This window comes from Lagopus muta, chromosome 21 (assembly GCF_023343835.1).
Source record: "Lagopus muta isolate bLagMut1 chromosome 21, bLagMut1 primary, whole genome shotgun sequence".
Taxonomy (NCBI): domain Eukaryota; kingdom Metazoa; phylum Chordata; class Aves; order Galliformes; family Phasianidae; genus Lagopus; species Lagopus muta.
This window is the reverse complement of record NC_064453.1, coordinates 4,491,032-4,715,571: the sequence shown is the minus strand read 5'-3', so window position 1 is coordinate 4,715,571 and position 224,540 is coordinate 4,491,032. Positions and strand designations below refer to the sequence as shown.

General features: G+C 46.1%; 9 protein-coding genes across 17 annotated transcripts; 6 read left to right on the top strand and 3 right to left on the bottom strand.

Moving 5' to 3' along the window:
* Nucleotides 1–597: 597 nt before the first annotated feature.
* MICOS10 (mitochondrial contact site and cristae organizing system subunit 10) lies at nt 598–14,667 on the bottom strand. The gene is made up of 4 exons (XM_048967716.1): nt 14,542–14,667; nt 4,225–4,272; nt 3,780–3,889; nt 598–844 (listed from the first exon to the last, which is right to left on the bottom strand). Exons 1-4 carry the CDS (start codon nt 14,606–14,608, stop codon nt 836–838), a joined length of 234 nt encoding a protein of 77 aa, XP_048823673.1. The 5' UTR covers nt 14,609–14,667; the 3' UTR covers nt 598–835.
* An 8,239-nt stretch (nt 14,668–22,906) lies between these two features.
* Nucleotides 22,907–75,046, top strand: CAPZB (capping actin protein of muscle Z-line subunit beta). 3 transcript variants are annotated; one of them, XM_048967701.1, is made up of 10 exons: nt 22,907–23,033; nt 37,056–37,145; nt 46,933–47,054; nt 52,504–52,617; nt 63,037–63,178; nt 63,708–63,824; nt 70,662–70,727; nt 71,467–71,543; nt 72,769–72,881; nt 74,647–75,046. In XM_048967701.1, the coding sequence occupies exons 1-9, from the start codon at nt 23,031–23,033 to the stop codon at nt 72,869–72,871; spliced, it is 834 nt and encodes a 277-aa protein (XP_048823658.1). In that variant the 5' UTR covers nt 22,907–23,030; the 3' UTR covers nt 72,872–72,881; nt 74,647–75,046. The 3 variants fall into 3 exon arrangements, with proteins under 3 accessions (XP_048823658.1, XP_048823659.1, XP_048823660.1); XM_048967702.1 differs by lacking the exon at nt 72,769–72,881 and having other exon boundaries at nt 22,908–23,033; XM_048967703.1 differs by lacking the exons at nt 22,907–23,033; nt 37,056–37,145; nt 46,933–47,054; nt 52,504–52,617 and adding an exon at nt 55,233–55,429.
* Nucleotides 75,047–75,079: 33 nt separating this feature from the next.
* Nucleotides 75,080–80,597, bottom strand: SLC66A1 (solute carrier family 66 member 1). The gene is made up of 8 exons (XM_048967699.1): nt 80,286–80,597; nt 79,985–80,192; nt 79,429–79,558; nt 79,256–79,343; nt 78,624–78,778; nt 78,454–78,546; nt 77,938–78,123; nt 75,080–77,725 (listed from the first exon to the last, which is right to left on the bottom strand). Exons 2-8 carry the CDS (start codon nt 80,152–80,154, stop codon nt 77,636–77,638), a joined length of 912 nt encoding a protein of 303 aa, XP_048823656.1. The 5' UTR covers nt 80,155–80,192; nt 80,286–80,597; the 3' UTR covers nt 75,080–77,635.
* Nucleotides 80,598–80,687: 90 nt separating this feature from the next.
* On the top strand, nt 80,688–84,601 carry AKR7A2 (aldo-keto reductase family 7 member A2). Its single transcript, XM_048967698.1, has 7 exons — nt 80,688–80,913; nt 81,667–81,854; nt 82,344–82,448; nt 83,122–83,218; nt 83,396–83,495; nt 83,898–84,027; nt 84,114–84,601. The coding sequence occupies exons 1-7, from the start codon at nt 80,694–80,696 to the stop codon at nt 84,273–84,275; spliced, it is 1,002 nt and encodes a 333-aa protein (XP_048823655.1). The 5' UTR covers nt 80,688–80,693; the 3' UTR covers nt 84,276–84,601.
* Nucleotides 84,602–84,852: 251 nt separating this feature from the next.
* On the bottom strand, nt 84,853–86,765 carry MRTO4 (MRT4 homolog, ribosome maturation factor). The gene is made up of 8 exons (XM_048967705.1): nt 86,696–86,765; nt 86,560–86,618; nt 86,395–86,498; nt 86,229–86,310; nt 86,009–86,076; nt 85,622–85,773; nt 85,277–85,353; nt 84,853–85,136 (listed from the first exon to the last, which is right to left on the bottom strand). The coding sequence occupies exons 1-8, from the start codon at nt 86,721–86,723 to the stop codon at nt 84,972–84,974; spliced, it is 735 nt and encodes a 244-aa protein (XP_048823662.1). The 5' UTR covers nt 86,724–86,765; the 3' UTR covers nt 84,853–84,971.
* A 93-nt stretch (nt 86,766–86,858) lies between these two features.
* EMC1 (ER membrane protein complex subunit 1) lies at nt 86,859–96,892 on the top strand. 2 transcript variants are annotated; one of them, XM_048967688.1, is made up of 23 exons: nt 86,859–86,991; nt 87,063–87,187; nt 87,585–87,650; nt 87,766–87,859; nt 88,192–88,320; nt 88,467–88,593; nt 88,729–88,878; nt 89,233–89,400; nt 89,827–89,898; nt 90,295–90,351; nt 90,597–90,719; nt 90,943–91,039; nt 91,517–91,633; nt 92,562–92,761; nt 92,996–93,145; nt 93,336–93,497; nt 93,714–93,833; nt 94,078–94,215; nt 94,544–94,717; nt 94,872–95,082; nt 95,311–95,395; nt 95,843–95,972; nt 96,151–96,892. In XM_048967688.1, exons 1-23 carry the CDS (start codon nt 86,912–86,914, stop codon nt 96,328–96,330), a joined length of 2,955 nt encoding a protein of 984 aa, XP_048823645.1. In that variant the 5' UTR covers nt 86,859–86,911; the 3' UTR covers nt 96,331–96,892. The 2 variants fall into 2 exon arrangements, with proteins under 2 accessions (XP_048823645.1, XP_048823646.1); XM_048967689.1 differs by lacking the exon at nt 90,295–90,351.
* Nucleotides 96,893–97,287: 395 nt separating this feature from the next.
* UBR4 (ubiquitin protein ligase E3 component n-recognin 4) lies at nt 97,288–165,597 on the top strand. Of its 4 annotated transcripts, none has more exons than XM_048967685.1 (107): nt 97,288–97,482; nt 101,096–101,193; nt 101,747–101,850; nt 102,094–102,223; nt 102,329–102,468; nt 102,636–102,738; nt 102,874–103,015; nt 103,142–103,266; nt 103,613–103,737; nt 103,993–104,052; nt 104,163–104,353; nt 104,583–104,682; nt 104,764–104,901; nt 105,389–105,506; nt 105,926–106,113; nt 106,639–106,798; nt 106,931–107,016; nt 107,909–108,078; nt 108,264–108,546; nt 109,059–109,191; nt 109,374–109,453; nt 109,974–110,102; nt 110,555–110,737; nt 110,956–111,078; nt 111,168–111,397; nt 112,029–112,153; nt 112,733–112,830; nt 112,976–113,133; nt 113,738–113,947; nt 114,973–115,074; nt 115,602–115,702; nt 116,195–116,393; nt 116,626–116,814; nt 117,147–117,210; nt 117,407–117,598; nt 117,763–117,833; nt 117,957–118,104; nt 118,411–118,638; nt 118,860–119,030; nt 119,133–119,315; nt 119,498–119,656; nt 120,236–120,388; nt 120,673–120,900; nt 121,744–121,901; nt 123,131–123,302; nt 123,457–123,658; nt 123,942–124,105; nt 124,196–124,412; nt 124,737–124,953; nt 126,296–126,328; nt 127,414–127,477; nt 127,915–128,049; nt 128,704–128,878; nt 129,102–129,239; nt 129,679–129,800; nt 130,171–130,282; nt 130,467–130,597; nt 130,730–130,907; nt 131,100–131,204; nt 131,700–131,831; nt 132,535–132,703; nt 132,860–132,956; nt 133,381–133,488; nt 133,909–134,025; nt 135,182–135,391; nt 135,760–135,909; nt 136,574–136,801; nt 136,914–136,992; nt 137,443–137,685; nt 138,615–138,783; nt 139,360–139,504; nt 140,073–140,158; nt 140,515–140,602; nt 140,731–140,924; nt 141,783–142,022; nt 143,138–143,276; nt 143,868–143,993; nt 144,171–144,299; nt 144,664–145,007; nt 145,217–145,307; nt 145,688–145,772; nt 146,061–146,188; nt 146,412–146,541; nt 146,776–146,933; nt 147,234–147,343; nt 147,842–147,983; nt 148,774–148,855; nt 149,776–149,949; nt 150,130–150,251; nt 150,602–150,799; nt 150,905–150,985; nt 152,624–152,711; nt 153,046–153,173; nt 153,624–153,731; nt 153,882–154,001; nt 154,672–154,862; nt 155,198–155,371; nt 155,885–155,984; nt 156,319–156,537; nt 156,795–156,908; nt 157,185–157,327; nt 157,583–157,708; nt 158,222–158,416; nt 159,969–160,193; nt 163,731–163,821; nt 164,118–164,280; nt 165,165–165,597. In XM_048967685.1, exons 1-107 carry the CDS (start codon nt 97,358–97,360, stop codon nt 165,227–165,229), a joined length of 15,510 nt encoding a protein of 5,169 aa, XP_048823642.1. In that variant the 5' UTR covers nt 97,288–97,357; the 3' UTR covers nt 165,230–165,597. The 4 variants fall into 4 exon arrangements, with proteins under 4 accessions (XP_048823642.1, XP_048823641.1, XP_048823644.1 ...); XM_048967684.1 differs by having other exon boundaries at nt 131,694–131,831; XM_048967687.1 differs by lacking the exon at nt 126,296–126,328 and having other exon boundaries at nt 131,694–131,831.
* A 3,086-nt stretch (nt 165,598–168,683) lies between these two features.
* Nucleotides 168,684–197,450, top strand: IFFO2 (intermediate filament family orphan 2). 2 transcript variants are annotated; one of them, XM_048967663.1, is made up of 9 exons: nt 168,691–169,344; nt 186,078–186,138; nt 186,607–186,702; nt 188,306–188,446; nt 190,110–190,252; nt 192,231–192,351; nt 194,244–194,333; nt 194,945–195,075; nt 195,271–197,450. In XM_048967663.1, the coding sequence occupies exons 1-9, from the start codon at nt 168,758–168,760 to the stop codon at nt 195,374–195,376; spliced, it is 1,476 nt and encodes a 491-aa protein (XP_048823620.1). In that variant the 5' UTR covers nt 168,691–168,757; the 3' UTR covers nt 195,377–197,450. The 2 variants fall into 2 exon arrangements, with proteins under 2 accessions (XP_048823621.1, XP_048823620.1); XM_048967664.1 differs by lacking the exon at nt 188,306–188,446 and having other exon boundaries at nt 168,684–169,344.
* A 4,271-nt stretch (nt 197,451–201,721) lies between these two features.
* Nucleotides 201,722–210,517, top strand: ALDH4A1 (aldehyde dehydrogenase 4 family member A1). Of its 2 annotated transcripts, XM_048967747.1 has the most exons (16): nt 201,722–202,587; nt 202,742–202,804; nt 204,077–204,170; nt 204,259–204,351; nt 204,433–204,480; nt 204,631–204,786; nt 205,291–205,440; nt 205,538–205,612; nt 206,497–206,684; nt 206,958–207,031; nt 207,126–207,322; nt 208,079–208,126; nt 208,655–208,807; nt 208,975–209,096; nt 209,956–210,074; nt 210,284–210,517. In XM_048967747.1, the coding sequence occupies exons 1-16, from the start codon at nt 202,562–202,564 to the stop codon at nt 210,394–210,396; spliced, it is 1,719 nt and encodes a 572-aa protein (XP_048823704.1). In that variant the 5' UTR covers nt 201,722–202,561; the 3' UTR covers nt 210,397–210,517. The 2 variants fall into 2 exon arrangements, with proteins under 2 accessions (XP_048823704.1, XP_048823705.1); XM_048967748.1 differs by lacking the exon at nt 202,742–202,804 and having other exon boundaries at nt 201,723–202,587.
* The last annotated feature ends 14,023 nt before the right edge of the window (nt 210,518–224,540 follow it).

Below are 224,540 nucleotides of genomic sequence, written 5' to 3'. Positions count from 1 at the left end.
GAACAGAAGGGAGCATTTGGAGCAGTAACTTGCTAAGGCAATAAAGAGATTTAAATATTTGTGACCCACTCCCAGACACTGAAATGTTCTCCCACCAGAAGAGGGGTGAAAAAACAATCAACCCTGAAACGTAAGTGCTGAGCCAGGCAGCATGTGTGCCTGCTTCATCCAGTCCATGCCAAGGAAGCTCCAAGCTTGGCTCACCCCAACTCAACAGAGGGACAGTGGTGGCCAGCTGAGTCAGCCCCACAGCTGGGATTTGCTCTTTTCTATTCTGCCCCTTTGGAGAGGACAGAAATTCCCGTTCTGAAGGGCAACTGCGCAAACAGGACACAGGAGTATTTATACTCCTCTCCAAACACCAGCACGAGCAGCAGGGGTCTAGTGGATGATTTATGAGGTGGGAATGCTTCTTTGAACTGCACGTTAGATGGGGCTGCCTTTCAAGAGTGGAGAGCAACACACCACGGCTGTCTCTTCTGAAGAGCACTCAGAGAGGCTTTACCCAGGTGGTCACAGCTGCTGCTAGGTACTCAAAATGACATCCTCCCCTTCCATGCTCTCTCTCTCCTGCACTCACAAAGTCAACACACCACAGAAGGCCATTTTCGTTTTATTTATTTCCCAGAAGAGCTCTTCCTTGCACTTTCCAGACACAAGATACAAAACAAGAAACAGAACTTGGTTTCGTGTACAGAAACAGTTTGTTGGAGTATAAAGAGTTACTGGTGATCATTACTGAAGAATGTTGGCTTATTCCAGGCGCACTTCAGTATTCCTGAGGAATAATCATTGATTTCTCCTTCCTTCCCACTGGGATAGTCTTAGTCATTAGTCACTGTTCCTGTAAAGTAAGAAGGCTTATGTTATTAAAAAGCCATTTGGGTTCTTCGTGTGGAAGGTGCTGCACGATGTAAAACAAGCCTCTTAGCTTTGTAATGTTTCCAGAAGGTAGGTTAATGTTTTCATCTTTTGCTAGACTGAGAAGTGAACAGGGAGAGGTTACACAGCTATTTTCATAGCAGCAACGTGCCATGCTTTTGTGCAAACAAGCCTCTGTCCTGGTCAGCTGAGTAATTAAAAACAAAAAGTGCAACTTAACTACTTATGGACTGGATATCAGACAGAAATTAAAGCCACAAAGGCAGGAGAAGAGATTCCAATGGCTGAACTTCTTGTAGGACATCAATATAATCCACGTTGTTATCAAAGTACAGTAATGGAGTTGTTTCGTCTTTTTTTTAATGCATGCTAAATAATTTTTCAGGTATTTGATCTGCATGTGTTTTCATTTTGCAGTGACACCTAAGTCATTCTCAGCTATGCAGTTTTAAGCTTTGGAATAATTGCTAGATGTTGATTTTAAATCAGCTGAAGTAACAGTAAAATCCATTTCATCAAATGACTTAAAGCCCTCAGAATCTTATGATCACAGATTAGAATCTTTCTGCATTTTGTGTCTCTTGCTGTAGATGAGTGGCTCCTGAATTGGTGTTAGTGCTTCATGATCAGTTTACCAACTCAATGGGCAGAACGATGACCCAACTTAGGGTGGGTGCACTGTCACTTTGGAACCTCCTGATTATCTGCTATCACAAAGGTTCTCCATCCTCTCTCATTCTCACATAGGATTCAGAATTAAGAACTTGATCCTGAAGAATCAAGAATTCAGGCTGGATAAAGCCCCCAGCAACCTGCTCTGACCTCACAGCTGGCCCTGCTTGGAGGGCAGCCGAGGTGACCTCCTGGAGCCCTTTCAACTTCAGTTATCCCGCGACCTTACGAACGTGACAGGTCACAAAACCAGAAATCATTTCACTCAAGTTGATCCACGCTTACATTTTTCTCCCTTAATGAAGCTGATTTTTCTTGCAGAATCTTTTGAGAAGTTAGCATTTGGAAAAAGAAAAAAAAGCCTAAGTTTTGATCCTATAGACTTCAGTTACAACAGTATTTTCTAGGAAGAAAACAGATGAGTGATAATGCAAGAATATTTTCCATGCTCCTAACCAAGTGAAATGAAATAATTTTGTTGTAATAACCCTGGATCCATTATGCATGACACGACATTCTGGAGAGAATTAACGGCATTAACTGTTAGATGGCTTCATCTGCATCTTCCCTCTCAGCATGTTCAGCCTCTTTGTGCCAGACAGTCAGTGGAGACAGCGTGCTGGAAACTACTCGTCTAGTCTTGTGCCATGCAGGCAGCTGCGCTTCTTCTGTGAAGTGTCCTTTCAATTACCTCATGCTCCAAAGGACCACCCTTGCTCCAAAGCCCAGATTAGTCCTTAATCCAAACAAAATCCCTTACTAGGCTGACCTGAAAGTCAGCTTTCTGTTGCTCAACATCCTTAGTAACAAGCATCCCTGAATGAACAATGCTTTCTCAGAATGTGCATGCAGGGCATTCATCCTTCATGCAGCTATAGACAGTTTGTTCCAATTTCTTTTTAGGAATGTAAACTGGAGGAACACGCTCAGGATGGTGTACAAGGCTGATGCAATTCTGCATAAGCAACAAATGTGGCCAGAAGAGTTATGCACAGACTTGTGATGGCAGAGCAGCACTGGGCCATAGCTGGCAGTGCTGTATCAGCTGGATTTAAGTCACAGTTGCTCTGCTTCGTTACCCAAATTCTGTTTTTCTGAAGTAGCAGCTCAAGGAGCTGATTGTTTCCCTTTCTTAACAGGCAGCTGGAGATAACCAGAAATAGCTGTGCTTGGTAAGGTTGCAGAAGGCTGGCATAAGCTCACCTGCCAAGCAAACCTAAAGAGGATGGACTCAACTTTCACCTCTCACCTCCGGATGCATTAGATGCTTTCAGATAAAGCCTGACAATACCACCAAGTCTCCCTCATTAGAAGAAAAAAATGAATCCGTGTCAATTTCTGCACCCTGTTTACAGCCCACAAAACGCCCCTGGCTGAACATTTTACCTCAGTATTTCTGTGGTACTCAAATATCCACCAGCACCCAGTGGGTGGCTCCCCATGGGTATCTCTGCAGTGCTTCTCACACTGCTTTGCTCTGCAGATCCAAAATGCTGCTCCTTCCCCCATTTTTGTTTTAAGAGTCAACAAGTTACCAGAAAAACAGTCCCAACTTCTATACATGAAGAAGTAAAAAGAACATTAATGAGTTGGCCTTTGGGTTCAGGACACCAGGAGTGCAATGTAGGCAGCTTCTGAGTAAAGATAATTCCTACTAATTAATTTATTTTAAAATATTTTTATGGCAGTGTGGTCAGTGACAATCCTGAAGTCATTTAAACCATCCTCTTTACAAACATTCTACTGTACAATGTCTTGTTATTGTTACTACGTTTTTATCCAGCCAAACAAGTCATGAGAACTTAGAAATGATTCATGTTTTCCTGCTACAGAAAGATCACAGATCAGCTTCCACAGGCAGATCTACCTGACATGACTTTCACTTTCTTCCAGCGCTGCCTATTTCAAAGGCTCAAGACAGAATTAATTTGTTGGTTTGTTTGGGTTTTTTTTTTTAAGCTTTCCTATTATTTATTTTTATTATTTGGATTTTCTTAAGGTAGGAAAACCCACCTGCAGGAACTTCTACACTGATGTTATGTATTCAGTCTAAATGTTACTGCTTGGCAATACATTTATAAGGCTTTCTAACAAGCAAAGGAACCCAACCCCTACAGTACAACAGGTTTCTACTATCAAGTAAAACAAACATTGTCCAGATGCAGCACTGAATGCTAACTCACACAAAGCTACCAGCAGTTACTGATACTGGTGCTGATACTTACTTTGACAAATTTACCATGGAGAAGATATGGAGACTGGAAGTCATGTTGACAATTGGAATAAGCCATTCCTAACCCCATCCCCGACCCAAATGCAATAGGCCACGTCTTTCCTGTGGGAACAGAAGCAAGAAGGTAAAAACAACAAGAAAAGCCATTGATTTCATATGAGAATGATAGCCTTGTTACATAAACACTAAGATTGAGTTGACACAGCATTTCCTGCAATTGCAGGACGTGAGCTGAGCACAGCAGTTCAGAGATGCCAACGGCTCTGTGACCCGCCAGCTAAAAGCTCTGGTAACTTCATTTCAACCTGATAATGAACGAGTCGTTGACACCTTCACTAAGTTCTACTGCCTCAACAATTGCTCGGTTTTAAACTGCAGCTACGGTAGACAAAAGCTAGGGAAGCAAGCCATCAAGATTACTGCAGTGCAGTACTTACTTTTGAAGAAGATGACTGAGAAAACAATTCCTAACCCAAATCCAGCACCTGTAAGAAGAAATACAGTGAGTAAGGCCTCAGGTCACACAAAGAGATGGAAAACTGTTTAGTTCTTTGCAGTCATTCTTTGTTCTGACTCAGGAATAGCAGAGTGCAGTTGTTTCAGCACACCAAACAAAAGTGATCTTAATAGCAATTCTGAAACCAAGAATTCTTACTTTCTTCAGTAATTAGATGCAGTTCATTCCAATTAGAATCCTAACATCTGTAAGAACTTTACAATCAAAAGGAGTTGGGAAACAACTTCTCATCCCCGAGAAAATATTCTGAATTCGTGGCCCAATTCGCAATGTGGAATTATGATTTATTTGGCTCATTGTCAGTAAATGAGAACGGCTTAAACGCAAACTTATTGTGTCCTGGAGCTTCAGATGAATATCTTATTGTATTTCGTTTATCTCGCTACTTAACTGCTTCAACGTGTGGCCTGAGGGCAGCAGAACGTGGTGCTTTGTGTTACTCCATACCTTGCAAAAGCAAGCTCCGGGCCGCTCATCTTTCACATCCACAGCACTCACTCTGGAGCATATTTAAACACGTTTGAAGGGGTGAGTGGCTTTTCACATCCCTATCCTATATATAGAAATAACTGCAGCAGTTGAAAGCGTTCACCCGGCACCATTAGGGAACTCAGCTGGCGTATTTGAAAATCATTTTGCTTTCTTTGGAAGGCGCACGTGTGATTTTTTGTAAGAATTCAGGCAAGTCTGCAAAATTCCTCTCAAAACCCAATAAATATAACGGTGAAAAGTCTGAGTTCAGCAGCTAAATCCTACCCTTAATTATATCCACTCGAGACAAGAATTTCAGATAAGGTGCAGAAGGAAAAGAATGTTTTGAAGAAAAAATAAATCAGTCACGCATGCATGAGCTCACTAAAAAATACCCAGCAGCTTCAGGTTTGCAGCAAACACATCCTGCTAAGAGTCTGAATGCTTTCAGTACAAGAAGTCTATCTTAGGAATATACTTCTGTTTTCCCACTGAATAGTCCTAAAAGCACGTGGCCTTCATTTCAGCTCCTGCTGAATGCATTACTAAGCGGGCTGTGCCCAGCACAATGCCAAAGCATCCTATGGCCTCTTGGCATATAGCAGTAAAGGTCTTTTTTAAGTGGTTTTGTTTTGTTTTTAAAAATATATATTTTCCTTAACCTTCCTTTTCCTCTCGAAAGCTTTTTTCCTTGCAGAAAGTCCACTAATGGGGGCTCAGGCACAGATTACTGAAGCACATTCACTGCACTAACTAGTATGTTAACTAAGCACCCCATGCTTTTCACTGATGAACAAGCCTTAAGCACTAGAAGAGATGACCATAGAATAAAACTCCCACTAGCACTTCTGTCCATATTTACCAAAGGCTGGCAGTCAGAGCTGCTTTTGCAAACTCCTTTCGTTGTCCTACACGTTTTCACGAGCTCTGGTTGCACTACAGCTAACTGCTTCAGCAGCTCATCACAGCCCAGCCGGCTCACAAACTCGCCGTGGCAGACAAGCACTGTGCCCACCTGCCGAGCAGTGCTGACACAACGCCCCCAGCCGCTTTCCAGCACTTCACAGAAGGTCCAGCTTTCACTCTGATCACTTGCACAGCTAAAAGAAAAACGTCTCGGCTCCTCACAGGTCTGCAGTTCAGACAGCAGGAGATGCAGTACTCGGGGGAACGTCATACAAACAGCCAACTACTCATCCTGTCTCTGGATGTGACTGGCATTTCTGCTTGGACTGGAAGAGACATCAGGCATTAGGAAGAGCAGCAGTCCATCCCTGCTAAGCCCTCCGCTCCCCCTCCCCAGGCAGCGCCTTCCTCCTGCACCTTTGCTATAAAACAGCTGGTGCTGGCTCTAGCAGCATGTTTATGCCATTAGGGATAATTACTATCTTCAAGAATTCATCCAGCGGACAACTGCTGGCCCCCCGGCCTGCCTTCCTGGCTGCCTTTTCCTCCAACACACTGCCTTTTTGTTTGCAGCTATTGTGCTGCGGGTCACAGTCCCACTTTCTGAGGAAGTCGCATTCGGTTTGGAGGGCTGCCCGTTCAGGACTGATTGTGTGAACTGCCCGCTCAGAAGCCTGTCCTGCAGTGAGCAACACCAGTCCCACGCTTCCAGTCCAAGAGAAGATTCCCTCTGCCAATTCAAACAGTTTAGCTAATCAATGAGAAATGATTTAAAGGATGACAAACTCTGCATCATCTCAATGCACAGCCCAAGCAGTTCCTAACGTCACCACATTTTCCAGACACCGTTACCAGTCAAACCCACATTTCTTCCTACCAGTGTGGTGGTAAACCAGCTAGGCTCTTGTCTTAAAAAGGCTACAATACAGAAGCAGCTGTAGTTAATACATTTTCTTTCCAACCACATTCAGAAATGTTCATTATCTGGAGTTCTCTTCACCTCCCTCCTTCACAAGTGAGAATCACACCCCCAGTCGTGAGGGCTCTGCACAGACACCATCAGCACTGCTTCCTCCTGGCATTTTTCTTCGCAATTAAAACACAAAGTGTGAGTTTCAGATGCTCTCACTCCATCCTATTGGGCAGGAAGGCAAGTACAGAGGCTGACTGGTTAAGAAAAATGATGGTAAATTAGCCAGGGCCTCGCTTCAAGTAATGAAAACACTTCAGAGAAATACAGATCTGCCAGGTAACGTTTTGTGGGTTTTTTCTGTTTTCTGCACAAGAAGGAAACCTGAGAAACAAAGCCCAAGAAGTTGTTCATTACCATGGCCATTGCCAAAAGCAGCTAGGCTCATTTCATTTCTTGGTTAGGAAAAGCAACAAGCCGTACTGAAAGCTGTGGCTGACCCCAACACCCCTATCAATAAGAAGAGCTCAGATCTGCCTCTCATGTAGCCACTGCTTATATAACATTTGCTCTTTTCTTGGTTGGTTTAAACATTGGTTTTAACTTCAAACCAGAAGCTTGAGCTACATTTCACTTCTTAGCCCATCTGGTTAAGAATCTATTTCTGTGGACAGTTTGTCACTCATCTTCGTTCCACTAGAAAGTATTTGTGGTTATGTGGTCATTTCCTGCGTCTCCAAGACAAGGGGGGAGCTGAACCATCTTTTCTTGGAAGCCAAGCAATGCATTTTGCTTTAATTCTATATAAAGTTACACCAGAGATAAACAATGGCACAGCCCTTGATGAGTTTTACAGGTTGAAGTTCTCACATGCTCGATTTCCTTTTAAAGAGGCAACACGTCGCTTCAAAGAGCCTCCCACCTGACCAGGGGACACTGGGCCTGCAGCTGTTCCTGCTACAGAGCAGCACCTCTAGGCCAGGCTCGAGCTTCAGGACAATAAAACACAAAAGGTTTACCTTACAATAAAAACAAACGAACACAGAAAAGCCAAGGGCTTGAGCCACACTCGGGCGCATTTTGCCTCCCTCTCTTGCATGACAGGCTCTTTGGAGGAAAAGGCCACAGGAAAGGGTACAACACATTTTTCACCTCCTCTGACAGTTTAAAATGTTTAACTAGGAAAGCAGCCTCTTCCACCCTCCATCCATCATCTCAGCTTAAGCTCATTTACAGTCAGTGTCAGCAGAGGACAGGGTGGTTCTGCCGACACCGCGCTGCACTCCCCGGCTGCACGGATGGGAGCAGCCACACAGAACTGGTGTGAGGTGAAGCTGCTCTTGGAAACTCTTATTTCTGCTTTTTTGGCTCACACACCTTCCAAAGAAAACGTCACGGTATCTCAGATCAATGTAACACGCAGGACAGCACACGCTGCATACCCAACAGGACATCATACAAGCATCTCGTAGAGAAACGCAGATCTTCAGGAGAGGTTTCTGCCCCCAGAAGAACATCTGGGAAAAGCTTTTTCACAGAATCACAGAACTGTAGGGGTTGGAAGGGACCTCCAGAGCTCATCGAGTCCAACCCCCTGCCAAAGCAGGTTCCCTACAGCAGGTCGCACAGGTCGGCATCCAGGCAGGTCTTGAACATCTCCAGAGGAGACTAAGTTTAACCAGCAGTGCCTCCAGCAGTGACACCACACAGTTCCTTCTAGCAACCCAAGTAGCTGCAGGCTGAAGCAGCTCTGAAGGCTGCCACACCTAGGCAGCCTTTCCTCCAATGGCTCGAAGCTTTAAGATAGATGGATTAAAATGCTTGCTGACATCCGGCAATGTGTCGTCGTTACTATAGCAGCTGGAAGGTTTGCAATTACTTAATAGTTTGGGGTTGGTTTTTTTTGGTCATCAGATGATTTTCCTCTCCCAAGCACAAAGCTTCAGGCTTTTTTTACAATTCTGTTGTTTTACACTTAGTTCTTCTAAGTGACTGCAGTAAAACAAGGAAGCAACTGCTGGAATTTGGCTTCTTGTTGTAACAAAGCAGCACCTCCACGCAGACCAGACTCAACAGAAGCAGTGAAGGACTTTTCTACCAGAGATTTCTTCCCAACTAAAACTTTTCCATTTTGATCAAGAAAATCTATGGAGCTCAGTTGGTTTCTGTGACAGCAACAGCTTTGAGGCTTCGTGGCACATCTCATCCATGGGCCTGAGCATCAAGCAAGCAGCAGCTCAGCAGCAACAGAATTTGCTTCTGCTCGCCAAGTATCCTTCCTGTTGTAGGGTGTCCCATCCTAACCTCCCCCCTTCTCGCTCCTAAAAAAAGGTCTGGACAATGCACACAGGTAACTGTTGTGCAGAAGTGAGCCTTCTTTGCACACTGGAGCATTGCAGGGCAGGGCTGAGCACCAGCTGAAGGCTGAGAGCACACAGCCATCAAGAGAAAATTAATTCCAAGCAGACTCCTTGCTAGGTCTTTCATGGCAGGAGTCAGATTTTCTTCAAACACCAACCTTCAAGCTTTCATTCTCATCTCCCCTGTTGCGTGGGCTGTTTACACTGCAGACAGAAAAACGAGCAAGGACACTGGAAGAAAACACAGTGAAACCAGACCCCGAGCGCTCGAGGAAGAAGCCGGAAAAAGAGTGTTTTGTTTTCTTGTAGCATTTGACTGTAGTAACACAGAATACTTGGGAAGACAGAATAAAAATACCCAAACACCCATATAATAGGAAAATGCTGACATGCTTTCAGGGGCCGCTTTCACCCTTAAGCACTCCTGCAGTTTAACTGCTGCCCAGATGCAAACCTTAGATAGACATCAGCACTTCTGCACACAGACTGAGTGCAGCAGGGAGTATCAAGTTTAGTCTGTGATCCCCTACACGGTCACAGCTGCTCAATCTCACAGCCTAAGAAGAAACTCTTCATCCCCACACTGGCAAATGAGACAACGAGCATATACTACGTTTCCTCCTTCCCTCTTACAGAGGACAAAGAGAGAAGAGAAAAGCAGCTCTGTGAAGAAAGGATCTTCTTAATACTGCATGCAGCCTTTAGACACAGATCAGGGTTGCACTCTCTGACAGCCATACTCCTCCACATCCACCATTACTGATGTCTAAGGGACCGTGGCAATGTAGCAAGAAGCAGAGACGGCAACATGTACTAGAAACGCTCCAAAAAGCAGCCTGAATTCTTCTCAAATCTCTTGCTAACAGTTTATTCTTATCAAGTGTGTACAAGCAGCCCTGATTTAGACAGAATTAAATATGAGTCTCAAAGAGCTCAAAGGAGCTGTTCCCACAAAATGCTGTCACATCCCACGGACCTAACAAGTGATTTAGGACACTGCTTGGCAGGAAGCCCCTTCTGCTGGGCAGCGTCCCCATGTGCCAACTCCCAAAAAGGCACAGCTGGCACCTGAACAATGCACTAACGCAGAGGATGAGGAAGTCGGTGTGCTTTGAATTCACTTCCAGCAGAGGAGATCTTATGAAGTCAGGGGGTTTCAAATGGCTGCAGTATCACATGGGCATCGCAGCTCTTCCTGAGGGCTTCCTGGCACACCAGAAGCATGGCCAGGAGCTGCTGGAGGAAGGCACCAGCAGGGCTCCCCATAGCACAGCTTGCAGCTCCCTGCCACGGTGGCACGAGCCAAACAGCACCAGCTGCCACCGTACAGACAAAGGAAAAGCAGCTGGGGTTACAAACAAATCACAGTGCACATCGTAATGCAGTGCACACATTGTGTCCTCCAGCATTAAAACCAAATTCCCAGTTGAAAAACAAGTCTTCTGTCCTGGTAGCTAAGACTAAATGGCACGTTACAATGGCCAAGCAAAAAAAAAAAACCTGACAAAAACTTCAAAATAGGAATTTCAGGATTCCTGTATATTTAGACAAAGTTTAATCCAGTTTTCAGAAAGTGTAATCAAGTTTTATCATTATATAGACTGACTCTGTCCGGTTCATAACCATGTGAAGGATTATTTAAAAATACTGACACCACAATCCACACAATGACTCTCTCTGACAAATTCAATCTGGGGAATGACACAAACAATACCATTTTACCCTTGCCATTAACAGAGACAGCTATTCAAGCAGGCAAGATGATGCAAGCCAGAAGAAATCATGTAACAGTTGCAGGACAATTGAAAGCGCCTTCTTCCCTTAAAAAATTCCCATTAAATGGGAATTAGAAGCATTTTATTTTCAGATGTCAAAACAGAGGATTAGAGGAAAATGGACATTATGATGCTGAGTTCTTCACAAGCTTCCAGGCTGAATCTTGGTCAAGCACATACAGACTTCAAAACATTCATCTTCTGCAAAAAATAAACTGATGTCAGCAGCAACTTAACACACAAGCCAAAAAGTAAATAGGTTTCCTAGATTACCTTTTGGTTACAGGTAAATTACAGCACCGAATCCTGTAAAACTACAACAGTTCCAAAACAAAACAACACACATGCATACAAACTCCACCTCCACTTACATACACACTCTTTGCTCTGAAAGCAGCACATTCTATCCACTGCCCAAAATTACAGCCTAACAGAGAAAAACAACTCTGCCAGTCTTTTACAGATAGTGGCCTTTCTAAATAAAGAGGCAAAACCTATCAGTTAAAAAAAACAAAGCAAAGAGAAAGTAAAACCACCACCAAAACCATTTAAACAGCAGGGTTGGAAGCAATTCAGCTGAGGTCTCTGCAAAACCCAAGTGGTGTGATCTGCATCGCTCACCAGAGAAAGCCCTTGGTTAGCCAAGGACACGCAAACCAGCCCGCTGTGCACAGAACACTGTGCTTGCAGCCAGATTTACACTCATCCTCATCATTAGCAAAATAAACATCAGTCTCCTTAAAAAGGAGGACAGCACACAAGGCCCATTTAACCACGCTTGGACATTTTACACAGTGGTTTAAAGCAGCCAGCTCTTTGAAATGAAATACTGTCTTCACTAGACCTGACAACAGGTCTGTTTCATACAGGAAAAAAAGAAAGATTTTTAATACTGAATTACAAGATGTATGCAAGTAGTGAGCAGGAGGTCAAAAATATAATATTGGAGCTCAAAAAAAGATACAACTTAAGATAAATATGTATTTTGGACGTTTTAGCAGCAGGACATCTCCAACTAAAACAGCACAGCATAACTACGAACAGCACAGCCAAACACAAACAGCTTTAAGAAACTAGTGGGAAGTCTAACAGACTAATAATACAGGACAGGCTGCACATGGCCCACAGCTATCATTTAACAAAATACTTGTGCTCATAAAGGTACTCTCCTCCGCTACCTGTGTACCTTCACCTCTCACGTTAAAACAGAGTGCAATTGGTCGCTACAGTTCTCACAGATGCTGGAAAAGATGCTGTCAGGCTTGCAAAGCTTCAGAAACTGAATGTCCATCTTTAGTTACAGTACCTAAAAGGGGAAAATGGAGAGCTAACCATAAGGTTCACTTTCTTCCCAGCCACTGGCTCAGAGGTACTTCCTGCTCTAGTGCTTGGGATGTGATGGAACACAGACAGAAGCCAGCACCCAACAAAGAAGTGAGGATTTGATCCATTCCTACATCTCACATAACTGACAAAATTCTCAAGTGAAAAAGCTCATCTATTTTCTTTGCATTATAACAACCACCCTTGAGAGTTTATTGGAGAGTTCAACCCAAAAGTAACGCTACAAAAGGTCCTCTCAACCATGCAAGTTTTGAACTCCTGCAGAGAAAGTAATCACTTCCACTGAGATAGGCTGGGTTGGTGCAGCCAGTACTCACGTAACAGTCTGCCCAAGCCACGTCCATTTCCAAGGCAGCATCATCTTCTGTCACTAACAACTGCAATAGGAAGCACTTTCTGGGGTGTTACAGTTTTCAAAGCTCACAGTGAATCAGTCTGCTGTTACTGCCATAGAAGAGGTTGCTATTCTTTTAATCCAGTATCTACAACAACAAAATCTATTGCACACGAGGAGAAGGAGAGCCAAGGACAAAATCAAAGAGCGCAGCTCATCTACCATCCCAAGGCAACGCGTTGACAAACCCCATTGACAAACCTGAATTTTACTTAAACCTCTCCTCAACGCCACTGTGAAGATAACAAGCAGGAACTCTTGAGCTCTAATGCAGAAATTCTACATACATCTTATTTCCCCCAACACCACTTTTGGATAGAAGAAAACACCAACTGAAAACAAAAGGCCTGATAAAGAGGCATGCTGCATCATAACCAAAGCTGAATCTGCTTCTTTCAGCCTCCCAAGGAGGCTTTGCACATAAAGGACCCCTGCATGTACAGCTGCAGCATGGAACAAGCTCTTGTTTATAATTTGGCATACTTAATATTTTATGATAAAGCAACCAATGGTATGGAAACATAAACATATCTGGATATGTTTGTCAGGCAAACCTGAATAGAATTTCAGAAGACAAAACATTGCTCCACAGTACTTGACACTTTTCAAAGGCCTGTTATAAACAATGGAAGTTTCAGTTTACTCAAAATTATTAAACATCTTTTCTAATGGAAAAGTATTAGGTAACTAAAGCCCCGAGTTCCTCATCAGCTTTCAAGCTTAAGGCTGCTAGAGCAACAAGAGATAAACACTCACATTTCTCAGATATTATTTATGTCCCTAAAAAAAGACTTTTGCACCAACAGGGCACCCACACCTCCCATATCAGACACAAGTCACTCTGTACAGAGCATTTAAAGACTTGCTTTGATGCACTCTTTCTGCAGAATCATTCAGGTTGGAAAAGACCTCCACGATCACCCAGTCCAACTCTCTGCCTACCATCAATACTGCCCACTAAACCCCGTCCTTAAGTGCTACATCACCATGTTTCTTCTCCACAAAGCCACAACCACTCTCTCATTCAGACAGTGATGTGGACATCACCAAACCACACAAATGAGCTCTGCTCACTCACAGAATTCCCAGGTAAATGTGAAAACTTATCAGTGGTTTGCTGCACGTGTATCACTTCAGACACACATACAGTCATAGAAGCACAGAACGGGCTGGCTTGCAAAGGAGCACAATGCTCATCCAGTTCCAACCCCCTACTGTGTGCAGGTCGCCAACCAGCAGCCCAGGCTGCCCAGAGCCACATCCAGCCTGGTGTTGAATGCCTGCAGGGATAGGGCATCCACAGCCTCCTTGGGCAACCTGTTCAGTGCCTCAACACCCTCTGGGTGAAAAATTTCCTCCTATCTCTATCCTAAACCTCCCCCATCTCAGTTTAAAACCATTCCCCCTAGCAGAGAAGAAAACAAGGAGAGACATTCTAATGCTTTAAGAAGAGACACAGCTGTGTGCAGAGCTGGAACGCCAGATGCAAAGCTCAATGTCAAAGCATGCACACTGCACTACGGAACACACCCAAAGCTATCGGCGTGCCATGCTGCTTACTGCTTTTAATAAACACAGCCCACCTCGCACACAAATAATTCTAAGCCCAAATTTCCATCACGGCAAAACCGAGGTGGTGGCAGGGACGGATGCAGCAACGCAGCCCATCTGGGCTCAGTACTGACGGCACTTCTCACAGACACCGCTCACCTTTAACACAAGCAGCGTCAAAGCAGAGGTCAAACCCGACCCTCCGCCATCAGCCGGGCCGGATCACAGCAGCGGGGGTCCGAGCCCGCCGCCAAGGTCACCTTGCGGGGTTCTCTCCAGCCGCTCCGCTCCTCAGCCCTCCCGGTGGGGGCGGAGCTCCGGAACCCCTCGCCGTTCCGCCCGCCGCTCGGCGGCCCGGCCCGGCCCGGGCCCTCAGGTGGCACAAGGCCACACGGGGCCCTTCCCGCCGGGCATGGCCGCAGCGCAAAGCCTGCCGAGCGGCGGCACGCACAGCCCCAGATACACACCGAGCCACCGCCGCTCCTCCCCAGGCCCTCCTCCTGCGCCAGGCCCTCCCCGCCCTTACCCAGCTTGACGGCGGAGTCCGCCAGACAACGATCCCACTTCCTGCCCAGCTCGCCCTCCGACGCCATCTTGACAGACCCCTCCCACCTCAGGCCGCGCCTCTACCGCCTCCTCCTCCTCCTCACAGCAATTCTCGCGAGACTCTCCGCCGCGGGTTGGAGGCGGCAAGGGATATCTCGCGAGACTTCACTCGACCCGTTGTCAAGGTTACCGGCGGGAAGGCGCGATGGCGGCTCCTTGCCTCGAGGCCGTTCCTCCCCACAGTCTCCAGCCTCAAAAGGGCTGTTCTTCCCCGCAGTGCCCGCCTCCGAAGCTCCGGCCCCTCCTGGGCCCTGTCTCTTCATCCAGGGCTCTTGCTGTGCCCTTGCAAGGACACAGATCCTTCAGGCAGCATCTTCATCCCCCCACAGGCAGGGCGCACCACACAGAGCTGCTCCCCTCAGGGCTCCCACCTCTAGTTCGGTAAGAGCCCTTTTTGCTGTAGGGCCTTGTCAGAGTTCGTTTCATCCCATAGACAGCCATTTCCACAGCAGAAAGGTCACAGAGGACCTTCATCTTGCACAGCTCTTGTCTTCATCTCCTCAGGGCCTGAAATGAGGCACAGGTGTGAACAGACAGCAGTTACCAGCCCAGTGTTACCCTAGGCATTGCTCCCTTTACTTAAGGCCAGCCTCAGCCCTACTGCCTGCTTCCTTATGTAGGAAGAATGTCAGAGTATTATCAGAAAGAAAAGAGTGCTCTTCAGGATGTGATTACAGCAGCATTAGGGTGAGGATTTGTGGGAGCGTTGTTAAGTGAATTATGAGCTTAAGTGAATCACCAGGGTATAGCCTGAAGTGGGCTGCAGTGCTGTGGAACTGGGGATGTGTGTGTAAATAGTTTCAAGCTTACTGTAATGTGTGCTGTGTAGCACTTTTTTTTTTTCTATAAGTCTTAATCTAGAAGCCTCGTTTAAAAAAAAATAATTAAAAAAAGGGTGTTTATCATAAGTTAGTATGAATTTTTAACAGTGTTTACTTGTTTTGATGAAGTTCAACTCAGGGAGGAGAAGGCTTTGTTTTAGAAAACTGGATGCCCTTTAAAAAGAGAAAGACCAAGCTGATAAATAAATATCAGAACTTTCCAAAGTGGGTGAATATTTTCTGAAGTTATTTATTGTTATTGTTTGTGCACTTTGGTTTATCTTCAAGGTGTAGCTGTTCTTGATCTAAAGCAATGGTGGGAGGCATTGATTTCACTCCTTCACTAAAGCATGGAATGTTCATAACTGGCTCTTACAAACAGAAGTTATACTTAGTTAACAATCTAATTTATTTATTTAGAAAGCACACGGTTAAACCAAACCTTTGCAGCTTTAAAAGCTTTCACTGGAGAAGGCAAATCTTGTTTCCCTGTAAAGGGAGCCTCATTTTCTCCTCTTTCCCATCCACTGTACTCGCATCACTTCACATTGGGGTCAGTATCAAAAATAGAGCCATGCATCAAATTGCTTATAAAAATACCAGCAGCATCAAGCAATTTTTTCCCTGAGCGGATGAAGGAGTGTTTTTTGAAACTGCTGATCCTGTGGTACATCCCAGTGTGCCAGCTCCACCCTTCTATTTCCAGGCACACTCAGCTCTGAAAAATATTAGGAGAGAAAAGATATTTGAAGCATCCAGATAATTCTTTTCTTTTTTTCCCCCCCAGTTTAAATTCTAGCAATCAATATTTTTAAAAACAACCCAGAAATACCGTCTTCTCTTTGGCCTGTGCTGGTATTTGTTATTGCCAATGTGTAGTTTCACTTCACACTTACTCGTTTTCAGGCTTTTCGAGTTGCTGGAATGCGCTGTTTCTTCACGGATGAAGGAAGTGGTGGTGAGCTGTTGGGCTGTAAGACGATTTATAAAGGGTCATGTTGCTCTGTAATGGGTCTTGAAGTATTTTGACAGCCTGGTGTCAGGAACCTGATGCTTTAAATCCCTTCTAAGGAGATGGAATAGTTCAGTGTAATTGTTTTGGATGTCCAGATTTCTTCTGAGAAATGTCTGCTTCTTTTAAATCCTGGAGTCACTGACTGATGAGAGGGGTCTCTGGAAAATGTTATCCATTAACAATCTAGAACACATTCTCTGCACCCTTTCTCCTCTGCTTACCCAAGGGAAAACTAAGGCAGGAGAGAATGTGTGCAAAGACAGCCTTTTCTCCCCATTGCTATAGTAACTTGGCAATTAGACCCTCTCAGTTTAATACGCAGTATTTATTATTGTGTGACTCCAAGGTGATGTTCAGAACACGTAGTTTTGAAAAACCTGTTTCACATTTCACAGTCTGGCGTGAGCTACCTTCCCTCCCTTCTTCCCTTGCACTCTCTTCTCCTTCCTTTCCAGTCTTTTTGTCAGCATAGAAAATAAAAATGCAAAAATAGAGGAGGATGAGCACTGAAAGAAGCTTCAAAAATGCCTACCGTTCTCTGATGGAAATCAAACTGTAATGGGTTCAGATCTTCTATCACCAATTGACTTAATTGTATATCTCACTTAAAGTATTAAAATAATAGGATTGTCCACAGTTAAACATTAGGGATTGACATAAATACACTGTGGGTTGTTGTTCAACAGATGGCCATCAAACAATCAGGAGACAGAGCTGGGAAGCTGGCAGAGCTGGTGTTTCCCTAGGGAAGAAGCTGCACAGAAGCCTGCAGAAGGCACCGTCCCTGCTTGTACCCAGAGGTGGAGAGCTTCCCTGCTGCTACACCAACCACAGCTCAAGCCCTTGAGGCTGTTACTTGTCTTTTCACCCTTTGCCCTGGCTTGTGCATAATGCAACATGGGACAAATTCACGTTCCCCTCAATAATTTTTGTTACAAAGCTACAACTGACTTTCTTTTAAATCCTGACTTTTGCCTGGGCTGAGTATATCGCCTCTTCTGGTGCAAGGCGTGTTTTCAAACAATCCTATAGCATCTCTCTTGTCAGTTGGGCATAAATGTGTTCCCAAACTCCTCTTTTCCAAGGAATACACATGTAAGTTCTCACATATTTATTAAATAACATGGATCCCCTCCCACACACTTTTTTTCTTGCCAAGAGCAGCAGTAATCTGCATGGGAACACAGCAGCGTAGGAGTTATCTGCTTGAATTGGTTGACACAGCCATAGTGGGTCCCCACTTGCTCTCAGACTGCTTCTTTCATGTTACAGAGAGAATGAAACCCAGGCTGGACGCTTCTCTTGGTTACCACTTTGGTTATTTTTTCTTCACACTTAGTGAGGAACACACATCAGTGTTTGCCAGCAGATACTGATGCTTATTTTCCTCTTGGAAAGCCTCCTTGCTGCTCGAGCCACAACAAAAGGAAGACTAAATCCAAATTCCAAGGAAAAAGAAACCCCTCTTCAGCAGGACGTTGCCTTCAAGTGGGAAAAGTGCCAGAGGCTCCATTAAGTCTACTTTGTATTCTTATTGATTTTATGTGGAAGGCACTCAGATCTGTGGGGGTGAACAACAGGCTAAGGGCTGAGGTACTGCATTAGGAAACACAGCTTGTGATGCAGAGTGATCATTCAGCCCTTTACACTGATCACATTCACAAGTCCATCCTGTGTCTGTGCTAATGTATTTTCATGCCAGTTTTGCAGAGCTGACGTAATGTTACATTCAGTTCCATCCAGCAGTGCTGGTTACAGTTGTCAGCCACAGCTGATTGAAGTGGAACCTTAAAAAACGGAACAAGACGTGTCCCAGCTCGTTGTGCTAATTCTGCTTTAAGCTGCTTTTGCCATGAATACGAAGTTTGGTTCAGGAACCTGAAGGAAAGCACTTTGCATGGAAACATTGATCTGAGCTTTTGCTAACTCCTGTGTTGTGGCTTTTTCCCTTGCAGGAATCAGCACCACTACAGCACGCCTTCATTGGATGCCTGCTACTTTGTGATCCCTTTTTTAGTTTGATTGTTGAAAAAGTGCTACTGCTCTGTGCTGGTAGACTGCCTAATGAATAACCCTGCAGAGAGCACTCCTCCTCAGCTCTTCAAGCACTTTTTTTCCATGCAGATTCTAACTAGTGAACCATGACTATTGTATTAAGAAGGAATCCAAGCCCTTACAACTCTTTTGGCTGGTATGTTAGCACGCTTCCAGTGAAGTGCAACGTGTCAAGGAAGAAGGAAAGGAATGGAAAGTTTTGTTTCTTTCTGGCGCATTTAATCAGCTTCTCCTTGTTTCTCTTTTAATGACAGGCTGGAGGCATTATTAGTGCAGTTAATGACCAAGCTTGACAAGAATGTTTTCTATATCCTTTGCTCAGGCTAAAGACAGTTCTGAGAGGTCTTTCCTATTGCACTTTCTATGCTTAAAATATAAAGGTAAAATTGCAATCACAAGCACAGAAGTAAACAGCATCCCTGAATACACAATGAAGAGGCATGTGCTGAAAAACAATCTCAGTAATTCTGCAGGCTGCTTTTTGGGATTGATATTCAAAGAAAGCCTTGTGATCCTTTTGTGAGCAGGCTCTGCTGGGTTTTGTGTGGTGAGGTTTCAGATGTATCACTGACATTTGCCCATTGGCATCACGCATTCTGTGAAACACAACTGGGTGGAAATCTGTGGGACACAGAAAGAGTGTGGCTGCAAACAACTGCAAGGTGTTTGTGAAGGCACTCATGAGGGTGGGCAGGTACTCCTGGACTGAAATAAGCAATTACATGGACCTTTCAGGCCACTAAATTTATTGCCTTTTATGTTATCCAAACGAACCTCTTAAGGCAGGCAGTCTATCTGCCTGGATGCTGATGAAGAGTCTCGTTTTGGAGCCTTGTTTTAGTGCTCTTGGCATGGGAGGAGGAGTGCCTCAAACCTCTCCAGATGGACAGCATGTTGCTTTTTACCAAACACCCTATTTTGATTTTCTCATCAGCTCTTGTACTGTATTGCAAGAGTACCCTCAGCAAAGCTGCCTTGGAATTGGACTGGGAAGGAGGTGGTTTTTATTGTTTGTGCAGCTATTTTGACAATGTGTACAAAGATCTCCATAGTGAGAACTATCTATGGCTTGAATACGAAATCCCAAACCATTGGGTAGCACTGCAGGTACCTTTTTTCTATATTGGTTTCCAAGAAATGCTCAGTTTTCAGTCTCAAATCAAGTGAAGCTGCTGGTTTACAGACTGACTAATACAAACCAGCAAGCTAAACTTTACCACTGCTGGAAGTGGAGACTCTTGCAGCAGTAAACTCAATTTATGAGAACCCCTAATAAAAATTTACATATCTTTCAAGTGCCTCAAGCTGGACATGAAAGAAAATGGGCAATCTGACTGAAAAAAGAAAGAAAGAAAGAAAGAAAAGAAAAAGAAGCCTAAGATGTCTTTTTCTTTAGTGGAAAAATGAGTGTTTGGTGAAGCATTAAAGCTTTCTTTAGGACCTGCTTCTAAGCATGTTCTCAGTTACATTTTGGTCCTGGCTAAATGCTGGAATAAACAAAATAAACAGGGTTTCACCATGCATGCAACACATGCAAGGAGGATAAAATAAAAAGCATATCGTGTTTGAAGGAGCTCTGGCTAAACGTGACAATGCTAAAAAAGAAGTATTTATCCTTTTGCTTCCTTGAATATAATCAAAAGTACAGGGAGAGCATATGTATTTTATAGTTGCTGATTAAAAGATGAAAAGCCTTCTTATTAGTTGCACATGAATCCGATGTTGTAGGGCTGGTAAGCCACCAACTAACATAATTGTTTGCTTCCTTTGTTTATAGGCCCTCGTTCTAAGATGCATAATGCCTGCTGCTGAGCCTTTTGAGCACACTCCTGGCTGTAGGTGGATGACTCCATGCTGGGAGGTGTGGGACGTGCCTGGAGTGCAGCTAACGCCGCCTCACAGCACTCAGACCTACTGAATGTCCCCCAGTCACAGACTGAATGAGCTTTGTTTTGTGTCAGCCTCCTTGAGAACTGCAACAGAAGGTAGGATGGCCACAACTGTAGTTGCATACACTGAGTTTTCTGCCAGCTGAGATCTCCACACTGCAGATTGCAAGGAAGAGCTTGCTCCTACATCTTAATAAACAAACAAAAACATTCCCTTAAGCATGTCCTGCTATAAACAAGCAAAGCAAGCAGCTGGTCCTCATTTGAAAAGATGTTACATCAGTTTCAAAAGGAATCTGCAGATCTTCTTAATGCAAATATTTTTGGGAAAACAAAAAGCAGCTGCTTATGCTGCTTTATACCTATTAGCAGGAAAACAAACTCCAGGATGCTTGTATTTCTTCATGTAAGAAAAACATCCTCTTGGCATCGACGTTCATTCAGATCTCAAATTGTTTAAAATATGGCAGGCTACATAAATCTGCATTTGCTCTGTCTTCAGCAAGCAGCTAGAAACCTTTTCTGTTCATTAACTGTAAGACCTAAAAGCAAAACAGTCATTGAGCAGTTTGCATGAGTTTTGTGACAAAAGCTGTGAAGCTTAGAGCATGTGTTTGTCCTCCCAGACCCTGCTGCAAGGAAAACGTGCACATTAGATGTGTGGAACCCTGTAAAAGGAAGGAATAATCTACTGAGTAATGAAGGCGGCCTTTTCTTAATTAGTGCTGGTAGGAACCTCTGAAGGAATGTAAGGACTGAAGGATGTGGGGACTGGGAAATAGAAGGAGCTTGGATTGCTGCAAGTTACAAACTGGCTTCAGGGAGGTTAGGCTGAATAGTACTGGCAAAGAATTGAATTTGGAGACTCTAAAGCAGGAAATGCCTTTTGAGGTCATGTGGCCTTTCTACTAGGCATTATTTCCCATCCTAGGGTTTGTTTGGTAGTGTTTTTTCATGTGCTTTTGTTTGTTAAGCAGCATAGCTCCTTTTTTTTCCTGAGGTTATCATTCTTCTGCTTTCCACTCTTTGCCTCCCACAATCATTTTATTTCTTCACCAAAAAGAACAAAAAAACCCAAACAAATCAACCAAATATAGGCCAAGGTTAACTTGGAGAAATGGGTAACAGTAACAGTCATCAGCAGATAGGACAGTTTGGGTTTTATAATTCATGACCTCCAGCAGTTCCACCTCGTCCTAACATGTACCATCCCTGGAAATCAGCTTCTTGCCTTGAAGCTGAAAGTTGCAGCTGTTCTGCCCTGTGTTGTTAAGTGCAGTGAGCACAGCCCGAGCTGCCATCTCTTGGAAGGTTCTGCTTGGTATCTGAGAGCTACTAAAACTGACAGCCAAACCAAAAACATCTGTGATAATGTTTTAGTGGAAAGTCAGAGCTTGGCCTTGGCTATCTCCTGGCGGGTGGATGTACCACAAAATGTCACCTCCCAGGAAAAAATGAAGCAGTTCACTTAAGAATACATAAGTCCTATTACAATTGCACACAGGCTGTGGTTTCACATCATTGCATCAGAGCAGGAAGCAATGCATGACTCCCCTTGACAGCATTTCCAGTTTCTACAGCAAAGAAGGAAAGCAAACAGAACAAGAGCTGGGCTTTTGGCTCACCAAGGCCAAGCCTGCAATGCAGGAGCCAAGGAGCACCAGCAGAGGGTTCTCGGGATCCTGGCACAAAGCTCTCATGAAGCACAGCCCAAAAGATTGCTCCCAAAAAGCTGCAGCGGAGAGCTGTGCCACTACTGACTCTGACTTGCTCTGCACAGGAAGGACAGTCAGAAACGGGGATTGGTTTTACCTGAGATCACTGAAAGGCAATTTAGTATTTTAGGAAGAGATTTCTTCCAAGGACAGTCAGAGGAAAGCAGGAATGTTTTATTTACCCGTACACCCGGACACACTGATTTTATTTCACAGATGTGTATCAGCTTCTTGAGCTCTAAAGTCACCAAAACGTGCGAGCACCTGCTCACCTTCCAGCAGGCACACGCACGCTTTACAGAATCAAAGCTACGCTCCCAGGCAAGCTGGACACTTGCTGTTCAAATTACCCTTATCTTTAATTAGCCAGAAGCCGACTATTCCTCATCACCTGTCCGTTGGGACTGAAGGAATAGAGGAATAACCGCAGCACGCCTAGCCCTGCAAGCAGCACTCTGCAGCACTAAGCGCTGCTCTCCCGCCCACCTTAGGGCGGCTTCAGGCGTTCGGGCAGAACCGCGAGACCGGCGCGCGGGAGCGCTCCCGCGGGCCCCGCCCCCTGCACCTGATTGGCCGCGCTTCTTCCGGTCTCAGTTTTCCCCACCCCCGCGCTGACGTTGGTAGCGCCTGGCGCTGCTCCCCCCGCCCTGCGGCGCGGAATGGTTCCTCCCGCCCTTCTCTCCCGCCCCGTACGCGCGCAGCGCTCCATACTTGGCGATGGCCGGCGAGCCGCGCTCTGATTGGTTGGACTGCGGCGGGAGGGCGGGGCGGCGCGGCGCTGACCCGGATGTTCACTCCTAGGCAACGGCGGAAGTGGAAGGGCCGCGGCCTGCCTCGGAAGGAGGGAGAGCGGAGCGGAGCGGACCGGGAGGCGCCGCCGTTGCCACCGCCCAGCGCAGCCCCGCCGAGCCGCCATGGTGAGCGCCGCGCGGGCAGCGCCGGGATCCGCCGCTTCCAGCCCCGCGGCCGCGCCCCGCCGCTTTCTTTTCCCTCCCCTGGGGCGGCGGTGAGGGAGGCCCCGGCTGCGGCCTGCACCGGGGGGAGGCGGTAGGGGCAGGGCCCACGGGGGGCGGTGGGGTAGGGCCAGGGGTTCCGCAGGATCTGGCGCCTCGCGGTGCCGCCGTCTAACGGAGCCGGAACGGGCGGGCAGAGCGCCGCCTCGAGCTCCGCGTCCCTCCGCAGCTGTGCGGAACCGGGAACCGACTGCGTGCGGGGCGGCCGAGCCCGGCCGGAGCGACACCGCTGCCCTGTGCGGTGTTCCCAGGGTTCGGGTTGGAGTCTTTGCCTTCTGCAGCCGCGCAGTCCGGCTGTGCCGTGTTGGCGGGATGAGCTCGCCCAAGGGACAAAGCCTTCGTTTTCCCTTTGGTGCTGTGCGTGGAGGGGATGCAGCCCTGGAGGTCTCATCTCCTCTGGGCGCACCCAGCAGTAAGGGCGGAGCCGTCCTGCTGTGCCCGGCCCACCTGGCGAGGTGCCTGCCGAACCCCTGTAACACGGCGTGCCTCTAGGGCTGTAATTGCTCCGGTGTTGGTACTGCTCAGGAATTTGTGGTTTGACGTTTTTTAAGACCGTTCAAATATAGTTAGGTTAAGAATGTGTCTGGCTGTACGTGAAGACTGGTTGAGTAATCAATCCTTTGCTTCAACTGTAAGAATTTCAGAGGCAGTATCTTATCCTTTCCTCTGGAGGCTGAAGGTCCTGGTGATCCCACCACTTATATGGCACAGGATGAAGATCTTTGGTTTCTAGTGGAAAGTGAAGAATGCCTATGATCAAGATTCTGTGCCTGTTGGAGCAAAGCTGTGCTTGGCACCTGTGCGTGGGATTGGTATGATGGAGCATCTAACTTCACCTGTGAATGTTAGACCAGGAGGCCTGGCTGAAGTCTTTGTGCACGAGACCTGCTGCAGGATTTATTAGTCAGGAGTTCAACCAACTGTCCTGACTTCTGCATTAGCAGAAATCCTCACACAGAAAGAACTGAAGGAAAACAAGCAGGCTTCATGTAAAACAACAGTGGTGATACTTGCTGCTTTTAAGGGAATGCAAAAATATACTGTAAGAATAATTCAGTTGAGGTGTGTGACTTTATCGCTCTTCAGGGGAGATAAAGCACAAGCTCTTTAGAAGTCCTGTGAGTGCTATAAGCTTTTGCTGTCTTCTGATTTCTCATGTTTAGTCACGGAGAGCAGTGGGCACGGGAGAAACCTGACCAGGATCTCCAGTACTGTGCTAGACTCAGCAGTTGGGTGGACTTCAGGTAGGAACCTGTGGCAGCTGCCCCGTTATTTGTGTGTTGTGGTGGCTGTGTATACACCTGAAGGCTTGCTCACTGAGTGGGGCAACTGGAGTGTGGTTTATCCAGGCCTACTGCAAGAAAGGTCACTGGGCTTGGTTACAAGAGGTAAATGAGCTGTGGTGATGTGTTAATAAAACCTTGCTCTTATAATCAGCATTATGCAGACAGTGCAATTTCCAGTTTCAGCTTTAGTTCTCTTCTAGAGCACCCCCAGGATCTTTAATAGACAATACTCAGATGGAGCATGAAGGAGCTAAAATGGCACTGGCACAGCTGCTGTTTTATACAGGTGCTACAAAATAATGTAAAATTTGTGAAACCAATCAACTGAGGAGGACACTTTTTTATCTTCTTGAACTCTTGAGTCTGTTTCTGATTGCGATTGTGTCACTCTTGAAACCCATGGCATCAGCTCAGGGAAGGTTATCAGTGCTCACAGCATGTCCTTTGCACCTTGTGCCTCCTGAGAAATCCTGGTTTGAGTTATTTTGTAGAGTCTGTGTTTTGTAAGCCAAGTATATGAGCTAAGATAAATGCTGTCTTAAAAAGCAAATTCTCAAAGTAAATCAAGTTGGCGGGTGTCATTGGGACAGGGAATGCTGTGATTGCAGTGATGTTGAATCTTTGGCTTGAGAATATTTGAACCACGAGATCTTCAGATGGGATTTCCTCATATGGTAAATATACATGCTGATATCTTATTAATTGAAATCTGGGAATGAACCAGAATGAAAGCAGAGTTTAGCTCTTTTGAATTACTATTTTTAGTGCTTATTGCATTAGTAGTTAAATTATTCTCTGTGGCAAAGACACGTTCTACAGTTGTCTGCTGGGCTCCTTCTCAGTTGAGTTTCCCATGCAAAGGATGGCTGATGAGCTCCAAACTGTGCATGGAGAATTCTCCTGCCTGCCCTTTGGAGCTATGTTTGGTCACATCCAAAGGGTTCCTTACTCTAATTCAACTTGTAGAGCTGATTTCTTTTTCCTCCCCTTGAACTGGTGCACATCATCGCTGTGCTGCCTCGAGTTTTGTTTCAACATGAAGCTGTTTCAGTGCCTTCTGAAGAGCTGCAATTTTACTGCCTGAGTGTGAAGTTCTGAAAGGTGCAGGCAGCTGGGGCTGGAGTTCAGGTCTGTGCTGAGCCTGGTTTTCTGTCCCACTTCTATTCGGTGCAGTGATTGTGTTTTTTCCAGGCAAAGGATGAAATTCCAAAAGTTAAAGGTGCTCAAAATGAAACTGGTCTCCTGTTTTCATCTGTATCCTCAGTCAGTCACTGTGTGTTAAAATTTCACTCCTTTCTGTTGATTTATGTAAGGAGTTCTGAAGAGTTTGAAATGCCCAACCAAACCTTTGTCTCTCTTCCCCTAATGCACAAGATCCAAAGCATTGTTTTGCCTCCAGCTTGCCCACTTTTCCTAATTCCTTGCCATTTCCAGCAAGGAAGAGGGTAAACTGCACTTAAAACGGTGAGATTTCAAATCTGAATTTCCCCTGTGGGTGGCAACCATGCGGTGTGAAGGAGCAATGAATATCTGAGCATTATAAACCTTTTCCCACCTTCCTGGTCCCCCCAGCTGTGCTGTAGTGCAGGGTTTGTTTGCTGGTAGGTTACGTTTGTTTGTTTATTTATTACAAAGCTTTTCTGACTTGAACAGGAATTCAAGGGTGAATGCTGGTCAAGCAAGTTTTAAATATGTCTCCCTGCTGGTTGAGCTGAGAGGTTTTATTACGAGGAGAAAATGGAGAATGCTTGTGGAAGCTGCTCTGCTTGTTTCCTAATTATAAAGTTGTAATTTTCCATGCCAAATGGAGTGGCAACCCAATCCTTCTGGCTTTTTAGCTGCAACAAATCTCCGAGTTCAGGAATCAGAAACGGGATCTGCTTCCTATCTGCGGTTGTCTAAAATAGGCTTTTATTTAGAATTACTTTAATTGTGTTAGGTAATACCTGGTGCTCGGTTTCCTAGAATGGTGGCTTGAGCCCTTGGCATCAAAGAATCAGACTTCCTTGTATTATTTGGTTCTCTTTTTGGCCCTGCTGTTCTCCTTTAGGATTTAGTGGAAGTGCAGCTTGCTGGAAGCCTGTGCTCTGTGAGCTTGTGCTGCCTCGTCCGAGCTGGGCTGAGGAGTTGCAGAATGCATCTGTAGGCCCTTGACTTATCCAGCTGCCCTTCCCATAAATTACCTGCTTTATTCCTGCTGAATGCAAATTCAGCCTTGCTGCTTTATATTCCACCGGTGTAACTTGTGTTATTTATCAGCACGGGGTTGATTTGGGAGCCCTGCCTCTTGGTTTAAACCCGTAAGAAATTGCTTTCAGTGTTCATAGCTGGGCTGCAGAGCAAGTCATTGCTGGTGCTGTTCTGGAGGATGTCCTCCGGGTCTTTCAGTTACAGTGAGCAGAGCAGAGTTCTTGCTTGGTGCAGTGCCTTGGGATTTCCATCACATCCTTGTTGTGGAGCGGGAGGGCGAGCAGTGAAGGCAGAACCTGGGATCTGAGAATTCTAGCACCATCAGCTAGACAAGAACAAAAAGAGCACTTAAGAGGATTTTGTGCAGAAGGAAAAGGGGTTGAGATGGCTCTAAAGACATGAGCGTAATGCTTGCCTTAAGCCATCAATCCACCCACCATAAATGAAATATTTCTTATTTCCTCCGGGAATTTTGTGTTCTTTCAGGTGATACTTTCTATCTTCGTGTTTGTTAAAGTGCTGAGCTTGCAAGTGATGTCCTGTAACCTGGCTTCCCCTCTTTGCTTTGGGAAATAGCTGGATTTAAAAAAAGCTTGCTGCTTGCTGAGGCGGCTGTGTGATGGCTGTGCTGGCAACTTGAGACGGGCTCAAGAAACAAGAGATGGTTTTGTTGGTTTTTTTTCTTTTGGTAAGACAATTCAAAGGATGAGAAAACTGTGAAATGGTGGAATGAGGTAAGATATCAGCTGCATCATGCTGACTGCAGCAGGTGAAAACTGCATTTATCCAGCAGTTCCTATCGCTGTGCAAATCCAAGGGTCGTCTTGGGTGCAGTGCGGAGAGCGGTGTGATCTTGTCTCCATGCTGACTGCTGTGCTGGATGGCCAAGTACAGCTTTCATGTGGCTGTTGGTACAGGTGGAGGTGCTGCAGAGTGGGGTTGGGTGAAAACTGGTCAAATGGAGTAACTTAACTTTGTGTGAAATTGAAGGGGAAGTCTGACATGGATTGGGATTGGCAAATAAGTGCCTCAGTATAACCTGTCTGTTACTGAAACGTGTTAAAACCTTGGAAAACAAAGGCACACTGGATGGCAGCTGTCTGGATTGCACACTGACTGCGGCTCTGTTTTGGGGGGAGGTCAGGCATGTACATGAACAGCAAGAAAAGCATGAAAAAACATGGAAACGTTGAGTGAGCCTTGGAGTTATGATAAGGGGAGGAATCCCAGGGTGCTTGAGTATCTTATTGGATGGAGATGGGAATTTCACGGCCTTAGTACAGGTGAAACCACTAGCTTCCTAGCTTAAAACTTTTCTTTGGATCCTTTGGATGAAGCTGAACTGTTTGCGAGCTTTGAGGTAGAATCAGCAAGGTGCGTTTCACTGGGCACAGTTGAAAGGCATATTAACCTACTTTTGTGACCTTTTAGGCAATAGGAGAATGCTGGGGGGATGAGAGCTAATTAGATAACCTCTCCCTGTCTCCTCGCTGCCCTGCCAAGCATCCGATTACTTGCCAGAGTTATCCCATGAATTTACAACCCCAGCTACGAGACTCTGGGGTACTGGAAAGTGCTGAGCTCATCCCAAAGCAGCGGGCAGGAGCTGCACTAACAGCCCAGCATGGAGCTGTGTTGATTAGGTTCTCAGTAAGCATGTCTGTTTGTAGTCATTCGGTGATAGGGTATGTGCCTCCCTGCTGCTATAATAATGTGTGCTTTCTCTGCTGTTTTTGATGTAACTTGTATGGAAAAAAAATCTAGGTTGCTGTTGGCTGGAAGGAGAATGCAGATCTGCCAGGCCAGGAGCAGCTCACTTTGTGCAAGGGGAAAAAATCTCCATCTGATTTGGGCAGCTCCTTTTCTGATGCTTTCGTGACCAAGTTGATTGGGATGTGAAACAAGCAGCACGTAGGATAAAACAGTGCTTGGAAGAGATCATCCGGGATTAAAAGAAAGCATCGCAAGCAGTGCCTTTGCAGATGGTCAGGGTGGCAAATGGCAGTGCTGAATCTCGGGAGCTGCTGGGTTTGTTGTGATTAGTTTTTGTATTTAAAAATAAAATGGAAGGATTTCCTGTCTAATCACACCCATCTGAAGGTGCTAAATGTGCATTCAGCTGTATCCACTGGTAGACAAGTAGCTTCTTTGAGAGGTACCAAAGTCTGATACCTCAGTGCTCAGGGACTGTGGCACACAATGGAACCTCCTATTTTGCAATGTCCTGTTAGCAGCATGTGCTGTAACACAGATCCTTGAATGACATGTGCTGGGATCATGTGTTTTCCTACAGATCTTTTTTCTTAATTTCTTCTGCTACTTTACTTTCTAGAAACAGCAAACAGAACCTGGCTGGCCTGCTGAAGCTGAGCTCAGTGCTGCCATTGCCAGCAGAATCAGCAAAAAGCATTCTATCTCTAAAGACTGATTTGAGCACTTCTTCTGCAGTATTTGGATGGAAGGCAAGAAGATGATCCACAAGAAATAGATCATCAGGCTGGGGAACCACCACAGACCTGTTCCATTGCCTTATTTCAATGGCTGTGCTAACCAGGTAGTCAGAAACAGCAAGCCTGTGAAGAAAGAATGAAGTGGAAGGATGGGGACAACAGACTCAGTGATTTGGGGTGCATCTGCAGGGCAGAAGCAAAGAGGTAACAGGAGTTTCAGCCAAAGGGCTGAGAGGATCAGGAAGATCCTTTGAACAATTTCCTGTTACAGGTTGTGTGGAAACTTGTAGCTACTCAGCAGTAATCCTGCATTGGATGAGTCAGGGTGAATCTGCACGTGGGGGCAGGGGAGCAGAGCCTTCAGTCTTTAGAAAGCAAGAGATGCTTACCTGCACAGTGCCTTGTACATGCCATGGTGTTTGTGGAGCTACAGAAAGGGATTGAAGCACAGTGCTGCCTTGAGTCGCAAGGAAATATCTGGAGGCATCTTAAGTTACTGGGTGCATTAAGTGACACTGAATGGTTACAGTGTCAGAAAGCAGCCTGCGCCGGGATGTCTGCAGTGGGGGTGTGTGAGCTTGTGCTGCAGCCAGCATCTATTCCAATAGCAAAGCTGCTAGGCAGATCCATAAACATCTTTACAAAGCGGATGCAGGACATGGATACGTTTTATATCTCCTATCTGTAGAAATACCTGATGAAGAAAATGCTATTTTGTTCTTTATCCACGCTTTAACCAAGCAAAAAGATACAACCATTGTGAGGTAACATCAGCCTAATTAAACTTATTAACATTGCTTAGACTAAGGTGGTCAGCTCTGCAGTCAACTCCAGTGACTTTAATCCCATTTATTAAAAGTTAGCAATGTGGCTTTGCAGTCTGCAGGTTTTCCATGCTGTCTCCTCTTTGCTCTTTCATGTGGGGCTAATAGATTGCATATTCACTTGATGCCATGATTTATTGGGAAATGACTTTTTGCAAACTTGATGCTTCACAGGAAATCTTGGCAGAAGATGAAAGCCAGTAAATTACATTGTCATGTTCAATGACAAGTTTAATAAATAAAACATTGTTTCTGTTACCCAGAAGACAAACACTGTGCAGAAATCATTAGTGATGGTGGAAAAAGGTCAAGATGAATAGCCTGTTCCCACAAAGCCTTGGTGCTGGTCCACCCTGCTTGTCTGTTTGTTGGACAGATGAGAGACTTGCACTGGGCTTTACATCACACCTGTGGATGTGCTAGCAGGAATGCCTCTAGCTGAGACACAGCCCCAGGGAGCGTAAATTGGCTGCAGGAGCTGCTGAATTCCTGCTGCTACAGCAAAGAGAGTTACAGTCCAGTGGCCTGCCCCAAACTGCCAGGGTTGTTAGGTTTTCCTCGGTCTGGTGTAAAGTAGTTTGACAGATAGTTGTTCCATGAGACTGAGCTTCTTAGTAAGGTAGTGCAATGAGCTGTGGTTTGTTTTGAAACTGCTGGATGGAAATGCCTTCAGTGTGCTGTAATCCATTTGGTAATTGTGTCTGAGGTTGGGCAAGGATGTTGGGTAGTGCCCTGCCAGCACTGGGCAGGGCTCACCTGATCTGGAGGTAAGAGTGATGAAGTCCAAACACAGAGGTTGAGTCAAAGGACACTTGAAAGCATCTGCTGAAAGGTAAAGCTGCAAGGGTTTGGGAAGAGGCTTCCTGCGAGCTTTGAGGAGATCACTGAGTGCAACTGCAGGAGGAGACTCTCAGGTAGTGCTGCTCTTTCCCTCCAGAACTTGCCTTAGTTGTGCTGTCAGCCTGAAATAGTGTTAAGTATCCAATGTCGCTAGTGTGCTGGTGGCAATGAAACTTAAGCTGCCTCATTTTGCTCTCCTTCCCATGGATTATTTTAGTTCCTATGCAAGCCTTTGGAGCAGATGTAAGTTACTGTCTCCCTGCAGGAGGTCTGTAAAGAAGAGGTGCCTTGTGAGTGCTCTAGGTCTGTGCATTCAGTTCGTGGGCCAACACAACAAAAGCTGGTCAGGGTTATCCTCTCACTTCTTGCCAAACTTGCAGGTGACTTTGTCAGTGCATACAGCACCCAAACCTGAGTTCGGAGAAGAAGCTTGAAGGAGTTTTCATTCATTAACTAGCTCTAGTGCTGTGTTTTCATGGCTTGCTCAGCTGTTTTAAAGGGGAGAGCAGAGGAGAATGAAGTATGATCTGCAGGAGAACATCTCTGAGCAGGATTCACTGGTGTGATGTGTAGAGTTGCTCTGTAAGTTCGGGTTACACAGTAACTCAAGTACAGCACTTTCAGCTCAAATCTTCCAATCCGTCACTTCTTGCTTTTGTTTTAATCTTCAATCCCCATTTCACATCTGTGGAATGAGCATTCTCAGCAGCTGGTCTGTCTTGTTTGATCTTGACCACAGCACTAATGTAACAACAAATTGAGCTACATGTTACTAAAGATATGTGATGGCCATAATGGTCTGGGAAGATAAAAACCTCTGGATCCCATCCTAACCTGAGAGTAGTCCAGGAGAAGGAGTCTGTCTGCATCAGCATCATGATCAAAGATTATTAAAAGAACTCTTCTTTATTACTATCCATGTTGCAATGGATCTTCAGCTTTTACTACATGTGATTGTTTTCTCAATGTGCAGTCAGACCTTCTCCCACTGGTGCTGCCAGGAAGCCGTGATTTATAGCAGTATTACAAGTGGCTTTAGATAGGATCTGCCAGAAGAGGATTAATAGTTAAGGGAAAAGTTACGAGGGAAAACAGATTGCAAAGGGTGCGTAGAGCTGATGGAAGTGTCCTGAATGCAGGGATTCATAGATTGGATGGAGTTATTCCCCTTCCCATCTAATATCCTAAAAAGTGAATGCTGACAGCCTGTTGTGCCGGGAGCCGGCGGGGAATCCTGTGCTTAACATACGGCTGTGCTTCTCATTGCTCAGGGTTACAATAATTGAACCCTTTGCTAAAGCTTCTAGCAGTAATACTATCCTATTGTGTAATTTGAAAGAGGAGGCTTCTGCCTTTTGAGCTCGGGAAGTTGGCAAGGAGGAAAATGACGAGGAGGATGGGAAGCCACGTATCTGTTTCAATTAAAGAAATTTAGTGTTTAGTGCCACAAAGCTGAAACATTAGTCAGACATTCCTGTTGGGAGAACTGGCAGGAAATAATATGATTTACAATCTGGGGTATGTCTGCAACATAAAAGGAAGAGAAAAAGTCATTTGCTGGTTGCGTACTTCTGGTCCTGGATTAATTTACGGAGGTATTTTGCTTGTAAGCCGACCAGCGATCAAAGCACTCTGATGTGTGATTGCTTCAAATTGCCTAAGTGAAGCAAATATTCTATTTTCGGTGTCCCTTTGGGTTTTCATCTTTTATTTCAGTTCTCTGGAAATTGAGATGCCAGCTTGTGCTTGAAGTTTGGTAACTTTTCACATTCCAGGCTGGAACAAATCTGAGTACGAGCAGCTTGCAGACCCCAGGTCATCACCAGGGGCCTGGCAGCCATGCCATTTCAGAGCCAAGCCAGAGTGTTCAACTGGTAAACATGGGCAGCACTGCACAAATAATGGGTGTTTTCACATGTGGTGTGTTTTTTTTTATGCCTTAATCATAACTTGTGAAGTCGTTTTTAGGTCATCTAGTTCTTCTCAACTTGCATCAGAGACTGGAGACGGCGTGGGTCAGAGCGGCGCAGCCAGACCTGGTGTGGATGGACGTTATGCTGGGTTCTGGTTGGAAAGATTTGCTGCCCCAAGTGGCTTATTTCCCAGAACAGGCTGAAATAGGGAGAAGTGCCCAGTGCAGCAGCACTTGGCTGCCCCAGCCAGTCTCTCTTGGTTCAGGAGCAAGCTCAAGGCAGTGCTCAGATAGAAACGCGACGCAGAACTGAAACCAGTCTGGTTTTTCTTTTTGAAGAAAACGCTGAATTCTGTTTGTGCTCAGCAGCAGCGCAGGCAAATGAGCAGGAGCCGTCCAAACACAGCTGTGGGGGCCAAAGAATTCAGTCTGCAGTGTTGTGATTTGTGGTGGTCAGCCTTTGAAATGAGCCTTGTAGAGCTTGGAGTGTGGGTAGCTGGCAATGGAGAGATGGGAAAACCTGGGAAAGCAGCCTGTGAATTTCTGTAAATGTTGGTAGTGACTTCCTTACTCTGTGCAGCTTACATGCACTTTCATGCTGGCTGCCTACATGTGTAAGGTCAGAGGAGTCCCTTGCTCTTAAATAACAGTGACCTTAATATGCCCTCTTTCAGGCACTGGAACATGGAAGCATAATAGTTTACCACACGGTCAACAAACCCTCCTCAAAACAATCAAACACACTGCAGTAGCTTCCTGTCTTCCTTCTTTGTGGCTTCTGCATTGAAGGACATCTGTCCATCCTCAGCCTTCTAACACAGCTGCTTACTCCTGTATGAACAGAATAAATAAACACGTACACAGCCGTACCTCTGTGCAACTATGCTCTTAGATAACTTGGTTTTCTCCAGATTCAGTGCTGTGCTGAGATGATTTGTGGCTGTTTTGAGAGTGTTTCTGTCTTTGCTGTGCTTGGCTTATTTGCTAGAGACTAAAGAGAAGAGCAGAATGCAGGCAGAGGAAGCTAAACAACCATTCCTGTAGACATATTCATAGCATTTTGCCCTGCGGTAGATGGGAGCAGCATAGCAGAGTGGAGATAGCCAGATATCTTAGAGGAAACTTATTAAGAAGAGCTTTCATCTTGACTAATATTTTCAGTCTTTGAGATTCCTGTGATCTTTGAAATCCTTCAGTGACTTGAGCTGTAATAAAACTTCATTTAGAATTTCTGTCTGAGCTCCCTACTCCTCCACAGGAGTTCTGTGCTGGATATAACAGTGGGATGGGGGAAAGCAGGCTGGTATCAAGTAAACACTAAGCTCATTAAGTCCTGCAGCCTCAAAGCGCTTGGCTTCGAGTCCAGACTGAGAGAGGGCTGTCTGATCACCTCACCAAGCAGGGGGATAAGCCTCTCCATGGCTAAAGGCAGGAATTCTGCAGTGTTTTGTCTAGAGGTCTGTGAAGAAATTGTCTTCAGTATGCAATTTAATGACAGCCTTAAGCAAGTGGAGATCTAGAAGAAGTGAAGGTAGAGTGGAGAGATGGATGGGCTCAGTTGTTGTAATGAGGTGAGGTGTATTCTGAGTTCCCAAAGAGCACCTTTCTCCTGCACAGTTTGTGTAAGAGTTTTGTGGGATTTCCTATTAAAATGCCACTGTCAGAATCACAGAAAAACATGTTTTCTGTAACATCAGGTAATGTGTGCTGCTGGGTTTAGCACCTTAGATGTGATGCCTCTTAAATATCTACAGTTATTCCATACATACCCAGCTGGGGCAGAGATTGGAAGCAAAGGATGTGTGTGACCACAGGCCTGGTTCCTAGAAACCTTGCTTCCCCAGCACAGAAAGAGCCAGGAGTGTTTGCTCCTGGTAGAATTCCTCATTCTCTTCTGAAAAAGGGCATAATAAGTGCATCCAGCACCCAGACATATGGCTGTGCTGCTGTGTGTGCTTTGTATTGCCTTCTTGTTTGGGCCAGCATGGATTTGTGCTGGGTTAAAGTCACCATATAGCCACAGACTTAGGCGTAGAGATGCATCAGAACCTGCCTTTATTTCAGTGCTTTAAGGGATGTGCAGGCAAGCCATTTAAATATTATTTAAATACTCTGCAGGAAGGCTGGAATCCTGCTGTTCAGCCTCGCTTCTCCTTCAGGGAAAGAGATGCTTCTCAGTGTATGCCTGGATGTTTCTGAGCTTTTCTTGGTTGCATGCAGCCACTTGTGCCAGCTGTGGCTGAATGCCTTTAAGAATCTCTGCCTTAAGCAGTCTTGCTCGTGTATTTTCACAGCTGTTAATGAATATACTGTTATAAAAATGTCAGTACAAGTTCTTCTGGTTATCCATAAAAGGATTCTGCAACTGCAGAAGATAATCCTTCACTCAGTGCAGTTTATTTTGAAACTGCCATACTATAAAACACCTTCTCTGAGGTTGCACTTTAATAGTGGGTTTTTAACATTATTATTTCCTTAGTTTTTTGTCTGTCAAACAATTCCAGCTGGCAGAGCAGGAGAGAGCACTTCCGTGAGCGTTCCCACGATCCCCAAGCACGGAGCATGACCTTGCAATCACATACCAGCTCTCCTGTGACGTAAGGGATAGCAGGAGGTAAAGATAATACTTGATGTGATGGATCCCCTGCCTGGGCTTGGCTGTTGCAGAGGGGCGCTTGTAGCCCACCTCAGTAATGCCTGAGGGGTGGTTGCAAGAAGTTTTCCTTTCCCTCTATTTGGAGAAGGACACGAGATGTTGCTGTCAGTGGGGAGCTGGGATTTTTGTCCCTTAGTTTCTCGTGATGCCCATGGGTTATTCCCCAGCTCATGCCTGGACTGGTGTTTCATCTTCAGCTGATGTGAAACATCCTCCTGGGAGGAGGACTGTTCTCGGTGTGGAAATAAGAGGAAAGGAGCGACTGTGCTCATAAGCAGTGTTTGGAGGAGCTTCTATTCTTGAGCTTGTGACCTGCAATGGACAGCTAATGGAGAACAGCAGCACCAGGGCTGTGGGTTTCTCTGCCTGTTGGTTCTTCTCTCCAGGCTCATTTCTTCTGAGGATTTGCTTGTCACATTACCCAAGCGCTTAAAGAGTGTGGGGATTGAATGCACCCCTGATTAGGGAATGCATTCTCCTTTGATCACAGCAGCTGACTGCTGTAAGTTGTGTTCTCCGTGCAGAGAGGTGAGTTGATGCCTACCTGCCTGTAGAGCTGGGGTGTTTTTCCAAAGGTGATGCCCAGTAACCTAAGAAATAACTACACAATCTCCCCAAACTGGTCTGTCTGACTTGCTGTCCATGCAATATTTACCTTTTGATAATGAATGGGCAATGCCTTTTTAGATCTGTTTTCATAAAGCTTGATTTCCTACTACTTCTCCTTGGCACGGGGGCTGCTACTTGAATCTCGTGGCAATGCAGCTGCTTCAGTTTTGAAGCCTTTAAGTACATCTTAGAGCTTGGTTGAAGGTAGGAGGAGAAAATTAAAGTTAAGCTTGTTGTGTATGGGTGTCTAGAAGTAGAGAAACAAAAAGGGAGGGGAAGAAGCAGTGAAAATAAGCTTGCTGTGCTTCAGGATGGCGATGTGCTGATGAAAGGAATGTGCTGCTGGGTTTGCAGGGAAGTGACACTCGCCCTTGGTGAGAAGAAGAGCAGAAGGTTGTGCTGGGAGCTTGGTTCCGCTCACTGAGTGCCTGTGATGATGTCTGTTGCAGATTTTCCAACTCTGAAATGATTCTTAAGCCTTTATCTTTTTCCGTGTGGAATTGATTGAGAGGCCAACTGTAATAAACCCCACTGGAGCGTATTGCTGTGGTCTCTCAGGAGAATTAAAGCTGTTGATTCCTTAGATACAGGCAGCTTTTGGTTTGTCTTTTGGAATAAGAAGGAAATAATGGATCATACTTTGTGCATGTTTCACTTTGTTTTTTGGTAAAGCTGAAGGAGGGGGGGTGAGATCTGTCGGAACAGAATTTGCCTTGGGTACTGATTGTCTTGAGCTGAATGACACAACACGAATGAGGAAGTGCTCGGATTGTTTCAGGAGAAGGAACTTTCAGTTCCCTAACCCAGATTAATGTTGAGATAGCATGGAAAAACATTGCACTGAGTGTTTCCTGAAGTGTAGGAGACAGTTTTTGGCGAGGACTGGACTGCTTGGTGTTAAATTGCTGGCGTGGCACCAGCTTGAACTGGGCCCATTGAACTGGGCTCTAGAACCCTTCTTGCAATACCATGTGAATAATCAGTGATCAAATGGTTCCAAACAGTGTTTTATCAAAATGTTTTGATGTAAAACATTCTGCAGATTAGAATTGCTCTCTCTCTCCCCGTTAGGAGGGTTGACAAGCACCACAGTTCCAGTTCACCTGACCTCGTGCTTATCTGTGCATACTGTGACAGAGGGATGTTTTTGTTTCTGCAGAGTGACCAGCAGCTGGATTGTGCCTTGGATTTGATGAGGCGTCTGCCTCCACAGCAGATAGAGAAGAATCTCAGTGACCTCATTGACTTGGTGAGTACTGCATGCTCCAAACAAATCATGACTGAGTCCTGGGTGTGACGGATCTGGTATGTAAGAACATTTCCTGAGGCATCTCCCAGGTATGGTGATCTGCAGTTCTCTCCTCCTGTTTCGAAATGGTTGAGGAACTGCCCACAGAACGCCAGGAATCCTGGTGTTTGTTGTGGGCAGACCAGCAGGTACTGCTGTGAGTGCATGGAGATGCTTTTGGGTAAAGGATCATCAGCACCTTTCTCGATGGAGTTGTCATCAACAGCTTGAAGGCTGCTTTTTATTCCAGATAACTGGAGAGTTCATGCAAGTCGGGTGCATGCCCTCACACTGAGTATTCTCTCCAGATTAGCTACTTTCCAGTCTGCAGTTTCACACAGGACTTTTACCATAGATGCAGCAGTGACACGTGCTTTGGAGGCCTTACTGCAACAAAATATTGCAGGGTTAGAGCACTGCAGTTCTGGAGAATGCCCAGATCTATTTATACATTATGACATACCAGGTATTCTGCAGTCCAGTGAGTATCCAAGAAAGAATCCTTGCCAACTACCTTGTGCTGATACCTGTTTTCTGCTTGCCCATGCAACATTCATTATCCTTCCGTAAATTGGTAGCAAAGTAACTGAAGTCTTACATGGATTCCCATTCTCAGTTGCATAAGGTTGAGTTGTGCATTCTGTGAAGTGATACGCTATGCATTTGGTTTTATAGTGGGCTTGTTAGTGTCAACTGTCCCTGAAAACTGTGTGCCACAGTTGCCTCTAGAGCAGGTTAAAGTATTACTAAATGCAAATGTAATCTGTATAGAACCAACTGTAGAGGAAGCTGGGAAAATGTTTTTCCACTGTCCACACTGAATGTGATTTATGCTTAACAGTTTTCTGACCTCAGCTTCCAGACTTTTGTAGACAGGGATATTGAATTTGGAACGGAGCTGTAAGACCTTTGAATTAGGACTTTTCTCCTATCTTCCTGTGGGAATTGCAGCCCTTTCCTTTGGTGGAGCTGAATCTTACGCATGACTCTCAGACAAGATTTGTCAGCCACTTTAAAAACCTGGTGGTTCTGCATATAGCATCCACTTGAACTGATACCTCTTAATTAAACTGCTTCCGTTGCATCCAAGCTGTTTGCCATCTTTGTGTGCAGAAGAGTGGCTGCTTAACAGGGAAAAACGTAGCTGAGAAGTCTGTTCCTAAGTGGTGTTGCAGCTGGTGTTGGTGAATTTGGGAGGAGTCCTATGGTGAAAGAGCTCTGGCTGACTGGAGTTGATCAAACTCTATTTAAATATTGCATTTGGTTCCATAAGCCAAGGTGTAGGTAAGAAAGCTCTGTGGGTCAGGGAAATAAATCATTCCCTCCAGGAAGGGATTATTTCTCTTTCTTGAAACCATTTAGTAATTGTCTACATCTGTGCCACCAAAACTCTTGGCAGCTTAAGGCATCATTCTTGTGGCTGTTGCTGGAGGTGGGACACAATAACTAAATCCTGGTTTGATCTGGAATGATACAGTAGGTTTTCTGATGAAATGTTGGAGGAATGAGTGGATATCAAGGTTTGAGCAACTCCAAGGTCCATCCAGAACGATGAGTTGTTTGGAGAGCCTATGGTAAGCCTGGCTGTGTAATTGGTATGAGGTTTTTCTAATGACTCAGAAAATTGCTAGTTACCTCTCAATGTTGGAATTACTTTTGGATGGTGCTCGTTAGTGTTCTACATGCTTTCCATCAGCAGCACGCTCTGGGGGCTTCTTTTCATATTGAAAGTGTAACATGAAACAGACCAGTTTGAAACATGCTTATGAGGAGGGGTTGTATGATTCCCTCACTGGTTCCTGCAGTCCCTTCTGTGGGGTGGAGATGACATAACGTATTAAAACCAGTGTGATTTATTTATAATCTGTATGTATAATCTGTAAACCTCTTCTGCAGCCCACTCTGAGCCTGACCTCCACAAGACAGAAGCCTGCAATATTTAGATAAGAGCAGTATATGCACTGCCACCTTGTAGGAGTTCCAAAAACATCATGAGCCAGCCTGTAGCAAATAGTTTTTTGACCTTTCTTGGCAGGTTTCATCCCAACCTTTACAGCTGATGATTTTTATTCTGTTTGCTTTACCGTTACCAGACAATAACCTCCTTGATGTAAAAGGTCAGGCATGAGCAGCTTCATTAAATTTGTGATAGAATTATAAAAGATGGCACCTTGACTTCTGCTTCCTTTCTATTTGGTTTCCTTGCTTCATTGCACTTCCATGCTGGAGTAGACTTGGAACAGAGACCTGAGTCTTGGTTTGTTTTTTTTGACTCTCCTGTGGGAAGCATGGGTTATTCCTTGGTCTGTTTGCAGTTCAGCTTTCCATCTTTTGATAGGAGTTGATCTGCAGAATGATGCATAGCTACTGTTTTGATGCTTATTTAAACCTGTTGAAAGACATGGATGGTGACTTAAACGTGTCTGTATGCAAAGTGTTTTCAAAACAAATCCAGGAAGAAAGTAACATGTATTTCCTAGGCTTGTCATGCTGCTGGGAAATCTAGCTGTGCTAAATTTCTTCCCTCAGGTCCCTATTATTCGATACCCGAAGCTCTGCTTTGTAATAAAAAGAGCATTTTGGTGCCAGAAAGTGTATGGAATATGTTCAAGGCTGTCCATTACTGCCCCCAAGCGTCAGGCTGGCTAGGCAAGGGGTCCAAACTTGAACATGAAGTAAAAGGTTGGGGGAAAGAATAGGATTTTTGGGTCACTGGCCCTCATCAGACCAGACACTTTTCATTCATTAGCAAAACAATCGGTGGTTTGCCCTTTTACCACATCTGTTGTTGCTTTTTCAGACTGCAGAGTCCTCAATTAGAGTTCATTAGAGACCTTGTCAATCACAGGACTCAGGAGCCCTGCCTGAAAGAAGCTGTGCAGGGTGCTGGTGATGTGCCTTGGCATGGAATGCACTGCTTGGAGTTCAATTAGTTGTTATTTGTAAAATAGACTACTTGGAGGCTGTCAGAATGTGCAAGAGGACTTCTAAATCACTAGCAAATGTGTTTAGTGCAGGTATGTGCCTTTTTAAGGGCAACTTGTTTAAATTAAAGTGTTTTTTTTCTGTGTAATGTCTCTGGAAAATTGTATGAGGGAAGCCTTGGAGCCTGTACCTGTGAGCCAAGTGTGGGGTGTAAAGCAGGATGCATGAAAAGGGCATGAAGGGATTGCACTGCTCATGCAAATCACACTTTCTGGCACTAGAAAGAAGGCTGGTAGTGCTGTTAAATGGCTTATACTGACAGATCAGAACCCATTTGTGGGAGTTGCCCTCCTGCTTCCTTACTCTGAAGGTGACAGCTGTGCAGTAAGCCAGTCCTCACATACCTTCAGCTGTTCTCTTTCCAAAAGAAACAGCACAGAAGACATCAGCTTTCAGGTGGAGCTGTTGTGGAGGACCTGTGCTGAGGAGGTGGGTGAGCAGTGGCTGAATCCCACCTTCCTGACACCCTTCCCATCACAGTGTGGAGGAGGGGTTGGCTGTGCTCATGGGCCACGTGCACAAGTAAGGAGTCTGCAGCTGGGATGTCTTGGTGACTTTGGCTTCAAGTATGGAAGTTGATGTGCCCTCTGTGTTGGTAAAAGTTAAACAGGTTCCTCTGCAAGTGAGAATTTCCTGCAGTGTTTAATTTGGATGCTTGCCTGTGGGTGCATGTATAAGTTAAATGAAAGAAATCCAGCTGACTCAGAAGAATCAGATGGCTGGCATGAAGGTGAGAATTGTCCTTGCAAAACTTGACTGTAGAGTGGACAGGCAGACTTGCCATGTACAGGGCTTGCTCACAGCCGTGCCTTTCTTTGTCTCTCTCCCCAGTAAAGCTGGTATTCAGCTTATCCCATTTTTATCCAGTGTTAAACGTGAAGGCCTTCTTCTCGTAAAGCCTCAAGTTCTTGTTGCCATGGAAGAAACAAAGCTCAAGTTCTTCTATCTATAAATCCATTGCTAACTTTGTTAGGTGTTGTCTGGTTTCTCCCAAGGGTCATTTGCAGTTAAAGTTGTGAGGATGACCTCCTATGATGAGAAACATCAAGCAAAGATGAATGCTTAATTATTTTAGTAGCATGTGTTGCTAAGAAGTCCCACAGTGATGAACTTATGCTTGTATAAACCTCAGATGTTGAAATATTTGAACAATATTCATGAGCTTGCTTCACATAGCTAGTGTGCTTCCAGACAAGCCTCAGATCTGCTTGTATGCCTTCAGTAACAGAAAATACATTAAGCTGGAGAATTTATCCTCTGGAAAACTGCACAGACCATAAAGAACATGAGAATGTGACTGGAGCTTTATGTATTTGGAATCCAAAAGCCTGAGCAATCTGCAGTACTGAGAAGAAAGATAAAATAATTGAGTACAGATGGCTAGCTGAACAACTAGTGATGGTGGAAGATTTTTCTTTTAATGAAAATCAAAATAAAATTGAGACTTAAGGAGTGGAGACAGAAGGGCACTGACCAACCAGAGCTGGGTTTTGCCCTGCTGCTGGTCCTCAGCTTGCTGAGCTCCAGGCTGGTAGCAGCCAGTTGGCTAAAGAAAGAGGCTCTGGCTCTGGGTGAATTGATGGTGGGTGAGAGCCAGTTTTCCATTTGGTGAGTAGCTGTAAGCAGGAGCTTTTCCAGCTAGAAAAGATTCCCTATGGTTCCTTGATGGCAGCTGGACATTGCAGTACATCTAAGTTGTCAACAGAGCACTTGGCATAGAGCTTGCGACCTCCCCATGCATGAGACCACGCATTGTTTCACTTCTGGCTTCAATTTCACCTAAGTCTTTTTCTTTTTAAGCCTAAACTGTACCTTTTTTTCTTCCAGGATCTTGCCATTGCATTGCTGCTGTTATAACAAGCCCTTGAATTGCCTATTTAAATCTCTTCCTAAAGGAATGTAGGGAGGGGAATTGCTTGATGAGCTTGAATCCTAATTAGAAAACTATCTAAGTTCTTTTAAAGGTCGTGGGGGAAGTTAGACTATAGAAACATCAAGAGGAAGGACTGGAGAGAGTATGTATGCCTCTGCCTTTCCCATGGCTGTCACTGGGTATCTCCACCACCAGCTGGATGCACAGCCAGGACTTCCCAAGATACTGATACACTGTGACGGCTCATGGGACTCAGGGCTGGTAATGGGATACAGAAGCCTTCACCTGCAGGTCACTAGTCAGAGTGTGGGGCATCTCCTTGTGCCTGCCAGATGGCTAGCTTTTGTTTCTCACTAAGCTGCATAATGCTGAATCCAGCCCTGGTTGTCACCTTTCAGACAGTTTAGCTGCACTTCCTCCAGCTAAGCTGAAAATGCCTGTAATTAATTTCTGCCATGACATCGTTAACTAGACGAACCTAGCTTTACAACCTAATTAGCATTTGCCTTTTGCCAGAAAAGCAAATTGATTTTTATTTCACTTTTGCAAATTCTTACAGCACTGGGCTGCAGTGCAAATACTCGAGTCAAGCTGAGCTGTTTCCAATATCAGTTATATCTGGCCTTGAACAGAAGTCCATTTAAGTGTCATTTAATAAACAAAGCTTAAAGAATGTGTGGCCCTTGGACATCTGATGGATCAAATTAAGGTTTAGCAATGTGTGGATTTGTGGGAGTGACTTTACTGGTGGTTTTAAGCCCAAGATGAGTGGAGCCAGGCTTCCTTCTAGAGTTTCCACAACATCCGTTATGCCGTGTCTGTGTTCTGCAGGAACAGGAAAATCTGAGGCTGTGGAATGACTCAAATTATAATAATATTTTATTAGATGCTAGCCCGGAGGGGAGGAACCCAGGTTGCAGGGGGGTCTTGTGCCAAAGCAATTCTTCTGCAGGAGTGCTGGTGACTTGCATGGGCTCTGCGTTGCTGTGGAGTGTTGCTCTGCCCAAGTGACACGGGCAGTGTTTATTGTGTGAGCTGTCTTAAAGAAGACAAAGCAAATTAAAACCGTGGGTTCACACACATCTAAAATATGCATTTTCCTGTTTGCATGCAGGTTTTAATTAAAAACAACTTGTCATGTGTGCTTTCAGATAGCTGTGTGTTACAGACCCTGAATCAAACGGCAAATGGATCTGAGTGCCTGCATTGCTTATCTTCTGGAGCTCACTCCATCTTCCTTCTGATTCCTTGAGGAAAAATGTTTCATCTTTTAATTTTACTGCTTCTAACTTAGTTTTCCAGCAACGCGAGGTTCCTGTGGAGGTCAGAACGTACTGACCTCTGCATAAACATGGAAAAAAAGAAGTATTTTTAAGCCCAGAACCTCACACTAACAATATTACTGCTTCAGTTGCAAACATGATTCATTTCAGTCAAGGCTGCTGGAAAAAAACAATAATGGTAGTGTGCTCGGGTTGCAGGGCTAGCAAGCCAACCCATTAGCTGTTCTGAATATGTAAGGTGAAGAATTTGATGCAATCCAATGAGCATGATCAAAGCCAAGGTGGAGAATGCATAGCCATGAAAAGCTGATTTACTTCTTTAACCTTTGCTGCTCGTTTGCTTCAGTCTTTTCAAGAGGCTAATTTAAATGTAAGAACCAACAAAACAGCAGCAATTGTTTTGGTGATACGTTATTTTACCAAAAAGTGAGATGAGAAGGAATGATTCTTAGGTGAGCTGCTGTGAGAAGAGCATGGTTTTGACTTTGGCACGAGTGATTATTTGTCGTGATAGCGGTCGACTTCATTAAAACACTGTCCACATACCTGGCTTGCTCTGATGGGGAATATTGTTACACAGGACAACAGAAACCTTGTTCAACATGCAGGAGAGTATGCTTAACTCACTTTCATTCTGTTTCTTTTTCCTCTTTACTGCGCATTCATTATGTATCTCCTTGGGAAAAAAAGCAATCCATCCCCCAAGCAGTGCCCTGTTGCATGGAATGTGCTGCTGAATGATGCTGCTATTCAGTTCCAGGCTGAGTTGAGGTCTCCCAGGAGCCCTCTTTTTTCTTTATTGATTTACATTGAGGGTGGTCTCGCTCCATGGCTGTGCATACGAGCTCCAGAATAGGTCATTGAGCTCTTACTTGTGGAAACATGGGTGTGCCATGGACTGAATAGAATTAATGATGGCTTTTAGCTCAAGATACAAGGCTAAGATTATATTCAGCACGTGACCTGCTTAAAATGGGATAAGTGGGTGTCAGGATAAAGATGGGAGCACGCTCTTTGCTTATGAATCAATCCCATCCCTGTACAGCCAGTATTTTCATTGCAGGAACACTTACAGTGGGGTGGTGAATCAAATCAACTCTTTGAAAGGGTAGATAACAGCAGGACAAGGGAAAATGGCTTAAAGTTGAAGGAGGGAAGATTGAGGTTGGATGACAGTGGGAAGTTCTTTGCTATGAGAGTGGTGAGGTGCTGAACAGCTGCCCAGAGAGGCTGTGGATGCCCCGTCCATCCCTGGAGGTGTTCAAGGCCCGGTTGGATGGGGGCCTGGGGAAGCTGGTCTGGTATGAAATGTGGAGCTTGGTGGCCCTGCATGTGGCAGGGGGTTGGAGATTCGTGATCCTTGAGGTCCATGAGAACCCTGGCCATTCTGTGAAATCACTGCTTTACATTTCAGGATTTGGCCTGAGAAGTGGGTTTATTTGTGCTGTTTTGAATGCAAGCCTGAGTTCCCTTTCTGATGACTGTTGGAGACAGATGCACTTACTCAGGCACCCAATGTCTTTTGGCTTTCCCATTAACACAGTAAAAGCTAATGAGAGAAGTTCACAGTGCTAATGTACTTGCCTGGAACCTTTGAATGACAGCAGGTCAGCTGGGCTTTCAGGCAGAACTGCCTTCAGTTCAGATTTGGAAGCTTTCTCACTAAATATAAACTGAATTCCATCAGGGTTTAAGTGCACACAAAGTAACTGAATGGCTTCAGGAAGAAAGTTTGGTGCTTGGCTTGGGGAAGGCTTAAGGAGAGGTGGGTATGTAATGTAAAAGAGCTGCTCAGTGCCTGTGTAGCAGTGCTTGCTCAGCCCCAAATATTTTATCACTGCCTGTTTTAAAAAGGAAATTCAGAAGGAATCCACAAATTTTGTGTTGCTGGGGTCTTTAAAGCTGCAGATTACTGTGTTGACTTCCTGCTTTTGCTTTTTAAGTGGCTTCGTAACACAGAAGAGGAAGACCAGTGTGCATAAATCTGGTGAATCTCTTGTAAAGGAAGTGCAGCAGCTGTTGGAAGTTGATGCAAGAAGTGATACAGAAATTCTCTGAGGGTAGCTATGCCAACCTTGGATGTTTTTTTCCAAAACTTAAATTGCATAAGCAGCTCCATCAGTTGAAACAGCTCAATTCTTCTATGAATGAAGGAAATTCTCATATTCTTCCAAAGTGGATTGGGGTTTTCTTCCCCATTTCATTCTGAAACAAACTGAAGGAGGAAAGAATATATTGCCTGAAATCCTGGAGCAAAGAGAGAGTGAGTGGTTAGAAATCTGACTGCAAAATGGTACTGAATTATAGCACAATACCTTAGTTTAGTAAGTAGATGCTGCAAGGCATTCTCTGCTATTCCTCTAAGACCAGCTACAGCTCATACAGACTAAAAACGTGTCTGTGCTTATGCACAATTCTGTTACTGAATCATCCAGGGAGGAGTTTAGTTCATCATTACTACATGGAAATGCAATTCATTGTTTTTAAGATGTAATTAATGTGCCAAGGGTTCCTTCTGGTCACCGAGAGCTTGTGCTGTCCCAGTAAGCAGCGCAGCAACGCCCTCAGCACGGCTGGGATCTGCAGGAGTGGCACTTGTTGGTGTTCTGCATGGAATTTTTGGAATTTTAATAATAAATCCTTAACATTACTTTATGAAAACAGGGGCTTCAGGGGGTAAACGTGGCAAAAAGCCTGCAGCTGTAACAGCACAGGCAGAATCATCCCAGCGACCTCTGAGCACCGCTCAATAACAACCTGGCTTTATTTGGCTGTGTGATTTATTTAATTTAATTTTTTTTTTTGGTCTTGGGCATGAGAATTTGTCGAGTTCTGTAAGGATTGAATAGAACTTTAGATGGGAATTTGCAGGTTTTTTTCTTTTTTTCCTGAGGGGTCTTTAGCTGGTGAACTTGGATCTCAGATTTGTCTTTTGCAGATGGGGACGGTGCAGTCATCCCTGCCTGTTTGGGGTCAGTGGGTTTGGAACAACAAGGCTTAGTGCTCCACATCCCTCTGTGGCATCTGAGTGTTTTGCAGTGCTGCTTTAACCAAAGTCCTCCCTCTGCTGTGTTCCTCATTCTTTTCTACCCAAGGGATCCTCTCTTGAAAAAGAGGGCACCCTGAGGAGGGGGGTGAGGGGCTTTGCTGCGATCCTTGGTGCAGGAATACTGATGCCTGTGTTAGGAGATGGATTGGTTTTACACAAGTGTGTGTGCATACATGCACATATTTTATTAACCAGCATGGTAATGGTTGGCCAGCTGCCTGGAAACTGTTCTAAACTGTACCCAGAGAGGGAGTTTGTGAAAAATACATTAGTGCATACGGATGGCGTGTTCTTTTAGCAGCTCTCTGCTTTCCACTCCATTATAAATATTTACCTTGATTCATCAGTCCTCCACAATTGCTTTACTGGCCGTCCTTGGCAAGTAGCTAACATTCAGACTGCGCATATTTAAGCACACTGGACCACACCAGTGGTTAGGTAATTAAATCTGAAATTATTGGAGGTGGGCTGTTAATAGCAAAAGCTGTTCTTAAGAATACCATGCTCTTCTAATTTTAATCTCATTACCTTCTCTCTGTATTTTTTCTCCACAATCAGGTCCCAAGCCTCTGTGAAGATCTCCTCTCTTCTGTTGATCAGCCATTGAAGATTGCACGAGATAAGGTGGTAGGAAAAGACTATCTATTGTGTGACTACAACAGAGATGGAGACTCGTATAGGTGAGTTCCTATCCCAAGAAATGAGCTAACTGGTTTACTGTCTGCATCGGAGTATTGAAGTCCCTTCTCCCTCTTATCCTGATCCAAAAAAGGGAAATTTAAATGATATTAAACTGTATTAAACTCATCTTGGTGATAAGCCTGGTACTGTTTCAAATCCTGACAACTGTAGAATGCTTTGCTTTCAGACAATGTGGTTGTATAGCCTCTAATCTGATGACCTTAGCAGCTCAGGTCCCTGTCTGTCCATCTCAGAAACAAGATATGTTTTATCCTAGAAACCCCAGGACTTTGTGTGTTTTCTGTACCAAGATCTGTAGGCATTCACTCAAGCCTAAAATCTGATGTTGTTATCCTGTTAAAGGGCTGACACTAACGGGTTCCTCTTAGGCTTCCTGTAGCACAGCTCTATCTTTGAGGATTAGAACCAATTGGATCTCCAGAACTGTGGTGTGAAATTAAATCATCACTTGTTGCAAGGTTGTAAGATGTTTGGAATGGCTGACAACAGAGAAAAATGATGATTCAGGCAGCAAGTTTAAATAAAAGAATTATTGGTTTGTACAAAGCAGCGTGGACTTGCCAGCTGGGAAAGCTGCTTTCAGTTGTGTTTTCAAGGGGTTGTTCTCATTTTGGATGTGCAATGTCATTAGTTCTCAATGACAATCTTGGCCCCAGCTTTCAGTGAAGGAAAAGAATCCCTTTCTACCAAAATAGCTAACTTATTTTGAGAACTGCAGGCGAAGACAATGAAAATATTTGAACAATATGAGCTTTAGATAATTATAATAAATTTCAAAGTGGAAAGAGCTGTAATAATACGATGAGTATTCAGGATATTGGCAGCCACTTGGAACGCAGTCTCTCCTTTTATGCTTTTCTTCCATACCTTGCCATTAGGATGATTATATTTCAGCAACCAATGCTTAAAGCTATTTGTTTTCCTTCCTCCATTGCCTGCCTTTTGTTAATGTCCATAGCATCGGTGCCATAGTTCCAAATATTTTGATAAAGAATTACAGAGCTCATCCAGAAGCCTTTTGAGTATTGCATCACCTGGCTTCTGCTCTTTTCTCCTAATGAAGGCTGCTACACCAGGAAGTAATGAACACCATCCATCTTCTGTCCTGAGTTAGCAGCTCAGCTGTTCCACCTCCTCTTCTGGTTCCGATTAGAGGCTTAGATTCTGTGCTCCCTTTCTGGTTTGGTGTAATAGCTTATGTTTGCAGTGCTAACAATTGGAACTGCTTTGCAGTAAGAGTTTAGCTTTCCTTTGCTTCGCGGTGGTGATTTATGTTCATTTGGCCAGAAAGTTTCAAGAATTCTGTTCCAAGTTGGAATTCCACAAAATATTTTGATTTTTTCCTTTGGCTCAGACCTTCACTGCAGACACAGGTAAGTTTATGAAGGATTATAACTTAGTTGGTTTCGGTCACAGGAAAGGTACTTAACTAAACTGAAAGCACATCTGTCTGTAGATGATTGATACAGGGAACACACTGAGATTCATCTTGCCCTGTTAGTGTGAGGAGCAGACTGCTAATGGATGTGGAGTTTGACAGTGCATCTGAGTTGTGGCCAACTGTAAATGACAGAGAGCTTTTTTTAAGTATATCCTCTATTGCAGTGGGCCCAGAGGTAAGCAAGTCTCTAAGGTGAAGTTTCTGCTCATGTTCTGAAAGGTACGATCCTAACATTGAGATCTTCTCCAGGCCACCACAAGGTGTGTGTGCACAGCTCATCCTTTATGGCACGTGCAGGAGGACGGAGCATACCACAGATAATGTATTTCTTGTGGGTCCTTCATGAGATGGTTTCTCCCTGAGGCTGTGATGTGTTTCTAACAGTCTCTTGGGATCTTTGTTAGACTGTTGACATGAGTATCTATCACCAGATGCTCAGAAAAATGGAAAAGGCACTTGTTAAACTATATATATAATAATAATAATAATATATTATATATAATATAATATAATATATATAATTATATTATATATAATATATATAATATATATATAATATATATTATATTATATATAATATATATAATATATTATATATAATATAATATATTATTATATATAATAATAATAATATATAAACTATATATATATATAATAATAATAATAACAATAACTAATAACAGTTGCCCCTCCCCATTGCCTAGCACTCCATGTTTGATTACTACATTTGGAAGCCCTTTCTTTAAGGTTAGTTTCATGCTTGCCTCTGAAATTTACTCAGTCTCTTCCCTACTATATCCCTACTCAGATACTTAAAGACTAACAGGGAAGCAGGAGGACTTATTACATCATGAGGTTTCAGAAAAGGTATTTTATTTCTTTGCAGTGAGTAGCCACAATGTATAAATTGTTGGCATTAGAGAATGCTGTTCTTTCTCTGAGGCTTTTGGTTCAAGTGTTCTGGATCAAAGCGATTCTCCCTTCTGGAACTGATTGGCCTCAGCTCTGTTTCACAAAGTAAATTCCTTCCTTCAACAGAAAGCAAAAGCCTTTGAAAACCAGGCAATGTGAACATGTGCATGTGTTGATCCAGTCGGTGCCTGTGTTCAGATAATGCTATTCATACCTCATAAATTCTGAAGTTGTTACTGGGAAGTGGCCCTTGCACTAATGTAATCAATTAGACCCGAATCGAGGAGGAGTGTTTTATACTTTCAAAAGCTTTTGATATTTCCACACAGGTTTTCAGAACCCCACTCACTGGGTGAGAAGTCACAAGAAGTGCTGCAGTCACCTGCAGAATGCTGTGTCCCCAGTTACTGCATGCTGACTGCAGAATGCTACGTTACTGCATGCTTTGAACTAAACTTCAGTTTTCTTCTCTTGGAGACTTTACCAATTGCATTTCTTTTAATACAAATCCAAAGATTTGAAGGTGTTCTGTGGACAGCTGAGCCTTGTGTGAATTCTGCAGGAAGCCTGGAGCTTCCTCACTGGGAATCGAGCTTTGTAGGCCTTTTTTGAGCAGCTTTACAGTTGGACTGGGTGGCAGCTTTGAGAAAAAACAGGGATGTTTGTCCATTCTGATGACTGATAACCTGACGTTTCATGGGGGCATCCTTCAAGGAAATTAATATCCTAATTGCTGAGCCACTCGCAGTTGACTCCTTCCTTGTTTTAAGGAATGTGATTTTCTTTGTGTTGGCGTGGATCAGACCACAAAGTACATCCTGGAGTCTTTCTTGGATCTTCATATGTCAGTACTTTCACATTTCATCATATTATCACACTGCTGCTTATGTGATCAGCCTCTTCTGTGTGTATGCTTGCAGGCAGTTCTATGAGTGCTCCTGTAATAAGAGGAAGGTTTGGGAGCATATCAAAAGGCAGTGGAATCCACATTGTGAAAGCAGACCCTTTTTTTCTTTTTTTTCCTTCAATATATAGGACTTCAAGGTCTCTGACTTTGTCCATACATTCCCATTCAAAGTATGTTTGATCACTCCATTAAATGGAATCCTTATGGGGAATTTGGTGCCAACAACACTGAAGCCTGTTAACTGAAACAAAAAACATTCTCTTTTAGGGAAATTAGAGGTCTGACTTTAGAAATTTAAGTGCCCTTGTCCATCTGTCTTTCTTCAAATAGCCTCCATTAAAGCTTTTAAATGCATTGTGAATACTCTTCCACAAAGAAAAAAAAATTATGGGGTTGTGTTATGAATTTTTTTAGGTGAAGCTGCTTCTGGCTCCAACTATAATGGGTTGAAAATGCTGCGGTCCGCTTGCTAGAAAGACTCAGTTGCTGGCCTTCCCTTCAACACCATTCCAGCAGTCTGCAAAAGAGATCTGAGCAAGGAATCAGGGAATGGCTTGGGTTGGAAGGGATATTTGGTATCATCTAGTTCCATCTCACCTGCTGTGGATGGGGTTGCCACCGACTAGATCGTGCCACTGGCTTGTTTCTCTCCATTTTGGATGCAGAAGCTTCCACCTAGTACACCTCCCAGCTTGTCTTGACATTTGCAGTCAACTTAGATAACTTAGTTATCTTTGGGCTGTAAATGCAGTTCTGAGTCTAGCAGTACCTGCACTACAGACTCAGTAGCTCTTTGTCTTATATATTTGGAAATAAGCATCTGTCTGACTTGAGGAAACAAAGCAAGAAGGGGCTGCTGATCTGATCACAAACCAATCAGTGTCAGAAGTGGGAAACTGAAGCTTTTTACAAGCATCTGGTATGACAAGTCTCATTTATCTCAGTCTTGCATCACTTTCTCTAAGAATCTCCTTTAAATATTTGCAGTTCCATTTTCTTCAAGTTCTTCTACTTCACGCAGAGAAATCTCATTTTCAGGTGCCATTTGCAATTTGCACTTCATGTATTTCCACTGTGCCTTTACCATTGGTTCTTTGCTCATCCACCTGGGTCTCTTTGGTGCAGGCTGGCTCTTAGCATGCTGCCCAATGGGTGCAGGTGTCCCATTTGGGAACCTTTGGGGGGATTTTTTTTTTTGCAGATCTCTTCTGGATTTCAGTGGGCTGTTAGGTAAATAAATGTTAGCTGTCTTCAGAGCAAGTGAGTTTTAAGCAACTATTTTAAAATGAGAACCACCAGCTGAAAAACATTGCCCTGGTGGATGTGACGTGGTGATTTAGCTTTTCCTGATCTCTCACCTATTTGTTCAGATGTGGTCGGGAGGAGAGGGGTGAAGTGCTGTGAAAGCACGAGGGCAGCATGAAGCAGAGCCTGTTCTTTGTGCTTTGCATTAAACACGTCCAAACGAGTTACTTGTCTGAGAAATGAGTAACAAATGGGTACTGAGGAAAAAGCCCTTACGTATGGACTGCATTAAGACCTAGCGTTAGTCCACTGGAGTATTCTGAAAACTGAGTAGGCAAAAGGTGGAGGTACCTTTTCTTAAACTAGCAGTGATACATGTAGGTTGGTTATCCCCAGGGGAAATGAAGAGGAGAATGCAACTTTGCAGAAAGGGAGTTATAAAAGTCTCAAGCATTAATCTTTTAATACCAAATCTTTCATTAGGAGCACAAAATCTCTTCCACACCTGCAGAAATAGTACAATAAAAACTGCAGCTTTACAGACCCTGTTAAACCCTGTGCATTGTTCAAACATTTTCCTACCATTGTGCTAAAAGACAAGTTTATTGAAAGCAAAATAGTGGAGGAGAATTTGGACCTTAATTGTAGATGGCAAAGTTTAGCTCGAATATTGTCAGATGCCAAACAAGCTGCGTAATGTATTTGTATTTGCATGGAAATAATTTTAAATACCTGATGTGTAACAGCTGAGGTTGAACCTTTGAATACTTGAGAAGGAGCAGATGCAAACCCAGGTGTAGTTTTATACATTTATAGCATAAACTCAAAGGATACTCGCCATTGTTGGACAGGTCAGGCCCACCACTCTGACCTCTCTGAGTTTCCCTGTTGTCTAACTCTGCTTTCCTTGTATCCTTGGCAGATCACCGTGGAGTAACAAGTATGATCCTCCCCTGGAAGACGGTGCCATGCCATCTGCTCGCCTGCGCAAGCTGGAGGTGGAAGCCAACAATGCCTTTGACCAGTATAGAGACTTGTATGTCAGTTCTACCATACACAGCCCTCTACTTCCTTTGTTTCCTTCAGGAGGCATGCAGTACATATATTGGCCTGAAATGCAGTGCCACTGAGGGTGGCATACGTGTGTATACTGGAGGTGGAAGGGTAGGCAGCAGCTGATCTGCTGGGAACACATCACCTGTGATTTCGTGTTGGGAAAGCACGATCCAATTTGCCAGCTGATGCTAACGGCAGAAGCTGAAGTGCTTTCTTGGCTCTCTCATCTCTTGAATAGATTAATGGCATCTTTGTCCTGAAATGACTTTGTTCTCTTTGATCTCAACTAAGTTCAGTCCTAAAGCATCTGCTTTTTCTGTTCCCTCAAGACTCTCTCCAAATATCTACCTCTGCAGCAGAAGCTTGCACATCTTGTCAGATTGCAGGCGTTGATTGTGAAATGTGGCAGTGGTGTGGGGAGTCGTGTACTTCTGCAAAGATGACTGTGTTTCAGGCCTTGTCTTGTGAAAGAGATGTGAAGGGAAGGAACTAGTGGAAATGTGTGAGAACAGTGTAATTAGGCTGTATCCTTTCAAAGCTGCAGTTGCAGTTTTTCCAGGTGACTTGTCAGTTAAACAGTCTTGCTAAAAGGAGGGAATGCACTTGTCTTGCATTGCATCCACAACTATCTTCTGTACAGCCTGTGGTCTCCTAAGCAGCAATAGGATGGAAACAGTCATGTTAAATCTGGAAAGCAAAAGAAACTTACTCCTTTACCAAAGTTGGGATGCTCTCACATTGGAGATCCCTAGTGACCATGGAATAGGTGAACAGCATTCGTTGCTTCATGTTGCATCCAGGTGGAGATAACTTAGATGTAGTTAATCACGTGTCACTTGAAATTTACACTATTTTAGTGCTAACAAAGGCAGCTTAAAAAAAATATTCTTGCTGATTTTCTACTCATTTGTAGATGTGATTGATGTAAGTGTTGCCTGTCCAGACATAGAGTCTTCTCTTAAAGATACCAAATTCTACTTTTCTTGCAATATGTGAAGGTATCCGATCTCTAGTAACAGTTGTTATAGGTGTCTGAATCCACTGGAAGATTGCATTTCTGCATATGCAGCAAAGGGAGGTTTGCAGTTTCCCTTCAGGCGCAGAACGGACCCAGACGAGTAGAGGTTTTTGTTCAGTAAGGTGAAAATGAGTAGCTTTCTGGAGCAGAGATTGAGCACAGAATCCCTCTGTGATCACTGACCATGAAGTCACAGCTGGATACAATAACTCCTCTAAAGAAGTTTGCAGAAAGGAAAGCTCAGTACAGCCTGCCCTTGGACTCAGTGAATCTGCTGATCCTCTCGGCATGGGGTACAATAGTAGCATTAATATATTGTATGGAAGTAAAAAGAAAGATTTTATCAAATTTCATCTTTCAGTTAGCCAGTCCAAGTTTGGCAGGCAATACATTGTGAGAGGGATGCAGGAGGGATTGCTCACAAAGACTTCATTCTTGTGGCATCAGCCAGAAATGACTGAGGCATTATGGCTTGCAGTACAGACTAGATAAGAGCATCAGTCAGCAGAACACACTTTGATGCACGTTAGGATCTCAAAAATGTGTCAGAAAAAGAGGAAAAGGGTGGCTTATGTTTTGCTGAGTGGTGTAAAAACTGTAGTATTTTTGGAAAGAATTTGCAAAGTTAGGGAAACTTAACCCAACCGCTTGAAGGGTTCCTCATACTTGAAATTGGAAGTGATTTGTGCTTTACCTACAACAGAGGTCTGGATAGAAACGTGCTTTTGTTCTTGTAGCTGGACTCTGCAGTTTCCTTAACAATTGGATTTGGTATTTTGACAGCAAAAGCTTAATTTTTACTTGGAGATTGGAGGGGAAAAAATGAGGTGGTGGTAACAAGTGCCAGCTTTTCACACTTCTGCTGCCAGCAGGTCAGATTGGGAATGGCTGTAACAATTACTGGCATAACAGCTGCTGAAATCGTGTGGGAGCCCAAAGCATAGGGAAGCTTGTAGTGGGAAGAAGATAGCAATTGCAGTGATGTCATTTCCATGGTCTGCTGGAGCTGGAGACTAATGGTATATCTCCACTGCAAAGGTCTGAGTGCTGTCGATTCAGGATGTCACTGGCCTTCTGGTTTGGTTCTAGGCATTCATTCACAGGGAACACCAGGCTCCAGTGTGCTTGAGCTTCCTATAATGAATGTTTCTGCTAGGAGGTGTTTCAAAGCACTTTGAGGCTTTGTTTCTTAGCCCTGCTGGGCTGACCCACTGTCTCTTGTGCTTGCACTTCTCCAGGCACTCGCGGAAAGACAGTGCATTGTATGGGCTTGTCGTTGATTGTAGGGCTGAAAAAGGAAGATTGTGTGCAGAGGTGAGTTCAGGCTGCCAAAGCAGTTTGTGTTAATTGCACCAGAAGAGCCTTTGCACAAGGAAGCAAAGTTTAAAAACAACAACAAAAGCAAACCCAGCCAACAATCTGCAGCATGCATGGTTGTCTGGCATCAGATGTTAGCCTGCAGGTGGGTGTGAGCAGGTCAGGATGAATGACCTTCACCTGAGACAAAATACTGACCGTAACAAAGGGATAAAGCATTTCCTACCCTGGCCTAAATTAGTACATTGGAAGCACTTGTTTCTGAGATGTTGCTCTGCATGGTGCTCAGCTTTCAAATGCATCTTAGAGAAGCCATTCCAGTGGGGGAGCGGAAGAGGAGGATGTTTACTTACCAAAGGAAAATAAGTACTTTAGAGAATATGTGCTTTTCCCACTCAGCTCTCAGCACGCAGTCCAAGCTTCCTCTGGATTATCTCCCTTTTTACCTTCATGCACAGTAAGTGATAATATCTCACAGAGTTCATGTTGAGCCTCTTCCAAAACCTCAGCTCGTTTCAGCTTTTCCTCGTGCCGCTTGCATTTGGCCCACATACCATTCCTTTCTAGATTTCTGTTGTAATCAGGTGTGGTTAAGTATCCACCTACATCTCATGAGTCATCAGCATGGATCTGCCATTTCCCAAGGCTTGACACCTGCTGGTGTGGGTGGTTTGAGGAGAGCAGCCTGTGGTGCATTTGTTAACGATCGGTGTGAAATAATCCGTTCGTGTTTGTTTGCTGGTGACATACATTTGAGTTTTGCCCCTAAAAGCTTATTGAGCAGCACACTGGGTGACTGCAGTGTGAAAACAACTTTGGAGGAGTCTTGTAGAGTCCCACAAAGTAATTTCAAATCATGAAAGCTCGAGAAAAGCTTTCCTGGTGTGTGGAAGGTTCAGTGCTTCCTAACCAGTGCTACGTTATTTCCTCTAAACATCATTTGGCTGCTCACCTTTTATTTCTGGAAATCTCCTTGGGTTGAAGAGGAATCATACTCATTTTTTGCTCTCACAGCAAGTGTATTTCTCAGTTATCAGTTTGACCAAAATGTATGTCAGTTTCCCTCCCCAAAACCCCACCAACTTTAATTTTGATCTCCTGCTGCCAGGTTTAACTCAGACACTGCCTGAAGCTAATGCCCCGGTATGTTTTTGTTCAGCAGGTTATTATTCCCAGATGGAAGCCTAATATCTCATACCATTCAGTGAGGGCTTTGGCTTTCCACTTCCAATATTGTGAAGATAATTTCTTCAAACACATGGTTGTAATTTATTGCCCTTTGCTTGACGTGTGTGTGCGCAATTGATTGAAATCAAAGCATAATGAGGACCAGGGTGGCTGGGTAAATCTATTTTAGATCCTGCATTCTGTTGTTTTGGGTTGGAGATAATCAGTGCTTTAATTAAGTAATCTAATCGCTCTTTGTTGTCTGGAAGAAATCGTTTCTGAAGTGATTAAATAGACCTCCCTGGGGAAGGATGCTGCTGCTCTGGGTGTTTCTACAAACAGGATGATTTTTGGCAACTCCAGACTAGTCTAGTAAGTGTACATACATCTAGAGAGCTGTTCTTACCTCTTCATTTCTTGGGCTCAGTTGAATTTCTTGGTGGTTTTGATTTTTAACAGCTGTGTCAAAAGAAAAGAAAAAAATCCATCCTCGTGTTGATCATTCAGCTTCTGTAAATATTGTTATTGATTAAGACTTGGAGTTCCTTCAGCAGGGTAAGCCATGAAGCCTTGAACTTCCGCTTCTGTCTTTGAATAGATGTTGATCCATTTTCAATTTGTTATGTTAGGGCTCTGGATGAGGAATTTAATGGGAGTGGAAGGAGGTCTGGGAGAGGATTGACCTCTAAAATATGTCTTTATTGTGCGTAATCCTCTTGTTATTGAATGTTGGATTGGAATTGTGTCTGAAGTGGAGTTAAAAACAAGCTGGCACCTCACCTTTTAACTTTCAGAGTACTCCATTTACTCTTCTTGGTGTTTTATGTCACTGAACAGCCTGGGTTCTCTCCTCTTTGGGGATCACAGAAGTGGAGTCATAGGGAGAATAGAGATGTCTCATTTTGGGGCTCTGCACCATCATCTCTACCACCAAGCGCCTTTAAGCCCTGGAGCTCTGGGTAGCTTTCCCCTTTTTAGCTGTTCTCATGGTTTTTTGCATCCTGTTACATGATCTGACTCTGAGATCCTCCAAGTGGATTTCTTTCATCCGAGTTTGAAAATATTTTGTGCTGCTGGCAAGGTTGGTAGCAATTCCTTTATTTACCAAGCTGCTGTGTGTTGACTCCTTTTGCGTATGGAGCGGTGCTGATTCCACCACACTGATGGAAGCAGAGCAGCAGATGGAGGAGGTGCAGCTCACCACTGGGTTCAGCACAGCCCTGCTTTCAGCTCACCAAGGGACCAGGCAGCTGCACGCTCTCTCTGTAAGCATTCTGTCTGTGTTTAGATGTAAACCTACTTTGCCTAAACTGAAAACCCATGGAAAGCTTTGAAGTGACTTTATTGCCATTAGCTCACTGTTCCTCATTAATGGTTACTAGCCCTTTGTGCTGGCTTTCTCTTGGGCTCCAGAGTCGCTGTGGTTTGCACAGCGAGAGCCATACAGATTGAATCCAGATGCATTTGTTATGCATCCTAGCACTAAGGAAACCTGACTTTCCATCTCACTGCTGGCTGGGCTTTTGCACAATAGGGTGTGACATCAGGATTATGTCATCTGTGAGATTCTTGCCTCCGGGTTAGGCTGATAAGTACAAGATGGAGGCTCGTAAGACAAACCTAAACTGCCAAGATGCTCACTGCTTTAACATTTGTGTGCTTTTAAAAGCCGTGTTGTTTTCCCAAGGAAATTGTGTTTAGATGTAAGAGTAAACAGAGCAGTGTTGGGATCCGTTCCTTAGCCTGCCCATAGCCAGCACAAAACTCAAAGCAGCACCAACCCTGAAGTTGTTGTACGTTACAAAGGTTAAGGTGAACTTAGAGGAGGAAAGCATTAAGCACACTGTCATGCTGTGCAAACTAAATTAGTTGCTTTTCATCCAATTTCTTTTTTCTTTGGGTGCCCCGTTTTGGATTATATCTGCACAGGCTGCATTCTTATCTTCTGAATCTGAGATTTTCAGAACAGGAGGAGTTTTTCCCTTGGGTTCCCATGGTTCCCTATGATTACATAAAGCCTCAGCACCAGAGGGACAGCTTGTGTTAGGAAGCCAGCACTGTCACAAATGAACGGGTGGAAAATAAAGGGTGGAAAATGGAAGACAAATTTAAGAGCAAGCACTAGCCATCTTGCAGCGTATGTGATGGATGCATATTGGAAGGAAGAAGCTGCATGAAATCTCTAGCCTGCTCAGGCTTTGGCACACTTAGTACATGACACACAAGACTTGTGCTGCTGTCTTCTCCCCTCCTACCCATCCAGGAATTGTAGCTGGCAGTGTCTGAAATGTGTCAGACTGGTGGCTGATGAAGCAGTGGGCTGTACAGAACAGGCTGCTCCAAGGATGGGCACGGGTGAGAGATTTGTGAGCATTTGGTGCTTCCTGGCTGGTAATGAGCCACTTCCCCCTTTGGACGCGGTACAAAATGACCCATTGTCTTGATTATTAGGTGGCTAATGGAGCTGTTTCCAGGTGACTCCTCAAAAGGGATTTGGTCTGTAGTTTCCATCTTCTAAGAGCAGTTGGATGGTAAGGAAGGTGTGAGCAATGCAGGGTTTTGTTTTTTAAATAATGAAAGGTACTAAAAAGCAGAAAATCCAAGGCCCTGGGGGTATTTAGCCTTCAGGATCCCATTGGATCCCATTGTTTGGGTACTGTTTTCGCTCCATGCAGAGTTCTTGCACTTCACAACTCTGCTTCACAGTTTGAGTCATCCCACCACGGTCCAGATGTGTGCTTTTAAGTACAACTGGCATTGAAGTTACACATACCTAACGAGATTGGTATGTTTGCTCCAGGGACTGTTGCACCTGTGTATGCTGGAAAGAATGTCAGTAAAATACCTGTGCAGAGTCCACGGGCATAGTTTGGGCTGCGTTCATAAACTGCAGTGAAAAAAACAGCTGCTCTGAATACACAAACATTTTACCTTCCTCTCTGCAAGTATTTAGGTAACATTCTTTATGTGTTACATGGTTGCACCCCTGGGATTGAGAAGGCAGAGGCGAATTCTCTATCATTTATGTGCAGGCCAGCAGGAGAGGTGTTACTTCTGGTAGCAGGCTGGCCTTTTTTAGAGAGTTAGCTTTTGAGCATCATTACTACAAAGCTGGACACAGGCAGCGAAATTATTTGGTGTCAGCTGCTGTCCTAAAGACTTTTTCCCCCCTGACTTGAGCTACCAGGCTGCAGGTGATTGGAACAGCCACCTCAACAATGTTTTGGGTTTGGTAGGGAGTGAACTGCTGGAATTGCCCACTTCCTTCATGTTTCTGTTGCTGTTTGTGTTTGAAACAACAGGGTGCAGGCACAGAGGAAGGACTGGGGGGAAGCTGTACCAAGTCACATGGCACCAATGTCATCTGTTTTAATAGGAGGTGAGGTGTCTCCTTCCTCACCTCATCATGTTTTTGGGTTGCTCTGGTTGTGACCCAGCCATTGTCACTGCAGCACAAACATCTGTAGGTGAACCCTCAGTATTTCCCCTTGGGGTAGTTTTTTTTAAGATGGGTTTCTTGGAAGTCTGAATAGAGACATTTCCCTTTCCATGCTGAACTTCTGCAGTTGGAAGAAGTATCCATACAGCCTTGAGAAAACAAAATATTTTACTTCTTTGCAAGAGCCAGCTTGAAGCACTGCGCCTCTTTGGAAGGTTTGCATGGCCCATCTGAGATCCCAGTAATGGTACTTTGGCATCAGGGTTTTGTTGCTGCAAGAGTCCTAAGCCAGCTACAAAAACCCACCCACAGCCTTTGGCATTCAGTTCCCTACTGGAAAACTCACAAGAGTTTTTATGGATGAATGATTTGGTTCTAGAGTGTAACTGAGAGTCATGGCTTCTTTTTATTGCCGTGTGGTGGAAACTCATTTTCTCAGCATACAGTCCAGTATTCATTTTCAAGGCTTCTGGGATGCAGAATGCTATCAGGAAGGTTATGGTGTCTTTTCTGATGTGTTCCTTAGTGGTAACGTTAAGAACCTGTCCTGTACTGAGGAATCTGTCAGGTCCCTCTTGAAGTCACAGCTTTGTTCTGGCCACAGCCTCTGTCTGATGGATGCAGCTCAGGTTCCTTAAATTTCCATCCTGCATCTCCACCCGCTGGAACTTCAAACACTTCATAAAGCTTTGGATCACCCTCAGCTTAAATACTTCCCTTTATTCCTGCGTTCGTAAAGTAGGTCAGTCCTAAGTGTGACTTTTTTTGTATAAAACAGCTTTTTTCCAGGAGCTTTGTGGTTGATGAGTAGCGGGTATGAAACTGAAGTGTTTGATCGTGGCTTTAGAGCTAGAATTGATTTTGAGTGAAATGCTACACTGGATTTCACAGAGAAAATAATAGGAGCGGTTATGTTGGGTTTATGGCTCTCAGTCACCTTCTTGGGCAGCCACATAAAAGCTGATTCTACTGGAGATGGAGGAGCACTGGCTGTCCTCAGAGCAGGTGGTGGCATTGGCATGGTGCTTGGCAATGGAGGGATAGCTAGAAAACAATGTGTTTTGTTGTTCCCTTCATCTTGCTGTAGGTAAAGGAGGATCTGTCCCAGAGAGATGTAGGATTTTAGTAAATAATAATTAGTTTCAATCACCATTAAAGGGGGTTCTTGGAGAGAATCCAACCTTCACGCAGCAAATCCAAGTTTATGAATGTAGGTTTAAATTCCTACCAACCTGTCTGTCATCCCATTTTCTATTATGCAGCAGCCAATTAAGCTGTATTACTTAATTTTTCTTGAAGAAAACAGCTTTCAAGGAATGTTCCCCCCCCAAACATGACTTCAAATAGTCTTCAGAAGCCTCCCTTCAGTACATTTACAGCATGAGGAAATGTAGGCTCTACAATGGTCATTTTCTGTAGATTTTCTCCCCACGAAGGAGGAATGAGTGGAATGGTTCAGGATTGATGAGACACAGAGAAAGCCTTGGGTCGTTTCCATCGCAGCGTGCCTCGGATTCATGGTGGTTCAATCACTGCCATTATTGCTGGAGCATCCATATACGATGTCAGAGCAACTTCATTGAAGTAGCACATTAGCATTTAAAGCAATATTAATGCTATATTTGATTCATTAAATATACACAGGCAAGTTAAAGCATTTCCATGTGTGTGCTGTTAGTTCTGGCGGGGGGTTCTTCAGATGGTTTTATGTGGTTTCAGACAACATTTTAGCACATTCTTAAAATACCCACAAAAGCCTTTATGCAGAATCTCATAAAGGTGAACCACATAAAATTATTCTTTTTTTCCTGTTTCATGTCATTAGGATCAAAGTACAGTAGGTAAGGATGAATTTCCAAAAGCTTTGTTTTGGTCTCTCTCTTAATTAACGTTTCATGCTTGTAGCAAGCTCATAAAGTGGGTAATAGGGAAACTCTCTGTGTACATGGTAATATTCCCAGAGACTTCCAGTTTATTTTGACTGAATTCACTTATTCTTTATATGAATATTTTAAGCAAACTTGCTGTGGAAGTGGGCAGTGCCTTGGGTTCTGTGGCCTTTGGTTCAAGCCCTTCAGTCAAAGGAAGCATCAGAACTCAACATCAGAATCAGAACTTAGCTTGCTGAAGTCCTGAAACTCCTGTTAACTGCATTAACCAAAATCCATTTGTGAATTCCCCAGGGGACATAAAAAGGGTGTTTGTTGGTTTGTTAGGTTCAAATTGCCTGCTGGAAGCCTGGCTTCAGCACACCTGCAGAGCACAGGGCTTTCCTTTAAAGGCAGCGCCTTAACCAGTGTCATAGGATGGTGCTGTGTGTGTTTCTTCAGTTACACAGTTATGCATGCACACAGTTGTAAAGAATCAGGGCTGTTTTGGTGACTCGGCCTTACAACAGCATGCTAGACTGGCCTGTAAATGCAGATCAAATGTGCAGAGCAGCACAGGTTATTTGCAATGCATTCCTGATGTTTTTTCTCCCAGCTTGTGGAAGGTGGGTTGGTGTCCCTGAATCCACAGCGCTTCAAGCTGATATGCCAAGTCCAGAATGCACAGTAAATCACATCTAAAGTGCCATTGACAACTGCCAGGCTGGTGTTTAGAAAGGAGGGGAGCACGAAGGTGGGAGGCTCCAACACGTTTTTCATGTTGGCGATGAGCGATGTTTCCATTTCTTGCTGGAGAGGAGAAACATGCAGCCACTTGCAGATCCTTGTGATCGTCTTGCTTGTGTAGCAAGAAGCAGGAATACAGAGCACCAGTGCTAGAAAGCAGCTGAGTTCTGCAGGTGTCACTGTTTTGTTAGTTCTCTTAGTACATACCTTGTGCTACCTGAAACGTGAGGTTGAGGTGGTTTAGCTTGTTCTCTGCTGTATCTGAAGCTGGAGTATGATGTGAACCTAAACAACACCCCTTTGTTCCTCAGGACTTTGGTTTTGGTTCAGCTCTGTTTGCAGTAAGTCAGCCTCACACAGAGTCTTGAGATCCAGCATGAGGCTGCTTACTTGCTCCCTTTTGTCTTAATTAGCAGGCTGCGTTGTAAAGAACTTCCAGACTTGCTCGATAGAGAAAGAAAAGGAGAAAAAAAAATCAAAAACTGTAAAATAGAGCCTTACTCTCAGCCTGCTTTGTAGCTTGTGCTTTCACCAGCTGTTACAGTTAATTGGAATCAGAGGGATTGTTTTCTCGAGTACTGTAGAAATGTGCAACTTGCTCTGTTTCTCACCAGGCTTTTATTCTCCTTTAGAGAAATACACAGTCTTGTTGCAGTTAAAATCTGTGTATTATAAAATCATGTCAACTGCTGTGTTTCTAGGTATCTAACCATTGAGACTGGGCCGTCTTACAATCAAAAAGTCTTTGTTAAGATGTAGAGGTTCTGCTTATTTAAGATGATTATCTGACTCCAGCTTGGATCCTGCTTGCTGTTAACATGCCTATTGGATTGCATCCTGCAGGTATTTCGAAGGTGGAGTCTCCTCTGTCTACCTCTGGGATCTGGATCATGGTTTTGCCGGTGTGATCCTCATTAAGAAAGCTGGAGATGGATCAAAGAAGATTAAGGGATGCTGGGATTCCATCCACGTGGTGGAGGTTCAGGTACAGCCTCTGGGGCAGCTGATATTCCTAAGTGAAAACAAAACCCAGTTAATTCCAGACAATTAACGAGCACAGGTGTTCCACAGAACAATGCAATATTGTGTTCGGGGCTGTAAACTTCTTTCCCCTGTTAATTTTGAAAATTCCCTGAAGCAATTTGGATAGAGATAAGTCAGGGCTGTAATCAAAAGGAATCCCAGAAGAATTGAAGGTATGTTGCTTTCTATACTCATGATCCTGAGATTATTTTTTTTTTCTTAAAAAACATAAAGGTTTACAGATAAATATCACTAATTAGGTAATAAAAACGAGGTGACGGGAGGTTAAATTGCTTTAGCAAGATTTGCTTTTGGAGAACTGGGAAAATAGGCACACTTGTGCTTGCTTTTAAGAAACAGGCTGCGCTCTGTAATTGCAGTTACATGCATCTGCCCTTTTCCTCATGGAGCTCTATGGCCAGCCACTTCTCAGTTTCTGGAGGGTTTGTCACCTTCTGTGTTTTTCCTTTTTCTTGTCCTCCCTCTTCCAGGAGAAATCCAGCGGTCGTACTGCTCATTACAAGCTGACCTCCACAGTGATGCTGTGGCTGCAGACTAATAAAACTGGTTCTGGTACCATGAACCTTGGCGGGAGCCTTACCAGACAGGTACGTCTGCATACTGCACCAGTGCACACTGCAGACCTGCACGCCTCTCCTGATTTATTTACCCAGTAGCCCCAGTCAGGAGCAAAAAGTTCATTTTGTGAGGTGTCGGATCAGTGCTGTTCTCATGCTGCATGTGCACTCCAGTGAAGAAGTTAAGGCACAAGTGTGTGGTTACCAGGAAGCCCCTTGAATTTGGGTTGATGGCAGTATGGCTTTCAATTAGAAATACAAAACGTTCAGCAGGAGCTTAGATGTTCATTTAAGTCTTAATTTTGTGTTCAGTATTCCTGAACTCTTATACTTCTGCATGCATTGCATGGACAGATGTTTTTAAGTTTGCCCACACTGTTACCAGAAGATTGCAGTAGGATTATAAAAAAATAAGATGACCTTTTTTGTTCCATCTCTTTTTTTAAAAACCAGCTAGGCCACTGTGGCCAGCCCTGTATTTTGCTTGGACCATACAGTTCTTCTGCTCTTAAAGGCTTTAAGTGTTTTTTAGTATCCTTCAGTGTTTCACTCCTGCAGTACCAGGACAATGATAAAGAATTACATGTCTTCTAAGCATTTGTTTCTTATTCCAGTGCAAATTGCTTTGGCTTCCTGTTGAGAAAGCTGTTTCTCAGACAGAAGGTGCCAGAATGCTGACTGTTATGCAGCACTGCTGTCAAAGGCTCTGGCACAGCTGAAGGTGCCTCTGCCCCAGCCACCTGCCAGAGGTTGCTGTCTGTGTACTGCATGAATTGGGGTTGTGGAAGTCAGTGACTCGCAAAGAGTAATAAACTCAGAGGGACAGGAGGCATATTGTGTGGTCATGAGTGACTGGAGAGATTGGCAGTTGCTAAAACTCCTTTATGAGACTTCCCAGAGCAGCCTGTTGCTTTCGATACAAAGGACAATGCAGACTCTGTTAAGCAGCCCGTGGTTTTGTACAGGTTCGAGGCAGGCAAAGGAACAAAGGATCTACGATCACGGAGAGGAACTGAATTGTGTTAGTCTTGCAGACGTGGAAGCTTGCCCTAGATTTTTCTTTCCACCTTGTTGATTTACAGAAGAAGCTGATAGAAAAACAGGAGGGGAAAAAGAAGCATCTGGAGCTGGTTTTTGAGCATTGCATACTCTTTTAAAGTGTTTGCAGTAATTACACTCGAGTTATGGTGACCCAGACAAATATTTAATCACAGGCCTTCCTAATACGTTAAATCACAGCTGTGAAGTGGATGCCAAGGGCTTGACTCTGGCCATGGCCTTATGGTGTGTGAGAGCTATGCCAAGGGAAACAAGGGTCTGTTGAGAATGGGTGTCCTCAGTACACCTTGGCCTGAACTGCTTGGCCTTGTTTAGTTTGACTTTCACTCTCTCAGCTTCAGTGAGGAGATTCATGCTTCTGTCATCATTTTAACAGCAGATCATTTAATTCATATGCGATGCATTAAAGCAGGGGCCTGCTTCCAATGTAAGTAACCATAAAGGAGCCACTGGGGTAATGATGCACTGCTTCTGCACAAACAATGGAAACTTGCGTTGTAGAATTCAGCTCTGGGCTGCAGAGCTCTGCTTTGCAGATGCCACGACGTGCTTCATGGGACAGCAGTTCCAGTTTTGCTTTTTGGTGGGCTTTTTATACAGTCTGCAGTGAACTCAGGCACCAACAGTAGGCTGTAGTTATCTTGTTATTGACTGTCACAGTTTGACAGTATCAGTGAGCTGCTGTTCTAACCATCATGACAAAACACCTTTCTCTATAGTAGATTGTTCATGCTTTTGGTCAACATTTAAGCTACTTGACCACCTTTGATCCTAAAATGCAAATAGCAGATGTCCTTGTGTTTCAGTGGAAGCTTTTGAAGTGTTCACAAGTTTTGTAATATCCTGGCTTATTTGCTGATGGCAGGGAGAACCTTTCAGTGCTTGGAAAAGGAAGTCTGTTGAGAGCCATTACTTTGAAACCAGTTTCACCTCCTAGCTGCAAATCGGGTATTTGTCGAGTGATGACTGGAACGATTCCCTTGGTGGCCAGGAGCAGGCTCATGTAATGCCTCCTAATTCACCACCTCTGGCAGCTTCGAAGAGCTGGGCACAGCTCGCATTGAAATGCTATGGGGAGCATTTGCAGCTTCATATGGAAACCTTTGCTCAGTAATTCCCCTTGCTGGTGTGTGCAGATGGCACTGGGTGCAAGCATTCAGGCAGTCCTGTTTGTTCTGTGAGTGGACAGCACGGTACTGTGGTAGGACTGGATCTGGAAGTAAGAGCCTAAAATATTTTCTGCTCTCGTTTCCTATTGGTGAAGCATTGTTGCAATGCATCAGACACCAGCGTACTGCTTTTTGGTTTTTCTCTTTGTTGATTTTATTGAGACTGTTTGGAAAAATGTGTCTGTGTGTTTCTAGAATATCCTCAGAGTTGTTCCTGGAATCCTCCTGCTTAGGCTCTTCCTAAGTGTTGCAGAGAATTTTTAAGAGTAAAACCTTTTTTTGCCTCTCTTTCCCAGTTGCTGTGGATCTCAGTATTTTTACAGCTGACTTTGGGCCGTTGAAGTTCTGCTCTGGCTAGCCAGAAGTCATTTCCCTGCCCTGTGTCTCCTTTAGTGTTGTCTCTTTGTTTAGAATGGGAAATTGACTCTACAGCATTTTACATTTGTAAGTAGGCAGAATAAGGAAGGAGAGATGTGAGACACTGAGGAGCTGTCCTGTTTTAGGAGGTCGAACGTCTTTATGTAGCTTCACTTAGCCTGATGGTTTTCTAAATGAGAACTTCAGGCTTTTGCTTTATCCATTCATTATCCATTGCTACTGTCTTGCCCCAAAAGGCAAGAAGAGTCAGATGGAGACCTGCTCCTGCAGTGCTCCCTATGCAGCTTGTGTTCTGGGATGAGCCTGGATGCTGTTCAAGGGAGCTTGGAGCTGCTGCACCACAGCCAGGACGGAGGAAGCAGCTCCCAGCTCACATCTGACACTGGCAGGCTTCAGTAAATACAGGGAGCGAGGCTGGAATTTAGATAGGGAAGGAGAACTTGGTGTGTTCTGTGCTGTCTGCGTCAGTGAGGGGCTGCAGATCGGAGTGCTGTCGGAGAGGAGAGGACAGGACACGCTGCTTTCAGTTTGCAGCAAGGAGTGGTGCTTACAGGGAAATGAAAAATGCCAGCAGCTTTTCAATTGCCTTGCACGCACTCCAATGGCAGCAGGTAGCTCTCACCCCATCCTGATTGGAGCCAGATGCCTGGCAGATGATTCTCTGTCTGACAGACGTTAGGGTCCCATCCTCTGTGTGTGCTGCAATTACTTGTGCTGTTCACCACAGTGCTGCTTCAACCAAGCTTTGTGCTTGCATCAGGCTGCACTTTTATTTCAGTCAGAGCAATCGTGTGGTCCTGTTTCATTTTATGCAGAGTAGATGGAGCCTTCCAGTGTCTGGCAAACAGTCAGATGTGCACTTTGTTGGACAGCTTTCTGCAGCCCCCTCCTTAAAAGCAAGGCTAACAGGTGCCTTGCTGAGCTCCTGCTGTGCACAAAGAACCCATCTGTGTTTCCTAAGCCAGGGTGAGCATCGTGAGGAAGTGCCAGTTCACTGAGGAAGATGTTGGCTCCAAACCTGGAGTTTATTTACATCTGGAGGTATGGGAAGAGGAGGTTATAAAGTTGTAGAGGAAGTGAAGCCTGGGATTTCAGATTAAAGCAGCGCAGATGTATGTTGATTTTCGTGCTTGAAATACTCTGTAGCAAAGGTGGAACGTTTTGCAGGGCTGGATGAAGGCTGGTCTGCTGCAATATGAGCTTTTCCTGCGCACAGGAAGATGTGCTCTGTGATATATTACTGCTCAATAAAGCACCAGCAGAGACATTCTGCCATTTATCATAATAGGTAAATCCTCTGAGGCTAGTGCTCTGCAATTAGGCAAGTCATATATTTTCATCAAGCTGAGCTTTCATGTAAAGGCCTATCCCACTGACTTCCAGATGTTGAGGCAGAACGGGGTGTTCAGGAGTGTATTTCCAATGGAAGAATCTGTGAGTTGTAGCTGTCAGACTCCTTATGCCGTTTTCCCAACTCCTGGAGGCATTTTGGGGTGCAGAGAATAGCAGAGATATACTGAGCAGTAAGTGTACAGGAAAAGGAAGCTTTCTGCTTCACCTGGCACACTGATTTTACTGATTCATAGAATGCCCAGGGTTGGAAGGGACCTCAAGGATCATGAATCTCCAACCCACTGCCACAGGCAGGGCCACCAACCTCCCCATTTAATACCAGCCCAGGGTTTAGGATGAGAGAGAGAATGAGAAGAGATGAGCAAGTACAGACTGGCATGGAGAGCTGGTGTGATATCACTGGATTTGCTCATGGTTTAGAAGGTGCAGTTTGGGAAGGGGTAGGGGATGTAGTTTGGTTACACTGATGGGAATAAATGTGCTTGAAGGCCATGAAAAGATGAGGTTAGCTCTTGGCTGATTTCTGCAGCACCGTAAGCTGTGTGGAGCTCACAGCCTTCATTTATCTGCTTAGAGTTTGAAATAAGCGTTGGAGAAAAAGGCCAATTTCTGTTTCATTGATATCCAAATAATTCCACATAATTTCCACCTGGAGACTTCACTCTGCCCACTGCCTGTGGTTTGGGAGCCTTTGGCTCACATTGGTCTGTGTTTCATTAAGAGGATTTTCACGTCGCTCTGTGGCCAGAGCAGCTGTGGCTGTTTGTCGTCAGTTCTTCTGTGGATGAGTTTCTCTCTTATCTTTCTAGTATTCTTAGATGCTTTCATGATGAACCAGTGTTTATCCAACTTACGTTTCTCATTCAGTCTTAACTCTTCCTCCAAATAACATTAACAGAAAGCCCAAACAGCTGCTGTGTTCCATGCAGGAAACAACCCAAGTGACCAGCCAGCCATCGAGAGCTTAATATGCCCAGAAGAGTGAGTTTCCTTCTGAGTCAGACCTGCAGCAGATGGCTGGGGAAACGAGGCAAGGAAACGAGGCAGCATCTCCCTCGAATGGGAGAGGAGAGACTGGGCCATGGGGATGGGACTTGGCTCCTTCTGGAGCGTTAGGGTTTTTGGCTGAGCTCAGTGGCAGATGGGCAGGGACAGTGGGAAGATGAGCTGCTTGTTAACATCAACATGGAGAATGGAATTTCCCCTCTGTGCAAATTAACCCCTTTATTTAAGTGGCTGTAGGCTTTCTGCCTAGGTCCATGCAGTGACAACCAACGGAAGGAACCTTTAAAAGTCCCAACAACTCTGCTGTTTGTATAACAGGCTGCTTACTGACTCTGAACTCCATTAAAACAGCCTCCCATAACATCTGGGCTTCTATAGCACATAAAAAATGTTTTCCTTCTGGCAGCAGATTTTATGGAGATGTAATAATACAAGTTTTGAAAAGAAAAAAGAATCTATTTTCAGTTGCTGTTTCTTACCCATGAAGTTGCTGTGGCCACGAGTGGAGGAGACACGGTGGAGAGCTTGTCAAAGTCAGTGACCCACTGCCAGCTGCCCCGCAGCCCCAGATCTGATCCATTTGCTGCTGGTTCCCAAACTCACCATAACTTGCATGTGTGTGTGTTTGCATAGTTTGGATTTATTTTCTCCTTCTCCCACAACTGGATCCATTCTTCAGGCAACGTGTCTCCATTACATGTAAACAATCTGACTGTAATCTAAAGGAAGAATTTAAACGTTCTTACTCTTTTTCTCCCCCCCCCCCAGGTTATCTTTTTGCCTTCAGGGTTCCAACTAAATTACATGCTTCCCTAAGCCTGTTAGAGACTTGGCTTATTAGAAGAAACCTGTAGCTGGCCCAGATATTTAAACTCTACCCTGAGGGAGGGATATGAACAGATGGATAAGAGAATTCAGTGGGATTAGTAAAACCCTTTGAAGACTGTTCTTCCCACTACATTTTTCTCCCAGTTGTGTGTTTTTTTTTCTTCCATGCCATCTCAGCACATCTTGTGTCATCTGAGGTTCCTGGGTCTGATTGCTCAACAGCTTGTCTGCTCTTAGCCAGAATTTTCATCTTGGGAATTGGGAAGATTGTCTTTTCCCCTGGCAGCTGAAGCTTACAGATCTTGGACAGCCATCCACAGCCCCTGGGTGAACATTGTATTGGGTAAAGGCAGCTGGAACATAGAAAACAAGGCATTCTGCAGTGCCAGCTTCTAGTTTTCAGTCTTTGTAATGGAAAATCTCACCTGAATGCTCAAATTTCTCTTTCCATGTAATTGCAGTTTATGCAGTTATCAGTAGTCTCGCAGATAGCTGTGATTTTTACATTTCTCTTTTCCTTCCCTCTCTACTAGAAGGTAAGTAATACCCAAGGCTTCTTTTGCCAGGAAATCCTGAAAATGGAGAATGTGCCCCATGTGTGGTTGGAAAAAGCATTTGAGATGAAGATGAAAAGAAACAGCTGTTTTTGCAGGGATAGTTCACAGCAGTTAAACTGACAGCACCATCCTTGGGTGCATCTCATCAACAGCCTTGTTTTCACATCCACATGTTGTGCTCCTGTGCTGCTTGCCCTGCTACACGTGCACCTCCTGCAGCCCCTTGGTAGGTAGGGAATGGCAATTTCATAGTGCCTGTCTACACCAGGAGTCTACTGCAGGGTTTTGCTTTGATTCATGGCTTTCATTACACCACATTGCTGTTATCAACATGTGAGCCTTTGTCTAGTTCAGGGCATTTCTCAGTGTGTTACTTGTCTGTTTGCACACTGAAAGAATAGAGATAGTCCAGGATTTTGAGACCTCCTTCTTTTATCCCTTCTCTTGAGGAGTGAAGCTGTAGTGCACGTGTCATCAGACTTCCACAGTGCTGATGGATCTGTGTCTTTTCTTAACAGATGGAGAAAGATGAGACTGTGAGCGACTCTTCTCCACACATAGCCAATATTGGACGCTTGGTAGAGGTAAGGCTGTGAAGCCATTGTAGCTTCAGCTTGCTGCAGGTTCCCACCCATATTGAAGAACTCTGTGTTCTGCTTGCCTTTGGCTTCACAAGCAAGTTAATGGTTTGTACTGTATTGCACCCAGTGGTGGGAATGGTGCTCCAGCAGTCTGTAGATGCAGAAGGGCCATCTGCACCTGGTCTCCTGCTCAGCAGAGCAGCAATCTTCCTGTGAAATAAGCTGAGAACTAGCAAACAACAGCCTGCCCCCTTCATCGTTTCTGCAGTCGTTTTTAAGGCAGAGTTATTTAAAGTCAGGATATGTTATTCAGAACTCAAAAATTCAGTGTTGAAGTCACTGGAATTGTTGCTACTTTTCATGGTTTTGTGGCACCTGTTGGTCCCATGTGCTCAGCACAACGAGACTGAAGGCCTGAGGCTGGGTGCCAGGAAATTGCCATGTAAAATTGAGGTGAAATGCACTTTTTTTGCTGATATATGCAGGAAAAAAAAAAAGAAAAAAGATAGGTGGACAGAAAGTGCCCTCTTGTGGCCGAGAACAGCCATCTATCTCCTGGAGTAACATTCAGGAGTGGGCAGGGACAGAGCTGAATCTTTTAAGCTTAGGTAAGACCAGAGGGATGGGGCCACGCTGTTGAATATTGAGGTGAATGTTGTAAGTTGCACAAAGGAGTGTGATTGCCACTGTCCTGGAAGCAGCTGAACAGCCTAAAGACTGGTTTCATACTTTTCTTTTCCAGGACATGGAAAACAAAATCAGAAGTACACTGAATGAGATTTATTTTGGAAAAACAAAGGACATCGTGAATGGGCTGAGGTAAGGAGCCCTCCAGCTGACCATCTGCTTCCTTGCCATTCCCCATCGTGCCTGGGGCTCTGTTTCCCCAGCAGTCACCTGCTTTCTTTTGCTGGCACTGCCCTTTCCTACACAAAGCCTTTCCACGTTTAATTACTCACCTCACTGTGCTTTGGAACAATTATTATGTGTGGAGTTTGGGGAACGTTTCTGTTTTGTAACTGCAGCGATGTGAAGCAAGGTTTAAATCCTTTATTCCCTCACCAGGAAGAAAATAGCTCAATTAGCAGTGCTTGTACTTCAGGATGATTGTTAATTGGGAGCCTTATTCTGCATGGTTCTGAAAATAGTACTTAAATTCTGACTTCTCCTTTCAGCTTTCTTAAAAACAGTCGGTCCCAAGATTAAGTAATGGCTTGTGATATTTAGGCTTTGTTTTAAATTCTGTCTTTCTCTCAACACCTCTGGTCAAAATATAACATACTAGAACAGATGAAGTGAATGAACCCTCTGTGCCTTTCTGCAGGGGAAGCTACTCTGCTTTTCAGCCCCTTCTCCTGTCTGGTGAGGCGTTCTGTATAGAAATCCCAAGCTGGTGGTTCTCATGCTTGTAGAGACAAGTGTAGAAATGTGATGCCAAATCATTTTTACTTTAAACTGCACGTAGAGCTCTGCTGCACGGTGGGTAATGCAGAAGATCCAAGTGGTGCACAGATGTCTGCTGCTCTTCTCTCCTGTGCTGAAATAAGGAAACAAATCAGTAACCTCTTCTTCAGATGATAGAATAACAGAGCTAGCTGAATATTTGGGCTGCCTTCTTCACAGCATGGCCAGAGGGAGTCGACAGCATCATGACCAAGCAGCTTTTCTGTTTCTATTTCCATTTGCAGCGTGCAGGGCTTTAGCCAGGAAGCATGTCTGAGCATTAAAAGGAAACATAGCCTTTTTTTCCTCATGAACATGGCCTTCACATTTTGTAACTGAACCTTTCCTGTGTCTCCCCATTGCTCAGTTTGTGTCACGTTCCTTTGTGCAGCAGTGAGATGACCTGCTCACAGCTGGTACCACGCAGAGCATCCGGCTGTGCCTTTTCCTCTTGCCTTTTTCCTGTTTCTTCCAACTTGTGATTTTACATTTTTTCTCCCTACGTTTCCAGTGGGTTCCAGAATACCAGCTGTGTTACCTGATTTCTTCTGACTGTTCTTTTCCCTGTTTACTTCCCTCGTTTCTAAACTGCTCTCTGTAGATCTATTGATGCAATCCCCGACAACCAAAAGTATAAGCAGTTGCAGAGAGAACTTTCTCAAGTGTTGACCCAGCGCCAGATCTACATCCAGCCTGATAACTAAACCAATCCAGGTACCCTGCCAGGTGTGACAACCAGCACTAAACCAGGACTCACCCAGCCGAGACCTCTGCATGATAACTGAGGGCAGAACTAACCCCTAACTGCTGCAGACTGACCAACGACATCCGACCCATCCTTCACCCAAGGGTTACTCTTAACACAGCCGACTAAACGGTGTGGTTTTACTCGAGGTGTTTCTGCTCCATTTGAAATGTCACGCTCTGAAATGGGGCAGGCCTTGCCACTTTGCACTGTAGCTTGGGAGCAAGAAAGGAGCACATGGTCATTTACCCAGAGCGCTGTTAGCTTGGGCTCACTGCCTCCACAAGCCCTGGGACTCTGTCCCTTGAGCACCATTCGTTTGTACAGCTGTGGCACACCGCTCCAGTGAAGAGATTCCTTGTAATCTTCAAGTCCTCCTTGCAGAAAGGAATAACATTTTGAAAGTCTGGGCAAGAAAACACCTCTGCCTGTGGTGCTTCTGAGTCAGTTTCCCCTCCATGCACATCCCGTAGTGCTTGGTGTATCTTCAATTGGAGCTTGAAAATCCAGTCCTGCTCAAGCTCTGCTGAGTGCTGCGCAGCCTCCAATGGGATTTGTTCATATGCTCTCATTTGCTCTGGAGCTCTGAATGTCCAGGACACACGGCAGTGACTAACCCTGAGCCAGTTTAACCTTCCACTGCAACTGGTAATGAATTACAGATGTTGTCTTAAACACGTTCAGCTGACGAAGGGGAAAATGCACTGTTTGTTGATAATGGCTGAGAACCACTTCTTTAGCCTGGGACAAATGCAAATATAAAATGTATATATTTTTATGAAGGCAGTGGAAGTCTCCAGAGACAAGAGAATGGAAATAACTGCAAGAAAAATGTTAGGAAAATAACTGAGGCACAGAGCAGCCTTGTTTACAGGAGGTGGCATCCAGGCAAAATGAGGTAGCTTGGAGCACGGAGGAGGGTGTGAAATATGGCTGATGTGGGTATAAATCCTCCCAAACTGCATCCTCACTGCTTCTGTGCTAGCAGAAAGGCCTGGTAGTGTCATTCTGTGGATGATCATGTTGAAAAGTTTGTTCTCTTGAAATTGGAAGTTGTAGCATCAGAAAGCGAGGTTCCTCTGCAGTTCTCTTGCAGAGCAGTGAGCCCAGATGGCTGGAAGGTGCAGCTCTTTGTAACCAAACCGGTAGCAAAAAGGAGCCCCTGCAGTAATCTTGACAACTTGATTCACAGATTACTGTAGGCAAGGTATAAGCTGGAAAAGCAAATTCAAGAACAAACCCTGAGTGCTTTTCCCATTGGTGAATTTGCTGGAAGAGGTTTTGACGTGGCTGCTGTATCCTGGGTGAACAGTGTGCAGAAAGGAGCTCCCAGAGCTGGGATTTCACTTCTGTTGGCAGAGGCTGGACTTCTCCACTTTCCTGTTGTGGTCCTTTTGAGAGTGAGAGCACTAACACCTTCTGCTGGTGGTGTCCTGGGGTTTTCCAACCTGTAACATCCAACGGTGGGACTCTCCCTCCAGCAGCTGGAGGTGGGGTGCAACTGCTGGAAGCATCTCTTGGTGCTTAACTTCTTACAGGCTTAACTTCTCTCTGACATGAGCATTGAAGTGTTCACTTTGCCTTCTGTTTTCTGTATTAAAACAGGCGAGCTGAGTTTTGTTTTCTCTAAGCCTGGGTTGAGGTGCTTCTGCTATTGCTCCCATGCCAGAAGAGCTGGTGGAAACCCTCGTTCAAGAGCATCGCCTCTGACTTGTGTCTCCTTCTTCCCCGCAGGTCTGTGCAGACTTTTGCAGACAAATCAAAACAAGAAGCTCTTAAAAATGACCTGGTGGAGGCTTTGAAGAGAAAGCAGCAAAGTTAAAGTACTCTCTGTGCTAACAAGACATGCCATGCACTCGTTAGATTCCTTTCTTAGAAAACTCATCCCCCTGACCTTTTCTGTTACGTCACGTCACGATTTGCATTCAATACTATTCATGCAACGCCATCTTCTCCCCATGAATAAAGCTGTACAAACTTTTTCAGTCTCTGAGGCCTACTTTGCACCACATTTTGCTATTGAGACCTTAGGCTATGTTTCTGTAGAAGCCCATGTATTTTTTTTCCTCTTCCACCCTCCCCCATTGATACGCATACACACGGATCATTGTTTGTCTTTTCCTCCCCATCCCCCTCCTGCCTTTTGTTACATTGGTGTAAAAAATGTAAAACAAACAAAAAAAAATTTATTAAATACTGTGGTGTGTGAAAGAGGAAGAACTGGAAACAAGAAGAAAAAACAAATCTATTCCACGTGTGTTTGGTGGGGGTTGGGCACAGGGGATGGCTGCTGGGAGGGAGGGAAGAGAGGTTGTTCCTTGGTGTTGTACTATACTGACTAAACCAGATTTGCAAGGAGACATTGATTAGGAGACCTGCTGAACGTTCTGCTCTTCTACAGCCTGGTTCCAAGGCGCTTTTCTGTCAATTTGTATGGAATGCAAAAGGGTTGTTTGGTTTTGTTTTGATTTTTCTTTTTTTTTTTTTTTTTTTTTTTGTAAAGCTTAAATTGAATCTACATCTGATACTTGAGCCTCCATACTAAAAAAAAAAAGAAAAAAAAAGACTAAAAAAATGGAAATAAAAACAAATCCCAGGAAGCAGTGTGTGCAGTCGGTGTCGTCCTTCCTTCCTTCCTTCCTGCTGCGGTGCTCGGGGTTGGTTCTGTGAATGCTTCTGGATGGTAGATGTGTGCTTGGGAGCACCAAACCCAGCTGTAACGCAAACAGCTGCTGTGTTACGTGGCTTTAAGAGGTTAAAAAGCTGAAATGCATTTGTTCTGAGCAGGATTGCTGTAGGCTGGGTCGCCCTGCTGCGTTAGCATCCAGCTGATGCACTGAGAGCAGGGTGAGGGCGCTTTGCTGGGGGGACTGGTTTGTTGCAGGCGGAGGAGGAAGGGGTGTTTGGGGCCATGGCTGCTCGGTGGGTTCAGGTGAGGTGCTTCTGATGGTGATGCTCTTTAAGAGCTGCTCCTCTGCTTTGTGTGTGGTTTGTGAGCTTTGTTCCCTGTTGTGTGAAGTTGGAGATAAGCTCATGGGAACTCCTGAAGCTTAACGGCAGTGTGTGAGCCGGGTGGGGGAGAGGCAGCGTTCTGCTCCTGAGACCCAACTGCAGCTCACATCTGTGTGTGCTTGTTTTTGGGACTTCTTCACCTCCTCCAAAGCCACCTGCCTGCACTCGAGCCACAAGTGAAACGGAGCCCCTGTGGGCTTAATGTACTTGTGGCATCCAGGCTCCCTGTGGCCCTTGTGCAGAGATGTGTCCCCTTCACTGAGCTGTTTGAGAGGGCTGAGCTGCAGCCATTCATTCCTTTCTAGGCTCACAGCAGATCACCTACCAGCGTGGTTATCTGCAGCTTCTGCTGGCCTAAGCCTGCTGCTGAGTTTTGTTTGGATTTTGGGACAAGTTGGTTTATAGCTGTGCCTTTGCCATTTCAACGTGACACCCAAACTCTTCCCAGAATGGGAAACAGCACATTCGTTTGGGAACAGGGCTGCATCACAGCCTCAGAGGGACCAGAACCTCAGCAGGACCCTCATTGTGCTGCTCTGCACTCTGTGCTTCCACCCGCTGCCAGATGCAGAGAGCTGGGTGCCCCACGACTTGTGCTTTGGTTACACTGGGTGAATGACTTTTGTTTTTATATCTCCTTAGGTCGAGGTTCTTCCAGCCTTAAGAAAACCTTTGCTAACCCGTGCTTGGCCAGGAGAGCAGCTGGAGGGAGGCAAGAGGAAAGCGAGCCCTGCTGGGGAAACTGCCATGGAACAGAGGAGAAAAACTCACCACTCTGTTTCAGGAAGGTCGAGGAGTCTGGAAACAAAGGGGTGAGCTCCAACCACGGGCTGCTGTGGTTTTAATTAACTGCTGTTGCAGTGGTGTCAAGCAGTCCCACGTAGCATCCAGGCTCTGTGCCTTCCTTGGGAGGGCAGGGAAAGGCGAGCGGCATGGTGGTAGGAAAGCTGGAGAGTGAAAAAAGGGGAAGAAAAAGACGAGCGAATGGAAAGCGTAGGAAAGTTCCCATGTGTGGGACAAGCTGTGCTGGTTTCCTTTCAGCCCTGCTGTAAGAGGGCTGTGTTGGCAATGCCAAGAGGGCTGCATTCAGTGCTGGTTGCTTCCCAGCACTTGACCTCCTTGCTCCTGGAGTCTGAGAGTGCTGAACCTCCTCCCTGCACACTCCTGTCTCACACCAGGACAACAGACTCAAATCCCATATGAACAAAACAGGGGTGAGACAAGATGAAGAGTCCAAGCGTTTCATGGAAATGGGGACTAATGAGAACAATTAAGAGGCAAGGAACTGACACATGAACCAACAGAACACAAAGGCACGTGGGGCAATGTTTTATGGAAGCCTGAGCCATACCAATAACGTGAAACGCTTTGGCTGCCCTGCACTTTCCTTTCCTTGTTCCAAGGGGTTCCAGTCGCTGCCCCGTCTTCCAAAAGTCCAAAGGCAGCAACACAAGAACCACACAGTGATGGTCGGCCACCCCATGCCCTCTGCAGGGCTCAGCACAGGGAAAGGCGACCTCCTGAGGTATCTGATTGCTTTCTCGTTGATCCACCGCTGGTATCAGAGGGGCTCGAGGTCTCACAGCAGCAGTGCGTGCCACCAGGCCAGGCAGAACGTCTCAGCAGCACCAATCCATCTCTGCCCTGCATCCCCCTCTCCCCAGCACCACGCAGAGAAGAGGACAGGACCAGGAGCGCTGCGGTCACCCTGTCAGCTGTCACCGTGCTCAGCAAGCAGTGCTTCTCGCTCCTCACCAGCGCTGGGCCGTCCTGTGCGATAGGCGAGGAACTGGAACGAGATCTGAGGAGGCCTTAAGGATCTTTGCAAGGTGAGGATCGGCACAACAAGCCTGCAGAGGCCGTTTGCACTGTGAGAACAATGAGCTGAATGCAGCTATAAGCAAAGCATTCAGCTCTTGCAACACTGCATTAGTTACAAGCGTGGGATGCAGGAAGTCACAGCCCCAAAAACCATCCCCACCCTGAAGGAAAACATGGAGGAGGAAAGGATACGATGACATCCAGGGAGAGGACACCCAGGCTGCCGATGAGCCAGGGCAGGTGATGCAGGATGTAGTCACCTTCGCTCTGCCCTGGCTCCGGGTTCTTCAGCAGCACACTGGTGCCGTACAGCAAGTTCCCCAGCATCACCAGGGCAAAGAGCAGGAAGGAGACACCGGCCGTGGATTTCCTCCGGTACTGGAAGGAGAGGCTGTGTTACATGGAAATAAGCTCTGAAATCTACTTATCCATTTGGTGTTAATCATCCCACCACGGGAAAAGAGAAAATGGGAACTGACACAGTGCTGAGTGCCTTTTGGTTCCCTTTTTGCTGGCAGATGTGGAAAAAAACAAAAGCTCCATGCTGACAATATTGTTAAGTTGGAGGGGAAGGAAAATGAATCGGGCTTCAGAGCATGCTGTGACACAGTGAGAAATAAGGGAGCTGCAGCCAGCAAGCAAAGAGGAAGGAAGAAACTCACTTCCCTGTTCAGACCAAGACTTTGTGTGCCTCCTGCCCTCACTTACGTTGGTGTAGATCTGGGGGAGCCGGGAGCAGAGGTACAGCACAGAGGAGATGGAGCCGATGGTGAAGCCGATGATCTCAGTCTTGCTGATGGGCTGTGGACAAGGTCAGCCCTGAGCAAGGCCTCACAGCCACCCACACTGGGACTCCCCCAGCCACCCCCATGTCCCACCTCAGGGCCAGGTCCCTCCGGGCCCAAGGAGAGCAGAGATCTCCCTCTGAAGGCCGCAGGATTGAGGGCTGGGCCTGCGTCGCGGCTCAGCACCGTGAGGGTCGTGGCTGTTCCCAGCAGGGAGAAGAGGCAGGCGGCGTTGATGGAAGCTGTGGCTGTGGGGAGACAAGTGGGGGATGCTTGAGGTGGGCTGTTCCTTCTGCAGGGCTGGGCCTGGTGCTGGGAGCGAGTCTGAGCCCTCTTATCTCCATCTGCGGCGTTGGGATCCAGCAGTGGGGCATGTGGGTTTTTATCTCAGTGATAAGAGCCATTTGTAACTTAGCGGGGAGGAAACCACTCCTATCTCAGCAGTTTCTGTGGTTTAGGGTTAAAATCACTCGAAGCTTTTTGCTAACTATTCTGCCACGCTGCCCCAACACTGCAGCCCACCCAGCTGAGGGACAGGGGTAAGAGGGGCTCTGTTTTTGTCACAGAATGGCTTAGGTTGGAGGGGATCACAAATATCACCCAGTTCCAACCCCCAACCTGGCCTTGAACACCACAAGGGATGGGGCACCCCACACCTTGGGGGCGTTCCCAAGGTCCCCTTGCCCCACTTATGTCCCCACAGATGGGCATTAGCCACAGCTCACCTCCTGCACCCCAGTTCTTGGCTTTATAATAACCGTACAGGGAAAGCATCACCAGGTCTGCCAGCACGTAGTACACAGCAGTGTACACCTGCAGAACAAGGATGGGAGCTCTGAGCACACCCAGACCCCAGCCTTGGGGACAGGGGAGCGATGCAGGGCAGAGCTGAGGGTACCTGCAGGGGCAGCTGGTTTGCCAGGAAGGAGCCGATGAGGTTCAGGAGGTCTCCACCGAGCCAGCCCAGCAGGAAGTAGATGGAGAGCGCCCGGTCCATGATGCCTGTCTTGCAGGCTTGGTAGAATTGCCTGCAGGAAGGACACAAAGCATCAGCTCCAACCTGTTCCATACCCCCTGAGGACCTCGTGGGGTTTTTCTCTTGCTCCCAGCATTCAAACGTGAGGCCTGACTGAGAGTGGGGGCAAAAAGCTGGAGCACAGATTGTAACGAGAGCTCTAGAACGGCTTGGGTTGGAAGGGTTAGGTTAGAAGGGACCTTAGGGACCATAGAACCACAGGATGGTTTGGTTGGGAGGGTCCTTAAAGATAATGTAGAACCATGGGATGGTTGGGTTGGGAGGGTCCTTCAAGATCACACACCCACAGGTTGGCTTTGGCTGGAAGCTGCCTCCATTTCCTCCACACTCAGCACACCCAGCCCACCAGAACTATCTCCCACGACCCCTTCCTCGTCCCCCACGTCCCTCCAACCCAACCCCAAAGCTGGGCACTCACGGCAGCGCGGCAGCAGCGAAGCAGCCGATGGAGATCAGCCCCAGCAGCGCGCTGCCCACATCGCGCCCGTCCCGTGCGCACTCGCCCAGCAGCCGCAGCACCCAGCGGGCGCCGTCGGGGCAGTCGGAGCCATTGCCGGGTGGAGGCGATGCCCAGAGCCCCTCCGCCATGGGGAAACGGAAAATACGGGCAGAAAAGGAGGTAACGCCTGGAAGAACATTTATGCGTGACGGTCACGGAGCGACCCGACCGAGCTGAGGTTGGTTGTAACGAAGCCCGAACCGCACCATCACCCCCTTACCTCGCTCGCCGCTTTTGGTTTGTTTTTGTTTGTTTGTTTGTTTTTAAGGGGAAAAAGTTACTTTTTGAGAAATCTGCTGCTTTCCAGAAGTTGGGATGTTGTTGTTTTTTTGTTGTTGTTTTTTGTTGTTGTCTTTCTTTTTCTTTCTGGAAGTTCCGCTCTCCCCAGAAGCGCGCTGATTCCTTACAAACTGCCGGCTTTCGGGGCCAAACAGCGGCGTTCCGCCAAACTTCGGCTGTTTTTCCCAAATCCACCCGTTTTCGCAATGAGATCCTAAGACCCGGCGGGGCCGCACTGCGCATGCGCGCTCTCACACAGCCCCTCCCACCCGCGAAGAGGGCGGGGCCTGACCCTCCCCGCGCGCATGTGCAGTATGGGCACGGCGAGCTCCTCCCTCCCTCCCCGCGCATGCGCAGTGGAGGCGGCAAGATGGCGGCGGGCGGAGCGCGGCCGGGGATCGTGCTGGGCGCGATGGAGATGGGGCGGCGCGCGGGCCCTGAGGCGAGCTCCGCCATGTTGCGCGCCTTCCTGCGGCGCGGACACCGCCTGCTCGACACCGCCTATATGTACGCGGGCGGGGAGTCCGAGCGCATCCTCGGCACGCTGCTGGCCGGCGGGGAGCAGTCCGGTACGGGGCGGGTTGTGAGGAGAAAAGCGCGGTCTGTGGTGTTATGTGGGGGGAGGTGTCTCCCCCCGGCCCCGAGGAGAAGGGAGTCCCTGATTGCTGAGGTAAAAGGGACTGGTTTTGAACGGTTGGTCCCTGATTCCAGAGGAGAAGGGCTTTCTTTGCTGGACTGAGGTGTTTCTGAGGTAAAGAGGCCGTGGTTTGTATGGTAGAGCCCTGATTCTTGAGGAGAAAGGCCTGTCCCGTGAGGCTAGCATCTTCCTGAGGAGAAGGGCTCCGTTTCCATGGTGGTCCCCATTTCCAGGGCAGTCTTCCTGAGGAATAGGGCCTCTGCTCAGCATTTCTGAGAAAAACAGACCTTGGTTTGCATTGCAGAGCTCCTGGTCTGTGAGGAGAAGGGTCCTCCCACTGTGCTGGTGTATTTCTGAGGAAAAGGGGCTTTGAATTTTAGGGCAAATCCCAGGGCCTCAAGGAGAAGGGTCTCCTCTGTTATCCTGAGGTATTTCTAAGGAAAAGAGAGCCTGGTTTGTATGCAGACCCCCAATCCGTGAGGAGAAGGACCTCCCTCTGCAGGCTGACGTATTTCTGAGGAAAAGGGCCTTTGATTTTGGGGGCAGACCCTCACCCCAAGGAAGAGGGTCCCACTGACATTGTGTTTCCAGGAAGAACATGCTTTGAAAGCACCCTGAGCGCACTGTACCCCATTCCCATCCGGGTTTGGGAACATCACTGCTCATTCCTCCTTTCCCTTTGCAGTGGAAGTGGCCACCAAGGCCAACCCCTGGGAAGGGAAGACACTGAAGCCAGAGAGTGTGCGGTCACAGCTGAACACATCCCTGGAGAGGCTGCAGAGGACGAGCGTTGAACTCTTCTACCTCCATGCCCCCGACCACGGGACCCCAGTGGAGGAAACGCTGCGTGCCTGCAATGAGCTGCACAAGGAGGTAAAGCAGAGCTGGGGCTGCTGCTTGTTTCCTTCCTGACACTTTTTCAGTGCTTGCTGTGCTCCTGTGCAGTGCAGGGTGTGCGTGGTGCTCAGGGGAAGGAGGCCAGGTGACCAGGGGAGTGCCAGGAGCTGCAGCACTGCTGTATGTTCACGTGGTGCCCTTTGCCTTCAGGAGCATTGGAAAATGTTGGAACTGATGAACTTTGCTTTCTGCTGTGTTAACTGAGCCAGTTAATGTTATTCTCATAATGGGCAGGGAAGAACTCATCAACTCCATTAGTCTGAGAATTGAAACTGGAAGGTGTGAATTCAAAACATGAAATGAGGGTTATGTTTTTGTCAGGTGTTACATTGCAGTGGGACCAACAGAGAGCTGACTTTCAGTGGTGTCCCCTTCACCATACACATTTTGCATTTCATAGGTTTTCATTTCATAGGTAAACTGTTTTTAAAAGCTGGATCTGAATGCTTTTTTGTTCCTCTGCAGGGAAAGTTTAAAGAACTTGGCCTGTCGAACTACGCAGCGTGGGAGGTGGCAGAAATCTGCACCATCTGCAAGTGCAACAACTGGCTGATGCCAACTGTGTACCAGGTGAGGTCTGTGGGAACCCTGTGCTCTGTGTTACAAGCACAGGGGAGCTGCTGCAGTTAGCCCAGGGAGTCCTTTTGGGACATGGATTTAGAGAGCTGGGTGAGATCACTTCCCAGAAAGAGCTGAGTGTGTGCTTCGTGCTTGAGTCAGTGACTCTCGTGATGGGGAACTGAAGTCATTGTTGCATTGTTTGCAGTCCTTTAGAAAGTCTGTTCCTAGGGAATTAATCATGTTGTCTGACCTGAATCCACCCTTCTGGGTAAGAGAACTCAGAGAAGGGTGGGGAAGAAGCTGTCCTGGCTTCTTTAAAGCATCATTGATCAAACACCCCTCCACTGTTAAAGGGAATCACATTTCTGAGGAGGAATTTTGCTGCTGCAGTTGTTTGTCTTGGTGAAACGCTGAATTATTTTGCCAGGGTGAGCATCTGCTGCAAGGGCAGATCCCAGGATGTTGGGTTTTGTTTGTGAGCAGCCATTAAAATGAGAGGAAAAGCAGGATGAAGTATAGAAATGCATAACTCTACCTGTAAACTGCACTGCTGGCAGGCAGGCTTGGGGTCACTGCTAGATGACACCCTGGTACCACCTGATAAGCAGATCCAGGTCGTGGTTTAGCAGCCAGGATTTGTGCTGGGAGGTCTGAGGCCACCCCGTGCTCTGTCTTTGTGCAGGGCATGTACAACGCAACCACCCGGCAGGTGGAGCTGGAGCTGTTCCCTTGTCTGAGACACTACGGGCTGCGGTTCTACGCCTACAATCCGTTGGCTGGTAGGGGGAGCTGTGACGGGAGGGATGTGGCTGTGGGTAACCGAAAGTGGCCACGGGGTTTGTTAAGGTGTCACCTGGATTGGAGATGCCTGGCTGGGTGCAGAGGCTTGGAGACGAGGCGGTGCCTTGGAGGGCAGCGTAAGAGCTGGTGCTAAACATGCTGCTGGCACTTTGCAGGAGGGCTGCTGACTGGGAAGTACAAGTATGAGGACAAAGACACACGTCAGCCCACTGGAAGATTTTTTGGGAATGACTGGGCTCAAGTCTACAGGGACAGGTGTGTCCTGAGCTGATGAACAGGGAGCTGGGGCTGCATTTAAACAAAACCACCCAAATCCTAACAATCAGCTGGGAGGGAGCAGAACAGACTCAAGCTCACCCTGTGATTCTGCAGGCTCATGTCCTTTCTCAGTGGCTGCAGGGCAGCCTTTGTGCTGCTGCCACCCAGGGTTGGGGACACAGAGCACCTCGCTTCCTCCTTTCAGAGGCAGTTGGGCTGTGCCTCGTGACTGAGCTTTGCAGAGCAGTTTTTAGGGTCAGCTTCCCCCTGCCTGGATTGCAGAAGCCTGGGGGCTACAAACAGCTGTACAAAGCTTTTTCAGAGGCCTTTCACGCTTGCTTGGAATTTATGATTCTCGAGGGCAGTGATGTTGATTTATTTATTTTTTCCTTCTTGCAGGTACTGGAAGAAGCACAACTTTGAAGGAATTGAACTAGTAGAAAAAGCTCTGAAAGATGCTTATGGTTCCAATGCACCAAGCCTGACCTCGGCCGCACTGCGTTGGTTGTACCACCACTCCAAGCTGCAGGTCAGAGTTGAACAGCATTCAGAATTTGGCTGGGGAGGCAAGCTGGGCTTATTTTGGGATGAACGATTCCCCTTCTGGCTTCACAGGGCGCTCTTGGAGACGCGGTGATCATTGGGATGTCCAACATGGAGCAGCTGGAGCAGAATCTGAACTGCAGTGAGGAGGGCCCACTGCTTCCAGCTGTAGTGGAGGCGTTTGACAAAGCCTGGAAGCTGACTGCACACGACTGCCCCAACTACTTCCGCTAGACTGGGGAGGGAAGAGCAGGCAGCTGAGCAGTAGGGAGCATAAATGTGAGGCTCTCACCCACACTGCCCTCGGGGTGGCAGGCTGTGATTTGTCCCTTTAATGGAGCTTTGTAGGACTGGCTGTTCTGTGCCCACGCTGCCCCTGCCAGCACTGCAGGCGTGGGGCCTTGTGCTTTCTCCCCTCGGGGACCTTTCCCCAGCACATGCTGTGATTAAAAATGCACTTAATCAAGGGAAGTGGAGCACATAACTGAAGGGTCTAGTTCTGCTTTCGGTTAATAATGAATCTTGAGCGTGGATGAGAATAAATCATTTTTTCTAATGCAGTCATTGTCTCTTAATAGCAGAGCTTTAATCTGCTTTCCAGCTCAGAAATAAACCTGAGCCAAAATGCCTGCAGAGCTAAAACTGACCCTAGTGAAGCAGAACTGTGGCGCAGGGCAGAGCTGGCTCCCCATGAGCTGTGGAGGCCAACTTGGGCCTGAAACGTATCTCCCATTCCTCAGATCCCACTGTACTCAATAACAGGCAGCACTGGCAATTTCTGAGAGTTTTATATATGTTTTATATAAAAGGTAGTTAGATCATCTTTAAGAATGTCGAGTTAATCGCGTGTCTTGCTGCAGACAGGGAAGGAAAACATCCTCATCTTTCAGCTCTAAAATAGAGCTGTCTAGTGTCCGAGCACAAGGACTGCTACGAGTCCTCACTGATGTCAACGTCCTCCTCTTCTTCCTCTTCTTCCTCCTCTTCCTCTTCTTCCTCCTCATCTCCTGCGAGTTTCTGGAAGTCTCCGGTCTCAGAATTCCACAGGAATTTGATGGTCACTTTGAACTCTGCCATCTCGTAGCCGAAGAGTTTCTAGGAAAGGACACAGACTTGTCATCCCTGCAGCCAGGCCAATGGTACAGATATTAGGTAAGCTGATAGTGAGAACCACACAGAACAGTGCATTTCCCTGGGGCAGTGACTGTGCCTGCAGGGCTGTGTTGCATTCTCACCAGGACCCGTGCTTGCTCGGGGGTCAGAATGTCCCCTTCTTTGCAGACTTCATAATCTGAAAGCAGCGTCACCACTCCTGCAAGAACAAAAGCTCTTGAAACAGCCTAAGAAAACCCACATCTGGCTTCTCAGTGGAACAGTGCGTCGCTGTTTGCACTGCAGAAGCAGAGCACGAGGCTTCCCTCCTTCCTGTGACAGCAGTCAGGGAAGGCTGACGCAACAGGAAGAAAACAAGGCTTTGAGCGCCAGCTTTTCTCCAAAACTCAGTCCCAATATATAATGTTCTCCTTAAAAGACTTTGCCCAGACTCAGTGCAACAGAAGGGAAGCAGCTCCCTCACGTACCTTTCTTTAAAGCTGTTGGCAATCCTAGCTGTCGCAGCTGAGGCTCCATGGAATGGGGGAACTGCTCCAAGGGCCCCGTGTCCAGGCTGACGGTGTACGTCGCCTTGTTTCCTGCCCTCGCAAAGTCCACCTCCTTGAAGCTGGAGAACCACCTGAGGCAGATTGGCAGACAGAGCTGCAGAAATGGCGGCCCAGGGACATTTTTTGACAGAGCAGAACAAGACGGCGCTGAGCTGTGGGCTTTGTGCTGCGTTCTGCTGATGGAAACACCCAGAGGACCTGGGTGCAGCTCACGGCGGTGTCGATCAGAGCAGCAGTGAGGGAAGGAGCTGCCTGCATGCATTGCAGGCTCAGCTGCACAGGGGCTTCACACACACACATACTTACTCATCCACCTCCTCCTTGGTGCGATTGGTGAAGAGGAGACCAACCTCCCCCCTCAGGTGCTTGCTGACCTGTGAGACAGGAGCACAGAGGTGCCGAGGCAGCATTGAGACTCAGAGTTTAGGCTGGAAAAGACCTTCACGACCACTGCAACCCACCACATCCTGCAGTGCCACACCTACAGCTGTGCCTGTTCTGTTTCCAACTGAGACCCCCCCCCCACCTTATGCAGGTTCTCCCGATACTCGCTGCTCGGCTCCCGGCCCAGCGCCACCATCATCACTTTGTTCTTCCCGAAGAAGATCCTACAACGCAATGGAGAAGATGATGAAGACCAGAAGGCTGCGAGGCCCGTAGTGTCTCAACCCCCACCCCAGCCCTGCGCTCACCGGCTGTGCTTCCAGGCGTTCCGCACGTCCTTCAGCTTGTTGTTCCTCATGTTGGCCACGGAGAAGATGAAGATGTGTTTGTAGGTGTCCACGCATCGCCGCAGCTGCACGACAGCGGTTAGCGGGGCCGGAGGAATTGGGGGAGAGCGGGGCAGCACGACTCACCTCAGCGATCAGGGCCTGCTTGGCTTCCAAACCCTTCCTGGGCGTCCGCGTCAGGGACACTGCGGGGAGCGGAGCGGGAGGATGCGGTTAAAGGGGAAGGGGAAGGGCGGCACCGCGGTCCGGGCCGCGCACTCACCCTTGCGGTCCCGCTTGGACTTCGGCATGGCACCGCCGTGCTTCGAGGCCCCCCGGGCGCCGCGGGGGCTGCCGGGATGTTGCGGGCTGCCCCGCGCGATGCCTGAGCGCAGCCGCACGCCGCTCTCCGTCGAATTCCGCTCAGGCGGCACGCGGGACAGCCCCGTGAGGCGCGAGGCCCCCAGAGCTCACCGCGGGGCACGACGGGAGCGCTGCCATGGCGGCGGGGCTGTGGGCGCTGCTGCTGCTGCCGCTGGCGGCCGCCGTGTACGAGGACCAAGTGGGGAAGTTCGACTGGTGAGTGCCGAGCCGACACCGCGGGCTTCTCCCTGCGGCTCGCGCCCGTCTCACGCTGCCCGTCCCCGCAGGAGGCAGCAGTATGTGGGGAAGCTGAAGTTCGCCTCTCTGGAGGCCGCGCAAGGCTCCAAGAAGCTGCTTGTGGGCACCGAGAAGAACGTGGTGGCAGCGCTCAACTCCCGCAGCGGCGAAATCCGTGAGTGTGGCGGGGGGGGCCGGGCACGGGGTGCTCGGGGTGGGCCTGCAGTGCTGCTGAGGGCGGCTGCTCCTGCAGCTGCATTCTGCCGTTGAGTTGTTTGGGGTGGAAAAGAGCTCCAGGAGCCCCCGACCCAGCCGACCGTCCCGCTGCCCGTGTCCCTCAGTGCCACATCTCCACACTGAACTGCAGGGATGGTGACCCCACGCCACCCCGTGCAGCTGTGCCAGCAATCACCGCTATTTCAAAGCAGAGATTGTCCCTGAAACCCAACCTGCACCTCCCACAACGGGCAGTGAGGACACGGCTGTTTGGGAAGTCCTGAGGCTGTGGGTTTGAGAGCAGTAGCCAACAGCTTCGTTGTGCCCACCTCCTTCTCCCTTTCTGTGTCTCTCAGTGTGGCGCCATGCAGATAAAGCCACCCCTGAAGGAGCGATCGACGCCATGCTGATCCACGGGCAGGGTGAGGAAATCACAGAGGCAGCACACAGGAGCCGTCCTGCTGCCAGAGCTCTCGGCTCTGCTGCCCCATGCCAGGCACAGCTTCTGGGTTCACCTCGCCTTTGCTCTCTGTGCAGATGCCATCACTGTATCCAGTGCTGGGCGCATCCTGCGTTCCTGGGAGACCAACATTGGAGGGCTGAACTGGGAGACATCGCTGGACACGGGCAGGTAGTGTTGGTCGGGGCTCTCTCCTACCTTTGTCCCAGGGATAAGTTAGCATTAAGTTAGCAAGCTTAACATACCTGGACTGCAGGACAACAGCTGGGAGATTAGACTCTGAAAATCTGGATGTTGTGAGAGCAGCTGGTTGGAGGTTGCATCCAGGGCTCTGTTAACTCCCAGTGATGAAAACGTGGCCTTTGGGCATCTTGCACGCACAGATGATAAAGTGGCTCAGAAGTTGTAGGTAGTATGGCTATTAAATGTCCAGAAAAAGGAAAAATTCACCCTGTTTGATAACCTGCAGACTCTCTAATTTATCATGCCTGACTTATGCTTAGTTTCCAGGCCGCGAGTCTGGTGGGGCTGCAGGATGCAGTGAAGTACGTGGCAGTGCTGAAGAAGGCAGCCATCTCCCTGCACTACCTGTCCAATGGGCACCAGAAGTGGGTAGAACACCTGCCAGAAAGGTGAGAATGTATTTGAAGCAGAAATTTCAGATTTAGAGCCTGACATCTTGGGAGGAAAAGATGCTGCGGTTCCCTCATGTTCTTGAAAACCTTTGGAAGCGACAACATGAGAAAACGACGCTTTGTGACCTTTGTTTCTCTCACAGTGAGAATACTCAGTACCAGATGTTATATTCCCGTGGGACTGGAGTGATCCACGTGCTTGGAGTTGTCCCCCAGAGCCATTTGAAGGTTTTAACACTCAGAGTGGAGGATGGAGAAGTCATAGAACAGGTAGTGCTCGATTATGGATCCCAAACAGCAAATTTGATACGAACAAACACAGTGCGTGGAGTTGTGTCAGTGAGTTCATTCTTTAAAGACAGTTTTGCTGTTGACATCTTCGTCTCTTGATGTCTCTCCTGGCAGACCAATGTAGCAGCACCGTGGCTGACAAGCTTAAATGGAGCCTGCGGTGTGGTGGGGGAGGCAGTGCTGGTGTGTGCAGACACAGCCACTCATTCGCTCTATGTTTGCTCCTTGGAGACTGAGCAGGAGATGAAGCAGATCCCGCTGCAGGTAAGCAGTGCTGAGGGTCTTCATATGCACTTATCCAGCTGATTTGGTGCCTGCCTGCACCTTGGAGCACAGCAGTTCTCCTACAGGTAACCTGTACAGTGACTGAGGATGTGTGTGATCCATAAGTAAGAGGGAGAAAACTGTACGTTGTGTCTGTCTTAAATCAGTTTGTCTGGATTGGTGTTGCCAGAGCCATGCTTCAACAGCAGTCCAGGTCTTATTGCTTTTGCCCTTTGTTTCTCATGGTGGACACAACTTCCTCACAAAGCATCTGTTGCTGCTGATGAAAGGAAGCGATTCGTTTGATGGGGGAAGAAGTTTTTATGAATGCACATGCTTGTCTTCCTTCCACAGTCACTTGACCTGGAGTTTGCTGATGGCTTCCAGCCCAGGATCTTGGCTACTCAGCCCAGTGTGATCAACGCTTCGAGGACTCAGTTCTTCCTGCAGCTGTCTCCGGGCCACTTCTCTCTGCTGCAGTGCAAACAGGGGCTGCTCAGCCACCTGCGAGACTTCCAGCAGGTAACCAGGAAAAAGGCATTGCACTGAGAGGCCAACAGAGCTTACCATTCCTTACAACAACCAAACACCCCTCTGCGTTCCGACCAAGCTGCTGAATTTCTCTTTTCACTTGTGCTCTCTGCTGCAGCATTTGGAAAGCATTTGGTTTTATTTATATCACCTGCTGACACATTTCCAAGCATTTGTTTAGTTGTGCTTTGTTGCTGACAGCTATCCTGGGTTTGGGGTGAATGGTTGCTGTGTTTATATTTGAGGAATGTTTTCAGCTTCAGAGAGGTTTTCTTGTCACGCAACACAAAACTTGGCCATGAAATCTCATCTCCTGTTAGCTGCAGTCTGGATTAATTTGCTACACAGGTAGTTTTTGTCAAGTTTTTGTTTTTTCATGGTGTTGAATGACTTATTGCTGCTCTTCTTCTTTTTCAGGCAGCTCTGGTGAGCTTTGCAACAACTGGGGAGAAGACTGTTGCTGCTGTGCTGACCTGTAGGAACGAACTGGTGGGTACAGCTGGTCAGAACTGTGTGTTGAGCACAGCTCTGTGATCTGAACGTGCCTTGGGAGTGGGTTCCACACCTGTATTGCTTTTCAGGCCTGGATGATGAGTAACTTTGGAAAGAATGAGATTTAATGCAGTGGTAATGCATGCAGATGTTGGTTACACCCAGATAAGGCTCTCCTTGTCTGAATGTTGGTGTGCAATGTAGAAGCCCACCTTACCGATCTGCAGCGGATTTCAGTTCTTATGGGCACTGAGCTGAGCACAGCCTCGTTTTTAGCAGCACTGTCTGCTGTTTGCAGAGCCAACCTGAGACTTGTCAAGCACACAAAGCACTTTATTTATCGTTCTCTCATGGTGTGTGGAGCCATGTTACCTCCTGTCTTCCTTGTTTCAGAAACCTGGAAGTTCTGATGGCCTTCATGGAAGTGCTCTGGAGGATTCCCAGAAACAAGTATGAGGGGGGTCGTTCCCATATGCAGTAGAAGTTCTTGACAGTCCCTTTCCTTCCTTTGCTTGTGGGAACATAGAGCATAGAAGATGTTAAACCTGGGTTTTGGAGGCTGATGTTTCACGCCAGCTCCAGATAAATAATCTAAAAGCATTTTGAAGCCATAGTTCTTGCTCACGTGAGATTCTGCTGCAGAATTTGGTGTGACAGGTGAGTTTATCTCAGTATTTTTCTGCACAATGTTACAGGAATCCTTAACCTGTTCCAATCAAACCTACAACATCAATCTTTACCTGGTTGAAACTGGACAAAGGTTGCTGGATACCACGATTACCTTTAACCTGGAGCAGAACGGTGCCAAGCCAGAGCAGGTGAGTGGGAAAAGATTGCTTCAATGCTGTGATCTGTGGGGCCTGCAATGCCCTTCATACCCTGACTTGGCATTATTGGTAGGGCTGTTGAGATCAGGTGAAAAGATCACTGCATGCAGCTGTGCTGTTTGCTCTTCTTTCACCTGAGAGTTCGCTTTTATCCAGGCAGATGATGTGATCACAGACCTGGCTGCTTGGTTTACTCTTTTTCTTTTTCCCTCAGCTCTATATCCAGGTTTTCCTGAAGAAGGATGACTCAGTGGGCTACCGAGCCTTGGTGCAAACAGAAGACCACATGCTGCTGTTCCTCCAGCAGCCAGGTGATTGGCACAAACAGCAAACCTGGCCTGGGTTTTACCAGCAACCTTCTTGTTCTGGATGAGAAGAAAACTTCAGTGCTGTAGAACCCAGGCCCCATGTTTTAGGATTGCTTTCTTTGGAAACTGATGTGCTGTGGAAGATACTGCAGTCTTGCATCATCTTTCACCCTCAAAAGATGTCTCAGCTAGGACAGCTGTTCTGCTGTGCTCTTTGTACAGGGAGAGCCTGTCAATTTTATGGTGTTTTATTGTTAGTTTAGGGTGTTGGGTTTTTTTTGGGAGGGTGAGGGCACAGATTTCAAACATGTTACCATAGGGTGAGTCTGAGCCACGTTGTAGATCTTGGTGCTTCTGCAGATAACACATATTTGCAGGAAGGGCTGGAGGTCCATCTCAGGGATGGGAATGTCCCAGGGCTTATGTCCTTACGCTTCATTTTGATTTTTCCAATATCCTGTACTTGGTTTTTTTAACCAGGAAAGGTTGTATGGAGCAGAGAGGAGTCGCTGGCAGAAGTGGTGAGCTTGGAGATGGTGGATCTGCCTCTGACGGGTGCACAGGCTGAGTTGGAGGGAGAATTTGGGAAGAAAGCAGGTGAGCCATAGACTAATGGAATCACCCTTCAGCGTATGAGCCTGTTTGTTTTTCTCCCTGAAGAAATATATCATTTCCTGTCTCCTCTGAACTCAGATTAAGATTCAAATTTCCCCTCCTGGCAATTAAAGCGAGCAGAAATAAACCCATTTCTGCCTTGACTTTTAAGTCTGATGCCAAAGGCAGAGGACACAAACGTATTGCAGTCAGAACCGATCACCATCTGTGGGTGATCTCCACCACTCCCCCTAAACATTTCCCTTTGATCCCCTTAGAGAGCCCTTTCTGGAAGACCCATTTGCAATAGCTTTTGTTTTTGCTTTGTTTTGTTCTTCTCGCTGTCCTGGATGCAGCTATTCAAGGTAACCTCAGACTGCATGCAGTGTTTTCTAATTGCTTCTAACTAACATTTCTCAGTGGAACTTGATTTTCTTTCTGTTTGCATTCCTAATAGTGAAATACGCTTCATGCCTGGTGTTTCGCTTCTTTCAAGTAGCTGAATATCAACTCTTACTGGACAGAATGGTGGTTTTTGATGTGTTTGGTTTTTTTTATCTTAACAATCATTTCTATTGATCTGAGTGATGGATGTAGAGGGAGATGCAGACCTCTCAGGTTGGTTAGCTTCAGGAGGGCACGAGCAAGAAGGGATATTAAAGGAGAGGTTATGTTCTCTAGATGAGGGTTTGCTTTCAGTTGGTAAGAGCATATCTGGGGCTGAGAGGTAAGGGGGAAAAGGTTGGTAAAAGCCAGAGGGTCTGTGACAGAAATGGGTATAAATCTGCTGCTCTGGAGGGAAAGGCAGAGGAAAGCAGGTGGCGTAAATTCATGCATGGCAGCGTTTCTTCTCCTGGCTGAGGCTGTAATCTCAGATATGGAGGGGGATGTGGGTGATTTCCCTTTGTTACCACCACTGGTCTGTTTGCAGATGGATTGCTGGGGATGTTTCTGAAGCGGCTGTCCTCCCAGCTCATCCTGCTGCAAGCCTGGACTGCTCACCTTTGGAAGATGTTCTACGATGCCAGGAAACCCCGGAGCCAGATTAAAAATGAGATTAACATTGACAATCTAGCCAGGGATGAGTTCAACCTCCAGAAAATGATGGTGATGGTCACTGCTTCAGGAAAGGTGAGGAAGCCAGAGCAGTACTTTGTTTCTAGACTGTAGTGAAGAGCCTCAGTGCTGAATTTCCCCCCTTTTTTTTACCTGGGTTTTGAGAATAATGTCTCGAAGATGTGCAGAGTACTTTGTGGTAGCTTTGAGGAGGAACTGAAACTCTTATTTCGTACCCCAAAAGAAGGTGCAGTGCTTGAATGTGAGAGAAGTGTTCTTAACTTTTGGTTTTGCTCTATCTCTGCTCAGCTTTTTGGCATTGAAAGCAGTTCTGGCACCATCCTATGGAAGCAGTACCTCAGGAACGTGAGACCGGGTGCCTCCCTCAAGCTGATGGTCCAAAGAACAACAGCCCACTTCCCCCACCCTCCACAGTGCACCTTGCTTGTTAAGGATAAGGTGGGTCCCTCTCCTCTGCCCCTCAAAGCATGGTGTCTCATTAGAGAAATGACTTCAGTGCTAAACAGAATGCTCTGATGGAGCAGCTGAATTCTATTCTTTTGAATAATGAACAGTGGCAGATAACTGGGAGAAAACCAGCTCTTTTGTCTGTCTTAGATAAAGTTCTGCATCTTGTTTTGGTTCTTAGGAAACCAAAATGAGCTTTCTGTACGTCTTTAACCCCATCTTTGGGAAGAGGAGCCAAGTAGCACCCCCTGTTTTGAAGCGTCCAGTTCTTCAGACTTTGCTTCTGCCTATTATGGATCAAGACTACGCCAAAGTACTGCTTCTGATCGATGATGAGTACAAGGTAAATTGCTTTGCCTGGAGACAGTTTTCAGTGATTCCATTTCCTTTGGGAGCAGAACAACAAAAAAAATTGCCATGAAGTCCCATTTTACACAAAACTAGGGGGTTATTCTGGTAAGGCAGGCCTCATCCTGCTTAACTGATTCAAAGTAATCTGCTGTGTTTTCTGTTTGCCTGTTCATTTTTCACCTCTTCCCATTGTTCTTTGCTTTCCCAGGTTACAGCTTTCCCAGCAACTAAGAATGTTCTTCGCCAGTTGGAAGAAATGGCCCATTCCATCTTCTTTTATCTAGTGGATGCCGAGCAGGGAAAGCTCTCTGGGTTCAGGCTGAAAAAGGTATGGAAGGAATATAACAATCTAAACAATGTCACCTTCTTACATGCTGTTTGGGTAACAGTAGATCACTTGGTTTATTGTTTTTTGCTTGGAATAAAAGCAATTCAGCTGACTTGAGAATCCCTTCAAGCTTTAAAACGTGTCTCAGAAGCATTAAAAAGGAAGCTCCTCACGTCTTACTGGTTGAGGTGGTGTCTGGTGAGGACAGATAAGCTTTACCACGTGGTGCTTTTTTTTCTTGCAGGACTTGACAACAGAGGAGAGCTGGCAGGTGGCCATACCCACCGAAGTACAGAGGATAGTGACAGTGAAAGGGAAGAGATCCAGTGAGCACGTGCACTCCCAGGGCCGTGTGATGGGAGACCGCAGTGTTCTCTACAAGGTGCCGTGGGAGCTTTCTGCTGATGCAAGATTTCAGCATTTGTGGACGCTGCTTTGAGCCTTTGCCACTTTGTTATTTCTTTCTATTTATATGCATCAGTATCTCCCATCTTACCAAACAATGCTAATTGTGTTGCAGGTTTCTTCTGCAGTATTTTTTTTCTTGCTGCAGTTAGCTCAGGCATCAAATGATGGGGAAACTGCTTGATTTCTCCCTCTTTGCTCTAATAGAACAATTGGTGATATGCCTAGTTCAAGGTGAAAGGCAGATAAATGCAGTGCCTGGCAGGTGAGGATCTTACCTGATTCTTCTTTTCTTGCTGCTACAGTCCTTGAATCCAAACCTGCTCGCAGTGGTGACAGAGAGCACCGACACGCACCACGAGCGCACTTTTGTCGGGATATTTCTGATTGATGGAGTCACAGGCAGGATCATCCACTCATCAGTACAGAAGAAAGCCAAGGGACCTGTCCACATCGTCCACTCAGAGAACTGGGTGGTGGTAAGGAGCGTTATTCTGTTCTTACTCTTGATTTTTAGGAGGTAGGGGGCAATTGCCAAACTTAACTGGAGAAGACTTTTGATCATCATCAGTGATTTCCTGCTACATCTCTGCTGTTGTGCCCTGCGTTCCTAAAATCCTACTCTCATTTCAGTACCAGTACTGGAACACAAAGGCACGTCGGAATGAGTTCACTGTGCTGGAACTGTATGAGGGCACAGAGCAATACAACGCCACAGCCTTCAGCTCCCTGGACCGCCCCCTCTTACCTCAGGTCCTCCAGCAGTCGTACATCTTCCCCTCTGCCATCAGTGCTATGGAGGCCACCATCACCGAGCGAGGCATCACCAGCCGTCATTTGCTGAGTAAGTGCTTGCTGCTCTGGTCTGAACATGGCGGTTATTCTTGCATCAGTCAGGCACTGTGCTCAAAACCAGGCCAGTGTGCTTCTCTGGCCAAGATCTTGCTTGCCTGTGGGCTGCCCTGGATTCCTGGCAAGTGCTAGAATGTGCACTAGGAGAGTGTTTGTATTACCTATTAGAAAATGCTGTCAGAACAGACAGTTTTTAAGATTCATTTCTTCTAACATGCAGTCGGACTTCCCTCCGGTGCCATCCTCTCCCTTCCCAAGGCTCTGCTGGATCCTCGCCGACCAGAAATCCCCACAGAGCAGAGCAGGTAAGGAAGGCACAGCAGCTGTTATTCCTGTTTGAAGATGAATAGATTTTGTGTATAATAAGAGAACGTGATGTAGTGTTCAGATGTGGGGCAATTCTTGCAGGAATTTAAGTGAAGCTGCTTTGTTCCCTGTATGTGACAATGGAATATATGTCATACAGCAGGTCTTATCATCAGCAAAAACCCTAAGAGACAAAAGTTTGAGTAACTGGCTGTTAGAGCGACACATAAAACATTAGAACCCTAAAAGGAGGCTGCTGCAGTGCAGTCTGACCCATCTGGCATATTTGATTGCTTTCTTGCAGCAAAAATAAATCTGCACTAGAGCAGAGCTGTTCATTTTGCTGTTTTAGGGCAGTAGGCTGTGCTGATCAGATGAGGAACTGCAGATGATGTCCTTTGCATGCTGTTTGAATGGGTTATGATATCTCTTTAAATGCCTTTCAGAGAAGAGAACCTGATTCCCTATTCCCCAGATGTGCAGATCCACGCTGAGAGGTTTATCAACTACAATCAGACCGTATCCCAAATAAGAGGGATTTACACAGCCCCCTCTGGTCTGGAGTCTACTTGTTTGGTGAGCACAAGGCAGCAGCTTCTGTGTGGAATTGTGCAGTTTGTGGAGAGAGCAGCAGGCAGTCTGTAACTTCTGATCACGTGGCTGCTCAGCACTCCATAATTCCTTCTTTCAATCACAACTGCAGATATAGGATGATTATTTTATGAAATAGCAGCTCATGATGATGTCTCTTTAGGTTGTGGCTTACGGCCTGGACATCTACCAGACCCGTGTGTACCCCTCAAAGCAGTTTGATGTCTTGAAAGATGACTATGACTACGTGCTGATCAGCAGCGTCCTCTTCGGGCTGGTGTTTGCCACAATGATCACAAAGAGACTGGCCCAAGTGAAACTGCTGAACCGTGCCTGGCGGTAGGGCTGCAGTCACAGAACAGTGGGGCTGGGAATGGCACCTGAGGACTGTTCTGGCTGAGGATCTGCGACCCAGCAGGGCTGTGGGGTTGTTAGAAATTCCAGCTGGAGTGACTGCAATAGCTGCAAAACATCTTGCATTTTTACTGGAAGATACTTGAGAAGAGCTCGTGCTGCCTGTAAAGAAATGGAAGAGAAACGGTGGAGAGACACCGTAATGTAATGACTTTAAAATCTCCCACACCACCCAGCAATCTCAGTTAAAGCCCTAAAATCTGCAACCTTCTTCTTTTCCTGATTTTAATGAAGGTAATACCGAGAATGTGTCTTTGAGGGCCCACTGTGCCCGGACCTTGGGTGTGTGTGAGACGTGAGGATAAGATGAGATGAAATGAAATGAAATGAGCACACAGCTCATTTCATTCACAAGGCTAAAAGTTTCCCACGTGCCCATGGGAAACTGCCTCTTAATTAAATTGTTGGGGTGTGGGAGCACTTGGAATGTAAAATCTCACCACGTTCTTTATTTATTACGATTAAAACATTACTTTCTTCCGGTTTTTAAATGTTTCTGCATTGCAACTGTAACACAGTGTACAACTGTGGGCCTGTTAAACACGAAAAGCACCACTGGGACGTGGTTTCTGGCAGTACAGATCCACTTCTCAGCAGGGTTCGGACCCGCAGCCTCTGCGGGGCTTCTCATCTCCGTGAGATTTCAAACCCCCCTCAGCGCCCCCTGGGGCTATGATTGGCGCCGCCTCCTTCCCGCCTTCAGTTGTGCGCATGCGCCGCTAACCGCGCGCAGTACCGCGCATGCGCCACCCCTAATCCTGCTGACTCACGTACTGCACAGGCGCATAGGCTCGCCGTTCCTCCTCCAATCAGGGTGCTGGACGCGCGCATGCGCTTTTCCTCACTTCCTGTCTCGCTGCTCGCAGTGGGGGGGGGGCGCTTCCGGCCCGTTCCCTCCCCCCTAACCCCCCCTCCCCTCGGCCGCCGCCGCCCCCCCGGCGCAGCACAGCGGCAAGATGGCGGCGGGCGGCGGCGCGGCGGAGCCGGGCTGGGAGGTGGCGGTGCGGCCGCTGCTCTCTGCCTCCTACTCGGCCTTCGAGATGAAAGAGCTCCCTCAGCTTCTCGCCTCCGTTATCGAGAGGTGAGGACGGCAGCCGCGGGGTGGGCACCGGGCCTTGCTTCCCTTCAGGCTGTGTGCGGCCCTGAGGTGTTTTGGCTCGGCTGCGTGGGGCCGCGCCTCGGTGCTGTATGCGGGGTTGGGTCCCTCGGTGTAAGAAAGGCGTTGGGGCTCCAAAGAGTGGAGCTGAGAGGCGTGTGTGCTACGGGGAGCTGAGGGAAGGGGGTGGGTCGGGCTGGGGAAGGGGAGGCTCTGAGAACTCATCGCTTTACGGCTCCTGGAAGGAGGCTGTGCCGAGGTGGGATCGGCCTCTGCGCTTCTCCGGTGATAGGATGGGAGGGAACGGCCTCGGGTTGCTGCACCAGAAGAGCAGTGATGTGCTGGCACGGGGGTCACCGGCCATGGAGGTGTTCGGTATGGAGATGTGGCGCTCAGGGATGTTGCCAGTGGTTACACGGGGTGGGTTGGGGTCGGACGTGGTGACCTTGGAGGACTTTTTCCAACCTGAGCGATTCCTTGAAACGCTGCTGGGAGAGGTGTGCTTCCTCCCCTGGCGTTGAGGAAACCCTGTAGAACTGTGGAGTCCTGCAGGGCGGAAGATTTTGTCACGCCTAGTGCAGAGGAAAAAATAGCTCATTACTGTGCAGAACCGTGCCCTGCTGTTCTAGGAAACAGCCTGTCTATAGATTTTTCATTGAAAGATGCACTCTTTGTCACTTTTTTTTAGAAGATCAGTAGTGAGGGGGTTGGCATCCCAGGCATCCATACAAACTGGAAGGAGCGGTCCTTGAGAGCAGCCCTGTGGAGAAGGACCTGGGGGTCTTGATAGATGGAACACTTAACAAGAGCCAGCAAATGGGATCCTGGGCTCCATCAGCAGAGGGGTGGCCAGCAGGGACAGGGAGGTGATTCTCCCCCTCTTCTCTGCTCGTGTGAGGCCCCATCTGGAATACTGCATCTGAGTGTGGAGCCCCCAGTACGAATAAGACAGGGAGCGGTTGGAGAGGGTCCAGAGAAGGGCCATGAAGGTGATCAGGGGACTGGGGAACCTCCCCTATGAAGACAGGCTGAGGGAGCTGAGCTTGTTCAGCCTGAAGAAAAGAAGGCTGCGGGGTGACCTCATTGCAGCCTTCAGTACCTGAAGGGAGCCTACAAACAGGAGGGCAATCAACTCTTTGAAAGGGTTGATAACAGCAGGACAAGGGGAAATGGTTTGAAGTTGGGGGAGGGGAGATTTAGGTTGGATGTCAGGGAGAAGTTCTTTGCTATGAGAGTGGTGACGTGCTGGAACAGCTGCCCAGAGAGGCTGTGGATGCCCCGTCCATCCCTGGAGGTGTTCAAGGCCAGGATGGGGCCCTGGGCAGCCTGGACTGCTATGAAATGTGGAGCTTGGTGGCCCTGCATGTGGCAGGGGTTTGGAGACTCATGAGCCTTCCAACCCTGGCCATTCTGTAGTGCTGGTTGGTCCACAGTGTGGTTGGGTGGTTGTGCTACAACAGTGAAATCACCAACGTTGTTCGCTTCAAAATGAATTAAGATGCTCCTTTTCTTGATAGCTCTTCTATTCCCAAGTTTAAGAATTATCAACTCCCTAACGTCCTCTTATTAGAAGATATACTCAGGAATGAATAGATGTTGGTCTCATTTCTTGACAAAGGTCATAGGAGTACTAACATAGAAAGACCCAGCTGCAGAGGAACACAGTTTACAGAGTCTGTGACAGTCAGATGATGCTGATTTTTCAGGAAAGGTTTTCAATAGAGAGAGAACTGCACCTGCTGTTGTACCTTTCCATGGTGGAGGGTGTTTTGTGCTGCTGCCTTACATAAAGGGTCTATTTCTGGCTGGCTGAGATTTGGAAGCAGAAGTGAGAACGAGGTGGTATTCGTTGCTGAAGTGTTATATTGATGGCTGGCTTCTTAGTTAGCATGAGTAATGATTTTCCCTGGTAAGCAGTGTTATTTAAGCAATAAATCACAGCACAGTAGCCTGAAGTTATCAAGTGTCACTGTACACATGTATGTATATACATATACAGTATAACACTTGAAGACGTGACAGGTTAAGCTGTTACCTTTTTTCTTGTTATTTGCAAGGACTTGATAATGATTAGCAGACAGGTGCCTTCCACTTTGCACTGCCCTAACTAACAAGACCACAACTCGTTTAAATAAATCTCAAACCTCTTGTTGTCCAATTGGGATGAAAATGCCTGTCTGGTTCAAGTATCTGCACTTTTCTGTTCTTATCCCTGCAGGTATTGTGTGTTGCTCAGCTTGACAGTGAGCTCATTTGGAGCTGCCAATTTCTTCTGTGCTCCGTTACTCCCAAACTGTTCTAATTTGTTCTCTTAAAATACATTGTGTGCACCTACAGCCCCTTATTTAGAGCTGGCTGTAAAGCAGAAGGTGAGCAAAATGAGCGTCTGACAGCAGCACAAATGCGTTGGCGCATCCAATGTCTGCTAGTGCTGGTTGTTGCCAAGCCTGAGGAATCGTCCCTTTGGTTGGGAGTGGAGCCTCTGCCTCCCAGCAGCTCCCCTGAAATGAGGTCTTTTTCCCAGAGGTGGAGGAGCTGCTGTTTTCAGAAGCAGAGCGAAGCTGTGTGCCATCTTTTCATCCAACTAGCTCATTGCCTGAGCATTTCTGCCATCTGCAAATGGGAAGGCAATTAATTTAAGTATTTAATGAGCGGACTTCCACACCACTTTGTTGTGTTGGAGGACTCGTGGGCTGGCCTAGCCCTGCAGGCAGAGCTCTGCTTCTCGCTGTGGCCGCCTTCAGGTTGGTGCAGATGGGACGTGGGGCGAAGCCTTCCCACAGCTGCCTTCAGTGTGTCATCTGTGCAAAGCATGGACGCTCTCTGTGGCCAGCAGGCCTCACAGGGAAACCTCAGAGATTTGACTGTACTGACACATCTTTTGCTTTACAGTTTTTACTTTAGCTTTGAGTTGACACTGAATTTTCACTTGGTGTTGATTTGTGTGCAGGGAAAGAACGGCAAACGGCTGTAAAGCTCTGAAATCACCACCCTCTGCCCACGAGGCTGATGACAGCAGATGCATTCTTCTGGACTCTGTGCTACCTGCCAAAACTCTTTGCTCCTCTGCTTGTGCACATGCCGCATTGAGTATTTGTTGTTGTTATGCAATGGGCTGTTTTGATCCTTCTGTTTTGCAGAATTGCATAAACTGCTGTTGGCTCTGCCTTGTCAAAACGGGAATGCCTGTGCTGCAGCCCTGGCATCAGCAGAACAAACAGCCCCAACTTTACGGGCAGCTGACTTTAGAGGAACTTAAAGATTAATGAAAGCTGACAGGAGGGTGATTGTTGGAGAGGCTGACTTCTGGTGATGTAAAGGAAAAGTACTGGCCATACTGGGGGCTGGTTTCTTAAACTTCCAGTGCAGGCAGTAATTCTGATGCCCTGATCTGTCTTCTGCTGCAGGACTCAAGCCTGAGGATACACAAATGGGACGCAGGACAAGATCCTGTCCTCAACACTTTGATTTGGAAAGAGCGTGTGATCTTAATGATCTTGTCTTACACATGTTAATGGATATATCTTGTTCTGAGTGTTGTGTGGCAGCCACTGTTGTGCCGTATCAAATTGACGTATGCCTTCTTCTCCTATTGCAGTGAATCAGAAATCTTGCACCACGACAAACAATACGAGCCTTTTTACTCCTCCTTTGTTGCACTTTCAACACATTACATCACTACTGTGTGTGGTCTCAGTAAGTGTTCTCCATCCTCCAATTTTACCCTTGTACAGCGACTGAAGGATAGTGAAAGTAGGCCCAAGCTGTTCCTTTGGGATTTGTCTCAGGCCCCATTTGTGAATCAGATATTAATGTAGAGCACAGAGTGGTTCATTCCTGCTGGCAGATGGAAAGGGAAGCTTGACTCGTTTTGGCATTTGGGCACCTACTGGGGGGTGGTGGCAGCTTTTTGGTTGCATATTTCTTTTCTCAGCAGAAAGGTAGTTTGGGTGAACTTGTTTTGTATCCATCAGTTCCTTTTCTCTGAGCTCGGACAGTATTAACTCATAAATGTTGCAAGGAAAGCCATCCTATATGCCTGTGTTAGAAGGTTTTATCCTTGCTTTCCTGACATTCCTTAGGTTACATTTTAATGAGACCAAATTGACACTGTGTCTCTCTGTTAGACATACAGTGCGTGCATGCATGCATTCTGCCTAGCATTCTGCTTTGTTGAAAGCATTAAGAACATGCTATACCAATTTACTTAAAGACTTGCCCTAATTGGTGCAACCATCTGCTTTCTCAGTACCCAGAAACCAACTGCAGTCGGTGGCAGCAGCATGTAAAGTCCTGATTGAGTTCTCCCTTCTGCGTCTAGAGAACCCAGACGAAGCGTGCGCTGTTTCACAGGTAAGCACAGATTTTGACCACGTGGCCCTGAGAGCAAAAATGGACTCTGGCCTCTAATTCTATAAATATTTGCTCTGATGTTGTGCAGAGCAAGAATGCCATCACGATCTTTGCTATGAGATCCGATTGGATCTGAGATGCTGTGGTTACATTACTCATAATGCAGCAGCTGAGGGTAAACAGTGCCACAAAATAATTGGAATCAAGATGTTTATGATGTATTTGATACCTTTTCCTTTGTAGAAACACCTCATTCTGCTGATAAAGGGGCTGTGCACAGGCTGCAGCCGCCTGGATCGAACGGAAATCATCACTTTCACAGCAATGATGAAATCAGCCAAGCTGCCTCAGACCATCAAAACCCTCTCTGATGGTAGGTGGTTCAGTCTGTGATTATATTGCTGTGGCAGTGGAGCGAGCTATAGCAAATGTGAAGTGCTTTGATGTATGAAATGATGTTTTGCTGTTCGCCCCGCAGTAGAGGACCAGAAGGAGTTGGCCTCCCCAGTGAGCCCAGAGCTAAGGCAGAAAGAAGTACAGATGAACTTCCTGAATCAGCTGACATCAGTCTTTAACCCCAGAGTCTCAGCATCACCATCTATCATGCCAGAGACGCAGGTAAACAGCCCCAGAATAAAAGCAGCCTGATTTCTAACCTGAATATCAGTGCACTCAAGGACTTCTCTGAGTTCTGTTGCTGGTTCACCTTGCTGCTTTGTAGAGTCGTTGCAGTGCCCTATATTTTTTGTGCTTCTGTGATATATTTAGTATGTGCTTGATTTTAGGTGGAAGGAGAAAACGAAGATCAAGCTTCCGCAGATCAAACCTCTGCAGCAAAAACAAAAAGCATATTCATTGCTCAGAACGTAGCCAGCTTGCAAGAACTGGGTGAGGATCAGCTTTGTAGCACTGCGGGGATAAGGAGTGCAAGAGCAAGCATTTCTTTTGATGGCTGTTAGATCTGTTCTGCTTAGAAGCTCTCCTGTGGCACAGTAACAGTAAAACACTGTTTTTGTTTGGTAGGTGGCTCTGAAAAATTGCTGCGAGTGTGCCTGAACCTCCCATATTTCTTGAGATACATCAATCGGTTTCAGGATGCTGTGTCAGCCAACTCATTTTTTATTATGCCAGCCACGGTGGCAGATGCCACTGCTGTACGTAACGGGTAAGACTGTGCCATCACTCTTCTTTGGTGTATGCTGGATACACTGTATGAGGAAAAACATTGTGCTGCTCCCATGAGCACTGCATAGATTGCATTGCTGATCCTTAACCTGTGTTGTTACTGTAGGTTTCACTCGCTGGTGATAGATGTGACCATGGCACTGGATACTCTGTCTCTGCCTGTGTTGGAGCCCCTGACACCCACACGGCTCCAAGATGTGACTGTTCTTGCTCTCAGCTGTCTCTATGCAGGTGACTGATTTCCTCTATTTTTAGGTCTCTAAGTCATTCTTGCTTCTTCTCTCTGTTACCCACACGTTCATGGCTCACCCCACAAGTAATCTTCGTTATGGATGCACCAGTTTGCCCCATACTGCTAATGCAGGGGCAATGTGAGCTTTGTTCTGGTGGTACTGAGGTTCTGATATGTTCTGCAATTGCAACTTGGTGACTCAGGACCTTTTTAATAACCTGTAATTTCTTCCCTCTCCTAATGTTCAAAGCATAACGTGTGCATGTCTGATACTGCTTGTTTCTATGTGCTAAATGGGAAGATTGGCTTATAAGAAGACTGTTCCCTTTGCTTATTTTCATCCAGGTGTGAGTGTGGCAACTTGTATGGCCATCCTACACGTGGGTACCACACAGCAGGTACGGACTGGATCTACGAGTTCCAAAGAAGAGGATTATGAAAATGATGCTGCTACTATTGTACAGAAATGTGTAAGTAGATGGGAAGGAGTGCATTTGTTTTGTTTTTTTTTTTCCATTCTTGGCAAGTGGAATGTATAGAATTCGTATTTGTTTGGATGCAGCAGATGTATATTATTTCTAGGTATTAGTCTGGCCGATAAAGTAACTGGGTTGGCTAATTGTGGATAGGAAACAGCAATCATATCAGGAGTTTTAAAAGTGTGTGGGCTGGTTTAGTTATTGCCCAGTGCTTAAACATTATTGTGGTTTTGTATCTATTTGCAGCTTGAAATCTATGAAATGATTGGACAAGCCATCAGCAATTCACGCCGAGCAGGGGGTGAGGTAAGATCTGTGCCCTTCAGGAAGCTCTTATAATGCTGTTGTGTTCTGGCATTTGGATTCACACTATTTCGTCTTTTTTTTTTTCCCCCCCTCAACCTTTTGGATGATAGCATTATCAGAACTTCCAGCTGCTTGGGGCCTGGTGTTTGCTAAACAGTCTCTTCCTCATCTTGAACCTCAGCCCCACAGCATTGGCTGATAAGGGGAAAGAGAAAGATCCATTGGCTGCTCTTCGTGTCAGAGACATTATTGCTCGGACGAAGGAGGGCGTTGGGTCTCCCAAACTGGGACCTGGAAAAGGGTATGTAAAGACCCCCTTGGAGTAGTCATTGTCCATGTAACTGTGCAGAGCAGAATTACTATGGAGTCTTGTTGGTCTCGCCATATGAAATTCAAGTCTTGATTCTTGAAAAGAAAACGAGTCACCTTTTCTTTCTTAATTTAGCAAAGCAGTTCCTCAGTCACCTCACTCAATCTGCTTTTTTTTTTCCCCTCCCTGCAATTACATTTTATCTTTTATTTTTCTGTAGGCATCAAGGGTTTGGTGTTCTGTCAGTGGTGCTTGCAAATCATGCCATCAAATTGCTGTCATCCCTCTTTCAAGATCTGCAAGTGGAGGCATTGCACAAGGTGTGTAGGTAGTTCTTGTGAAACATTTGCCCTTCTCCACTGAAACACATTTTAAATTCTCTCTTCAATGCTGTCCTCCAGGGCTGGGAGAGTGACGGCCCACCAGCAGTGCTGGATATCATGGCTCAAAGCACATCGATCCAGAGAATCCAGCGGCTGATAGATTCTGTGCCACTCACTAATTTGCTGCTGACTTTGCTGTCTACATCATACAGAAAGGTAGGAACTGACGTGCAGCTAGGGAGGTATCTGAGCAACTCCTACTGAGTGTCATCTGCATGGAAAATTCTCTCTTTACAATCTGTGAATATGCAAAGAAGAATTCTGTCAGTGTCAACCAAAGGCACTCTCCCTCCTCGTTTGGAGACGGTAAATTTGACAAACTTGTTCTAACAAAATAGCTCTGTAAGCACAGTGGCATTTGTGAATTTAACGACAAGATGAAAAGGCTGTGTTCAGAACAGATGCTTTCATGTTAAAGCTGTTACTTGAAGTGTTGCTTAAATTCTTGGCATGCATAATTTATTTTCAGCCATCCTGCATAAATTCTGATACAACTTTAAGGGAGAATCTTGAGAAAACTGTTAATAAGTCGCTTGACTAGAATTGACTGGAAGCAAATTAAAATGCTTTAGGAAGATAATTTGTTTTCAAATTCTTGTCTTTCATAATCCTAAAATTGAATTTGTTCTGCTGTTCTTGTAAGGCGTGTGTCTTGCAGCGTCAGAGAAAGGGCTCCATGAGCAGTGATGCAAGTGCCTCCACTGATTCAAATACTTACTATGAGGATGACTTTAGCAGCACTGAGGAGGACAGCAGCCAAGGTAATAGAGTTTTCAACAAAGAAATGAAGTCAGGATTTTATGCTGTTTTTCAGACTTTGTGGAAACCTGGCTACTGGGATTTTGCCTTCTTGGGCTAAAATAACATGTAATGCTGAAAATATGAAGCAGTTTGTGAGATCTGTTTGGCAGAAGCAGTGCTGACTGTACTCTTTTATGTAAACTGAAGCCAGAGAGGCTGGTATGTGGCAGTATTTGCTTGAGAGGAGAGTGGAAATAATTTCTTCTTGTAAATTCCTGCTGTAAAACTGCTGAGCGTTGTGACTGGAAGGGAGAAATGAAGATTGCAGATGCCTTAAGTCTGCTCACTGAAGTTCTTCAGGCCTTTACTGTACCAAGTCCCTTGCATGAGGTGGTTCTTCACAATCCTGTGCTTTTGGTTTGTTTGCCTCCTGTGTCAGATGATGACAGTGAACCAATCCTTGGGCAGTGGTTTGAAGAGACGATATCTCCAAGCAAAGAGAAAGTGGCCCCACCACCACCCCCTCCACCACCACCTTTGGAGAGCTCTCCTAGAGTCAAAAGCCCAAACAAACAGACTGCTGGAGAGAATGGGAACATCCTGGCCAGCCGCAAAGATCCAGAATTGGTATGGAAAGGTCTCCAGGGTTGATGAAATGATGTGTGCTGTAGCTAGCTGTGTTGCCAGGTGACATGATAAATGTCAGGTATTAAGTATACTGCTGATGGAGGATTGGCTTTGAAGAAATGTATTTGGTTTACTCTTCCGTCAAGTGGAATATTGCTGCTGTATTGGTTATTGCTAGGGAATCAGACTGAAAGTATCAGTTTGGGTTACAAAGGAAGAGGGAAAATGAGGGCAGAGCTATAAGTAAGTTAAGTTGCTGATAGAACGCTGATAGCGTTGGGGAAAGACAAAAATAAATTCTGCTGCCAAGAGCTTTGGAGACTTGAAACTTTTTTTGGAGAATTGCTAAAATTATACAGAGTGCAGTGAGCTGCATTGCAGTGAGTAAAGTAAATCTGCTCTCTGCTGCCAGGGATATTAGGGAACTTGATCTGTTTTGCTGACAGTTCTGGCTTTTTTAATGTTTTCTTATACTCCCTCGGGTTTTGTTGCTTCTACAGCATGTTTCTCTTTTTTCCTTTTCAGTTTTTGAGTCTGGCTTCAAACATTTTGAACTTTATCACTTCTTCTATGCTGAACTCCAGGAATAACTTCATTCGCAACTACCTGAGCGTCTCTCTTTCGGAGCAGCACATGGCAACACTTGCTAGCATCATCAAAGAAGTGGATAAGGATGGGCTTAAGGGTGAGTGAGCAGTACTTCTCCTTTAGAAAGCACAGACAGTAGAATTTGCAGGTGTCTCTTTTCATAGTTCCATACAGAAATCATAAATATGGGACAGCAGCAGTAGTGAATGTCTCAATCTCTGTATGACAGGCACTTCAGATGAGGAGTTTGCTGCTGCACTGTACCACTTCAACCACTCCTTAGTGACCTCAGATCTTCAGTCCCCTGCCTTGCAGGTAAAGCCGTGATGAATATATAAATGAAATGAACAAATGTTGGTGTCTGTCAATGCCTCTGTGTGGAGTCTGCAGCTGAAGTAGCATGTTGTGATTCCACTTGGCCCTAGAGAATGGTATTTTTCAAACAGAGCTTGGGATATTTTGGATCCAAGTTGAATGACACTTTGCAGTGCATAAGCTTAACATCCAGAGTTCAGGTTAATCTGCTGAATTTCGGAGGTGATGAAGGCTGAAGGAGAAGTGAGTTTGTGTGTTGTGTTTTGGAGACTTGCCTCTGTCCGTGTGTTAGCAAGAGGCATTCCTGCAGATTTACTTTGCTGTCAGGATTGATGCCAAAAGGCCTTGGAATTCTCTCAGGAGAATCAAGTTAATCCCTTTGCTTTCATGTGCTAACCCTGTAGCCTCTAGGTTTCTTTGCTGGGTCATGGGCTGACCTGACCTAACACTCTAAGTAGGGCTCGCTTACCAGTCAGTGTATTCAGAGCCTACACTTTTTGTTGTCTGTGTTTAAAAAACCTTTTTTTACACTTTTGTTTTCCCCCAAAAGCAGCTAAACAACCTTTTTGCTGAAGCACAAACTGCAGGCTGATCTGTATGATTCTGCCAAAGCCTAATCTGTCCTGCTGTGATTTTGTGGCGAATGAGTAGAGATCATTAATGCCATTCTGTCCTGCATTGGTGCTGAAGTTCAAAATTTGTGGTGTTTTAGATGGCAAAATGACAACGTAAACATCCTCAGTAGCTATGTGATACATTTAAGATTAGAAAAATATTGCTGTATTAGCTCTTTTCAACCTCTGGGAGCAATATTCTTTATTCAAATCATGCTTTTAATTAATGAAAGCAGGCAGGGCTTCCTTCTTTTCACCAAGTTTCTGCTTTATTCCAGAACACACTTCTTCAGCAGCTGGGGGTTGCCCCTTTCTCAGAAGGTCCATGGCCTCTCTACATCCATCCCCAAAGTTTGTCGGTGCTCTCAAGACTTCTCCTCATTTGGCAGCATAAAGCCACTGCCCAGGGAGACCCTGATGTCCCAGAATGCCTTAAAGTTTGGGAAAGGTGAGATAATTTTATTTTAACTTGAAAGTCAGTCACCATCTTTGTGAAATCGCCAGTATTGATTAGAAGAACAAGCAGAAAAATGAAACAATAAAAATATTTCTGTAAGCTCTGGTTAAAGAGATCTTCAAGACGTATCTAAGCGAGAAGAAAAGGAGTGCATGAACTTTCTGTCCTGTTGTCAGGTTTGTGGGCACGCTGAAGCAGAATGCCTTGCAGGGCACCCTTCCCAGCGACGCAGAAGATCTGAACGTTGAACATCTCCAACTCCTGCTGCTTATTTTTCACAACTTTTCTGAGAGGGGCCGCAGGTCGATCATGATGCTCTGTATCCAGACAATCGTGGAGCTGACAGTGAACATGGACACCCAGCAAAGTTCTGTACCGCTTATTGTGGCACGCCTGCTCTTGGTGTTTGACTATCTGCTCCATCAGTATTCCAAGGCCCCCGTGTACTTATTTGAACAGGTAAAACTTTGTGATGCTGAAATGTAGTTCATTGCTCAGCAGAGATCTGTGGCAGACAATCGTTTGGTGTGTTCTGATCTCTTTGGTTTTGTTACCAATCTTTCAGGTTATAATAAGAGATCAACTCCAGTTGTTGATTCCTAATGGCAGGTTCAGTTAGAGCATACATTTGTGATGTCACTGCTGTCCTAATAAATCCCACTGAGGTCAGGGTGAAAGCCCTGCCTTCATCTTTCATGGCTATTTTGGGTATTCACACACCATTTCAAATGCCTTGTATGCACTGTTCTTGCTTTAGCTTGTCCCTGTTGAGTTATGGCACTGTTCTGATTAATGAGATGCTAATATTTTGTGGGTGGCTTTTTCAGTAGTTGGAAGCTTGTTAGGTAGGATCCAGGGCTTCCCTCAGAAGCTGAGAAAACTGTTGTAGGAATGGGATTGTTTGTATCTTATGGCTCTTTGTTTTGTTACTGTGGTTCCCCTGCTTAATGACTTCATGCTTTTCTGCTTAGGTGCAATATAATTTGCTGACTCCACCCATTGGCTGGGTGAGTGGATCCCAGGACAGTAGCAGGCGAACTTCTGTTCCACTCTATCATGGTTTTAAGGAGGTGGAAGAAAACTGGACCAAACACTGCTCATCAGGTAACAAAGAACACGTGAGCAGTTTTTTCTTCCAAGATTTGCTTTTGCAAATAAGTGTGAGCCATTCCTATGGCCTGGGTACATTTTCCTGCCTTTGACAGGCATACTTAAAACAGACGAAAATGCATGTAGTTATGCTTGAACGATTTTAAACAAAATTATTGCTGTTTATCACTTTCCAGATGCAGTTCCACAGCCCAGGTTCTACTGCATCCTATCTCCAGAAGCTTCTGAAGATGACCTGAACCGTCTGGATAGCACGGTACTGGGATTTATATGTAGAGACCTTTCTGTAAGCCTTCAAAGGGCAGCGTTGGCTTGAGAAGTGCCAGGGCAAACTGATGAGAAGGAAGGGCCTGATGCAGTGGCTAGAGCAGGAATTTTATCCAAATGGAGTGAAGAGTAGTGACTGAGTAAGATAATGTGGGATTCTTTGCACTGAGTTGTGTGTCAGGGAAGTCCATTTGCAAATTCAGATGTGCTACTATGAAGCTATGTTGGACAGCTTGTAATGCATACGATTCAGTTATTTATGCTGCAAAGCAGAGTCCTACCATATCCCCAGTTATTTCTCAGTGCTGCTGAAACATCTGAGGCAAAGATATGATAAGTAGGGTTACTTCCCCATCAGTTTGATCAAATTCTCTCAGAACACCTGACAGAATTAACTTCCTGAAGTCACGTTTTGCATAGTTTTGGTATGTGGGTGTTTTGAATACTTAACAGAAAGTATAAATAAGTGCAGATGCAAAACAGTGATCATGGCTTGTAACCTCTTGCAGGTTTGTGAGGTCCTTTTCTCTAGGACTATGAAGTATGATGAGCTTTACACAGCACTGACTTCACTACTTGCAGCAGGGTCACAGTTTGACACACTCAGGAGGAAAGAGAACAAAAATGTCACTGCACTGGTAAGACTGTATGTGTTGCTGGAGTGTTGTCTGTGCTGAGGAGTAACAGATTTTCAGTCTTATTGTTTTCAACGAAGTATTAAAAGTATTCTGGACAGTGGTTGGAGTAATGGAGAACTTAAAAAGGAGGATTTTTAATCCATAGCATGTTTTAGTCTTACTGTTCCTCCCTGGTAATGCCAGTAGGTCTGCCTGGAATATGATGAGACAGAAAAATCTTGTGTAATCCTTCTTTTTTTCTCTTTTTTCTTTCTTGCTCCTCTTCCTTCTATGCCTCATTGCATAATATGACAGAAATTCAGTTCACCATGTGTTCGCCCAGTTTAGCACATCTGCATGAGTCTATGACTCTAGTCTATGAGTCTAGAGCCCTGATGAGATAATTTGAGCAGCTATAATGCTCGAAACTATGATCTTCCTTTACTAATTTATCCAACCATGCTTTTGTTTAGGAAGCCTGTGCACTTCAGTACTACTTCTTGATACTGTGGCGGATACTGGGGATATTGCCTCCATCCAAAAACTACATGAATCAGTTGGCTACAAACACACCAGAGATGAGTGAATGTGATATTTTACACACGTTGCGCTGGTCTTCTCGCCTGCGAATCCCATCTTACGTCACATGGATCAAGGTTACAGTCTCATCTTCGTTGGGCTGTTTTGTAATGTTGTTTATTAGTAAGAATGTCAGTTTCTTGTTCTTCTGTGCTTAGTGCATGTGGGATTTGTTGTGTGGGCATGGTGAGAAGTGGGAACTTGTCTGCGTTTTTGAAGTGTTCTAGCCTGGTAGTTGGCAGAATGCTTAATTATAGAGCTCTTCTAAAGTGTGGTCTTCTTCTGGCATCTGTAGGATCACCTTACCAAGCAGGGGATGAAAGCTGAACATGCTGCTTCTCTCATTGAATTGGCCTCCAACAAGTGCAGCTCAGTAAAATACGATGTGGAAATAGCAGAAGAATACTTTGCTCGACAGGTGAACTGATGCAAATGTAAATGTGCACATGGAACATCTGTTCTTGTGGAGTGATTTACACTTACAGTTCCATTCCTTTGTATTTTAAGATATCTTCATTTTGTGGCATCGATTGCACAACTATTCTCCAGCTGCACGAAGTTCCCAGCTTGCAGTCCATTTACACCCTTGATGCTGCAATTTCCAAGATCCAGGTCTCTCTAGATGAGCACTTTACCAAGCTAGCTGCAGAAACTGATCCACACAAGTCTTCAGAGATGACCAAGAACCTCCTACCTGCTACACTGCAGCTTATTGACACTTATGCTACATTTACCAGGTAAATCCATGGCATCTCTGATAGAAATGATGTTTCCTTCTGTACGTGAGGGTTTTTATTTTATTTGTTGTTTTGGCAGAGAGAGGTTGGTCTGTTAATAGTCCAGTCCAGTTACTCTAACTTAGATGCTTCAGACTGACCGTTGTTTTTTAAAAGAAGACAAAGCTATTCAAGCTGTAATGTGGTCATTATTTCTAAGTAGCTAAGTAATCTTTCAAGATTTTCCTGCAAGTTTGTAAAATCAGCTTTTCCTCCAAAGATGAAACCTCTTATTACCACTCTGTAGAACAGTGCTGCTCAAGGTTATTTCACTCATTATTGAGACTGTCAGAGACCATCAGAGAGAGGAGGGGGGTGTTAATTCTTAGATTAAGAGTCTGAAGTCTTCTAAACTCTCATTAGCCCCTATGTAGAAGAAAGCAAAAGTAAATCAGCTTTTTCTTTTGAGCAGATGCTTTTGCTGGTAAGAAGCTTAGAGGAGATAAAAGCCTCGAACTCTCTTAGTGGTATCACATGAAGTGTGGGGCAGAACTTCACAAGTTTGCTTTCTTATCTGTCACCATATTGACACATTTAGTTATGAAAGGCAGAACTGCTTCCTTGAAGTGAATCCTTTCCCTCATGAATGCAGATCTTACTTGCTACGTAGCCTCTCTGAGGAGGGCTCCAGTGAGAACAGACCTTCTGAAGAGAAGCTACGAGGTTATGCTGCTGTCCTGGCCATTGGATCCAGCCGTTGCAAGTCCAATACTCTAGGTAAGCATCCTGCAGAGTTCAGATTTCCTTTTGTGCACAGGTGAAGCTTTCTGCAATGTTTCCAACGTTCAGCTTCAAAGCTGTGTGCTGGCTAATGTGTTCTTTTTCCTCTACCACTGTGTTCAGATCACTGTATTATCCAGCAGCAGACGGGGAAGTCTGTTCTTTTTAGTATTGTAGCAGGTGAAAAAGAGGGGCAAGCCTTGAAAAAGTAACTAACTTGTGAGCTTATCTGGCTTACTGAAATGCTTTTATAACCGTGCTGGTGCTCCACAGAATGGCATGGAAGTGTATGGCAAGATGTGAAATAGTAATGTGTTGAAGGCAGCTGTGAATTTGTATATTTGCCATGTCTCTTGTTGCACTAATGAAGTGAAAGAAGCTGCTGCAAACTTCAGGAGTATTTTTGACTGGTAGAAAAGCGTGAGAGTGGCCTTCAGCAGGATAATAGGTCGAACTTAGCTGCAATTGTGTCCTGGTTAACTCATGATCTAGTTTTAAACAGTTTTTAGAAGCATTCTTGTTTTCAACAGGACCCATGGTATTACACAGTGACTTACAATTCTGGATTGATTGCAGGTCCAATGCTTGTTCAGAACTTACCATCAGCTGTGCAGACTTTATGTGACTCATGGAACAACATTCATACCAATGAATTTCCAAACATTGGCTCGTGGGTGAGTCCAGCCTCGTGGGTTGAGCCCAATAATATAAATTGGATAAAATAATCTTAACTCTGTAAATTAGTGGGAATGGCAAGTAGTCTGTCTTTCTGCTAAACACAGGTTGTTTTGATTGTCATGTGTGTGTCTCAACCCTTAGCGCAACGCCTTTGCGAATGACACAATCCCTGCAGAAAGCTACATCAGTGCAGTTCAGGCTGCCCACCTTGGTACTCTCTGCAGCCAAAGTCTACCTCTTGCAGCTTCCCTAAAGCACACCCTTCTCTCCTTGGTCAGACTTACTGGGGATCTCATTGTGTAAGTGATGTTTTTTATATTGGATTCTTGCTTCTGATCTTCTGAATGTCTGTCTTGATCAGACTGTTCTGTTGGGACACTTACTGAACTGGCTCTGTACTTTGAACTGAGCCTTAAGCTATGCTATGTTCATTGTGCAGTTCTGAATGAACAGCTTTTTAGTCTTGGTGTGGTAGGTAGAGTCCTTGATAGGAACACTTAGTGCTTCTCAAGAGGCACAAGACAGGGAAGTTTTTCACACAGAGGGTGGTGATGCCCTGCCCAAGGAAGTTGTGGATGCCCCATCCCTGGAGGCATTCAAGGCTAGGCTGGATGTGGCTCTGGGCAGCCTGGTTGATGACCCTGTACATAGCAGGGGCTTGAAACTAGAAGAACATTATGATCCTTTTCAACCCAGGCCATTCTATGATTCTATGATTAGCTCAGGCCATATTGATCAAATCTGATTGTGTTTTATTTTCATGCATTTGCGTGATCTTTTCAAAGCATGAGAAAGAAGTGACATGAAAGAATTGTTCTTTGCAGGCATTTAACACTAAGATAATTTCAAACAAAATAATTGTCTACACTGCATGTAATTACCTACTTTTCTTTTCTTTTCAAGCTGGTCAGATGATTTGAACCCACCACAGGTGATTCATTCCCTGTTGCCCCTCCTGTTGGAGACCAGCACGGAGAGCGTGGCAGAGATAAGCAGCAACTCCCTAGAAAGGATCTTGGGTCCTGCAGAATCAGATGAATTCCTGGCACGTGTTTATGAGAAGTTGATCACAGGGTGCTATAACATACTGGCCCATCACTCTGATCCAAACAGGTAATGGACTGTGTGGCTTCTAGTTCTCTTCCAATTAAGCTGTGTACAAAGAATTACTACAGTATATTTAAAAATCAATGTAGTTTCTTGAGCAGCAAGACAGAGAGGCGAAAAATCAGCTTATTTTTATCTGGTGAAGACTATTATACTTGTTGACTGAAAATGTAAGATACTTTATTCAGCTCACCAGAATTTTCAGCATTGCCGTTTAGGCAGCGTGGATTTGAATCATCTCTTCTAACTCTGGATGGATCATGTACGTATCTGGATAGTTTTTTATTTAATCAAATAGAAAATTATGTAAATACAAGCACCAAATCAAAGCTGGAGATGCCGACCTAACTTGCTTTATATTCCTTTGTCTCTATTCTTGCTGTTTATAAGGATGGCTAATCCCTTCTTTATCATGGCCAACTAGCCAGATTTATCCTTCCCACCCCTTACTTGCTATGTATATAGAGAGAATAAGCTTGGTGCACAGATGTTGATTCTGCCCATCTGAAACATAAAACCATTAGGCGTGATGATATTGCATCTTTTTAACACTGATCCTCTCTGGATGGAGGATATTCAGAAGGAGATCTATTGAGCCTCCTGTTAGGGAATGTAAAAATAATTGGATTTTGCTTGCAGTATGTGTTGTGGAGTGAGGGTGAGCACAGTAGAGAATGGTGGAGTAACTCTGAAAGAGATTTAAAGTGTAAAAGAACAGCAAGTTAGAGGAATTTGTAACATGAGGAGCTGGAAAGATGTGGATTATTCTAGATTTCTAAGCTACTGTGTAGCCTGCCTACAGTGTGTGCTACTCTTTTTTTCCTGATCATTTGTGGATATGTTGGTGTCTTTGTGATGTTTGTTGATGAGTTGCTTTTCTCTTATGTCTTGGAAGGAGAATCTCTTATAGCTAGTGGAAGGTTTGTTAGAATTGTGTTAGCAATGTTGGTTCTTATTTTTCTATTGGCTCTCAGAATTATTGAAATTATTCTTATATATATTCTTACTAATATGTACTTCTTGATCTTCAGTGGCCTGGATGAGTCCATCTTGGAGGAATGCTTACAGCACTTGGAGAAACAACTGGAGAGCAGCCAAGCTCGAAAAGCCATGGAGGAATTCTTTTCAGAAAGGTAAAATCTGTGTGAAAGTTGTAAGCCAAACACTTCGCTTCTTTCAGTTTGTCAGCTCTTCAGGAATGTTAATGCCTTTGTGCAGAGCAGTGCAGACCTGTGTAAGGACAGGACAGCCTTCAAGCAGTGCAGGAGAGTGAAACGACTTAGGATTTTGTCATTCCAAGTAAAACATGAGCAAATCCTTGTAGTGACCGTAGTGGAGGTCTGGTGAAATAAAAAGCATCAGGAGTTTTATGAGAGATGCTCTGTATTGTAAGACAGTGCAGTTTAAGTTATGAAATCTCAGTTTCTCTCAGTCCCTCGCAAAGCAAGAGATGGCTAATTGCAGGGATGAAGGTGGGGTATTGGCATAATTTAGAGTTATGAAGACTAATTGTGTTGGAAATTGCTAACACCACAGTGGTCCTGTGACAAGATATAGAGTGTTAAGTGGAGGAAAGTTTTTCCCCTATTGGAAAGCTGACTGTTTTCTGGTTTGGGGCTATTTTGTAAAGCTGGCTTTAATTCTCACTCCTTTCATACAGTGGAGAATTGGTCCAGATCATGATGGCAACAGCCAATGAAAACCTCTCAGCAAAGTTCTGCAACAGAGTGCTGAAATTCTTCACCAAACTCTTCCAGTTAAGTAAGTGGTTGTGTTGAATATCCCTGTCATCTCCTTGTCTACCTACTGCTGTTGTTGGATTGGAGAGACTGCAATAGGAAGGTGCTTAAAAGAAAAACTCCAAAAGGAATTGGAGTGACTTCTTAACTTTTAATGGTTTTGTGTCACCTCTGTGTGTTGCTCATTCCTTTCTCACTTCCTCTTTTAAGCTTTCCAAGTTTATTTGGCTCTTTTTCCTTTTGGTACTGGATAACAGTTGATTTTAGTGTTAGAGAAAGATGAAGATGATTTATGTCTGAGCTCATGTCAGGGAATAAGTGAAGCATCCTGAAAAAAATTGCATTTACTTCTTATAGCTGATTGGTTTTCCTAAGTAGGAGAGGATGCAGGTGCTTTGACCAGTTCCCCATTCCAAGTAAAGTTTTTATCTCAGTGGGACCATTGACAGAGGGAGAGCCACCTTCAAACACATTCACAGTAGCATCTGTCACTCACTGTGGTTTTCTCCATCAGCTGAGAAGAGTCCCAACCCCAGCCTGCTGCGACTTTGTGGCTCCTTGGCTCAGCTGGCTTGTGTGGAGCCCGTACGCCTCCAGGCCTGGTTAACCAGGATGACCATGTCTCCACCCAAAGATTCAGACCAACTGGATGTTGTCCAAGAGAACAGGCAGCTGCTACAACTCTTGACAACTTACATTGTTCGGGAAAACAGGTGAAGTACAGCTTTTGTCATTATTTTGTGCACTGTTGATTTGTTGCAATCTCTAGCTATGTAAATTAATTGAGTTACCGATTGCTTCCTTTTGTCAGATTTCAAATAAGATGATTGGGGCACAGCTGTTGCCTATGAGGGCATTGCTGGGTCCGTGTTCTTGCAATGTGGGCCTTAGCTGCCCTTCCTGTAAGTGATGTGCAGCATCTGAGATCTTCACTTTTTTCATTAGCCAAGTTGGAGAAGGCGTGTGCACTGTTCTGCTGAGTACTCTGATACCAATGGCAACAGAAATGCTGGCCAACGGTGATGGCACAGGCTTTCCTGAACTGATGGTTGTGATGGCGACTTTGGCTAGTGCAGGACAAGGTGCAGGACACCTCCAGCTTCATGGTGCTGCTGTTGATTGGCTAGGCAAATGGTAAGAGCAAACTGTACACTGCTATTTGTTCATTTGCTTCAACTAAATGTCTTTTTTTCTGATCATACAGGAACAGAAGTGCATATTTACTGATGCACACTCATTTTGTTGTTTGGGATATAAGGTGTGTGAGGCAGGCTAGGCTGTGTTCCCCCACAACAAACAAGCATGGTTTTGTCATCTTTTCTACTCTTGAAGGTTTAAGTAATCACTGCACTGGTACATTTCCTGTTGCTGAGCTAGAGCGAATTCAGTGCTTGAAGTTAAGGTGGAAACTGATTTTATACCTCCCAAAGACCACTAGTTGTAATGATCTTCTCTATGTGTTACAGCAAGAAATACCTGTCTCAAAAGAACGTTGTAGAAAAAATGAATGCTAACGTCATGCAGGGGAAGGTAAGGCACGTGGCTGTTGTTTTATTGGCAGAAACAAATCTCAGGCCAGAGACGCATCAGCTCTCTTGTTCTTGTTGCATAGTGACAATTGGAAAACAATTTGACTGGGGGTGTGTGTGTTGTATTTTCCTGCTTCATAGTAACTGCTGTGGGATTTAAATGTTGCCTCTCGTTTTTATTCACCTCAATTTCATAGCATGTTACTATCCTGGAGTGTACGTGCCATATCGTCTCTTACCTGGCTGATGTCACTAATGCACTGAGCCAGAGCAGTGGCCAAGGACCAAGTCATCTTTCTGTTGATGGCGAGGAACGGGCAATTGAGGTGGATTCAGATTGGGTGGAAGAGCTGGCAGTGGAAGAGGAGGACTCTCAAGCTGAAGATTCGGTAGGCAGCAGGCACAGTTAATGCTGCAAGTGAGCTAGGTGGTGCTAAAACTCACTGCTGGTAAAATATTCATGTAAATGTATGAGAAACACATTCTGTACCATCTACCTTTGCTGTAGAAGTGCAGTTATAATACCTTACTGGAATGCATTTCTTCTTAATAGGATGAAGATTCTCTTTGTAATAAACTCTGTACCTTCACCATTACACAGAAGGAATTCATGAATCAACATTGGTAAGAATCTCTTGGTCATAATTTCAGCCTGCTAGTTCTGGCCATTAAGAAAAAAACAAACGTGGTCTGTGGAGCCTTCTGGAAATCCAGTGCTTCATAACTCAACTGACTTATTTTGTGCAGGTATCACTGTCACACTTGCAAGATGGTTGATGGGGTTGGTGTTTGCACCGTCTGTGCTAAAGTTTGTCACAAGGATCATGAGATTTCTTATGCCAAATACGGATCGTTCTTCTGTGACTGTGGAGCCAAGGAAGATGGCAGTTGCCTGGTAAAGTGTCTTGATTCCATCTGCCATTGCAGTGTGTACAAGTTAGCCTAAGCTGCACAGCTGATACAATCTTTTCTCATGTTTTCCACCAGCAGCAGAGTAACTTGATATCAAAAAGGAATGTTTTGCTGGTATTTGGATGCGGAGTGGCTTGCAGGACACTGTTTTTTGAAAATTGCTGCTTTTTAAGAGCTTTGCATTCAATTTCTTTGGAATTGCATTAGTCTTGTTGCTGTTGCAATCTGTATTCAATTTGTCAGTGATGAAAGCTGTCTTGGGCTTTTAACATTCCTATGTCCTCCCCAGGCTTTGGTGAAGAGAACTCCTAGCAGTGGTATGAGCTCTACCATGAAGGAATCAGCCTTCCAGAGTGAGCCCAGGGTGCCCGAGAGTGTCATTCGACATGCGAGCACCTCTCCTGCAGAGAAGGCCAAGGTTACCATCAGTGAGGGGAAGGGCCCTGATGAAGAGAAACCCAAGAAGAGCAGCCTGTGTAGAAATGTTGAGGGCTGTCGAGAGGAATTACAGTCCCAGGTATAGTTATCAGCTGGCTGTTGGAAGGAAAGTGGTTAGTGTAGAGGATCTTAAGCGAGCAGTGTTGGTTATCAGCCAAGCTGCTTGATTTTTGTGGTCCTCTTTTTGATAGCAGAGATCACAGAAGCAACTTCAGGTTTTAGAAACTAGTTGAGATGCGAATCTTATGAATACCCAGCAGGAACATCTTGATCCTCACTTGCCATATCTCTTTCTTGTAGGCCAACTTCTCCTTTGCTCCTTTGGTGCTGGAGATGCTGAATTTCTTAATGGATGCAATTCAGATAAACTTCCAGCAAGCCTCAGCCATGGGGAGCAGCAGTCGTGCACAGCAGGCACTCAATGAGCTGCATACATTGGACAAGTCAGTAGAAATGACAGATCAGTTGATGGTAAGATACTGAAGTGGTTATTCTGGGTAATTAAATTATGGGTCGCTTTTTGACCTTCAGTGATGCACTTTCTTCATGCTTTCTTCATTGCTAATGGCTCAGGTCCCAACTCTTGGCTCCCAAGAGGGTGCTTTTGAGAACGTCCGCATGAACTACAGCGGTGATCAGGGCCAGACAATCCGGCAGCTGATCAGTGCACATGTGCTGAGACGTGTGGCAATGTGTGTGCTGTCATCCCCACATGGACGTCGGCAGCACCTGGCTGTGAGTCATGAAAAGGGCAAGGTGAGTGAATAATGTCTTCTGTCAAGTGTGGCGTGGCTTAGAACAACCACTTGCTCTTCAAGAAAAGAATTCTTAGAGCAGAAATGGTAAAAAGTGCAGGGATGGCATCATAGAGCTAGAATGGAGATGACTTTCTCTCCGAAATTCTTAATCTGGGTAAGGAAGTTCATTTCTTTTTGCAGATTACAGTCCTTCAGCTCTCGGCGTTGCTGAAACAAGCAGACTCTAGCAAAAGAAAACTGACCCTCACACGCCTTGCATCTGCACCTGTCCCCTTTACTGTACTGAGCCTAACTGGGAATCCCTGCAAGGAGGATTACTTAGCTGTGTGTGGACTGAAAGTAAGTGCCTGGCTGACTCTTTCCTAGGCAGCTGGAAACCTCATCTCAAAACCATCTGTAGTTTTCTTTTGAGGAACTGTATCAGAGCCAGCTCCAAAGGTCTGTCATTAATGAATCACTTTCTTACTAGATATATGAAGTAAAAGAGGCAGTTCCTATATAAGTAATGTAATAAATGAGGCAATGCCTCAAAATAATAGTTCTTACTGTATTTAGGCCAGATTTACTTGAAGACTGAAGTCAAGGTTTATCCATGTGGAACTTAAAGTGTGTTGGAACTAGTCTGTAACAGCTGGTGTGTTGTAATAAGGACTCACTTTTTGGTATTCTCCCAAGTTCAGATTCAGCTTTCACAGTGCAGAAGCCACAAATCTGTTATTTAGCTAAGAAACATCTGGAACAGAACGTGTATTTTTTTAAACTTACTTTCATGTCACTTATGTTAAGTGCAGGAATTTTAGATTCTTAGTGCGTGAGTCGTTACTGAAGTTGAAATGAAAGCCAGCTTTTAATTGTTCTTGGCTTGAAATATACAGGTATTCTGTTCTGATATTTGACCAATTATTTTCATTACTCCAGGACTGCCACGTGTTAACATTCAGCAGCTCTGGATCAGTCTCTGACCATTTGGTACTTCATCCCCAACTGGCCACTGGAAATTTCATCATTAAAGCTGTGTGGCTGCCAGGATCCCAAACAGAGCTTGCTATTGTGACTGCAGACTTTGTGAAGGTATGTTTGCTCATAAGCTACTGATGATTTGTGATTTCAGACTTAAAGTCTGGATCTCTGCAGACCTGCATGCAGAGGAGTTATATTCGTAGTTAGAAATATATTGGAAATGTATGTTTGTGCTTCTGCAAGAAAAGGCAAAACCAAGTAACTCAAAGAGCAGAAAAATGAGCTATAACATGTACCAGGCATTCCCTGCTCTTGACTTTTGTCTATTTGTGCTGTGAAAAGAAAAGGCTGTTTAGTTTCACAGTGGTTGATTCTTTTCTTAACTCTCCCCACAGATTTACGATCTCTCTGTGGATGCCTTGAGCCCAACATTCTATTTCCTTCTACCAAGTTCCAAAATCAGGGATGTCACTTTCCTCTTCAACGAGGAGGGAAAGAACATAATAGTGATCATGTCTTCTGCTGGGTACATCTATACACAGCTCATGGAGGAGGCAAGCAGTGCCCAGCATGGTCCATTCTATGTCACCAATGTGCTTGAAGTCAATCACGAGGACCTGAAGGTACTGATGACTTCTCTTTCTTGGAGTATAGGCACAGTAACTTCTCGTGTTTTTAGTCTTGCACTCAAAGGCAGAAGTTTCCCTTCCTTTTATTCCCTTTTTTAAAGCTCACTTATCTACATCAATGAGCTTGCCATTCTTCTGAGGAGAGAAATATCCTTGCAGCGAAAGGGAGTGGGGGTAAAAATTAAACCCCCTGATCCTTTCATCTAGAAAATGTAGCATGTTTTTCCATGGCTCCCTCTGAAGTTATGCCCAGCAGGATTTCTCAGCAGGGAGATGTCTTGAGAGCAGTGCTGATCACAGAGAGGCATGGCAGAAAATGAAGTTATTGACCATTGCTGGAGCTGCATATGTGGAGTGAGCCTTTGTTTCTGGTCCATAGCAGCTCTGTATTCTTGGATTGTGCTATGCATGCAGGTGACTTTAAAATCCATCCACGTTTTGCTCAGTGCTTTTCCTCCAGCCTGCATTTCTGAATCGGGGAAATAGATGAGAAGAAGGCCTGCAGAACAGCTCTGTTATGAGCTGGGAACGTGGGGAGTGCTCCATGTGAGACTGTCATACAACATTCAAGCACGCAGTAGCTGAGGGCACTACCTACAGTATGCAATCTCAGTATCCCGTTTGGAAGTCTTTGAAGTATCTGGTGGATGACTTCATCAGGGAATTTAGCTTAGAAAATGTCATTTTGGACTTACTTTCCCTCACGGGTGGAAAGGGAGTGGTGGAAAGGCTTGTGGAATAATTTGATCAGTTGAGAAACTTAAAAGCCTGACTGCTTGAGAGTGTTTCGGCGGATGCACATTTATCTTGGATGTCCTTATTTCTCTCATCCTGCAGGACAGCAATGGCCAGGTAGCAGGAGGGGGTGTGTCAGTGTATTACTCCCATGTCCTACAGATGTTGTTCTTCAGTTACTGTCAAGGCAAATCCTTTGCAGCCACCATCAGCCGGGCCAGTCTGGAAGTGCAGCGGCTATTCCCAATTAACGTAAAGAGGTGAGACTCAGGTGTAAAGCTCCCTTGAAGTTTTTCTGTCTATTTATTGGAAATAAATGTTACTGATTAACAACCCAGTCCCAAATAGCCAAAGCCTGTAGTGAAGTTCCTCTTTTTGACTGATGCTTTTTCGTTACTTTTAATGGCCTAATATCGGGATGAATTGAAACCGGAGCTGACTGTTTCAGCGGTGGGATGCATATGCATCTCTTCCCACTAGGATTTCACAGCAGAAAGGTGGTTTCAGAGCAACCTTACTGCACTGTGTGGAGCTGCTTCTGGTGCAGCAGCTGGAACTGATGGGATTACCCACCCTCACGGAGGCTGCAGAGCAGGAAGCCTTTGTTTCCTTTCGGCACCAGGACTGCAGTGGACCTTGTGCATAGTGCATATTAAGGCTTATTTTCAGGCTCCCTCGAGGGAAACCAATCTCTTATGCTATGAATGTGGCAAGAAAAAAGCTGTTCTGTCATCTGCTCTGACAATTGGAGCTGGGCAGTTCAGCCACAGGCTCATTGCTGGCTTGACACAAAGCCACTATCTTGAGTAGGCCCTGTGGAAGGGTCAGCTTCCAAGAGCTCTCTGTCTTCAGTTAAGTTTAACTTAGTGGGGGTTTTTTGCCTTTTCTTTTTTCATTATTTTCAACCTGTGGGCAGAGTCACACAGATTCTCCTTGCTTAGTGCCACTGAGTGTGCTGAAACATGGTACTGTGTAGCCATGTGAATTTTAACCTGCGTGCCAGCTTCCTGTGCTCAGACATAGCACTGTGTTGCTATCCCTAATGGTAGCCTGATGACAGGAGCTCGTACTTGAAAGAGAAAGCTGAAAACCATTTTAAAATTACTGTCTAGGCTTTGGTCATACAATTTTACTAGTAAGTGTGTTTCCTTGAGTTCTCGTAGTACAGATCAGGGCTGTGTGTTGGGATGCTCGTGTCTTCTGCTTGCATTAGTTGCAGTATCACAGGATTGCAGGGATTAGAAGGGATCTCAAAATATCATCGAGTCCAACCCCCCTGCTAAAGCAGGTACCCTACAGTAGGTTGCACGGGTAGATGTCCAGAACCTTAATCTCAGGTCTCTCATCTATGAACCAGGCACGTAGTGTTCCTGGCTGTTCAGTGATATGAATTCCTGCAGTGGAGGAAGCTTTAACTGGTCCAATGCTCATGAATTGTTGTGTGTTTCCACTTGTTGCTTGATATCATTCTGTCGTTCATCTCTTACAGTTCAAATGGTGGGAGTAAGACTTCGCCAGCGCTGTGCCAGTGGTCTGAAGTCATGAACCACCCTGGCTTGGTGTGCTGTGTTCAGCAAACCACAGGTGTTCCACTGGTGGTGATGGTGAAGCCAGATACCTTTCTTATCCAGGAGATTAAAACCTTGCCAGCCAAAGCAAAGGTCTGTGGAAATTCTCTGTATTTTGGCCCTTGAGATGTAGTCTCTTTTTCCAATAACAAGATCTCTAGTTTTGGCACCCTTTTAATCCAAAGTGTTTGTTCCAAAGCAGCAGTTACCAGGTCATTTCCTTGACTTCCATTGTCTGCATTCACAGATTCAGGACATGGTGGCCATCCGCCACACAGCCTGCAATGAGCAGCAGAGAACTACTATGATCCTCCTGTGCGAAGATGGGAGCCTAAGGATCTACATGGCCAATGTGGAGAACACCTCCTACTGGCTCCAGCCCTCCCTGCAGCCTAGCAGTGTCATCAGCATCATGAAGCCTGTCCGCAAGCGCAAGGCAGCTGCTATCAGTAAGGGACTTCTCCAGTATCTCATGCAAGCTAGCAGTGGCAAATACAAACATGAAGATTGATCAACATCATGTAGATACTTAAGGCATTCACTTCTGACAGTTGCAGTTTACCTCAGACCTAAGTACTGGTCTGGGTGAAGTCTTTCTATAGATCTGTGTAACAGTAGCTATCTGGCTAGCATGGGTGTTTCCAAAGGAGCAGAGCTCTTGCAAGTTGTTTTACCATCGATTTGCCTCTTGACAGTATTTCATGTCAAAAATACCAATCTTCTCTCTTTTAGCAACTCGCACATCCAGCCAAGTGAACTTTCCTATTGACTTCTTTGAACACAACCAGCAACTCACAGATGTGGAGTTTGGAGGCAATGATCTGCTGCAAGTCTACAATGCTCAGCAGATAAAGCACCGGCTCAATTCCACTGGCATGTATGTGGCCAACACAAAGGTAAATGGGGCACTTTGGGCATTCCGTTGGGCTTCTAGGTGATGCTCTTGTCCTGAGTGATGGTACTCCTTTGTGATTTGTCTTCTGCAGCCTGGAGGTTTCACCATTGAAGTTACAAACAATAACAGCACGATGGTGATGACAGGCATGAGGATCCAGATAGGCACACAAGCAATAGAGAGAGCACCCTCATACCTGGAGATATTTGGTCGCACTATGCAGCTGAATCTGACCAGAGCTCGTTGGTTTGACTTCCCTTTCACTCGTGAGGAAGCCTTGCAAGCAGACAAAAAGCTAACCTTCTTCAGTAAGACTCTGTTAATTGTTTGCTTTGCCTGCCTGTTGGTTTTGTTTGACTATGTTGAAGTTACTTCAGCTCACAGTAAGGAGAGCTTCCACAAGTTGTTCATTTGACCTGACCACAGAAACAGTTTGAGGGGCAGATCATGCACACAGTAGCTGTTTCTTTACAGCCTGGTAGGTGAATGTGCAGTAGCCCAGCTGAAGAATTTTGGGTGGAGATAATATGGAAGGGAAGTAACCTCGACAAGGAGATGAAACTGTTAGTGTGGGCATACATTCATGCAGCTTGTTTTGTTAGTCATTAAACAAATTTCTCTCCTCACCACAGTTGGGGCTTCTGTGGATCCTGCTGGAGTCACGATGTTGGATTCCATAAAGATTTATGGCAAAACCAAAGAGCAGTTTGGATGGCCTGATGAGCCCCCTGAGGATTTCCCATCTGCTTCTGTGAGCAATGCTTGTCCCCCAAACCTGAATCAAGGGAACGGTACTGGAGACACAGAGTCAGCTACCCCTGCTGCTGCCAGTGGGACTGTCCTGGAGAGGTATCTCTGCAGTCTTACTTGTATTGCTCTTTGTAAATGAATAGTAGCTCTAGAAGGCTCCTAGGCACGTTTGCGTGCCTTTCAAAACTTGGAGAACTTAGGGAATTAGTGCAGTGTTCTCACTGCCATACAAAATAACAACTGAAAAGTTGATGATTCTAAGGAAAGTGTTGTGCTCTCTTGATTTATCTGGTGAGTTAAAGGGAGAGTTCTGTGTGCGTGCTTCATGTTGCTAAATTAGTTTGCTGTAGGAGTCTTGAAGGTCTGAAGTAGATTTCTGCTTTCTTTGGTGCATTTTCTCAAGTTAGTCCTCTTCTATTTTCTGGAGCTAACCAAGTTTAGGCCTCTATGAAGTTGAATTTGAAGGTGTGTTTTTTGTGTGACCTTGCTTAGAGCGCTTCCCAGCAGCTTATCTTAAGAGCCTGTGTACTGCAGGCCTAACTACTTCAGGGGAGAAAGTGTTGATTCCCCCTCCAGTACCCCTACTGAGACTCATAGGAGTGATCTGGGGATATATTGGGCAGAAGAAATAGAACTTTTTTGATGTCCATTCCAATTTCTTTGAGCTTATACAGTCTGTGCTGTATAGTCTGGCAAGTTAGCAAGGACAAGAGGGTAACAGGTCAGAGGAGAATTATTACTGCTGAAAATTTGGTATTCTAAGGTGTATGCTGCTTGACTTTGAGCAAGTCACAGCTAATTGTCCTACTGACATTCTCACATAGGAGTTCAGGACTTGAAGTACCAGTAGCATCCAACTGAATGACCTGTTTGGACACTGATTGCTGTCCTTTAATATTTTATCTTGGGATTTTTTTTTCCTGCATGTGATTTCTCTTTTCTTCCCCCTTCTGCTGTGACATCTCCACCAGATGTCTCTCTCTGCACAGACATGCCTTCTGATTTCCCAAAGCAGGGGGATTAGATCCTAAATATTTTTAACCAAAAGGAATGATTCCTTTTATTTTTACATAGGAGTTACAGAACGCAGCACGATTACCTCACAAAGGGCCTCTTGGGCAGGAACAGCTGAGACAGCTTTTCCATCAGAACTTCAGTGCCTGTACTTCAGATTTAACCTCCAGTTGTGCTTTAAGCAGTGTGCTTGGCTTCTCTGTGCTAGGTGGCCTGGGTCTCCTTTATCTGTTGTGCTGTTAGGCAAGTGTCTGCTGCCCAAACTGAAAGAGTCATGCTTAGATTGACTGTATATATCGCTCTCCCAGCTTCCTGATTTCCCCATTTAATTTGCCTTTTGCTTAGAATGTGTTGTAGGGAGTTTTTCTGTGAGCTTTACACATTATTATTATTATTTTTTTTTTCCTTTTTCTTTGCTCCCCCCAAGTTCTGAAACTGAGTCCCTAACCACCCTGGACCGGTTAGTATGCCATCCTTTTCTCTGCACGAATGAGTGTGTGTCAGAGACAGAACACATGGTGTGGCTTTTGTTGACTGTTGATTTTCTGTTTTCCAAGTGACATTCGCTTCTTTACATTCTGGTCATTGCATGGCAGATGATTTAGCAAAATGTAAAGATGAGGCAGTCTGCGGATTTTTGCTGCATACAGCTTGACTGTTGCTTGTTGGACAGATTCCTTTCTGCTGCGTCCCTCCTTATGCTTTTTTCTCCCACTTCTCTTCCCCTGTTGGCTTTATGGCTGCGGGTGCGGGAAATCAATGTTACTTATCACCTCCAGACCTCAGAATTGTTGTTCCTCCTACCTCGTATCCAATCCAATGCTGTCTCATCCCTCCCTTCTCCTATACTCTTGCACTGCTCCTGGTGTGCCAGGTGGCACTTGAGCTAGTTCTACTTCAAGGCATGAAAGAGTGCTGCAGGGGAGGGTCAGCACTTTGCTGCAAAGGTGTAAATAAGGTTTTCCTTGGGGCGAGTATTTTACCAGCCTGCCTTATTGCTGTCAAAACTTCAGCAGCTCTCAGGCGGGTCGTACCCAGTTAATTTTCCTCCGGAGTGTTTTGTGCTGAAACTCCAAATTGGAAAGAGCAACCTGTGTGAAAATAGCAAGCAAATAGAATCTTGCTCCCTTAGAAAAGTCGGTTACGCTTTTTCCCATGTGTCATACCAACCCTTGATCTGCAGTCATATGTACGTCTGTGGGCCATGGTGAATTGGTACTGTCAAGACAATCCAAGTTATCCCTGCTGCAGGCTGCGTAAGGAAATGTTTTATCCTCTTTGGTAGAGAAAAGCCCCTGTCTTTCAGCTGTGGATTATTAAAGCAGTCCTAAGTTTGTCTGTGAGCGTGAGCCAGGTTTAACTCTGGTCTGTAACACAATGAAATGATATGCATGGTGCCTGTGGCAGGTTTTATCATGCTTTGATTTTGTACTTGGCATTCGTTAGCTGTCTCTGAGCTACTCATGACTGTAGCCCGCATAAAGCAAAGTGCTAAGGAGAGAGAAGGGTTGCTGTACTCAAGCCTGCTTTCCTTTCTCCCTCCAGGCTAGTAGTGAGTTCTTTAGAAGCACTGGAAAGCTGCTTTGCTGTAGGACCAGTCAACGAGAAGGCAAGTAACTTTCTGAATACATTCTTCTGAAACGGGGGAGGAGGGGTGAGATCAGCAGCACCTCCTGCAGCCCCCGGGGGCCTGATAGGAGAGAGCCACATCCGTTTTGCTCACAGCACTGATCTGAAAGTTGACTTAGCAAACAGCATTTGAAACTAGTTTAGAATGACAATTGGCATTTGCATTTATTGCTGGTGGGATTTGTGTGTTGTAGGGTGACCTCGTTTACAAAAACAGCGGGGTAGAAGCCCATAAATCTGAAAAGGACTTTTCTTGTTTAGGCATGTGAAATGTTCTTTAAATGTCAAATAAGACATTGAGGGAATATCAAAACTGTGTTGCAGGGAGGTAGGGATGCAGAGAAATTGGAATCGTGCATCACCTTAATGGTTAGTGAACTGAAGAATGGTTTTTTTTTTGTCTGTTCTTGAAAACAGGAGAAAAATAAGGCGGCTGCTCAGGAACTGGCTACCATGCTCCTGTCCATGCCTGCTCCTTCCAGTGTCCAGCAGCAAACCAAGAGCCTCTTGGCCAGCTTGCACACCAGTCGCTCAGCATACCATAACCATAAGGTAACACAGTTTGAAGATTTCAGCATCTTCTGTCTACTTGCTAGCTTATGGTAAAGGTGCAGCTGGCCCTAGAAGCACCTTTTCCTTGCAGTGTAGTTCTGTGGACTAGTTTTCCTTCAGATCCTGCTGTCTGCCATGCTGATACTGTGTTTCCTCAGAGCTTCACTAGCTAAAACGCTCTTTGAAGATTTTGTTGTGGAATAATATCTGCTAATCAAGAGAAATCAGGATCTTGAAACGCTGGTTTGTTTGTAAACTGTGTAGCTCAAGATTTCCATTTCCCTATGCATCTGGCTCAGGGTGATAGGAAAATACTAGGGTAAGTAGTGGTTAGGATACATGCTAATGTAGTTGCAGTAAATGCAGAGAAGCCTGCAGATAGCCTTTGCTAACCACTTCAGTGGTTATGGTTTTACAATGGTCTTCCTGTCGGTATTTAAGCACGAGGGAAAGAAAAAATGGATTCTCCAACCAGATATTTTTTTTCTTGCTGTTGCTGGGTGACTTTATAATACTAGTTGTCATTTCTAGATGACACTGGCCAAGAAAGTTAAAGCAGATTTCCCTGTGAGCTATCCTACAGTTGTGTTTCAGCTGTTCTGCTCTTCTGCTGTGCACTGATTCTCTTTGCCAATGTTATTGTTCTCTTTCCAGGATCAAGCATTGCTAAGTAAAGCCATTCAGTATTTGAGTTCCTCAACCAAAGAAGGAAAAGACCTTGATCCTGAAGTGTTTCAGAGGTTGGTCATCACTGCTCGATCCATTGCTATTATGAGACCCAACAATCTGGTCCATTATACGGAGTCGAAGCTGTCACAGTTGGAAACAGGTAGAGAAGTCTGGATTTTCTCTGTCTTTTAGGCTAACTCAAAATGTTTTGTGGTATGTGGGTCAGTGTGGGCTGTGCTTGAACTATGATAGGCCTGAGATGGTCTTTGAAATGAGGACGTCAGGCCCTCTAGCAAAGGCCTTTTTCAAATAAACTTAATGTTTCCCTGCTTGTTAATACTTTTCCCTGCACAAGTCTGACAGCTGTTCTTCCAACTGCACAGAGAGTGAAGAAGGGCAGGAGGCTCAGAAACACGCCGAAGGGGAGGGCTGCACCTTTATTACCCAGCTGGTAAACCACTTCTGGAAGCTCCATGCATCGAAGCCCAAAAACGCCTTCCTTGCTCCTGCCTGCTTGCCAGGTGTGCTAACTCTTCATTTGCTATAGACAAGCTTGTATATTTTGGTCTATTTTAAGCTTGTAAACGGAGAAAATGATTTATTCCAAACTAGTTTTAAGCTGCTAATGAAGCCACACGTTTTCTGAGGTATGTCTGTAAATTCTACACTAACACTTCTGTTAAAAATACATGTATACTCTAGTAAAAAGGAACTGATGATGGGTTTGTGCATAGTTGGTTATGCTGCTATTAGGATATTCAGTGGTGTATGGCATGTTCAATGCTCCATATGCCCTACAGGGCTGGTGTGTAAGCTCATTTTGGATTGAAGCTTCAGGATTTTTGTTGACACAATCATTGTGCCTTAAAGTCTGCAAGTAAGAGATGCATCCTGCAGTGTTGTGTTCTGTGCTGAAATGGAAAGGGAGTTGATTCCAGGCCTGCTTTTGTTCCTCCTTAGGTCTGACTCACGTTGAGGCCACAGTCAATGCTTTGGTGGATATTATCCATGGATACTGCACGTGTGAACTGGATTGTATCCATACAGCATCCAAGATCTACATGCAGATGTTACTTTGCCCAGTATGTAGTCTGCTCTGCTCTCTTTCAGTCTATAATGCAAGTAACACAAAGAGAGTTAAGTACAGGTGCAATGGTAAGATGAGGCTGTACAAAACAGAGACGTGCAGCCAAAAACATGGAGCCAGAAGTGAATGAAGGAGAAATGTCTCTCACTGTGTTTTAATAATGTTTGTCACATACTGCTTGTGTAATGATAAGTATTGCTTTATGGCTGCTGAGGAAGACAGGGGGTTTAGAAGTTAGGCAGCGATGTAAGCCTTATGTGAATCATGACCAGCAGAGAGTCATAAGCATATTTCCCATCTTTGCACATAATGTGAGTAAGCATGTGAAGCTTAAGAAGTTTAATGGTTAACTGTTAACCCTCTAGGATCCTGCAGTGAGCTTTTCTTGCAAACAAGCTTTGATCAGGGTGCTGAGACCAAGGAACAAGAGGAGACATGTGACCTTGCCATCCTCCCCTCGCAGCAATACTCCTATGGGTATGCAAATCTGTTCCTCTTTAAATGACCATGACCTACTTTATTTGTCAGAAAAGATGCACACACACACAAAAGTCTTTTTAAACAGGACCAAACTAGTTTTTCTTATTTCCTTTCTTCCTTCTCTCTTTCCCCACTAAAAACCTTTGGGAATTAATTTGTGAATTAATCCTTTGTAATGCAGGAGATAAAGATGATGACGACGACGACGATGCAGAAGACAAGCTGCAGAGCTCTGGGATAGCAAATGGTGAGCATATCCGCCAGGAAAGCCAGGAGCAAAGTGAAGTTGATCATGGTGACTTTGAGATGGTGGTAAGTCCAGAGTGCTTCTCTTTGGAATCTGTGAAGTGCTTGGGTTCAGTTTAGTGCATGATGAATTACTTACTGTTCCCTTAGCTGATGGTGGTTTGACAAAGGCTCTCTTGCTGTGTTCCTTTTCCACAGTCTGAATCAATGGTTCTGGAGACTGCTGAAAATGTGAACAATGGGAACCCTTCTCCCCTGGAGGCTCTTCTGGCTGGAGCAGAGGGATTCCCTCCAATGCTGGATATCCCTCCAGATGCAGATGATGAAACCATGGTGGAATTGGCTATTGCCCTGAGCCTGCAACAGGATCAGCAAGGTAAGATGTCAACATTGCTGTTACTCAAAAAGGGAAACAGAATATGAGGAAACTGAGAAAGAAGCAGAGCAGAAGCTATTGATGTGACCACCATCAAAGCAAAGGTAGTGGAGCAAGGAAATGCACACAGAAGGCCAGAGGTAATGTAGTTTGTATGTAGAAAGGTATTCATCATTTGTTTTCTTCTTGCAGGTAGCAGCAGCAGTGCACTTGGACTGCAGAGCTTAGGACTGTCTGGCCAAGCACCCAGCTCTTCTTCTCTTGATGCTGGAACGCTCTCGGATACGACAGCATCAGGTAACTGTTCACTGCAAGGAATCAAGTTGTTTTTTTTTAATTTCAGGCTAAATAATGATTTTTAGATTGTTAGCAAATGATGTTTTGAAGAACCAATCCTTATTTATTGGCTTCGTGTATCCTTAATAGTTTATTTTCTTGCTTTGGAGGACCTTTCTTATATACTTCTGAGGAAGTGTTTTCCTCTTCTTAAAATAAAGCAAACTAAACTAAATATAGTATTTTCTTTGCATGTAAAGCAGGCAGACATTGCCCTTCAAGTTGCTAATGTGGTGGACCATTTCATAATGTGGTTTCACTCTCAGGGTATCTCCCCTGCACTGCTTTTAACAGACTTAAATGCACTGATGGACAGTGCAAATTCCTTTTGGGTTTGTAGTTGAAAATTGAAATAGAAATCTTTGTGGCTTTTCTTTTATACTATGTACTTCTTTTGCAGTTATATTAAGACAGTGTTTTTACTTGTAACAGCTCTCTTTATTCTTTTAGCTCCAGCATCTGATGATGAAGGCAGCACAGCTGCAACAGATGGCTCAACTCTTCGGACGTCGCCTGCTGACCATGGTGGAAGTGTGGGCTCTGAGAGTGGTGGCAGTGCTGTGGACTCAGTGGCTGGTGAGCACAGTGGTGAGTATGTTGCTGGAGCAGTGTTTGTGTATGTGATTTCTGCACTAAGAAGAATTACCAGGAGTGTGTGGGATGAGAAATCCCTGAAAGAGAAGAAATCTGTTCTAGATTGATGATGCCATGCACCATTTTGTGATTACTATCAAAGTGCCCTACAGACTGTGAATATTTCCTCACTCTTGCAGTTCTCTAGAAATGTGGAATAGTAGTTTTTGCTGATCTGTAATAAATTACACAGTGATGTAGCCTAGAGTGAGAATAAAAGAATGCCTTAAAATACAGGGTAAGTTTAGATGGGATTAAGGTAATTTCCTCCCCTTTGTTTGAGATTGATATCCTGGTAAAACTAATTGGAATAATAAATTAATGATTTATTTGAAGGCAGCAAACAGACTTCTGTGAACAATTGCATTCATGCTGCCCGTACACCCTTCTTCTAACCCACCTTAAACTTACTGCTGTGGAACCAATTCAGTTTGTGCCACCAAAGTGAGACTGGTGAACAAAGCACTGCTGAGGGTGTTGTGTTGCATCTGTGGAAGTGCTGCTTTTAACCTTCTGAAAGTAATCACAGACACTGTTTGCTTAGAATCATAATTCCATAGGGTAGTGCTATGGTTGCTGTGAAGAGGGCAAGATGCATATTCAGTTCTGTTTGTGTGTTTTTCCCTTTTTTTTTTTTCCCCCCCTCATTGTTTTTCAGTGTCTGGCCGTAGCAGTGCCTATGGGGACACGACAGCTGAGGGCCATCCTGCTGGACCAGGCAGTGTCAGCTCCAGCACAGGTGCAATCAGCACTACCACAGGCCAGCAAGAGGGAGATGGCTCAGAAGGAGAGGGGGAAGCAGAGGGAGATGTCCACACCAGCAACAGGCAAGGGGCTCTGTTTTCCTTGTCAAAAGTCATTCTTCTGCTCTGCAGTGTGATTGTTTGTAGAGGAGTTACGTGTTGGTAATCTTGTTGGTCTAGTATTCCTTTCAGCGTGTCTGAAAATGCTTCACCTTTGCTTGCTGCTTTCTGACTTGTCAGGCTGCACATGGTCCGACTGATGTTGCTGGAGAGGCTGCTGCAGAACTTACCTCAGCTGAGGAACGTTGGGGGAGTGCGGGCCATCCCTTACATGCAGGTAACTGAGGAGGGCTCAGGTTTTAAGCCTTAGTCAAAAAGTTAATCACTGCCCCTAGTGCCAGGCTTTTGTTTGCACATGCTTTTAACCTTTTCTCTTTCTTGCCCAGTCACAGTGTGTGAGTCCCTCTCTGAAGCATTCAATCTGTTGCACTATATTCCTTACCCAAAGAGTTAGACACGTGCTCTTTCTCAGTGTTGTGTGACTGTTGAATGATGACCCTAAGGGCTGAAGTCCTTCAACTCTTATATATCTGGGAGGGTCTTTCACATTTATACTGGATATTCCTATGGAGGTGTCATGATGCAGGGAGAATTTGGGAAAAAGCATAAATTAATTAAGATATGAATTACAGAAGTTTTGTAAAAGATTGTATCTATTTTGAAAACAGATCTTCTGTTCATTCTATGACTTCTACTTCCAGGTTATTCTGATGCTCACAACAGACCTGGATGGAGATGATGAGAAGGACAAGGGAGCTTTAGATAATCTCCTGTCCCAGCTGATTGCAGAACTGTGCATGGAGAAAAAGGCAAGCTGTAATACAGGCACAGTCTTGATTTGCTCCTTCTAGACAGGTTTTCTTGTCATGGAGGAGTTGGGTGCATGGGAATCAGAGCAATAGACTGCTGTATGGGTATGTTCAGACAGTTAATCTCACAGAATATATGAAATAACTCACTGTTACCTAATTCCAGCATCGTCAAGTGAGCATGAAAACTTGCATGACTTGAATTCAACAATTAAAACAGGGATGATTGATCAATGATGTAGAATTGACATATGGACACCCAGGCCACTGTCTGCTCTTATACTGAGGAATTCAGACTGCTCTTTTTGTTGTTATTGCTTGAGCTTAGATAAGAAACACTTTGTGAGGGTCAGAGCTCTGACACATTGGTGTAAGGACATTATGCTCAGCTCTGTAAGCAAGCCAGCTCTCTCTTTGCAGGATGTGTCTAAGAAAAATGAACGCTCTCCTGTGAATGAAGTACATCTGGTGGTAATGAGGCTGCTTAGTGTGTTCATGTCCAGAACAAAGTCAGGATCAAAGTCTTCCATTTGTGAGGTATGTTCTTCAGGGTGCTTTTCAGGGATGGGATGTGGTTGGGAAGCTTTTCTTCATCAGAGATGGTATAAAAGGTGCACGTAGATGGTGCAAAACTGAAAAACAGTTTAAAATACTTTGCAAAAACAGTGTTACTTGACTGTTACCAAAAAGGATCTTTGCTGAAACTCAGAACACAGGAAACCAACATAGGATGATGACTGGAATAATTTGTTTTGTGAGCAGTTTCTAGCTGAAGCTGAGGCTGGAAGATTATTAAGGTTATTTAAAATGCTCTAGCAGATTTGTCATTGCTTCTTACTGGCACTGAAGGGGTTAAAAAGGATCTGTAATGTGATTATTGGAAAGCAATATGCTGCTGTGTCAACATAAAAGTCGCTAAGAGGATTCCTTAGATATTTGTTGCTAAAAGGTACAGTAATAAGGCATAAAAAGCAGTATGTGTGGTGGGAAGGAGATTAATAAAAAAGCATAGAGGTTAAAAAATTTAGTCTGAACTGCATCAAATTTTAATGAGCTTATGAGCTGTGGGGTTTGTTTGGATTTACAGGGCTGCTTTAATAGTTTTATTTACAGTAGCTTTTTCTCCAGCCTTTGTTATTCACTTGAGCTTCCCACAAAAATCAAAGCTCATCGTCTTGCAGAATGCAGGTGGAGCAATACCTGGGTGGAGCAGAGCCTCTGAGCAGCATCTGCAACAGGGACTCTTTCTCTACCAGAATTCACCCCCAGCTGGCCAAATCCCAGATAAACAAATAGAAATCCCAACTTAAAGGAGGAAAAAAATGAAAAATGAAGAAAAGAGAGGAGGAAAAAAAAAAAAAAAAGCCCTAGTCGTCTAATCCATAGCACAGTGGCCTCTGGCACATGTGTCGAGGGGAGATTAGACTTAAGAAGAGATTTTATTTGTTTTCCTTTACTAAGCGCTTGTTCAAAAGAGTCTCTAAATATTTGAGTTGCTTTTCATAAACAAAATAACAACAACAACAAAAAAGAACCCAAACCCAACCTCAAAGAAACCCCAAACTTAAAAGCTGCCTGTAAAGTTTCGGAAGAAACGACAACACAACCCTCCTCTCTTACCCATAGTGTCAGCATGTGCTGGATGATTGTCACTGCTCAGGTGCTCTGGTAATTCTCCTCCTCTTCCTTTCAGTCTTCTTCCCTCATCTCCAGTGCCACTGCAGCTGCACTGTTGAGCTCTGGTGCTGTTGACTACTGTCTGCACGTGCTGAAGTCTTTGCTGGAGTACTGGAAAAGCCAGCAGAACGATGAGGAGCCTGTTGCCACCAGCCAGCTCCTGAAACCTCACACTACTTCTTCTCCACCTGACATGAGCCCTTTCTTCCTCCGCCAGTATGTGAAGGTGAGTCCTGCCCTGTACCTAGCAGTTGCTGGGGATTTCCACATTAAATCCCAGACTTGTTCAGCCACCTTTATTCCAGTAGAGACCTTTGATATGTGTACAGGTGCAGGGGAAAAAGGCTAGACGCATATAGAAGCATGTGTCCTGAGTTGAAAGCTTGTATATTAAAATGCCTTAGGGCTACAGAGCAGCTTACTGCATCTTCCTTGTTGCCTATTAGGTCAGCTCCTCGTGCAGGTTTGTCAGCTTGTGTTTGTTTATCAGTTTGAAGTGTTTCTAAAGTGCAGAAGAGCTCTGTTTTTAAACAAATGCATTGGGTAGCATGTCAGAACACCACACTGGTCCTGACTGATGTCTCTCACTCCCAGGGTCACGCTGCAGATGTGTTTGAGGCCTACACTCAGCTTCTGACAGAGATGGTGCTGCGGCTGCCCTACCAGATCAAGAAGATTGCAGACACAAACTCCCGCATCCCACCTCCTGTCTTTGATCACTCCTGGTTCTACTTTCTGTCTGAGGTGAGAATGTAATACACCTACAGGTTTCAACCAGAAAATCCCACTGATGTTACCTTACTTGGGAGAGATGAGGACTTCTGTAGGGCCAATCTGATCCACGTCTGATTTTTCTTTTCCCTCTTGAATGAAGATTAATTCCTGGCTTTGTGTTATTCCTGTTGAAGAAAGGATGTGTGAAAAATCAGGTGTCTTTTGGTCTCTGTAACTCAATATTTACCTCCAGAAAACTCTAATATGAAACCTCACTGATGGTAAAATGTAACATCGTGCTTTGCTGTTGGTGCTTCACTTAGTCCTTAAAATAGTAAGATTTTTGGAGTATGTCTTTTCAGTTCCTTCATCTGGTTGAATAGCTCCCTACATAACAGCAAGTTATCTTGCATTTGCACAAGTTTGTGGAAGGGATTTCTTAATGAAGCTTGGCTAGCTTTTTATCTGAGGTTACACAATGGTTTTCAGAAGCAGTCTCCAGTCATCTAGCTCAGGATTCTGCAGTATTGCTGTGCAGTATCTTCTGCCTCTTACTTGCTTTTATGGGTGACTTTCTGATAATGCATCTCCAGTATCTTGTCTTTTTTGTAAGAAAGCAAGCCATGTTTCTGTTGGCACAGGTTGCCTACTGGTGATTCCACAGTGCTGATGCTGTGGTCTTTTCTTTGTTTAGTACCTGATGATCCAGCAGACTCCATTCGTGCGCCGCCAAGTCCGCAAGCTTTTGCTCTTTATCTGTGGATCCAAGGATAAATATCGTCAGCTCCGAGACCTCCACACTTTAGACTCCCATGTTCGTGGAATCAAAAAGCTCCTGGAAGAGCAAGGCATTTTCCTTCGTGCCAGTGTGGTCACAGCAAGTTCAGGCTCTGCTCTGCAGTATGATACATTGATCAGCTTGGTAAGGAAAAGCTTGCACCTGAACTTGGAGAAAGTCTGTGGTGCACTTCTGTAAGAAGTCAGTCATAGAAATACTGACATGGTGTTCAATCCTGTCCCATTGTGCCTTTCAGATGGAACATTTAAAGGCTTGTGCAGAGATTGCAACGCAGCGGACAGTGAACTGGCAGAAATTCTGCATTAAAGATGACTGTGAGTTCTTTCTCTGAGAGTGTGCAGGAGAGCAGAGGGTTTGCATTGCATGCCTTGATTTGAATGAAGACTTCTCAGATGGGGAAGCTCAGCAGACAGAAAAGGGGGAGCAGAGCTGAGAGTTTGACTAGGACTGAACTGTTTCCAATACTAATTATCACAGTGCTCTAATTGCAACTGTTCCCTAGCTGAGGAACACAGTATGCTGTAATGGAGAACTTAGTAGAACATGAATTAGGAGATCTGCATTGTTTGCACTGCTTTGTGTAAATTAGGATGTGACACTTGACCTTGGTGTACCCAAGTGTTTTACTTCCATAATGTAGGGTTCTGCCAGCTTGTGGGATGCTCCTTGTCATGTTGGAAGGTATTTTTGTTGGGGTTGGTAGTTCAGTGTAGGTGCATCTAGTTTTAATTTAGGCATTAATATTTTTCTTCCTTTCTCCACAGCGGTTCTCTATTTCCTCCTTCAAGTCAGCTTCTTGGTAGATGAAGGAGTGTCTCCAGTTCTCCTGCAGCTGCTGTCTTGTGCTCTGTGTGGCAGCAAAGTGCTGTCTGTGGCTTCATCCTCTGGATCATCAAGCACTTCTTCCACCTCTGCTCCTGCAGCATCAGGCTCTGGGCAGCCAGCCACACAGAGCAAATCCTCCACGAAAAAGAGCAAGAAGGAAGAAAAGGAAAAGGAGCGAGAGGGTGAGCTGCAGCTGTGCCCAATTCTGTAGTTCTTTTAGGGATGAAGTCTGCTGCTCTCAGCTTTATGTACCTCTATTGAGAGAGCACTGCTTGCTTCTAGTTGTGATAAATACCACTGCTGTGAAGGGGGCACGAATCTTGGCGTGGGTGCTTGAAACCTTTAGCAACATCTAGGAGAGAAGAGCAGTTTCACTGTATATAATAATAGGTTCAGAGATGGAGTACTATGCTGTAAGAGTTGGGGCTGAAATTGGGTACTGGACATATCCCAAACCCACTGTGAGTATTTATTAATTTGAGTGGGCTTTGAATTGTCTAGAAGAAGTTGCTTATACCAGTGACTGAATAGCTTCTACCTAAGTTGCTTGTCTTGGGATGTAGGAGGCTGAAATCCTGATGGGAATTAAAACAAATTCTGTTGATGCACACCCAGTTAGCTCTGCTCCTCAATGGTTATGTTCAGACTTGTTTCCTCTGTCTGACTTGTAAGCTATGTTGGAGCCAGGGCTGCTTCTTAATGGATGTCCGCAGTCTTGGGAAAGTAATTAAGCTTCCCTATAAAAGTCATGGGCATAAATTCTCTCTTGGCTTTTCTTCAGGGAACTGTTTTGGCTTTCTCTGACAGACGGTTCTTTGTGACTCTGTTCACTGCCCTGTTATTGTTCCTTTTCTTTTTATCAGGACGTGTAGCACATTTCTCATGTCCTCACTGGCAAGTATTGCAGGAGTTTTCTTCTCTAATAGTCAGGAGTGTTAAATTATAATTTTTGAAACAGAGAAGGATATTATACGTGTTGCCTTAACCACTGACATTTATCCCCATGTCCTTTCTCTGTGGCCTATAAAATAGGAAACTGGACTGCCTGTGAAGTACTCAAATCATCTGCTTTATTAACTCTTTCTCTCTTGTGCTACCCGGTGTCCCCTAGGTGAGAGCTCAGGCAGTCAGGAAGACCAGCTGTGTACAGCTCTGGTGAACCAGCTGAACAAGTTTGCTGATAAGGAAACCCTCATTCAGTTCCTGCGTTGCTTCTTGCTGGAATCCAACTCGTCCTCTGTCAGATGGCAGGCACACTGCCTTGCACTCCACATCTACAGGTGAGCTGGGAGGGAGCCTCTCTGAGCCAGCTCTTGTGAATCAGTCCCAGCTCAGTTCTGGAAAGATGAAATAGCTCTTTCTCTGCCCTAAAAGTTGCTGAGGCTTGCAATGATGGTATCACCTTGTGTTGCTCGTGTTATTCTGCAGTTGTTGGGGCCAGAGGTGTAAGTTGTGACTTACACATTAGTGATCAACTTGATCTGCAAGTAAAATGCCTTTAGAATCTGGCTCCTGACATCCACAGAGGCAGGTGTTTGTGGGAGAGTGAATTCCCAAGCTGGACAGAATCTGGTGCAGATAAAAAGATGGCAGTTGTGTGTGTAAAGGCAGACTTCAGGGTGCTGAGCTCCCTCAGCAGTCTGTTGTTACTATAGAGCTCTTCCATTTCGAAGAGTGCTGGAACACTGCTGGTGATGGGAAGAGTTGACATTTGACTCTGTGAACTCTCATGTATGGCAAGATAAGAAATAGTTACCTTTTTTGAACTGTAAATATATTTTCCTTCTTCTGTGTATAGCTGTCTTGTCAGTGTAGCTATCTTGACAAGCCTACTTGATCTGTAATCTGTCCAACAGGAACTCTAACAAGTCTCAGCAAGAATTACTGTTGGATCTCATGTGGTCAATCTGGCCAGAACTTCCAGCCTATGGGAGAAAGGCTGCCCAGTTTGTAGATCTCCTGGGATACTTCTCTCTGAAAACACAGCAGACTGAGAAGAAGGTACAGTGTCATTCAGAAGAGGCTGAACAGCATCTGAGGTCCAGCTGTTAAGAGTTTTCTAAGTGTTCATTTATGGTACAGCTGGATTCCTTGAAATGGAGAGTGGGGATTTTTCTTTTGTTGTGTTGTGGGTTGAAAACTGTTCCTTGGGAATGCTGTGGGGAAAGTACTGCTAGCTCTAATGCTAGCTCCGATTTACAGATTTGGTATTTCATCTCTTAACTGTGACTTCTGAACAAAGGCAGTGGTGGAATTTCATAAGGGGCCACAAACAGAGAACAGATAGTTTAGATGCACTGGTAATTGCGTGTGTGTTTGTAAAGAGCTGGAAATGTTCTGTGAATCCTGGCAAACATTTCCAGTCATTGGCTGTGACAAACAGCACTGTTGTTGTGGTAAAGGTCTAATTTTAGGATCTGTTACATTCTTGGGTAATGACTTAACCACACAAATACCTGTGGGTACAGTGCACACATCGTCTGGGGGACAGAGCATGGCACGTGATGAGAAATCTTTTCATTAAAAAGAAAAAACGCTGAGCAGAGAATATTTCCTAATTGTATTTCAGTTGAAGGAATACTCCCAGAAGGCTGTGGAGATCCTCCGGACTCAAAACCACATTCTTACCAACCACCCTAACTCCAACATTTACAAGTGAGTTACTTCTGCCTTTGATCCATTTCTCTGAAGGAGCTTTTTAGCAGATGAGCTGCAATCCACAGAGCAATACCCAATTCTTCTAATGAAATTGTGGTGGAGGAAGGACCCCTACTGAGATTACATGCTTGCTGCAGCTGGCCTTGAGAGAATAGCAAAAAAGAGAGAATCTGCCACTTGAGAAGAAATAAATATATGCCTTATTGGCAGTAGTTTTAGCTTTTTTGCTTTCCTTTTTGGTACATTGGAAAATAGTAGGAACAATTGGAGAGTATAGATTTGCCAAGTTGTTAATTGTGTTCTCAGTCATACCTTGGTGGTTAATTGTTTTATTTTCTCCCCCTTTGTTCCAGCACACTGTCTGGGCTGGTGGAATTTGATGGCTATTACCTAGAGAGTGATCCTTGCCTCGTCTGCAACAATCCAGAGGTGCCCTTCTGTGTAAGTACTGCTGTTCTTAAGCCCTTTCCAATTAGTCACAGGGATCCCAACATTTACAGCAGCTGTGTTTCTGTATTTTTGGGAGATGTGATCGCATTGACAGTGTGTCCTTATTTTTGTCTTCTTAGTACATTAAGCTTTCCTCCATTAAAGTGGATACACGTTATACGACCACCCAGCAAGTGGTGAAGCTGATTGGCAGCCACACCATCAGCAAAGTGACAGTGAAGATAGGAGACCTGAAACGCACCAAAATGGTCCGAACCATCAACCTCTATTACAACAACAGGACAGTGCAAGCCATAGTGGAGCTGAAAAACAAGTATGTTCATCCATGTGTGTCACTGAGTTTGACATTAGGATTTCTGGTGAGGTGGAATGGGTTGAATGTGTTACATTTGGAAACCAGTGTTAGTATCAAGAGCATCTCGTGGGGATTTTGAATCAGGAAGGAATTTGGACTTTGCAATGCACCCAGGAATGTTGAAAGTGTTAACTCTACTTGTTTGAAGCTGTATAGTAGGACTAAAATCAGAAGATGGATGGCCTTGCTCTCAAGTGCTGATGTACTCAGGAAAAACCACTCTCTTTCAGTGCATTGCTCAGTCCGGAGCCAGTTCTGCTTATATGCTTTCCCTTCTCACTTCTTGAGATCTTCTCACCACAATCAGATCTCTTTGGCTTAGGGATTAATCTGTGCCTGCTGCTTATTGCTTATTTGAAGTCTTAATCTTCTGTGACATCACAAGTGGCTGCTGTGGAGAGGATTATGATGTCACAAAGAGAGGATTCTGACTTCAGGTTGAGAATAAGCAGTGGGAGTAGATGAGATCTTTAGAAATAAATATCCTGTTTTCATGCAAATGTCTTTACTAATAAAAAAAAACGGAGGTGAAAATCCCTAGAAAATGTCTGTAGAATTAAAGTTCTTCCATGAGGCATCAACAGCTCTCTAATCCTAAACAGTCTCTCTCTATGAAGAGGATAAAGGCTTAAAATGTATTTCTGGCTACATATCATGTCAATACAGAAGCTAAGGAAGCGAATCCTAGAACAGCTCTCCATTCATCCCATATAAAGTAGATTTGGAGCCGAGGTGGTTGTGCTTGGCTCCTCTTTGTGCGTGGGCAGGAGGGTTCTTCCCCATTGGAAAGCCGTGCGCTTCTCTTTTCTTTCCCAGGCCAGCTCGATGGCACAAAGCCAAAAAGGTCCAGCTGACCCCAGGCCAGACAGAGGTAAAGATCGACCTTCCTCTGCCCATCGTGGCTTCCAACCTGATGATTGAATTCGCAGATTTCTATGAGAACTACCAGGCTTCCACGGAGACCCTGCAGTGCCCTCGATGCAGTGCGTCCGTCCCTGCCAACCCGGGGGTGTGTGGGAACTGTGGTGAGAACGTGTATCAGTGCCACAAGTGCAGGTAGGTCATCCCAGTTCCTCCCCACGGAGCCCCTCGTGCTGCTGCTCACGTTGGATGTTCAGCAGAATAGCCTGCTATTGAAATGCACCATTCTGGTTAATAGGAGCACGCAATCAAATTAGTCGAGAAGTATAAAACAGGCTTACAGAGGGATTTAGCGTTAATGCAGGCAAACAAAGGAAACCTGATGCGACAGTGCTGAAAGAATGCTGAAGTTTTGAAGCAAGCCCTCAGAAGTTTAAAGCAGCAAATTCCCAGGAGGAGGTTATTTTTGGCCTCCTTGGTTAAAGCAGGACCTGGAGTTCAGTTGTGGGGGGGGTTCCCCCCAGGATCCCCGACATGGCGTGCAGGATGAACTGTGCTGGTTTGTCTTTTCATAGCTTTTGTTGTGCTCTCCTCATTCAGAGCAGGGCTCAGGGTGTAATTTACTGTGTGCTATTCAGGCTTTTACTACGGTATCACAAATCCTCCTCTTTTGTGAGTTTAGTTGCCTCATTTGGAGTCTCTTCTCCCATCGTGTTGTCCCACATTCCTCTCAAATCTGCAGGGGTTCCAAGTTGTTCAGCAGATTCTTTGCACAGATCAGTTGATTATTGTTCTGCTGAAAGGTTTCCGTATCCTATATTGAAATATGGGAGCTATAAACCAGTTCATGTCATGCTGCTCTAGTCTGCAGCAGAGGATATTAAGTATGCTGCAGCTAGTCCCACTGCAACTGTGTAGAGAGTGAAAGCTATTCAGGGCCCAGGCCTTACAAAACTGTTTCTTTTAATCTGTGTCCTCATAAAGGGCACAGTGTCCTCATCTGACATTCTGCTGGGAGTTACTGTTGTTGAAGCAGGATTGTTAGGCACAAACTCAAGCCTGTTTCTGCTTACTGCTCAGAATCCACTACTTCTACGTGGATTTTTTGGTGCCTAGGTTTTGATTCTCACATACCACGTGTGCTTTGCTCATAGCAGCTTCCTTAAGGTAGGTTAGATGTTTTGGGGGCCATCCTTCTCCTTTACCTAATTAATGAGTGCATTCAGTGCTTACTTGCTTTATTCCCCTTTATTATTAGTTATCTCGATAAGCTCAGCTGCGTTCTCTGACCTTCCTGGCTTGCCTTCCAGGTCCATTAATTACGACGAGAAGGATCCCTTCCTTTGCAATGCCTGTGGGTTCTGTAAATACGCACGCTTTGACTTCATGTTGTATGCCAAGCCTTGCTGTGCAGTGGATCCCATAGAGAATGAGGAGGATCGAAAGAAGGTTGGACCAACAGCAGATTCATTAACGAAATGCTGCATCTCTTGGCCAAGTCAACAATGTAGAGACATCAGAGGCCCATCTGTCTTGGGAGTAACACGAAAAGCAGTGCTCCTTCAATGCTTTTTACTGACTAATGCATTTTCTTTAATTCTGGTGATCTCTCAAAATCCTTATTCTTGTCTCTGGCATTTTGAGAAGTATGGAATGCAATCCCTTATTTACTCTCTTCATCCACTAAGTAGATCATTCTGCAAAGACATTATTCAGTGCTCTGCATACAAACCATCTAGTACTGCATCTCTTTGGGTTAATTTGGGTTGTGCTCTGTACATTAGCATCCCATCTGAGGAGCCCTGCTAATGAAAGAGGAGCCCATTGCAGTACATGCGGCGTCAGTGTGGCCTGTCACAAAGTCTGAGTGTGCAGATTACGGTGTTGCACACTGGATACTTGTGGAAGAAGCAGAGCTCACACTTTCCAGTAACACAGAGAAGTTCAAAAGACGTGGGAAAACTTGGAGGGGTAGCTCAGTAGAATTAAAAATCTTTTCTGAACATAAACCAAGAGTTTCCTTTCTTCTTTTATTCTTAGGCAGTAACAAACATCAACACCCTCTTGGACAAAGCTGACAGAGTGTATCACCAGCTAATGGGACACCGACCACAGCTGGAAAACCTTCTGTGCAAAGTGAATGAGGCAGCTCCTGAAAAGCCCCAGGTATCAAAGGACAAATGGATTTTGCACAGAAAAAACCCTTGTAGAAGGCAGGCAGGATGCTGGCTTTTATATTGCCAAGGACAGCTGAAGGCCCTTGCCTCAGATGCTCTTTTGCAGTGGTTATGTTTTGTGTGTAACTTCCACATGTGATGCATTTCATTTTCCCCTCTGTTCCAGGATGAATCTGGTAGTAGTGGAGGGATCAGTTCTACCTCAGCTAGTGTGAACAGATACATACTGCAGTTAGCCCAGGAGTACTGTGGTGACTGCAAGAACTCGTTTGATGAACTTTCCAAAATCATCCAGGTATGATATGCTTTGATTGGTATTTGGGTCATGGGTTTTCTTCCACTTCTAATGTGGACAACAAGCCTTAAAGCAGAGCAGATAACGGAGTTAGGCTGATTTTCCCCCCCCCCCCGGGTAGCAGCAGGGGGTGACATGAGTGGGTGACATCAATGGCACCGGGGCACCCATGGGTGGCATCAGTGGGGGACATCAATGGAGGACCCAATTCCTTTCTAATGAATTTCCCAGGTTTGCCACTGACATGAAGGATTTTGAGTTTTGTGAAACATAATGTATCTCCATAAAGTGTACAGTGGAAGTAACCTGTAAATAAGTTTAGTGACTGTGCAGTGCTTCACAATTTTCAATTCTATGTTTCCAGAAAGTATTTGCCTCTCGGAAGGAGCTCCTGGAGTATGACCTGCAACAGAGGGAGGCAGCAACCAAATCCTCACGGACCACCGTCCAACCCACCTTCACTGCCAGCCAGTACCGTGCCTTGTCTGTTCTAGGCTGTGGCCACACATCATCAACAAAGTGTTACGGCTGTGCCTCAGCTGTCACTGAACACTGCATAACATTGCTCCGGGCTTTGGCAACCAACTCTGCCATCAGGCATATCCTCGTGTCCCAAGGCCTTATCCGAGAGCTGTTTGACTACAACTTGCGGCGGGGCGCAGCCACCATGAGGGAGGAGGTCCGTCAGCTCATGTGCCTTCTGACCAGGTATGGGTGGCTTCAGTGCTCATAGCCCTCTTCTGGTAAAAGCAGAATTGGGAAGGTGTAGCTGTGCAGGGGAGAGATCTTACATGGGCAAACTGTGGACCGTGACTGCTTGCTGTGTATTTGTCATCAGCTAAACTGAAATCCCAGGAGCTTTTGGTATTTAGTAGGAGCACAGTGTAACAGTGTTCTCTTTTTCCTTCTGGTATTAGGGACAATCCAGAAGCCACGCAACAGATGAATGATTTAATCATCGGGAAGGTTTCTGCAGCCCTGAAGGGACACTGGGCAAATCCAGACTTGGTGAGAGACTCCAGTGCTTTCTTTTTTATTATTATTATTTTTTCCTGACCCTCTACAACTGCTGGTGTATTCCAGTCATTGCATTTTCTCTGTTATCATAATCTGTCTGTAATACATAAGGTGTCTTGATAGGAATGAAGGTAAAGTACAACATTACATTACAGTAACGTGCCTGAGCTTCCTCAGGCTGCTCCACATGCCTTAGCTGTTGTTTGCAGCTCACCTTGCAGCTCTCTCAGGCCGACTGCCTGTCATCTCAGCTGGGGATGGGACTAGATGTACTCAGATCAATGTGTTTCAAAGCTGTATTTTTAAATACCAGAAGGCAAAAGAGTCTGCTGTATCACCTTCTTAAGCTTTTACTCTTGTCTGTCTTACAGGCTAGCAGTCTCCAGTATGAGATGTTGCTGCTCACAGACTCCATCTCAAAGGAAGACAGCTGCTGGGAGCTCCGACTACGCTGTGGTGAGTTGAAACAGCTGGAAGTAAAAGCTTTATTTTAAATGCTATACCCAGGTCCATGCGCTTTGTCTCCAGGATCTTGAAATAGGAGTGCTAAGAAATAGAAATATGGAAGTGCTTAAAAAAACTGAATGTTTTCCATTCTTGGCTCCATGAGAACATGATAGCTTTGCTTAAGGAGAGGAGGTCTTACTTTGTTCCAAGCACTTTTGAGGTGCTGTACAGAGCTGTGGAGGGGACCCATGTGCAGATCTTGCAGATCTTGGTGGCAAGAGCATGTCTCTCTTTCAGCTCTCAGCCTCTTTCTGATGGCAGTGAACATTAAGACTCCAGTGGTTGTTGAAAACATCACACTCATGTGCCTGCGCATTCTTCAAAAGCTGATCAAACCACCTGCTCCAACCAGCAAGAAAAACAAGGTATTGCCCCAGAATTTGAGCAAAGTATCTGAAAATGAGCTCATTAGAGTCTGCAAGCACTTGGTGCTCCCACCAGTTTTGTGAAATCAAGTACATCTGACTCAGATTTTTGAATACAGCTATAATTCTGATAAAGGCAATATTTGTTGGCTGCTCCTTGACTGTAATTTAGCTGCAGTTTGTGGCTTTGTCAAGAATCACACGAGCTTTTTTTGTCTGCTAGGATGTGCCTGCAGATGCTCTCACCACTGTGAAGCCTTACAGCAATGAAATCCATGCACAAGCTCAACTGTGGCTTAAGAGGGACCCCAAAGCATCGTATGAAGCTTGGAAAAAGTGCCTCCCTGCCAGAGGTAGTTCTGTGTTTTTAAGTCTGTTCTGTGCAATATTGTGAAAGAACATGCATGTACTCCTGTCGAGTTGTGTTGGCTTCTGTCCCTGCCATCTGATACCATCTTCACACTTAACCATGCAGTCTGTGGAGATGGCAGCACTGACCTTTCTAAGCTGCGTTGCTCAGCCTCTGAGCAGAAAATGCACTGTGCCTGAAGATAAACATTTCTCTTGAGCTGTGATCAATATTGCAGGTGTAGATGCCAATGGGAAATCTCCTAGCAAAGCAGAGCTTCACCAGCTCTATTTGTCAGAAAAATATGTTTGGAAGTGGAAACAGTTCATGAGTCGCCGTGGGAAGAGAACTTGTCCTCTGGATCTCAAGCTGGGACACAACAATTGGTTGCGACAGGTAAACATGGGTGAAAGCTCCAGTGTGATGCACTGGCCTGTCAGCACCACGGGGCACAGTTAACCACCAGGGAATGTTGGTAGTTTGCCATATTTTGCTGTATGGATGAGTGCGTGGTAGAAATGTTTTGATGTAGAACATCATGTAGGCATTCTCTTAGAATGAAGTCTTCAGAAGAACAAGTGAACACTGCCATCAAGTCACCAAACTGTCCCAGTGTGTGCTGTCTCTTTCTGGTGAGGTATCTCTGGTTTATCTCTGTGCATCAGATGATACCTTCTTTTAATGCTTGTGCTTTAGGTACTGTTTACTCCAGCCACTCAAGCTGCAAGGCAGGCTGCATGTACCATTGTGGAAGCTCTGGCTACCATCCCCAGCCGCAAACAACAGGTCCTTGATCTCCTTACGAGGTATTTCCATGATGCCACACTTGGCAGCTCCAGGATTATTTTTCTCTTAATTCCCGTGAGAATCACTCCCTTCTTCTTTTATCACCTCTTGTCTATAGTATGCTTTTGATTGGCATGTTGTTTTGTGCTGGGTTCTTAAACTTAATTAGCTTGGTGGATATTTTTTTAGGAAGACTTTTTTTTGTGGCTTGGCATTGTGTGTTTTCCAAAGGTAAGCAGATGGTATTCAGCTGCGTGGAGATAATTTTCCTGGTCTTTTAGACAGCAAGATAACAGGAGAACTCTCTTCTAACTAACATGACATAACTCAGCACAAGTGACACTGTTAGCACAGTTGGTCACCATCTTTTTGGGACAAAGTCTCACTTTAGCAGTAAGTAATGAATACTGGTAATGCTGTTAGGGAGGAAGGATAGAGTGTGAGGGGGACACATCACACAAGTGTGAGGGGGACTTGTTGCTGAGGGTTGCTTGTCAGCATGTGCTTCTCTTTACCAGCTACCTGGATGAGCTGAGCATTGCTGGTGAATGTGCTGCTGAGTACCTGGCACTGTACCAGAAACTCATCAAACCTGCCCACTGGAAAGTCTATCTGGCAGCCAGAGGTGTTCTGCCTTATATTGGCAGCCTCATCACCAAGGTATGGACATGTTTGGAGGAACTAAAGAGTAGCAGAAAGCTTGTCCCAGGCCCATCAGTCTATCTGGCTTTTGTGTTTTCGTATCTTCATCTCTTTGTTCAGTTGCTGATCACTGCCAGGTTTATGAATTTCACGCTGTTGCCCTGTCATCTCTGAACAGAAACAGCTGCAGTGGTTTTAGCCCCAGCAGTAGAAGGCCTCTGTGTAAACTACCCAGTACATAATTAACTGCTAGGTGAACGGCTATGCTAAGGGGTATAAATATTGCTCCCCTGACTTGGCATCAGGTCCAAGCTGAAAGCTGTCTTAGCTGCCAGGCTGGACTCTGAAAGCTCTTCATGGCAAGGGAAAATTAGGTTCCTTGAAAATGAATTTACAGACTGCTGGAGAGGAAACACATTGAAATTGCATTTGTCAGAGGGGTAGGTCTCAGCACTTAGATGTTGTGTCCTGCTCCCAGCTGCACTCCAAAGGAAGTGACAAATTCAGTGGGAGTGGAGGCCATGAGTCCATCATGGAGGGCCCCTAGAGCAAAGCAGTGCCCATAGCCATGAGGTGGGTCCAGGAAGAAGATAAAGGAGAATATTTGGATCAGTTTTTCTCTCTCCTCTTCCTTCTCACTGCTGCACTGCAGTTGTAGTTTGTCTGTGGTTGACTCTGTTCTTTTGCTGTGTTCCTCTGCACCCCACAAGTCAGGTGTGTGTTAGGTTTCAGTCTGTGAGACGCTCACCAGCTCATCAATATTGACATTGCAGTTTGTTGTCCTAATGGACTTGTTAATTATTTTCAGGAAATAGCTCGCTTACTTGCCTTGGAGGAAGCAACGCTCAGCACTGATTTGCAGCAAGGATATGCCTTGAAGAGTCTCACAGGTATCAATGCAATTCATGCAGTAGGATTAGTGGCAGGATGATCGTTCTTCTGTCGCAGCATATAATGAAACTTCTGAGAAGTGATTCAGTGTTTTGTAATTGTCAGCACTGGATTTTTGCCATCAGTTCAGCATTCAGTCCCAAAGTAGACTTTTCTATATCTTCTGTGGTCAGTTTCAGTATGCAGTTACCTGAGCTGTGGTAATGTATCATGAGTAAACTTTGTCATATCACTTTTCTCCTCCATTTCTTGATTGTATTTATTGACTGTGATTCCTGGGGCCACTACTGTTTGTTTCTCACTTAATGTATCATAGCTTTTCATTTTTTAATCTTCTGATGTATGCTTTTTTCCACTCCCATTTTCTTGGAAATGGGAGTGTTTTATACTAACTACTTGTAAAAGAGGTTGCTCTTTTTTCTGTCATCCTGCACATTCTTCAGAAATGAATGGACTAACCCATAAGGCGTGGCTTCTAGCCAGAAAAGACATGTTGATAAATGTAATGGGAAAGAATCCAAATGTCCACTGATTCTTTTCTTTGCTGTAGGAACAAGGAGTGTGGTGATGTAACTGATGACTCGCATCATCAGAGGCAGCTTAAACATTGGAAGGGGAGCAGTCATTTGCTTTTAAAGTATCTCACAAGAAAAAAACTCCCTGTACCTTTTCCTCATTTCCCTCATCATGTTCCCATATGGTATAATTTATAGACAGCTTTTGCAGGCCAGGATTTTTGCTTCCAACCACTCAGTTCATAGGCTTTGAGTTTTAAACCACAAACTGACAAGAGGAGTTGGAACAAGCCAGTTCATCGTGCTGTTTTATATTATTTTGCCCAGTTTGCTGGCCATGTGAAATTCAGAGCCAGCAAACCAAATTCTCTTTCCCTCTTCCTGAATATGTCACTGCTTTGTAGGCCTTCTCTCTTCCTTTGTGGAGGTGGAGTCCATCAAACGACACTTCAAAAGCCGCCTGGTGGGTACTGTCCTGAATGGGTACCTGTGTTTGAGGAAGTTAGTAGTGCAGAGAACAAAGCTGATTGATGAAACCCAGGACATGCTGCTGGAGATGCTGGAAGATATGACAACAGGTAAAGCCACCTTGGTTCCACAGGCTGTGGGTCAAGCAAGATGAAAAGCAGATAGAGCCATGTGAAGAACTTCTCCCTAGGAGAACTTTTAAAGCAAGTTGATTTGGGGTTTTTTTGTGGCTTGGACCCCAGTTTTATACTGATTCTTGTGCCTTTTGTAATACTTGTGTTTCTTGGCAGGCACAGAATCTGAAACCAAAGCATTTATGGCAGTTTGTATAGAGACTGCAAAACGTTACAGCCTGGATGACTACAGGACTCCAGTTTTCATCTTTGAGAGATTATGCAGTATTATCTATCCTGTGAGTATACAGATGGCTGCAGCATGGTGTATGAAATCAGAAGTGCTAGCATATTGTCAGAAAGCAATTGTCCATGGTAATGATTTACTGTGAGCCAATGTAAAAGTGCCCTATTTGGGGAATTTAGTATTGAGGTTTCCTGCTTTGGCATGCAACAAAAAGCAGTATTTCTTCTTCAGGAATTTGTTAACTAAGTGATGTATGTGTGACAGTGTAAAGCAGGATACACCAGTGATGGAAGCACTTTATGTTTAAGGGACATCCTGCTAATTGCTGCCATAAGAATGCAGGAATAGGAATGTGGCTAGGAGGAAACTCCTTTACTCTGCCTCTGCCCTGTTGTTCTTTAGGAAGAGAATGAAGTAACTGAGTTCTTTGTAACGCTGGAGAAAGATCCTCAGCAGGAAGACTTCTTGCAGGGCAGAATGCCAGGAAATCCCTATAGCAGTAATGAGCCTGGCATTGGGCCACTCATGAGGGACATCAAGAACAAAATCTGTCAGGACTGTGACCTGGTAGCTCTGCTGGAGGATGACAGCGGAATGGAGGTGAGAATGCACGAGTGTGGATTTCTTGCACAAATGTGTGGGGATATTTCTAGGCAGCTGATGCGCTGTGGGCTTGTTCTAGATCTCTTATTTTTCCTCATTCAGCTTTTGGTGAACAATAAGATCATCAGTTTGGATCTACCTGTGGCTGAGGTCTACAAGAAGGTGTGGTGTCCTACTAACGAGGTATGTGTTATCTTTATATATGTGTACATTAAGAGCACAAAGCACTTATCCTTGATATCAAGAACAGATAAATCACAAGTCGGTATTTATTTCCTACAAGGAATTTCTTCATACAATTGCTCACACCTGTTTTGCTCTATTTGGATAGATTGTTAGTCAATTCTGCAATGTAAGTGATTTAAAGGCACATAATGCTGACCCAGGTGAGTCTGCTGGACTTACCTGTGTAGTATATCAGATGCCTGATCTGCCTTCTTGAGTGACTAACTTTCTGAGCTTCCAACAGGGAAGAGACCGAGCTTTGTGTCCCTTCCTTTCAAAGCACATTTCACCCTCCATGTGCACATGGCAGCTTACTGCGTGCTTGCAGTCTGAGGCACCTGTCTGCCCCATCAGTCTGCACTTCAGAGAGGAGCCCAAATTATTTATACAGAGAGAGCATCCAACGTTGCTCCATATTGCTTTGCATTTCTGTTCAGCTTGAACACGGGAATGAAATGTCAGTCTCAACCACTGAGGACCTGCTTGAACTTGAGTGCAGTCCCAAAGGGAAATGAGAACCCCCATGGCACACACTGCCCCAGCCCATTTGCCCTTTCTGAGCAGCACCCAAAGCTCTGCTCTTCTGAGATGCAGTGTGGCAGGGAGAGGCAGAGTGTGCTCAGCATTACTGTCACCAAGCAGCTTTCATCTGTCTTCCTTTGTGAGCACCTCTGCAAAGCACTTCTGGAGTGGCAGCTCCTGTTCCCTAGGAAGTAGACAGGCTCACAAGAAAGCAACCTCAGGCCCCTTTTTGTTTCTCTTGTCTCTCACTGGCTCTTTTTTGTTCATCTGCCATTTTACCAGGGCCCCTGTGGTGTTAATTGCTGGTCTCTTGCGTGGCCTTTGAGCAGATCTTCCCCCCGGGGCTTTCCCTGTGCTTATGTATTTGCTGTGACATTAAGCACTGCTTATTCCACATTAGGCTTAGCGCTCTCTGACAGGTTTTCTCTAACAAGGTCTCCTGCTCCCAAATCTGGGATTTTTCTTTTCTGCTTTTTATTCAGACTTATGGATTAAAATGGAAAGTTTAGCGATATACAGTCGATATTTCCAGCTGGAAAGCTCACCTTTTCCCAGGGCAGAAGCACAGCCCTTTGGTGGGTTTGGTTGTACTGCTGCAGTAACATCCCACCTTACTAAAAGCACATTAAATTGGCTTCTACTGCTCCTCTTCCATTTTCCATCACTGCGGATTTTATCTGCTTGAAAGCATTCATCCAATCTGCTTTTCTTGCTTCATTCCCTGGTCCCTGTATTTCCCAGGTATGCTGTGGATACCCTCAGAAGTTGCTGTGAAAAACAGATGTTTTTCTAGAGGTGAACACATTTTCCTTGCCTGCATCTGTCACTGGTGCTCAAGGAAACCATTGGAGGAAACATAAAAAGGAGGCTGTTTATTACAGGCTATCCATCTGACTTGACAGACAGACAGATGATTGAGGTTTTTGCAGGCTTTACTGTTTTCCTAATTCATCTCAGTAAGGGGAGAATGAGGGAGTGAAAGATTTCTCCATGTTACCATCAGCTGTCAAGTCAAGGATGTGTGTATGTGTTTCCCCAGGAGCACAGTTGCTATAATGCTCTCCTTCCTTGCAGGGGGAGCCAATGAGGATCATCTACCGCATGCGAGGGTTACTAGGAGATGCAACTGAGGAATTCATCGAGTCTCTCGACTCCACCACTGGTAATGCACTTGTCTCCTGAAAGCTGGGATTAGATTTGAAATCTGAAGTTCGCTGCAGAGCAGTGACACTATTATCCCCACAGCTTACAGTTGATTGACGTTCCTTGTGCTGCATTTACCTGCTTCACCTAGCGTGGAGGAGGATTTGAGCAGCACTTCAAGTCTGTGCTTTAAACACAAACACTGGCACGGCACGTGGCTGCTCTGCCTGGCCCTTCATCTTCCTGCTCCTAAGCCCTTTCAGATTTGACACAGTCAGTGTGACTTGAACTGTTGATAAATGTGCACTACTGTGCTCTGGTTTTGCCTTCATGATCCGCCTCTGGTCCTGTAGATGAAGAGGAGGATGAGGAAGAAGTCTACAAGATGGCAGGTGTCATGGCACAGTGTGGAGGCTTGGAGTGCATGCTCAACAGGCTGACTGGAATTAAGGACTTCAAGCAAGGCCGGCACCTCCTCACCGTGAGTCTCAATTTCTGTTCTTTGGAGTCAGAAGATAACGAGTATCAGTGGAGTTTCCACTTCTGGCTGGCTGCCCTGTGTTGCATATTAAGTGTTGGAACACAAGTTACAATTTATGAATTTACAAAAAAAACCCACAAAGTAATTCCTTCTTTTCCTCTTTCATTCCCCTTTGGTAACAATTCTTTACACGGGCTTTGAGGTAAGGCCTTGGCACTACTGCCCAGAGAAGTGTGGGTGCCCAAGGTCATGGATGGGGGCCTGGACAGCCTGAGCTGGTGTGGGACAACCAGCCACAGCAGGGCTTGGACCTGGCTGGGCTTTAAGGCCCCTTCCAACCCAGTCATTCTGTTTCAATAATCATTCTCTACTGTCCAGTGTTCTTAGCTTCAGCAAAATCCCAGTGCTCACTTTGAAGGTACCCTAGGGAACACATTCTGTGTTTTGTAGGTGCTGCTAAAACTGTTCAGCTACTGCGTGAAGGTGAAAATAAATCGTCAGCAGTTGGTCAAGCCAGAGATGAACACTTTGAATGTCATGCTGGGAACTCTCAACTTGGTAAGGACATCCTGGACTTCCATGAGATGCTTTCAATGGACTCCAGTGAATTTACACTGCCTCTTGACTGTCATGCTTATTTTTGACAACTGCAAGAGATCTTAAGTGCTGCTGGGCTGCTGTTTCAATCACTGCTGCTGTCTTCCCCAGGCTTTGGTGGCTGAGCAAGAAAGTAAGGACAGCGGAGGTGCAGCTGTGGCAGAGCAAGTGCTCAGTATAATGGAGATAATACTGGATGAATCCAATGCAGAACCTCTAAGTGAGGACAAGGTGAGTACCTGGGGCTTACTGCACAGATGGAAATGTTGACTGGGATTCAAGGATCTTATTACAGGGATGCTGAGCTTCAGGAGCTGTAGAGGTGTGCTAAACAGGAGCCTAACCCTTGTTATGCTTGCTGGCATGTCTTAGCAGGCCTCAAAGGTAGGGCAGGAGGAACCAAAAGCACTGCAGAGTTATTTGGGATGATTCTTACACAGTCCAGGTGCAGGTTAGTAAGCACTGCTTGGATCCCTTCCCTGGTGCTTTGGGCCACAGAGCAATGAGAGGCAAGAAAAGACGCGACTCTGCCTTGTTTTGTCAAGTGTTTTTGTACCTACTGAAAACATGCTTGGTTTTACAGCTAATTGAGGATAAGAGCTGTATCTCAAGTACACTGAGAGTGAGAAGAGTTTCTTGCTCATCGTTTGAAGCTATTGTTTTATAGGAATCTGCCTTCCTTTGGGCTGGGATTATTAGACTAGAAAATAGTGATAGGTAGAAAAAGTTAGGTGTCAGCTAGGAGAGTTTTGCAACCATTCCATAAACTGTTCAGAAACTGGGATGGAATTTTTCCTTCATCAGGGTCTAGAAGTCTAATCCTTCAAGAATGGGTTTCCTTGAAGGCTGTGGATTTATTCCTGAATGTAAATCATGCTTTTTTTTTTTTTTTCATTTGCAGGGTAACCTCCTCCTAACTGGTGACAAAGATCAGCTGGTGATGTTGCTCGACCAGATTAACAGCACCTTTGTCCGTTCCAACCTCAGTGTCCTGCAGGGCCTGTTACGTATCATCCCTTACCTGTCCTTTGGGGAAATGGAGAAAATGCAGATCCTGGTGGATCGATTTAATCCCTACTGTAACTTTGATAAGTATGTTGTCATATTTCAACTAAAAACATGTGAAATCAGAAGTACTGATAGATCTATACCTTACTGATGCTTACTTCGGTGTAATACAAAGCCTCAGAGATTCCTGGTACATAGGCTTGATTTCCTATTTCATTTCTTAGCCATTTCAACAACTATGTGAGCATGTAGCTTGGATAACGGTGCTTTAAAGTATATTCTGAGATGACAGGGGTCTGAATTGGTTTTCTGAGTCTTTGAGCTGGGGTGTGTACATGCCTTCAACGATAATGTAATGAGAATTACAGGCAGAGATTCTTGGAGAAGCTCCAAGTCACCCTTTGTTTCTCCTCTTTCAGGTATGATGAGGAGCATAGTGGAGATGATAAAGTTTTCCTAGATTGCTTCTGTAAAATAGCAGCAGGAATAAAGAACAACAGCAACGGCCATCAGCTGAAAGATCTCATCCTCCAGAAGGGGATTACACAGAACGCCCTTGACTACATGAAAAAACACATTCCCAGTGCAAAGAAGTAAGAGTCACTACTTAATCTGATAATATGAGACAGCCTTGTCTCATTTCTGCATTGCCAAATGCAGAGATCTTCCAGGACAGCTATTAACAAGTCCACCTTCTGAAGCATTTAGACTTGGTACAGCTGAAAAGCAGAGGATCCAGTGAGAAAATGTTACTGTAGAGAGAGGCTAAAAAGCCTGCAGTCATCCCATTTGTTACCCATCACAGCTGAGTATCATGCCAGTTTTTTTCTGCCTGTTCCGTACCTATGACACTGGAACAGAGGTTTGGCTGTTGCTGCACAGCTCACAAACATAAATCCCAAGGCTAAGAGTTGACAGTCTGGCTATTAACGTGCACAACATGGAAGTGAGAGTGTGAATGTCAGTTCATTAATTAATGGAGAAGGGACAGAGGGGGAGGGGTGCTTGTGCCTGTGCTCTGCAAGCTGTGCAGCTGGCTGACTGCCAGCGGCCTGTTTGGAATGGGTGACTGCCCTTCAGCTGCTGCCTTTTTCTTTTCTGTGCAGTTTGGATGCAGACATATGGAAGAAATTCTTATCTCGACCTGCACTTCCTTTTATCCTGCGCCTGCTCCGAGGACTCGCCACGCAGCACCCTGCTACACAGGTGAGGAGACCACACTCAAAGCTGAGCATGACAGGCTCAGTACGCTGCTTTTTGTGGTCATAGCTGAGCAGGTTTTTCTGTATTATTTGACTCTATGCTTTTTGTTGGGCTTGGAGAGGGACAGTATCACAGTAAAGGCCAGTGTAGAGGCAGCTTGTTCATGGCTTTAAGGCCCAGGGCCCGTAACGTAGGAATAAATTAAGTCACTGCCATTGGCAAAAGATTTCTTTTAGGTCAGTGCTTCTGCCTAGCTGTGATGGGTGGATCAGAAAGAGGAATCACCATCGTGTGCACCCTTTTTCTGAAGAAGGTGCTGTGTTTGAATCTCTGCTAGGTGCTGATAGGCACAGACTCCATTACCAACCTGCACAAGCTCGAGCAGGTGTCGAGTGATGAAGGGATTGGGACATTAGCAGAGAATCTTCTGGAGGCACTGAGGGAACATCCGGAGGTAAATAAGAAGATCGACGCTGCCCGGAAGGAGACACGGGCAGAGAAGAAGCGTATGGCCATGGCAATGAGACAGAAGGCCCTGGGCACGCTGGGGATGACGGTAATGTCTGTTTGCACTGATGACAACTGGTGATCTAATGGTCTTTGGTTTTTGTCCTGTTAAAACTGCCACATGAGGAATTGTGTGAAATGATTTATTGACAAATATTGCAGAGCTGGAGCCCACGGTTTGCTTGGAGAGTAAATATGGTTGCTAATAGCAGGCTGGGAAAAGGGTTGGGCATTCCTATCACAGTGGTGGAGACGGTGCTGCTGATTGTTGTCTTTTTGACCTGCTCCAGTTGTTTTCTTTTCCAGACGAATGAGAAGGGTCAGGTAGTGACCAAGACTGCACTGCTTAAGCAGATGGAGGAGCTCATAGAAGAACCAGGCCTGACTTGCTGCATCTGCCGGGAAGGATACAAGTTTCAGGTAAAGTGCAACACGTTTGCAAAGCACTCTCACCACCTGAGGGGACTCAGCATCCAGCTTCACAGGGCTGGGTGCATTGGCTGTGGGAGGTCAGGAAGCACCAGGTTTGGTTCTTGGGGTTCAAAGGTGGTTGGGATGTGGAAGCATGTTTCCAGTGAAAGCTGGGAAAAAATGTACTCAGTGTGTCTGGGATAGGTGAAACTTGGTGTCAAAACGACACAAAGTGTGAACTGTTCCAAACGTGGATGATCTCTAACATGACTGTTGTCCTTGCAGCCTACAAAGGTCCTAGGTATCTATACTTTCACCAAGCGTGTTGCACTAGAGGAGTTTGAGAACAAGCCCCGAAAGCAGCAGGGGTACAGCACAGTCTCTCATTTCAACATTGTCCATTACGACTGTCACCTTGCAGCTGTACGGTACGTTCTGATGATGAGCAGAATCGTGGTGCTCACATGCATGGCCTTATAATGGGTTTGCTTAGAAATTTGTCCCTTTGCAGCCTGCAGATAGCCACGCTCTTCTCTTCTGCAGTCTGCTTTAATGTGCTAAATGCACATTGGGCTTGAAGTTTGCAGTTTAAACTGTGGAATTGCCAAGTTGTTCATAGTTCCTTTGAAAAAGTCTTGCATGCTTCTAACTTGCTGGGTGTGTGGCTTGCCCTCTCCATACAGACTTGCTCGTGGCCGTGAAGAGTGGGAGAGTGCAGCCCTACAAAATGCCAACACCAAGTGTAATGGGCTCCTGCCAGTCTGGGGACCTCATGTGCCAGAGTCTGCTTTTGCTACTTGCTTAGCACGGTGAGTAGTTTGACTTCTCATGGTGTTTTGCACTTGAGTTAGGTGAGACCAGCAGAATCCTTTTGTAGGTTTTAATGAGTTACAGTGTCCTGACCACTTATCTAGAATGCTTGTGGATTGATCATCCCATAGTCCATATTCTGGTTCACTTTGTGAGGGGTTTTTGTACAGTTGTGTTAGAAGTTAGGAGTTGTAACATCTCTAATGCTTTTCAGCCAAGGAGCCGTATCTCAAGCCCTGGACATAGGAAAATAGCATTGATAGGGAATTGTGTGTGTATGCACGTGGAGTTGGGTTGGCTTGAGTAAGCTCAGAGCCTCTCTTTGGGGAGATTAATCAAGTGTGGGGGAGATTAATCAAATGCATCTTCATATTCCGTGTGTTCTGTGGAGATTTGCTATGACATAATTGCAAAGATTCCGAGTTCTAACTTCTTCACAGTGTGGAAGAAGAAACTTTGTTAAAAAGCCTTCAGACTTTTCATAAAAATGCCACTTGACTGCTGTTTTTCAGACACAACACATACCTCCAAGAATGCACGGGGCAGCGGGAGCCCACCTACCAGCTCAATGTCCATGACATTAAACTGCTGTTCCTGCGTTTTGCTATGGAGCAATCATTCAGCGTGGATACTGGAGGAGGAGGAAGGGAGAGCAACATACACCTCATTCCCTACATCATCCACACGGTGCTCTACGTCCTCAACACGTCAGTATCTTTCTCTTAGTAGCAGGGAACTGCATGAGGAAGGGCAATTGGGAATTAGGTTCCAATAATTACACCCCCATTCTAGGTGTAATTATTACCTCTGGGGTGAGCAAAAGGGTTATTAGATTAAAGAAACGCTGCCAGCTTCATTTTCTGGAGCAAACAGTGGGGAGACCCCGTGAGGAGGTCTGAAAAGCTGAAAGCAACCTTGGTGTCATTTTTGTCTGATGCGTCTTGTTGGTTTTGGTTCTGCTTTTACCAGGTTTGTCACAATGTCAAGACAATCTGAAGATCAAATTTATTGTTAGCAATAGACAGCAGTGTATGAACACTTCTGTTGAAGTGTTTCAGCAATATCTTCTTTATACAAAGCAAAGGTGTGAGACTTTGGCTTGACACTGTGTCTAAGCCTCCGAATGATTAGATACCAAAGTACTTTTGAATACATGAGCTGGTTCTGATAATACAGCAAAAAGTGATAATACAGTGCCAAAAGGTAATGCCTTTTATTTCTGCAGTTAGATATTGAAAGGTAATATTAATGATAAGAGGCTGTAAATGTTAAAACAAATGCCTCTTCAACCGAGGTCGTTCCAAATGGAGTGCAGTGAAATCTCTGCCGCCTGGAACTAATCAGCATTTTGGCTCTAATGCAATTTGCCTCTTGTTTTTAATATCTATCTCCAGATCCTTGTCCTATTGTTGTTCTCAGTCTCTCGAGAGACAAATAAATGAAACTATTCTTTTCATCTTGTAAGTCTTCTTAGTGGCACCAATGAGCCCAGCACCCGCTGTGTGGCTGTTGCATAAAAATGCATTATGTCCTTTCCAGACACAATTTTTTTCCCCCTAAAGATGTGTTTGGTACTAAATGTAGAGAATAGAGCTACTTGTTGGCTACCAGCTGCATAATGTAGCAAATGTGGTTTACACAGAACGCCCAGACATAGCTTTATCTGCTAGGGATACTGCTTGGTACCTCCTGATGGGGAGGACACAGCTAAATTTAAGAGACTTCATGCAGCAGAGCAATGGGCTGTGATAAAGGGCTGCACATCTTCATAGGTGTTTACACAGCTCTTCTGAGGAGATCGAAGCAGGGAAAGGAGACAAATATACATCCATGAGTATAAATATGGAAGCTTACAGTAAGCACACCATCTTTTTGGTTTCGAATTGGCCCATGTCTCCTCCTTGATTGCTTTTGCAGCAGATGAATTGCACAGATCGATCCTGAGGTCTGGCTTAGGAGCAGCAGGAGCAGTTGTGCTTAGTGTCAGTTGGGCAGAGGTTCAACCCAACACATGGGATGCCTGGCCTGACTTTTTCCCCTAACAAAAGGAAAAATAGCTTTACAGTATTATTGTCCTCCTGGAGCAGTGCCAGCTGCCTTGCAGACCTCTCATACTTATGCTGCTCCAGGGAAATGAGTTTGCTGGGCTTGCATGCTTCACTATGAGCAAATACAGACTCAAGCACTGGATGAATTTGAGAAGCAGCAAACAGCATGCAAGAGCCAGAACAATTGCTAAAGCTTTTTCTTGTGTTTCAGAACTCGAGCAACGTCGAGAGAGGAGAAGAACCTCCAGAGCTTCATGGAGCACCCCAGGGAGAAGTGGCTGGAGAGTGCCTACGAGGTGGATGGGCCCCATTACTACACCGTGCTGGCACTGCACATCTCACCCCCTGAGAAATGGAAAGCCATGCGAGTGGAGATCCTCAAGAGGCTCCTGGTGACCTCCCACGCCAGGGTGGTGTCACCAGGGGGAGCCAGCAGGTCAGCCACCAGCAGCTCTTCCTTCCTGTCACTGCCATGGCAGTCAGAGCCGCACGGGGCAGCTTGTGGGGAGCTGAGGAAATGCACACGAGTATTTCAGAATAGCAGTTGTCAACCTTTTCTGTGTAGCTCTGTGTTCAGCGTTGCAGAGGTGTGAGCAGGAGCGCTGAGTTTGGGTGATTTGGGGAGTGGATCCGTCAGATGATGGTGGAGTTGTTAAGGTTGGAAAAGCCCCCCAGATTATCTCATCCATCACTACTGTGATGCATTCATAGATGAACTCATAGAACCACAGAAGCAGAGTCATTACGATTGGAGGGAACTGGGCTTGTTTAGCTTGGAGAAGAGAAGGCTCCAGGGTGACCTCATTGTGGCCTTCCAGTATTTGAAGGGAGCATATAAACAGGGGGGGGAACGATTGGTTACAAGGGTGGATAGTGATAGGACAAGGGGGAACAGTTTTAAACTGAGACAGGGGAGCTTTAGGTTGGATATTAGGAGGAAGTTTTTCACTCAGAAGGTGGTGAGGCACTGGAACAGGCTGCCCAAGGAGGCTGTGGATGCCCCATCCCTGCAGGCATTCAAGGCCAGGCTGGATGTGGCTCTGGGCAGCCTGGGCTGCTGGTTGGTGACCCTGCACACAGCAGAGGATTGAAACCAGATGATCACTGCGGTCCTTTTCAACCCAGGCCATCCTATGATTCTATGAAAAGACCACTAAGATTGCCCAGTCCAACCCCAGCCCACCCCCACCATGCCCATTAAGCTGTGTTCCCCAGTGCCACATCTCTGTGTGCCTTGAGCTCCTCCAGGGACATTGACTGCACCACCTCCCTGGGCAGCCTGCACCAATGCATCACTGCTCTTTTAGAGAAGAAATTTTTCCTAGTAAAACTTTCTGCGCTTCCCTTTGTGAGAAGGCTCCTTCTGTTCTCTTTGTGATCAGTGCAACAGCTTCCTTAAATAGAAAAATAGAAATAGAAATCAAATGCCATTGCTTTCAAAAAAGAAAAGAATCAATAGCAGCTGTCAGGCACTTGAGAAGTACGAGAATAAGTGGCTCTGCTGCCTGACAAAAGGAAATATTTCCAGAGCAGGAAGGGGAATTCCAGTTTCTGAAAAGATGATTTTAAATAGCTGTCATAATTAGGAATGCACTCATTATTATTCTAAGTCGTCTTACAGGGCATTCTTACTCTGATGACATTAATTACGTGTTTGATAAAGTCATTACATTGTAGTTACATACAACACAGCGTGCATCAATGCTATTAGAGGCATCAAAAGAGCTTCCTTGCCATTAAAGGGGCTATTGTATTGATTGCTGTGTTACTTTCTGCCATTCCAGCTCAGCCTGCTCTGTGCTTGGCTCCCATTCCTCTGCCTGAGTGCTGGGAAGGGGGTGCAGCAGTTACAGGAGATGCTATCTTAGAGGGTTGCTTGCTCATGCTTTCATGTGGTCTGCAGAAGTGAAGGGTGAAGCAGAACCCCTGTGTGGGTTTGCTGGTGTTCTTGAAAACCCTGTGCGTGGTGTTGTTTCTTTCCAAACATATCTGCAGGCACGTAGGCAATAAAAGCAGATTGAAGTAGGAGGATCCTCCACCAGCCCCACAGTCTCTGGGATTGCAGGGGAGAACGCTCAGAAATGGCTCTTGGGAATTATGTCAAGGTTTATTCAAGGGCTTTCTTTAATCCCTGCGGACTAAGAGAGCACAAAGCCTTCCTCTGATAACAGCAGCTCTGATTTCCAAGGTCTCAGCTTATTTATTCTTGTGGGAAATCAGGAGGAGGGTGATGGACAGTGAAACTCTGCACAGATAAGTGCCAGTACCTCGGCAGTGAGGTGGAGAGGAAGCTTGTGTCTGTAACAACAGGATGATATGTCTGTATGCAAGGGATTAAAATTAGCATTCCCTGTTAGAAGCAGTGCAGAGTGTCAGTGGAAATGCTGCTGTTCACAGCACTTTGGAATGCTGAATAGAAACAAGGACCCACTTCCACTCTTGCTGGCAGAGATGCAGGAGAGTTGCTATAGCAACTATCAGTGCATCTGAAAGCAGCTGAGCATCACCTCCAGCTCCCAAAAAGGACCTGGAAATCTCATTATTGAGGATGCAGAAACACTGTGCCAAGTGAAGGTGGTAAATGGTGCCCGTGTCCAGGTGTTGTAACCTCAGCACCCTTTCTGTGCTGTTAAGTGTGAGACAGATTTGGGGAGAGCCTAGCCAAAAATGTGGGGCTCATGAATTCTGACAGATTGTACCCCATCTTCTCCTCCCCACATGAGGATAAGATGTTTGATGGGCACAGTGGTGATGGGCTGATGGTTGGAGTTGAAGATCTTAGTGGTCTTTCCCAACATTCATGATTCTATGGCTCATGTGAGTGACCAGGTAGCAGTATGACATGGAGCAGCTGCTCCAGAAGGAACCTACCCAGACTGACCCCACAAGGGCCTTTTAGTTTTCAATTACAGGAGCAGACAGCAGTTAGATCAAAACCAGGCACATAAAAAGAAGCTCTGGCTTGCAGTGTTTGGGAGCCTAGAATTAGCCTGGCTTTACATTGCTCTTCTTCCCATGTAAACTTAGTCACCTTTACTAATTGGTTTGCCTTTAAATAATTAAGCCTAGCTGTCACCCAGCAGCATGTTGCAGCTGATGGTCAGATGATCGAGCTGTCCCTATTCATTGCAGGGGAGTTGAATTAGATGACCTTTAAGGGTCCCTTCCAACTCAAAGCATTCTATCATACTCTCTGTCCTGCTCCCTGCTGTCAGTGGCAGCTGGGCTGGTTCTGGATACCCAAAAAAGGCCATTTTCAAAGCTTTTGAGTGGTGATTGGAGGCAGCTGTACCTGAGGAAAGCGTGCAAGAGAATTCCAAAGGCATGAGAGGTGCTGGCAGGAGGCTCTGCCATGCCACAACCTGTTGGTGATTCATCCCACAAGCTTTGGGAGTTGGTGCCACCACGGCAGCTCTGCTGCTTTTGTAGCATTTCTGCAGCAGGCTGGTGGATGTCCCAAGGCACAAACCTTCCCATGGCCATACAGGAATCAAGAAGCGTTAAGCAGAAGTTGTTCCATTGCACCAAGGCTCCTTTTTGGGGCTGGGATCAGATTCTGCTGTTGCCCGAGACCCATGTTTTATTATTTCTTTGGGAATCCACTAAACTGCAGCTAGTGGACACACACGTGAGAGCTGTGCATTATTTTCCCAGCTTTGCTGTTGACTTCCTACTCAGCCTTAGCAGTCTGCTTCCCTCTCTGCTTGATTTCTTCCCGTGAAACACGTTTTTTATTGGTTCACCTGCTTTGGTAACAGCAGCTACATAAAGCAATTTCCCAGCCACAGGAAAGAGTGCAGGATGCCCAAGGTTTGTTTTGTGTCCAAGAGCGCATAGCAGAGCTCCCCAAGAGCCGTTTCCCACACATTATTGACAGCTTTGGGGCCGTTTCAGCTTTCACACTATTCATCACATGGGTTACCAAAGCATAATAAAGTGATAAACTCCGAGATGGATTTCATTATCTCCCTAGATTGGCAGATAAGGCGGTGAAGGAATACGCAACGTACCGCTCTGGCCTTCTCTTCTGGGCCCTCGTAGATCTCATTTACAACATGTTCAAGGTAAGAGAATCACGAAGGTTCTGCTCATGCATTTGCTAATTTTTCAACCAAGGGTGTTGAGAGGGTAAGGAGCAAGGTGGGGGCATCACCAAGTAGCTTAAAGCTTCCAGGGGGGGTTAAATAGAGCAAGAAGACGCCTCATTGCATTCTGTACAGAGAGACTGGGAAGCCATCAGTGGGGTGACTTTGTAACGGGGCTTGGGACAAATCCAGTGACAGCAGGGCATGGTGTCAGAGTCCTGAAGGTGTTCTGTGGACCGATGGGCACTGAGCTGTCCTGCTTTCTCCTCTTGCAGAAGGTGCCTACCAGTAACACAGAGGGAGGCTGGTCCTACTCTCTTGCTGAGTTCATCCGACACAACGACATGCCAATACACGAAGCTGCAGACAAGGCCCTGAAAACCTTCCAGGAGGAGTTCATGCCAGTCGAAACATTTTCCGAGTTTTTGGATGTGGCTGGTAAGCATGCACTTTGCTTTCCCTTTTATAGGCTGCCTTATGCAACTCGTGACTCCAGACAGCAGCATTCCCGACGCAGCAACGGCTTGTTTGCAGGGAGGGAGGAGACCTTGGCACCCAGCTATGGCCTCAGCTATTTCCCAAACACGCTTGAGCATCCCCAGACAGGAAAATTTCTCTCACCTGATCCTGCGCGTCCTCCCCCTGCTCTGTTCAATAACTGACATCACAGCACAAGGATGTTAGGGGGTATATGAATCATAGAACCATAGAATGGTTGGAGTTGGGAAGGACGCTTAAATGCTATTTGGTCCAACTTCCCTGCAGTGAGCAGGGACACCCACAGCTCCATCAGTGCTCAGAGCCCCTCCAGCCTGACCTTGGGTGTCTGCACCACCTCTCTGGGCAGCCTGTGCAGTGCCTCACTGCAAAAAACTTCTTCCTTCTATGCAATTTAAATCTCCCCTCTTTTAGTCTGAAACTGTTTCCCCAACAGACAGCGAAGCAGTGCTTCAGTGCAATGGGAGTCCTGGTGGGTTTTTGTTATCTCCAGCCTCTGAGAATTCACCTGCAGAGGAGCTGCTCTTCAGCTAAGAGTTCCCAGTGCCCCTCAGTCTCTCATTCTCATACATTTTCATGTATGGAGCTAGCTGGGTCTCTGCAGCAGCTCCGTTCCCCAAAAGCTCTGTTCCCTGCTTGGTTTTAACATGCACACCTCAGCCCCATGCATTCACAAGGGTTTATCTTTTTGAGTCCATACTTAAAATAACATCACAGCTGTCATTATTAACTTAGTACACACATGCCCTAGCACCAATCTGTAGTGCTGGCTGGAGAAAACACTTCTTGGAGCTAATTACTGTCATGTCTTCTTCTGTTTAAAGGTCTCCTATCAGAAATCAATGACCCCGACAGCTTCCTCAGAGATCTTTTGAATTCCATCCCCTGAGCCACCAGCGATGGGCAGAGACCACACTGCTTGCCTTCCATCCCCGTGTTCCTCCTCGTGCAGTCTATCCCTTTCCTGAGGAGTGCTGCAGTTTATTGGGGTTTTGGTTTGGTTTTGGTTGTTGTTGTTGTTGTTGTTGTTGTTTCTGTTGTTTATTTTTCTTTTGTTTTTATTTTCTACAGGTTTTTCTTCCTGGAGTGATGTGGAATTTAGATTTGTTTTATCTTTTATTTCAGTGCTTCTGTCTGTAAAGCCTTGTGTATTCAGCTGGTTGAAAGAACTTGTACAGAGAGGAATCCATACTAGTAAACCTTAATGCTTTAGTGTGCACCTCTTTGAAGTTAAATAAATCAAACAAATAAGTAAGATGGGTTTGACGAGTATTTTAACCTAAATGCCAGGTTCTTGCTGCTCTTGCTGGAGACATAGGAAGCAAAAGCCTTGCAGGGAGCAGGCTGGCAGTGGTCACTGATGCACGCACAGAGCAGGTTTCCCTTGTGGGATGTGAGCCTTAGGAACACGTGTGTTGCACACACACCCCTTCCTCACAGCTGGCCGTGGGGAGCTGTGTAACATGGACTCTGTCCTCACTTTGCTCTCACCAAGGCTGTACTCAAAACAGGTGTGCATATAGATGGCAGCACTGCCTCCCTTCTACCTGGTACAATTTTCAGCTGTGGAAAATGCACGGAGAACAAACTCCATGTGCTTCTAGAGCTGGGTGCTTGCTCTCTGCTGGCAAATCATGCACTTTGCTCTGCCCTGCCCCAGCACTAAGTGCCTGCTTTGAACACAGCCCTGCCTTTCTCACCAAGCTGTGCACGACGGTAAGCTGCCTCTACCTCTGCTGTCCTGTTGCCCACCTGCCACTTGGCTGAGCTGGAACCCAATAAAGCTTTCCCTGTCATCTTCATCTCTGTTTGAACTTGAATTTCTGCAATCCTAACGCAGTCCTGTCACCATAACTAATAATTATTTCAGAGGATGAATAACGTGCCGGCCCGTTTGATGCCTTTTAGTGCTGAGCATGTGCTGTGCTTTGGCAGTGAGCAGATGGGTGAGTGCTGTGTTTTCCTTCTCACCTCTGCTGGTTCTTATTTCGTTCCTCTGCCTTGGTCCCTGTGTTCTCAACCAGGCCTTGAGCCTCTGCTTTGTGTCTCACTGTTGTTGCCTTGATATGTTTTCATTACAACCAAACACAAACACACCCCAGTGTCTCTGGGCATCACGGAGGATTCCCTGCAGTTTTTCCAGTGTAGAAGTCATTTATGTCCCTGTGTGGCCGCCCAACTGCTGCTTTCTGAGCACAATGTTTGGGTCCCACCTTTTGGACATCAGGGTAGGAAAACCCCTGGGTGCTATTAAGGGAATCCTTGCATAACTGCTTCCAGCAGGGCCAGGTCTGCAACAAGGACCGTACAGGAGAGGCTTCAGTTGGAGATTCAGTTGTGCTTCAGCCAAAGGGATGCTCAGATCTGGGGAAAGGTTTGCCTCTCCCTGGAAGGGGATTCAAAGTCAAATCACCTCGATGAAATGCCAAAGTGATGAGTGTGCCCTGGAGCACACCTGTGTGGCTTATTGGGGTGGTTGCTGCTCTTGTCGGTGCTGATGCAAATATTTGGTTACTGGGGAAGCAGGCAACACCTGCCACCATCACCAAGGACGTGTCCCAGCGATGCTCTGCCTGCAATGCTGTCCCCTGCACCTCCCATCGCTCCCTTTGTGTCTCCTGTGGGTTTGTTTCCGAAGTATTTCTGTTATCTCCACGCAGAAGGGGATGTTGGTGGCACTGAGATGGCATTGTCCCCTTGTTTGTGCCTCAATCTGCAGAGATAATGGTAGGAAATCCCAGGGTGCAGAAACTGGGAGAAATATGTGGAGCTTGGGAGGCAGCAGCCCTGTGGAGGGAGTTGGTGCCCATCCATTCTCCCTCCAAATAGCATCACAATTAAGCAGTGGCTTTGATTTGCGGGTGGCTCAGAGCTCCAGGAGCTGCTTATTAAGTAACTTTAATTATTATATCATCAGAGTAGCGTTAGTTAGCACTTAAGCAATTCTCTGTCTTCAGATAACCGCTAACAAAATTAATCTTTTATTGTTCAGTCTTAACAACTAAGCCATTCCACTGAATTCCAGAGCATCTTGCAAGGCAGGTGAGGGAGCGTGGCTCACAGGGCACAGTCACAGTTTGTCTCTCATTTGATGCCAAGTGATTCACCTGGGATTTGTGCTGACACCATGCACGGCCCTATATGGCCCCCAGCACCTCCTTATGGCCTCCAGCACTTTGCCATGGTTCTATATAGGGCCACTGATGGGACTTGGGAGCCAATGGCCCTATATAGCCCCGAATACCCACCACTCGCACTATATGGTGCCCAGCAATGGCCCTATATAGGCCCCAGAACCCACCAATGGCCCTTTATAGCCCCCAATACCCACCAATGGCCCTATATGGTGCCCACCACTAGCCCTGTATAGTGCCCAATACCCACGATATAGCCCTGTATAGCCCCAGTGACACTATATAGGCCTCAAAACCCACCACTGGCCCTATATGGACTAACATATAGCCTCCAATACACACCAATGGCACTATACAGCTCCAAAAACCCACCAATGGTCCTATATGGTGCCCAGCACTGGCCCTGTATAGCCCCCAGCACCCACCAATGGCCCTACGTGGTGCCCCCAATGGCTTTCTATAGCCCCCAATACCCAACAATGGCACTATACAACCCCCAAAACCCACCAATGCCTCCATGTAGTGCCCAACAATGGCCCTATATAGCTTCCAACACCCAACAGTGGCCCTATATGGTGCCCAGCAATAGCGCTATATAGCCCCCACAACCCACCAATGGCCCTATATGGTGCTCAGCAATGGCCCTGTATAGCCTCCAATACCCACCAATGGTCCTATACAGCCCCCAGCACCTACCAATGGTCCCATACGGTGCCCACCAATGGCTTTCTATAGCCCCCAATGCCCACCAATGGCACTGTACAGACCTCCAAAACCCACCAATGACACTATATAGGCCCCAAAACCCACCAATGGCCCCATGTAGCCCCCAGCACCCACCAATGGCCTTACATAGTGCCCAGCACTGGCACTGTATGGTGCCCACTTATGGCCCTGTTTCATTCCCCAGCACCCCGCAGATCCTCTCCAGGTCTCTTCCCTCCCTACAATCTTCCACTCCCCCAAATGAGCCCTCCAACTCCCGGCAACGAACACGTGGAGCGCAGGCGGTGGGGAGGGGGGCGCGGCCTCATCGTGTGGGGGGCGTGGCTATAGGAGAACGAAGGGGGCGTGGCCTGTGCGCCAGCGGCGTTGCGGCGAGGGGGCGTGGCTACGGAGGAGCAAGGGGCGTGGCCTGGCGCGGTGGGCGGGGCTTGGTGCCGGTGCGGCGGTTGCGGCAGCCGCAGGAACGCGCGGCGGCGGCGGCGGCGGCGCTTCCTCCCCCCCCTCCCCCCCCGCTCCGTTCATAACGGCCGTTCGCCTCCCCGCCGCTCCCTTCCGCCATGAACTCGCTGCTGTTCGGCGAAATGGCCCGCGCCTTCTCTCCCGGCGTTGCGGCGGCTGGAAGCGGTACACCGGGAACGGCGGGCGGAGCGGCGGGTGGGCCACCGGTAACGGCGGCACTGCGGAACGATCTGGGTTCCAACATCCATCTGCTGAAAGGTCTCAACGTGCGTTTTCGCTGCTTCCTGGCTAAAGTGCACGAGTTGGAGCGGAGGAACCGGCTGCTGGAGAAGCAGCTGGCGGCCCAGCAGTGCGAACGAGACCGCCGCCTTCGTTATAAGACCTTCAGCCGGGATCAGGCCGTGCAAACCGACGGCGGTCTCCCGTTAACCGGAGCTGCTCTGTCTACGAGCCCGGCGCCCGGCCTGGTTCCGTCACATTACAGCCGTTTACCCGGTACTATTTGGAGCTACACTCAAGTGAGACGTACCGGTGGCGGTGGATTGGAAACGGTTCAAGGGCCGGGAGTGTCTTGGATTCATCCGGATGGTGTCGGGGTGCAGATCGATACCATCACACCCGAAATCCGGGCGCTTTACAACGTGTTGGCCAAAGTCAAGAGGGAGAGAGACGAGTACAAGAGAAAGTGAGTGGGGTGTCGGGGTATCGGGGGGCTTCATTTGGCTGGTGGGGACCCCCTCTTCCTCCTCCTTTCCTTTCCCCCCCTTCCCTTCAAAGGGGTTTTGGACCCTCAGTTGGGGATGGGTGCTCCTTGATGCTCCAGAGAAGGGATTTGGGCTCCTCCATTTGGGGATGCCCCTCCCCCAGCATCACAACAGAAACGATCCCCAGCCAGGGATGGGGTTCCCAGCACAACGATCCCTCTGGAGGATGGATTTGGGCCCCCTTCCCCCCAGATGTGTGGCATGCACTGGGGTCACAGGGATAGACCCTCCTGTTACACCTCCATCCTATGGAGAAGGGATTTGGAGCCCCCAGTTGGAGGTGGGACCCCAGCACTGCGACCCATTGGAGAAGGGATGTATGGGACCCCAACAGGGGGTGCCCTCTTCCCCCCACCCACCCACCCTATCATCCTCTGGAGAAGGGATATGGGGACTCCAATGAGGAGTGGGCCCCCTCCCAAACACTGTGATCCTTTAGAAAAGGGACCTGGGGATTCCAATTGGAGTTGGGCTTCCCCAGCACTTCGATCCTTTGGAGAAGGGGTTTCCTTCCCTCCCCAGCAGGATGGCACAGCCCTGAGGGCAGAGGGATATGGGGGACCCCAGTTAGGGTTAGGCCTCCACTGCACCGTGATCCTTTGAGATGAGATTTGGGCTCTGGAGATGAGTCCCCTTCATACTGTGATCCTCCTGAGAAGGAATTTGGGGACCCCCAGTTGGGATTAGGCCCATATTTTGCCATGATCCTTTGGAGAAATGGTTTGAGGAGCCCAGCTGAAGTTAGGCCCCCATTGCACCACGGTTCCTTGGAGAAGGAATTGGGATCCCCCAGTTGTGTGGCAGAGCCCTGGGGTTGTGGGGATGGGCTTCCCTTGAAGCCTTTGGAGAAGGGATCTGGGACCCTCAGTTGGAGATGAGCCTCCCAGCACCACAACCTTCTGGAGGAGAGATTTTGGCCCCCTCAGCCCTAGGGGGCACCTAGGGATAGGATTCCCTAGCACCACAGTCTCTGGAGACAGGATCTGGGGACCCCAGCTGGGGATGGGATCCACTTTGCAGCCTCTGGAAAAGGGATTTGCAGATGCCCCCACCCCCCCCCCCCCCCCACCCCCTCCCCACATCATGATCTCTAAAGAAGAGATTTGGCACCCTCCCCTACCCCCAAGTTGGGTGGCACAACCCTGGAGGCATAAGGATGCCCCCCCCCCCCCCCCCAGCACTACAATCCTCAGGAAGGATGCTGGCAGCCCAAGCTCCCCTCCTTGGGAAGGATGCTCATGGGTTTGATGGGGGGGGGGGGAACCCTTCCTGAGGAGGATTTTCTCCTCCGCCAGCATCCACTGCAGCACAAGGAGGCTGGGTGTTGCAAGCAGCGTTGTCAGGCTGTAAAACCCCTCCAGAACCCCCTTTTTGGAGATGGGGAGTAATCTGTTGTTAATATTGCATCGTGTCGTTCTTCCTAAATTTAGCTCATTCTTCATTTTCTGGCTTAATCAGTCGTCGGTTTCGTCCGCCAGTTCCCTTAAATTAGCTCAGTGCTGCAATATTTGGGTTGCAATTACTGCAGGGGAAGGTTTGCTTGCAAAGGAGCTTCAAAACAAAACAAAAGCCATCCGGCAGCCTTTGTGAGCCCTGGGAATCTTGAGGCTTCCTTCAGCCTATTGGGGTTTGAAATGGTGTTCTTTACCCGGTGATGGATAGCATTCCCTTTGCAGTGCTGTGTTTGCTGCTCAACGCATCTGTGGTGGAGATGGAGGCCAAGGGAGGAAAAAAAAAGAGAGAGAGAGAGAGAAAGGGTAGTTGGGATTCTGCAGGGAAATTCCTGCATTGCCTGAGAGCTGCTGGGCAGTGGGATTGGTGTGAGTGCTCCCATCTGGGGGGTTTTTTAGGCTTAAAATGTGTTTTTCGGCTTGTGTTTTTTGCTGGAAGAGCAAATGTAATCCTTTATTTGTTTGTGTTTCTTTTGGAAGCAGTCGGGGTTTCTGGTGGAGCTGCCTGAATGTCTTCTGCCTGTTTGACAGAGCTGCAGCGTGTGGCTTTTTGCATCCTTTCATAAGAGAACTCGTGAATTGGTTCAGAACAAGCAGGAATATATAAGCAGGAATATTCTGCTCTAGTAATGATTTCTGCCCTCTGTGTTTATTACTTATCTCAGTGCATCTCCTGCAAGCTGCCGTGCCTTCATTGCCAAGCACTGGAGCACCCACTGCATCCAATGGGGATAGAAGTCTCCCCCTTTGTTCAGCTGTGTTTGTTTGGTTGGTACCAGGGAGATGGGAGGAAGCTGCAACGTGATGGGGTTGGGTGTTGTGTCATTGTGCTCCATGCACACCCTTGTGCTCCTTTGCTCACCCTTGAGCACCCTCCTGCCTGCTCATCTGTGGTGCTGGCGATGCCTTTCTATGATCCCTCAGTTTGGTTTCATTATCCTGAGCTCACGTGGGGCTGTGTTTGTCAGCAGCCCTGGAAAGGTGGGTGTGAGTGTGTTCGTGTCTGTTTGTTTGCAGGGCAAGGGTTCTTTGTTGTGGCACATGTGGATGTAATGTAAACTCAGAGCGTGTATTTTATCTTGCAGGAATATATTCAAGTTATTTAGGGAAACCATCTGGCAATGGAAAATGAGCCTCGTGCTGTTAGGGCCTGCATAAAGCTAAGTGCAAACATGAGTTTCTGACGCAGATCTGTGATCCTACAAAGCCATGCAAGTGCTTAAAAACCGATAGGTGCAGCTGAAGGCAGGCAGCCCTCTGCAACAGCCCTGCTCCATTTATTGCAGGGGCGTTCATGCTGGGAAGACTTGAGTTTGCTGGGCCTGCTTTTATGGTTTGAGCTCTGCTGGAGTGCAATTCAGGATCATAGGATGGCTGAGGTTGGAGGAGGCCTTAAAGATCATCTATTTCCAACCCCTGCCATGGGGGTTTCTGCCAGTACTGATGGCTTCTTGCAGGAGAAGGCACCCATCTCCTTGGTTCTGCCCACCAACATCACTTTTCTGGGATACCCCAACGCAGTGCACTTTGGATGAAGCCAATACTGGGGTGTGCAGTCAGCAGAGCACCTGGGCTGTGTTACACCCCTGTTTTTATAGAGTCACAGAACAGCTTGGGTTGGAAAGGACCACCAACGGGCAGCCCAAGCAGCACACCACAATTGCTTTCTTTCTACAGGCTTTGGGTTATGGCTTTGTCTGCTGCCCAGCAAGAGGCAACCCTTTGCATTCAGCCACCTTTGGAATCACAGAATGGTTTGTGTTGGAAGGGGCCTTTAAGATCTCCTTTAGGACTTGAGTGCACCCGTGTGCTCTGCCAGCAGAACGCTGCTGCGTGTGGCCACAGCTCTGCTGACGAGGTGAAACCCTGCTGCAGTCCTGCCCTGCTCCCCCTTCTGTTCCTCTCCCCCCCCTCAACTGCTGTGGCAAGCTTTGCTCTGAACACTTGAATAGATTTGTCTATTATGGTTTCAAAATTGTTCTTAATTGGAGCAGATATTGAGCTGGCCAGATGTTGGTTGTCTTTTCCAGCCCAGATTTAACTCTTAGTAAGGGTTGGACTGGAAATAATTGTTTTACCCCAGGATGGTATTTCGTTGGGAAGATTAATCAAGTCCACTTGAAGAAGAGATTATCTTAAATTTGCTGCAGCTGGAAAGGACAAAGATTATCATTGTGAAAGGCACTGAGCGTCAAAACTCACTGGGTCTCATTTTTTAAAGGAGGGAACTTAATAAAAATGTGCTTAAGAGAAGCCCTGGAGGAATGTCTGAGAACTTTTAAAGCTAAAATAGCAGTGGTAACAAGATGCAAATGTTGTGCATAGAGCCAATCAAAAACAAATAATTTTTTTATCCCTCCAGAAGAATGCAATCATGGTGCAGGACTTGTGTCCACGTTTCAATTGGTGACAGAGCTGGCAATAATGCAAAAGCCACACATATATGTGTGGGCATACATTTAATTCTGGTGCATAGGTGTATTTTGGTATATGTAGGAATGCATTTAAGTCTGGGATGTGTGCTTTTCTATTTCCTATTGCAGTTGTGCTGCAGTGAGGTTGGTGTTCTGCACCACTTCCCATGGGGATGCAGCCCAAGATTTGAGGCACCCCTCATAGATGTGAATCACAGAATCAATAAGGCTGGAGAAGACCTGTGCTCCAGCTGCCCAGCTGATGTGAGGTTTGATGCTAAGCGCTCACCCTTGGGAAACTGGATATTCAGTCTTAAAAAGAGAAATTTGCTCGCCCTGAAAGGGCAAAAGACTGGGATTTCTGGGTTGTAGTAATGCAGGAAAAGTCTGGGAGAAGAGCACAGGGCTCCCTTTGATCCTTCTATCCACAGAACCAAGGGATTGAGGCTCTATTTGCTGAATACTTACCCAGATGAACACTGTGCTTTATTAAACTGGCTCGGGATGGGAACCACCAGGGTAGGGTTGAGATGCAAGGACTGATTTCAAATAGCACGTTAGCTGTTCATTCTGTGCTTTATCTTTGCCCAGCTATTAGCTCAGAACCCCAATTAAAGTAATGAATTTGCAGATGGACAGGATTGGAGAGGGAGGAATCGCCGCGTCGTGCCGTGAGTTTCAGAGAAACTTGGGCTGTGCTCTTCAAAGAGTGGCTTCCCCTGTTGAAAGAGAACCACAACGCTTTCTGCGTGCGTTGAATTCACCTTTTGTTCCTCAGTGACTCACGGGTGGGAAACGTGGATTCGGTGAAGGGGAAAAACCAGGCGGAGAGCACGGCTGTGGGGCTGCAAATCCCCCAGGTGCCTCTGATCTCCAACCTATCAAGGCCCCGAGACCCTTCCAATGTGGGGCTGAGGCGAAAACAAACTTCGACCCAAGTTATTTCTGGCTCTTCATCATGGGTAATCACAGCCTTTCTGCAGCGAGTGCTGGGACGGAGCTGAAGGAAGCGCCGAGCCCATGGACAGCTCAACAGCTGCTTTTTTGTGGTTGGGTATTTGTGGTGAAGCTCTGTCTGGTCTTAAGTTAGCTTCCTGCGTTTCCTTCTCTGTGACTAACTGACTATTCTCAGTTTGCTGGAAGTGTTCACAGGACGTTGCTCTTTTTGGCTCAAGTCTCTATTTTAAATGTACAGCCCAGCTGTTTTCATGGAATCAGTAGGGTTGGGAAAGTGGTCTGTGGTCACCAAGTCCAGTCGTCAACACATCATCACCATTGACTGTGTCCCTAAATAGAATCATTACAGTTGGAGAAGACCTCCAAGATCACCAAATCCAACCATCAACTCATCCCCACCACGTCCCTAAATAGAATCACTACGGTTGGAGAAGTCTTCTTCAAGATCACCAAGTCCAACCATCAACCCATGACTGCCGTGCCCACTGGCAGTCCTTAAACAGGCCCATTGGTCCTTAAATAGAATCATTCAGGTTGGAGAAGACCTCCAAAGTCACCACATCCAACCATCAGCCTGTCCGATGCCCGCTAACCATATCCCTAAATTGAATCATTAAGGTTGGAGAAGGCCTCCAAGATCAAGTCCAACCATCAGCAGATCCCTATCATGCCCACTGATCGTTGTCCCCAAATTGAATGGAAGAATAATTAAGGTTGGAGAAGATCTCCAAGATCATCAAGTCCAACCATCAACACATCCCCACCTTGCCCACTGATCGTATCTCTAGATAAAATCATGAAAGGTGGAGAAGGCTTCCAAGATCATCAAGTCCAACCATCAACCCAACCCCAAGTAGAATGATAGAATAATTAAGGTTGGAGAAGACCCCCAAAGTCATGAAGTCCAACAATAAACCTATCCCCACCATGCCCACTGATCGTGATCCTGAATAGAATCATTCAGGTTGGAGAAGACCTCCAAAGTCACCAATCCATCGCTACCGTGCCTGCTAACCAGATCCCTAAATTGAATCATTAAGGTTGGAAAAGACCACTAAAATCTTCTAGGCCAACCTCAGCTCCACCATGCCCACCGAGCCATGTCGTGTTTAGTTTGGGTTTGTGCAAGAAAGGAGATTTTGTAGTTTGGTCTAATGTAACACAGTGTAGTAGTTTAACTGAATTTAGTTTAAGTGAAGCTCTTCTGCAGCCTTGTGACCAGTTCATAGTGAAAGATTATCTTGTTCCCAGAACCCTGAGCTGATTTGTGCTGAGAAACAGAACGAGGCACTTCATAAATGTGCAGCAGGAAAGCTGTATGGCTTCTCCAGGGTATTATTTTCTACACTTTGCTCTCTCGTGGTGTGTTTTGTATGGGTGTCCTTGGGCTGCTGTCACGTGCCAATGATAGCAGCAAGTGAAATGACTGAATGCATCTCCATTTTATGTTCAGAATAGGAGAGAAGAAGTAAATTTGCTGCAGTGTGATGTGAGCTTGGATGCACTGATAGATCATAACATTTCAGATATATTGCTGGAAAGCCTTGGTTTGAGGTTGGAGATGCCCACGCTTGCTGGTTAATGACTCACGTTGGAGGGTGGCATTTGGTTTTGGTGTGAAAGAAAGAAGTCATTTTGTAATCCCTGGCTGTCTCTGGGTCTCTCTGCTTCAAAGCAGGCATGAAAAATCCCAGTGGTTTACCAGTGCCTGCTGGTGAGTTCAGTAACTTAGAAATGGAATTATGAGTGCCATCCCTACAACATAAGGGAATCCCTCTCCTGCTTTCTGTGCTGGTCAGTGTGCAAAAACAGCATTGGCTCACACTCAGGGCTCACAATAAGCCCACTGCTGCTGTCAGGGCTGGTTCTCAGGGTGCAAAATAGAATTCCCTCTTGCAGGCATAAGGCAGTGTGACATATCCACCCCGTGGCTCTTCCTGTAAAGCACTGGCCGCGTGATGAAGCACTGGGCAGTCTGGATTCTGTCCTTACTCTTCCCCCAAATACCTCCCCAATGACTCTGCCAGCACCCCTGACCTTTGGTTGTTTCTCTGTTCCACACTGCTTTGAAAGCCCCTCTCTCAAAAAGAAAGGAGTGCAGAGCACTTAGGAGCTCCTCATTCACAGGGCAATGTTTTTCCACTAATCTGTATTCTTACCCAGCACGTGGAGCTGCTGGCTGCCAGCAGGGACAAAGCGACCCTGGGAACGAAGCCCCTCCTGCAGCGATGCCATACAGGATTTCAGCCCTTCCAGAACAGCTCTGGGACTTCAGTAAGCTCATTTGGGGACAGCTGTCCCTTGGGTTAGCTGGGCTTGGGGCTGTGACTCAGCCTGGAGCTGCAGGCAGTGAGCTCACTGCCCGCCACGCTGCTCCTCCGACAGCCCTGCTGCCTTCAAACCAAGTTTGTCCTGCAGCTCCTCAGCCCTCCATCATCTCTTCCCTTCCCTAAATAGCACAAGCATTCCACTGCCAGAGCTTTGCATCCCACTAATAACCACGTTGCTCATTTAGCTCTCAGGTAATGTCAGCGTTTGCTCTGCAAAGCAGATCTCCAACGCCAGCCCCTGTTCATCCCATTTTCCTCATTGTTCATCTGTGCATTAATTACTGAGCAGTTATGTCACTGGGAATTGATGCAACAACAAAAACAGCCATTGTGTCGGTGTGAATTTAGGGCTGATCTGGCTTTTTCCAAGTACTGAAAAACGCCTGAGCTTGAATGCTATATATCCTCCTTGGTGTCATCTTTATTAATTTGCTCCCATTTAAATGGCAGGGTACTGCTGTTTAATGGTACTGCTGTAAAGACCAGTCACTGTAATTAGCCAGGAATACTAAACTATATTAATCTACCCATTGTACCAAAGTGATTAAAGCAGCTTAAACACAGTAAGCACCCTCACAGTTCTTGGAGGGCCGTGTCAGGAGTGCTGTGTGTTTCCTCAAGTGTCGCAGCAGGCTTCCAAGAGCTGTTTACTTCCTACCTTTTGCTATCACTTGCTGTCTCAGAACCCTGATGTTGCATGCAAATGGTGGTGGTGGGTGAACAGTTGGTCTGGATGATCTCAGGGGTCTTTTCCAGCCTTATAGGTTCTGTGAATTCACCTTTGCAAAGATAATCCAGCTCGTAAAATAGAGGTAAGACAAAGCTGGGTGCATAGGAACACAGTGTGGAGACTTTGCTCTGTAGCTCAGCCATGACTTTGATTTCCTGAAAGCTGATAAGAATGATCTCACTTGATAAAACAGCTTTATTGGGTTCAATCAAGCCTTCAGTGTTGGGGCAGAGATTAAGACAACTTCTAGCTTTTGGTTTTGAGGCTGGTTTTGAGGAGGTGGAGGGGAAGGGAGGGCAGAGAGAGGCTTAGCATTTACTCTTGGCTTTTCAGGCTGAGATATTGCAGAAGCGAACGAAGGCATCACAGCAGTACACTCCAGCAGGAGCTCTGCTTGCCTTCTGCAGAAGAATAACTGCAATTCTTTTCATCACTTGGTCTTATCAAGACTTGTGCCTTCCAGGAGTGCTCTGCGGTGGTCGCAGTGTGGTTACAACACAGATGAGGACTGACTGCTTTATAGCAAACCCAGCTCCGAGATCAGGGAGACCTCTTATGTAAGTGTTACTCAGAACTCCATGCAGAGAGCAGAAGACCCACAGGGCTCAGCCTTTCCCCTCCATAGCATTGCTGTGAGGTCCGAAGGCAGTGCTGAAAAGAAATAATCCTCACCCTACATGGGAAAAACTTCCCTGAGTTAAAAGCTTGCTCGATTACTGCTTAGAGCTGTGATGTAAGAATCTTCCACGCAGTCATATGCACCAGCTGAGATAATGTGCTGTTTTAACTTGGCAGCCTCCGAGAGGACATTCATGAAAGCTTTCAGTAGGTGTTTATAGCAAATAGAAAGGAAATTCATGCCACAGAAGTTTGCCTGTTCTTTCCGACAGCTTAGCATTAGATCTTATTATGGCTCTAAATCTCTTCTGTAACTACTTGTCTCCTCGGCTGCCAGGCTTTGGCAAGTAGAAGTGTTTTGCTAAGAGAGCAAAGCGTGCCTTGCTTGGTTTTTCTTTTTTCCTCCTGCCCCCAGAGTGCTGCCTCCATGTTAATATTTGTACCAGGTCTTGAAGTGTCTCCTGCGTGGGGATTTAAATATATATCAATTAAAAAGAACTAAGAATTAGAGGAAAAAATGGTGAGGCTCTGGGACGGGCATGCTGGTGCCTATCATCTTTTCTTTAAATCCATTTGATTAAATGATGAGCATTAAGCAATTTCTGAGTTTCTCTCAACAATGGATGGATTCTTCTGTGATTATAACATGACTCAGTCATAATAATCCCCTTTCATTGTGCACTTTTGTTCCTGAAACTGAGCACGGAAGGCTTCTCAGTACCTCCCATCCTAACATCCAACCTGACAATTTGGTGAGGAAACCTTTCTCGCTCCGTTCTGCTCTGCTGCAGCCTGTATTTATGTCAGTAATGATGCAGATGGTGGGGATGAGCTGCCCAAAGGAATCACGTGGCGTTTTTGGGACGCTGTGATAATAGCACACTGTATTCTGCAGCTCACAGTCCCCTTTGTGTGCACGGGGTCTCTTTGAGCTTGTTTTCCCCAGCCTTCCCAGTGCAGCTCCATGAGTTCCTCACGTTCACACTTGCACCAGGCTCTTCCTAAAAGAATCTGAGGTGCTGAGCAGGCTGTGCAATAACTGAAATATGATTTTTTGCAGCTTTGCATGGGCGACTGTGCCTGCCCTGCTGTTGGAGGGTTAGGAAAAAACATTATTTCAAGGTGTCAAACTAATGCTTCTTGTTTGCCCAAGGAGGCTGTGGATGCCCCATCCCTGCAGGCATTCAGGGCCAGGCTTGATGTGGCTCTGGGCAGCCTGGGCTGCTGATTGGTGACCTGCACACAGCAGGGGGTTGGAACTGGATGAGCATTGTGCTCCTTTCCAACCCAGGCCATGCTGTGATTTGCTCAGAGATGCTTGCACATGTCTACATGAGGGCCCTAAGAATGGAGTTCAGCACATGGCACTACTTCAGGCTCACAGCCTCTCTTCTGCTCTTTGTGCCCCACTTGAGTTTTGCAGCATCTGTCGCTCTGTTTTGGAAATATTTGGAAATACAGGCAGGAATAACACATTTACTCAGCCAAATCTCAGAGCAGTTTGCAAAGCATTGGGACTGAGCACCTGGATGTCTGACACAATGCCTACCAGAATGATGTAGCTGTAAAATAAATGTCTATACACGATCAGCTGTCCTTAATGCACAGCATTTGTAGTGCTTGTGTTTGTGGGAGATTTCCTTACATGGGAATTGAGCATTTGATAATTAACTCGTAGCTAGCAGCGCTATACAGTCGTGTAATCCTGTGCTTTTGAGATTACCTGTTTCAAAATGAGTCAGAGTAATTACTTTATCTGCAGTTATGACAACAGTTTCACAGGAATGTAATGTTCTTTGCTGTGGCTGTTTCATAAGCTGTGCTTGCAGTTGTCTCCTCTGTACCTGGGTGGCAGAGGAGATAAGGGCTCATCGTGTTCATGCATAGGAGCAGCTCAGTGCTGCTGTGTTCTGCTCAGCCAGGGCTGACTGATGAGCTCTGTAGATGGGGGCTTTTGAGTGGTTCCTCTCCTGCACAGCATGTTTTCCCCCTTCCATCTTTGCCTCATCTTGCTAAGATACTGCTATGGCTTTGTCCTCACCTCCTTTTTGTTCAGAGTAAACGCTGAACTCCCTGCCCACCCTCCAAAAAAGCAAACCCCCAGGCCTTGCATTTTCCTAAATTGCTTTATTATTTTTTTTTTTCCCCCAGAAGGCTTTTTTGTGAGAAACTGAACTGGGTCAGCTTCAGTTACCACGAGGCTCATTGGAAAATGGAAGGCAGGCAGCTCTGTGTTCTCACGTTACTGAACAAATCCTTCTCCCCTTCCCCAGGGTCTGCTGTACTGCTGGAAAAAAAAAATGGCAAATTTCAGCTGTCAAAAACTGCTGCAGAATTGTTTGTTCATGCTTAAGAGAAGTATATTTGTTCAGGGCTTGTAAACACCGTCAAGAGGATTTTGACAGGAGTGAAAAATGAATTTAAGCTGCTGGTGCTGAGTGGGAAAGAGCAAGCATTAATCCTGCTGGAAGCTTGGCTGCAGACTGCCGTGCCCAGCACTCTGAGCTCAGCACATCCAGCTCCATCTGATCCTTCCTGCCTTCAGACAGGCTCTTTGCTGCCCTGGCAAATACAGGAGGAAAGCAGTGTTTGGTTCACTTTGTGTAGCAGTTAACGTGTTGTGCATGACATCATGAGGCTTGCTGCTATCTTATCAGCTATAGGTGATGACTGACCAGAAATCTCTTTCTGCAGGAAATGATTGGGTTCCAGAAGCTGGTGTGGAGAGCTGCAGAGTTAAATGTGACTCTAATGAATGAGATTCTGATGCCAGGGTATGGACGCTTCGTAGAGGAATACCAAATAGGCAGAGGCCTTCTGTGGTTTTGCTCCTTACAGCTCCATTCCTCCTGAGCAGTTTGGATTTCCACACGCCTGACCTGAGCTGGAGGAGCAGAGCAGCTGTGTAGAAATGTAATGATGATGTGAGCTTGCAGGAAACATGAAATAGAATTGCCTTACCTAATCAGGTCCATTTCAGGAGGGTGTACAGAGGTGTGGTTAATGTGTTAATCTAGCTCTAATCGCTCACAGCTGCAGAATAGCAGGTCAGTGGTGTTGCAGGCTTAGTTTACAGAGCCATTAATGGTTAGGAAAGACCACTAAGACCACATCCAGCCCTGCAGTGGTCAGTGGAAGGCCTTCAAGGTGTATGTGCAGAAGGGAAGGTGCAAGGCTTGTCTGGGTATCAAAAGATGCTTCAGAGTAGGAACTTAATTGCAGGGTTGTCATGCAGGAGGTGTCTTGTAGCTGTGTCACTTAAGATGCATTAAATTTGGCTCTGAATCTTGCACTATTATATGCAGATTCTCCTAATGTAAGAAAAGCAGCACCATTTGCTCTCTAAAGGAATGCCAGCATGGCTGCTGCCACTGCTTGAAGTTATTGAGCTCTTGTGACATTATGCATGGCTTAATGAACTTAATGAACAAATGAACCTGCAGCTGATTTTTATTGTGGTTCCATTAACAGGCTCGATCATCATTCCAGATGAATATAATCAAGAGGTATAATTACACAATGCTTTTCTGTATAGTGAGTTCTCTTCACAAGGAATGGAGCCTAGCAGAGGGCTTTAATATTAACCTCTCCTTTGTAACGAACCCCCTGAGCTTGAACAGTGCAATTTACCTGTCTAACCTCAACCACTGCCACAGGTTCAGGGCACGGACACCCATGGACAGGTTCCATTGCATGGACACCCTTGTTGCTCTGATCTTTGGGAAATCTGATGCTGCAGAGTACGAGCAAAGAGAGCTGTGAGTTGTGCAGAGCGAATGCTGCCCTGCCTGTTGCAAACAACAGATGACTTCATTCAAGAGTGCAGCTTGCTGCTGCTGTGTTAGAGCCAGCCTTTAATGGAATCAGATGTGCACATTAAATTAATACGTTTTACATGGAGCCCATCAACAAACATTTAATTTACTTCAATACGAAGGCAGGGCATGTGGGAGCAGAATGGTCTGTGCTTGGGATAATCTAGGAGAATCCTTGTGTGGCAAAAGCTTTTTTAATCAAGAGGCAGCATTTGTGAACAAGCTAATTGTTCACAGTCAGCAATTGCTTGACGTGACCTCCCAGCTCACTGGGTGCAAAACACACCGGGTGGAAAAATGGAGTCTAAAAACAAGGAGAAGGTTGGTTGGCTTTTTGACTCAACAGAATAGAAAATGGGTTTGTGTGGGTTTGTGTAGGAGCGTAAAGCTTCGTTTACATCTCTCCAAAAAGCCTCAGGTCCCCTCCCCATAAAGTCCAGATAGTCTCTCTTAGCCTGGGTGCCGCAGTACATCCCAGCCAGCATGCCCTGCCCAAATTCTGCCTCCAGCCACGCACAGGATTAGCATCCTCATGTATGGGAGTGCCACAGTTTGACTTCTGAAAGGGCCGTTAAGTGAAATCAGCGCTTAATGACCGGAATTATAAAGTGTAATGTTGATAGTTACGGATCTGTGTGGTGGAGAAGGGATTAGCAGGCATGTTGCTGCAGCCCTGGGTGCGTAACCGTGATGGTGATGAAATGGGATGGGCAGCGCATGGTGCAGAGCGTTCAATCCCGTGCCAGAGGTGGTGAGAAGGCAGCACACCTTCCATTTGGAGCTGCCATCAACAAGGGATGGGCATCAAAGGGCTGAGAGCACAAAAGAACAAGCAGTGCTGGCACAAAGGAAGGCGAGCTCAGAGACGTGTCTCCATTGGAATGGCTTGGTGCTGCCATGGGGTGGGGGTTTTCTCACTTCCTTGCAGGTGTGGTGCAACAGAGAATGCAGCCTAGGTGATACATTTCTTACAGATGAGCAAGGCTGGGTGCATCTCATGCCCAAAAAATGGAACGGTGGTGCCTTAGCATGCAAGGAAAGCCAACCGGAGTCATGTATGTCCGTGAGCATTTCAGCCACTGTTCAAATGCACACTCTATTTTTTTCCTATGGTAGACTTCAGCACTTGAGCTCTTTGCTTTTTCTTTGTCTCCCTGCGAACTGATGAGAAGGCAGAGCTGAAAGATTCCAAGTCCATACCTATACCATCACTAAATGTTATTTGAGGAGGGTTTGCTCCCTTGAGGAAGGGTGTTTTTAATGAAAGAAACGAGTGCAGTGGATGCCACCAGGCATCATTAATGATCAGCTGGTCTATTTGCCTTTCTGCCTTGAGCAAAAGCATATTTAGGGCCGTATGTTTATATCTGGCTTATTTTGCAAACATCTTATCTGTTGTCTAAATAACACTGCGCTCCTGCATTCATGAAAGAAACTCACCGAGCAATTTTTGCCAAGGCAAATGTCTCTAAATCTCTCTTTCCTAAACAGCTTTTGTGAGTTTGTTGGGCAGTTCTCTCCTTCTGAAGTTCACTTTGATGATACCGAGGGAGGAGAATTAGGCTCAGGTTGGTCGGTGCAGGTGATGCAGGAGAAAGTTTGGAAGCCTGTTGTGTCAACCTCATGAGTGCTGGAGAAGGTTTGAGGGGATGCCATCGAGTTCCTGAGATACCCTCCTTAGCAGTGTTGGTGTTGGTGTAGCTGCTCTCCCAATTTCAAAGGAAACACACAAGTTTGCGGTGTGACTCAGCTTTACAGGAATAAGGCTTTAAGCAACTTTAATCCTAGCTGACTGCTGGTGAGTATTGTTTGTTTAATAGCCCTGCAACGCTGCTGTTCCCTTTAAAGACAGCAAACAGCCTTTGTTCTCCTCTAAGCTATGCAAGACACTGACTCTTAATCACAGGGCTGCAGAAGTAGTTTGGGGCCCGGAGCTGCAGTGACTGCACACTGCTGGAATGTAATGTGTCACATCTGGTAAAAGGGAATCGGTCCGGATCTGCTCCAATGCACACTAGCCCTTTTTTGGGGGTGGTGGCTGTGATTAAAGCACCTTTGGTAGGTGAGAAAAGTGGGAAAAAGCCTGGCTAGGCTTGAAATATGTATTTGTGATGCAGTGACCGGTGCAGCCTGCTGGGGTTGAGCCTTTGGGAAAGCCATCAAGGTTGGAAAAGACCACTGAGATCACAAAGCACAGCCATACCTCTGATTCCTCTGCACTACCCCAGTGACCACATCTTATGCTGTCAAATCAACATCGAGAAGGCACTGATTAACATAAAATGATATCAGGAGAGTAACTTGGAGCACGTTGATTATTAACGATGCCAGTGCCATACTTAGCATCTTCTCAGTGGCTTCTTGTTGCGTTTGCTGGAGCGTGTGATAGCAGCTGCCAAGGGCCCTTGTAAAGCCCTGTGTGTTACAGCAAATAGAGCATGATCATATGAATGAGCAATCTTTCTATTGTCTCACTTGCTTGGAAGTTTAAATGGAGAATGAATCAAGTGCCTGTCAGCCTCCAGCTTCTCCTTCCCCTTCTTCCCTACCAATGACCTGATCGCTCCTCTAATTAGGAGAAACAGAAACCAGAGTGGGGTGTGTTGTGTGGAAGAGAAGACGGCCTTTTCCTCTCCTTTGACTCTGAAGGAAGGGAATTAGGGCTGTAAATCACTGCCCTGTGAAATGCACTTGAAGTGGCATAAAGAGAAGAAATGGAACGACTGGAATTTTGTGCAGGATGAGGGAGGTTGGGCTGAGCAGACGTTGAGATGCGTAATTTTGGCAGCTTCCCAGCAAGGCTGAACTGCTGGGGAGGAATGCTAATGCTTTTTGCTTGCTTTTTTGGCACAATCGCTCAAAATATGCAGCTCCATCTCCCGAAAACACATCCCTCTCTGCAGACTGCATCGTGCAGGTAATACAGCAGGGTAACCAGAATGCAGCCTCTATTGCTGATGGAACAATTAAAGCCTGGAGGAGCAGCACGCGGTGCCAGCGTTGACTTGCATCCATACAGGACCAGGAGGAGTGATTTAAGCTCAGCAGCACTGCTGTATCTGAAAGAGCCTATCACAGACTGCAGTATTACTCTCTGCTTTAATTTCACCTTCTTGACTTTAATATTAAATCTGGAAAACGAAGTTACTATTTTTACAGGACCATATACATGCAATCAGCAGTCAGAAAGGAAACAGGATGTGTAAATACAAGCTGAAATATTTGATGACAAATGCAAATTTCAGCCTAAATATTTTACCCTGCTTGGCAGCAAATCCTCCCTGGTAAAAAGATGCACCACAAACCTTCCTGTGTAAATCAACCATGGGTTGTAAGGGGAGAGTGCACATGCTGCTTTGCTGGCTGTTGCTGCAGCACAATGGCAGGAGGGAGAAGGAGCAGCCAGCATGTCATCATGGTGCTGCTGCAGTGAGCTGTAACCCCTTCAGGTGCTTCTGGTTGTGCAAGTAGCACCGTGCATCCTCCCGTGCAGGAGATCCTCCTCACCTTCCAGCTCAGATGGGATTAAATTTGCCCTTCAATGCATTATTTGATAAAGTTTTGGTCTCCTCAGTGCCACATCTCCACTGAACACCTCCAGGGATGGAGTCCACCGCCTCCCAGAGCAGCCAACACATCACCTCTCTTCCTGCTCTTTGCTCATTGTACTTTTCTTCCCGAACTCAAACTGTATTCACGTGTATGAATGAGCATGGCCACATTTCTGAGAGCTTTGCTTTCAAGTCAGCAAATGACAGAAGTTGCCAGTGCCCTTTGAAACGTTTGTATGCTTGCAAGGAGGAGCTGCTGCATGGTTCTATACCCAATCCAATAATGATGCTTGTAGTGCAAGGTTTAATTACACAGCTCGTAATGACAGAACTCCTTTTCTTGTACCCTCTCAGTTCTGTGTATTCAGAGGCACTCATCTGGGTGCTCTACTTGAGACTGCAGAGGCGTGCAGGTTCTTGCAGGTTTTGATGTACAGAGCACGTAAGTGTTTGAGTTGATTGGACTGAACAGGTGAATAGTGAGAGTGCTGATTCGGGTGATTGAACTTCACATGCCTCCTATTGCTCTGAACATTTCCCACCTTACTTGGAACCAAAAATTGCACAGAACTGTAGGAAGGGCGCTGATCCCAACGAGAGCTGATTTCACTTCTACGCTTTTATAGACTTACACCCCTGGTTTGAGGGTGTGTTAATGAGGGGGACCATCTGCTTGATGGCTGAAATAACTGTCATCATCCTACAGCGAGCAGAAAACTTGTGATATGGAAGAAAAAAATACATTCTTTCCCACAGTTAACACTCCATCTGCACATCTTGTCTTTCAGATGGGAAGAGGAACTGACGAGAAGAATGAGCCTGGAGTCTATGGTAGAAACCTTGCGAGAGGTAAGGCTGGAATAGAACCCTAGGAGCATTCAGGTTGAAAAAGACTTTGAGGATCACCAAATCCATCCATCAGCCCATCCCCCCCGTGCCCACTAACCCATGCCACAGAACCAGGAACCATTTAGGTTGGAAAAAAACACTAAGATCACCAGCTCTATCCATCAGCCCATCCCCACCATGCCCACCAGCCGTGTCACTCAGTGCACATAGCCTGTGCTGAATGGCAGTGCTTTCTCTACACCTTTCACTGTGCTGATCACCATCCAAACAGTTGTTGTCTTTTAATTAAAACCCCTCCTGTAGTCCCAGCAGCTGAATGCCTTGCTGTGTGCTAGAGAGCAGGGTGAATGCTTGGAAGCTGAGTGCAGCGTGGGGGTGGTGATGTGCCTTATCAGCCCTACTCAGGTTAAGTGAGGAAGTGTGTGTTGCCCTGTGGCCCCTGAGTTCTTTGTGTGCTTTCTCTTGCAGGAGGCGCAGGAAGCGGAAGCTCTCCAGGAGGAGTTAAATGAAAAGATTGAGAGATTGAAAGCAGAACTTGTGGTGTTTAAGGGGCTGATGAGTGATGTAAGTACACTGGAGAGCAGAGTGGCCAACTCCCACTGCCTCTGTGAAATGTGTGTGTTGTGCAAATGGCTTCATTCATGAAAAAGTTACGGTCTTAGTGAGTGCTGCTTTGTAGTTAGTATTACGACTGCCTTTATGATCTAATGCATCAGACAGATCTCCCTTCCCCCTGCTTCCTGTCTGGTCTGTGTAGAGATGCATTAACTTGCTGCTTAGCCCATAAACTGGACTCTTCCCTTCCTCCCCCGATTCCACTGCTGGCGATGCTGGCATTCCAATCTGCAGCCGTGGGGAACGTGATGGAGAACTCCCTGGTTAGGGAAAAGGATTCAATCACCATGCAGCTGTCTTGCAGATTAGCCATACTGATGGCACAATCGTGCAGATATCTGAAAGAAAAGCTGGGTGAACACTAAGGTGGCTTTCTCCATAAGACTGAAGCAGTGTGCTGATGCCAGTTGTCTAATGAAGATGTTCTCTTATGCTTATTAATTCAGTAATTTTGTTTAGAAACCGCTTCCTCCGGTCTTTATATGAGCTTGCAGAACCTGCTCCCTGGTGTCAAATGTATTCTCTCAGGGCCACTGGATCTATTCATGCGAAATTTGGCAATTAGCTGTCTCTTCTTCTGGTGTTTAATGAAGAATAGGCATGCTTGGTTAGAGGCAGTGTGAATCTTGTTAGGGCTGCATCACTTAGAAGTCGTTCACAGAGGGAAAGGTGTTGTTCAGTGTGTACAAAAAGGGTGGTGGTGAATGCAAACATCCTGCTGGATTCGAGAGAAGGTGTGCTCTGAGCTTTGCAAGTTGGAAGAGAGCCTAAGGAAAGCAGCAAGAATGCTTGTTTGAGTCCTTCCATGTAAATATGCAGAGCAGAGAAACACAAAATGTTGGCATGTGCCTCATTCCTTCCTGTTGATAAGAATCACTGCTACCTGTTCAGTTGATAAGAGTGTGTTTAAAGAGTGTCATTGTTCATAGCCTCCTTTTTTTTCAGTGTGTTTGGAAAATAAAAACCTCCCCAAGTTGTCGAGAGGTGCTTGACAGAGGCTGGAGAAGAATGAGAATCATAGAATATCCCAAATTGGAAGGGACCCATTAAGACCGCTGAGTCCAACTCCTAAAGAAACCCACTTGATGTTTTAAAGCAAAACAAAACCAAGTCCTCTTGTTGGAAAGCGAATTTGCTATTGAGGAGTGCTCTGCAAAGAGTTTTTCCATTTTTCTGGTCAGTGGGATGATTTCCCAACCACTGAGATGCTTTCCAACAGAGAACATCTCACCTGGGCCGGGTGTCTGTAAAAACACAGAACGGCGTTACTTTGTGGATCCAGCAGTACTGTCTGAATAGGAGCAGCCCTTATACATCCAAAAGCTGTGTTGGGTTGGGCACAGGTTGTTCAGTGGCAAAGAACTGAGCTGAGGTTTTCTTGGAATTGGACATGAATGTTAATTCTGTTAGCTGTGTGGTCTGCTTTCCAGGAGAGCAGGACGTAATATTGTTTAAGGATGGTAAGCCCTGGGGTTAGAGAGATACTATGGGGTATCTCTGCTTTCCTGAACTGTATAATAATAGAAGATAATCACTGCTGTCCTTCCTGCAGCCCATGACAGACCTGGACACAAAGATTCAAGAAAAGGCCATGAAGGTGGACATGGACATCTGTCGGCGAATCGATATCACAGCCAAGCTGTGCGATGTAGCGCAGCAGCGCAACTCTGAAGACGTTTCCAAGATCTTCCAGGTGATTAGGCTGTGAATTTTCTGTAGGGCAGGACGAGCAGTGATGGGTCAAGAGGGAGCAGTGTCAAGCAGCGTGGTCCAGGTCGCTTCCATTTATTGAAATTTCTCTGTGCAGAACCATTTTCTTCTTTCTCAGCGTTGGAGTGTAGCTGTCTTCTGATGTCGCACTAAGAGAAAAACTAAAATGGGGAGCGTTTTCACTCAAGATGAACTTTAAGATATGATGTTAGTCTTGATCCTGTTCGGTAATGAATGCATTAAAAAAAGCATTCCAGGGCCTAGGTTTGTATAAATGGCTTCCTCCTCACAAGTGAGAGGTTTTAAGCTGTCATCTGAATGTTCTTATTTCTGGCTCGAGCCCCACAGCCAGAAATAACACTTCTGTGGTGGCGAGTTATGATTGCATTGTGAGACCTGCAGCTCTAATTGCTTTCCTTGAGCTCCTATGGCTCCTTGGTGCTAGTAGGAAAAGCCGTATAATTTGCTACAAAAGCAAGCAGTTATAGCTCTGTGTTGAGCAAACCTGTAACTCCCATTGCAGTTGATCTTGTGTCATACCTGCTCTTTCAATTGTGATTAATCCAGCTTCACTTTGGTCTAAACCTGTCCTGTCCAATCCCTGAATAAGTCCAGTGCTTTTCTCCGTGTTGTGATGCCGTGTGAAAACACTCTAAATACCCTTGTGGTCTCCACTGGTTGTGTATTTTGGTTGTGATGAAGTTGCCTTAATGTTTGGTGGTTTGTTTTTCTGTTCTTGTTTTCTTTTCCCTTTCTTTCCAGAAAGATTCTGATCTCCTTCTTGGAGACAGTTTTTGTAGCATGTTGAGCCACTGCGTTGTGCTCGTGGTTCCTTCTTGTCTCTGAGCGGAATTGCTCTGTCTTTCTGCTCAAAGGTAGCTGCAAAGCACACTTGTGGTCGAGCATGCAGTGGTTAAAATGATCAGTATGGAGAGCAACACCAACAAAGGCTGGCTCATGTGCCAATTAGAGGGAAAACTGTAGGGCTGGGAGCAGGCTGTGTGTGACTCAGTGGTGCTGCATCTCTTACAACGATGCTCTCTGCCCTTTGTGGCACAGTGTCCCTTGAATTCTCTGCACATCTGCAAACTTCCTTTCTTCTGAGGCTGTCCAGGGATTGTCATGGTTGGGTCGATCCTCCTTCTGTCAGTCTGAAGACTAAACAGTCTGCCTCTGCTTATGGGGAGGGCACAAACCTGACTTAAAGAATCTCTGCAAGGTTTCTTGTCTACTCTTCACAGTTCTTCAACACTGGGAGCAGCGGCCTGTGGTGGTGGCAGGAAAGGGAGAGTTCTGTCATTTGCTCTCAAACCTGCTGCCTGGGCACTCCTGCAAGCTTTTGCTTTTCCCCTGTATCATTCTAACCTCTGCATGTTCTCTGGTAGGCCATAGGCTGTTGTCAGTGAACAGATGAACATCTGTAGAGCGCTGACAGCCTGCAGCTTGCTTTGCTCTTTGCCATTTTTGAACTGCTTTCTTATGCTCTTTGTTCCCCACTCACTAATGGATGCAAATCTTGAATACATGCAATCCCTGAGCTGCCTGGGAGCTGATGTGGTTATAACCACCCCAACCTAATGCCTCTCCTTTATTTGACACAGCATCTCAATCGAACCTCCTAGTTACAACTCTTCTCTTCAATTAAGGTGGCTTCCAAGAAGAAAGAACGAAAACTTGCCTCTGATGATGACCTCTCAGAACAGGATGCAGACAACAGCAGGTTCTCTGACGACGAGGTCAGCTGTTCTTTGAACATCACAGATGAAATGAAGCGTATGTTCAATCAGCTGTGAGTATCGTGGATAACGTGGGGAGGACTGAAATGCAGATTTAATCTCAGAACTCAAATACTGAGTTACTTCTGTAGGCGTTCAGAAGGTTTTTCATGGTAGAGAATTCGAGTCTGTGTTTTCCCTGTGTGTTAGAGGATTTTAGGAGGAGCCTTGCTGCTTTTTGGGCTGGACAGAATATGGCATCATTGTCACTGAAAGCTCAGGAGTGATTCCGACTTCTCTGGTGTTTCCCATGATTTTCAGGTCAGCTGTGGGTACGTGGCACTGGTGGATGTGTCCAGATCAGTGGTAGCAGAGGATGACAGTCGTATAGATTCCATGAATGTCAAAGGGCAGGAAGAGTTAATTTACTTAGCCTAAAGGTTTGTCCCTGGTGTCCACGGGATAGAGAGAGTTAAGGGTCTCTGCTGTTTTCTCTTGGCAGAGGGAGCCCCAGCCAGCACCGTAGGTCTGATTTCAGTAGCATTTCAGTATTTGTGTCTTCTGCCAACTTCTGCAATGACTGTGCTGGGAGAGGCAAGAATTCCCAGTGCTTTCCCACACTTCAGTATTTAATACGGAGGAGTACACAAGTCTTTCTCTAAGGAGCACTGGCTCCTCTTCTGTTGCCAGCTGTTGCCAGAAGTTCTGTTTTCAGGCCATGCCCCCTTCCTTCCCTCCTCAGTTTCATATGTAGGAGGGCACGATATGCCCAAGCAGTGCAGGTCATTCTTCATGTTATAACTCTTGGTGCTGTGTTTGTGGCTTACTGAAGATGATACATGATTAAGTAAACTCTTGGTTTGGGGGCTTTGTCAAGTGGAAGGTGTATTTTACAACTAGATGATCTTATTAACAGAAACCTTATGCAACTTTTGTTGTGTCTGTAGTGATGACCTTAATGCATAAGTGCCTAGCACTAAAAAGGCAAAACGTGGTCGTTGTTGAACAACATTTGTCTGTAACAGACAGCAGTCAGAACTGGGAGTCTGCATTCTGATAGCGCTTGCAGCAAAAAGAAACTGAGCTGAAGAAATTCAATTGCAAAAGACAGAATCGTGTATGTCCAAAATGTTTATTATTTTGTGGAGATAAATGCCATCTCTTGTGCCAAGCTTCTCAGCTTTCTGAAGACAGTGGGGAACTCAGCTTCCGGATTGAGATGTTATCTGCCTAAAAGGAAGTGAGCTAAAGAACCAGAAATGCATCAGCCAGAAATGAGCAAACTGCTGCTTCAGGTTTTTGCCAGGCCTCCTTAACAAAGACAAGAAGCAGCTACTTGTGTTTCACCGCCTGCTGCTCAAACCAAGAGGGACCTGGCTGCCTTCTGAAACTTTTTCCTTTATTGCACAACTGGCCATATTAAAGGGGCTTGACCAAATAGCGGGGTTAAAGGCCACTCTGCCACTGTTTTTTCTCAGTCTTAAATGGCTTTAGTAGTATCTTTGCTTGTCCAGCTCAATAGTAAGTACTTATGTTCACTTGTGCATCATTCTAGGGCTCAGTTTTCTCTTACTTATTTTTGAAACGAATCTTTCTAAGTGCTGCAGGGGAAAATGTTGGCTGAACTTCAGCGTGAAACCAGCAGGGAATCTTCTAGTGGCTGTTTCCTGTATAATTCCCCAAACTGTGGTTGAGTTCATTTTCCCATGTATAGAAAGAACAGTTTAAAACATTTTTGTGGTTTTGCAAACAGGGGAAACTAACAAGCAGCACCATCTGGAGGACAGAACTAGGACTGTGTGCTTGGGTTGGGAATGCTAACAAGGATCTTTTATTCTGCTTTGGAGTGGCAAAGAGCCCAGGAGTTGAGGGACTTGCAGGCAGTGGCAGAGCCTGTTTTTAAAATCTTTCAGGATTTTCAACTGCTTTGTTTCCTTTGTTCAGTTCTTGTAAGCCCTTTTCTGTTCTCTTTTTTCCTTAAACATGAAATGAGGGGCTGAAGGAGTGGGGCTGGAGTTCTTTTTCTCTCACGCTTTTCCATTACCTTAACAGTCGTGAGACATTTGATTTTGATGACGACTGTGATAGCTTGACGTGGGAGGAGAACGAGGAAACGTTGCTTCTCTGGGAGGACTTCACAAACTGCAATCCTTCAATTGACCTCCAAGGAGAGGTGAGTATTTCAGTTAGCTTCTTAAACTCTTCTCTTCAAAACTGCTACCCCTCAGCTGCTCTTTCAGCCATCTGAGCCTTTGGGTATTTGACTGGTGATCTAGTTTGCCATGCAGACTTGCTTTGATTTTAAAATCCCCTTAGTGCTTTCTCTCCGTGGTTGCTTTTCAGTTTATTTACCAAACTTTATTTCTTCTGCTCCTTCAAACTGAAGGAGGTAGAAATATCAAGCTAGTGTCAAAAGATCCAAGGCTCTAGCTGTTGTAGGAGCATCACACCGCCTGTCACCCTGCCCAGTGAGGCAGCTAAAGCCCTTTATCTCCCATGCAGCATCTCACTTTCTCTGTAGGGTATCATTCACCCAAAACCAGCAGATGCAGTGTGTGAAATGGTACCGTGCCCTCATTCCAGCAGGGAGAAAAGTAAACTTGGTGTGTGCCATGTGTGATGCTATGGTATATGCAGCCTGACACAAAGGGCTGTGTAAGGCCCAAGGGATCTTCTGAGCCCACAGATCTTGTGCTTCTGTCTTCCCAGTCAATAGGAATCTCCTGGTGCTGGTGGATAATAAACAGCTTGCTCTTAATCCTTAAGATCCCATGCAAAGTAAGCTAATGGCTGCACGCTGCCTCATTCAGTGACTCCTGAGCCTTTTAGAACAGGCCTAAAGAGAGATTGAAATGGCAAGGTCTGGCTCTGTGCAGGCAGTCTTAAACGTGATGCTATTATTTCATTACTGAGCAGCATGACAGCAGTAGGTAGGCAATAATCCTGCCTTCTCCCATCATTGCCGTAGTACAGAGATGCTGAGGCAGCAGTCTCCTGAATATTGTCTTGTGTTGACTGCCAGGGGTGTGTTAATTTACATCTTCCCATTTGTGGATCATCTGGCATAGCCTGAAACTGCAGAGATTATTTCAAAGTGCTGGGACTGCAGAAAGCAGCATACTTAGCTGTACGTCTTTTGAGCAGGAAGAGTGGCAGAGTGATAACGTGCAGCCATGTACTGGAATTAGTGACAGATTTATTTGCATATACCCATGTGTGCATGTATAAGCACAGCTATCAGAGGAATATTGCCGAACTCAGACCTTCAGTGCAAAAACTCTAAAGGTTTTAAGAAGCTTAAATCCTTCTAAATGAAAATTATACAAGGAAAGGGTAGATCCGTCTTGTAGATGGAGATGCAGAATAAAGACTGCTCCGTCTGTGCCTGGTCTTTAACACAGTGCTTTACATGCCTGAATCTTCCTTCCACTGGCTTTATTCCTTTCAAGTTCTTACACGGTGCCCTCACCACCTTCTTTGAAGGTCTTCCTGCTTCTGCATATAAAAGGATAAGTGGAGTGATTGTTGTAACTATAGGCTGGTTAGCCTGACGTTGATCCCATGTAGGATCCTGATGAAGCTGCTGGGGATGTGGCCGAAGGATGGTGGCAAAATGAATGCTCATCAACTCAGTTGTGTTAAATTGATTACTTTGCCTAGCATTTAAGTAAGGCATTTTGAGAGGGGACAGTGCGTGTAGGCTGTGAGATGATGGAAACTGAATGGTCTTGGGAGTAGCAGGATGGAATCAGAAAATAAGAATTCCAGAGTGATGCTGTAAGTATGGTGTGCTCAATACAAGGGGAAAAAAAAAAGGAGTTTCATGTCTGGAAAGTGATTGCTGCATATTTCTGTGTGATCAGACTGGGAAAGGTTCAGCAAATGCAGCAGTTTCATTCTTTGGCATCATCAGGTATTGTTTGTTGTTGGAGTCTTGATCCAAGGTTCCTTTTGCATGGGAGGGTGTAAGAACTTGTGCTTCCCAGTGAGGTTCTGTGAGAAAAATCCACAGTCTGCTGCTCTGCCGGTTTCTTGCTAATTCTTTGTGTCCTGATTTCCCATCAGGAAGAAAACCTGGGAAACTTGATCCACGAAACAGAGTCTTTCTTTAAAACAAGAGACAAGGAATACCAAGAAACAATAGGGCAGATAGAGGTAAGGAAGTGATTCATGATCATATAAATAATTAGTAATGGACAAAACGTGTGCAGTGCTCTGGTCACAGATATGCATGCACACACTGCCAAGGAGGAATGTGTATCTCTATCAAGAATGCAGAGGTGTTTTCCTTTGACATAGTTTTGGATATTTTTTCCTAAATATCTGTTTTCCAAACTACTGCTGACTAAGCACAGCTCTGTAATCAGTGCAGTGAGAGCCTTCAGAGCAAAGAATCAAGGTGCACTGGTTTTTGTTCCGCTGTTTGTCTCGCATTGCCCACCATCAGACTGGGAAATGTTTCACAGGAAACCACCCCAGGGGTCGCCAGGCACAACATCTGTAGCTTCTCACCATTTTAGCCCCAAATGTGCTTTCATTCACTGCTATGTGCTGACAAAGAAAGCAGCAGAACAGGATATAAGAGCTGTTCTAAAAACAGAGTTGAGCTCTGATTAAAATACACCTTGTAAGGAGATGAATGCACTCTCAGCATGCACCACTGGCATAAAGGATTTATATATCCCCAGCAGTGTGTAAAGCTGAGGGAGGCTGGGAGGAGCTGCTAGCAACTCACCTTGAGCTGATGTGTTTTTCTTCTCCTCCAGCTGGAATTGGCCACAGCCAAGAGTGACATGAACCGCCACCTTCACGAGTACATGGAGATGTGCAGCATGAAGAGGGGCCTGGATGTACAAATGGAAACCTGTCGTAGGCTTATCAAAGGTTCAGCTGACAGGTAGTAAGATCTTGGAATCCTCCTCCTTACCATCCCACCTTTTATTTACTGCAAAGACTGAAGTTTGTTGGTAATGAGAGCTATTCTTAATTGTTTGAAGAGTGAAAGTGACGATTCCCTCCACAAGTCCCACGTTTCCTTGCCTGTCAGTGGTGTTTAATGCTTTGTCTAAACCTTTCTCTGAATTTTCTGCAGAAATTCTCCATCTCCCAGCTCTGTAGCCAGCAGCGACTCAGGAAACACAGATGAAATTCAGGATGAGTTGGACAGAGACGCGGATGTGGAGCCCATGGTCAGCTGATACGTGGTTGGAGCACTCAGTGAAAGGGAAACCACAAGCAAAGATTGGAAAACAACACACTGATGGGGGGTGAAAAGAACAAAATTAAGACTTGTAAGCCCCTGCATCGGGCTTCTAAGGACTCATTCCTACACGCATCCCCACCCCACCCAAGGATTGGTGCTGTAAATTTCTATTGTTATACAATTCACAAATGCAGAGTCCTGTAAGAAAACATGGTGTTTTAATTGTGCCTTTGCCCCAAGCTGAGCCACTTTGAGCTCCAGTGGAATATTACTAGCAGGTGTTTTTATATGAAAAAAAAAAAAAGTAAATTATATACGTATCTATTGAGAAATCTGGTTGCAGCAGAGAACGGTGCTGCAAAGGCTCTGGATATTTCAACAAGCTTCTGGTTTTATGGAACTGCTGCACCGATTGGCAAAAGAAATACTGGCAAACTGAGCAAGGAACCCGAGATAATTGTGGTGTAATTACCAAAGCCTGGCACACCAAAAAAAAAAAAGAAAAGAATGCCTGCAAATTGATCTGTAAACATTTAAAAATAATCCAGGGTTTCGAGACCGAAAGGAGTTTCTTCATTCCCTCTTTCTGGGTGAAGGAACCTTTGAGATTTGGAGGTTTGGACAAGGTCTCTGCCAAACTCCAGACTCAGAGGCGGCAGGTCTCAGCTCGGTGGCAAAGCAGTGGGTGAGGGAGGGTTTGTTGGGGTGGGACTGTCACTGATAAACTACTATGCAACAAAAAATAAGCGCGCCTTATTGATATGGAATGTTTGATCCCTGCTGGGCTACAGTTATCTCTTGGGGGAAGGAAAGCTCAAAACACTTTGCACACGTTAGTTATCTGTAGAGCTTCTTTTGAGGAGGAAAGTCTTGTTTCAATGCCTTTGTTTCCAGTGGTTGGATGGAGGGGGAAGTGAGACCTTCAGTTCCGGAGTTGTTTTGTGTTTTCTTTTCCTTCAGGATATTGTTTTTAAACCACAGCATTTGCAGATTTTACTTTGCTGACAGGGAGATAACTCCACTTTATGCTGCTTTCGTGACGTGGGATAGTTGAAGCATCGGGATGAACTGACATGTTGTGCTATGGATGTGGGCTTGAGATGACACTGAGAGAGCTCCAGACCACTGTTCTTCAGCAAAGCTGAACAACAGACAGCACTGTAATCCTTTTTAGGGCATAGTAAAATCAATCCCAAACTGCTGCTGCCCTGAAGTTAGGGAGGAACAGCTGTGTGCTTTCTCTGTGAGAAGGCTTTGGCAATCTGTGTCAGAAGTCTGCACCTCTGGCATCATCGAGCTGTTTGTGGTTATTAGTGGGAGTCGTAGCACCTCAGCCAGGTAAAAACAGGGTATAAACCTAAGCCAATAATGTTTTTTGTTTGTATTTAAGAGCAAGATTGCAAGTGTAGTTAATACTGCCTAAAGGTAGCTCTGTAGTTAACTAGCAGTTGCAAGAGGAGTAAATACCAAATGTGTTTTGTACCTGCCAGAAAACTTAGCAGCTGTTTCATCTGAGCAGTGCTAGGACTGGGCAGGGAAATTCCAGATTTAAGCACCCTCTCAGTGTTATATAAAGGTAGGGTGGCCATCTTTTAGCTTCCTGAGTATTGTTTCCAAGCCTCTCTTCTTTATTGATCCGAAATCAGCAGGGCTGCATCGTAAGCATACAGCCAGCAGAGATCAATATTGCTTTCTTGCAAAAAGAGCACGAGTGTTTCAGCAAATGGGCTGAAAATACCTCTCCATCTCGTGCTGCTGTGCAGAGGGGGCAGGAGTTCAGAGGGATTCTCCTGGTTGTTCAGAGCGAGGAGAACTACTGGGGGTGACCCATCTGGATTCACAGTGTGAGCATCCACGGCCTCCGTCCAAGAGAAGAGATCCAAGGTTGTGGTTCCCTCACTGGTTAAAATACTCAGCGCTGTTATTCGTAGAGTTAGCAGCAGTTCTTGTGGTGTGTTTTAGGGGCTTCTTCATCACGTAGGTGAGGAAGATGCCTTATTCCAAAGTGCTCATTCCTATTATTTCTTTGGTGGCCAAAGTGGTAAGTGTCACGTTCACTAGGGCTGCGAGTGCGGGGCGGGTGGGAGGGGGCAAGAAATACCAGATGGGATATTTTTGTGACTGCATGCTTTCAATAAAGTACTGTTAGGGTTTTTGAGCCTGTATGAACTTCAGCTGCTAAATACGTCGTTTCTCACGAGGCTGGGAAACCGTCTGCCAAAGCTGAATGTCTGTAATGCTTTAGTGACTTTGGTGGAGGCATTAAGCAATCTCCTTGCACAGTGAGTCAGCCTCGTTGGAGGCTGATGTGTGGCTGTCCTCAAATTATGAGATGTTCCTTGGTACTGGAGAAACTGAGCAATTTCAATGACCGTCCAGCTTAGCTGCTGTTAGTTTTGTTGGGTTCTTTTAATTATCGTTGTTTTAAAACTCAGTGACGTCGCAAGAAAAAGGCTGAGTGGCCTTGCAGCGAGTAGCTGGCGTGGTGAGGTGGGAAAGAATATCCTCAGTTTGACAGTGGGAGCCAAGTGAGGAAGCAGAAACGGAGCTGTAACCCACAGCTCATCTCGTAGCCATAATTATGAGAAGCATCTGTCATAGGTTGTATTTTTTGGTAAGTGCAAGGGACGTGGGTTCGTAGTAGACAGTATAGAAATAACGTGTGCGATGGTGATGTGTGTGATGGTAGGTTACCATGCTCGTTGGTGTCTTTCTTATAACCATATGTAATCCATTTTCTAGGACGAAAAGAACAAAAAAAAAGGTGTTTTCATACTTGGGATTGGGGTTTTATTTTCATGTAGGTCTCAGCGGGTCAACCTGTTGGATGTGAGCAAGGTTGGTCCTTGATAGTTTCCCTAGGAGGTCTTTGGTTGGTTTAGCGTCAAGCTAGGCCCTGCTCTGTTTGTGTTGAACCACTCTGTAGCAACCAGATCAAAAGCTTGCCAGAAAAAAGAAAAAAAAAATGGTGAAAATGCTGGAAAATGATTTTGGTGACCTCTTTCTTTTTCTTTTCTTTTTTCCCTTTCCTTTGTAAAGCTGTAAATACTTTATTTTTGTTTACTACTCATAAATGCGGTGTCATATTGACACTTTTTTAGACTGATAATCAGAAAATCCTCCTCATTGTTTCTCATTTTTTAAAAGGGGGTTTCAAGGAAGCAAATTTTTTTGCTCGTTAGCGGTGTAATAATAGAACCAATTCCTAAAATGGGTTTGTACAAAAAAAAAAGATAACGTTTTCAGTAAACACTGGCGGTTGCTTTTGTGGATGCATGTCGTTCAGAAATGTCCAAAGAATAACGTGATACAAACACTTTTTCAAAGATGTAGTAATTATTGTATTAGTTCAGACAACGTAAAAACAAATGTATTAAAAAAACAAAGTGTGGGGGGTGGGGGGGTGTAATGAAATTCAACTAAGCTAAATATGTAATTATTTATATAAAAAAAAAACCCACACGGTATATATTCTATTTTTATTAGAGGTTTTTAAAGTGCAAACAGAGTTCTGTTGGCAAATGCAACTGTTCCCCTGTGAAGTCTCTCCTGCTTTGATGGGACTCCGAAATCCCCGACTTGTTTTCAAGTGATGATGTGGAACGATGGGATGGGATGGGCTGAGATGTGTTCCCCATCGCTTCCTCAGAGGTAGGGAAGCCTCAACCTGCAGAATTACTGCTGCTCTCAGCCCATTCCTACTGCCCCAAATTGGCTTCGTGTCCTTCCCACTTGGAAGACGCGTTGCGTTGGTCTCCGCCAGCGTAAATGGGAATTAACGAAACAGAGTAGATCTAAATAGTGCCTGGCTGTAGATCTAAAGCTCTTTCCACCCAAGACGAGGTGTTTTTCCATCGCCTTTGCTGCCAGCAAAAACACAAGCTGAGGTCATGGTCCAAGAGCGGCGACGGTTGGGTGCGCGCAGCCTTACGTGGAGCAGCTCTTTGCTCGTGTTTCCTTTGGCTGTGGGAAAAGCTGGGAGAATGTTTGTGCTGGAACTGCAGTATGGGGAAGTCTCCAGCTGTGTTGCACGTTTGAGAGTGCTTTATTTTAGAGATGATATTTAAAGCAATTATAATGCTGTGGTCAGTGCTAAATCACAGTTGAGCTCTGGTTGACCAAAGGGGTTGACCAGACTTTTCCATGCCGTGCTTCCATGGTGTAATAACACCCCAACGAGGATTTTCCACGTTTTGCTTCAGGATTTTTGGGTTTTGTTTCTTATGCACTGCTCCAGGACTTGGGTTGCTGGGGGAACACGCAGGTTTTAGCGATTTGTGTCACCCAAAATGCTCCATTTTAAGCTTTTATTACAAGATAACTTTATCAGTGTGAGTTTTAAACAAGAGATTGCTGCACTGTATCCTGGTGTTAATGATGCTGGTGGTAGAGGTGAACTAGACATACTGCCTGCCAAATTCTTAATTCAGTCCCTCCCCAGCCCTTGATGGAGAGACTGGAGGTTTGACCCCAAGTCTTTGGCAGAGTAGTGAAGAAACACTTGATTATTTCTTGTTGTCTGTTTTTGTGTAGAGTTCTGTGTCTTAAGACCCTTCCGCGTCCGTGGGAGACGTTTGAGCTTCTCTTTTGCAGAAGCAACAAATTGTGTTGGCAGAAATGGGTTACTTGATGCTTCTGGAAACGACAATTCCCTCCTATCTAATTCCATAGGATCATAGAACGGTTGGGTTGGAAGGGGCCTCAAAGGTCACCCAGTTCTGGGTCGGGTCTCTGTAGAGGAAATAATGCTTTAAAAACCCACCAGGCTGGGGTTCTTTGAGGGCCTTGCAGCTGACAGCACCGTTTCCATGGCAGAGCTCCCCATCCCATTGGGCCACAAACCCAACGCTGTGGGGTTCGCTGCCTGAAATGATGCTCCTCCCATAGCTGTCATTGGAACCCCCAAAGGTTTATTTGTCATCAAGAAAGAGCTGAAGATGACTGAAAAGCTCAATCACCAAACGCTCCTTTCACTACAAGAAACACAATTTAGCCTTTGCTCAAGTGTACGTAGCTTCAGTTCTGCCAAAAAGAAAAAAAAAAACCAATTATTTATTATTTAAGGTGTCGGAGTGGAGGGTGTCAATGAACGAATCACTTCTCGTCAGTCCCTCTTTAGGTCATTGTGAGAGTTTTTTATACACATCAAAACAGACTACTGATGGGTGTTGGAACCTGTTTACCGTCCGGTTGTAAATATTGTGCTTTGTATTCTGTATATTGGCTTCTTTTAAAGAAAAAAAAAACAAAAAACAAAAGAACTGGTGATGCCAGCTGGGATCCAAGGTGAGGATGGAGCAGCACCGGGTCCTGAGCTGAGCTGGGGGTGGATTTGGGCCCGTGGTGTCTGACACCACCGACGGCAGATTTGGGACCATGGAAGGCTCCTGTTGACCTGAATCCATTTTAGAAGGAGCAGCAAGAGCCAGAAGGACTCCAGCTCCTTTGATTTCCAATGGATTACTGCAGTTTTTCTTCATTAGTGCCAAAACCCACCGCTCAGTTCTGCTCGTTGCTCCCTCCGTCGTCCGTCTGTCCTTCCGTCCGTCCGTCCCGGCTCTGCTCTGCAGGAAGGGGGGGGGCTGTGCTGGGGGTCCCGGCTCTTTGGTTTCGAGGGGAAACAAAAAAACACTTTAAATAAATACCAAACCTCCTGGTTCCTGCCTGTGCCTGCTGGTTCTTGTGCTGCAGCCTGCAGTGAAGGGGTGGGGAGGGCTGGGGGAGGGACGGCCGTCATTTCCTCCTGAAAACCCCAAATTGAGGGAATGTGGGGAATTCTGAGCCGATCCCAAACCACCCGAGCATGAAACAGAGACCTTTCAGCTGCTCACGTCCTTTGGGGGGCATTAAAGCACCCGATGCTCACCCAGCCCCGGCTGCTTTGCAGCCCAGCTTCTCCCTGCTGAGGGCCAGGGATCCATTGAGGGCTAAAATTTCACTTTGTTCAAGTTTTTGTTCCTTAAGGAGGTGTTCTTCAAGGTTCCCTTAAGCTGCTTTCCCTTCCCCCTGAGCAGGGCAAAGGCTGCGAGCAGGCCTCATTCGGGAGCGTTTTTCTTCTTTTTCTCCTCTTTTTCTGTTTATTTTGCCTTTTTTTCTCCTCTTTTTTTTTTCTCTTTTTTCTTTTATCCTCTTTCTCTCTTTTCTTTCCTTCTCTTCTTGTCTCCTTTCTTCCTCCACTTTTTCTCACCTTTTTCTCCTCTCCTTTTCCTCCCCCTTTTTTTTCCTCCCCCTTTTTTTCCTTCTCCCCCTTTTTTTCTCCTCCACCTTTTTTCCCTCCCCTTTTTTTTCTTCTCCACCTTTTTTCCCTCCCCCTTTTTTTCTCCTCCCCCTTTTTTTCTCCCTTTACTTCCCTTCCTTATTTCTCGTTTTTTTTTCTCCTCCCCCTTTTATTTCCCCTCTTTTTTCCTCCCCTTTCCCCTCTATTTTCTCCCCTTTTCTTCTTTTTTTCCTCCCCTTACTCCCCCCTTATTTCTCCTTTTTTTTCTCCTCCCCCTTTTATTTCCTCTCTTTTTTCCTCCCCTTTCCCCCTGTATTTTCTTCCTTTTTCCTATTTTTTTTCCTCCCCTTACTCCCCTGCCTTATTTCTTTCCTTTTTTCCCCCTCTCCTTTTTTTTCCCTTCTCTTTTTTCCCCTATTTTTTCCTCTCCCCTTTCAACCCCCCTTTCCCCTCCCTTTTTCCTCTTTTTTTTTTCCCCTTACTTTCCCTCCCCTTTTACTCCCCCCCCACGCTCACTTTTCTCCCCATTCTTCCTCTCCCCTTTTTCTCTTCCCCCCTTTTTTTTAATCCCTCTCTTTCCTCTCCTCTTTTTTCCCCCTTTTTTTCCCTCACCCCCTCCCCCTTTAAAGAAAAAATAATTAATTAATCGCCTTTATTTAATTATTTTCCCTTATCTTTACGCTCCGCCCCTTCCTACGTCCCGGCCTCAACCACTGCCTCTCCGCACCCGGGTTGATCCCCATCACCGCCCTCCAACCCCGCAGACTTTACACGTCGATCCCGCATCCCCGCGCGTTCGCCTTCAACCCTCGGCTGTCGGCACCTCTCTTCCTTTTCCCTTTATCCCACAACAGCGATCCATCCTCTGTTGTTTTTAATAACCTCGGGGTTTTTTCGTTCCTCACCCTCCCCGCCCGGAGCGTTGCGGGCTCTGCCGTGTAAAACCTAGCGGAGCGTTGCGGGATGTGGCGGGCGCTGCGGGGCCGCGGGTGAGTGCCGGCCGAGCCCACGTCCCCCCTGCTGTCCCTTCGTCTGTCCCCCCCCGTCTGTCCCTCCGTCCCCTCTTGTCGTCCCTCTGTCTGTCCTTCCATCCCCTCGTGCTGCCCCTCTCCCCCTTCAGTCTCCTCCTTTCCCCCCCCCCAGGCAATTCCCACCAACCCCAAGCGATGCCCAATGGAGGAGGACACAACTCAAGGAGCCCCGCGGGTGCTTGGCTGCCCCCCAACCCCTCACCGACCCCACCGCCTTCCCAACCTTTGCCCCTCTCTCCGCCCCTTTGCGGCGGGCGTTGGAATGGCAAAAGCTCGGAGCTGCCACGCTCCGGTGCCCCCAACCATTTCCCATCCCGTAGAAACCTTTGATCCAGCATCTTCAGCTTTTTTTTTTCAGGCTGGGAGCACCGAAACCGCGTTTTGTTGGGGGAAAAAAAAGAAAAGAAACGGGTTTTGTTGGGATGAAACCAAACCTTGTTGGGTTAAATAGTGTTTATTGGAATAAAAGCGTGTTTTATTGCAGTAGAAACACGTTTAGAGGAGGTAAAACTGTTTTAGGAGGATGAACTCGGGTTTTGTTGGGATAAAAAACAAAGTTTATTGGGGTGAAAATACATTTTTGGGGAGAAAACCGCATTTTATGGAGATAAACTCATGTGTTTTATTACAAAAACAAATTCTCTTTGGTTAAAAACACACTTTATTAAGATAAAACCACAGTAAGATGAAAATGTGTTTTATGGGGATAAGCACACGTTTTAATGGGATAAAGGCATGTTTTATTGGAATATTTATGATAAAAAACATGGTTTGGTGGGGTAAGACCACATTTTGTTGGTGTAAAACCACGTATTTGGGGGATAAACTCACCTTTTTATGAGATAAAACCGTATTTTGTTGTGATAGAAACACATTTTATTGTGATTAACCCAAATTTTGTTGGGATAAACCAAGGTTTTGTTGGTATAAATCCACGTTTTGCTGGGGTAAACTCATATTTTATTGTGATAAAACCATGTTTTATTGTGATAGAAACACATTTGATTGTGATTAACTCAGGTTTTCCTTGGATTAAATCACGTTTTGTTGGGTAAAAACCAAATTTTGTTGGAATAAATCCACGTTTTATTTGGATGAAACCGTCCAAATAAAATTTGGATAGAAATAGAAACCCGAATGATAGAAACCCAGGTTTTGTTGGGATAAACGCAAGTTTTGTTGGGTTAAAGTCAATTTTTTGAGGGGTAGACCCAGGTTTTGTTGGGATAGATGCAAATTTTCTTGGGTTAAAATCAGTTTTTGGGGAGATAGGCCCAGGTTTTGTTGGGTTAAGGTCAGTTCTTTGAGGGATAAACTCAGGTTTTGTTGGGATAAAACCACATTGAAATAAAACCACATTTTATTGGGGCAAAATCCCACTTTTGGGGGGATCCAACCACCTTTTATTGGAAGCACGAGTGGGATTTCCCCATCCCTCCCTCCCTAGGCAGAGATGCTTGCACCATGCAGCCATCCAGGTGACCAACGAGCCCATCCTCGAGTTCAAGGCTGGCAGCCCCGAGCGCGCAGCTCTCCAGAAGGTACCCACGCATGGCATCACTTTGAGTCTTTCCCCCTTTTTTAAACCCATCTCCATCCATCCCCAACGCTGTTTTCTTCCCTCTCCAGGCACTTGCTGAGCTGAAGGGCCGGACTGAAGCCATCCCCTGTGTGGTTGGTGGGGAGGAGGTGTGGACGTCGGCGGTGCGCTACCAACTGTCGGTGAGTTTAGGGGTGAAACATCGCGTTATGAGGGGTGCATCAATCAGACAGGGAATTATTGGTGCTACGTTCTCTTTTCAGCCCTTCAACCATGCGCATAAAGTGGCCAAGTTCTGCTATGCTGACAAGGTGAGCACCCCGCTCCTGGCCCTTTTCCCTTTAGTTTTCCTTATGGGGACGGCGCAGTGAGCACAGATCTTTGGGCAGATGGCCGTTCACCCCCCCACCCTGATCTTCTGTGATGAGCATCTCCTCATGGCTGCCATTCTCCTTCCACAGGACCTCATTAACAAAGCCATTAATGCCGCCATGGCTGCCAGGAAGGAGTGGGACTTGAAACCCATCCAGGACCGGGCCCAGATCTTCCTCAAAGCAGCTGACATGCTGAGTGGCCCACGGCGTGCCGAGGTGCTGGCCAAAACCATGGTGGGGCAGGTGAGTGGGATGGGGTGAGGGGGAGGGATCTGGGGTCTTGGGAAGGAGCAGTGTGGGGTCTTGGGAGAGATTGAGGTGGGGTCTTGGGAATGGGGCTTTGGGAAGGATTGAGGTCTTGGGAAGGTGTGAGATGGGGTCTTGGGGAGGAGCAGGTATAGAGTCTTGGGAGGGATTGTGGTGGGGTCTTGGGAAGGATTGAGATGGGGGGGGGGCTGGGAAGGATTGAGATGGCGTCTTGGGAAGGAGTGGATTGGGGGCTTTGGGAGAGATTGAGATGGGGTCTTGGGAGAAATTGAGGTCTTGGGAAGGTGTGAGATGGGGTCTTGGGAAGGAGCAGGTATAGAGTCTTGGGAAGGGATGATATGAGGCCTTGAGAAGGAACAAGAATGGGGCCTTGGGAAGGAGTGGGGTGGGGTCTTGGAAGGAGTAGGATGGGGCCTTGCAGGAAGCCAAGGCCAAACCCCAATGTCAATGCCATCTGTTGTTTTTGTTGGCCGTGACCAGGGCAAAACCGTCATCCAGGCGGAAATCGACGCAGCAGCGGAGCTGATCGACTTCTTCCGCTTCAATGCCAAGTTTGCACTGGAGCTGCAGGGCAGCCAGCCGCTCAGCGTGGAGTCCAGCACCAACAGCATGGTGTACCGTGGGCTGGAGGTGAGCAGCCAGGCAAACTCATGGCCATGGGATGTCGTGGGGTGCCGTAAGGTGATGTAGGATGCTACAACCCATCCTTTTCCTCTTCCTTCCGTAGGGTTTTGTGGCGGCTGTCTCTCCCTTCAACTTCACAGCCATCGGTGGCAACCTGGCAGGAGCTCCGGCTTTGATGGTGAGCATCACGGAATGATGTTTCCCTGTTTTGTTCACCAGTCCCAACCCTGAATCTCTGGGGTCCTGACCAAGACTCTATAGCTGCTCCTTCCCAAGACCCCATCTCACACCTTCCCAAGACCTCAGTCCTTCCCAAAGCCCCATTCCCAAACCCCCCATCTCAATCCTTCCCAACCCCCCCCATCTCAATCCTTCCCAAACCCCCCCCATCTCAATCCAAAACTGGGCACCTCCATGCTCAGCCCAGCCACAACCTTCTACACCCCCCCCTGAATTTTGTTATTAGGCTCAGGGGATGTTAATTAGTCAGGCATTCCCCTGGCTGCTGGGTAGACCTGTCCACCAAACAGCTTTGATGGGCAAGTGTTGGAAAAAGGGAAAATGTTCCCCAAATCTGAGAAGTGCCCCATCCTTGGAGACATTAAAGGCCAGGTTGGAAGGGGGCAACCAGCCCAATTCAGGAGTTGGAACTGGATGCTCCTTAAAGTCCCTTCCAACCTAAACCATTCCACGATTCACCCGTAGGTTGGGCTTTACGCAGAGAGCAGCTTGGGGTGCTCTAATAGGTGGGTGTTAATTAGCCCTCAGCAGGTGTTAATTAATCCCAGGCTGTTCTCCTCTATGCACTGCACTACTGAACCTTGCTCATCATTGCAGCGATGGTGACACAGGGCAGGTCACGAGCTGCAGCCATGGTGGGGGCACAGAGCCAAAGGGGTGGGAGCACAGCGGGGCCACTGCTCTGTGTCTTGCAGCCAATCCTGCTGTTTGTTTGGGCTCTGTTAATACATGCTTGGAAGGTTGCTCTGCTCCCTCAGCTGGCACTGGGTCATGTTAGGGCCGGAAGCCTCTCCCTGTGCACTTACTGTGCTCTGTCTGCAGGGAAACGTGGTGCTGTGGAAGCCCAGCGACACGGCCCTGCTTTCCAGCTACGCCGTCTACAAGATCCTGCTGGAAGCTGGGCTCCCTCCCAACGTCATCCAGTTCGTGCCAGCAGATGGACCCGTGTTTGGTGATGCTGTCACCAGCTCTGAGCACTTCTGCGGGCTCAACTTCACTGGCAGCGTGCCGTAAGTCAGGGTGGGGAAGCACAAGGAGCTGCTTTAACCAAAAACCGAGGAGTGAAAGGGGAAGAGGAACTTCTGCTGGGTGCTCTCTGCTCTGGGTTTTGCGCGGTGCCCGGTGCTTTGATATCCAGGGTCTTATTCTCACCAACATCTCTTCCATTTGCAAAACATCCCTTCTTTGGGGATGGCCAGATGGGCTTGTTGGGGTGTCACATCAAGGTCAGGGCCCTGCCATACCTTTCCCAAGTTTCCCACACCTCCTTCTTTCTCCCCCAGGACTTTCAAGCGCCTCTGGAAGCAAGCATCCGAAAACCTGGACCGCTACCGCAACTTCCCACGCCTGGCTGGAGGTGAGCTCGCATTGTGGGGAGGGCACATGGCACATACCCCATCCCTATACCTCGTGCTAACTCCTCTCTTTCTCCTTTTTTCTCCACCAACCAGAGTGTGGAGGTAAGAACTTCCACCTGGTGCACAGCTCGGCCGACGTGTCCAGCGTGGTGAACGGCACCCTGCGCTCCGCCTTCGAGTACGGCGGCCAGAAATGCTCGGCGTGCTCCCGCCTCTACGCCCCGCGCTCGCTGTGGCCCCAGATCAAAGCCAAGCTGCTGGAGGAGACCAAGAAGATCAAAGTGGGAGACGTGAGTGGAGCTGCCGGGCTGCTGAAGGGCTTTGCGGCTCAGCGGGTGGCTGATGGGATTAGAGACTGCGGTAACTGGCTACTAATTCCTATTGAACCGAGCTTTTTATCCACTGGTTCTCCCCACCACCACCACCACCCCTCCATCCTCCCCCTCCTTCATCTTTTTTTTTTTTTTTTTTTAGTGATTAGAAATTAACTTGTAGCCAGCATCTGCAGGAAGGATTGTGCAAGGCGCTGAATACCGTGGGCTAATTGAAAAAGGGGAGGTTGGTCCCTCCAAACGGAGGTGTGCTTTGGGAAGGGATGCGTTGCTGTGGGAATTTCAGTTTTAGGATCAGCTTTTTGGCACAGTGTTGACCCCAGGCCCTGGTGGTTGCATGTCCTCATGCTGTCTCCTCCACCTTTCAGCCCAGTGAGTTCATCAGGAGCAACCCACATTGGTTGGACGCAATGATGTTGGAGGTCTTCTTCAACCTTAAGGATTCTATAGTCTTACGAGTGGATATGGTGGGGTTGGGTTGATGGTTGGACTGGATGACCTTGGAGGTCTTCTCCAGCCTAATGGATTCTGTGATTGGGCACAGTGGAGATGGGTTGATGGTTGGACTAGATGATCTTGGAGGTCTTCCCCAACCTTAAGCATTCTATGAGTGGACATAGTAGGGAAAGGTTGGCATGATGAATTGTGCTTGATGATCCTGGAAGTATTTTCTAACCTTCATGATTCTGTATTGTCTTTTCTTTGCCCCTGCAGCCTGTCCAGGACTTTGGGACCTTTTTCTCAGCAGTGATTGATGACAAGGTGAGTTCATGTGTCTTGCGTGAAGGTAGCACCACAAGGCTGCTGGTAGAAGTTTGGTTGGTTGGGGCTCATTACACTTAGCAAAGCTTTGAGCAGTATTCCAGGAGAGTAACGAACTCAACTGTCACATATTGCCCCACTCCTGAAGACATTAAAGTCTAAAGATAAGTCATAAGTCATAAGTCTAAAGTCTAAGTCATAAAGATTGGATGGGGCTCTGGGCAGCCTGGTCTGGTGGGGGGCATCCAGCCCATGACAGGGCATTGGAACTCGATGATCTTTAAGCATCGATGCTGTTTAAGGTCCCTTCCAACCTAAAGCACTCTATGATATGTCACTGCCTCTTTTGAGAAGTGAGATATCTTGCTGAGAAGCCATCTCAGATATAAGACTCAGTGCACAACCCTCATCCTGAGCTGGAAGTGAGCAGCACAGTCCAGAAAAGCAGCACCCAAAGCTCACCTCCAGCCCTACTTCAACGACCAATGTAAGGTTATGTACACCTTTCATTATCCTTCCTTTCCTCAGTCTTTTGCACGTATAAAGAAGTGGCTGGAACACGCCAAGACGTCCCCCAACCTCAGCATCTTGGCCGGGGGTGGCTGTGATGACAGCGTTGGGTACTTTGTTGAGCCATGCATCGTGGAGAGCCAGGACCCGACAGACCCCATCATGAAGGAGGTGAGAAAGGTGGAAAACACAGGATGTGGATCCACGTCTTGGGCAGCACGTTGGCTGGTTGATGGTTATTAGCTAACCTGGTGTTAATTTCGAGACGCTGGCGGTTGGAGGAGGCTGGTTTATATCAAATGGCTGAGCGATAACGATTTATATTTTTTGCTTTGCAGGAAATTTTTGGACCCATCCTCACGGTTTACGTGTACCCCGAGGAGAGGTACCAGGAGGTGTTGGAGCTGATCGACACCACAACACCCTACGGCCTCACGGGGGCGGTGTTCGCCCAGGAGAGGTGAGCAGGGACCGAGTGGGGACAGGAGGAGGGGACAAGGGGAGGGGGCAGCCGGGGTGTTGGTCCTCCCATCCCCTCCCAGCCACTAGTCTATGTTCCAGCCCCTCAGGGCTTGCACAGTGTGCTTTTTTGGTTAGAAACTGGTTTCAAGAATCCTGTTCTGAGTTTCTTTTTACCATGGGGAAAAAAGAGATTAGGAAAAGAATGAGTTATTTCGTTACTTCAGAAGCCTAGAAGAAAACAGGAGCGCTATTTCTAAGTGATGAGGAGAGCCAGAAGCTTTTTAGATTGTATGAAAAGCAAGTTGTTGCATTGCATCTTTGCGTTGTCGTATTGTATTGCTTCGTTGTGTTGTTGCATTGTGGTGTTCTCTTATTTAACACTTTCTGGTGTTGTTGTGAGAAAGTTTGAGGCTCACACAAGGCAGATATGGAATTAGTTTTTCAATGAATATCTAAGAATAAACTAAATATTAGTGAAGCTAGTGAGCAGGTGTAGAATAACATAGGAGGTCATTAAACCTAGCTTACTCGTCATTAGGATGAGTTGTCCTAACTTAGGAGGTCATTAAGTTGGGCTGTCCTTGGACTTCGCTATAAAGAAGTAACAAAAAAATAACAAAAAAATCTTGAAAAGGGATTAGAAGACAGAACTGCAGTCATTTAATTGAATTTCAAGCACACAGATCCCACTGGAGTGCGAGTTGAACTTGGCTCGGCAAAACATGCAGAGCTGGAGGTGCAGGTAAAGGAAAGCAGTGCCCAAATTTGTTGCTGTTAGGGTGAGGGTTAGAGTTAGAGCAGAGGCCCCCAGTTTTTGTCATTCCCCCCCCATGCTGACATCCACCATCCGTCCCCAGGAGCATAATTGAGGAAGCCCGGAGCCGCCTGCGCAACGCAGCCGGCAACTTCTACATCAATGACAAATCAACGGGCGCCGTTGTGTTCCAGCAACCCTTTGGGGGCTCCCGCATCTCAGGTGAGACCCTTCAAAACCCCCTTCTTTCAGCAGCACGATGGGACGCATCCCCTCCGACCACATCTTTCACCCCGAGGTTCTACTTCTCATAGAATCACTCACATTGGGAAGGCCTGCTACGATCGCCGAGTCCAACCATCAACCCATCACCCATGCCCACTAAACCACATCCCTCACATCCCTTTTTTTTCCCCCCCCCCCAAAAACAGGAACCAACGACAAGCCTGGTGGCCCCCACTACATCCTACGCTGGACATCTCCTCAGGCCATCAAGGAAACCCACGTGCCTCTGTCAGACTGGCGCTATGCCTACATGCAGTGATGCCTTCCCCCAACCCGTGCCCTACTACTGGTGCTCGACGCACACCGTGGCTTCCTGCCACAGCCTTGAAAGCACTTCAATCAGCAGCTCTTTAGCAAAAGTTTTGTTTTTAGGGGGGTGATTATTTTATTAAGTTAACTCACGCGAAAACAGTGTTAAAAGAAAAGAAAAAGGACTAAGTTAGCTGCAGCAAATCCACAGAGCACTGCGGCCTTTGGGAATCGATTCCTCTGCTCTGCTCTAAGAGGGTAATGCCCCATGCAGGAGTGACTCTTCTCCCACCACATAAGGGCTTTTGCATAGTGTATCTCAAGAGCTAGCAGCACTGTGCCTCTGCAGAGAGCTTTGAGCTCAGCACGGGATGCTGGATCCAGTTCCCCTTTATACTTCTGATGAGGGTCCAATGCCCTCAAAGCATCCTTTATCCTTGGACAGAGCCTCACACAGCAAAGTGAATGGAATTTAGGGACTTACCAGGAAGTTTGGTTTAAGGCAGTGTGAGATGCAGCAGGAGCCTTGAGCCTTAGCTTTTCCTGGCTTCTGAGCAACGTCTGCAGGAGGTACATTTTGCCAAGAGAGGGCAGCTGCGAGCTCGGTGCTGCTTAGAAATTATCCCAAGTGCCTTATTCTACTGCAGAAGGCACTTCCAAGGCTGCATCCCTGCCGTGAGCTCAGCAGCTCCCATGTGGTCCCCAAGTTTCCTTACCCATAGGGATGCCCAACTGTCCCCACGCGTCCCATCGTTGATCCTTGGACGTCAGCTAAGAAGTGGAGGGGTTTTCTAGAACCCTCAATGCCATTCTGCACAAGGGGCTGCAGCATCCCTCACCCCAGAGGCTATCAGGATTTGCAGATAGTGTGGCTAACCCTGTTACAGCTGCTGCAATAAGCACTGAAGTACCGATCTTGTCCGTGCCTGGGCCAGTATTCAGCATGCAGGTAAAGAATGAGTTGCACTGACACCTGCAAATCCAGGCTTAGGTGATGAAAATCGCAATAAAACGCATTGCAAAACTTTTTGTGCTGTTTTAATGAGTTATTTCTTCCAAATGTTGCCAAAGGATGAGCTGAGACAAAGCATGTGTTCAGTGCATGCGGTGTTTTGAGCAAGGATGGGAGCGATGAGTGAGAATAACACCAATGATAGTCATAAATAATGATAATAATAAATAATCTCCCATGGGAAACTCCTCCTCCTTGCAGCCTTTGGGAGATAAAATAGCTTTGGTGTTGAATATAGGGGAAGGGGACATCCTTGGTGCCTTGTTCCAGGGAGCTGAGAACCACTGCCTTTGGCTCAACGCCTTTTAGGACTTAAGGGCAGGGTGTCAAGTGGATTTTTGAGCCTTAACTCCGATTTTCATGGCTTTTGTGGCTTCAAATCAGCCCCCTAATGCTATTGAAGCAGTTGGCTTTTTGAAGTCGGGAGCGCACTGGGGGGGGGGGGGGGGGATCACAAGATTCCTTGGGTGCTTCCGTGCCTGCAGGGATGGGGAATGGAATTGCCTTAAGGGAGAGCGATGGGGAGAAGGGAACAGCTCTTCTACCTCTGGAAAAAACAGCATCAGAGGGGAAAAAATGATCCGAAAGATGCAGAGAGAGCACATCCAGCCCCACAGTGGGACTTTCCCACAGTGCAGATGGAAAACCCAAGCAGCAAGAAGGGGACGGGGTGTTGGATGTTGGCCCTGTTCAACAAATAAACGCAGCCCCTCCAAAATGCTGCGGAGCCGTGGAGAGCTTGCTAATATTTGGCATTTTTGTGCTAAAGCCTCAGGTCCTGGAGTCATGAGAATACAGCAGGATGTCAGCCTCCAGCTAGAGTAAATAAAGCCTGGCTTCCATCCTTGGGGCTGGAGCTGCGTTGTGTGACCCTTTGGGACCAGAAGAAAATCCCAGAAAGCAAATAAAGGGGCACAGAGACCAGCCTGCTCCCACCTATGCCATGGGATGCTCCGGTGCTTTGGGGATCAGCATCACACGCAGCATCGCATCCTTTGGGTGTTTAAAATGTATCAGCAGTGCCATCACCGCTGCTGCTTTCCATCCTTCAGTGATAAGGCATCAGTGTGTACACAGCACCCAGAAAATCACCGACAAACACCGCTTCCTCCCCCCTCCTCACACCAATTATTAACATTTATCACAGCAGCAAACCCGCTCAGGCTCTGTTCTCATTTCACATTTTCTTTCTTTTCTATGCTTTTAATATATATATATTTTTGCCTCCCCACTCCACATCCTGGAGATCACAAACGTGACATTTCGGTGCCGGAGTCGCGGTGCCAGGCGGGCAGAGTGGGTGACAACAAATCGATTCTCCCCGGATCGTCCAGCAGTGCTGTCCAAAATGTTTAATCAGTGCAAAATCAGCCCTTCCGGCAGCTTTCCTTTATTATTATTATTGTTTTTAATTATTATTTTGTTTTTAATTTGTTTCCTCCCCAGCCTGTGAAAATGCATGACACCCCCAAGTGAGGCTCGAGGCGTAATAGTGGGGGAAGAGAAGAGAGAGTTGGAGTGGGTGGGTGGGTGGATGGATGGCTGCATCCATCCAAAAATGTATTATAGGGTCCTGTAGACATTAGGGTGAGTTGGGTTTTGGGCTCCCAGCTCCAAGCATCTCCATCGGTGTTCCTTGGGTGGAATAATGGGATGGAGTCTCTGCTAGGAATGGTGGCAGGGAATCCTCCAAAATGGGTCCTGGTGGTAAACTGAACCCCCATATTGCATTCATGGCACTCTGTGTATTCACAGCTGTATGCCAACACCAGGGAATCCCTTCTTGGTGTTTGGGTGCAGAGCTGTGCTGTGCCCGTTTCGCAGATGGGAATGTCGGAGCACAGCGATGGGAACAGCTGCACCCAGACCCCACTGCTGCCCCATTGCAAACAGCAGCAGAACATGGGGCTCCCAGCCTTTGGCTCCATCCACCGGAGTGACGCCGCCCCCCAGGAATGTACCCCCTCCCACCCCATCCCAGTGCAATGCTCTAATCCAGGGGACGCTTTCAGACAGCTGCACTGCGCAGAGCCCTGACATCAGCAGGCAGCTATGAGGTCTGCTTGGCACAGTGCTCCTTCTGTAGGGCTGGCTGCCTGAGAGGGGGGGAAACAGGGACACATGTATGGGATTTCATGTTCCCTGTTAGGGAGTGAATATGGGAGGAGGTGAATCATTGCCTTTTCTCCTACTTTGGCTACTGTTTTGGGAACTGCCTAGCCCTCTGTGGCAGCCCCATCCCTCTGGGGTGAATTGAGACTCCCCTAAAGGGCACAGGTGACCACTAAGCCCTTGATCCTAATTAGGACATGATGTATTTTCATCATGTCAGTGTTGTCAGCAGTGCTGGAAACTGCTCCTGGCCCAAAGCTCCCCAAGCGTTCCCATCTCTGAGCATCTTCATCCCCAGGCATCCCCATCCTTGAGCACCTCATCCCTGAGCATCCCCATCCTTGAGCATTCCCCCACCCCAAGCAACATCTTTGTGACGCTGATTTACTGCAGCCCAGCCTGTGGGGAAGGCAGTAATTCCCTGCCAACACCTGCATTTTCTGCCTCTCCCACTTGTCAGCTCCTTTTAACAGCAGCAGATAACTCGTCCCTGGCTCCTGATGGTGATTTCCCCCCACACTGGGCACCGGGGCCGGCAGCTGTGCATGGAGCAGCTCTCATCTTTCTGTTCCAACCCTGGGGGACTCAGCCGTAACCTCCACACTAAGGCTCTGGCACCATTTCAGACCCTTCCCCTGTCCCAGGCGGGTGCAAGCCAGCTGCGATGCCTCCTCACAGCCTGGGAAAATAACGCAGAGCTCGACTTTTCCTTGAGAGCCCTGAAATCCGAGTGGCCGCTGCTCCTGCTGCCCCCTCCCTTCCCATTGCATTTCCCTACCCTACACAGCCTACACAGCCCTCGCTTCAGAATTCAGCGTTCTTCCTCCCTTGTCAGGTCTGGATTGGGCCACCCATCCAGCACCCTACAAGGACTCTCAACACTATGCCCACCCCCCCATGAACAACAACCCATTCCTTCACCACACCATCATTTTTTTGAGATTACTTATCTAACTATTCCAAGATTTTCCTTGAAATCCTACTCTCCTCTTCCACGTCGCTGAGACCATACCTACTGGATAAGGAGGTGGAACAACGTCTCTGTACCTCCTTGGGGTCACAGCCCACAAACCAAAGAACCCACATCTATTTCTTGGGAGATCCCTCAGTAAACTGAGCCACAGCAGTTGAAAAAGCCACTTATCCCTGATTTTAGATGTGCACTCGTGGTGTATCTCGACAACAGGGTGTAAAGAGATTTCACAGCATCTCAGCATCACAGAGCACAGGCAGCACATGGTTGGAGATGGACCCTCTAGGAGCACCAGATCAATGAGCACATCCCTGTTCTACCAACCAGAACCCCCCAGATGATGATTTCTGTCATTGATTAACATTAAGAACGAGTGTTACTGTTAGTATGCACCTCCTGCAGGAGGACAGGGCCTGTGGGAAGGGACCGCTGGGTCTCCAGCAAAGCTTTGGGTGCACATCCCAACCCACCCCATGGATGGTGGATCAACAATTTGTTCCAATCCCCCCGGCTTCATCGGGTTTCACAAATGGGAAAGATGCACAGATGTGCAGCCTCAGTCCTATGGCTTTGGCTTGAGATTGGATTGACAACCGTATGCAGTTGGATTTCGGATTCAGGTTCAGGCACAGCTGAGAGCTGTTATCGCAGCACTATGACCAAACGTGATCAATAAATTTGGTGGTGGGGACAGAAACAGACAGGAAGGTTTCCTGAGCAGGAAATCCAACCTTCAAGACAAAGCCTGAGCTCAGGAATCCTAATGCTGGCCTCCATCCACATTTGCCAATCATCACTCAAACCAAAATCTCTTGATGTTTGGCCAAAAGCAGGTTCACAGATGCTGGTGTCAGTGCTGTGTCCTCCTTGGGGCAATTAAATGGGTTGTGAGGGGTTGGGGAACGGGAGATCTGATTCCTCTCCTCCAAAAGCAGGAATGCAGTGCTTCCAAACCACAAGAGGGGCTGGAGACCTTCTCCTACTCCACCTTGGCATTACCCTTGGCAATGGGAATGCAAGTTGGCGAGGTTCTTACCAGCTTCCCCATACAGCCTCCCAAATAAATATTTTAAAAATTCTTCCATATATTCCCCATCATTTCATCTCCACCCATACCTGGCCAATACAGAAAAGTAAAGTCTATGAGCAACACATCCTACATTTGCCCATGGGGGTCCTCAAATGGAGGAACATCCCTTCCCATGGCAGTCAGCGAGCAATTGAGTTGGAAAAGGAAAACTGGGGTCTAACATCTGTCTGCCCATTTCGGATTGAGCTTCCTGATAGAGAAGAAAGGTTTCATCTCCCGTGGAGATGGAATGAACTTGGGGCTAGCTGCTCCCAACCATGCGACGTCGAGGTGCCACGTCTGTATTTGTTATTTCAGGGAGGCTCCCGTTGCTCTGCATCACATTCAGGTGCTTTCCCATCGCCACACACCCGGAGTGCTGGGGATGTGACAAAGCAGAACAGCTCAGCTGACATCCTGTGAATTAATCAGTGAGAGGGACCAGCCTTGATTAAATTAGAAACTCGCCAACTAATAGGGATGGCCTTCGATAAACAAGGGATTGGGTGGGAATAGTAGGGAGGGAGCAGCATGAGAAGGGATGACTTAGGCCACAAACACAGAGAACTCTTGGGGTTAAAGGGAGGCTAGAACAGACCCCAAAGTATCATCTCCCATTTGGGGAGCATTTATCCCCACTTTCATACATATGGAATAATGCTGAGAGCTCTGTTCCTGACCAAAAGAGGGGAAAAAGAAACAAAATGGGTGTTACAATAAGCTGCTGACTCTTCCTGGTGACAGAAGAAGGGATTTGGGATCAGATAAAGCACTTTCCTCTCTAACTCCTTGTCTGACATCAGAGCCTTGGTGCCACCAAAGGCCATGCGGCGCTGTGGAGCTCTCCCACCTCCTCTTCCCATCCTCCTGGCCTGTGCATCCTCTGCATTTTCCTGCTGGTGACTCACAGGCAGTTAAGTGTTGCCTTTTTTGCTCTTTTTCTTCTTTTTCCTTCTTCAGAGCAAACTAGGCGGCAGAGCAAGTTGCTTTGCAGCCCTCCCCACCTCCGCTATGCCAGCGAATTTCCAATTTTCAGCTAATATCAAGGTCGTGACAGAAAGCGCAGAGGCCCTGGTAGGACATAATGGCAGAAGAATTGTAAATGTTGCTTTTAGTGAATGCAGAATGAGGAAGGGCCAAGGAGGGGAAATTTTCCATTCAGCGTTGGCCTCTGAAAAGCGAATACATTTTCTCCTCCAGTGTGTCGCATTAGATTTCCAGAGGTGCTCGGCACCAGGTACATGTCATTAGTAACAGTTTGCGTGGTAATGAATCCTTTTATTTCTCTTCCACACAGCTCATGAATACATAAAGAGGCTGGTTTTAGTCGCATCTGGTTCAGCTGCAGGAGCCTCACATAACTTAATTTCGCATCCTCTTCTGTACGGTGGCAAGCGCAGCTGGGGCCAGCCTTAAAGGCACAGGAGGTTCTCAAAATCTGAGCAAAACCTGGGATTGGAGGTGAGAGTCTTCTTAGGGATGGCCCTGAGCTGTCCTCCTGGAGCTGGGCATCCTTTGTTGAACGGTGAGATGGACTTGGTTGGGTAATGGCAGCTATGGGTTGAGTTCAGCCATGGCAACATGGGGTTGAGGTGGGTTTGGGCATGGTAACATGGGGTTGAGGTGGGTTTGGCCATGGCAACATGGGGTTGAAGTGGGTTTGGTCATGGTAACATGGGGTTGAAGTGGGTTTGGCCATGGCAACATGGGGTTGAGGTGGGTTTGGCCATGGCAACATGGGGTTGAGGTGGGTTTGGCCATGGCAACATGGGGTTGAAGTGGGTTTGGCCATGGCAACATGGGGTTGGATGGGGTTTGTTCGTGGCAACATTGGGTTGCTTGGAGTTCAGCCATGGCAACATGGGGTTGGGTTTGGCCATAGCAAGGAGGGGTTGGTTCAACTGGGGCCATGCTAGGCTGGAGCTCAGCTGTAACAACATGGGGTGGGGTTGGGTTCACCTGTGACAGCATATGGTTGGTTAGGTTTGGCCACGGCAACACGGGCTTGAATTCAGCCTTGACAACTTTGAGTTGGGTTAGGTCCAGCCATGGCAATGTGGGGTTGGGGTGGGTTAGGCCATGGCAACGTGGAGCTGGGATGGATTCAGCTGTGGCAATGTTGGGTTGATCTTTTGGGAACATGCAATAGCTCAGAGCAGCCCGGCGTTCCTCAGGCTTCTGGTGAACAAAGTCCTCTCTTGGGATTCATTTAATCCATGTCACCTCCCCAAACACAGGGAGCTTCTGCCCCCGTAACAAGTTTGTGAAGAGAGAGCAAAGATCTGTTCTTTCTGCAAGCTCTGCCCTGGGATCATTGAGCTGATGGGTGAGAGCTGAGGCTGCTGGGGCTTTGCTGAGGCCAAACAATCACTGCCAGGAATTAGGGCTTCGTTAACAGCCTCATAAAGCAGGCATGAGACTGTTGCCAACACGGCGTGAGGCTGCTGTGCTTTCCTCTTCTGAAGTTTTATCTTTCTTAATTGCAATTGCTTTGTAATAATAACAATAAAGTGAGCATAACTAGAAAACTAATTAAGCCCAAACCTCACCCAGCACCACCTGAATCCAGACCTGTCTGACATTTCCCTCCCTGAGCTTCCACCTGCCAACTGGAACTCGAGAGCAAGGCTGCTTCTCCAACAAGACCCAACCTGCAGTTTGCAGAGGCTTTGAGAGATGGGATGCTGGGAAGGCACTGAGATATGGACCTATGATGGGAGGGAGCTGAACTTCACGTATTTCAGCTGGAGTTTTGGGGAGAACACCTCTGTAGGCACTATTAGATTGTCCCCAAGCCAGGCATGGTCCAGTGGTAGGCAATATTTGATGGTCCCCATGGTCCCATAGGATAAATCCCTTTCAATGGGGACTTTAACCAAATAATAAAACAAAACCCTGGGTTTACAGTAGCTTATGGGCTTTGCAGGGTGAAGCTGATCCCTGGGCATAAGTACCTGAAGTGGGGAGCAGAGGCACAGCGGAGGCTGAGGCAGTCCCATGGTGCAGGTTTTGTTTGGTCAGTGACATTCTGTGAGTGGTGTCATCCCCAGCACAGATCTCTGAAACATTTTGGGAAGGTTTTAAATTGAGATCTGAGCCTTGCAGAAGTGTTGGGCTGAGAGGCAGGTTGGGTGTGCTCAGATCTGGGCCAGGGCAGCCTTAAGGCAATGGTGATGGGCAACAGCTGAAGCAATCTCAAATCCCCACCGTGGGGAGAAGCGGTGCCTCTTCCAACAGAGCAGTGTTAGGTTTTCTAGGTGAAGAGATTTCCAAGAATAGAGTAACAAAAACATACAATTGTTTGTAATGGGTTAAGAAATCATTTCCTGCACAATCCATGTCCACTCTGCCAGGCAGCTGCAGGTAACTGCACTTTGAGACTTTGCAATAAACTCCTCTGCAGTTTTCCAACAGCTTTTGTCATCAGCGTAACTGAATTTACAATGGACGTGGAGTATTTCTCCCTTGCTGACCTGCAGTGGTGCTGAACACAGACCACAGAATGCAAATTTGTGGTAAGAAACCTCTAGCTCTTGTGGTTTTGGGATTAAAACCTTGGAAATGAGGTCAACACACCTCAAAGCCACGAGGCTGAAAATGCGCAGCTCCCCGTTGCCCTGTGGGTGTGCAGACAGGGACCAGCTGTGGAGAGAGGACCAAATCACCAACACATCACTGATTTTCAGTGCAAGAAGGGGCATTCATTCTCCCATCGTAGGATCACAGAACCATTAAAGTTGGAAAAGACCTCTAAGATCACCCCAATCCATTCCCACCATGCCCACTGACCGTGTCCCTCAGTGCCACATCTCCATGGTTCTTGGGCACCTCACAGGGACAGTGACTCCCCCCCCTTCCTGTAAATCCACTAATGGTCATTAGCTTAAAAGTATGCTGTTTAAGACTGCAAGTCAGACAGTAAGCAGAGCAGAGCATCTCCAAAGCCTAACCCTAACCCTGCTCCTACCCCTAACTCACATTCCCTTGTTCCAGGAATGATGGACCCCAGGTGACCCATTGGGTTGGGTTCCCCAACCTCCACTTCTCTCAAGACACATAAATGGGGAATTCAACCCCAAATAACTTAGCACTTTGCAGAAACTACCAACCAGGGCCATCTCCTCTCCTTGCTCCTACAAACTTCCTCACTCTTCCTGTTTCCCATTCATCAGAGTGTCCGTTCACCCTTCCCCTATCCCACATCCCCCTGGTCCAGGTATGATCAACCCCAAGAAGCCCCACCAGTCAGTATCCCATTGGATTGGGTGCCCAAATGTTCGGGGCATCATTTCAGCTCGTCGCCCTACTTCTCCAGCTATGAAGAAAGAACATAATGGAAAAATAATTAAAAAACAGAAGAGAGGAGTAAGAAAAAAAACACATCTTTTTAAGGCAGAAAGGGGGGGCCAGGAGATGCACGGAGCCAGTAGATAACCAGCAGATGTGATTTTTGCAGATAAGCGTAGTAATTTAGATAAATCTGGAGGCTTTAGAGCCTTTCGCTTGCGTTCCTTTTCTTTCTGTCTGATTTTTTCTTTCAATTTTATCTCGTGAGTCAAGAGGAGGGGGAGCAGGAAGGGGGGGAGCGTAATCTTTGGGTACTTTTTCTTTTCTTTTTAATGTGTTTTTCCCCAGAAGGTGGGATGAGGCCGCTCTCCCCCCACGCACATGCACACACACAGACGCACACAGAAGATGGGGCTTCTCTGTTTTTTAAGAGCGGCGGACAAAAATCAAAATATTTGAAAATGTATTTCATGGTAATTATGTCATATTTCATGGACTGATGCCACTACTGAAAGAGAGCCTGAATGCCTTAATTTGTATAGAAATTGTAATCATTTGTTCATTTCAAGGTGAAAATTGCATTTTTTAATTTAAATTGTATCCTGCGTGATAGTCTATTATCTAGTAAAATTGTCTCCATGTCTGAATGCCTTATATGCAGCTGCAATGCTTGTTACAAATCCCGTTATATTCATAAAAGCTTTGTCGACGTCTCGGGAAATGCGAACAGTTTCTTGTGGGTTTCTTCTCTCTGTTGTGTGTTGTTTTTTTTTTTGCCTTTTTTCCCCTTTTCCCTCCCATTCTCATCCTCCCTCCCCTTTCCTTCTTTTATATATTTATTTTTTTTCCTTTTTTTTTGCCATATCTACTATTAATAACAATTAGCCCGGCTACACACAAAAGGCAATTCTGCACGTCATTGGTTTTGGAGCGCGGCACCTCGAGGTGGTGTATTGGTAGGGAGCAGGGGGCAACGGAGGAGAAAAGGATGGAAAACCCCAATGTGTTCTGCCCTGGGGATGGGAATTCTGCACTAAAGTCACCGTGGGGAGGAGAGGATGGGACGAGTGCCCCATTGATGCTCAGCATTAGGAAACTGAGCGCCGCTCGCTGCAGGAATGCAGGATGAGCCGTTGGGTTACTGTAAATCAGCCAAACCTGTTAAAATTCTGGGCTGGTTTGTGCCGGGTGAGAACGTGGCCCGCCCAGGATGGGATATTAATTATATTAATCCTTCAAAAAGAAAGAAATGGGCCTCCCAAGGAAATCCTTTTTCAGTCATTTAATTCCCTTTCATACACCTCTCCCTGCTCGGAATACCCTGATTTTATGCAGGTCCACAGCCCATTATAATAAACTTCTCTACACCTATTCTGCAAAGAAATTGCTCATGGAATGCTGCGAGGCTGAAGGCTGCTGCCAGCACAGCCACTCTCTGACTGTAACAACCGAACGTGTCAACCAGTGTGGGCTCATGTAAGTCACTTAACCTTCACCTCTCTGTTCCTAAAACCATCATCTCTGAAACCATCGTGTTACAGTGGGGCTGGGATGTGATGGGGAGGAGGAGAAATCAGAGCTGGTGAAAGCGATTTTTTTCCAAAATATTTTGGTTTTATCATCAGGATTTTTTCCAAATTGTCTTCTCTTAGCAAGTCTCGAGTAAAGAGAAATGAGCATAAAACTCAGTTTCTTTCGTTCTGGTTTAAGAACTGGTTTAAAATTTCAGGTTAGAAAGGTAAAAATGTTCACCTTCCAGTTTGTTCTCCTCTCCTCATATTTTTTAAAGGAAAGCAAAATGGAAAAGTGGAAACAATCTCAATACAAAAAACATTTTGACCCTTTCCTCCTATTTCATCGTAGAAAAACTCACGTGAGAATGTCTGAGAAGATGATGTAATTAAGTTCAAGTTGTTTGGTTGGTTTTTTTTTCCGTAACTCCAAAGAAAAGTGGTAATTAATGCCCTTCCAAATGTCTTAGGGCTGCATCCCCATGTGCTGAATCCAATCCCCAGCTGCTGAATGGCAGTGGCATGAAGCTGGGGAGCAGAACATGCAGTGCACATGTGCCTGTGTGCATTCAGTGCTGTCACATGGGGATCCACGAGGCCATGACGCAGGGATCCATGGCCATAACACAGGGATATCTGTGCAGCCATGACATGGAGACCAATGGCCATGACACATGAATCTATGGGACCATGACATAGGGACCCTTGAGGCCATGACATGAGGACCTGTGAAGCCATGACACAGGGATCCATGAGACCAGGACACTGGAGACCCATGAGACCACGATGTGGGGACCCTTGAGGCCATGACATGGGGACCCAGAGGCCATGACACAAGGTTCCATAGGACCATGATGCAGGAACACACAGCCATGACATTGGGGATCCACAAGGCCATGACACGGGGACCCATAGCTGTGACAGTGGGGGCCCATGAGGCCATGATGTGGGGATCCATGAGGCTGTGACATGGGGACCTTGGGCACCCTGTGCTTGCAGCAAAGTCGGTGCCCTTTGCCCAGCCTGCAGATGCAGTGTGTCAGCAGAAGTTAGCAGCTGGTGTCAAACGGCCTTGACTCTGGTTTATCACTGGTTTATCAGCAGATTAAAGTTGACAACAGCTTAGGGCCATAATTGAGCAGTGATCCTTGTTGCAGGAGCTGCGTCGGCCCGGAGCAGCTCCCTTGTGGGCTCACTCGTGCCCTTGATATCATTCACAGGGCAACATTTGGGCTCTGGTGAGGTCTGGGAGATGTCCTGTGCTGCTCTGATAAGGTTCGTGCTGCCAGAAAAGAGGACAAGGAGCTCTGGGAACGGTTGAGGGCAGTGTTGAAACACAACGGCGCTGTCTGGATGCGGCCAGCGCAGGAGCAAGATTGTTTTAGGGAGGGCAAAGAGCTTCCAGCAACAGAGTGGGATGGAAAATAGGGCTGTAGCTATAGAAATAAAGCTGCTCTGTTTTAGGGCTCCTCGGAAACGATGGGAGAAGCCTTATGAGAGCACCTCAGGGCAGACCTGGGTGCTCCCAGTGCTGGCAGAGCCCCCGTAGCCCCCACCTCCTCACTGCCCCTCTATGGAACGATCCCTCTGCTGAAAGGCAACCAGAAAATAAATATATGTTAAAAACCCACCAAAAAACAGTGACTAATTACTCTGCTTTCTGCGTGCGGATATTGGTCCAGCACCGCTTGGATGGAAATCAACTTATTTTACGGGGAACCAAAACATCTTCAGATGGGACTGGCTTTGTTTAAAGGCGAAATGCCTTATTACCCACTGCCGAAGCCCCGAGCCATGCCTTGCTCTGCAGAGTTTCAAAATATTGTTCCGCTTGTTGCTGCTGTGCTTTGCCCTCTAACGAGAGCCAGGTGCCTGCAGAGTCAGAGCAGCGGTGCGGTCCTGTCCTGCCTCCCTCTGCCCCACCATCACTGGCTGAAAATGAATGTATAAAGACATAGGTGCGTTTGGAACAGGCCGGGTGATTTGTCCTTCCCTTGTGAAAAGCTGCAGTGAAATTGGATGTTTCAATTCTTCACATAGCTTTTCATTAAGGAATTGGACTCGATGATCTGTATGGCAGTTGGGCTTGATGATCCTCATGGGCCTTTTCTGACCTGGTATGAATCATAGACAGAATCATAGAGTCCTCAAGGTTGGAAAAGATCACTGAGATCAGCGAGTCCAACCATCAACCCATACCCACGATGCCCACGCGTGGAACCGTAGAATCGTTAAGGTTGGAAAGACCACTAAGATCATCCACTCATCGACCCATCACCACCACACCCACTAAATCCTCCAAATGAAGCGCCCAATTTTGCTTTTCTTTTGAGCAAAAAACATCTGCAGTTTGCCTGTGTGTTTGGCTGCTGCTGGTTTACCACTTTTTCCCCTCGAGCTCGGCAGAGCGCGTAAAGCAAACAAGCCACCCAAAGACACCTTTAATCCTTTTTTTACCTTTTTTAATGTATAACAGTTATGCCTGAGTTACAGAGAGACACCTACAGGCAGCAGGTAGTTAAAGCAAATACCAGTTTCTCTTTCTACTATTACTACTCCATATAGCTGAATAAATTATGGTGCGATTATATATATACACACGCACGCACGCAGGCACACACGCACACACACTCCCAGGCAGGCATACACATGGAGCAAAATGGCTATGAGTCAAACACAGAAGCAACATATCCGCAGTTACTAGGAATAAGGAATGTCCTATAGTGCTATGTAGATATTCCCCAGGTGGGTATATGGAGGTGTTAGGGATGACGGGTTAGAAAGCGTTAAATACACAAAGTCTCTGAGCGACAGGAGCCAATCTGCTGAGTTATCGGACACGGTGAGGAAATGTCCTTTTTGTGCTCTCAGGACGGTGCTGAGAGGTGAAGCAGGGGCGCGGGGAGGTCCAAAACCCGTTGGTGGGTTGGCTGTCCCCCAGGGATCTCAGTCTGCAGGCATGGAAGAAATGTCGACCTGAGAGAACGGCTCCGGAGCGTGGCCCTTTGCTCGTTGGCTTCTTGTGTGGTTGGGATCCATGGGTGCCCAACAAAGTCACCATGGGGTGGAGGTCTGCTCCGTCCCTGATGGGTCCGCGCGTCCCTCAAGGTCCCACCACCAGCTCTGCTCTTCCATGCTCGGTTTTCTTTCGCCTCCCTCTGTTCTGTCCCACCCTACCCCCTGAGTTTGT

Bases quoted from the DNA above. Each gene is read 5' to 3' on its own strand.
- CAPZB (XM_048967701.1), top strand. The intron at 63,179-63,707 runs GTACAGCCTCTG...TCCCTCTTCCAG, and splicing joins TCCACGTGGTGGAGGTTCAG to GAGAAATCCAGCGGTCGTAC. The intron at 70,728-71,466 runs GTAAGGCTGTGA...TTTCTTTTCCAG, and splicing joins ATATTGGACGCTTGGTAGAG to GACATGGAAAACAAAATCAG.
- SLC66A1 (XM_048967699.1), bottom strand. From the start codon at position 80,154: ATGGCGGAGGGGCTCTGGGCATCGCCTCCACCCGGCAATGGCTCCGAC. The intron at 78,779-79,255 runs GTGAGCTGTGGC...GTCTCCCCACAG, and splicing joins CAAGAACTGGGGTGCAGGAG to CCACAGCTTCCATCAACGCC. The intron at 78,547-78,623 runs GTGGGACATGGG...CCTTGTCCACAG, and splicing joins CGGAGGGACCTGGCCCTGAG to CCCATCAGCAAGACTGAGAT.
- ALDH4A1 (XM_048967747.1), top strand. From the start codon at position 202,562: ATGTGGCGGGCGCTGCGGGGCCGCGG. The intron at 204,352-204,432 runs GTGAGTTTAGGG...TTCTCTTTTCAG, and splicing joins CGGTGCGCTACCAACTGTCG to CCCTTCAACCATGCGCATAA. The intron at 204,787-205,290 runs GTGAGTGGGATG...GGCCGTGACCAG, and splicing joins CCAAAACCATGGTGGGGCAG to GGCAAAACCGTCATCCAGGC.
- MICOS10 (XM_048967716.1), bottom strand. From the start codon at position 14,608: ATGGCGTCGGAGGGCGAGCTGGGCAGGAAGTGGGATCGTTGTCTGGCG. The intron at 4,273-14,541 runs GTAAGGGCGGGG...TTCTTCTTACAG, and splicing joins GGACTCCGCCGTCAAGCTGG to GTGCTGGATTTGGGTTAGGA. The intron at 3,890-4,224 runs GTAAGTACTGCA...CTGTTCCCACAG, and splicing joins CTCAGTCATCTTCTTCAAAA to GAAAGACGTGGCCTATTGCA.
- AKR7A2 (XM_048967698.1), top strand. From the start codon at position 80,694: ATGCGCAGTGGAGGCGGCAAGATGGCGGCGGGCGGAGCGCGGCCGGGG. The intron at 82,449-83,121 runs GTGAGGTCTGTG...GTCTTTGTGCAG, and splicing joins TGATGCCAACTGTGTACCAG to GGCATGTACAACGCAACCAC. The intron at 83,219-83,395 runs GTAGGGGGAGCT...GGCACTTTGCAG, and splicing joins CGCCTACAATCCGTTGGCTG to GAGGGCTGCTGACTGGGAAG.
- UBR4 (XM_048967684.1), top strand. From the start codon at position 97,358: ATGGCGGCGGGCGGCGGCGCGGCGGAGCCGGGCTGGGAGGTGGCGGTG. The intron at 112,154-112,732 runs GTAAGCATCCTG...GATTGATTGCAG, and splicing joins TTGCAAGTCCAATACTCTAG to GTCCAATGCTTGTTCAGAAC. The intron at 115,075-115,601 runs GTAAAATCTGTG...CCTTTCATACAG, and splicing joins GAGGAATTCTTTTCAGAAAG to TGGAGAATTGGTCCAGATCA.
- EMC1 (XM_048967688.1), top strand. From the start codon at position 86,912: ATGGCGGCGGGGCTGTGGGCGCTGCTGCTGCTGCCGCTGGCGGCCGCC. The intron at 88,321-88,466 runs GTGAGAATGTAT...TTTCTCTCACAG, and splicing joins GTAGAACACCTGCCAGAAAG to TGAGAATACTCAGTACCAGA. The intron at 88,879-89,232 runs GTAAGCAGTGCT...TTCCTTCCACAG, and splicing joins TGAAGCAGATCCCGCTGCAG to TCACTTGACCTGGAGTTTGC.
- IFFO2 (XM_048967663.1), top strand. From the start codon at position 168,758: ATGAACTCGCTGCTGTTCGGCGAAATGGCCCGCGCCTTCTCTCCCGGC. The intron at 192,352-194,243 runs GTGAGTATTTCA...ATTTCCCATCAG, and splicing joins CAATTGACCTCCAAGGAGAG to GAAGAAAACCTGGGAAACTT. The intron at 195,076-195,270 runs GTAGTAAGATCT...AATTTTCTGCAG, and splicing joins ATCAAAGGTTCAGCTGACAG to AAATTCTCCATCTCCCAGCT.
- MRTO4 (XM_048967705.1), bottom strand. From the start codon at position 86,723: ATGCCGAAGTCCAAGCGGGACCGCAAGG. The intron at 85,774-86,008 runs GTAAGTATGTGT...AATCTGCCTCAG, and splicing joins ACCAAGGAGGAGGTGGATGA to GTGGTTCTCCAGCTTCAAGG. The intron at 85,137-85,276 runs GTGAGAATGCAA...GTCCTTTCCTAG, and splicing joins CCGAGCAAGCACGGGTCCTG to AAACTCTTCGGCTACGAGAT.